General features: G+C 46.6%; 1 protein-coding gene across 1 annotated transcript; it reads left to right on the forward strand.

Annotated features, from left to right (window-relative positions):
- The first annotated feature begins 45,320 nt into the window (after positions 1-45,320).
- Positions 45,321-241,580, forward strand: NOL7 (nucleolar protein 7). Its single transcript, XM_069613546.1, has 9 exons — positions 45,321-45,668; positions 46,030-46,225; positions 104,382-104,442; positions 136,621-136,679; positions 169,915-169,946; positions 189,966-190,041; positions 193,486-193,604; positions 193,692-193,769; positions 241,293-241,580. The coding sequence occupies exons 2-9, from the start codon at positions 46,104-46,106 to the stop codon at positions 241,361-241,363; spliced, it is 618 nt and encodes a 205-aa protein (XP_069469647.1). The 5' UTR covers positions 45,321-45,668; positions 46,030-46,103; the 3' UTR covers positions 241,364-241,580.
- The last annotated feature ends 12,743 nt before the right edge of the window (positions 241,581-254,323 follow it).

Below are 254,323 nucleotides of genomic sequence, written 5' to 3' on the forward strand. Positions count from 1 at the left end.
GCTACAGCAGAATCAACATCCAACAGTAAAGGGAAACTGTTTGGAGACCTGTTTATCAAGGAGATGATGAAGTTTGCAAATACTTACACCACGATAGACAAAGCATATGCATCATTAAAAATAGGCTTCAGACATAAGGTTTTCGAAAGGGTTGGCAGAGTAAGGGGCCACTCAGCCAGCCGTTTTTTCCTTGTACAGGCCCAACTACAATACCAGGAATGACTGCAGAAATCAGGAAGAGCGCAGACCCAACCCCTTCTTTTATTCGAGACGAAGGGGTTGGGACAGAGGCTGGAGAGGTAATAGCAGAGGCCAACAGGCAAATACAGGCACATTTGAGACTGGTCACAGCTTTACACACTCAACCAGTAGATGCAGGGACCCCAGTGATAGGGGGAGAACAGCACAGTTATTAGAACAGTGGAGAGAGTTATAAGGATATTCATGGGTCGAACAAACAGTACACGGTTTCCACATAGAATTCTGGCAAGAACCAGTACAAGTAGAATACCTGAGGCCCATAAGTTTCAATGAAGAGGTTGAAAAGTTATTAAGCAGGGAAATAGTAGAACTAGAAAGGAAGGGTGCCATTGCTCCAATGTCCGGCTCCTCGAACGGGTTTGTGAGCAATATGTTCTTGGTAAAGGGCAAAAGGAAGCAGAGACCATTGATAAACTTGAGAAGTTTGAACGCATTCATAGTATACAGACATTTCAAGATGGAAGGTATCCATCTCCTGAGGGACGTGTTGCAGAGGGAAGATTGGCTAGTCAGGATAGACCTCAAAGATGCCTACTTGATGGTCCCAATAGAGAAGGAACATCAGAGGTTCCTTCAATTCTGGTGGAGAGGTCAGAAGTGGGAATTCACATGCCTCCCATTTGGTCTAGCATCAGCGCCTTGGGCCTTTACGGAGTTGATGCGGACAGTAGTGGGTCACCTCAAAGAACAAGGCATCAGACTGATAGTATACCTAGACGATTTTAGTCTGATGGGACAAGACAAGATGAGACTGGTATAACAATCAGAGATGATGATCCAACTATTGCAGGAGCTGGCTTTTCTCATAAATTGGGAGAAATCTTCTGTGTAGCCAGTACAGACAATAGAGTTCCTAGGTTTCATGATAGACACGAGGACAGCCACGCTCAAACTCCCAATAGACAAAGTGAATGTGATCAAGAAAAAGATCAGCTCAATAATAGTGAGAGAAGAGATATCGAGCATCATCCATTCAGGTGATCTTCCCAGGGCCGCTAAACTATAGAGCTCTGCAATGCCTAAAAATACAGCACCTGCAAAAACGGTTTATCATACGAACAGAGAGTACCAATCTCCTCAGAGGTGAGGACAGAACTATGGTGGTGGTTCAGACACATGGAGGCATGGAATGGGAGAGTGATATTTGGCTCATCCCCAGACCTCTTCATAGAATCAGATGCCAGCCGCTGGGGCTGGGGGGGCCTGTTGCGGAGAGATGACAACTGGAGCCAGGTGGTCAGGGAAGGAACTAGAGCTCCACATCAATGGTCTGGAGCTGATGGCAGGGTCTTTTGCGGCAAGATGCTGCACCCAAGACAGAGTGAACTGTTGCGTATTACTAAAGATGGACAACGTCTCTGCAGTACGGTACATAAACAGGCTGGGTGGGATGAAGTCCAGGATGCTAGCGGAGCTAGCGAAGGATTTCTGGCACATGTGCTTACAGAACAAAATCAGCATTACAGCAGAGTATCTCCCCGGTCTGCAGAACGAAGTGGCAGATTGGAATTTGAGACATCTGAGAGATGCCAGCGATTAGCAACCAGACAGGACAGTATTTATGTCACTAATGGAAATGAGGGGACCATGCAAAACGGATCTATTTGCATCCATGCTGAACGCGCAGTTCAGGGGCGTAGGAGGCACATAAAATCTGGGGGGGGACAGAGGACATCTTGGGGACTTTGCTTTATTTATTTATTAATTGTGTTTTAGTCAAAAAACTGGACTTGTCACAAAATTACAATTAAAATAGCAGTATATATTAAATTACAAAGATCACTGTATAAAACAAGAGAAAGAAGAAACAAAAACAGAAGAAAATTAAAGGATGCAACAGCAAAGAACATGTCTTTGTATGTTGCATTTCTGGATTTTTCATCTGACTATGAGCTCATGGTAAGAGAGAGGAAATAACAATTACTTCCAGTGGGCCACCGCTAGGACGCCAGCTCGTTAAGAGGCAGATCACCTGTAAGTGGACTCCTGCCAAATAAAGGTGTTGCAGCCTTTCTACCAACTGCAAGTTGCAACTTTTTTTGTGTGGGGCAAGGAGACCTGTGTGTCTCTTGGAATGGAAGAATGGGGGTTTCAAAGAAAGAGGAAATCTTGTTTGTTCCTCTGAGTAAGCCCTGTTATGGGAGTAGAGCGACCAGGTGTGTGATGTTGCTGCTTTGATAGTCCTCGGGGGGGGGGGGGGGTGTACAGCAAACCAGGAGGATGAGCGATCGCAAGCCTTACAAGCACTCCCCAGGTCCATGACCGGATGTGTCGGACCTGGGGGATACCTAGTAGGTGGGGTGTATGTGGACCCAGGGGGTTGACAGAGGGTCAGCCCGCTATGTGGGCTGCCCCTCTAGCGGCCCTGTGAGGGCCGGGCCAGCCTCTCACGATGAGTCTGGTCCTTCTTATTCCATCTCATGCTGGCTTCAGAGCCTAGCCTTTCTTTGCCTTTGTTATTCTGAATGCAGATGCAGAGCTGGACTCTGTTCGTTTCTCGTTTAACATTTGCTGCAAAGCCTGATCTATTTGGTTCTCTCATATGTTACTAGGACGGCAGAGCATGGGTCCTCTGCCCTGTTACATTATTCAAAGAGCCCTTCTGGCCTTTCTTTGCCTCTCCCTTGTCTCACTGCTTGCTTGCTTAATACATACCTCCTTGCTTGAACCCTCAACATATTCTACATAACACAGCAATGGCAGCTGCAGTCTGTCTTAACTTCTATTTGTTCTGTGTCTTGAATTGGCCTCTTATTTCCGCTTTACTGTCTGCAGGGGAAAGGCATTTGCCAGTCACTGCCATGATGGTTCTACCTGGCCATAAGAGGGCAACAGCTAGCCAATATTGGAAGAACATGGGCATATTATGCCAGAGGCTGGCAACTGCCTTCCTAATGCCTACACAAGGGACACAACTCTTGCCTTTGTTTCTAACAGTAATTCAGTGGATGAGGAAACGCGAGAAAACACATATTGCTTATAAATGAAGGGGGTGATGTCACACTTGGTTAAGACATTTTGATCCCGCCAGGAGCTAATTTCCAGCTGCAATTAAGCCATTACCTTTTAGACTTCTGGCTTTAAATAACGTTAGTATCACCTGAAAGCACAGAGGTTGCTCAACAGGGTTCCTGGGCATTCTTGTCCTGGATTGGAGCCTGGCCCCTACAGCCATGATGGGGGGAGGGGCCTATTACTTTTGGTTGTACGTGCCCTTTGAGAGTGGGCAGACATTGCCTCCTGCTTTAGCCCACTAACAACTCTGCCTTGCAACTTTATCACACATACCTGTTCGGTGGCATGTAACTCAATAATACTAATGTTATCAGCCTCAAAAGTCTGGAATCATTTGCCACATGAACTAGGGTACGGGCTTGCCACCTGAGACTTACCCATGTCTGTGTCTGCATCTGTCACCCTGTGGGGAAGACACACACAGAAAGAGCAGGGCACAGTGCCCTTGGAGGTTTTTCACACTTCTTCCTTGGGGTGGCACAATTCACTCCGCAGAGAAAGTGGCACATGCTGGGCAACATTCTCCCACTTTGACAATGTCACCCAAAGAGCAAAATTGGCCATTTGAAATACCTCTGTCGACTTATTATTGCACAATCCACACTGATGGGTTTAAGCACCTGCTTAACGTGAGATGGCAATTAAGGGCATTTGCCAACGCACTCAAGAAGCACAGGATACCCTCTTACCAGCGACATGCCATGCTCACTCATTCTGATCACGAATTGCCATTTATCTGGGGTCATGTTAAATGTATTTATTTATTTATTACCTGTGTAGCATCACGCAAAACCCCCAAACATCAAGGCGCAAAGTAAACTGCATGGAGTGGACCATTTCAATTGGTGCACGTTTTTACTTTTCCGCCACAAAATGGAAGATTTTATCGTAAAAGGCAGGTGAAATCACATTGCTTTTCCACTTTGGAAGAGTGTAAATACCTCATGCAATTAGCGATTGCTGGCGGAATTGACAATGGCTTCCTCTGGACTCTGCCCGCTTTTACCAGGTTTCATTTCCAAGCAGATCCCAGAGGAATCCCTTTCTTTATTTCCAGCATGAGAATCCATGCTGGCAGTAAGGCCGCATTTGTCTGGTGGAGCGGGATGTACAGGGGGTCCTGGTATTTCCACTAGGCTCCCGAACTCCACCCAGAAAATGCACGAAAATCTGGCCAATTAGAAAAAGCGATAGTGGTAGTGTTTTCCACCACTTTTTCTGAACCAATTGACCTGGAAAATGCTGTGTTGCATCGGAAGCTGAATGCATTCACTCTGCCTATTATCCCACCGGAAGATTAAGACAGGTGCTGAACACAAGTGTTACATATTCCTGTGCACAATCAGCATTTGGAGCATTAACTAACTGAGCTACCTTACAAATGATATCTTCTCTGGGGCTTTACCGTCTTTACCCCTTAACTGCCATGGGAATTTCCCCCCAGTGCCAAGGCCTTTTTTGGTGAGTTCGGTATGTCGCCATTCAATCCCTTGTAACTTCTTTGTTACCTGAGATATCTCGGCCAAAGTTGGCCCCTTTTCCCACATGTAGGCGGTCATAACGCCACCCAGGAATCCTAGTTTGCTGTAGGGGTGGGTGAGAGAAAATGACCAAAAAGGAGAACATTTGGGGTTTTTCAGAAAATGCCAATAAAATGTTGTACAAAGAAGCCTGTGGTGTTTTCCTTGTAAGAGCTAGGAACAAATGGTTTGCTGTGCTGGATTCGCCCTTTTCCAGGCTTTCAAGAACAGATTGAGTGGAAACCAAAATAACATATTTTGATATGCTAATCAGCCGTTTTGTGAGCGGTAGGCGATGTTGGGGTTTTTTGTCCAATAGGACATGCGTGGACGGAATGGAAGAAAAGGGTAGGAAAGATTAATGGGAAGCCAGAAAGGCATATATTTCTGAAAAGTAGACTATATTCCAAGTTTAGGAAGGGGTGATTTGCGCAGGTCAGGCAACAACTATGTAGGGAAAGATTCGATAGTTTGGGGGGAAATCGGGAAAATGACAGAAAAAAACCCACAATTTCTGCACATTTCACTCTGGTCGCCCACCGAAACACACAGCCAACAACACATGGCCTACCTTCCCACGTTCCCAGAGGTTTCCCGACAAAAACGATCCCTCACATGTGTGGGTGCACCTACCTGGGTGCAAAGGGAAAAGCCTAAAACACTGGTAACCCCAAGTCTTTTTGCACAGTAGATTTTCAGGAATTTTGCTCATGGGGACAACCTAAAGATTTGGGCCTAGGGTGTCGAAGCCACCAAGGAAAACAGAGAACCCCATGCATTTCCGAAAAGAAGGCACCCGTGGGCACCCCTTTCCACTAAAAACATTCATGGTGATTTAGTGACCCCCCACACCCACCCAAAACAAGTTATCATTTTTTTTGTTTTATTTTTGTTTTGCCTCTTTCCTAGGGACAGATTGTGCTAGCAATCTACCCCGAGGGAGGGCTACACGAGATGCCGCCCCATCCATTTGGGGTGGGGGGAGAGGGCCACCCCCCTTTCCACTAAAACCATCCATGGTGGTTCAGTGGTCCCCAGACCGACCCAAAACAAGTTATAATTTGTTTTATTTTTGTTTTGACCCTTTCCTAGGGGCAGATGGGCACATGTGTGTGGCCATCTGCCCCCTTGAAAGGGGCAAAGAATACTGCCCCAGGCTTGGGGGGTGGCTCTGCCAATATTTGCAGTGGCCGCCTCCCCACCCCAAATGGATGGGGGCATCTCATGTACCCCTTCCTACGGGCAGTAATCTGCCCCCAGGGAAGGCTACATAAGGTGCCCCCATCCACTTGGGGGGGGGGAGAAGGCCACCCCTCCTTTCAAACACAAAAAATCGTGGTGGTCTAGTGGGCCCCCCACCCACACCCAAAACAAGTTATAATATATATTTTTGTTTTGCCCTCCCTAGGGGCAGATGGGCACATGTGTGTGACCATCTGCCCCCAGGGGGTGGCAAAACATACTGCCCCACGCTTAGGGGGCAGGGTGGCTCCACCAATATTTGCAGTGGCCTCTCCCCTCACCCCAAATGGATGGGGGCATCTAATGTACCCCTTCCTAGGGGCAGAAATCTGCCGCCAGGGAGGGCTACAGAAGGTGCCCCCCATCCACCTAGGGTGAGGGGTAGGGCCACCCCCATTTCAAACACAATAAATCTTGCTGGTCTAGTGGGCCCGCCCGGCTACCACCCAAAACAAGTTATATTATATATATTTTTGTTTTGCCCTTCCCTAGGGGCAGATGGGCACATGTGTGTGGCCATCTACCCCCTTGAAAGGGGCAAAAAATACTGCCCCAGGCTTGGGGGGTGGCTCTGCCAATATTTGCAGTGGCCTCCTCCCCACCCCAAATGGATGGGGGCATCTCATATACCCCTTCCTAGGGGCAGAAATCTGCCCCCAGGGAAGGCTACATAAGGTGCCCCCATCCACTTAGGGGGGGAGAGGGCCACCCCTCCTTTCAAACACAAAAAATCGTGGTGGTCTAGTGGGCCCCCACCCACACCCAAAACAAGTTATAATATATATTTTTGTTTTGCCCTTCCCTAGGGGCAGATGGGCACATGTGTGTGAACATCTGCCCCGGGGGGTGGCAAAACATACTGCCCCACGTTTAGGGGGCGGGGTGGCTCCACCAATATTTGCAGTGGCCTCTCCCCTCACCCCAAATGGATGGGGGCATTTCATGTACCCCTTCGTAGGGGCAGAAATCTGCCGTCAGGCAGGGCTACAGAAGGTGCCCCCCATCCACCTAGGGTGAGGGGTAGGGCCACCCCCATTTCAAACACAAAAAATCTTGCTGGTCTAGTGGGCCCGCCCGGCTCCACCCAAAACAAGTTATATTATATATATTTTTGTTTTGCCCTTCCCTAGGGGCAGATGGGCACATGTGTGTGGCCATCTGCCCCCTTGAAAGGGGCACAAAATACTGCCCCAGGCTTGGGGGGTGGCTCTGCCAATATTTGCAGTGGCCTCCTCCCCACCCCAAATGGATGGGGGCATCTCATATACCCCTTCCTAGGGGCAGAAATCTGCCCCCAGGGAAGGCTACATAAGGTGCCCCCATCCACTTAGGGGGGGAGAGGGCCACCCCTCCTTTCAAACACAAAAAAATCGTGGTGGTCTAGTGGGCCCCCACCCACACCCAAAACAAGTTATAATATATATTTTTGTTTTGCCCTTCCCTAGGGGCAGATGGGCACATGTGTGTGACCATCTGCCCCGGGGGGTGGCAAAACGTACTGCCCCACGCTTAGGGGGCGGGGTGGCGCCACCAATATTTGCAGTGGCTTCTCCCCTCACCCCAAATGGATGGGGGCATCTCATGTACCCCTTCGTAGGGGCAGAAATCTGCCGTTAGGGAGGGCTACAGAAGGTGCCCCCCCCATCCACTTAGGGTGGGGGGTAGGGCCACCCCCATTTCAAACACAAAAAATCTTGCTGGTCTAGTGGGCCCGCCCGGCTCCCACCCAAAACAAGTTATATTATATATATTTTTGTTCTGCCCTTCCCTAGGGGCAGATGGGCACATGTGTGTGGCCATCTGCCCCCGGGGGGGTCAAAACATACTGCCCCATGCTTGGGAGATGAGGCTCTGCCAATATTTGCAGTGGCCTTCCCCCCCCCACCCCAAATGGATAGGGGGTATCTCATGTACCCCTTCCTAGGGGCAGAAATTTGCCCCCAGGGAGGGCTACATAAGGTACCCCCATCCACTTAGGGTGGGGGCGAGAGGGTCACCCCCCTTGCAAAAATCCCTGGTGGCTAGTGGTCCCACCCGCACCCACCCCACCCAAAATTACGTTTACAAAAAATATATATATTTTTTTGTTTGCCCCCTTTCCCTGGGGGCGAATGATCACCCATCTACCCCCAGGGTATTGCCCTCATGCTTTGGGGGACAGGGGGGAGAGGGCAGCTTACATAGTAAGCAGCCCCTCCCCCCACTCCAAAAACAGATCCCTGCACAACACACCAAACACATTTTCTGGGGGGATAGATGACATTACATCCCCCCCAGTTAAAATTGTGGGGGGGATTTGTCCCCCCCTGTTCCCCCCATGTCGTGCTGCCCCACGCTTAGGGGGCGGGGTGGCTCCACCAATATTTGCAGTGGCCTCTCCCCTCACCCCAAATGGATGGGGGCATCTCATGTACCCCTTCCTAGGGGCAGAAATCTGCCGTCAGGGAGGGCTACAGAAGGTGCCCCCCCATCCACTTAGGGTGGGGGGTAGGGCCACCCCCATTTTAAACACAAAAGATCTAGCTGGTCTAGTGGGCCTGCCCGGCTCCCACCCAAAACAAGTTATATTATATATATTTTTGTTTTGCCCTTCCCTAGGGGCAGATGGGCACATGTGTGTGGCCATCTGCCCCCGGGGGGGTCAAAACATACTGCCCCAGGCTTGGGAGGGGAGGCTCTGCCAATATTTGCAGTGGCCTTTCCCCCCCCACCCCAAATGGATGGGGGGTATCTCATGTACCCCTTCCTAGGGGCAGAAATGTGCCCCCAGGGAGGGCTACATAAGGTGCCCCCATCCACTTAGGGTGGTGGCGAGAGGGTCACCCCCCTTGCAAAAATCCCTGGTGGCTAGTGGTCCCACCCGCACCCACCCCACCCAAAATTACGTTTACAAAAAATATATATATATTTTTTGTTTGCCCCCTTTCCCTGGGGGCAGATGATCACCCATCTACCCCCAGGGTATTGCCCTCATGCTTTGGGGGTCAGGGGGGAGAGGGCAGCTTACATAGTAAGCAGCCCCTCCCCCCACTTCAAAAACAGATCCCTGCACAACACACCAAACACATATTCTGAGGGGGATAAATTACATTACATCCCCCCCACTTAAAATTGTGGGGGGGATTTGTCCCCCCTGTTCCCCCCCATGTCCTACGCCCATGGCGCAGTTGACTCGATTCTTCGGCTGGATCCAGCAGCAGAGGCAACAGATGCATTTCTACAGGAGTCAGGACCGTACAAGGAATATGCTTTTCCCCCCCGTTCGCAATGATTCCGGAGCGGTAGCACAAGTCAGGAGACAAAAGGCGACACTAATAAAACTAATGCCAGACTGGAAGAGTCAGGTATGGTTCCTGGACCTTCTCAAATTGTCAATCAACAAACCACTGGTACTGCCCCAGTTGAAGGAACTGATTAGGGATCCAATGGAGGAAGAGTCATCCGCTGAACCAGGAAGGGGAATTGAGACTGATTGCATGAGCGATTTCCGGGCAGCCTGGCTAAAGCCAGGACTTTTGGGAGACGCTGGGAAATTCATCGAGGAAGCTTGGGCACTGGGTACAAGAAAGGCCTACAGATTGTCCTGGACACGATGGAGTAGCTGGTGTTTGGAACGGCAAATACATCCCACTAGCGCAAATGTAACACAGATAGTGAATTTCCTAGCGGTTTTGGCAACATAAGGCAAGGCATACAGAAGAGTAAACACATGTAGATCAGCCATATCTGATAGCCATCCCAGGATAGAGAATTTGGCGGTAGGAGAACACCCACTTGTATGTAGACTCCTCAGAGGAGTGAGACTTTTAAGACCACTGTTACCCAAATATTCACAGACATGGGATATGAATACAGTCCTGAATTTGTTTAATAACTGGTCAGACAGTGAGCACTTGACAAGAAAGGCAATCTCGGCAAAGCTCACTACACTGCTCTGCCTTATATCCTGCAAATGAGTGTCAGATGTAAGAGCACTTGAAATAGACAGGAAATCCTTTAGCCCATCTGGTGTCACGTTTTACATTAACAAGAGAACTAAGACAGGAATCAGAATGTTTCCTGCTCAGCCTTTCCCGACCAATCTAGATTATGCCCAGTCCGTTGCCTGAAAAAGTATGAAGAAATGACAGGTGCTCTTAGAGCTACTGGGGTAACACAATTGTTCATCGCACTAAGGAAACCATTCAAAGCCATAGCAGGTGCAATCCTAGAAAGATGGGTTGGATGGTGTATTATTCAGTCAGGCATTGACATTGGTACTTACGGGCGCATTCCATTAGAGGAGCTTTGGCGTCTAAGGCATATAATGCAGGAGCTAGGTTGGAGGACATCCTAAAGGCAGCAGATTGGTTTAGGGAATCAACGTTCAAACAATTTTATTTTAGACTGATAAATGACATGTCTGTGTTGGTGGTAAGTAAGCTTTGAACAAGCATAATCTAACCCTCCAGTCTTGACACAGAATACCGATTTTCCATACTAACATTATAGAAAGTCAAGATTCTATTCAAGACACAAGAGCCGAAGGATTATCCCACCCGATCAATCGTTATATGGAATTTGTGAAAGACATGTAATGCATATGGGATACTAATGTTGCGAAACAGCATAGCTCTCAACTCACACGCTTTTGACTGTTGTCACCCTCCTTGTAAAGAGCTGACTCACACGCCAAGCCTCCTGCACGCCCATTCATTTCAATGGGCTCTCACCCGCCAAAAACAAAATCGGGTGTTTTCACTCGCCTTGGCGATACAAATGGCTGAGAGCTATGAAATAGTGCTGTGTCATAACAATTGCCCACCCAATCACAGCTAGCCTCAGCTTGTTATTTGATTACTCTGCAGGAATGGAGGTTAAGACAACAGGATCATGAACACAGAAGGAGAAGGTGACGTGCGTAATGCAGCTGGTTGGGGCGCAGAGCTTGACGTTGGAGACAGACAAAGAAAGAGGAAGGACAGAGGATTGTAAAGGAAGATATTGTACTATGAATGACAGGATTGGTTGGAAAATGTAATGTGGTTTGTTGGACATATCAAAAATGACTACACACAAAAAACTATTTCCATGGGAAATGTAGTTTTTAATGTGAATATAATTTTTATATTTTTTGTAATCGTTTTCAATGCTGCTTGGGTTTAAAGTTTCTTTAAAAGAATCTTGACTTTCTATAAAGTTATGATGGAAAATCAGTATTAACATCTCTTCAGGCAAATAAGAGCGATGCGCGGATATATGCATATTGTGTATCCACATAATGTTCATAGGTTGGGTTTGCAGCAGTCTTCTTTTGTTAGATGAGTTGGGCTTATTTACTGTAAGACACTTTTAGCTCGACGTGCCATTTTGGATTGGGAGGGAGCCCGGCAATGAAGTGTGAATGGAATAGGCAGGGACGTTCATGCCGCAAATGCCTATATCATAATGTACTTCAGAATGTAGTAACTCTGCCATAATTCAGATTTTCCACACATTCGTTACAGAAAGTCATAATTCTATTGAAGACACAGCGGCGAAGGATTATGCTTCTCAATCTTTACTCAAACTCGAGCAGCATAAATCAAACCAAACTTTACATTATCAAAAAATAAACACATCCAAACTACATTTTCCACAATGTCTTTTGTGTGAAAGTTTCATTCTTTTGATGTCCATGAAATAACCAGTCACGTGATTCCTTCCACCAATCATCACACACCATGTCCATTATCCTCTTTAACACTCTCAAGTCCTTCCTCTTTCTTTGTCTATCCAACTTTAAAACAACGTTGCATCCCAATTGGTACACGCTTTAAACTACGACCTTTATTCCTCATGCTTCCAATGAACCATGACCTCATTAACCATTCGGTTTGTTCTCCACCGTAGAACCTGAAACATAAACCATATTTCAGTCTAATGTCCCGAGGGTGGGTAATCGACATGAAAACTTTCCGATATATCTTTTGACAACAATATCATCTTTCATAACATTTTCATCACAGAATGCAGTACATTCACATTTACAACATCGATTATTGGGTGGGATAATCCTTCGCCTCTGTGTCTTTAATAGAATTATGACTTTCTGTAACGAATGTGTGGAAACTCTGAATTCTATGTCAAGACTCGGAGGCTCGTATTATACTTGTTTAAAGCTGTCTTACCACCAACGTAAAAAAATGTTCTACTGGCTTAAAATAAAGTCTTAAATGTCGATTAATTCGACCAGTTCGCTGCCTTCATGATGTCCTGTAGTATGTCTCCTGATAGGAATGGCTTAGAAGCCATTGCACTTCTCACTGAGTGAGCCCCATATGCATCTGTGTCTACTCCAGCCTGTGTCATCACCCATCTAATCCATTTTACTAGCGTGGCCGTCGCTACTGCCCCAAACGTCTCCTTCCCCTAGTCATGGACTCATATTCCATAATGCATCTCACTGGACATAGTTTCAGTTGACCTGGGAATGCGTGGTATGAAATTGATCTCAATCACATCATAGTTATCTTCACTATATCAAATGTTATGCCCTGAGGAGATAATTACTTCCTATTAATCTCTAAAACTTTTACATCTGAGACCCTCTTGCATGCCAGTAAGCATAATAACATAGTCAACTTGTCTGATAACGCCTTCCTAGATAGTTCATCATCTCTAGCCATGATAAGAACATCTACATCCCATATCTGATCGTATTTATGTTTTGGAGGTCTAAATATTCTAACCCCTTTTAACAGTTTGCAAACTAAAGGATGTTCACCCATGGCTAACCCTTCAATTCCTGGGTGCCCAGCTGAAATTGCTTATCGGGCTGTATTAATCGTCCTATACGCCTTACCCTGGGCGGCTTACTGAGCCAAATAATTCACTACATGTACTACATCTGTTCTAAAGGGATGTATGTCCCTTGCCATACACCAACTGTGCCAACCTGACCAGGCTGTTCTAAATGCCTTCTTGGTTCCAGGTGCCCAAGCCTCGTCGATAATCTGTTCAGTTTCTTCCTATAATCGTGGCCTAGACCAGGCTCTCCTGAAATTGCCCATGCAATGTAGCTGAGGCTGCCTGACTTCACTAGAGGGTAACCTTCCCCTGTGGGATCTCTCACTATGAGATCTAATCTCGGCAATGCTATTGGATTATCGTAGGCCATCTCTAGCAAGTCCGGGAACCATGCTTGACCCCTCCAATCCGGCGTAATCAGTATCATGGATACCCGCTGTCTTCTCACCTGCGCTACCCTCCTCGCAATCATTGCAAAGGGAAGGAAGGCGTATTCCTTGCTCGGACCCCACTGTTGTAGAAAATCATCTATTGCTTCCGCCTCTGGTCTCCAGCTCAAAAACTGGGAAATTTGCTTGTTCAACCTCGACGCAAAGAGGTCTATGCTGCATTGGCCCCATCTCTGCATCAGTGCCTGGAACACACTCTCGTCCAGCTTCCAGTCGATGGCATCCCTGCAGAATCTGGAGTTCCAGTCTGCCACCTCGTTCTGATAGCCAGGCAGATATTCTCCCTCTCTGTAGGCAGAGATGCCAGAATTCTTTCGCTAGCATTGTTAGCATTCTTGACTTTGTGCCTCTCAGTCTGTTTATATAACGTACTGCTGACACATTGTCCATCTTGAGGAGTACACAACATCGTGCCTTCTCCTGAGTCCAGCATTTCACTGCAAAGGATCCTGCTGGAAGGTCTAGGCAATTTATGTGGAGATTTAATTCTTCTCCCGACCATCTGCCCCATGTCGACAGATCTCTGCATCTGGCTCCCCATTCCCACCTGCTGGCATCTGACTCTATAACTAGGTCCGGGGATGAGCCAAATATTGCCCTTTGTTTCCAGGCATCCATGTGCTGCAACCACCATTGCAGTTCCTCTTTCGCCTCCGCAGACAGGGGTATCCTTTGTTCGTAGAATGCTCCCCTCCTGAGGTGTTGTATTTTCAGTCTCTGAAGGGCCCTGTAATGTAGGGAAATATCGCTTGTATTGACGAAGCTAGGCGTCCCACTATTCTCGCTAACTCTCTCAGGGATATCATCTTTGAAGAAAGCCTGCTCCGTATCTCCTTCTTTATGTCATTGACTTTGCTAAGAGGGAGTTTTAATGTTCCCTGCACTGTATCTAATCTGAATCCTAGAAATTCCATGTTCTGGTCTGCTTGTAGATTCGACTTCTCCCAGTTTATTAGGAATCGCAGTTGTTGTAACAAATCTATCGTAATTTCTATCTGTTCCTGTATCACCTCCTTGTTCTGGCACATTATACAAATATCGTCCAGATAAATAATTAGTATGATCCCTCTCTCCCTGTGGAAAGTCACGATAGGTTTCATCACCTTCGTGAAGCACCAAGGGGCTGATGCTAGTGTCATGCCTGCGCCATGGGCGCACACATTGGCAACCATCATGGACTATTTGTAATTAATTTATCTTCAGAATACTCTTGGAACAACCCCTATTCACACTTTGGTACTTAATTCCCATTTTCGTGCCTTCTTATACAACTCAACTAACTACATGTACCACAATGCACCTTGCTACAGCTATCAATTCCTGGCCATTCCCATTCTTCAGCATTGGAACCACAATCCCCAGAAGCTCTAGGGATCAGTGCTGCTTCCACCATCTCAGGACCAGAGAGGGAGGAGGCAGATTGTTTTCAGGTGTGCTGCTCCAGGTGCTGCCAATTAGCCTGCCTCAGTACAGGGCAGGGCGGTATTTAAGCAGCTGCCTGCAGGAGCTCAGTCTCTTGCATCAAGAGTCCTCCCAGCCCCTTTTTGTCTCGAATTTGTATGCTGTCCCTGCTGCTGCATTTTCCTGCTTTTGTTCCAGTGCTCTTTCTGGGCTTCCTGCCTTGCAGCCTGCTACACCCTGCTGCCTACAGCCCTAGCCTTTTGGGCTCCCTGCCTCACAGCCCTGCTCCGCTGGGCTTCCTGCCTTGCAGCCTGCTACACCCTGCTGCCTACAGCCCTAGCCTTTTGGGCTCCCTGCCTCACAGCCTTGCTCCTCTGGGCTTCCTGCCTTGCAGCCTGCTACACCCTCCTGCCTACAGCCCTAGCCTTTTGGGCTCCCTGCCTCACAGCCCTGCTCCTCTGGGCTTCCTGCCTTGCAGCCTGTTACACTCCGCTGCCTACAGCCATAGCCTTCCGGGATCCCTGCCTCGCTGCTCTGCTCCTCTGAGCTCGCTCCTTGCTGCTCTGCTCCGTTGGGCTCCCTGCCTTGCAGCCTGCTACTCTCTTCTGCTTTCAGCCCTGACCCTCGGGTCTCTCTGCCTATATGCCCTGTTCCTTTGGGTTCGCTCCTTGCTGCCCTACTCCTCTGGGCTCTCTGTCTGCCACCTACTACAGCTCTCAGTCCTGCTCCTCTGGACTCTCTGCCTAGCAGCCTACTACAGTCCTCTGCAATCCACTACAGTTTTTCTGTACCTGTAATAGGCGTCCCACTATTCTCGCTAACTCTCTCAGGGATATCATCTCTGAAGAAAGCCTGTTCCGTATCTCCTTCTTTATGTCGTTGACTTTGCTAAGAGGGGCCCGGCTCCCACCCAAAAAAAATTATATTATATATATTTTTGTTTTGCCCTTCCCTAGGGGCAGATGGGTACATGTGTGTGGCCATCTGCCCCCGGGGGGGGGGTCAAAACATACTGCCCCAGGCTTGGGAGGGGAGGCTCTGCCAATATTTGCAGTGGCCTTTCCCCCCACCCCAAATGGATGGGGGGTATCTCATGTACCCCTTCCTAGGGGCAGAAATTTGCCCCCAGGGAGGGCTACATAAGGTGCCCCCATCCACTTAGGGTGGGGGCGAGAGGGTCACCCCCCTTGCAAAAATCCCTGGTGGCTAGTGGTCCCACCCGCACCCACCCCACCCAAAATTGCGTTTACAAAAAATATATATAGATTTTTTGTTTGCCCCCTTTCCCTGGGGGCAGATGATCACCCATCTACCCCCAGGGTATTGCCCTCATGCTTTCGGGGCCAGGGGGGAGAGGGCAGCTTACATAGTAAGCAGTCCCTCCCCCCACTTCAAAAACAGATCCCTGCACAACACACCAAACACATATTCTGAGGGGGATAAATGATATTACATCCCCCCCACTTACAATTGTGGGGGGGATTTGTCCCCTCTGTCCCCCCATGTCCTACGCCCATGGCGCAGTTGACTCGATTCTTCGGCTGGATCCAGCAGCAGAGGCAAGAGATGCATTTCTACAGGAGTCATAACCGTACAAGGAATATGCGTTTCCCCCCGTTCGCAATGATTCCGGAGCGGTAGCACAAGTCAGGAGACAACAGGCGACACTAATAATACTAATGCCAGACTGGAAGAGTCAGGTATGGTTCCTGGACCTTCTCGAATTGTCAATCAACAAACCACTGGTACTGGCCCAGTTGAAGGAACTGATTAGGAATCCAATGGAGGAAAAGTCATCCGCTGAACCAGGAAGGGGAATTGAGACTGATTGCATGAGCGATTTCCGGGCAGCCTGGCTAAAGCCAGGACTTTTGGGAGACGCTGGGAAATTCATCGAGGAAGCTTGGGCACTGGGTACCAGAAAGGCCTACAGATTGTCCTGGACACGATGGAGTAGCTGGTGTTTGGAACGGCAAATACATCCCACTATCGCAGATATAACACAGATAGTGAATTTCCTAGCGGTTTTGGCAACATAAGGCAAGGCATACAGAACAGTAAACACATGTAGATCAGCCATATCTGCCAGCCATCCCAGGATAGAGAATGTGGCGGTAGGAGAACACCCACTTGTATGTAGACTCCTCAGAGGAGTGAGACTTTTAAGACCACTGTTACCCAAATATTCACAGACATGGGATATGAATACAGTCCTGAATTTGTTTAATAACTGGTCAGACAGTGAGCACTTGACAAGAAAGGCAATCTCGGCAAAGCTCACTACACTGCTCTGCCTTATATCCTGCAAATGAGTGTCAGATGTAAGAGCACTTGAAATAGACAGGAAATCCTTTAGCCCATCTGGTGTCACGTTCTACATTAACAAGAGAACTAAGACAGGAATCAGAATGTTTCCTGCTCAGCCTTTCCCGACCAATCTAGATTATGCTCAGTCCGTTGCCTGAAAAAGTACGAAGAAATAACAGGTGCTCTTAGAGCTACTGGGGTAACACAATTGTTCATCTCACTAAGGAAACCATTCAAAGCCGTAGCAGGTGCAATCCTAGAAAGATGGGTTGGATGGTGTATTATTCAGTCAGGCATTGACATTGGTACGTACAGGCGCATTCCATTAGAGGAGCTATGGCGTCTAAGGCATATAATGCAGGAGCTAGGTTGGAGGACATCCTAAAGGCAGCAGATTGGTTTAGGGAATCAACGTTCAAACAATTTTATTTTAGACTGATAAATGACATGTCTGCGTTGGTGGTAAGTAAGCTTTGAACAAGCATAATCTAACCCTCCAGTCTTGACACAGAATACCGATTTTCCATACTAACATTATAGAAAGTCAAGATTCTATTCAAGACACAAGAGCCGAAGGATTATCCCACCCGATCTATCGTTATATGGAATTTGTGAAAGACATGTAATGCATATGGGATACTAATGTTGCGAAACAGCATAGCTCTCAACTCACACACTTTTGACTGTTGTCACCCTCCTTGTAAAGAGCTGACTCACACGCCAAGCCTCCTGCACACCCATTCATTTCAATGGGCTCTCACCCGCCAAAAACAAAATCGGGTGTTTTCACTCGCCTTGGCGATACAAATGGCTGAGAGCTATGAAATAGTGCTGTGTCATAACAATTGCCCACCCAATCACAGCTAGCCTCAGCTTGTTATTTGATTACTCTGCAGGAATGGAGGTTAAGACAACAGGATCATGAACACAGAAGGAGAAGGTGACGTGCGTAATGCAGCTGGTTGGGGCGCAGAGCTTGACGTTGGAGACAGACAAAGAAAGAGGAAGGACAGAGGATTGTAAAGGAAGATATTGTACTATGAATGACAGGATTGGTTGGAAAATGTAATGTGGTTTGTTGGACATATCAAAAATGACTACACACAAAAAACTATTTCCATGGGAAATGTAGTTTTTAATGTGAATATAATTTTTATATTTTTTGTAATCGTTTTCAATGCTGCTTGGGTTTAAAGTTTCTTTAAAAGAATCTTGACTTTCTATAACGTTATGATGGAAAATCAGTATTAACATCTCTTCAGGCAAATAAGAGCGATGCGCGGATATATGCATATTGTGTATCCACATAATGTTCATAGGTTGGGTTTGCAGCAGTCTTCTTTTGTTAGATGAGTTGGGCTTATTTACTGTAAGACACTTTTAGCTCGACGTGCCATTTTGGATTGGGAGGGAGCCCGGCAATGAAGTGTGAATGGAATAGGCAGGGACGTTCATGCCGCAAATGCCTATATCATAATGTACTTCAGAATGTAGTAACTCTGCCATAATTCAGATTTTCCACACATTCGTTACAGAAAGTCATAATTCTATTGAAGACACAGCGGCGAAGGATTATGCTTCTCAATCTTTACTCAAACTCGAGCAGCATAAATCAAACCAAACTTTACATTATCAAAAAATAAACACATCCAAACTACATTTTCCACAATGTCTTTTGTGTGAAAGTTTCATTCTTTTGATGTCCATGAAATAACAAGTCACGTGATTCCTTCCACCAATCATCACACACCATGTCCATTATCCTCTTTAACACTCTCAAGTCCTTCCTCTTTCTTTGTCTATCCAACTTTAAAACAATGTTGCATCCCAATTGGTACACGCTTTAAACTACGACCTTTATTCCTCATGCTTCCAATGAACCATGACCTCATTAACCATTCGGTTTGTTCTCCACCGTAGAACCTGAAACATAAACCATATTTCAGTCTAATGTCCCGAGGGTGGGTAATCGACATGAAAACTTTCCGATATATCTTTTGACAACAATATCATCTTTCATAACATTTTCATCACAGAATGCAGTACATTCACATTTACAACATCGATTATTGGGTGGGATAATCCTTCGCCTCTGTGTCTTTAATAGAATTATGACTTTCTGTAACGAATGTGTGGAAACTCTGAATTCTATGTCAAGACTCGGAGGCTCGTATTATACTTGTTTAAAGCTTACTTACCACCAACGTAAAAAAATGTTCTACTGGCTTAAAATAAAGTCTTAAATGTCGATTAATTCGACCAGTTTGCTGCCTTCATGATGTCCTGTAGTATGTCTCCTGATAGGAATGCCTTAGAAGCCATTGCACTTCTCACTGAGTGAGCCCCATATGCATCTGTGTCTACTCCAGCCTGTGTCATCACCCATCTAATCCATTTTACTAGCGTGGCCGTCGCTACTGCCCCAAACGTCTCCTTCCCCTAGTCATGGACTCATATTCCATAATGCATCTCACTGGACATAGTTTCAGTTGACCTGGGAATGCGTGGTATGAAATTGATCTCAATCACATCATAGTTATCTTCACTATATCAAATGTTATGCCCTGAGGAGATAATTACTTCCTATTAATCTCTAAAGCTTTTACATCTGAGACCCTCTTGCATGCCAGTAAGCATAATAACATAGTCAACTTGTCTGATAACGCCTTCCTAGATAGTTCATCATCTCTGGCCATGATAAGAACATCTCTAAGACTTTGTCTACATCCCATATCTGATCGTATTTATGTTTCGGAGGTCTAATTATTCTAACCCCTTTTAACAGTTTGCAAACTAAAGGATGTTCACCCATGGCTAACCCTTCAATTCCTGGGTGCCCAGCTGAAATTGCTTATCGGGCTGTATTAATCGTCCTATACGCCTTACCCTGGGCGGCTTACTGAGCCAAATAATTCACTACATGTACTACATCTGTTCTAAAGGGATGTATGTCCCTTGCCATACACCAACTGTGCCAACCTGACCAGGCTGTTCTAAATGCCTTCTTGGTTCCAGGTGCCCAAGCCTCGTTGATAATCTGTTCAGTTTCTTCCTATAATCGTGGCCTAGACCAGGCTCTCCTGAAATTGCCCATGAATGTAGCTGAGGCTGCCTGACTTCACTAGAGGGTAACATTCCCCTGTGGGATCTCTCACTATGAGATCTAATCTCGGCAATGCTATTGGATTATCGTAGGCCATCTCTAGCAAGTCCGGGAACCATGCTTGACCCCTCCAATCCGGCGTAATCAGTATCATGGATACCCGCTGTCTTCTCACCTGCGCTACCCTCCTCGCAATCATTGCAAAGGGAAGGAAGGCGTATTCCTTGCTCGGACCCCACTGTTGTAGAAAAGCATCTATTGCTTCCGCCTCTGGTCTCCAGCTCAAAAACTGGGAAATTTGCTTGTTCAACCTCGACGCAAAGAGGTCTATCCTGCATTGGCCCCATCTCTGCATCAGTGCCTGGAACACACTCTCGTCCAGCTTCCAGTCGATGGCATCCCTGCAGAATCTGGAGTTCCAGTCTGCCACCTCGTTCTGATAGCCAGGCAGATATTCTCCCTCTCTGTAGGCAGAGATGCCAGAATTCTTTCGCTAGCATTGCTAGCATTCTTGACTTTGTGCCTCTCAGTCTGTTTATATAACGTACTGCTGACACATTGTCCATCTTGAGGAGTACACAACATCGTGCCCTCTCCTGAGTCCAGCATTTCACTGCAAAGGATCCTGCTGGAAGTTCTAGGCAATTTATGTGGAGATTTAATTCTTCTCCTGACCATCTGCCCCATGTCGACAGATCTCCGCATCTGGCTCCCCATTCCCACCTGCTGGCATCTGACTCTATAACTAGGTCCGGGGATGAGCCAAATATTGCCCTTTGTTTCCAGGCATCCATGTGCTGCAACCACCATTGCAGTTCCTCTTTCGCCTCCGCAGACAGGGGTATCCTTTGTTCGTAGAATGCTCCCCTCCTGAGGTGTTGTATTTTCAGTCTCTGAAGGGCCCTGTAATGTAGGGAAATATCGCTTGTATTGACGAAGCTAGGCGTCCCACTATTCTCGCTAACTCTCTCAGGGATATCATCTTTGAAGAAAGCCTGCTCCGTATCTCCTTCTTTATGGCGTTGACTTTGCTAAGAGGGAGTTTTAATGTTCCCTGCACTGTATCTAATCTGAATCCTAGAAATTCCATGTTCTGGTCTGCTTGTAGATTCGACTTCTCCCAGTTTATTAGGAATCGCAGTTGTTGTAACAAATCTATCGTAATTTCTATCTGTTCCTGTATCACCTCCTTGTTCTGGCACATTATACAAATATCGTCCAGATAAATAATTAGTATGATCCCTCTCTCCCTGTGGAAAGTCACGATAGGTTTCATCACCTTCGTGAAGCACCAAGGGGCTGATGCTAGTGTCATGCCTGCGCCATGGGCGCACACATTGGCAACCATCATGGACTATTTGTAATTAATTTATCTTCAGAATACTCTTGGAACAACCCCTATTCACACTTTGGTACTTAATTCCCATTTTCGTGCCTCCTTATACAACTCAACTAACTACATGTACCACAATGCACCTTGCTACAGCTATCAATTCCTGGCCATTCCCATTCTTCAGCATTGGAACCACAATCCCCAGAAGCTCTAGGGATCAGTGCTGCTTCCACCATCTCAGGACCAGAGAGGGAGGAGGCAGATTGTTTTCAGGTGTGCTGCTCCAGGTGCTGCCAATTAGCCTGCCTCAGTACAGGGCAGGGCGGTATTTAAGCAGCTGCCTGCAGGAGCTCAGTCTCTTGCATCAAGAGTCCTCCCAGCCCCTTTTTGTCTCGAATTTGTATGCTGTCCCTGCTGCTGCATTTTCCTGCTGTTGTTCCAGTGCTCTTTCTGGGCTTCCTGCCTTGCAGCCTGCTACACCCTGCTGCCTACAGCCCTAGCCTTTTGGGCTCCCTGCCTCACAGCCCTGCTCCACTGGGCTTCCTGCCTTGCAGCCTGCTACACCCTGCTGCCTACAGCCCTAGCCTTTTGGGCTCCCTGCCTCACAGCCCTGCTCCTCTGGGCTTCCTGCCTTGCAGCCTGCTACACCCTCCTGCCTACAGCCCTAGCCTTTTGGGCTCCCTGCCTCACAGCCCTGCTCCTCTGGGCTTCCTGCCTTGCAGCCTGTTACACTCCGCTGCCTACAGCCATAGCCTTCCGGGATCCCTGCCTCGCTGCTCTGCTCCTCTGAGCTCGCTCCTTGCTGCTCTGCTCCGTTGGGCTCCCTGCCTTGCAGCCTGCTACTCTCTTCTGCTTTCAGCCCTGACCCTCGGGTCTCTCTGCCTATATGCCCTGTTCCTTTGGGTTCGCTCCTTGCTGCCCTACTCCTCTGGGCTCTCTGTCTGCCACCTACTACAGCTCTCAGTCCTGCTCCTCTGGACTCTCTGCCTAGCAGCCTACTACAGTCCTCTGCAATCCACTACAGATTTTCTGTACCTGTAATAGGCGTCCCACTATTCTCGCTAACTCTCTCAGGGATATCATCTTTGAAGAAAGCCTGTTCCCCATGCGCGAGCGACGTATGCGCTGCTAAAACCAACGGCTCCCGGCGGCCGCTGCTAATATCCTGCATATTTTCCACTTTACGTGGACTAATCGTGCCTCAACCGCCCACCAGCGGTGGCGGCCCCATCAGAGCTGCTGACGCCGCACTCCGGAGAGAAACCGGGAAGGGGGACACCAGAACCAGCCCGCGGACCGCCGACGGACGACAGGCGACCATCGCGGCGCGGGCGGAAGAGGAGGACCGCCCCTCCCCCCCGGAGGCGCTGAGTTCGCTAGCTCCCAGGCGAGATTGTCGCTCGGTACGCGACCCCGCGGCGCTCTCCGGGGGCCATTGAGCGGCTGAGGAGGGTCCCCCCCCCCACCTCCTCCACCCTCGAGACAACAGGGGCTTACACACTACGGGAGCAACGCATCTGGAGAGGCTTTGCGGCCTGGGCTCTGCAGCACCAGCCTTACCCGCTGGACCTCTGCCCCTCCCCCTCACCAGCAAGACTGAGACCCAGGGTCGAGCGGCAGCAGGAGCCGTGAGCTGCGCTCCCCTGTTGAGGAAGACACGCTGCAACCAGAGGCACCCACGACAGGTACAAGGGAGCGGGGGGCGGACGCTTTGCTTGTTTTTCTCCCCTGCGACCCCTTTCTGCAACCAGCCTGCTGCAGAACCCACAGTACACAGGTGTGCCACAGACCAGCACCAGACTCAGAGCGCTGCTACGACCTACGTGTCCGCGGTGGACCCCAAAACTCCGCGTGAACAGTGGAACAGCCCTGCCTCTCTCTTGGGACCACCTACCTCACACCCCGAAGCGCAGCACTCCCGGTAGAACACGGGCACAGTCCCACGCACTTTGGCCGCTCGGTACGCCCGAGGTAGACAAGTGCCAGCATCACGCCGCCTGGTGAGGCCGAGCGACGACACCGCGAACACCCCAAACGTGACCTTGGCCGCGATTCACTGTGCGCATCCCGCCCCGAGGGGGAACAGCTAGACCCCTACTACACAGAACCCAATCGCGACATGGGAAAGGAGAAAACCAGGAGGCAAACGCTACAGAGCAAGATGGATCTCTACACCGTGGGGGCCCCTCCCCAACGCGAGCCCCAACCTCTAGAAGAAGAAGGTAACCCTGGAGAACTCAGAGACCCTCCTGTCTCCTTATCAGACCTCATGAAAGCGATTGGGGACTCGAGGACGTCCTTGGAACTTAAAATGGGCGGCTTATCCTCGGAGGTGTCCCTTATACGCCAAGACCTCCGCAACTTGTCGACCAGAGTGGGCGAAGCAGAACAGAGGGTGTCCAGCAATGAAGATGCGACCCACCGCATGGAACAGCAGCTCACTGCGATTGCCCAAAAGGTGACCCAACTAGAAAACCGCGCCGAAGACAGTGAAGGGAGGGCGCGACGCAATAATCTCAGGATCCTCGGTATACCGGAGAAAGAGGAAGGCCCCTGCGCAGAACTCTTCCTGGAAGATTGGCTCACTCATATCTTCGCCCCGAAGAAGCTATCCAAATTCTTCTCGGTGGAAAGGGCACACAGAGTCCCCACCGGCCGGCCTATACCGGGCGCCCCACCCAGAACAATGATTGCACGCCTACTGAATTATCGCGACCGGGATGCGATCCTACAAATGGCAAGGGCCATGGGCCCGATCACATACAACGGCTACAAGGTTGGCTTCTACCCCGACTACACGAAAGAAGTCCAAAAAGCCCGCCAATCTTTTGACTCCGTTAAGAGGAAGCTCCAGTCACTATCCATCAAATATGCCCTCTTCTTCCCGGCATTGCTAAAAGTCCAGTATGAGGGCGCTACACACCTGTTCTACAACCCCAAAGATGCATGGGACTGGCTTGAAACTCATGTCCTCACGGAACCCAACGGGAGACGTGGGCCATCGGGCCCACCCACGCAGCGACCCCGACCTGGGAGACCCTCGCCCCCTCGCTCCCCGTCTGCAGCGGATGACGAAGCGTCAAGGACCCCGGCGGGAAAAGGATGAATACCCTGTACTGAAGGGCCCGAACTGCAGATTGGTAGAGTGGAAATGCTCACTTAGCGGCCGCCGCCCCCTAAGACCAAACGCGCGCTACCACACCCGGGTTATCCCGAAGAAGTTCATAAAGTTATAGGTTTAATGTTTGGGCGACAGGTGCTCCCAGTTGGGGGGGAAGTACAGGGTGGGGGGGAGTTCAAAGTTCATAAAGAAAGCGAATCAAGAAACAAGAAGATACGACACATAGAAGCATTGGAAAGGGGAACCAAGTATTGGCTATGGGCAAGACCACAGACACGATCATCATCCAGGCAGGAGATATACCAACACGAGAAGACCTTCGGGCATCCCCCCCGAAGGTATAGCCTTGCACAAATCTCGAGCGTATAGGACTACCATTGATCCTCCCAGATGTCCAGATAAGCGCCCCACGCAGAGAGAATGAACTCCAACAAGGTGACCGTGCTCTCCTGGAACGTCAATGGCCTCGGCTCCAGCATAAAGCGAAGACTGGTGCTCCAGTACCTTAACCGTCACTCACCTGATATTGCCCTACTAAACGAAACACACTTGCTAGGCACGAGCACTAACTTCTTCAAAAAATCCAACTACTCTCACACCTACCAGGCTGGATTCACAACAGGAGCTAGGGGCACGATGATCCTGGTTCACAAGCGAGTCCCCCTGCAGGTCAGGAAGGTTAAGATCGACCCCCGGGGCCGATATGTTATGATACTGGCCGACATCTGGGGCGAGAAATGGGGCCTCGCTGTAGTTTACGCCCCCCCCTCACAGACGAAAGAGCTACTCTCCGAGCTACAGAGCCGGCTGCTTGAGGATGTGGCCGATGTATGGGTGATCGGCGGGGACTTTAATGAAGTGATGAACACTGCAATCGACAGATCTCACAGGAGGTCAGGTTCCTGTCCTGCCCCCACACCACTTGCCATGTTCGCCGAAGCTCTGGGTATGACAGATGCATGGCGCGCGCTCCACAACAACGAGGCTGGGTTCTCCTTCTTCTCAGGTGTCCACAAGTCATTCTCCCGAATCGATTATGCCTTCGTCCCCCGCAATGTAAGTCACAGGCTCCTTGACGCTGACTTCCTCGCAAGAGGTATTTCTGACCACTCTCCGCTCCTACTGTCTATGAAGAACTCCTGCCGTGGTCCGGATCGTAATTGGCGCCTGAACACATACCACCTACGTCTCCCCGAAATAGCGGAGGAACTGGAGAAGAAGACAACAGAATACTTCGAAAACAACGAAGGATCAGTGGACTGCCCAATCTCGCTCTGGGAGGCATATAAGACTGTCCTCCGCGGGGAAGTTATCTCGGAAGTTTCAGCCTACCAACGAAGACGAATCCAAAAGATCAAAGAGGCAGAAGCGCGCGTCCTGGAGTGCGAACAACAAACCCTGGAACACTCCACCCAAGAAGCTAAGGAAGATTTGGTCACCGCACAAGTGGCCCTTAGCAACCTGGCTCTAGACAATGCACGGACAGCCCATCAATTGGTCCGGAGCCAAATCTATGAACGAGGTGACAAGGCGAATAAGACACTGGCCTGGCTGGAACGGCGCGAGCAGACCAAGGGACATGTGCGGGCAATTGAATCCCCAGACGGAACGCTCCTCACAGACGACTCGGACATTGTCGCAGCATTCGCCGCCTACTATGAGAAACTCTACACTCCACCGGCCGAGCACCTGCCTCCCGAACCCACATGCTACCTTGACCGGTTTGAGATCCCGAAGCTCTCTCAGCGCCAAACAGACCTCCTGAACGCCGATATCACTGTAACTGAGGTACAAGAGGCGCTCGCACAGCTCCAACCTGGGAAGACCCCGGGTCCCAACGGGTTCCCTACAGAAACATGGAAATGCCTCGGCGGTTCACTGCCCGCCCACATGCACCGTATGTTTCTACGCAGCAAAGAGCTGGGGGCACTCCCCCCGGACCTCAGGAAAGCATGCATAGTCGTCATACATAAGCCCGGGAAACCCCCGGAGGAATGTGCCTCCTATCGCCCAATATCCTTGATCAACGGCGAAGCCAAGGTCCTTGCAAGAACACTAGCCAACAGACTGCTGCGGGTTATTGAGACCCTGGTTCACCCCGACCAATGCGGATTTATGCCCAACAAATCCACCCGCATGAACCTGCGCAGAGTTCAGTTGGCGCTGAGTAGAGCCAAGGAAATATCGGCCCCACTGGCCCTCCTGGCAGTGGACTTTGAAAAAGCATTTGATTCTGTGGACTGGGAGGCCTTGTGGGCAATCATGACTCGAATGAACCTGGGGCAAACATTCATATCGTGGGTTAAACTCCTGTATGCACACCCAGAGGCCACGGTAAGGGTGAACGGTAGGTCTTCTCGATCATTTCCCTTGGGTCGGGGCACGAGACAGGGGTGCCCTCTCTCCCCGCTGCTTTTTCTATTGGCCATAGAACCTCTCGCAATTGAGCTTAGGACCAACACTACTTGGACAGGGTTCGCCTGGCCGGGGGGGGGAGAGGACCGACTATCCCTCTACGCGGACGACCTCCTCATATACCTAAGTAACCCACGTACTTCCTGCCCGATCGTCTCCCGCATCCTCAGAGAATACCAGCGCTTCGCAGGCCTCAAAGTAAACGAAACCAAAACCATTTACTTCCCGATCCAGGGAGGGGAGTCTGCGATCCCTGAAACCTGCCCATATCATGTCTCCATTAGAGAACTCAAATACCTGGGCATAAGACTCGACCCGTCACTGGGGGGGTTCCTACAACTCAATCTACAACCAATAATTGACCGATTCATTAGGGACACCTCCCACTGGCAATCACTCCCATTATCACTACTGGGCAGAGCGGCACTATTCAAAATGCTGACCCTCCCCAGACTACTGTATGTACTTCAAAACGCCCCCCATATAATCCCCCGAGACACCGTCGCACTGATTGACAGACGCCTTCGCACACTGCTGTGGGGAGGGAAACAATCCAGGATCGCCCTGGAGACGCTGCAGCGATCAGTATGGGAGGGAGGCATCGGTCTACCATGCATTCGCACCTATTATCTTGCAGCCCAGATTGGGGTGGTAAATGACTGGATACATGCAGACCCCACACTCCCCCACATCCGTCTTGAAATGGAGAGCATGACCCCACTAACCCCACTACAGACCCTGTACGCCACCCACGACCAACCCCCGTTGTTACCCAAAATGACACGTCACATTTGCCGGGCCTGGCGGGATGCGCACAAACTGATAGGCTGGAAAGGTAAACCAACACTATCTCAACCCCTATGGCACAACGCACTCCTCCCAGAAATAGTAAAGATGGGCCCCTTCGGTCACTGGTGCGCGAAAGGGATACATACACTAGCACATGTGATACAAGAAGGCCACCTCCTTGACTTTGAGACCATGCAAGAGCGCTTCGACCTCGCACCTATGGACCGGTTTCGACATGCGCAAATGACCCACGCCATCCGCACCCAATTCCCTGACACGACGACCATACCCCCCTGTACTCCCATTGAGACTAACATCCTTCCGCAACGCATTGCCTCCAAGGTCACCTCCACGCTCTATCAAGCCCTTAACTCCTTCGGGGCGACGCAGCTGGACGGGCTCAAAGAAAAATGGGAAAGGGATACAGGTCACATGGAACCAGAGGACTGGGCAGAGGCATTAATGTCCCCTAGAGAAATAGGTATTGACTCTAAACTCAGGCTTATACAACTGAGGATCCTCCACCGCACATACTATTCACGCACTGCCATGGTCAGATGGGGTGGACTAGATGATGGGACATGCCTCAGATGTAAAACAGAACCGGCCACCTTTTACCATATGTTATGGGAATGCCGAGTCTTACAGGTCTTCTGGGAGAGCTGTGCCAACACGATTTCTGCCACCCTGGCGACACCAATCCCCAGAGACCCCAAAATGATGCTGTTGGGAATCCGAGGTGAAGTGGATCTCTCAAAACATGATAGAATATTTCTGGCACTGGCACTTGGGGCAGTCAAAAGATTGATCGCGGCTAGCTGGGGCTCTGCCGACCCCCTATCGGTGAACCGATGGGGCAGTGAGTTGGACAGATGCGCGGCCCTGGAGCGACGGATTTATAATGCACGAGGGTGCCCCCGCAAATTCCAGAAAATATGGGGTAAATGGCTGGACGCTAACTGAAATGTACCGAAAGAAATAGAAATGTACTATTGTTAACATTGGTCACCTACCATACCCAACGAATGTCTGATGGCTCTCGGCCCCACTGGGTTCCCTCGGCCTCTTTGAAAACTGCCTTACTGTCATGATCTGTTGTATGCCTTTGACCCATGCCTGTTTTGTTGTTGTGTTATTAAAACGTAATAAACAGAATTATTAAAAAAAAAAGAAAGCCTGTTCTGTATCTCCTTCTTTATGTCGTTGACTTTGCTAAGAGGGGCCCGGCTCCCACCCAAAAAAAATTATATTATATATATTTTTGTTTTGCCCTTCCCTAGGGGCAGATGGGTACATGTGTGTGGCCATCTGCCCCCGGGGGGGGGGGGTCAAAACATACTGCCCCAGGCTTGGGAGGGGAGGCTCTGCCAATATTTGCAGTGGCCTTTCCCCCCACCCCAAATGGATGGGGGGTATCTCATGTACCCCTTCCTAGGGGCAGAAATTTGCCCCCAGGGAGGGCTACATAAGGTGCCCCCATCTACTTAGGGTGGGGGCGAGAGGGTCACCCCCCTTGCAAAAATCCCTGGTGGCTAGTGGTCCCACCCGCACCCACCCCACCCAAAATTACGTTTACAAAAAATATATATAGATTTTTTGTTTGCCCCCTTTCCCTGGGGGCAGATGATCACCCATCTACCCCCAGTGTATTGCCCTCATGCTTTCGGGGCCAGGGGGGAGAGGGCAGCTTACATAGTAAGCAGTCCCTTCCCCCACTTCAAAAACAGATCCCTGCACAACACACCAAACACATATTCTGAGGGGGATAAATGATATTACATCCCCCCCACTTAAAATTGTGGGGGGGATTTGTCCCCTCTGTCCCCCCATGTCCTACGCCCATGGCGCAGTTGACTCGATTCTTCGGCTGGATCCAGCAGCAGAGGCAACAGATGCATTTCTACAGGAGTCATAACCGTACAAGGAATATGCGTTTCCCCCCGTTCGCAATGATTCCGGAGCAGTAGCACAAGTCAGGAGACAACAGGCGACACTAATAATACTAATGCCAGACTGGAAGAGTCAGGTATGGTTCCTGGACCTTCTCGAATTGTCAATCAACAAACCACTGGTACTGGCCCAGTTGAAGGAACTGATTAGGAATCCAATGGAGGAAAAGTCATCCGCTGAACCAGGAAGGGGAATTGAGACTGATTGCATGAGCGATTTCCGGGCAGCCTGGCTAAAGCCAGGACTTTTGGGAGACGCTGGGAAATTCATCGAGGAAGCTTGGGCACTGGGTACCAGAAAGGCCTACAGATTGTCCTGGACACGATGGAGTAGCTGGTGTTTGGAACGGCAAATACATCCCACTAGCGCAGATGTAACACAGATAGTGAATTTCCTAGCGGTTTTGGCAACATAAGGCAAGGCATACAGAACAGTAAACACATGTAGATCAGCCATATCTGCCAGCCATCCCAGGATAGAGAATGTGGCGGTAGGAGAACACCCACTTGTATGTAGACTCCTCAGAGGAGTGAGACTTTTAAGACCACTGTTACCCAAATATTCACAGACATGGGATATGAATACAGTCCTGAATTTGTTTAATAACTGGTCAGACAGTGAGCACTTGACAAGAAAGGCAATCTCGGCAAAGCTCACTACACTGCTCTGCCTTATATCCTGCAAATGAGTGTCAGATGTAAGAGCACTTGAAATAGACAGGAAATCCTTTAGCCCATCTGGTGTCACGTTCTACATTAACAAGAGAACTAAGACAGGAATCAGAATGTTTCCTGCTCAGCCTTTCCCGACCAATCTAGATTATGCTCAGTCCGTTGCCTGAAAAAGTACGAAGAAATGACAGGTGCTCTTAGAGCTACTGGGGTAACACAATTGTTCATCTCACTAAGGAAACCATTCAAAGCCGTAGCAGGTGCAATCCTAGAAAGATGGGTTGGATGGTGTATTATTCAGTCAGGCATTGACATTGGTACGTACAGGCGCATTCCATTAGAGGAGCTATGGCGTCTAAGGCATATAATGCAGGAGCTAGGTTGGAGGACATCCTAAAGGCAGCAGATTGGTTTAGGGAATCAACGTTCAAACAATTTTATTTTAGACTGATAAATGACATGTCTGCGTTGGTGGTAAGTAAGCTTTGAACAAGCATAATCTAACCCTCCAGTCTTGACACAGAATACCGATTTTCCATACTAACATTATAGAAAGTCAAGATTCTATTCAAGACACAAGAGGCGAAGGATTATCCCACCCGATCAATCGTTATATGGAATTTGTGAAAGACATGTAATGCATATGGGATACTAATGTTGCGAAACAGCATAGCTCTCAACTCACACGCTTTTGACTGTTGTCACCCTCCTTGTAAAGAGCTGACTCACACGCCAAGCCTCCTGCACGCCCATTCATTTCAATGGGCTCTCACCCGCCAAAAACAAAATCGGGTGTTTTCACTCGCCTTGGCGATACAAATGGCTGAGAGCTATGAAATAGTGCTGTGTCATAACAATTGCCCACCCAATCACAGCTAGCCTCAGCTTGTTATTTGATTACTCTGCAGGAATGGAGGTTAAGACAACAGGATCATGAACACAGAAGGAGAAGGTGACGTGCGTAATGCAGCTGGTTGGGGCGCAGAGCTTGACGTTGGAGACAGACAAAGAAAGAGGAAGGACAGAGGATTGTAAAGGAAGATATTGTACTATGAATGACAGGATTGGTTGGAAAATGTAATGTGGTTTGTTGGACATATCAAAAATGACTACACACAAAAAACTATTTCCATGGGAAATGTAGTTTTTAATGTGAATATAATTTTTATATTTTTTGTAATCGTTTTCAATGCTGCTTGGGTTTAAAGTTTCTTTAAAAGAATCTTGACTTTCTATAAGGTTATGATGGAAAATCAGTATTAACATCTCTTCTGGCAAATAAGAGCGATGCGCGGATATATGCATATTGTGTATCCACATAATGTTCATAGGTTGGGTTTGCAGCAGTCTTCTTTTGTTAGATGAGTTGGGCTTATTTACTGTAAGACACTTTTAGCTCGACGTGCCATTTTGGATTGGGAGGGAGCCCGGCAATGAAGTGTGAATGGAATAGGCAGGGACGTTCATGCCGCAAATGCCTATATCATAATGTACTTCAGAATGTAGTAACTCTGCCATAATTCAGATTTTCCACACATTCGTTACAGAAAGTCATAATTCTATTGAAGACACAGCGGCGAAGGATTATGCTTCTCAATCTTTACTCAAACTCGAGCAGCATAAATCAAACCAAACTTTACATTATCAAAAAATAAACACATCCAAACTACATTTTCCACAATGTCTTTTGTGTGAAAGTTTCATTCTTTTGATGTCCATGAAATAACAAGTCACGTGATTCCTTCCACCAATCATCACACACCATGTCCATTATCCTCTGTAACACTCTCAAGTCCTTCCTCTTTCTTTGTCTATTCAACTTTAAAACAATGTTGCATCCCAATTGGTACACGCTTTAAACTACGACCTTTATTCCTCATGCTTCCAATGAACCATGACCTCATTAACCATTCGGTTTGTTCTCCACCGTAGAACCTGAAACATAAACCATATTTCAGTCTAATGTCCCGAGGGTGGGTAATCGACATGAAAACTTTCCGATATATCTTTTGACAACAATATCATCTTTCATAACATTTTCATCACAGAATGCAGTACATTCACATTTACAACATCGATTATTGGGTGGGATAATCCTTCGCCTCTGTGTCTTTAATAGAATTATGACTTTCTGTAACGAATGTGTGGAAACTCTGGATTCTATGTCAAGACTCGGAGGCTCGTATTATACTTGTTTAAAGCTTACTTACCACCAACGTAAAAAAATGTTCTACTGGCTTAAAATAAAGTCTTAAATGTCGATTAATTCGACCAGTTCGCTGCCTTCAAGATGTCCTGTAGTATGTCTCCTGATAGGAATGCCTTAGAAGCCATTGCACTTCTCACTGAGTGAGCCCCATATGCATCTGTGTCTACTCCAGCCTGTGTCATCACCCATCTAATCCATTTTACTAGCGTGGCCGTCGCTACTGCCCCAAACGTCTCCTTCCCCTAGTCATGGATTCATATTCCATAATGCATCTCACTGGACATAGTTTCAGTTGACCTGGGAATGCGTGGTATGAAATTGATCTCAATCACATCATAGTTATCTTCACTATATCAAATGTTATGCCCTGAGGAGATAATTACTTCCTATTAATCTCTAAAGCTTTTACATCTGAGACCCTCTTGCATGCCAGTAAGCATAATAACATAGTCAACTTGTCTGATAACGCCTTCCTAGATAGTTCATCATCTCTGGCCATGATAAGAACATCTCTAAGACTTTGTCTACATCCCATATCTGATCGTATTTATGTTTCGGAGGTCTAATTAGTCTAACCCCTTTTAACAGTTTGCAAACTAAAGGATGTTCACCCATGGCTAACCCTTCAATTCCTGGGTGCCCAGCTGAAATTGCTTATCGGGCTGTATTAATCGTCCTATACGCCTTACCCTGGGCGGCTTACTGAGCCAAATAATTCACTACATGTACTACATCTGTTCTAAAGGGATGTATGTCCCTTGCCATACACCAACTGTGCCAACCTGACCAGGCTGTTCTAAATGCCTTCTTGGTTCCAGGTGCCCAAGCCTCGTCGATAATCTGTTCAGTTTCTTCCTATAATTGTGGCCTAGACCAGGCTCTCCTGAAATTGCCCATGCACTGTAGCTGAGGCTGCCTGACTTCACTAGAGGGTAACCTTCCCCTGTGGGATCTCTCACTATGAGATCTAATCTCGGCAATGCTATTGGATTATCGTAGGCCATCTCTAGCAAGTCCGGGAACCATGCTTGACCCCTCCAATCCGGCGTAATCAGTATCATGGATACCCGCTGTCTTCTCACCTGCGCTAACATCCCCGCAATCATTGCAAAGGGAGGGAAGGCGTATTCCTTGCTCGGACCCCATTGTTGTAGAAAAGCATCTATTGCTTCCGCCTCTGGTCTCCAGCTCAAAAACTGGGAAATTTGCTTGTTCAACCTCGACGCAAAGAGGTCTATCCTGCATTGGCCCCATCTCTGCATCAGTGCCTGGAACACACTCTCGTCCAGCTTCCAGTCGATGGCATCCCTGCAGAATCTGGAGTTCCAGTCTGCCACCTCGTTCTGATAGCCAGGCAGATATTCTCCCTCTCTGTAGGCAGAGATGCCAGAATTCTTTCGCTAGCATTGCTAGCATTCTTGACCTTGTGCCTCTCAGTCTGTTTATATAACGTACTGCTGACACATTGTCCATCTTGAGGAGTACACAACATCGTGCCCTCTCCTGAGTCCAGCATTTCACTGCAAAGGATCCTGCTGGAAGTTCTAAGCAATTTATGTGGAGATTTAATTCTTCTCCCGACCATCTGCCCCATGTCGACAGATCTCCGCATCTGGCTCCCCATCCCCACCTGCTGGCATCTGACTCTATAACTAGGTCCGGGGATGAGCCAAATATTGCCCTTTGTTTCCAGGCATCCATGTGCTGCAACCACCATTGCAGTTCCTCTTTCGCCTCTGCAGACAGGGGTATCCTTTGTTCGTAGAATGCTCCCCTCCTGAGGTGTTGTATTTTCAGTCTCTGAAGGGCCCTGTAATGTAGGGAAATATCGCTTGTATTGACGAAGCTAGGCGTCCCACTATTCTCGCTAACTCTCTCAGGGATATCATCTTTGAAGAAAGCCTGCTCCGTATCTCCTTCTTTATGGCGTTGACTTTGCTAAGAGGGAGTTTTAATGTTCCCTGCACTGTATCTAATCTGAATCCTAGAAATTCCATGTTCTGGTCTGCTTGTAGATTCGACTTTTCCCAGTTTATTAGGAATCGCAGTTGTTGTAACAAATCTATCGTAATTTCTATCTGTTCCTGTATCACCTCCTTGTTCTGGCACATTATACAAATATCGTCCAGATAAATAATTAGTATGATCCCTCTCTCCCTGTGGAAAGTCACGATAGGTTTCATCACCTTCGTGAAGCACCAAGGGGCTGATGCTAGTGTCATGCCTGCGCCATGGGCGCACACATTGGCAACCATCATGGACTATTTGTAATTAATTTATCTTCAGAATACTCTTGGAACAACCCCTATTCACACTTTGGTACTTAATTCCCATTTTCGTGCCTTTGGTGCCTTCTTATACAACTCAACTAACTACATGTACCACAATGCACCTTGCTACAGCTATCAATTCCTGGCCATTCCCATTCTTCAGCATTGGAACCACAATCCCCAGAAGCTCTAGGGATCAGTGCTGCTTCCACCATCTCAGGACCAGAGAAGGAGGAGGCAGATTGTTTTCAGGTGTGCTGCTCCAGGTGCTGCCAATTAGCCTGCCTCAGTACAGGGCAGGGCGGTATTTAAGCAGCTGCCTGCAGGAGCTCAGTCTCTTGCATCAAGAGTCCTCCCAGCCCCTTTTTGTCTTTTGTCTCGAATTTGTATGCTGTCCCTGCTGCTGCATTTTCCTGCTTTTGCTCCAGTGCTCTTTCTGGGCTTCATGCCTTGCAGCCTGCTACACCCTGCTGCCTACAGCCCTAGCCTTTTGGGCTCCCTGCCTCACAGCCCTGCTCCGCTGGGCTTCCTGCCTTGCAGCCTGCTACACCCTGCTGCCTACAGCCCTAGCCTTTTGGGCTCCCTGCCTCACAGCCCTGCTCCTCTGGGCTTCCTGCCTTGCAGCCTGTAAAATTCCCTGCCTACAGCCATAGCCTTCCGGGATCCCTGCCTCGCTGCTCTGCTCCTCTGAGCTCGCTCCTTGCTGCTCTGCTCTGTTGGGCTCCCTGCCTTGCAGCCTGCTACTCTCTTCTGCTTTCAGCCCTGACCCTCGGGTCTCTCTGCCTATATGCCCTGTTCCTTTGGGTTCGCTCCTTGCTGCCCTACTCCTCTGGGCTCTCTGTCTGCCACCTACTACAGCTCTCAGTCCTGCTCCTCTGGACTCTCTGCCTAGCAGCCTACTACAGTCCTCTGCAATCCACTACAGTTTTTCTGTACCTTGTACCATTTGGTACTGCAGCCCTGCTTCCTTGTTTGCAGCCCCCCTCTTTCCTGGCTGCTGCTCCCTTGCTCTCTTCCTTGTTGCAACCCCTTGATCTTGATCCCTGTCCTTCTCTTCCTTGACTCCTCTGTCCTCTCCTTTAGTTTACCCATTGCTATTGTACTGTTTCTTCCTTCATTCCCTTCTGCTAGATTTCTCTTAGACTTCCTTGTCCCTGGTTATTTCTGTTCTTGTCTCTCTTGTGTCTTATGTTGATCCTTTGTACAGAGCTTGACTGTTGGTTTCCGGCAGGCAACCTCTGCCCCTTTCCTTGTCATGTTTTCTGTTTAACAGACACCCACAGCTGTTGTTCCCAGGCATGAGCAGACAAAGTGGGCCTCTGTAATAGTAATCCGTGCAGAAGGCTGGAGTTTCCAAAGGTCCGTGGAACACTCTTTTTCCATATCTGCATACACCCCAAGAGGGAATCCAGTTTGTTTGTAACTTTATATTTCCTGCCCCTTTCTGTTCACAACTACAGTTGCCTACTTTTCTTTCTTGATGGGTTTCCTGCTGTGTGTGTACTTATCTGTCACCTTACATCAACACAGCCACCCAAACCCTACCTGGGGGCCCTGTGCCACTCTTGACAGAGTGCCATCCTTGACAGCTAGGCCGAATGGTAGGCAGGTGAATTCCCACACTTCCCTTGCCAGCGAAACCTCGGAAACTTCATTTGTTCTGCTGCCATGGGTATGGTCAAATAGGCGTCTTTGAGATCTATTCTCGCAAGCCAATCCCCCTGTTGCAAGATGTCTCTCAGCAAGTGTATGCCCTCCATTTTGAAGTGTCTGTAAACTATGAACGTGTTTAGTTCCCTTAAGTTTATTATCGGTCTTGTCTTGTGACGGCCTCTGACTACAAACATGTTGCTTATGAAGCTGTCTCCTATGTTTGTTACCGGTTTTATAGCATCTTTCTGTGCTAACTCTCTTATTTATGCATCTAGTAACTCCTCGACTGCTCTGCTGAGCCACAGTAACTTCGGCCATTTCTCCTGTCTTGGTAAACTTATCCAGTCAATGTGGAAACCCTGTACGGTGTTTAGAACCCAAGCATCTGAAGAGATTAACCTCTGTTTCTCTATACAACTCGCTACTCTCCCCCTATTGTGGGAGTTTGTGTTGGCGTTTCATGTGCTTGCACAAGTTTTCCCACCTGTGTCATGCTGTTGTTGGTTTCCGGGGTGTCTCCACTCTCGCCCTCTTCCTCTTGACGGGAAGAAAGGGTTAGGTTTTCTTTCGTCCTGTTTCCAGTGATCCCTGTCACTTTCGAACCTGTTACTGTAGAAACGGCTGTAGGAGCGGCCCTTGCCTCTTCCAGCCCTGTCGAAAACCTGTCTGCCGAATACCCTCTTCAGCGAGGCTTGAGCTTTGTCTATCGCCACATAAGAGTTGATGAATATTGTTAGCTCTTTAATAAAAGTGTCTCCAAAGGGCTTCCCTTTCGCAGAAGATGCTGCCTCAGATGTGGCCAACTCACTCAATTTGGGGTCAATCTTAACTAAGATCGACCTTCGCCTTTCTGCCATGATTGCGCTGTTGGCGTTACCCAGTAGGCATATAGCCCTATGGGCCAAGCCTGATAGAATGGTCGGGTCGATAGGTTCCCTCTTATCTTTAGATTCTTCTGCCATCTTCCATAGGTGGCCAGTCATAATTTCGAATCTATTAATCTCGAAAATTAAAATCTCGAAAATATTTGACCGAAAAGTAAAAATCTCGAATAGTAATAATCACAAATTTTTTATATAATCTCGAATTTTTTATTGAATGGTAAGTACAACAAATAGAACATCATTACTACAAGTCAAACAATCTTCATTTAAATAATAACATAATAATAATAATAATAATAACATTTTATTCTGTAAAAACTTGTCTTTCTTTTATAAATTCTTAAATTCATATTTATTTTATTAAACTATCATTATGAATATATATATGTCTATACCATATTTCTGTATTTTAACTTGTTATATATGTTTATTTCACTAGATGGTGTTATTGCTTTAGAAATAAGTAGTCTCAGTACATTCAAAGTTTGTTTGTTTTCCTATGCAAATGCACGTTACGTTTGCCTACGTATACGTAAGCGCCATTTTTAAAGTTCATTCAGTAAACGGTTCTGCAGCGGTCGCGTCTCCGTTAGTTTGCTCGCTGATTTTTTCGATTTTTCGTGTTTTTTTTCCAGAGAAAGGCCTTTTTTTCATTGGATTAACTGGTTTTGACGGATTTGTATTCCCTCTTCATTTGGATTATGGATTTTTTCCCTATGGTTTTTTTCCTGGAGGTGCACTTTTTTTTTCTTCCTGGATTTGGAGATATTTTGTTTTTTTCCTGGCACATTTACATGGATTGATGGAGTTTCTCATCCTGGATTCTGTATTCTTTCCTCTGCTGCGGATTAGGATTTTTCTTGGAGGTTTTCTTGTTTTTTTCACATGGATTCCTGTTCCAGATTCGGTATTATGGACCTGCAGGATGCTGTTTTTGGATTTTCTTTGCCCATGCCACACTGGATTGGAGATGTTCCTGAATCGTAAGTTTGTTTAACATTTTAAGTTAAAGGCCACCGAATCTAAAAAGTTTTCCTTATTTTGTGCGTCAAAATTCTGTATTAGTTGTACCAGTCTACTCTCGTAGTCCCTGTATTTTTTTTTTTTTGGTGTTTGGTTAGCCAATGAAAGTGTTTGTGCTATTTTAAATTGCTGGTGTTGTTCTTCACTTTGTAAGTCCTTCACAAAATGCCATAATGTAGGGTTGTGGATGTTGAAGTTTTTATTCAATCTGCTATGCCATCCTTCTAGGGTATTATTTGTTCGAGGTGTATTTTCCAATGTAGCTTGGTAACAATTCCACAATGGTACTGGATATTTTGGTCTGCGTCTTGTTCCATTTCTAGTTAATTGGCCTATCCATGTGTTTTCAAAGTAGTCTAATAAATCAGTATTTTCTTCTTCATGATGTTTGTAGTAATCAGTCTCAATCAAATGTTCGTAAAAATCAACAACATAATTTTCCTGTACAAATGGCAATGCAAAACGTTTCTTTATGTTATACTGGTAGCAACTGTCCTCTGTGTATTTAGTACTTAGTCCTAATTTTTGTAACTTACGCCATATGCTTTGCGTGAAATGAAAAAAACATCCTTGAATCCTTGTCTCTTTGTACACTGATGAAAATCCTTTAATCTGAGCCGTTTCGTAGTCCATGATTATTGTTGTTGGTTCTGAATCCGTTGCAGTTTGCTTAATTTTATTAAACACGATTCTGTATGATTCTTCAGTTTTTTTTGGCATTAATATATATACAAGCGGTACGATTTTATCGTTTATTGTTCCATGTATTGTGTAAAACTGGTGAAAAGGCTGCGGGCACACTTTGAACGTTGCGTCACTTTGCCACTTTTGACTTTGAGTTAGATGGTGAAAGTTTGCAGCAGTAGAGAATATTAATATTTTTTCATTGTTCAATTCAATGGTGGCAAAGGATAAAAATGTTCTACTTTGGCTGTTAATTTGAAAATATCCGGAATTGTAATGTCTCGAAATAACATTGGTGCAGGTGGCAGATTCTCTTTCTGATTTTTAGTTCGGTTTATTGTACGCTGCATCAATTTTTCAGCTGGTAACTGAGCCGTTATATGTGTTGGTAATTGGTCACAAACACCTGCCAGTATCGATCCACTAGCTTTACCGTGACTTTCCTCGGCTTTTCTTTTTAGCTCGGATAATGTTTTTTTGATAATAATATTAGTTTGATCTGGCAGATGGTTGTGTTCATTTTTACTTTTTACATCCGTTCCCTCTGTAATCGCTCGTGCGCTGCATTTATTTTTTTTGTATTCCGTACATTTCCAGTAAATGCGTTCCTTTTTCTCGTATTCCTTATGGAAAACGTACCCATTTAAAACCAACTGCTTTCCTCCTTTTTGTGTGGCGATAAATTCCACTTTGTTCTCCATTTCTTATCCTAAAACAAACGAGAACATTATTTTTCCTGTCATACATTTATATGTCGTATGATACCCTAATGTCTAGTCACAAGTATGTTTTATCAATAGTACCTGTTTTAGTGTGAAACAACTCCAATCGATTTCCTGCAGTACCGTGTCAAGTGTTGTTCTGTCAGGTAATGACGGTTTTCCACAACCGTTTTTGGTTTCTTGGTACCTAAACAAGGTTCTTTACTCGTGGTTTTCACTTATGAGTTTAACCCTTTCTTACCATTTTATGCCGAGTATGAGGGGTGAGAGGGTGGTTTGGGGGAGGGGGGCGCTGGCGGTTGGCAACAGGGTGTCGGGTGAGGGGGATGTGGGGGGTTGGGGGGGAACCCCCTCATAGTAAATGACACTCTTGTTTTTTCTTTATTTCCATTTATTGATATTCGTAATCTAATATTTTTTTCGATATTTATATTTTCGAATTATTGACTCTTTTAATTATATGTATATGTTTTCGATATTTTCATTTTCGACATTATTTTTTCGATATTTTTGTAGTTCGACTTTTTTTTCGATCTTATCACTATATGTCTAGTGTCCCAATAGCCTCTCTGTGAAAAGTTGCATTTAGAAGATGAATTTAGAAGTGTACCCAATAGCCTCTCTGTGAAAAGTTGAATTTAGAAGTGGCCCAATAGCCTCTCTGTGAAATGCTGAATGTAGAAGTGTCCCCAATAGCCTCTTTGTGAAAGTTGAATGTAGAAGTGGCCAATAGCCTCTCTGTGAAATGCTGAATGTAGAAGTGTCCCAATAGCCTCTCTGTGAAAAGTTGAATTTAGATGTGCATTTAGAAGATGAATTTAGAAGTATGCCCAATACCCTCTCTGTGAAAAGTTGAGTTTAGAAGTGCATTTAGAAGATGAATTTAGAAGTGTACCCAATAGCCTCTCTGTGAAAAGTTGAATTTAGAAGTGGCCCAATAGCCTCTCTGTGAAATGCTGAATGTAGAAGTGTCCCCAATAGCCTCTTTGTGAAATGCTGAATTTAGAACTGCATTTAGAAGATGAATCTAGATGTGTGCCCAATAGCCTCTCTATGAAATGCTGAATTTAAAAGTGTGCCGAATAGCCTCTCTGTGAAAGTTGAATTTAGAAATGAATGTAGAAGATGAATTTAGAAGTGTGCCCAATAGCCTCTCTGTGAAAAGTTGAATTTAGAAGATGAATTTAGAAGTGTACCCAATAGCCTCTCTGTGAAAAGTTGAATTTAGAAGCACATTTAGAAGTTGAATTTAGAAGTGTGCCCAATAGCCTAGCCTCTTTGTGAAAAGCTGAATTTAAAAGTATACCCAATAGCCCCGCTGTGAATCTAGAAGTGTGCGAAATAGACTCTTTGTGAAAAGTTGAATTTAGAAGTGGCCCCAATAGCCTCTCTGTGAAATGCTGAATTTAGAAGTGGCCCCAATAGCCTCTCTGTGAAAAGTGGAATTTAGAAGCACATTTAGAAGTTGAATTTAGAAATGTGCCAAATAGCCTAGCCTCTTTGTGAAAAGCTGAATTTAAAGTGTACCCAATAGCCTCGATGTGAATACTAGAAGGTACCCAATAGTTTTGCTGAGAATCTAGAAGTGTGCCCAATAGCCTCACTGAGAATCTAGAAGTGTGCCCAATAGCCTCGCTGAGATTCTAGAAGTGTGCCCAATAGCCTCGCTGTGAATCTAGAAGTGTGCCCAATAGCCTCTCTGTGAAAAGTTGCATTTTGAAATGTCCCCAAAAGCCTCCTTGTGAAAAGTGGAATTTTAAAGTGTACCCAATAGCCTCTCTGTGATTATAGAAGTATGCCCAACAGCCTCGCTGAATCTAGAAGGGTGCCCAGTAGCCGCTCTGTGAATTTAGAAGTATGCCCAATAGCCTCTCTGTGAATTAAGAAGTACGCTCAATAACCTCCCTGTGAAAGTTGAATTTAGAAGTACATTTAGAAGTTGAATTTAGAAGTGTAGAGATTGTCTAAAAGGGCACGTTTGAACGTGCCTTGGTTGAATTTTGATGTGTGCCTAATATCCTCTCGGTACAAAGTTGATTCTAGAAGTGTATATAACACCACCCCTCTGGCAAAGCGGGATTTGACAGTGTACCTAATAACGTCACTGTGCCAAAGTCTTGAAAGTCTACCCTATATAGGGTGAGCGGGTGAAGTGGATGCCCTATATCAGGTGAAGTATGTGGATGGAACAAGTGAAGGGCGTGGATGGGACGGGTGAAGGGCGTGGATGGGACGGGTGAAGGGCGTGGATGGGACGGGTGAAGGGTGTGGATGGGGACGGGTGAAGGGCGTGGATGGGACGGGTGAAGTGTGTGGATGGGACGAGTGAAGTGACGTGGAAAGGGTGAAACGGTAGAACGGATGAAGTAGGCAAATGAACGGGTGACGTACTTGGAACCGGCGAAGTGGGGGGAACTAGTGAAGTGGGTGTAACGAGTGAAGTTGGTGCAAGAATCGAACGTGCAAAGATGACATATGTGGATGGCTGATGGATGGAGTAAGGATAACTTGGGTAGAACGAATGAAAGGAGCAGTGTGAAGATGACTTATCCGTATGGATGACGCATGGACAAATGATAACGTGGATAGAACGAATGAAAGGAGTAGTTCATAAAATGGTTGGAGTGCATGGAACGGATGGGAGTGCATGGAACGGATGGGAGTGCATGGAACGGATGGGAGTGCATGGAATGGGTTGGAGTAAACCACCATATTCACATCGCCACGCTTACTCTCTTCTTTACACCACCACTCAAATAGAACACAGCGATCCTATGACACCATTCGGTATAGCTGTTCTCATACCAACATCTGCCTCATACTCCCCATCACTCTAACTAAACACTGCTGGTTACTCACCCCCCAGCCAGGCGTTCTCCTCAGGCCTAACGCAGCCACGATCGGTCTGGATAATTCCTGCCAGAACGAACACATACTATTGACCTCTCAACCACCACACCTACCGCTAAGAAGCAGCTATTACACGAATGCCACTCCAGCTGCACACATATCCGGTGCTCACACGCACCTTTGTCTCCCTCTACTCTACTGACTTGAACTTCGGTTCCCAAGGGCGTTCAACCTACCATCGCCTTCAGACCATACCAATGGTATATAAGGCGCTATATAAATGCAAAGTAACATAACATAACATAACATAAACCATCTCCATAATCTTAGCAAGTGGTCCAACCACATCTAACATTCTGTCCTGACATGATCGCCAGAATCTGTCTAAACCCTTTTTTATATCTTTCGCGTATCTCCCCATGAAAGTGACCATGCGGTCATCGATGTCGGGGGTCTCCGCGATCCCTTCTGGCAGGTGTGGCCTTGGGCATTCGGCCCTTAACTTGTTCCTGGCTTCTATTGCAAGCAGTGTTCTTAACCTCTTCTTTATATACGCTGCAATCTTCGGCGGCGGTTCCCATTCTTAGGACCTCGGGTGAATGAGTGCGTCCGGATCAATTTCATCTCGGTCCCCCTCTCCTCTGTTCTCTTTTTCTTAGGAGCTCTCTCTTTATCTTCTTCTGAAGATATCGCTTCCACCTCCTCTGATGATGGACTATCCCAATCATCTTCGTCATATCCCTCTGAGGTATCAGAAGTATCATCACGCCATCTCTGTATTTTCTTTTTCGGCTTGTAGCCTTGCTCTTGCCCTTACTCTTTTGTGGCGAGCCCGGGGGGGGGTCTTGCCTTTCTCGGCCTTGCAGCCTTTTTTCCTTCCCCCTTTATCCTTTCCTGTACCCCTTATCCTCTCCAGATCTTTCATTGCTCTGGAGAACTTAAGCCAGTCCTCCATGACTGCAATATGTTGGGAACTGTGCCCCATGGAATGACTCAGTGCTTGCTGCAGTATCTCACCCATGCCAGGCTGCAGTCTTTTCTGGCTCACTTGAGCCCTGCCTTCCTCGCTTGAGCTGGGCATGATAGGTATAGGGGACAGTAATGCCACTGTATGCAATTCCAGGAGTCTTGGGCATGTACCCATCTTAATATGTTTTTAGGGCAGATATTCTCTGTTATTTGCGTGATTTAAGCTCCTTTCCAGCTTAAAAGGGCTGTTTTGCCACAAGGTAGCGCTGGCGTAGCATTAATACGCTTTTTCCACAGTCTGACAAGAGCTACTTTGGCTCCCTGCATTCTCAGTTGCTTTCACTTTGAAATGCTGCCTTTGATCTATTTCATTCCGAGAAATTAACACACTTTCTGCTCTTTGCTGTGCTCCAAAACTATTACAGGCTAACTGTCACTCTGAAGGAAGAAAATGAGAGGATGACCGGAACCCTGAGAGGGTCACTGTGCTCCTCGAACTTCTGTGACAGTAGTGCCCTCTATCAATCACGCATTCAAATCCTTTCTTTTTGCTACCCCTGCGGATATGCTCCGCCAATCTTTATATATAATGCTGGCTCGCGCTGTGCTTACACACTTATGTTTATTGAATTTATATAGCGCTTTAAGCCAAAGCCACTTTAAATCACTTATAACACGTTATAATAAGCATTATATAAATAAGCCACTTCATACATCAATCATACTAAGGTAATGCTAGGTACTTAATTGGCTGCAAAGAAAGAGGAAGGGCTTGAGAGTGTTAAAGAGGATAATACACGTGATGTGTGATGATTGGTAGAAGGAATCACGTGACTAGTTATTTCATGGACATCAAAAGAATGAAACTCACACAAAAGACATTGTGGGAAATGTAGTTTGGATGTGTTTATTTTTAGATGATGTAAAGTTTTGTTTAATTTATGCTGCTCGAGTTTGAGTAAAGATTGAGAAGCATAATACCAGCCTGCGTGTCTTGACATAGAATTCTGTATTTATTCAGTATATTGAGTCTCTTTGTCCTTGGTTCTCTTTTTCTTAGGAGCTCTCTCTTTATCTTCTTCTGAAGATATCACTTCCACCTCCTCTGATGATGGACTATCCCAATCACCTTCGTCATATCCCTCTGAGGTATCAGAAGTATCGTCACGCCATCTCTGTTGTTTTCTTTTTCGGCTTGTAGCCTTGCTCTTGCCCTTACTCTTTCGTGGCAGGCCCGGGGGGTCTTGCCTCTCTCAGCCTTGCAGGCTTTTTTCCTTCCCCCTGTATCCTTTCCTGTACCCCTTATCCTCTCCAGCTCCTCTATTCCTCCAGAGAACTTAAGCCAGTCCTCCATGACTGCAATATGTTGGGAACTGTGCCCCATGGAATGACTCAGTGCTTGCTGCAGTATCTCACCCATGCCAGACTGCAGTCTATTCTGGCTCACTTGAGCCCTGCCTTCCTCACTTGAGCTGGACATGATAGGTATAGGGGACAGTAATGCCACTGTATGTAATTCCAGGTGTCTTGGGCCTGAACCCATCTTAATATGCTTTTAGGGCAGATATTCTGTTATTTGTGTGATGTAAGCTCCTTTCCTGCTTAAAAGGGCTGTTTTGCCTTATTTGGCCACAAGGTGGCAATGGCGTAGCATTAATGCGCTTTTTCCATGGTCTGACAAGAGCTACTTTGGCTCCCTGCACTTGAAGGAAGTAAATGCCGAGGAGCACCCGATCCCTGAGAGAGTCACTGTGCTCCTCGAACTTCTGTGACAGTGACCTCTATCCATCACACATTCAAATCCTTTATTCTTGCTACCACTGGGGATATGCTCTGCCAATGTGCTTGCGCACTTATAACACGTTATAATAAGCATAAAATGAATAAGCCGCTTCATACATCAAGCATACTAATGTAAAGCTAGATACTTAACTGGCTGCCGGAGCAGCAAAGAGAGGAAGGACTTAAAGTGTGATGATTGGTGGAAGGAATCACGTGACTAGTTATTTCATGGACATCAAAAGAATGAAACTTTCACACAAAAGACATTGTGGGAAATGTAGGTTGGATGTGTTTATTTTTTGATGATGTAAACTTAGTTTGTTTGGTTTGATTTATGCTGCTGGAGTTTGAGTAAAGATTGAGAAGCATAGTACCAGCCTCCTGCCTTGACATAGAATTCTGTATTTATTCAGTATATTGCATACGTTAAATGCGCACAGTTGATATGTATCAATCAATAATGCAGAAACAAAGTGCTTACACGTGGTGTATTAAAAATTATGAGCGGAAACGACGGTTGCGTGCAATCATTTGTTTTTAGCTTCCTCTTCAGTGGCGGAATAATTATTTTCGTGCTCTAATTTTCGTCCTCTTTTCATTTCTCCACTTGTGGTCTTACGTCCCTTTTCTATTTTCAGTCTTGAAGGGATAGGGTTAAAGTTCAGAGGAGGAGTTTGGTTGAGGCTGGTGTGCGGGGAACAGCAGTAGCAGCATGGCAGCGCTGCACTCGGAGGATGCTTTGAGCGATGAAGATGCGCCCGAGCAACTCACCTTCCAGCGGGGACGGGAGGAAGAAGCGCAGAGCCAGAAGAGAAAGAACCAAGCCATACAGAGGTAATCCGTGCATTCGTTTTTCTGGAGATGATGGTAATAGGTGGGCGTGCTAAACGTTTCACTATTTCCAAACAGAAGGAGCAGGGTATGTACAGGTTTTCAAATCCGTTTGACCCCTTTTTTGCCTTTTACGAAACGGCCATCTGAACATATTCTATACAGGCGTGATTATATAAACTCTGGCCATCGCTGGTCCCCACTGTGTGTTTTGTAATGACTAAAATACCGTGAATGTGCAGTTTATGTACAAATATTCATTCTGAAGCTTTACACGTTTTTACCTGCTGGTTAGAGTAAGTGGTCCTTTGTTTTACTGCACTTGATAACTGGTGCATGTTTTTCTGTTTAGCCAGCTTTTTAGTAGCTGAGGAAATGTTTTCTTTCGATAATTATTTAATGGAAGGGAGTGCACTCCAATAATTCCCCCCCCCCCCCCAAAACACATTTCAAACCTTGTGTTTAACTTGCCGAGGGATGGGACTGTAGCTTTGATGGCTAGCAGTAACAATGTTACTACTTTGTTCAATAATGTATTTTCACATATGCAAATGCATACCGGTCAACCTTTTTGAGTGTTTAAGGCAGGTGAGAAGAGGTTTTTGTTTTTGTTTTTGCGACAGAGAGTTCCATTGACGCCTTTAGGTGTGCAAGGAGATTGGACTGTGAGTGAACTGACTGTATGGCGCGTGACATATGCCAAAAAAAGGGTGAGTTGTGGGTCTACTCTGCCAACGAAGGACTTCAAGGGGGCAATTCAAGCCATTGCTCTACTGCAAATGCAGGACAGGGATTACAAGACTTTAGGAACGTATACACGGACCGTCTATAGGCGCACATTAGCAGCCTCACAGAATGTGCAAGTACTAGAGCATGGCAACAGGAGACGGATAGGAAGCAACAAGGAAGGTCCACATACCATAGCACAGATACAATATAAAGATTATACGTTACCAGGCTGGTGCATGTATCCAAGTCAAGAAACAAATGACTTTGTGGGTTGAAGTATACAAGTGGTCACTAATGTTATATGTGACCTAACGCTATAGCCAATAAAATCATGAGTGAGGATTTCTTTGAAGAGCGCAGCCTGAGAACTTGATCACTTTTAGGGGATGACAATTGTGAAATATTCAGCAACTGGAAGTATACATCTGAACGAGTTGGGCATGAGCACCCATGTGTTAAGTGGGAAAACTGAGATTTGAGGCCAGTCTGCAATTTAAATTTTATCTTTTTATAGTGCGCCAGAGCCTGCTTGCTTCGGAGCACTAAAAGATTTGCTAAGGCAAACAGATCAGAGGATAGAGAAAAAGGTTTCTTCAGGCGTTTCCTGAAATTTGGAGGTCCGGATTCCTTCTCCATTCCTCTGGTAGTTTATTCTATGCAGCAGCTGCCAGTGCTGGAAAAGAGAAGGCCACTGCCCCCAACTCTTTTAGTGCGGGGGCAACTGAGGAGCATGTTGTCACTTGACCTGGTAGTCCTCTTACAGTTTCAGTTGAATACTGTCCCAAAGATTTATTGGGGCTGGACCGTATAGACATTTGTGGGTGATGGTATTTTAAACGTAATTCTCTTGTCTAAGGCCAGCCAGTGGAGGTCTCTTCTGTGATCATTAACGGGAGCCCTTCTTGGGACACTTTTAACAATGCGAATCGCATTGTTTTGCAATAACTGCATCCTATGGATGCCCCTCTTATTTCCTCGGGCCAGAATGACCTTACAGTAGTCTAATCTTGGCATAAGGACTGCCCTTGTTAACGTTGTGCAGTTAGCCTGGGAAAGCTAGGACTTGATTAACCAGAGTAGCCTGAGGTGGTATTGTGCTTTCCTTACAATACTACTGGTGTGGGCTTCTGAGCCCAGCAAGGATTCAATTATGTTGCCCAGTGTTTTGACTTCGTTGGAGGTATGGATCATATGGTACGGAAACCTGCATATTCAGCATTCAACTTAGCTCTTGATTGTGTGGATCCAAATATAAAACTCTTGGATCCGTTTAGCTTAGTCCATTTTCAGTCATCGATACCTTGATAGATTTGTAAAAATGAGAAAGCTCCTCCAAGTCCTTACTATAATCCCTGCTGGGTTCCATGATGCACTGGTTATCATACGCATAGTTGGTAAAGCTGATACCCAGCTTGTCTAGTAGGTCACACAAGGGCCGACAAAACACATTGAATAGTGCTGGGGATAAAGGGGCCCCCTGTGGGAATATATATTGTCTATATGTATGTTCTAATTCAGAACTTTCCTTTCCCTAGTGGATTTTAGACATCCTATTGCTAAGAAATGAACCCATCCATTTGATTACTGTTTCTAAACAGTGCCCTACCTCTCTAAACCTTCCTTATGAAAAGATTGTGGTTCACAAAATCGAAGGCTGCTGATAAATCTTCAAGCATCAGCAGCACCGATTTGCTGTTGTCCACTATGGCTAGCATCCCTGTCTGGAGATCTATCGAGGCACTTTCAGTGCCATGGTGGGCTCTGAAACCTGATTGTTTCTCATGAAGTACATTATTAGCCTCCAGTTGTGCCTGAACTGCATAGCTGTTATCAATTTTGAACCAAAATAAGGCACGTTACTAATAGGTCTGATTGTTATAATTTCAGTGATCCAGCCCAGGCTTCTTTAACAGTGGAGTAGCCACCATCGTTTTGCAACCGTCGGGCATTTCACTGTATTTAAAGGTTGCGTTGGTAAAAGGTACCAGAAAAGGCGTAAAAATTGCAGCCTTTTCCAGTATAACCTTAACTCGAAAGGTATCTCCCTTCTACACTTTGACATACTGTTTCACAGATCTTGTGTTGGAGAAAGAGACATTGTGCCAGTTTATGGCCTTCATTAGCTGAAGATCTTGAATAGAAAGTACACAGATCCCATAATAAATCAAGGTATAAATTAGTTTGAAAAAATTGATTAGCAGAGTTTGCTAATTAAAAAAAGTTTGATTAGCAAACCGACCCATTTGATTAGCAATTTTGTACTAATATTGCTAATATCACCAAAAGTTATTTGTACAGTAGACATGAAATGAGCAATAATACAGCAGTTTGCATACTGCTGAAATAAGACATTAGTGAGAGCAGTGAGGCCTTGCAAATTCTTCAAACTACAGCTAGACCTGCAGGTCGGGTAACTTAGTTTACCTGTTCAACCTAAGAGAAATGTACTCGACCCAGAGCAACGGAGGACAACAAATTTTAAAAAGCGATTTCTGTAAAATGTTGCATGTCACTATAAACCCATTTTGTTTGGCACACTGCTGCTACCCAGAATCCAGCCATGCACAGTGAACTTGTGTTTGACATTTAACTGCAAACAAAATAAATGTTAAATAAAAGTTGCAGACATGTCTGGTAAATGCTGCTCGTCCTTCATAAAATCTACTCGACTGTGCGAGTGGGCGAAAAGACTTTGTGAGCCATAGATGAGTGTCTGTAAAAGGTTAGCTGAATCAATGGACACAAATGCATATATATGATAAATGCTCTGAAAACAGTTTGGCCAGTTGACTCCTGCAGGTGGTAATATATAATACAATCATAATGCAAAGCGAGCTCTGGAGCATAAATACAATGTTTGGTATTGCAGTAGATCTGTAGATGTACAGAATGGATGGAACTATTGAGCACTGCTTTGCATAAGCATCTCTTCATCATGTAAGAGGAAATCAAGACTAAGCGACTAAGCAGAGTGGATTGCGTATCGGAGAACTTGACAAACTAGGTAGAATATTGTATTCGTGGTCATCTCACTTTCAGTGTACCTGGTATAAAGCAACAGGGTGATAACATAGAATGTCAAGGAGTATGAGTTTGCTCATGAGTTGGGCACCAGTTGCAAGATGTATGCAACCTCCAAGTTACAGAACTAGGTTTGCCATCAAAAGCATTTGATCATGTGATCAAAAGTGGTCCCTAGTCAATATGATGCATCTTCCCCAACAAATTGAAATATAGTTGGCACTAGGAAATTTAGATAGACTAAACTTTACTGTAAAGCATGAGATGATGCAGTGTTTAACAGTATCAATACTGTAATTATGCATTATGTAACAACTTGCATGTTAGGAATGGAATTGCATGATGAAGTTGACACATACTGGTCTTTGCCAGAATGGATACAGAAAACATAAGTAGTATCATCCTGATTACTTCTGGTTTGCAATTTTGAAAAATAAATAAATTCTTGCCTAGCACTCCCACACATGCCTTTGGTACGTGTGGAGGAGATGATTACTGCAGCACTTTCTCTCGATTAGCACTTGAACAGAGAAAAGGGGGCGGAGAGCACCGATGGCAAGAGAGGAATGCAGGGCGAGCTGTGCTTTAATTGTAGAGGGCAACTTAAATAGCTAACTCTGCTACACAAGTGTCCATTTGATCTCAAATCTACAGAATAGCATAGCAAATTGCTATGCGACACTGCTTATTTTATGCCTTGTAAATGATATTGCTAATATGATTATTTTTTTTTTTTATAGAAACCGGTTATGCAAATGACAATATTAGGAGCTTAATCTTTTCCATCATAAAAGATTTCATTTGGGTTTTAAAGATTTAAATACTCTGGCCAAAAGAAACTGTGATGAGGTTCTTCACTTTTTGACACTGATTCGAAGATTCTTAAAGAACGACATTTGAGGAAAGAAAAATCAACATTTGTGTGTATCAAATAAGTATCTCAAACGGAGACCTGCACCATTTGGTTGGCAGCTCCCTGTCTAGGACTGCACTAGAATCACCAACTTGAAAAGAGCAAGCAATGAGCTAACCATAGCATGAGACGTCAAACCATTTCAACAAAGACAGTACAGTGAGATAACATAACAATCTATTCGAAATCATAGTATTGTCCTGTGCCAAACCCTGGAGTATGAGCCTAGACACTTTGGATTCTAATGTGGCTACCTCTTCCTACACATTCTCTTCATTTGGGGGTAATGGTTTTTGGATGACTGGGTGATGGTTTTCTAATGAATAGCAAGCTTCTCCAGTGGGGGATGGAGTGGAGATTTGTGATTAGTTGCATACGTAAGTCCTAGGCTTTCTTTTACCTGCAGGTGGTAAAGCTACATGTTCTTCTCAATGCTATTTTATTTTTTTTCATTACATATTGCTTTTGGGGAGCGATCTAAATCTTCGTTTAGGGAGATCTTCATTCAGCCTTAGTGTGTGCTAATTATTTTGAGTCATGTGAACTTATGGGTATCTTTGGTAGTAATCTATAGATTAAGAAATGGGACAAGGAAGATAGACACAGAAGAAATGGTGATTGCCATACCTTAAACAGAATATTATACCAAGTCCTACACTTCCCTGTTCTATTCATTGTGACTGGGGGGGGGGGGGGTCGCAATGCTACAGGGGATAGAAGGCGTTACTAGGATACAAAGTTTGACTGTTTAAAGCATGCAGACATCCTTCAAAGAAGAATGAATGGGACACAGAAATGCAGGACCTGGAGTAATGGGGATTACCATACCTAACCAAGATATAGAAAGAGCTTCATTTAAATTGGTGCATTCAATATGCAGTAGATGCATTTTTTGTATTTTGCTCTGATTAAAAGTGGTGTGTGAAGTATCTGGTGGGGTGGGGGGGTAAATATTCTTGATTGGAACGAAAAAAGGAACACATTCTCACACCCACCCAACCTTTCTGCTTAATGCAAAGAGGTCATGGACATTTTTAACACATAAAAGCACGTTATTCTAGTGCGCTCATGCTGCTCTGAACTTGCTACCTGGCTGTTGATGACAATTGTGGTCCGATATGATCAAATAACCCTTTGTTTGCTTTCTGTTTCACTGTAGTATATTTTGTTTACAATGCCAAAACCTGTATAGCATTTTCACCTTTCTTTGAGTATGTTGTTCACATGTAATAAACACATTGAAATGTCATAATCAGTTTGAGTGTCACAATGGTTCAGAAAATAGCTCTATCTGTTAAGCACTTCTCGCAGAGATCTGTTCTGTATTCTTCTGCCCGTTCATGGTTCCAAATCCCAGCAAGGCAGATTAGACATTGCCTTAACGTTCTCTGAGGTTCGTAGGAGTACATACACTTTGGTGTTAGTAATGCCTTCTGTGCTTCAAACCAACATACCTGCACCAGAAAGTGCTAGGTATAAAACCAGTATTGTGCAGTTCTAGTGCACTGTCCCACCAAACGAGGCTTGTAAAAACTGGAGAGTCAAAATAAATAGCCCAACCATTTAAAGGTAGATCCTTTCTGTAAGGACAGAGAGCACTGTGTCAACGTTCCATTGATGCATGCTCATCACCTTCAGAAGACGTGGTGCTGAAAACAAAATTGGGTGACATTTCTCCCAACAGATATAGTTATCCTGCAGCTCGCACTTAAGGTCTAAAGCAAGGGGCTGAGATTGAGCATACCCTGTGAACATCTGCAGGAAGGGAAGGAATGTTCATAGATTGCTTTGATGTTCCATTGTGAAATTCCACAGGCTTGGCTTTCCTAAAACCATAAGGTGGTGGTCTTGCACAGGTGAAGTGGTGTGATTGCAGCCTTTCCAGACCCAGCAGAATTAAAACCATTTTCTTTTTAAAATACAGAGTAAGAAATCCTGGGGAGAAGAAATGGCTAAAACTTCAGAATACTGCAGGGCACACTCTGGGGAGAGGCGCTGGCCATTCTAGCAATATACTCCCCGTCAGGGCTCGCTGATGGGCTGTTGGACGAAATAACTATCCTGATAGCCGAAACATCAACCAGACATGTGGATCCTGAGGGTGTGACTTTAATGACGTGATGAACAACACCTTAGATCACACTCCCATCCGCGGCCATAACCCGAACACCCCCACGAAACTAGCAACCTTTGCAACAGCACTAGGCTTTTGCGATGTATGGATAGAACTTCACCCCGCAGCTAGGGGCTGTTCTTTCCATTCGGGAGCTCATGCTTCCCTGTCCAGACTGGACTATTTCTTTCTTCCATCCCCAGAAATGTATGGAGTAACTACCATAGTTGCTCCCCCCCGAGGTATCTCGGACCAGTTGTCTCTGGTTATGGAGATTCGTATAGACAGACCTGCGCCCCCCAGGACATGGAGACTAAATAATTACTATTTGGGCTTCCCCAAACTCATAGAACATATCACGAAGAAATCTGACTACTTTGAGCACTCATGAGTAGCAGAACACAAACACCTCGGGAGGAACCTAAGCTCTCCCTCAGCCCCAGAGTTGGAGACTAACAAGGTTAAGAGGGAGGGAAAGTTGTGGGTAATGTTTGAACAAATCTTACAGTATGAATTGACAACCTCCTTGTATGATATGGCATTTATAATGCGCCAACACACAAGTGTTTCAAGGTGTGATGAGGCAAGGGAGGGGAAACGGGCGGAGACAGCGATCCTACTAGGCCAGGTGACATTGAGATTGCATAAGTGCAGGGAAGGCGAAAAGTGCAGGGGCGTGGGGGGGGGGTAGTGCAGTGCATAGGATCAGTAAAATAAGACAATAAATAATGAAGTGCAGGCAGCTGGTGGCAAATGCTAGTAGGGGCTGTAGGGATACAGAAACAGTCCCTGAGTGCAAGGAATGCCGGGGGGCAGTACAGGTGTGCAGCTGGCGGGGAGGAGACCTGGGCCCGAGATCGGAGGGTAGCCATGTAAACAAGTGCAGTTTCAGATTCAGGGGAGAGGAGGAGAGCAAGCAGAAGCAAAGAGTAAGGTCTTGAGGTGCTTCCGAAACCAGAGATGGTTCTCAAGTTTCAGAGAGTCAGGGAGGCTGTTCGAGTTAAGGCCCCAGCAGAAGAAAGAGAAAAGAGATCTACCACGAACTCGCTGCTTGGAGAAGCGACTAACCCTGAGGCAGTTGGAGGCGGATGAGCGAAGAGCCAGTGAAGGAAGATATTTAGGAAGAGCGAGTTGAATGTATTGAGGCCCCAGAAGGCCTTATGAACAATGCAGAGGGTTTTGAACTTAATCCTTGCCGCCACTGGGAGCCAGTGCAGAGATTTCAGTCTTGGAGAGATACAATCCCTGGGCTTGAGGCTGAGGACAAGTCTTGCCGTCCTGTTTTGGATGAGTTGCAGAGAGTAGAGGCAGGCAGATTTAGAAAGAGGCTATTGCAGTAGTCCAGCCTAGAGAGAACCAGAGCTCTGGAGACAGTGAGCTTCTGGGGGCGGGGGGGGAGGAAAGGAAGAATACATCTGAGGAGGAGGTGCAGCTGGTAATGCAACTTTCTTAGAGACGTCAGAGATGTGAGGAGAGAAGGAGTGTGGAGTCAAAGATGACCCTGAGGTTTTTAGCCTCACAGGTGGGAGCAGGAAGAAGGCCAAGAGAGGCTTGCCAGAGAGTGACTGGAAAGGAGGGCGCAGGTGTGCTGATGTACAAGCATATAATTGTATTGCGCTTACACTGTTGTAAATGCGATGGTAACAATTACTGAAAAAAAACTTTATTCAACCTCAAAAAGACTGTATGGCACATTAGCACAGGCTAGTACTATTAGCAGGCACACGGAAGACATCTCCATGGTGGGGAGAAACACCTATAGAGTACATGTGCAAGGCCCTACCATTGTACTGTGACAGGATCAAGAAGTATCACAACCAGAGGGTGACTGAGACTAGGGGTGGAGGGATGCCCTGCTCATGCCCCGAGCAGGGCTCCTTTGACAAGAGTATGCTAGAACACGTCAATTTTTCTGAGGGCAAAATACAAAAGGAAACGGTTACAGAACAGGAGGGAAATATTGAACCTCTGGAAAATGTTCGAGGATACAGAGGAGCGTGAGGGGGGGGGGGGTAGTGGTGCGCAAAGATGGTGAGGCCCAGCCAAAGATGGGAAAGCATTGACTGGGCATAAAGGGGGAAAAATCCTTTAGCAGCCAGTCCCGCTGTGGGATACACAAACCCAACGTATGTGTCAACCAGTTCAAATGTATAGACACCAGTGCTGGCCCCACTGCCCATATATCTCCCCTCCAGATGTTGCAGCACACGCTGTCAGCCCAAGAGACCTACAAATAGCTATGGCATAGACCCTCTCAGAACTAGCCAGACTGCAGGTGGCATGTGACGTGACCAAGACAGACCCGCCAGTGCAACAGGGGACAGATGGATAGACAATGTGCTCATAAGAACTCTGCACGTAGAGCGTGACAGTTACAGACAGTCTGGGTTATGATAATGTTGTTCCCGGAAGGGAGACAAAGAGGCGTGGAGCATGTTCGGTTGAGAGGTTGAGGATGGGGAGGCAGAGCAAGCGCCTCATTGTACCCCTAGAAAAGAGAGCTTATGGGATGGCAGGTTGAGGGAGAGGTTTGACCGGATGGCAGTAGCAAAGAAAAAGGGAAGTGCACCAAAGGGCAGGAAGCGCAAACTGAAAATGCGAATGCCCTTAATACACAAGGGAACAGGGAGGCTACAGTACGTACCATGGACACAGATGGACAAAAACACCTAATGCGGCACTCCGGGCCCTTACGGCGGGTGCAGGGAAGTGAATAAATGCTTTTGAAAAGCAAACTGCAGGGGTACCCCTAGCAGTAGGAGATATGGAAAGCTTGTTGGTGGCCGCTGTCGGTGATCAGACTGCCAATGTGTGGGTGAAGGCGGGGTACCCGGGAGTAACCTTGAGCAACGATGCTCATGATGCAGCCTCCTTCAACAAAATTGGAGCAAAAGTATGGGTCACGCTGCGGCAAGTGTTGCCGTACACACCAGATTTACAGTCCATAATGCAGTGTACCATGGACGCTGCGCAATTCAAAGTTCCAAGAGATGTGGAGAAACTGGTACTGCCTGGGACCAGTCAATACCCTTTTTTTTTTTAATTTCATAGTAAAATGCCTTCCTCAAAAAGTGCAGAAGGCACTCGAAAAAAATTGTGGGGGTTGAGGACTAAGGGGTGGCCTGAAAGGTAAAGCATTATAGTGCATCATTGTAAAAGAGTGTGAGAAACGCTTCAGAGGCGACAGGCAGGGGAAGCAAAACTAGTGCAAAACAAATTGGCTAAAGTAGCTGTGGTGGCCTCCAACCGACTCCCACACAGATGGAAGAATGCCAGAATAGCAGCAATATGGACAGGAGGACACGGACGGTGGGGAGGAAGCCCATGCTTTTCTGGCCCGCAGTGGCAAGGAGGATAACGGCGAGGTAGAGGGGGGGGGGTGGAGGTTTGGGGGGGAATGGGTCCCGGAGGAGGAGGAGGAGGAGGAGGAGGAGGAGGAGGAGGAATTGGGCAATGTTCAAACTGGGAAGTGGGGGCACTTCTAGAGGGAGTACAGAAAGGGACAGGGAGTGGGATATAAAAAAAAATATAAATACAAAATAAATGATGGCAGCAGAACTATGGTCCACCACCCCAAGGGGTCCCTCAAGGGCCGACTCCCAGAATGACTTAAATAGCATATGAAATACATGAAGCCTACACCCAATTACTCCTGCAGATCCACGGCCTTCCCCTGCTGTGATGTACCCTTGCCCCCCCAACACCCCATAGGAGATATTACTCGCCCCACAACACCCAGCAGAGGGGAGCGTGAAGGCCTTCAGCAGCGCACCGAATGGCACAGTGGCCCTGTTCCAAGGCGCTATGGTAATGAGAGAGGAACCCCTTTCTCGTTCCCAGGGACAGAGGGAACCCTTTCTCGTTCCCAGGGACAGACACCTGTCCGGACTCGGACAGCCCACATGGAGCACTTGGGTGTCCAGTCCTGTCAATGACCCTAAACCCAGAAGAGGAACCCTTAGCGGGGACAGAGATCGGAAATGAACAATTCATCTTTATGGCAGATTCATGTGCTGAGAAATCTTGCATCAGTGAAGGTGACTACCTGCCATCTGGCAAACCACTTGACATGCAGGGATTCTCTGGAGCTGTTTTAACTGTTCCATATACAAGACTTAAATGTAAAGGTGGTATGCGCTCCCCTATTGTACTCCGAGAGCTCTCTTGTCAACTTGCTCGGCAGGGATCTGCTTATCAAGATTAACTTTACTCTCATTCATGGACAACAGCATTGTCTGTGCCACACCAGTTGTGTGCTCATTCAGGGCGATGCTCGTAATGCACGTGATGTAGTGGTGCAAGCCATCCCCGTTACCTAGACATGTTCATCTATGGCGTAACTGAGGAAGCAGTGCTGCAAATTACCAGAGAGTGCCAACTGATTTCTTCTTCCTCCCTGTAGTGTTACCAGAGTTGGTAGCAGGCCCCATACTGCTCTTAAATCTGCAAGGGCTGTTGGTATCTGCCAAAAGGATGGTTGTTCTTGGCACCACAGACAGCCAGGGATGCCAGTGGCGCGGTGTATTGATCCAACTGTGCCCCTCAAAGAATTGACAGATGCAGAACATTTTGAGGACAGTGATGATGACCGGGAGGTAATACTTTGATTTGCATCTCCTGCGATATAATGGTGCAGTAAAGGAGAGTGCAGAGCCCCCTAATGGGGCCGTTGTCACACCACCTCCCTTCATCCAGGGTGATTGTTTGTTTTTTTTTTTTTTTTTTTTTTTTTTGCACGTGCCGACAGTTATGGACAACTAACCCACACGATGTAGGGCTACTAAGTGACCCAAGTGAAGATCACACAAGAATGGAGCAGTACTATCTCGAGTGAAACCATACCCACTATCAAGGGAGGCAGAAGGGATAAAGGACACAATATAGGCCTTACTGCACCAAGTGATCATAGTGCCCTCTACCTCACCATGGCCATATACCCTGTCAACAATTCCTCAAGGGGGTAATTGGTGAATGATCCGGGATCTCTGCCCCCTCAATGACATAGTACAAAAGGAATTTCCTCTTTTTCCAAACCCTGCCTCAGTTTTTGTGCAGCATCCCCAAAGAAGCAACGCGCTTCAGTGGTGTTTATTTCTCTCGCTACCATTGCACCCAGACTCCCAGTAACTCACAGCGTTTACAACTGGCGGAAAGCACTGAGCACGCTTGTTTGCCCCAGGGCTTTTGCGAGAGCCCTAGCATAATCAATAGGAAAATCAAATAAAAAAATAGGGCACCTGGCGGAGTCCTGATTTACCCAGGTGGGTACATGTATACATACAAAAAATAATCAGGATGAAAGATCCTACAAGCAATAGTGTGGTTCTGAATGTTTGTATTTATTTCAAAATGACACGGAACATTTTTGGTGACTTGACAGTTACTTTACAATACTTTCGATAAGCACGAAAGTTTGAAACAAACGGACTACAGTGATTGTAAACAGTGGTAACACAGGGAAGTGTCAACCTCAGATATTGAAGTCAAAACTCCACATAGAGGCACATTCCCAAAAAATGAGGTAGGAAGGACCTACAATTGAAAGGATACTGCACAAAGACTTTGGTAACGGCCATGTGCCCAGCACGATCATCCAGTATATGGATGACTTGTTGGTGTAAAGTGAGCAAAACTGCTGTAAAGACCTCCTTACCCTACTCCTAGCACGTGGGATGTAAGGTTCACGTGGCCTTGCTCCAATACTGCCAGTTTGAGGTACTCTACTTGGGGCAGCTTATTTCAGCAGACTGCAAAAGAATCGTACTAGGCAGGGCAGCGGCTGCACGCCACACCCAAGCCAGTTAAAGTAAAAGACATGCAGAAATTCCTGCGTTTATGTAACTACTGCAGGGCCTGGATTCTGAACTACGCAGCTTACACAAGACCGCTCTTATAGGGCCTCAAGGAAGCACAAAAGGGCAATCATAAGCTAGAATGGACAGCAGACATGGTACAAAACTTGAATGACAAAAGGTGATTTCCACAGCCCCATTTCTCGCCACTCCAGAGTACACACAGGAATTGTACATATATACACATTCAACTGGCACGCTTATAACTGCAGTACTGACACAAAAGAGCACAATGAGCCACAAGCCGTTTGCCTACTACAGTGGTACACTAGATTCAGTAATGTAGGGACAGTTGGCATGCGAGCAAGCTCTTGCAGCAGCTGCCTTCGCTGTCAAAGCTCTACATTTTTGATAGAATGATCAGGAACGTTGTACATGGAGCACTCGGTGTTTGATCTTAGAAAGATCGAAGTCCACCCTGACCACCCAGGGAGCATCAGCATACGAGCAGCCCTATCATCCATGTGGTGCGATGCAAACAGTAAATCCTGCCACGTTCCTAATGGAAACGTGTAAAGATGAAGATTTGGAACAACACGACTGCGCTACATATGAAGGGAAGACCATGACCTCTCCAAAGACAATCCATTGAATGAGGATGAAGCGCTCTTTGCTGACGGGTCGGCAACAATCGACCAGGACACAGGCCAAAGACATACTGGGCGGCAGTGGTCCGCTTAGAAGCCGGGGAATATGAAACATTAATGAAGACCACCTGTGCATTACTCTGCATAAGCAGCGAAACTCATAGCGCTCATAGAAGCGCTTTGAGCATCTAAGGAATGTCCTGTAACAATTGATTCAGACTCTGCATATGTCAGTACAACAGTGCATGCTGGTCTCCCATGCTGGAAAAGGGGCTTCTCACGGGCCGATGGCTCACCCGTACAACATGCAGCACTACTAAATGCTCTGATTTCTGCCTTGACGGAGCCATCTTTAGTTGCGGTCATCAAGTGCACTGCCCACACCAATAACGCTGAAGAAATATCTTTGGGAAACGCAGCCGCGGATGCAGCATCGTACCTCTCAGTCACTAGTCTTTCGGCATGACAAGAGAAGACCCATACACGACCCTGGCCACAGCACAAATAATAGAGCTCCAATGCAGGGCACCACAAGAAGAAAAGGACCTTTGGCTCAGGCGAGGGTGCATACAATCACCCACTGATCTCTTATGGAGACAATGCACAGGCAATGCAGTAATGCCCATTGAACTACTGCACACGACATTTGAATGGTTGCACTACCCCTCTCACAGTTCGAAACAACACATTGCAGCAAACATCCAGGAAGACTGGTTTATACCAAACCCCCAGGAACACCTCTCCACCATGGTAATACCGTGCACAACATGCCAAGTGTTCAGCACTGGAATAACACTCTGCACGTTACGAGGCACAATGCCCCGCCCCATTGGGCCGTTCCGCAAGCTCCACAATGATTATGCAGACATGGGTGAGAGATGTAACGGAGCGCAATTGTGTTAGTGTGCCTCTTCGCCCGGTGGGTTGAGGCCGGCCCTTGTGCCCACCCAGATGCCAAATGCGCAGAAAATGTTCTGGACTGTCAGGTTTTTTCCTGATTGGGGGTGGTGTGTGCGATTGTTTTGACGTCTGATAATGGCACCCACTTTTTCAACGCTCTTAAAAGAAATGACTACACTACTTGGCATCAACACAATTTACAACCCCCATGGAACGAATCAACGGCCTACTCAAAAGCAAGCTTTCCAGACTTTGCTTCACCCTATTGGGTGCATTGTTTGCCCCTGGCCCTGTTCAGATTGTGATCTCAGCCAAGTAGGGACCACCTTTCACCAGTGATAGACAGGCGCATGCACACAACAGTGATAGGGGAGATGGTTGTGTGCATGCGCTTGCCTATCAGGAGGGCATCAGATGCCCATAGAGCTGCAGCAGTTCTGTGCGAGGAGTTCAAAGAATACTTATAACACATGCTATCAAATGCTTCTCGCAGCATATCGCACCACCTCGTCCAGCCAGTCCTCTAAGTACTGCAGACCTGCTTTAGACACCACACCCTCCCAACCATTGTTGCAGGAGTAGCTAGTGTATGTAAGGAGCTTTGTGTGCAAGTGGAACAATCCTAGGTTCGACAGGCCTTTTTATGAAGTGTTTTCCACCCCTCTCGCAATAAAAGGTGAAAGGTCTTCGATATTGGATACACCTCTTGGACATTCGCAAGGCGCTGCCAAATTCCTCATCAGTATCATTAAAACAAGAACACCAATCTCCCTCACCATACTTGGCTTAATGTTGCCAATATAAGTGCATGTACAAGCTACCAAACATGCATTGCTGCTTAAAGCATAAGCTCTGTCAATTAAAACAACCAACTTTCTTTCTCTATCACTGCCTCTTCCCCCTCCGTTCCCCTTTGTACATCCTCCTCTTTCCCTATCTGTTTTTGTTCTCATTACAGGGGGAAGAAAATGGAGCGTTCAAAATCAAGCTATTCATTGCATAGCGATAGAAACGTTATTAGTTCTAGATTATATTCATATGGCTGCGGCTTGCACTTTACTGCTATCCTGTTCACCATTCTTATGTTTGTTAGGAATTTATTGGGGTTTGTCTTTTATCTGGAGAAGTGGGGGCAGTGGGCACCCGAATGAAGGTACACCTCTCAATATAACTGAACTGCTAAACACAACTGTATGTACAATACATCCCATACAATTAACACCAGTGCCTGAATGAGTGTGCATGAGTAAATGCTCGAATATTACTTCCCATGACTAATAACCTCCTTTGTAGCGCAAATAGTAGTATGCAACCAAGGGGGTATTTATCGCGCAATGATAGAATGAAAAGACAAGCGCGTAGGCCCAAATATGATGCATACCATGGCCTAGGCCTGGATGCAATCGAAGATATTAGTCATCCCGAGCACTCAAATAGTTGGTATTCTGACATGAGTGCGGTGGGAAGACAAATGACCAATAGCAGTTGCTATGTATGCTCATTGATGCTTCACGCATCAGGGGAACTCAAGGTTTTAGTACCACAAGAAATTCCAATTCTAAAGGCACAATGCCTGGTTCATCCTGCGCTGTGTAGGCTAAAAGGCACCTTCCAGGCACACAGCATGCAGCTAGAGCTTGTCGATCCAGATGCCCTAAAATTCAAGCGAATATCAACTGCTTAAAACTACATATTTCACTCCTTCAATCACTAAATATGAAACAAGTGGCAGGAAACCACGCTCTGTTGCCGAGCTGAAGGCCTCCTGGGATGTGAAGAAGAAAAACGTGGCATTCGTGGAAAGAACGTGTGCACAAATATGGACGGAGCACGTCGCAAAACTGACATGGATTGCAGCAATGGAGAAGCCAGTGAAAGTGCACTGAGAGGAATGATCTTTGCTTCCACAGCGAAGGAACTGTTGGCTCCAGCAAGCGATGCAACAGAACTTTGTTGATTCCAGATCTGAATAGGGGCACGGTAGCACTGATGAACTATTACTGGGTGTGTGACCAACAAGTGTACTTGCACCTCCCACCATCATGGAGGGGCTATTGTTTGTTGGCCGCGCTACACTCAGCGCTACTAGTGTTTCCAGAAGAACACCTGAAGGGGTGGGGGGGGGGGGGCAATGCCTGACGAAGCACAAACAGTGTCCCCAACGATCGAAGAAAAAAAATAAAAACACCGCCATCACCAGAATTTTGCATCCTCCCTGGAAGAACTATCTATCCATCCAAAGACTCAACACTGCTTGAAGAAATACCCAAAGAATAAGTTTTGAAAAACTGTGGCTTTGAAAAACCTTGCTCCACCAGGGCGACTCCTTACAATCCCGATAGTTATACGTGCAAGATTAAAAGTTTCAAAATCCGGTCAATGAAGTCGCAGGTCAACTGTATAAGGACGGTAAAAAGCCTAACCGTCCCATACGTTGAAGAAATTAATTAATGAAAATACAGGACTCTGCGCCAACAACTCAAGTTGAGTTAAATCTTAGATTATGCTTTATTGATCATCCATGACCATTGAGCCCATAATTGATAACATGTTTCGGCTCCACTGAGCCTTTTTCAAATCCGGGCTACCCATAATTGTAATATAGGACATACAATATATCATAGTCAAAAAACAATTTGTATGAACGACATCATAAAGTATAACATAATACCAGTTTTCAAATATCGTGACCACAAAATATGCATAATAACATGAAAGAAATTAGACAGAAAAACAAGGATGGGCAAAAGGGAAGGGTTCATGGGTGTAGAAAAATAGGCAAACATATCATAATACATTGTTATGTTTGAGTAAACAGAAAAAGAGCACAAAAAACAGAAACAAAAACACAAACAAAAAGAAAAAAGAACCCATTAGTAATCATTATTCTTCAATTCATTGAATAATATAACCAAATTCTGCAATGGTCCCTTGAGACAAACTGACAACTTGGTGGATGTCCTTACCCGAAATTTGATGTAACCAGTTCTTATGACTATTTGTCCATGTAGTAGTAACGGGGTGCAATCCCCAATATCAATCTAAACAAAAAATGTAAGTAGCGAAGGTAAATAAAACTGATTGTCCAATTTAGAATATACATTAATTGTGTATATCAAGGTTGCCTGTGGCAACTAGGCATTTTCATGAGAATAAATCCCGCCCTTCACCAAACGGGCAAAACAACTCTTCTTAATGGTCACAGGCCATTTCTGCCTTATTCAAAACAATTCATTATAAGTTCCGTAGTGAAGACAATTGTAATTAACCATCATTACGTGAAATGATGACGCATTTCCAATTATAGAACACGTATATCAAGTACGGAAAGCACAACATATAGCTTATTTTGTTGCTACTCGTCAAGTACCATTAAAGCTAAATCTCATTGAAAAGTAAACCATGAGATAAGCGGTCCTCTCTTACCAGTTCCTGGAACACAAACAGTCACACGCGTCGGCAGGTAAGCCGAACGCTTACCAGGTATGCCTTCTTATACTAGGCGTCATCACTGTGCGCGGTTACCACGGCGACGCAAGGACAAGCGTCGTCATTGAAAACCGCATTCTATCCCCCAGCATTCTACAAATTACATATGCTATATAATTCAAAATATTTGAATAAAGCCTGAGAAACTAACAAAGCATGTATACGCTTCTCCTGACCCAATTTATATTTGTTGAATACTTAAATGGTTACTATCACAGTAATGTATAATCACGGGCACTAATGCACCTAACTACAAAAGGTTGGTGAGCATTACACGCAACATTCAAATAAAATACTGAGCTACCAATTATGATGGGGTATCCCTTTAACAACACCCTGAAATACATGTAACCTCCTAATAAACAATGAGCCGTGTTCTAAATCAAGTATAACAATGAAAATTATTCGAGCTTGAGAAGCCAGATTGCAATGTACTACATCTCACAAGAATGAAACCATTTCATTATCTGTATTAAGTCCTGTATTTGTCGAATTGAAGTAACAAATTGCCCTTGCTTCCGCTTGTCGTAACGCCTTCACTCTGTCACCACCTCTTTTGTTCAAGGATACTTGTTTAAGACCAATGAATCTAATTTCCGATTTGAGATGTAGCTGATGTGTTTTTTGCCAATGTTCAGCTAACGGAAGTGATGGGTCTTGACTGCCAATTTTGGCTAAATGTTCACGGATACGGATTCTCAACTGTCTCTTGGTGCTACCAATATATAGTTTGTGGCAGACACAGATGATGCCATATACTACAAAAGTTGTTTTGCAATTAATTCCTTGTTTAATGATCCAACATTTTCCATTTTTATCTTCGAATTCCGTTGTTCTTTGGTATGCATATTTACATTGTGGAATAAGTTGTTTAGCATCTGGCGCACGAGCCAACACCAAATCGCTGAAGATCGTGTGCTGTGAATTTGGTCCAGTTGGAAAATGACACTAAGCAGGGGGTTCAACGTCCTAAAGGTTGAGCTGCGTGCCCAGAGACTGGAGATGCAGAACCGCTATGTCTTGGATATGCTGACGGTGATGGAAGGAGGCGTGTGCAAAAGATCGGGAGTTCATGTTGCACGTTCTTGGCTTCTGAAGATGCAGAAAATTGGTCCCTGTCTCATGTCATAGCTGCAGTGCATGACCATCAAAATGAGAAAAGTTGGCATTCAGTTGGGCTCGAGCCGGCTGGGAGCACTGGTGAAGATGCTGGTACCGTCCTCCTGTTAATCCTGGCCCTTTTTTGCACCTGCCAACTGGGACTCTGATGTTGTGCCAAACGATGGTCCTAAGGGTGCAATGATGATGGTCTCAATTGGCATTTCAAAAGTGGGTCATAGCACAAAGGAGATGGAAATGCAAACTGACCACTCCATTCCCCTCATGGTCCCCATACCCTATGCAGCTGAAGCGGACCGACTGTACCACACGATCATTGTTCCTTCACAGACCCTGAAAATTGTAAGGACGTATGGGTAGATTTAGCAGGGCATGGGGATGTATCTATGGATTGGACAATATCGCCTCATAGCCTGACGCTCTCCGAGTTGTCAGTGTAGATATGTATTGTGAAAAGCGAAAGCTCCCTATAGAGTGTGACTGCGTAGCTCCGTTATTTTTTACTGATTTGCCATCAAGAAATGCTGCTGCTGCAAGTGACTGTTTACATGGTAAGTGGCCTTGCATTACTGGGTCTAGAAGACCACTATAATATGCCAGGGGCTTGTGTCCTTTTGGTTTCTTTAGAGTGAGGACGGCCGTCCTCACCATATCATCAGATTGTGAAAGCAAATAGAATTTCTGCTTGTATTCCAGGATTGCTAAAACTGGTGCGTGTGCTAACGCCTCCTTGAGTTCTACCAATAATTATTGCAGGTGTCCATACTATGGACCTTTTTTATTTTCTATGCTTCTTTTAACCCCTGGAGGAGGGGCTTTGGAATTGTGGAATAGTTGAAGACCCAGTCCCTGCAATAGTTGCACAGACCCACGAACTGCTGCATCTGCTTGACCGTAGATGGCTGTGGTGTGCCGTGTATGGTTTCTGCCATCTCTGGCATAACCCTCCTGTTGTCTAATGATATCTGTCATAAGTACACTACTTCTTTTTGGCAGTACATTGTTCCTTGGCCACCTTGTATCCTTTCTCTGTCAGTAATGTCAGGATTGTCATGAGTCCTTTCTGCACTGGTCCTCTATTGTGCTGCACACCAGGAGGTCATCCACGTACTGGATGACTGTGCTGAGCATAAGTTACTTGGGGCAGTCTGGATAACTGTCAACACACTAGGTGACTAGCAATACTGGTAAACAGCTTTGTTGGAACCTGATCCTGTGATACTTTGAGTCTGGGTGCAATGGGATGGAGAAGAACGCATTCTTCAAATTACTAACTGTAAAGCATGTTGCTTCTGTGGGGATGTTGTCTTTATCTCCAAGCCCTGCGTTTCGGTTTCTTGATGGGGTTAATGGTTGTGTTGCATGGGGATTCTGCCGTTTTTATTATGCCCTGTTGCCATAATGTGTGGAGTGTTCTGCCCTTGTCGGCTTCTCGTGACAGTGGGTATTGTCTAACCCTGGGCAACAACGCCCCCTTCTTTCAGTTTTATGCAGACTGCTCTCCAACACTACGTCATGGAGCCCACTGGTCCATAGTACTTTGGCCATTTTATTTTCAAATCATCTCGTAAGTGAGCTGATAATTTAACCACTATCTGCATCATCTCGGGGACTTGTCACTCTTTAGTCACCTGACATGGGATGCATATCTGAAACCATCTCGCCCTCTTCTTCCTCTGAGAACAGTAGTTAATCGGTCAAGTCTGTTAGTCTTAATGCCGGTTAATGCATAGGACCGTGCACCACTGTGTACCCTCCTCGTCTCTACTGGATAAAATTACAGTGCCCTTCCTAGTGAGTGCTGTCTCTAAATGTATTGAGTCCTGGTGCCATTTCTTTGTGCACTGCTGGTCTAAACAAAAACTCTATCAAACACCTTGTCTTTCGTTCTGGGTATCCACCCTAGTAATGCTTGTGAGTCTCGGGAGGATAGCTCAGCGGCAATGTGCTTGCCTTGGAAGCAAGAAGGCATGGAGCAACATGGGTCTGATCCCCGGGTCAGAGCTTGGAAACCTCTGGGTATTAAGCGCGTTATAGTTATACATAACTTATCATATATCATACCCCCATAAAGGAATAACTCGGGTGACGTGGTGAACCTCGCAGGGTGCTGTGCTCACAAAATGATTGTATGATTTCTGCGACCGGCTTGTAATAAATGCTGTGCATGGAGCATACAATGCCCTTCGCATAGAATGAAATTGTTCTATTTTTGCTCATATGTGCCTCCCTAATAGGTTGATGGGCGTGTCTTTGAATACAGTAGGGGTACTACTATTTGCTGTGTGCCTATTGCAAGTGTCAAGGCTTCTGTAATAGTAACCATTGGAACAGCCCCAGAAAATTCCTGTGTCCATTACTTTGTCTGACAAGGGAAATGTACCCTCACTTGGTGGCTCCCATGTCGACCAAAAATGATAATTCTGTTCAATCTTCACTGCTCCCTCTGGTTCCCCTTCGGGGTCTTCAGTTATAGAAAGGATTTGGCACACACTTGTCCTCTGTGGGCTGGCCTATTCGGTATTTGTGCCTGATCCTGAAATGGGAATGGGTTACCTCCCGTGTAGCATGGCGCTGTGTTCTGAGCTAACAATGTACTGTCCCCCTGTGTGTACAAGTGTGCTTGAGCCTGTAAGGCGTTCTGTGGCACTCTTACTTGCTGTTGAGTGTTTGTGTGGGCAACCACAGGCCCTGCGGGTTGAATGGTCTGTGAAGGGCACCTGCGCCTGCCGTGGTGTACCTGTGATTGCATTGGTTGCATCTGTAGCTGCATGGGTTGCACATACACCAGACCCATCCGTGCAAAGTGTCCCCTCTGCCCACACACTAAACATGGTCCTTCAAATCAACGTCCTGCTCCTCCATATCCCTGCCTCTGCCCTGTTGATAATATCCTGTCTATGGGTAATGTCCCCCTTGGTGATAATACCCTTGTGGCTGATACCCTGCCTGTTGGATACCCTCCCTGCTGGGGATACCGTCCCTGTTGAAGGAACCCTCCTCTTTCCTGTGGATATACTCCTCCCTGTTGTGGGAATCGCCCATGTGGCCTGCCCCATGCGGGAATCCTTAACTCTTGCACCCCCCCCCTTGTTGAGCAGGAGCTGCTTCCAGCTGCCCTGGAACAATGTTTGCAAGTACGGCCCTCTCCATGTATAGTTTTTAATTCTTTTGCACCAATTTCACCTCTGCCATCATTGCATTATATACCATGTCTTTCCTGCTTTCATGTTTCCTCTTACCAAGTGTACAATATGTGCCTGCATCTCTGGCCACCGCTTGTCCTGAGTCCCATCCAACCTTTCGAAGGATGCTTGCACATCCGTGATGAGAACCCCTGAGCAATATGTGATAAAATATTGGTATGTTCTTGTCTCTAACGTCCACATCTCCTGTATCTGTTTGTATTGTGCAGGGTCTTCGTCTGGTTTAATTTTGTATGCCAAATGGCATGCATGTCTGTGTCTGGGTACATAGTCCTCAATACTTTCCACACATGTACGTGACAGTTATTGAAGGGTGCACAGTCTTGAATGTTACTGCTCCAATCCGTTGTATCCTGCCTATTCCATATTTTGTCCCCCTGCTCGCTCAAGCTATGAGTGGGCTCTTCCTATCACCAATCTTTCGCATCAGTATTTGTAAATTCCCCACCCCGCCATCCCCTGTGAGGAATGGCAAGCTATAAATTAAATTATCTCCTGTCCATACTCTGCCATGAGGTATACTGTTCTCCTTCCCCCTCCCCCCCCCCGCCCTTCTGTAACTGGGGCTGTTGCTTCCGCCACGCTTGTGCGGCCCTGCCCTTTGCAGCGCCAGCCACTATCCTTCCTGTCCTATTTCTAAAGGTCTGGGTACAGTCCCTACTGCCTTCCCATTCTTTCGCTCCTCCCTTTCCTTTTCTGTCCCTCATCCTCCCTTTCTCACCCCCTGCTCCTTAGTCTTCGTCTGTATCATTGGGGTCAAGTTGGAACCCGCAGAGTCCTACTCGAGGGTCTTTTTATCTAATTTAAACATTTAATTTTCTGGACGTCCAGCCACCTGGCATTCCTGCTGACCCTCGCTTTTCCTCCTTTTTTCAAACTGACCTCTCTCTCATTCTCTGCTTCCTTGAACACGTTTTCTAACTGCTGCCACACTTTAACATTTTTTTTTTTTTTTATGTCAGCTAAGTACTTCTTGTTACGTGCTGCTGTTCTCTCAGTAGTAGTGGTCCTAGTCTCTGGCTTTTTCTTCCCTATTCCTGTTTTGTCCCTACTTGGGGACCCCTGCCATGGGTTTGTGTGGGGTACAGGCCATAGGGAGGGGCAGGGCAGTGCGCTATCACTAACTTTCACCACCTCCTTTGTAGGTTTTCTCTTCCTACAGCTTCCGTAATACTAAAATGTTTGCCTACTCTTCAATTTGCTACCATGTTGCCAATAAATATGCAAATATATTTCTATTGTATCGCCAGAAGGTCCTTCTCCTGGACATTCTCGGAATGCTGCCTTGCTGTATCCTGTACCCATTGAATTATAACCAACTATTTTATCCCCGGGCAACTTAAATACATTTCTCCCCCTTTTTGTCCACTGCGACGGACTTATCCCAGTCACAAGTGCCTCCCTCTTGCCCTCGTCAGCAATTTAGCTTCCGTCCCAATTTACCAAAAATGCCAATTGCTTCACTTTCTCAAGTCCGCAATTTTTAACAAAAAAATTACACAACCAAATTTACTGATTGTGAAACAAGCGTTAGCCAAATATCTCAAACTGAATCGCAGCACGGATGTTGGATTGAACCATTAACAAATGCTTATCTCTTGACCTCAGTGGTCGAGTTGGTTGGTAGTGATGTATCTTTTCCACCAAGTAGCTTGGGGCTAGGTTTTTCATGGATTTAAATATCATGCACCCTGTTTTAAATGTAATTCGATCTTCCACCATCAGCCAGTGGAGAGATCGACGCAGGCCTGATATCGGTGTTGACTTTCTTATTCCAAATACCAGTCGACTGCTGCATTTTGTGCCTTTTGCAGTCAATGGACTTGATTGGCAGGCGCCCCCATCAGAAGACTATTGCAATATTCCCTTGGAGTTTCTTAAAGCTCCCACTACTACAGCTTGTTCTTCTTTTGGAACGTAGGGAAGCGCCTGACAGAGCAGCCTAAGTGTGAAAGGCAGCTTAAATTTCTGCTGTCACCTGACCATCACAACCCAAACCCACACTAGACTCTTCACCTCACACCCACTCTTCTCATATACATACCTTCAACCCAACCTCAATCACACAAATAAAACAAACTCTGTGGCCCTCCCCAGGCCCACACAATTCTTTTTACAAAATAACATACCTTACTATACAACTACCTGGCTCTTCCTCCTCAGGCCACCAAACTACTAAGCACTACTATTTACAGCAACAATCTTGTGCCAACCCTTCCACCTCGGCCAACACAATATTTCTAGTGTGCTGTGCGCACCTTCAACAATAACCAGCGCTTGTCCTTTTTACTTCAATATTCTCTTGCCTCAATCCCCATAATAAAGAAATAAATCGCCTGCACCACCCCATGTAAAGGAAGTGTGCCACGGCCTACACATTCATCTATTCTACTATAGATGTGCCTGCAACATACCCTTTACCTACTGGAGGGGTGGAACTAATATCTACGACTACTATGGCCATTCGTCCTCCCCGTGTAGGGTGTATCATGTACACCATATAACCCCCACTGTTTGTGCACATGCACGGCGCTGCGCGTTAATGCAAGGGTACACTTGTGTGCTCTCGATCTTTTAGTCCTCTCGACTCCTGTCACGGCCTGCACCTCCCTTTGAGCATGGGTGGCATTTGGCATTTTTTTCAAAAAACTGGTGAAATATTCTGAATTGGGATGCAGTTTTTGGGCTGGGGGCTAGATGAGGGACAGTGAAAGGATGGCTATAGCTAAAAAACTTGAGATTTGCAAGATAAAAGAAGGGTTGGTTCTGGTAAAATAAAGCCGTTAAAGGGAGGAAATCGGTTTGGAAAGAAAGGACAAGTTTTACTTAAGATTATTTAGACTAAATTGTTAAAGCAAGACCCTGTGTTCAGATCTATGCGGGAATGAATTTAAATTATTCCAAACATTGCTAAGGAGTTAAAAGAGGAGGTGAATGAAAGAGTTGCGCTAACCCTAGAAAAACAAGGACCGGGTGCACATGGAATTGGAACAGTTTAGACAACTTATCAGGGCATGGATAGGGTTTCTTAGAGTGGAACAAAGACAAATTAAAGGCATGGTCTAGTAAAAAAATGTTATTGTCCCTACGGGTCGGCCTTTTTTTAAATTTATTTATTTTTTTAAGCCTAAGTGGCTCGATTTTAGAAAACTTTCCTATGGGCCTTACCCGAGTTTTCGTCCATTAAACCCACGCGAAAACCGGCACCAGGGAGCCGCCATTTTGTAATAATCCTATCACTTGCCGCATCGCCCTGGCTGACCTGCTTCTGCGGCACTAAATCAATTCCCCCCCGCCCCTGAGCCTTATCCAAACATTCATATTCCCTGCCTCTCTCTGTGACGTTACTGTGCTGCGTAGGCAAACGCGCCCAGTCGTCTTCTACGCGACTCCACACAGAACCCGGAAACCAACACAGACCATCTCACAACACAGCGCGCCACAATTCGGAATATGAAACTGTACATCAAACAGCAACACAGTACATTTGGTAAAGTACATTTATTTGACATTAAATGTTTAGAGAATATTCAGCAATTGCCATATGAACTCCGAAAGCCATTTATTTTCTTTTATCTGTATCCGCCATGGTACACAGGGTGTTGCTTTTCGTTAAGAGAAGCACTTTGGAAGCACGGTGAACCGCAAGGCTGTTCCATCAACTAGGCACTAGTCCATCGTAAAGGTTGATACGCTGTACTAGTGGCTAGAAGCAACATAAGGGCATGTGGGCCCTTGGCGATCGTCCCATAAAATTGTCAGTGTGCTCCAGTTGTTCACACGAAGCTGCAGGTGTCTACTGTAAAAGCCATCTGCTGGTGTCTCAAACCGATGGCAGTAGCAGAAGGGGAGAAAATACATGTTATGAAAATAAAAAAATTATAATTAGTCTCGCCAGCCGATCTTCATTAATATCACTCATTTTATTTATAACAGCCGATCAGAAACTATTTTCTTGCAAGGATAGTTCAATGGAGTATGTTCGGCTCTAAAAATCAATGCGAAAAGTAACGAAATAAATCGAGGCCAGCACACAATGATAAACGACAGTCTACATGCGTGAGGAATGATATGATATATGATATGTCATTTGTAACGCGCCTATACTCAAGTGTTTCAAGGCGCGACGAGGCAGGTGGGGAACAAGGGCAGACAGACAACGATCCTACTAGGCCAGGTGTCTTTCTGATCGCGCATGGGGAAGGGGGGGTAAAAGTGCTGGAATAGAGAGAGAGAAGTTAGTTGAATACAAATTAAATAATGGGGCCAGCTGGTGGCAAGTGCAAGGTAAATGCCGGGAGAAAGGGCTGAAGGATAAAGAGACAGTCCCGTAGTGCAGGTAGGCGGTGCAGGGAAAAGTTGCTGGGCCAAGGACCGAGATCGGTGAGACCAGTGGACCTGCATGCCCATGTGCCCAACTACGAACACGTTTTCCTTGCTTTTCCTAGCTCTTTATTCATTCATTTATTCATGCATCCATTCATTAAATCTTCATTCCGGTATAAAAGCGTGTAAAGATTTACTAACATTGTATTGGAAATTTCCATTGTGTCTCTTCGTAATGCAGTCTGTAAAAAGGACCGTGCTCTTGACAACGATTTTTCGTATACTGAACTAAAATGAAACTGTCTAGTTTCTGAATTTTCTGCCTTATCGTCTTACATTATTGCGCACCCTCTTTAAATGTAGCTCTGTCGGCATGGTGCCTGTCTCAAGGTCAAAAAACAATAGCCCCTTATACTTCCAGAGCGACTTGTGGGCCTCATCTGGGCGCGAGCTGAAAATCAAAGCCGCTGTCCTTCGCATTCTTTATTTGTAACCTCACGTAGTATAGGCATCTGTGAGAACTTGAAGTTTAGAATCCGTCTATGCAGTGCGCCTCAATGTGCAAATGCGAACTGGCTTCTCTCCCAAATGCCACGGCCTGCTTGGCTGGCGCGTTCTAAGTGCCCCAATTTTGTCCCCGTTGTCTGCGAGCTTTGCAGCCCAAATTGAGACATTTAATTTTTGGCGGAAGGTCAGGGAAAGTATAAAGTACCACAGGAGTTGAGTTAAAAGTGAGATTTATTGTTTGTTTTATTTGCAATATGCAAGCCTCCCCTCCGTTAACAGTGCGCAGCATTTACATGAGATGAGACGTGAGAAAAATATATACATACACATAAATGAGGTGAATATAGAGAATTCAAAGATGACACCCAGCTTGTTCGCCACCCATAACGGTGAAGGTAGGGGTTAGGGTTACAGGTACACTGTACAATAACATTTATTTACAAAAAGACAATCGTATTGCAACTATTCAAACCGGGATTTGTACTTCACAACCAGCTGTGCTTCGGGTGGGCATGGCACAGTCGCAATGTTCGGTGGCAATGGATCACTGCTCTGCACAAACGCCCAAAATTCCATATCTGTGCTTCTCTAACACAGCAACAATAAGGCTTTTCACAAAGTCGAACTGCATTTCATCATAGAGTGGTTTGATCACCCATTGCTTACTTCGTTTTGAAAACACCTTAGTGTAGCGAGGCATCCTTACTTTACCCCTAGTCCTAGATTGTTCACGTCCGACGTTGCTGTTATGGGCCAAGACCGCTAGTAGAGTGCAATGTTTCATGCCCCGAAAGCTAAAATGCAAGCGCTTTGGCCTGTACTTTAGGCACATATTGTGGAACACCTCCAAATCTCCTGTGTGACAGAATTCTGTCAGTCCTCTCAAATCTCTTGATTGTTTTCGACAAAACTATCTTCTCAATGGCTTTGTGTCGGCGAAGATGGAATCAACCACTTCTTCCGTGCCTTCTCTGGGGACAAAGGGCCATGTTCACATTGGTGGAAATGTTGATTTGCTGTCCAGCGGTGAACGTTGGTACAGTGGTGCATCAGTGACTGCCATTTTTCAAGTAGTATTTCCACTGACCCTTCACAAGTTTCTGAGCTCCACCAAAGATGGTTGGTGATAGAATGGGACCACTGCAAAATACTTTCAAAACCTTTTTTTTTCTTTTTTTTTTTTTCCTGCAGCCGAGTTTTTCTTACTGATGGATTTAGCAAGATGCCATACGTCAAATTGATGATTAATATGTGGGAACTGCTCCCTCATTGTCTTGGCAATTGAAACGTGTCTGTCCGTGGCTATGAGGTCGATGTGCATTCCCCTTGATTGTAGATATTCCACTGATTTTATAAATCCTAGTTTCTCCATGGCCACTGACGATGTACATTGTTACCTGCACAACCACCGAACTCACAATTTTCTTACTATCCATGTCCTGAAAGTGGTAGGTGCAGTACTTGGCAGAAAATCCAGGGCTGTCGCACTGTCCTTCGCCGGCTAGCCTGAAACGTTTGCCTTCGAATGTACTTGCTAGAGACAATTGTTCAATTTTCCAAGCATCACTAATGGCCGGAAACAGATAATCACGTAGGTATATGTAGTACAGCGCTTTAGAAATTAAATGGAGTCCCACAAACTGAAAGAAAGCCTCTAACTTTCTAAAACTGGAGCCACTAAAAAGTGATGCAGCTGCACACAGTAGATTGCCTGCTGGCAGTTTCCCCAGCATTGGTTGTGCAGACCATGAGAACCTATGATTTAATCTACAGGCGGCATTTATTTGACGTTGCTGCCTTTTATTTGACCAGTCACATTAATCAATGGCTTCCCACATACTTTCCCTCTAATGGAATGCACACATTTCAGCATACTTATAATTTCCATCAAACAACTGTCGAATACAATGTATTTGCTCTCTTTCATTAGACTGTCTTCCTGCGTCAACGTTGTTTCGGCCTGTGACGTTGTGGAGATTTCAACACATTGGAAAGTAATATCGCTGATCTCAAGTTCTGATGCGTCTATGGATGCTGCGGCTGGTTAATTCTGTCATTTCGACATCTATTACTTCAACATTGATGGGAGAACACAACAATGTCGACAGGTTTTTGGGTGGCAAATTTTTGGCGGGTGTAGATTGTGTGAATTGATCTGCAACAACTTCAGAGCTATCTTCAATACATTCAATAACATCATCTTGTGGTGGTGCGGTCGCACTGTAGCTATGGTCCAATGCAACTTTGCTGTAGTCTCCAACACATTCATGTTCTGGCCATTGGACATGAGCATCTCGAGCCTGAACACGCCTCGCCTCAATTAATAGTTCCTCCATAGTGTACATGGTCTGGCAAGCAACATCTCTCATTCGCTTCACTGTCTGTGTATGTATAGGTCTGACACCCACGGGCAACTGGAGGAGAGATTGGAAAAGGGATGTTCAGTTTAAACACAAGATAAAGTGTAGTCCAATTGACTGGAAAAAAACAGAAAATAGTCCCCAGCGCAAAGATTTTTTTAAAGTTATGAACTGTTTGTAACCTTTTTTTGTTTTTTTTTTTTTTTTTTTTTTCTTTGCAACTTTTTTTAGTCTACCTTCAACATCTGCAGGCTGTAGCTCCGATTAATTTCCGCATGTCCTCCCTTCCTCTTGCGCTGCAACGACTATTTTCTGTATCCGCGTAGACAACACGGAATGAGGCTCCATCGTCTCCCTGAAACATAGTACTTTCATTACTATGTATCAAAATATTTAGCATAAAACACACGTGAGGACGAACACATCTCAATAGCCAAACACGATTTAAACATTGTGTGCAACAATCAAACGACAAGTATTCGACCAGTGATGATCTATTTCGATGGAGCTGTCAGTATCCATACCTCTGGCTCTGCATGGACTGCCATGAATGGTTGTATTGGAGAGGAGGCATCCGCATCTCCCTGAAACGCAGTACTTGCATTAGTATGCTTTTCAATATTGGAAACATAACACACACTTGGGGTCGAACGCACAGGTACATATAAAGAGATAACCACAAATGATGCATTGTCTAAAAGAATCAAGGAAAATCTAAATATGATCACATTTCATCGACTTATTTCTCCGATTTATTTACATCTGCATCATCTAAATTGGATGTTGTAATTGTAGTGGAAGCTTCGTCGTCTCCCTGAAACACAGCACTTGTGTTAATAGGGAAGAAAGTATAGCAAATGGAATCACGTTATATGATCACGCATGATGGAGCTGTCAGTATCCATACCTCATGCTGCTGAAGAATATCTATGGATGTTGCAAATGTAGTGCGCACTTCCGAAAGCTGTTGCGCCGATTCGTATACGCATGGTCCCGCTTCCACTTCCCCTGGAATTACTTGAATGTCAGGCTCTGCATCAAGTGCAGGGGTTGACGCTCCAACTGCCTGAAACATAGTACTTGCATTAGTGAGGATTACAATAGTGAAAACATAACACACACCTGGGGTCGACAGCACAGGTACATATCAACGGCTAACCGCGAATGAAACATTGTGTAGAACAATCAAACGACAAGAATTCCAGCTCTGATGATGACGCTCGATGGCGCTGTCAGTATCCATACCTCCTGCTGGTGAAGAACATCTAGAAATGTTGTAGATGTGGCGGACGCTTCACCATTTCCCTGAAAGACAGTACTTGCATTAGTATGGATAACACTAATTATATAACACCAGTGGACGATAAGGTGTATATCAATTGGAAAGCACTAACCAAACTTTCGGTAAAATAATTACATGATAGAATAAAACTATTACTTGACATGCATAAAACAAGTCTGTAGCGGATTAGCCTAGTAAGATTACCTGATACGCGCTAGAAGTGGTTGATAACTGCGACCACGTCAAGGATGTAGAATGTTCTTGCTTCAGATTCAAGGGATAGTCAAGAAGTTGTAAAGGTAAATTAATGATTGATAATGAAATGCCAATATTAAAAATAGCCATGTAAGGCGACAGAATACTTGAAAAAATGCTCAATACAGCACAGTTCCCTGTTCCCATATATATACATTGCGTTTGTGGGTTATGAAATCGAAAAAGAATATATTGATGTCATTATTCAAAAAACTATACTCATATCAATATTGAAATTATTGCAAGGGATAGAACACCTACAATATCAATTAATCCATTCGGCTACCTACACACTACCACAAGGCCTAAAGCTAAATCCGGACACTTGACTTACCGGTGGCGGAATGTGGACGAATAGAGTGGGAATAGCGTTTTCGAGCAATTTCCGTGTCGTTCGCCGTTTATTCTTCTTTGTTACCCAGGATGTTGTGTACATGTCCAAGGAAAAGTGCTGGCTGCAGATGCGGTATCGATCACCCCTCTTGTCCTGTAAGACTTGTTGGACTCTACTTTCCAGCTCATCCAGTGGATAACCGCAATGTCTGACCCATTCTCTTATTCGATCAACAGTTTTCGGGAATACATGCATTGTAGTGCCTTCAGATTTCTCATGGGTCTTCAAAGGGCAACCGCTAATCGAACAGGCAGGCATTGTTGATAAATCTGAAAAGTAAATATTGACATTATACAATCTTCAAGAATAAAGATTTGATACAAAAGTAAATGAATCATACAATGATCAATGCAAGGTTTGTTTTGGTCGCAGGAACTATACCAGTTCATTATGTGCGGCTTAGTATTTGCATAAGTTGCAGAAATGTATAAATGATGTGACTAAAATCTGAACATGTGACTCGTCCCATGGATGTTCTGTCTTGCACGCGAAGGAAACATGCTTACATTATAGACTGGACCCCCGAAGGATGCAATTCGATGACAATAGACACAGATGAAAATAAATAGATCTATTGATAGCATAGCAATGGAAACTCAAGTCAATAGCAATGAGCAAAGTGAATAGAGCCTGCCAGTCTGCGCTCCCTCAGATAAGGTCAGTCAATTCCAGGTATGATTTGGTATAGTGATTAGTCCATTACAATGTAAATCGAGATGTAAATGCAAGTATTTATTCACAAAAGTGGACACTGCACGCCAACACGTGTTTCAGCCCTCTCCGGACCGTCCTCGGGGCGTATTATCACTGAGATCATCAGTAACTGTTAAACATTTACGAAGCATTTCTAATCCATGCCCGTTTGCATTTGGACAGTGAGTAGTCACATTGTTATGTATTGTAACATAATGCAATAATCAAATAAGTCTGTCAAATGTGCAAACTATATGGCATAATCTGACCAGAAATTCTTATTCAATAGGCCCCTCAAACACTAGATTGCTGGGGTTTCTTAGGACTCAAATGGGAACGTATTCTTTACTCCCAATATAGCGGTGGAAGAATTCAATTACGCCCGTTTCCCAGTGGGTGCAAATTAAGGAGCACCGGCATTAATCACGTTTTAAACACTTTCGCTAGATACACTTGTAAACCCGAGTACTCCTGACACCCACTAAGTTGCTAGGCAACAGTAACTGGACGGTCACATGACCGGAATTACCAAACAGCCTGGCTGAGTAGCTATAGGCTAGCCCAGCCGCACCCACATTCCTTCCAGGCAGTTGCAGGCAGACGGCAGAAATCGCTGTGCTGCACACGCATTAAGGCGTTTAAAAGTCAGAGCTACGAGCGTCCTTGTGAACAGTTTATTTATTTTTCTAATATTATGAAATGTCACCCAGCACATCTCGCAACATTTCCCTATGTATCTCTTTTGTTAAAACAGATTTTTTAAAAATTTAAAAATCTGCGAAATATGACTAGGATACATGGCCTTACCTTGACCAACAAACAGTTGGATTCAGCAAGCAGAGCAGTATGTTGCAGGAGAATGGGTGGGTGGCCACAGGTAGCCCACTGTTGGGTTTGCTCTAAGCGGTCACTGAAGTTCACGGATAGCATGACGACGAGCAGATTAGCGTAGATCTCAGTGGTTGCCAGGTAGCACGTTCAGGAGTTGACTTGCAAAGCACAAAGATGTTCTCATGAGACATATCAAGTGGTTTATAAAGTATTAGAAACAGGGGTGTGTTTGTGAATGAATGAAGCATGTATGTCGTGGTCTTAGGGGGGCGGCCTGCTTGAAGAGGAGGCCTGGCTGGAGACACGGGGGTCTGAGGAGGCCATGTGAGCGATGGCCCCTGGGCGTGGGATACCTTTTGAAGTGTACATGCTGTTTGGCACCTTGGCCGTTTGCGCCGGCACAGCCCCCGATGCCAGCGCTCATCCCCGGGAGCGAACCGCCTTTGACAGAGGGGGGTGGGATGGATGGGCCTGGGGCGTGTAGATAAGGAACAGGAAGACTGCTGAATGGAAACATACTTATGTGGATTGCAGGGGGGCGGCCTGCTTCAAGGGGAGGCCTGACTGGAGACACGGGGTCTGAGGAGGCTATGTGACCAATGGCCTCTTGGCGTGGGATACATTTTGAAGTGTACATGCAGTTTGGCACCTTGGCCTTTCGCGCCCCTGACGGCCCCCCATGCCAGCGCTCATCCACTGGCGCGAACCACCTTTGATAGTATATCGTTGGTTATCAATAACAAATGCCACATACCGGAGATTCTTGTGAGCACAGACCCACACTTCAACCGGTGTATTATAGTGGTCAAGACCCTAAGGCCTGTATAATCCAATGGTAATTGTTAGTATAGATATGTGTGACTTTTATAGAGACGTAACCTACTGAAAGACTTTGAACAAGTGTTATTTAGTGCATGCATTATCGAGAATATGTTATGTTAGCTTAGATAGATAGTGACCACCCTGCTTCACAGCGACCAGACCTTCACCCATTCGGAGCACAGATGTCTGACGTCCATCCTTGAATGGAGACACACTTGATTCATTTAAAAAATCGAAACAGCCGTTGTTAAAATTATATGTGGTGTTTTATTTTTGTATCTTACTTTCATGACTCAAAAATACAAGACTTTAAAGATTATACAGGTCAGGTTGCAGCACAGCGAGAGAAAATCCCCTGTACTGACCGCTGTCAATCGAACGTTTCTCTAATGGCACGAACAGCACAGGCGGGTATCACTCTTCGAATGCGGTGTCCAAGCCTCCCGTGGAGCCACCATGTAAAGGAACGATAGAACACCAGCCTGTACCACCTGTGAAAAGGAATGAAACAAACTGTTTTTAAATGACCAAGAGAAGTTTAATAAATGTATGTTGTCAATGACAATTCTTGTAACTACTGGCATTCTGCACGGACAAATGCTATCTAGACAATGCACACTATTGAGCGACTTACATGCGTTACAATGATATGTGGATGTAATTTTGGATATAGTAGAAGAACATGAAATGGGAGTGGCATGACAAGCAGAGTATACTTACTCGTTACTCTGATTACGAGGACGAACAGTTGCGCGAAGTTCGTGCATAAGCACCATCATTATTCTCAACACGGCCCGTGTGAGGCAGGCTGCCCTGAAGTCTGGCAGCTCGGTGATGCATTGCGGTTGTGGCTCGCCTTCCGAAATGTAGGCCAGGCATTCCGAGTTTTCTCGGCAGCAGCAGTTCTCCTCCTCGGTTGGCATTCGCTCGCACCGATTGCATGTGCACCAGGTTGAGACGCCGTCCATGTGACTAGGCCCCGGCTCTTCATCTGTTGATTCGTCCTGCCAACTGCCGTCCGAATCCCCATCATTTTCGCGGGCTTCCCTTTCCAGTAGTTCCTCCTCGGTATACTCGGGCTCGTAAATGTAGGGCATTATTGTAGCCATTGTGTGGTAAACAAAGTTAAATAATTTACCGGGATGGTACATGTGTTCACACGGGCTACAAGCGGCGAAGGTAGCTGATCAGAGCACAGAAACGAGTCACAAAATACTCTAAGTAACACAGAGAGAGGAATGGAATCAAGTCTGCTGCTTTGTGTTGTGAAACGGTCTGTTTATGCTTATTGAGGAAAGGGGTGTCCTGCCATTTCCATGGCGACACGTCATTAGCTGAAGCGCAGCGAATGTTGACACAAGACGTGCTTTGGCGTTGGGAAATGGGCGGTACAAGTCTGCTGATGACAGGCTCAGGGACGGGGGATATGATTTAGTGCCGCAAAAGCAGGTCAGCCAGGGCAATGGGGGAAATGATAGGATTATCACAAAATGGCAGCTCCCTGGTGCCTGTTTTCGCGTGCGTTTAATGGACGAAAACTCGGGTAAGGTCCATAGGGAAGTTTTCTAAAATCGAGCCACTTAGGCTTAAAAAAACATGGCCGACCCGTAGGGACAATAAAACATTTTTTACTAGACCATGCCTTTAAGATTGGGTAGGCTGTGTTTCTACGGGATGGGGAAATGCTCTCAGTCCTCTCTTGAATCTGGGATTTTGGGACAGTCAACCGGGTTCTGGTCGACAAAACTCTGATCACAGGATAGCGGCGGACACTCCTAACAGCAAGCAGTTGGGCAAGTCTGGTCACCGGATGCTAAAGGTACAGCGGGCAGGCAGGTAGTGGGCAAGAAGCCGGTCTGGCCACGAGATGCTTTCCAAAAGTACCACCGCTTTTCCCTTTTGGTTATTGGAATTTTAGTGGTGTTTTCTGGATCGGTGGCCTTGCTGGGATAGGGTCAGCAATGCTTGGGCCTTGCAGTAGAGTCTGCAATCTTGCAAAGGTGGATCTGGAATGTCAGGATACGCAAGTGCTGGAAATTCAGGAGAGAGTTTCCAGAGTTCTGTCAGCCTCCCTTATTTATAAGGCATGGTGACATCATCAGTTTATTGTTGGGCGGAACTGAGCTAGGCCTACCCCCAAGACCCGGATAGGTCAGCCAATGTTGGTTGCCTCCTCTAGGAGGTGACTCAGTTTATGGGGTCATACTTTATGATGTGCAAAGCCCCCCCACCGCCCCCCCAGTCCTTTTTGCCAAAAAGCAATCTGAGCATTATTTACACATTTGTACGGTGGTGGCATTTTAACAAATTACATGGCAGTCCCATCCTCATGTCTGTAGAACTGTTTTGCCCATCTAATAGTTAATCGTGATTTTCAGTGATAAATAAAATATTCGACCTAAAATTCTATAACTTTATACATGGGTATAGATTATCATGTACACGTTCCTCAGATTGTCCAATTCTGTGCCATTTCTGTTCCCGATATGGCAGTGAAGGCTACCACGTCTTAAATTAAAAGCCACAAAATTACATTTAAACTGTACTTTTTACATTCCTGCGAAGTCCTGTTGCAAAGATAAGTCTTAAAGTATATTAATAAAATAGTCTTTTGAGGCAAATGGTCAGCATTGTTCACCATATACGGGCATAGCTTACAAGGCTACTCTTGAGTTGGCTTTGAAGCTCCCCGTAGAAGTTGCGCGGATGTGTGACTTCTTATTTCGCACGTGTCCCAGAATTTCTATTGTAAGAGGCCTCTGCCCAGACAAAGTCTGACGAGCGTGTGATCTTTCTTTGCCTTGACCATTCAGTTTTCACAGGTGGCAATTATCATGTATGTGTCCTAGAATCTATCTGCTGTGGCTTCTCTTGGGTGTAGGGAACTCCTGTTGCCAGCAACCACCCCCCCAAACCAGAAAACCTGACTGGGCTGATTTCCCAGTCCAGCTATGCCTTTACTTATTTGGTTTTCCTGAATCGGAAAGGCAGGCTGCTGAAATCAAACATTGTTATATTTCTACCCAAACCCCCTTACATTTATAGGCAAGGACATGTTTTTATTCAACATTGTAGTTTTAAAGCAGGCATTTTTCTTATTTGTAAAAGCACATTTGACACGTGGTGAATGCGGCTGGATGTCCCTTTCAAATTCGGTTTGTCTCTCTCCCATCTGGATTCCAAACACTGTTTGTAGCACTAGTCAGTTTCTTTAAGGTCCCTTGAAATTGACACATGCACAGAGCTATGATTTCTTTTGCAGGGTTTAATTTTGACACTTTGTAGCACAAAGCCACGCGCTTTTCCGTATGGCTGAAGTGTAAGTTTGTGTTGATTTCCCAGATTTGGCTGACCCAGCCTGTCATGCAGGGATAATACTCTCTTCTGATGGCACAATCTAAATATGGATGGGCATGGCAGGGCCTCATTGATAAAAGCTATGTGGTGTTGAACAGATGAAAATGGCGTCAGGGCAGCATCCTTTTCAATGTAAAATATTCCCTTTTCAATGAGAACTTTTTAGCAAACGGCAGAGCAGCACTGTTTTTCAATTCGCTTCTTTTGGTGCACACAAGAACACACACTGGCACCTTTCTCGGTGTGCTCCCTGTTCCTACTCGCCCAATATGTGTTTGGCAAGATGGTGAAGCCATCGTTTTGTCGCTGCAAAACGCAGTTTTGATGCAATGGTGCTCCAAGGAGCCAGTGCAGCCATTTTGCTGTTGACTGTGAGCTTGGTTATGGATGGGAATTCTGCTGAGTGGGTCAATGTATCCCACAGGCAGGTCACAGGAACTGATTGGTGGAAATATGTCAGACCTCTATAGTATTCTTTACCTTGACTAACCCCTATTGGATGACATTTCTTGGAACAAAATCACATCAATGCCCCTTGTCAACCCTTCCCATACTGCCTCTCAATTGTTGTTGTGCTGATCAGCTGAAAAACATTGGTTGGCAGTGTACATTATACAAATGGATAACCTGCTGTGTACTGATTAGACATGGCATCTTGAGATGGCATGGGGCGAGACCTTCTCACCGAGCCTGACCAATGATGTGCCCTGCGGCTATCAGCAAGGACAGTTTACACTGTTGCATCCTCGGAACACTGAAATCTCCCTCTGCTGATTGTTTGCCCCACAACCCCTAGCCCATCGCTCTGGCCCCCCAACCCCAAGCTCCATTCTCTCGCCTTGATGCCAGGCGTGCTTGGGGGGGGGGGGGGGGGGGATGGAGGGGATACCCTTAACAATGACTATATTTTAATTAACTGTATTTGATTCCTTTTCCTTGCCAATTCTGACACCCCGGTACCTAGCTCATTGAGAGGCTCTGATGGGACTGCATTCTTCTAAGGAAACTTTAATTCTTACAATATTACTGTGCACAGACTGTCACAAAAATCCTGCAGCCCTTTACGAGCTTTCTACAAAAAATGCTTTCCTAACATGGGCCTACAACATGGCCTCTCTAGTGTTAATATGTTGCTCAAAAGCCCACTACCACGATACCCCATAAGGCACCTCGCACCGCCACCCCTATGCCCGCGCTGCATAAGCTACCCCATTGCTAATCTAATTGCACACTCCCTAGCATTTCCAATTGACATTTTGAACTATGCCAACTCCTGTGTCTTAACATACAGTATTTATACTACCGGCGCAGTAACGTCAGCAGTCCCAATGTCATCCACTGCGTGACTTGTGCTTAACTGGTAGTGCGCAATGATAGCACTGGATCTGGACCCTTAACAAGAAGTCTTGCCTGATTGTGGTGCGGAATCACTTTCGGCATTATATATTGAATGCCCTAAAACAGGGTTAAAAAAAAAAAATGTCAAGTTGCAATCTACTTTCAAGCCATAAAAATTGGTTAAGCTCACTGCCAGTTTTCCACATATACAGCACACCAGCTCTTATTCGCAAAGAGTCGTTTAGCACTATCCGCGATGCCTGAACTAAAAGAGATAATATAGCTTGTGAAGACCTTTCATTTGCCCTTGGTTAGGGGCAAAATTATGTACTTTTAAGAAACGGGAATATCGTCACTTAAGTCTTTAACTATATTGCAAGAACTATGAATGAGGATGTACTTGGGGAGCAAATGGTAACCTGATTTTATGAACTCTTAATTTGATGTTATTAGTGAAGTGTCATCTGTATATTTGCAAATGTAGTTCCCTGCTGGCCGGCTGCCCCCACCCCATTCCTGGTGCCTTCTGTCGGTGCTGCTTATGCATAATTAAGTTTGTCCTTCTGGGTTGTCACTACTCCATGGTTCAACTCCCTGGATCCTTATTCCAGACCTGTAAAAGTAGCTCTTGCAGGTTCTACTGCTGTGTCCAAGCCAAATCCATAGTGGCTGACCTGCGAGTACTTGTCCCTGGGTCATGATATATTCCTTGAAATCGGGGGTTCCCTCTTGGTCCATGTAAATTTGGTGTTGCAGCCCTCTTCTACCACTTACATTCAGTAAATTGCAGTGGTCCAAGGCCTCCTTTTGCTTCTATTATACTGATTATTTATATGGCGCCTCACAACGCTAACCAGACTAAGACAAACCTAGGTAGATGCTGTTATGCTAGGACCGTGAATTCATCTAAGCCTCTTTCAAATAAGAAATTCTTCAAACATTTCGTAAACTGGGACAGAGGGGGAATTGGTTTCAGTGAGGCCAGTAATGCATTTCATAGTAAAGGAGCCCAAGCATCAAAGCTGGTACCACCAACGTTTTTAAGATTAACCAAGGGTGATCCAATAGGTTATCCTTATTGAAGTGTAGAGTTTTTCTAATGGGTGCCATCTTGACGCTTGTACTCAGATAACGGGTGGCATTACCTGATAGACATTTGTATACAAGCGTGGGGGCCTTATGCCGCACTCGCTGCTCCACTGGGAGCCAGTGTAACTTTTCGACACTGTCAAAAGATGAGTTCACCTCTCAAGGCCACAAACTGCTTGAACTGCCCCATTCTGAATAACTTGCAGCTTCTTAATGTTTGACTGAGAGGAACCAACCAAGAGCCTGTTGCAATAATCCAGTTTTGCATTTATTGTGGCAGAGGCTACTAGAGCCCTATTCTTGTCATACAAATAAGGACTGGTCTGCCACAGCATCTAATCATGTACGAACAGAAGATCTGAGATGTGCCACATGGTTACTGGATGTTAAGAGAGTCCAAGTAAGACTCCCAACGTTTTTACATGCTGAGCAGCAGATCTGGTACTTCGAGCAATTATGAATTGGCTGTATTGAGTGTCCAATTTCTTCAGCCTAGCAACAGTTTAATAATGAGCAGTTCAGTTTTCGTATCGTTTAATGCTAGGTAATTTAGCGCCATCCATGACTGTATAACAATGTAAATTTGGTGGATCATGCCAGAATCCTGAATATAGTCCCCAAAGTACTCAAGGAAGATCTGAGAAATGTAGGGGAGGATTGGTCCAAAAGACCCCCCCCCCTTGCCTACATCCCTTCCCCAGGTGAGGGCCATGGCTCATCGGGCGTCCCCTCATACCACCAGGTCCCAGGTGGTGGAGGGCCCACCTGCTGAAGACATTGCCCACACGTCTTGAATTTAGCTAGGCCTCAGAAACCATTTTGTCTAATAAAGATGGTGTGAGCTCCGCGCACTGTAGCGCGGCCCCCACCCTCAGAGTTTCAATTATCCCTGTGGCCGCAGCTCCCTGGCAGATCCGCTGTGAGCCCGTTCCCACGAACAAGACGGACATGAGCTATTGTAAGATTCTAACACTGTAACATTTCACCTTCCGCAGTGTATCACTGCTCCCAGCATGACCCGGCCAGCGAGGCCTGGGTGAAAAAGAGAACTGTAAAACGGTCCTCGGATAAAAGCAAAAGTTCCCAAATATTAATGCCAAGACTACTTGCAAAGCGTGCATTTCTCCACAAAACGTCTTCTATTAAGGAAACCTGTAAAATGTATAAACATGGTAGAATGCATGCTTACATGACATTAGCAATGAACAACCCACACCACTGCAGTTGTGTGCAAATAATAAAAAGCGTTCCGGGGGACTATTCGTTATGGGTACCACGGTCCCGCGCCATAACTGAACTAATGCTGCTAGAGTGCAAGGAAAGGCAAATGTAACCATACAGAGGGTTCATGTGAAGGATGCGCGAGAATACACCTGTCGTGTGTGTATGTCTAAGCCCCTTATGTGCCACTACCGTCACGTACGGTGGCGAGTCATTTTCTATGTGCTCCACCAACCTCACTACTACCTCACTTACTGCAAATGTATATGCATATAACTAAATGTTGTAGTTGTTAAAACATAGTGTACAAATAATGTGCTCAGACTGGCTATATTTGAGAGACATTTTGAGAGACATTTAGCAAAGTTAAAACGTATGTTTTCGAATGATCCAAATGAGTATTGTAGAATGTTCAAATGTCTATGATGTTTTCACCTAAAATCGGCAACACGTGGGGAAGATACCTTTGTGAATATGTGCAAGGCCATTCCCCCTCCCACCCTGCGAAGACTGCCAAACAAGAGGGCAGAGGCCCGCGCCGCGCTACTCCACCTCACCTCCCCCAACTAGGCTGGAGCCGCTTCAATGATTTGTAGTCCCCTCTGCAGCACCCAAGGCCATGGCCCGCCACCTGCATTATTTACAGCCCAGCAGTAAACCCTCGCCTGAATACACAAATCCAAAGGCGCCCCCTCTTAAACCCCACAACCCACCGGATCACCTTAGACTTATGGCCCCTGTACAATTGGGACACCCAATACTGTGGCAACATACAGCAGCACATTCATAACGACTTCTAACAAGACAGAAAGACATGTACCGCCTGTCCCATGCCCTGAGACTTAGCCCCTCGACCTATGGTACCGGTCAACAGGACACTGGTAACCATGCACTGATGAATCACCATCAAACCCCTCACAAGGTGCATTCCTCCTGTCTTGCGTTAACCTGTAGAATAACCTATTGAAAGATTTACTAAAGAAGATAATATTGCAATAACTGAATGACTGCGGTGTGCATGGCCTAGGGCAAATAAGTCAGGAAAAGACATTCATCTCTGACACTGGCCACAATGGCACAACACCGCCCAGATGAACTCAGCCGACCTGCCAGGCACAGCCCAACCCACGAGGATGACCAGTGACGTCCTCTAGCCAAGGCCAACCACATCACAGCAGCGCCTATAGCTAGTCATCGCCACCCAATCCCATTGAACTTGTGCCCCTTATAGTATGTAGGTTCTGATGACGTGTTTTGTAAATATATACGCCTGTCTTTGCTATTGTGGGACAGAGCGCTCTCGGAGTTTGCAGAGTTCTTTGCATGCCCTATTCTGATTGATAAACTCCCATTTATGCTCACCCGCACTCTGTCTTGGCCTTATTCCCATTTTGGGAGAGTCCTTCATTGTCTCTCATTGCGGGGAGGATCGTGCAGGTTGGGGACGCTTGCCTTCAGTGGTGACCCCGAAAGCGTGATTATTATTTTTTTCCCAACCTATCACTACCGTCCCCTTTTGGCACAAATCTCCGGTCGAAAAGGGATATGCACTGTGCGCCGGCTCCGGGAGGCTGCCTGCCAACGGCGACCGGTACACTCAGAAGTGCGCACTCAACAGAGAGAGGGTACGGGATCCCGGTTGAAAAATCCCCTATGAGTACCGCTCGCTGGAGCCGGGGCTGACTTTTGAGCGGACGGCAGCACTGCCTGGACAGACCCAGTTTCGGAGACTATCGGTTCAAGACTGGCACGTGAGTATTGAGTGCGAGCGATCATAAAGGGAGGAGAAGAGGGAATTTGGGACCGGAAACGAGGCGGGGTAAAAAAGGGGGCACGTAGGTCTACTAAGGACCATCTTAAACTTTCTTTACTTTTTCTTTGCATATGGCCATTAGGATTAAGAGGTGAATAAGAGATAAAAGTGACGGGAACCTAGCTCTGAGAGGGGGTGGAAGGCGGCGCCGCATAGTGCTATCTTGACTAGTACTGGGAATATATGAAGAAGTGGATAATAAGATAAAAGTGTCTGGCAAAGGGAGACACGGAGAATATATTAGTGACTGCTATTCTTTCTATTCTTTTCTTTAGGGTTGGTGGGGAAAAATAAAAGTGAGATTGATACAAAACCATAGAGATAAAGTAAGAGAGAGTTCTACTGTAAGAGTGAAGATCAAATATATATAATCTATCTATCTCTGAATAAGACGGACGGGGACAGCAGGGAGGGCAAAATTGACTTGAGAAATAGTGTTACAGAGGGGTGTGTGCACATCGTATGCATCAGGAGATAATTTGGTGTGATGGGTGTGTAAAAATGGTCATAAATGTATAGCCATTGAGTGGTCATGGTAAGTGTGGCCAGACAAAGCTCTATAAAGACAAGGGTAATAAGGTGAAGTGAGTGTGTACCTTTTTGATTTCTGGGTTAACATTGTCGAGATTACTGATGGTTTGCTCTTGTACGTGCCCCCCAAAGAGAATAGAGACTGTGTACACACCATTCTTATGGTGTGCAGGCAGGGGAAAGAACACGAAGGCCCCCACAATTGAGTAAGACATAAAATACGAGGACTCACATGGTGATACGTTTACGTTGCGATATTGAGATACATAGAGACACATAAGTACCAGGAGGGCACAAAGTAGGGGGGCAGAGACACCCTTATCACATATTTGTAAGAACTTACCGGGGTACGCGGAGCGGATTAAGAAATATCATGACGAATGGCTCACAGAGTTGAAGGGAGAGGGGTTGACCCAGATATGGCCCGAAGGGGGGGGTCATTTGACAAAAGTGTCCTAGATATGGTAGCCACATGCATTTGTTTGAAATACAAGGGGAAGCAGTTCCATAATAGGAGAGAGATATTAGATCTCTGGAGGTTGTTTGAAGAGATACCGCCGCCTAAGGCACCAGAATTAAATCCTGACCTACGATCTACCACTGACAATCCACTAATGATACAAAAAGATGCTAAAGCATTGCCCGACGCAGAGCCACCAATAGAGGTAATAAGTTTATACCCAATACTAAACAAGCCAGTGCCCGCAGAGGGGTACAGTGACCCCACTTATGTGCCTCCCCCAACAGCTACTACAACCCAAAGGCCAACGGCACCCCCGCCATACGAGAGTACTAGGGAGCGAGCCCAGGTGAGTACACCAAGGGTGGACATAGAAAAGCTAACAGACTATCTAGAGTCAAGACTCTCTCGATAGCCAAAGATGAGCTCTCGAGGATAAAAGGCATATGTGAGCGAACAGCACTTAATGCAGCGAGATCAGAGCATACGTCTAGAGCGCCGAGCGAGGGTAGAACACTTGAAGAAGGGTGGAAAAAAGGCGAGATACTGTTCAGAATTCAAGAAGAACCAACGCGAATAATTGAACTAGGGACAAGAGAGGGATGTACTGACAATGAAGAAAGGCCTATAGGGGACAGGGAGGAGTTACTATGTGATATAAGAGACGAATTGGAGGAAAGCGACAGGTTAAGCATGGCAATGGGCGGGGGAAGCGAAGGGTTGGATGGTGCATGTTCAATGAGAACACTGGATGATGAGTGGACGGGACGATTAAGAAACAGGGTGGGGAAAATGGCATCATTGGGAACATCCGGAGTGAAGACGGGTACAGATGCCACAATGAAAGGGAGGTTGCAGCTCCCGCTAATACATAGGGGAGGAGGGAGGCCGAATTATATACCCTGGGTTCAGATGGACAGGGCCAACTTACTAAAGTTATTGCCTCCGTTATCGGGAGGGGCGAGCAAGTGGATATACGCCTTTGAGAAACACACTGCCGGGGTACCCCTAGCAATAGGGGATGTGAAGAGCTTGCTTGTATCAGCAGTGGGGGATCAGGCTGATAAAGTTATGGGTAAAGGCTGGCTTCCCAGGAGTAACATTAGACTGCGACCGCCATAATGGGGCCTCCTTTAACACAGTGCGTGCAAGGGTGTGGGATGCTTTGCGGGAAACGTTTCCAGACACCCCAGACTTACAGTCGGTAATGCAGTGTACAATGAATGACTGGGAAGATGCTATGGATTACATTTCTCAGGTCCAAGAGATGTGGAGAGCAGAAACGGGTACGCCCTGGTATCAATCTACATCTTTATTTTACTTCATTATAAAGAGGGGGTTGCCAAAGGAGGTGCAAAAGGCACTCGACAAGATAGCAGGTATTGAAGCAAAAGGATGGCCTGAGATTCAGAGCATAATAGTGCACCACTGTAAGCGAATAAAAGAAAGCGAGAAGGAGGTGGCACATGGAAGATTGGCAGATGAAGCGAAACTAGTGCAGACAAAGTTGGTGAAGGTCGCAGCAGCAGTAGCCGCGCTCCCACACAGCAGGGAGGGAGATGAGGAGGAGGGGCTGGTAGCAATACAAGGAAGGATGGCAACTAATTGGCCAGGAGCAGGACAGCGGCAGTGGAACGAGCAGGAGCAAGGCGAAGGTCCGCAGTGGCAGGAGTGGGCCCCTCAAGGGGGACGAGGTGGGTACAGGGGCCGAAGAGGAGGTGGACCAGGGTACGGGGGAATGGGAGGAAATGGATGGCAGGGTCCCAGAGGAGCGCAAGGGAGTTGTTGGAACTGCGGAAGATGGGGACATTACTCTAGGGAGTGCAGAAGCAGACCCAACAACGAGTCTCAAGAGGCAGAACATTATGGCCATCCCCATCCGGGGAGCCCATATGGTCTCCCAATGGGACAACAACAAAGAAACCCAGGCCAGGGGTACAATGAGCAACAACAGGGGCATCAGTACAGAACCCAGAACCACCCACAAAACAATGACAATATGCAGTACACGCCAGGCAACCCTTTTGCGACAACAGCAAACGGAGCCCCCGCACCAGCCCCCTATAGTGACGTGTCAGTGGTTTCAGGGAGCGTGTTCAACCAGAGGGGGGGGGGCAATGAGACACCCCGCATAGGACAGCCCACAGAGAACACTTGCTTATCAAGTTCTACTTACCACCTATGATGCATCAGAGGAACCATTGGTAGGGGCGCAGATAGGAGACCAGCAGTTCATATTCATGGTGGATTCGGGAGCGGAGAAATCATGTATTAGGGAGGGCCGGTTCCCGTTATCTAACCGGAAGTTAGAGACGCAGGGGTTCTCTGTGGCTGTAATTGAAGTTCCTTACACAGAAGCATTGGATGTAACAGTGGGGAGCGAAACTGTAAAGACACCCTTACTGTATTATGAACACTCGCCAATAAATTTACTAGGGAGGGATCTCCTTAGCAAACTCAACATGACGATATCCTTCACTGAGAGAGGTATAGTGTGTTCAACACCCGGCATATGCCCATAACGTGTAATGTTGGTAGTACAGGCTCACACAACCACACAAGAAATACGAGGTTTGCCAGTAAACGAGGAAATGTTTATTGAAGGACTAAAGACACTGGCCCTCATAATTCCTGAGCTAAGAAGAATGGATTGGAGGATTCCAGCGGAGTTCCTCTTCCGCCCAATAGTGTGCCCTGACACAGCTCCAGGATCAGTGGTATCATTAGATTTGCATGCTGTACAGGTATCTGCGAAAAGGATTTCTGTGATTGGAATGGATATAGAAGGATGTGAGTGGCGTACAGTACTGTGTACGAATGCCAATATTGCCCTAAGAGACTTAACTGATGAGGATCTCTTCTCAGATTCAGAGGGGGATGGTGAAATAGTAATGGAAATGGCAATGCCGTGTGACATTTTGATTCAAGTTAGGGAAATCCCTGTTCAGCTGATGGCAGTGGTGGGAGCACCACCGTCATTCTTCGGTGATGACATGAGGCTCGTACCAAATAATTTGTGGACAACAGGCCCCCATGATGTAGGGTTGTTGCATGGAGTACAACCTGTGATAATAAAACTAAAACAAGGAGCAATTCTACCCCGAGTGATAACAGTATCCATTGTCCCGTGAAGCTGAAGAAGGGATAAAAGACAATAAATGCAATACTAGCACAAGGGATAATAGTGCCTTCAAACTCCCCATGTATTTACCCAATCAAAAAAGAAAAGGGAGGGTCTTGGAGGATGATACAGGATTTACGCCCCCTAAATGATGTAATTCAGAAAGAGTTCCCTTTGGTCCCGAACCCTGCATCAATATTATGCAGCATCCCAAAAACGGCATCACATTTCACAGTGGTCGACTTGAAAAACGCATTTTTCTCCATCCCCCCTGGCTGACGAGAGCAGATACCTGACAGCATTTACACTAGGGGGAAAAAGATATGAACATTGCAGATTACCGCAGGGATACTGTGAGAGCCCGAGCATATTCAACCGCATATTACATGAAGAGTTAGGAAACCTATCAGTTGAGAGTACAATCATTCAGTACGTAGACTATTTACTAGTCTGTGCACAGGACGAAGAAACGTGCAGAAAGGATTCAATAACACTCCTGACCCTATTGGCCAATAAGGGGTACAAAGTAGACAAGGGAAAGCTACAGTACTGCCTGACAGAAGTTCTATACCTGGGACAGCTAATATCAAAAGATGGAAAAAGAATAATCCCCGACAGGGTAGAAGCAATAAGATCAGTAGGAGAACCCACAACAGTGAAAGACATGCAGAAATTCCTGGGAATGTGCAACTATTGCCGAGCATGGATATTAGATTATGCAGCATACACCAGACCCTTACTACAAGCGCTCAAGGAGGCACAACAGGAGAACAAAAAAATAGAATGGTCAGAAGAAATGAGCGCCTCCTTTAAATCATTAAAAGAGTTGATTTCAGGCGCTCCAGTGCTCGCAAATCCTGATTATGGACGCGAGTTTTACCTGTTCTCACACTGCAAGGGAACACTCATGACAGCTGTACTGACACAGAAGATGTCCCTAGGACATAAACCCTTGGCTTATTATAGTGGCACTTTAGATGCTGTGATGCAAGGACATTTCGCGTGCGAGCAATCGCTTGCTGCAGCCGTGTTCGCAATTGAGAAAAGTGCCACAATAGTAATGGGATGCCCTGTGACTTTTTTTGTGGAACATTCATTATTTGCAATACTTGAGAGGTCAAAAAGCACACTGACAACACAGCGGGCAACCGCCTATGAGATAATATTGTCCAGCGCCAACATCCATGTGGTGCGATGCAAGACAGTGAATCCGGCAACATTCATTACAGAAGCGTGCACACTAGAGAACATGCAGGAACACGATTGTGCAACTTACACAGGAGAAAGAGGGGAGGACACAGTGGTGTGTGAGAATGCTCTGAGTGAGGGGGGAATTGTACTTCGTAGACTGGTCAGCATCAATTGACATGGACACGGGAGAGAAACATGTGGGTATGGCAGTGGTGAGATTAGAAGACGGTGAGTATGAGACACTAGTGCAGTACCGCCTCCCATCACATTACTCTGCACAAGCAGCAGAACTGATTGCCCTCATAGAAGCACTACATGCAGCTAAAGGTTGTGCAGTGACAATATACACAGACTCAGCTTACATGACGACAACAGTACATGGGGGGGGGGGGGGGGTCTAGCAAGATGGGGGCGGAGGGGGTTTCGACGAGCAGATGGAACTCCAGTGCAGCATGCAGAATTGCTGGAGGAGTTGATTGAGGCCCTACAAGATCCCACAGCGGTAGCAATAGTGAAGTGCCAAGCACATACATCCAACACAGATGTGTCTTTGGGAAACGCGGCAGCGGACGCTGCCGCCAAGGAAGCTTCCTACTTTCAGAAATATGAAGCAGGTGAGTACATGCTGCAGCACAGGATAAACGAAGAGCTCCCAGAAGGCTACAATATGATGCCTATATCACAAATACTAGAATTACAGGAAGGACCAAGTGCAGATGAAAAATTGATGTGGACGAAACGAGGGTGCAGCCAATCGGCGACAGACTTACTGTGGTGACAAAATAACTCAGGAAATGGTAATGCCAGTAAAATTATTAGAAATTGCGTTCCAACAACTACACTTCCCAGCACACAATACGAAACAACACATTGCAGCAGAGATACAGGAGGAGTGGTTTGTGCCCTGTCTCCAGGAGCACCTATCTCGATTAATGCTGGAATGCACAACCTGTCAGATGTATAATTCAGGAATGACATTACATACGCTCCGGGGAACAATTCCAAAACCAATTGGGCCATTCAGAGAGCTACATATCGACTACGCGGACATGGGAGAAAGGTGTAATGGGGCACGTTACATGATCCTGGTTGTATGCCCATTTCCAAGGTGGGTAGAAGCAGGCCCATGTGCACGACCTGATGCTAAAAGCACTGCAAAGTTCCTAGTGAGGGAAGTGTTTCCGCGCTGGGGAATTTGTGACGTGATTCGCTCGGACAACGGCACTCTCTTTGTAAACGAGCTCTTCAAGGAAGTAACTACATTGTTGGGAATAAAGCATAAATTGTGCTCGATTTATCATCCTCAAAGTAATGGCGTAGTGGAAAAGATGAACGGACTGTTAAAAGGGAGGTTATCGAAGCTATGCTTTTCATTAAAAAAGAACTGGATTTACTGTTTGCCCCTTGCGCTGTTTGAGCTGAGAAATCAGCCAAGCAAGGACCACCATTTGTCCCCGCACGAGATCGTGACTGGGAGACGAATGCACACAGCACACTCCCCACTGCGCGAACACTCAGATGCGCACAGAAGCGCTGCGATATTGGGAGACGAGTTCACAGACTATTTGAAGAAATTAACAAGGGCAGCGCGCGCAATATCAAAGCAGCTCGCTCTACCTTTCACGAGAGAGGAGGGAAACACAACCGGGTCTGTTACGGAGCCTGAACCACAGCTACAGCTGATGCCGGGTGAATTCATTTATGTCAGGAGTTTTGTGCGTCGGTGGAATGCACCACGGTTCCATGGCCCATACGAGGTAGTGTTTTGCACGCCCACGGCAGTTAAAGTAAAGGGCCTGAAGTATTGGGTACATTTGACAGATGTACGAAGGGCATATAATAATGTGCAGGAAGAGGTGGATGAGGAGGCACAGACTAAATGTTTACATCCATGCACTTAATGCACTTTTATATCTCAAACAGGATCTACCATGGCATCTAACGGGCAGCCTGCAATGGATAGATTTATTAGAGTTAGAGAGTTGTTAACTGAGAGATGCAGATATTCGTATGAGTGTGGATTATCTGTGTGCATTACATTGTTTTTTACAATGTTTGGCCTGGTTACATATTGTTTCATAGCGTTCATCTCTATCGAGATGAACGAGGGGGGAGGGATTAACAGCACTACTGTGATTAATGCAACCACAAGTGTAAATACTAAGGAAGGTGATTTTTTGGTATGGGACGGAACTAAACTTGTATGGGGTTATTATACCACACCATCCAATGCTGTCATCTCAAAAAATGAAGGGCTACAGGGTGAAATGCAAAATAACAGTGTCTCCACCAAAGATATCCAATTACAATGCTCGCAGTTTAAATGACCGAAACCCGTCCGCCATATCCTGGTTGTATAACACCCCCACCAGCCAGCCTGCCCCATAGCAAAAAACACACTGACAGACAATGTAAAGGAAGAAAAGGAAAGGATGAGCGCAGCGCATGAAATATTATCATTATTGGGCAAAGGGGGGCGGGAAGGAGAAAGGGGGGCCCATTTTTTCCATCGCCCATTAGGCTGGGAAGTACATGAGGGACAAAAATAACAGACGAAAAAGGGAAGCGGGGAGGAGGAAGTATGATGAGTACTATGGGTTAGGACTAGATAAAATGGAAGACCCACGACACCCCCACCAGACGAATAAATGGTATGCGGACATGAGTGCAACAGCTTAACAAACAACAAATGAGAGCTGCTATGTCTCCTCCCTCATTCCCCATGCTTCAGGCACACCCAAGGTATTGTTACCCAAAGAATTGCCTATTGTAGATGCCCAATGTCTCCTTCATCTCACGTTGTGCAGGATTAAGAACACCTTCCAGGCACATGAAGTTACTTTTAGAATGCTGCAGAACGAGAAAACTTGCTACCCAAAGGCGGTAGGAGTGGTATGTCTGGAAGAACCATTTTTCGTGATACAAGGGACACTTTTTTCGGACAAGTGGAAGGACGAAGAAGTAGTGTGTAAAGCTGAAGCGCTGAGGGGTGTGGCACCAGAGAAATTGCAATGGATAGAAGAAACGTGCACACCAGTATGGAAGGAACACATTTCAAAACTAACTTGGGTAACAGCCATTGAAAAAACCCTTCAAGCTGCAGAACGAAATAGACTATGAACTATGTTTTAAAGGAGAGGGGAAAACCTCCATGGGGACAAACAAAAACTGTAACAAGACCCTTACCATCCCAGACCTGAGAAAAGGGACAGCGGCCCTGATGGACACGTATTGGGTATGCGGCAACCAGGCATACCTGCACCTCCCCCAATCATGGAGTGGCAACTGCTCAATGGCCACTCTGCACTCAGCACTAATGGTAATTCCAGAAAGCCACATTGACGGGAGCAAGAGGACGCAAGAAAACATCCAACAGAGTGCGACCCAGCCGACTGCAGAGTCACAAATCCATGTCCTGTCTTCCGGGAACAAGGAAGAGGTGCTGTCCCGAAACAGACGAGCATCAAACTACATATCAAAGGCATCGTCAGAGTTGCTGGCACAGATCCCAGACAGATATTGATTATTTAGCTCGGCAGAAACATTCTTTGCCTCACTCATCCCAAGTATCCAGGCCAGAGCAAACGCAAAATGGCTCCAGATAACACGTTGGGAGCTGATCCAGCTGGCAGATGACACTGAAGAAGGGTTCAACGTAATAAAAGTGGAGCTAAGAGCTTTACGGCTGATGACCATGCAAAACAGGTATGTCTTGGACCTGTTGACAGCGATGGATGGAGGTGTTTGCCGAAAAATCGGAAGTGCCTGCTGCACTTTCGTACCTTCTGAAGACGCAGACAACGGCTCCCTGTCCCATGTGATCGAAGCAGTACACAACCTAGGAGAAAGGATGAAAATGGAAGGCGGAGCAGAAGGCACGTGGTTCGACAATATCTTCTCCTGGGTTCCCTCATGGCTGGGAATGACTGTGAAATTTTTGATGCCAGCTGTGGTGTTCCTCCTCTTTATTTTTTGCCTGTGCCAGGTGGGTCTTCGATGTTGTGCTGACGCAGTACCTAATGGTGCAATGATGATGGTGACAATGGGCAACACCCGTGGTACAATACAAAGTATGCAGGAAGTGCAGGTACAAACAGGAACTGATGACACACCCAGGTATCAGCTAGTGCCCAGGTATCATGACCAGGATATCGTAGACAAATTGTGGCATACCACCATCAGAGAGCCCCGTATACTAGAATGGTACCAGGAGGTGTGGGTAGACTTGGAAGGAGAGAGCGGATGTATATACCTGACCTGTACCCCAGATGAATATGCCAGGAGGGGTGAGAGCTTAAGGGGGGTGTGCAGAGCGTGGATGCCCATAAAAGGCACACCAGCATGGGATGACGCAATCATTGACGAAGAGGAGTGTAGGAGATTGGAAGATTTAAAGAATTTGTTAGTTAAGTAACGAAAGGGGGGAAATGTAGGGGAGGATTGGTCCAAAAGACCCCCCCCCCGTTGCCTACATCCCTTCCCCAGGTGAGGGCCATGGTTCATCGGGCGTCCCCTCATACCACCAGGGCCCAGGTGGTGGAGGGCCCACCTGCTGAAGACATTGCCCACATTCTTGAATTTAGCTAGGCCTCAGAAACCATTTTGTCTAATAAAGATGGTGTGAGCTCAGCGCACTGTAGCGCGGCCCCCACCCTCAGTTTCAATTATCCCTGTGGCCGCAGATCCGCTGTGAGCCCGTTCCTACGAACAAGACGGACATGAGCTAGTGTAAGATACTAACACTGTAACATTTCACCTTCCGCAGTGTATCACTGCTCCCAGCATGACCCGGCCAGCGAGGCCTGGGTGAAAGAGAACTGTAAAACGGTCCTCGGATAAAAGCAAAAGTTCCCAAATATTAATGCCAAGACTACTTGCAAAGCGTGCATTTCTCCACAAAACTTCTTCTATTAAGGAAACCTGTAAAATGTATAAACATGGTAGAATGCATGCTTACATGACATTAGCAAAGAACAACCCACACCACTGCAGTTGTGTGCAAATAATAAAAAGCGTTCCGGGGGACTATTTGTTATGGGTACCATTGAAAAGCTTACACCCCACGGTCCCGCGCCATAACTGAACTAATGCTGCTAGAGTGCAAGGAAAGACAAATGTAACCATACAGAGGGCTCATGTGAAGGACGCGCGAGAATACACCTGTCATGTGTGTATGTCTAAGCCCCTTATGTGCCACTACCGTCACGTACGGTGGCGAGTCATTTTCTATGTGCTCCACCAACCTCACTACTACCTCACTTACTGCAAATGTATATGCATATAACTAAATGTTGTAGTTAAAACATAGTGTACAAATAATGTGCTCAGACTGGCTATATTTGAGAGACATTTAGCAAAGTTAAAACGTATGTTTTCGAATGATCCAAATGAGTATTGTAGAGTGTTGAAATGTCTATGATGTTTTCACTTAAAATCGGCAACACGCTAGGAAGATACCTTTGTGAATATGTGCAAGGCCATTCCCCCTCCCACCCTGCGAAGACTGCCAAACAAGGGAGCCGAGGCCCGCGCTACTCCACCTCCCCCAACTAGGCTGGAGCCGCTTCAAAGATTTGTAGTCCCCTCTGCAGCACCCAAGGCCATGGCCCGCCACCTGCATTATTTACAGCCCAGCAGTAAACCCTCGCCTGAATACACAAATCCAAAGGCGCCCCCTCTTAAACCCCACAACCCACCGGATCACCTTAGACTTATGGCCCCTGTACAATTAGGACACCCAATACTGTGGCAACATACAGCAGCACATTCATGACGACTTCTAACAAGACTGAAAGACATGTACCGCCTGTCCCATGCCCTTAGACTTAGCCCCTCGACCTATGGTACCGGTCAACAGGACACTGGTAACCATGCACTGATGAATCACCATCAAACCCCTCACAAGGTGCGTTCCTCCTATGTTGCGTTAACCTGTAGAATAACCTATTGAAAGATTTACTAAAGAACATAATATTGCAATAACTGAATGACTGTGGTGTGCATGGCCTAGGGCAAATAAGTCAGGAAAAGACATTCATCTCTGACACTGGCCACAATGGCACAACACCACCGCCCGGATGAACTCAGCCGACCTGCCAGGCCCAGCCCAACCCACGAGGATGACCAGTGACGTCGTCCAGCCAAGGCCAACCACATTGCAGCAGCGCCTATAGCTAGTCATCGCCACCCAATCCCATTGAACTTGTGCCCCTTATAGTATGTAGGTTCTGATGACGTGTTTTGTAAATATATACGCCTGTCTTTGCTATTGTCGGACAGAGCGCTCTCAGAGTTGCAGAGTTCTTTGCATGCCCTATTCTGATTGATAAACTCCCATTTACGCTCACCCGCACTCTGTCTTGGCCTTATTCCCATTTTGGGAGAGTCCTTCATTGTCTATCATTGCGGGGAGGATCGTGCTGGTTGGGGACGCTTGCCTTCAGTATCAGCTGCATAACTTGCGAATTGCACACCTAGACCATTCAATAGGTCTTACAGAGACCTAATGTAGATATTAAATGGTAAAGGGGAGAGGCAGGAGCACTGAGGAACACTGCATGTAAGAGACAGAGGAGGAATGTCAATGATTCTTTAACTCTCTAGCATCTTGCAGTCCCAGAAGGGATTTGAGCCACATTGTATCCTCATTGGGACATTTTCCTAACTTTTAGTAGGGCATGATCAACCAGGTCAACGCAGCAGAGAAATCTAGCATCAGCAGTACGACCCTTGACAATTTTAGCAATATTAGATTCCAGGTCTAGCAGAGCAGCCTCGGTTCCATGCTTTGTATGAAATCCAGACTGACCCTCTCCAAGCACCCCATGCTGTTCAATGAACTAATTATATTGACAGTAGGCAACTTTATCATGTATTCTAAAGAGAAACGTACATTGTTTATGGGCCTGTAGTTTGCTGGGACAGCAGGATCCAAATCCTCTTTCTTTGAAAGAGGCGAGGTCCTGGCCTATGAGGCAATCACCGGGCTTCAGTGAAGGGCATATTGATTTTCTTGACCCACAGCAATAATGGAACAAGAGAATCTTTAAACCGAGAGGCATGGACAACATCACCTTGACATGAGGTGGGTTTCATATTATGTATAATACTTAATACTTTGAACCTCACTCTTGGATAGCTCCTTAAAAGAAAAGATGGGTGGTTGTCTCCAGTAATCCTCCTGCGATAAAGATGGACTGAGGTTTTATCAAGCAGCAATACACGTTTTTTGATGGCAATTTTACTCCTGGATATTTTGACAGTAGTTATTAACAGATGCTGGGTTTGATTGATCCCTCTAATTCGTGGAGAATAAAGAAAAGATTCCTGGAATTAGAATTGTCACAGCCAAATCCATCATTAACATTAGCTTGCTTGGCTTTAAAGGTAATATTTTCTTTTTACAGCCATCTTATAGGCCAACAATGTGGAGTCACTTTTTTTTTTTCCTCTCCTAGATAAGATCACTTCACTGAACAAATAATTTTGTTTCGCATATAATTTTTGGGATGATAGACGGTGCTAAAGTATCAAAGGCAGTGTTGGTAATTAATCTGAAATGCTTTGTGAGGTTTCCGAGTGATAACAGGCGAAGCTCAGTTAACTGAGGTAACGCCAATGAAGCAAAAGCCTTAGGAGTGGCTTTCCTTTTTTTTTTAATTTATTTTTTTAAATGTTAGGTTTCCTGAATTCTACGCAAGAGGAAGACAGAAGGCAGGGTAGAAAGAACTTAAATGAAGTGCAATGGTGGTCCGACCAAAGGCCGTCTTCCACACTTACGATTGGAATATTAATATTCCTAGTCGATATCAAATCTAGAATATTGCCCACAGTGTAGGTGGCTGTCTTAAAACGTTGACGGAATCCTATGGCTTCCAGAGAAACAATATCCCATGATATTATCCGCCCATAGGTTAAAATCCCCAAGTACAAGAACACGGGAGGAGGATTTCGATGTAACACCTAATGCAACAATTAATTGTTCCTTAAACTCTGGGGATGTAATAGGTGGCTTGTGCAATAAGAGAATACTCTGGGAGGTATTTGCATTAATGCACAATTTAACCATTAAGGATTCAGTGATCAAGGTTTACCTGTTCCCCTGCCCCCCCCCCCCCCCCCGGTGCCAATACGGTTGGCTTTTCGAATATTCTATCCTTCTGAAGTGGAAATAAACGACGGGGTGGGTAGCGAGTCCTGAAGCCAGGTCTCTGTGATAGCAAGCAGATCCACTTTTGAGTCCATTATGTTGTCGTCTAGATCCACGGCATGGGGAACCGGAGCCCGTGTATCAAGGGCAATTTTCAAAGAGGGAGACCTGGCTTCAGATACACTGGTGACCGACGGAGATCACTCTGTGCACTTAAAGCTGTATTAGGAGCTTTGGATGACTTTAACAATGAGGTTGTCAGCTGATTTCCTTCCATCAAATTGGCCACAGGAGCCGCCAATTGAATAACCGCTCTGTAAGCGACTCTGGTATCTCTTGAAATGGTACGTCGGCAGAGGTGTCGAGAGTATAAGATGCCAGAGAAAGGTGAGATAATGTAGAAGAGAGTTTGGGATGTAGCGGGAGGACTCTCTAACTGTGATAGTTCAGACAGAGAAGCATTAGACACCCTAAAACTAAACCACTGGTACTTCTGTGGCCTGCTGATAATTATCTTGGTGAGCCAGCATCTGGGAGGAAGGAAGTGCAGTAATATTTGGTGTTATTGGAGGGCAGTTATGAACATCCCCCATCCACCGATATTTGTTCTATGTTGAACAGGAATAACCTCACAATCAATAGATAAATACTGTGCTTCAATGTCTGCCCATTTGCGGCGCCTCCTGTCAAGAAAAACATTAAATCTTCTGACTTGTGCATAATTAAATGCACAAGGAACGGTAGGGCCAAGTCATAATAAAGCAAAAGTTAGAAGTTAAGCTTGGTCCTCCATTCCATCAGGCTGGCGAGATGGAACGCTAGGATCAGCTCAAACAGAGCAGTTCCCCCTCCCCCAGAGCAAACTGGCCACATGCCTACTAATGTAATCAAATGCAGAGGGGGAGCTGGGAGATGTGTAGCTCAGGAGGACACAAAAGGTGCAAAAAATGTATGGTTGAGTTCTAGCAATGCTATTCAGCTGTTGGCTTTACAAAACACTGATTAAAGAGTTGTGCTGGTTAGGAACATCTAACCAATAAAAAGGCCTAGTTGAAAATAAAACTTATTAAATCCTGGCTGGATCGCAAACCTGCATCTCGTCGTGGCTGGATGTCACACCTGCATTTCGTCGTGATTGTCCTCTGGTGTTCCCCGAGGTCGATTTCTTCTTTCGCTGCATGCGTGCTGTAGATCCAGTATTTGCCTTACTTTACCCCATAACCGTTGCTTGACTGAGATTTTCCTGACTTGTTTCCTATGGAAAAAACCATGTTCAACTTTTACGAACCTGCTGAAACTGGGTACATGCCTGGACCTTATAGTTGTCTATCAAAAATTATATGGGTCTACAACCTGCAGCCCTCCAAATATTTTGGCTATGACTCTCGTGATCCCTCACCAGTCACTATGCTGGCTAAATTGTTCAAAACATCTAGCGATCCAAAAGTTGCAGACCCCTGCTTTAATGTAATTTATCACTTCAGTTAACTCAGTTTCCATATATCCTCATTGAACACTCAAGCAATGTTTACTACTGTGCTTCTATATGCATCTAGGTAACCAGGTTAGCCCCATTTGGTCTGGGCCGCCTTGATGGGGGGGGCGGAAATGGTTGGGGTTCAAGCAGCGCTACTCGCAGGACAAAGGAAGTATGCAAAAACACTGTTCCTCCTGAATAATTGTAACTGGTGAACTGCTTTACTGTTCTATGAGGAAGGTTCAAGGCCAGCTCCTTCTTATTTAGGTTTGCACCAACACCATTGTAGCTGGAAGTCCTTCCACTGCAGAGCTGACTAGTGTGCACTGTGGAAATCCTTACCAACTTAAGTCCTCTACCCAGCATGTCCACTGCTGAGCCTGTCCATCCGGAATTCATCCGGGCCTTATGGTTATTGATGAGATTATTAAAAATGTTTTTACTTGTGTTTCTTTTTATTTATGCCTATGTAGTAGCCTGTGGAACTGGTGTCCACCACCTCCCTCCCCTCGACTAAGCTAATGAATCCTGTCCGCTAGTCTGGCCCAAACTCACCATGCAGATTGCCTTAAGCAAGACTTGTAAACCTCCTTTCTCTTGTGTTGACTTGACTCCCATTGTATTTTTACATTAGATGCTTTAACCAGTTCTTCCATTTCCAAATATATACATTGTTTGAAATCATTTACTTATTGTACTACTTTTAGTCGTATAAACTCACTAGCTTGATGAAATGACAGAAGCCGCTGTTCCCTTTTGCAAGTGGTTTAACCAAATCAATTTCCACCTGAAGAGAAATAATCGCACATTGGAGAGGCACTTGATCCTTTTGTTTTTGGAGCCAGCAACAATCGCCCCACTCCAGTCAATCAAAACATTAAGGGACATTTTGAAGTAATGAACATTGTGAAATTACATTAATTGGCTTCTAGATTTGTGATGCGTTTTAGCTGCCAGAAGCTGTTTTTAAAGGAATGTAATGGCTTATCTTTGGTCTTTCTTTGTGCTTGCAGGGAGAAGGCACTGTTGAAAGAAAAAAGGCGACGACATGAAGAGTTATTTAGAGAACAGAAGGTATTGAAAGTGAGAATTCTGCATCTGGTGCATTCTGTTCAGTGTCCCAAGGTTTCAACATCAAGGGCTCAGTTGGCAATGGAGCACAAATCGACTGCGATGGGGTCATAGTCAAAGCATGACTACAAGGCTTCTGGCGTGGTGTACGTCCTAGTCAGCTAATATGGTTAAGGACTGTGTTGGAAGTAGGTGAGGAATCAACAGAAATCCCAGTGATGGAATTGAAGGTCAATGACTCCAGTCATGTGTAGTTGGTTTGCAGGGCTCCTTAATGTTGTATTAGTTTTATGATCAATCTTCTCCATGAGATGAGTTATGAAGTTCAATGGTCCAAGGCAGTCGGCAACAGAAATGTATTATACTAGCTGTTCCAGCCATAGCATACACCGTTCTAGCATATGTTGAATGTCAATATCAGTCTGCAATTCAATGGGTCACTTCTGTGCCCCTTCTTAAATATCAGAATTGCCACTGATGGCTTCCAGGAAGGAGGTGTAGGTCCCTGTGACTTAATAATGGTCATTGAAAAGGCTTAAAGTATCAGATAGAATTAGAGGTATGCGTGGTATAAGAACAGTATCTAAGTTCCATCTATCACACAGGCCTCTATGATGTCTTTGTAGATGCGTAATTGTCAACCTTGTTCCATTGCAGAGTCCCCCTGATGGCATAAGATTGCATAGTAGCATAATTACAGCACCTATTTCAGTTTTGGCTCATGAGGAGGCATTTGTATATGGTCGTTTACCCTATGCACCCAGGGACCCATAAAACGCAGTGCCCCAGACCCAGGTGCCTGCCTTGGATTTTTGATCTATCTGATGCCTCATGATACGAATCAACGTGTTGTTTCTACAGTGGATATATTGGTTCATGGGATTAAGGTTGTGGTGGGTGTTCTGGAGTGGTCACTACACAGGGTCAGATGAGTATCTGCATCAAAGAAGTAGAGGGGCACGGACTCGGTGAGCTGTGGCTTGGTGGGGTGGGGAGGTCGAGGGAGTGCAGGCGGGTTAGTGGAGACGGATGGGGACATGAGTTGGGGCCTGCTCCGGTCACACACAGGGCAATGAGCTCATCTGACGCTGAACGGATACTGAACATTCGCAACAATACATAACTGTACTTCCGTGAGAACTGGTTTTGTACGGAGCTGGCAGGAGGGGGGCGGGGGCTGGCTGTGTGAGGTGCTCGGCAGAGGGAGAGACGGATTTTTTGAGATCTTCAGGCCTAGTAAAAAGATGGCGTTTAGGGTGGCACAAAATGGAGTCTGCATGCATCGCCTAAGGCTTTGTTTTTCATCTTATTGTTAGTGGTTGGTCCGATTTATATGAACAAACATGGGGACGTCTCCCACCTTTTGGCAAACACAAGATCTATTTCACGTGGGAATATCAGGGGGTGGGGGTCGGGAGGGTTAGAAAGACCAGCTCTCCCCAACAATGGCTCTAAACGTTTATAACCAAGCTGTAGCAACACCATTCACAGGGATATTTGTCCCTGGCTGCACATGGCTAAGGAACGCCACCAAATGTGCACTTATCACCCTTTTGGAAAGTGGTAACTCTCAGCTGAAGTAGAATTGGTGTGCTCTGCATGTGGAGGGTTGACGTTCAAAATTGAGTGAGTCGAGTGACTGGTTATGCCTGGCTAGTAGCTGGAAATGTGTACTCCTTCCTGTATACATCCCATTCACTCCCATTCATGTTGCCCATGTGGGATAATCATGTTAAACTCTCAAAGTTTGGGGGCGGGGTGAACAAAGGGAGGCAGGGCGAGATGGATGGATGGATGGATGGATGGATGGATGGATGGATGGATGGATGGATGGATTGGGTTGCTGGGGGAGGAGGAGATGCCATTACCATGTGAAGTACACCTGGAGAAATGTATACAGTGATTTCCCATAGCCCCTGCAACTTGGGTCATCATGTTTCCTTCAGTGCTGCAGTGTCTGTTTTGCAGTCCGAAAGGAACAAGGTGTAATGAAGATGCCCCAGAGTTCCCAAATAGATACTCGAGCACCCCATAAATGGCCAACTGCTGCCTGTCCACCACCCACACAGAATGCAGATGCAGTTGTAATACTAATACAACTTCCCCATCGATTGTGCACCAAAGCAGTTTGCCATACCTCTCTCCCCAATTCGGTTTAGAGACGGGACAGGTGTCTTGTCCCTTACTAGTGTTCCACACCACATGCTCACATTTGCCCACCAACGTTCTTCCGCACTAGGTTTGAAGGCAGGCACAAGCTCAATATTTCAGAGTATTGCCCTAAATCTGTTGTCTCAATGAGAAAGATGGTCTCCATAATGCATCGGGGAGTTCCTAAACTACATGTAAGGTTTCTAACAAGATGAGACTTGCCTGCTCCCTATGAAAGAGGAGTGAAACTCCCTGGCACCCTGATCTAGCTGTTTTGCTCAACACGTGACAGTTTCCATGACTGTTTATTCATTAACTAAGGTTTATGAACAGGAGGATAGGAACCTGGGGCAAGCTAAACCACATAGAATTAAGGGAAAGATCTAGGAGGCACAGAATGGCGGGAGTAGAACTATTGGGACCCAAAGGGAGATCAAAGGTAGATGGGATAATCTGAGAAATCCAGCACTCTGCAAAAGGGCACAGGCACCTGCTGGGATTGTCAAGATTGGTCTAACCTGATGGAGGCAGACTGAGCAGAGAAGTCGATCCTGAGGATAGACTTGGGAGAGAGCCACTAGCCAACTGAGGGTTAAATCACAGACCCTGGCAGAGGACGAAGAGAAAAAGTGCGAAGAGTCTGCTGGTGGCTACATCACACTTTGGCATATACCAGCCATAGACCATGAGGTAAAACGGCTGGCTGATGGCCATTACCCGAAGGCTGGGAAAGCCAAAAGGCTTGGCCCATTGGTGTTCTACCTCCTGGATGAAACGTGAAAAACTGTTTTCAGCTGCCCAGGAGCATGACCCATGTCTAGCGGGTGCAAACCCTTATGCCAAAACTGTACCATAAAGCAAGGGGCGGGGGAATACTTGCTGGTCGGTGAACATGCTCGATTGCTTTAGCCCTGGAACTGAGTGTGCTTGGGGGTTAGGGGGGTGCCCTATAACCCTGAGACTGTGGGGTGTGCCAAGAAGAGTAACCAGTAATAGTCTAGAATCCCGGAAGGGCTGGGGGTTCCTCACAAGGGTCCTTTTGCACTCCTTTCAGTATCTCCATGACTTTTGTTTGCATGTAAAAAAAAAAAAAACAGCTACTTCAGGAGGATTCAAGCAATATTGGGGTTCAAGCCTTGCAGCACAGTCTTTGGGTACTCTGACAAAATATTGGGTCCGAAGCACAGTGTACCCGCTTCCTTTGGTAAGCTACTATGAGCTTTAGGCTGATCCATACACATCAGGAAGACCAAATGGTGGGTGTGTGTGTGTGTGTGTGTTAGTGTTAGTGTGTTATATACCAATACCACACTGGGTAAAGCATTGGTTGGCCAAACCTGGGCGAAATAAGGGAAATCTGAGTTTAGGCCCGACACTGCTCTTCTGCAGCAAGTCTGGTACTAACGTTTTGGATTTGTTTTATGTTCCTTTTGCAACACTACATTGACTTCTGTGGTGTCCACAGCATATCTGCCCTTTATCTGCATTCTGATTGATTGTTGTGGTCAGTGAGGCCCTTTTGCCTCGCTCTTGTGCTTCTCTTTTTGTTTCTGGTGCACTGGCCAGACACTTTGGCTGCAAGGGCAGAGGATGTCTTTTTTTCACCGTTATTATTTTTACAGTGTAGTACAAGCCACCTGCTGCAGGGACAGTGTGTCCCTTTATTGTTCTTTAAAGAGCATTCTAGTTACTTTTGTGATACTAACTGAACAGGTTGCTGACTGTGAACATTTTTTTTTCCTGATGCACAGCTGTGCACCTTTTTTATTTTTGGTCCTATGCAGCCTTTTTATTTCAACATTTTGCAACTCTCATTGTGAAGAGACTCTTGCGCATTGGAAGTTTCAAAAAGGATATGTTGCCCCTGCCTTTTCATCCTTCTACTGCCCCTCCAGGGGATACTCTACGACAGGGGTCCCCAACCTTTTGTACGCAATGAGCAAAATTGACATATCGAATTAAAATGGTGAGCAACATGAATTTTGATGGAACAAATCTGCGCACATTTGGCGGACGAGTGATTGCAACACAAATTAAAAATTTAATATTGGGGCTCATGAGTTTGGCGGCATCTCAATGGTACCACCACTACCACCACTTTGTCTGGTGGTATCTCTGCCAGATTCCAAGTGGTGGTTTGGCAGTGTTTGTCCCCACTGATGGAGTCCATAGGACTCCAGGGTGGCTTTCAGTGGTATTTGATTCAGTGTGGCATAATTTACGTTTTATTGGGTTCTGTGATGAATCTGTGGATGTTGCCCCTTCTCCCCCAGGGGGGAGACCCTTCCCATGGGGCCAGGAGGGTGCATCCTCAGTAGAATAGTTCACCTGGGGCTGGTGCACAGGGAGAGGATCACATGGGAGAAGAAGCCCCTCGTGGCGCTTGGGTGGACCCACCCTTGAGAAATTGGTCTCTGCCAATCACCAGACCCTAGCCCCCCCCCTTCCTATAACCCTAAGAGCAACCCCTTCCTTAATAGGCTCATGAGTTATAGTCACCCTGCCATTTCCAGTGGAAAGTACTGGGACTATGAAGCACAACTGACCCAAGGGAGATCAAGGGTAGAAATACTGAGACGAAGAGTGGGGAAAAATAAGAGATACTATTTACAAACACTGAGACAAAGAAGGTGCATGGAGGAATGTAGGGTGCCCCGTGGAACCAACGTGGGTATTCGGACAACTTGGAATTAATACTGAGACGAAGAGGAGGTGCAGAGGCAGTAGGAGTACTACTAAGAACCACAATGAGCAGTCTAGTTGTTGCTGGCTGCTCATTGGTCAACGTTGAGTAGAGAAAGAGAGACTTAGGAAGAAATTGTCTAGTCCTCCATGGAGGAGCTGCAGGAGCCAGCACGGTGCTGGAAGGTGCAAGAAAGCACACCAGGATGCCAAGAGGGGAGATGGAAGGACCAGGTCCAGTCCAGAGTGGAAGGACCAGAAGGCGAGCTGGCAGAGAGAAGCTCCCAGTGTTCCTGAAGACTGGGAAGCGTGTGAAGGGAAGACTGCGCTGCCCATGGAAAGATTGACACTGCAGTGTTCCCGAGCAGACCAGAGCTCCCTAAAAGGCTCCCTAGAGGTAGGGGGAGTGCTCAGGCTGACTGGCGGGGGAACTAAGAAGGTGCAGGCAGCATCTTCATAGTCGCAGGACCTGGCAGGCACATGAACCAGGTCTGTCCCACAAGAGACTCTTGGGTCTGGGACCCACAAAACAAAAGCAACGTGAGTCCTTCTCTTCGTGGCAGTACTTGGGAGGAAAGGGCTCCAAGTCCCTGCACACAAGGAAGAGGTGTATGGGGCCCACTACACGAGAACCACACGAGTCCTCTTCCTTGTGGTGGTACTTGGGAGAAGAGGGCTCCAGTTCCTGACCATAAAGAGGGGTCTCGAACCCAATCCCATTAGAAGAAGGGAAACCACAGAGCAATTTACTAAGGAACATACTTGGCAGGGAAGTGAACCAAGTTGGCCCAAGCGGAAAGAGAGGGAAGCGGAGATCTGGGACCTACAAGAGAAGGAACCAGGGCAACAGAGTTGTTGGCCCTGGTTGTTGCGAAGTTTGTGTAACGGAGAAATATCTACAAACTTTATGGAACTTTGTTTTACATTTAGGAAGTTTGGGTTTCGAACCTTTGTTATTTGGAACTCTTTGATTGGATCTACAACCTATTCTTCTGGAGGGCGTTTTGTTTTTTTTTATAGTTTAGTCAATAGTGTGAGGGATGGAAATATGCTTTGGACTTGTGAAAGTGGACTATTTAAGTTAGACACACATCCTCAGTTTCCTTAGTTTGGATTGAGGTAGGGAAACCCCTCAGCTTTAGGGAAAGAAAGGCAGGAGTTTCCCCAATACCCAACCCTTTTACTTTAATAAAAGTGTATACTAATCAACGTGAGCCCTGAGTCCTACCTCTACACCCTTACAGGTCACTAATAGTTTATTAAGTATTATCCAATGGTGATAGGCATACATCTCAGTAGCTGTCCGATATACAAGATCAGGGCATTATACATGGTTTTCCACCACCAATAAAGGTGAAAAGCAGGGATGTCAGTTGGCCCCGATGTATTCCTTTTGGATGTTGATTCTAGTACTCCACCCTCTCTGAAGAGTTGCTTTTTATAGCATGCTTCCTTATACAGGACTTATCCCCAGCAGGTCTCCAACAGGGCCTGCTGAACACAAGTTACTATTTTGGGAACTATAGTTTGAAATTAAATCTGATAGGAACAGAAATAATGGTGTTCACGAAAAGGGTGAAACCTTTTAGCTCATTTTTAAATGAATGCAGAGATGAGGGGCATTCTCATTTTATTTGAGCGTACTCTTTTCAAAGAGCAGTGCTTGTGTGAATCATTTAAAGAAGACAGCTCAAAAGGCATCATGAAAGATTAAATGGCTTTTTACATTGTTATTTCAAGTCTGCAGCATTCTGATTGGACAAGTGTCTAGAGGCATATAAGGCAAAGGTCTGTTCCATGATTTTTATGGCCGTGAAATCTAGGGTGGTTCAAACTGTCATGGCCTGGAGGAGTTGTAAAATAATTAATGTGCCAAATGGTAGGCATCCCTGCAGATACACCTAGTAGAGTCTTATGAGCTGAATTGGAGGTGTTCAATTTGAAAGTGATGGGCCAGTTAAGATGTTTTACCTATTTTTTAAAAGCACATCTGGGATTTATTTTCTGCCAATCATAAAGTGAATTTCAGGGCAAGTGCGATTTGTACCCTTCCCCGGTAAAGAAAGCTACTTAAGGTTATGGGCGGTTGTAAGGCACTGTCAATTTGGTTAGGGATGGAATATTACTAAATTTGGCACATTAAATCACTTCAAAATGGCTCTAATGGCAAGAGTTTGTCGGATGGAAAAAGAGGCAGATGTCCAAAATATACATAGGCTGCCCTCATTAGCCTTCTTGCATACACGTTAGATTGCAAGGAGAAATCTGTGAAATAAGATCCCCAGGAGGCTGGTTAAATGTACCCATTCCTCAATAAATTAAGGTGTGCAGGAGGAAGCACAACATATGCTTGCAAAATAGAGTCGAAGATGTGGTTCATTTTTGTCATTGTTTCTGTTTTGAATAAGCGTGGAATGCATGGGAGCTATGTTTTATAGAATTAATTGTAATGATCATGCTTTTATATATAGCATGTTCGAATATGTTAAAGTTGCTTTTTGATGCATGGTTTTTAAATATTAACTTAATGGAGAAATAGGTTGAGTAGTACAGGTCTTACATGGTAGGCTTTAAAGGACACTTAATTTGGGTTTTGGAGGTTGCCTTCTAAGAATTAATTGGAAATGTTATGGCAAATGGTGCGTTCAAATGGTGCGTTTTTAAAGGTCCAGTGGGCTGTGGTGAGCAAGTGGTTAGGAATAAAAAGAATACCTTTCTTTTCAATGCCCAAAAGGATTTTACACAAGACTTGGTGGCAAACATTGGTCAAAACTTTGAGCATTTGATGACCACTTCATAGAGGGGTGTGGTGGTGTTAGTATTTGGATTAATTAATTGGCTTTTTAGTATAACCATATTAACAGTAGCTTAATTGGATTTGAATATAGGGCAAATTAATTATGAAAAATGTAACGTGCATTTACCTTTGTCCATCTGACACATGGGTAATGGGCAGAGTATCAAGATTACCATGTTTCCACTAGGACACTATGTAATAATAAATATAGGTGACACCAAAATGAATATTGCAGATAAATGTTCATGGTGGCATCAAATACAAACGACACTCTATAAAAAGCAGTGCATGCTAATTATTTAATAAAGGAACATTGGGTCTGCATGCCACCTATTTGTCTGTTATGCTCCTGTTATGGTTCAATTATTTTATTCATTAATACATTTGTCATCTGAGCAAAGTAACTGAAGATGATGTGGTTTTAACGATGACACTACTGTAAGGACACTTTTTGAAAATTAATTTGCATGGTGGCAAGAAACACAAATCTTGCATGTATAAAAATAAACAGATGGAACCATAGCAGGCTCATTGGCCAACATTATTGCACAGTGCAGGACTCTGTCCTGGCTACAGTGCTACTGAGATCTCATTCCTTGAACACCTCCTTCTAGGCCTTCACACCATAGCCCACAGCAACTGGCGAGCAACAATTTAGGGTGCAGCGAGCAACATGGTGCTCCCGAGCTGCACGTTTGGGATCCCGGCTCTAGGAACTCGCGCTGCTCATTACCGTCAACTCCCTTTTATGCTCCTTTAATGCGTACGGACTTCACACTAGATTACATGTGATGCTTCCTCTGTGTACTACATGAAGAGGGTTTATTATTACTGTGGTAGTGTGTTTACCCAGGCGACTTTATGACTGGATAACACATGGCAACTGCCTTTTGGCAGGGGCATTCACGCGAGACACCATATTGTTGGCTGCTCCCTTTAGTAAACAAGCCACCATTTGCAGGGTGGCATCCATGTGCTCAGGCTGCTTGTTCTTGTGGTTTCCCCATGCGCTGGTGAATTTATTGGTTTTATTTTTCTGAGGAGAATTTGTCTCAGCTGCTTGCGTGTGTTTTTTTTTTTTTTTTTTTTTTTTTTTTTTTTGCTCTCACCATTCACTGACGTCGGATGTCACAAATGTCCAGTCATTCGTTCTCGATTCCATACACCTGGTTCCAGTGGTTGCCCCAGGTACATTCTGAGAGTTGCTGTTCTGAAAAAACTGGCCAGAAAAGTAGCTGACCTACATTGTGGAAGGGGCTTGGTACCAGCAGTCCTGTACAGTTCACACTTCGGGGGGGGAAGGGGGAGGAAACTACCCTTCACCATGCTACCTTAACCCACCACTGGTGTAGTATTTCAAACTAGCACTCTGAGAAAGGGCACAGATGGCACCATTGAGGGTTCCATCTGCTTTGTATAAAACCAAAGCACATTTTGGGTACATAAGAATGACCACAGATCAATGTTGGTGATTAAAGCATACACTTCTTGTTACAAAGTGTATAATGCACACTGGGCTTGATGCTCATTTATTTTATCAGTTACCCTTACATTGCAATGGTTAATATTGACACATAGACTTGGACAGCCTTAGTATTTGGATGCAAGGATAAAAGGACTGCCACTCTAGTCAGGCCATTAGGGTCCATGGGCCATCCGTAAATGTGCCCTTTCACTGTGGAGAATTTGAGGTGGGTCTCAGGGTAAGGACTGCTGTGCATGTGAATGCACAGATATCCTAAGAGAATTATCTATATAGGATTTAAAAAAAAAAATATATATATATATATATTTATTTAGTTTTATGCTTTGTGGACAATTCCTTAATATACTCTTGCATGTTGCCCTGCACTTTTTTACCACCCTCCTCTCCTCTGGACTATAGCCGCGACTGCCCACCTACCACTACCACTGAGGAAAGTCTGGCATCTACAGAGAAGTCCTGCCTCCTAGTTGAGGATTGATCTTACTGAAGCTTCAACATGGGTCAAGGAAAATCCTAAATGTATTCCACTTAACTGTCTTCTTTTAAAACCTTTTTCTTTTCTCGCTATTGCTTTCTTTCCTGCCAGAGAGTGTTTTTGTAATGTACGAGTGCTGTTGGTAAGGTTGTGGCTGATAGAAGTTGAGCTGATAGAAGTTGAGAGAGTGATGTGTGCTTGCAGTAGGTGGGGGGGGGGGGGCCTGAAAGTGGCAGTCGGAGAGGAGCTGGCTGATGTTTGGCTGTACTGGTGGGTTGTGCTTATAAGGCCCTTCCTTACCTGCAATGAAGAATGCACATGTGTAGAGTTTGTACCTTTTAGCACAGTAGCACTTCATAGGACCAGGCATTTTTCAATGCGCAAATCTCCTCTGCCATCACATTCTCTAATTTGCTATTAAAATGAACAAGACGGCCGTAGGGGAGGGGGGGGGAGGGGAGGTGGAGTACTTGGTTTGACTGCTGCTGTGGGTAAATCAATTATAAAAGCTTTAAAACTGCCGAGGGTTAGCACTTATGATCTTTTCCCAGTCTTGCAACAAGAACATTGTAACCATGAAAAATGGAGCAGCAATTGACAAGAACTGGGATAAGCTGCAAGTGCCCCAGTGGTGTAAGATTCGCACCAGATAGGGCATAGTTGGTTATGGACCTTCCAGGGGTGCCACCAGTTCCTGGACAGGTGTGCGGGCTAATTAACAATCCCACTATTGGCAGTCTGACCATAACGCCCGGATCTTCCCAACTTGCCCACTCACTGGTCCCAAAAGACTCAAAACGCTTTGTGGAAGAATATCCATGTCCCCAAAATGTAACTTCCCAGTGAACGGATGACTTGAACATTTTAGTGATATATAAACGCACACCTCTAGGCACATACTTTGTTCCAACATTTACCCAAGCATTTGGCGATCTTAGACGAGTCTCTGAGAAATTCGTTTTTTCAGAGCTTGAGGTGAAAATGGTGTTTGAAGATTCACAGCCTAGACAGACGCACTAGAATTATTCAAATGCAAACCATGCATCTAGGGCCCCAAAATATTTTAACATTCTAAATAAGTGGAATTGGTGTCTTGCTCATTCATAGGAAAGGACCAGAGTCCTCTTGCTCTTTAAGAATGGCGAGAGGAAAGATCCTGGGAATTATCTGCTAATTTTGCTAATGGAGATTGTATTGTCTGTAGGAAGGTTCTTTTAAAACGTCCTGAAGTTTGGGTAAAAGTGCAATTTTAAGCAATATACAAGTTGATTTTAGACCAAGAGTGGGGACTGGCGCTCGGATGTTCTGCTCTGTTGATTCAGATGTTTGTTGTTGCTGGTAAGGAACTTACTCTTAGTTGACCTTTAGACCACCAAGTGCAGTGCTACTTTCTGTGGAACATAAATATCTGAGTTTACCATTTTACACTGCTAATTTTGCAGTGGGTGTGGTAGGCAAGTGACACACTTTGCCAGCGGAGGCTGGAGGCTGACAGGGCTGTGTCCCTGCACATCCTTTGTTCTATGTGAATGGTCTGATATTAGAATCTCATAGCTGGAAGCTGATGCATTGTTCAGTGCCTGCATACACCAGATTATTATACACAGATTAGATAAGTCTGGAGAGGGTTGTGCGTCCATTTTACATAATGGTGTGAAAAACAACGAAAAGGGATGCCCACACCTCTCCACTTCAGGGGGGGGGGGGGGTGCTGGAGGGCCAAAGGAAGGTTGGTAGTTGAGTTCAGTTAGTCCACACTGTTAATCAAAGAAAACGGCCAATGCTAATCTACTGAAAAAATATACACTTGATTAGTCACTCACATGAACAGGTAAGTAACTTAGGTACACATCACATGATATATGTATACATAATCGCAGTGGACAGCTGAGACTAAATCCACACCTGTCACTAATGTGTGAGACTGCTATCTAGTGATAGGCACTTCACATATAGTCTAAGGTGGCTGGGAAAGACCAGGAAACCTTAGACACAGTAAAGCATTGTTCACATACTCATTATCCTGACCCAAAATGCCACACAAACCGTATTCCTAAGACTCTAGCACAAGTGTGATACAAATGATACAGGAATACATATACACCTATAGAGATAAGGGGATTCAACTTTAATAACGAGTGTACCACTAAAGACCAGTTTAGACCCACAGGACCAGGCACCAGGACTCCTTACACTCCTAGGAAAAACAATGATACAAAAGTAGCCAAGTAAAACCAAGTTAACAAGCACTCTAGGGTTTGGCATTGACCGTTCTTTGCATTATGCATTTATAGGCACCCGGTTGCGTGAGGGGTCAGAAATGCAAGATAGACGTTTTCTCATAGTTTGCCATTTTATTCAAACTAAAAAGGTTTGGATAAACTCCTCCTATTGGAGGAGAGGACCCTACCTAGCAAACTCAAACTAATGAGAAATGACCTAGTGTCAAATCTCTCGCCCTCACACTAATGCACACAATAAAATCGTACAAGGAAATCTGGCCAACTTCAGTTCAGCAAAACAATTCTGTAATGCAAACCTAATGTCCTTGTGAGCAATACTTGCATCCGGGGTTGGATGCCCTCCGTCTTGATCAATTCAGGACCACTTGGAAAACAGTTCTGATTAAATTCAATAAAGTTCTGTTCAAGGTGATGGAAAAAGTCTTTATCAACCACTGTCTTTCTCCACAATGATTGCTTGTAAATGCGACTTGGGGTTTTCCACAATATCCCTCTTGAAAGGATAATTAACCTTTGTGACAAACCCAGGTGTTATGCCCCCTTTTTTACCACCAAGCATACAATGCTCCAACTCCAGGACATGACCAAAAGATTCACCACACTTCCCTTTACAGGTTGCACCAGTCAAGGTGTTTAAAGAAAATGAAACCGCAAGTAAATATCTGTAGTACAGGGACGAGGAGGCCCTATACGGAGGTGCTGGAAAACTGCCATCCATGTTCTAGTGGTGGTTCAGTAAGGGGAGACATTCTGCCGATAAAAAAGGGAAATGGAGTACAGTTATAGAGTTGGAAGTACTAGCAGTAGCGGAGGATGTAGCAGTAGCAACGGTGATCCAGAATGGAGAACTATTAACAATGGTTGTAAAAGCAGTCGTGAAAGAAACTAGGGAAACATTGTATCCTGACAGAAGATTGAAAAGGCTCTCAGAAGTTGTAGCAGAGGTCACGGCAGCGTGGATACATTGTCACAAGCAGGATATGAAAATGATTTTGATGTATGGTGTGCTTAGAGGAAAAGTGGAAAAAAGAGCCTTTCCCAAGCGGCATTGCTTATCCAAGTGAATTATTGATAAAAAGGAGAAGAAACAAGATGGTGAAGAGTGCTTTTCATAGCACAGGAGAGGAAAAGGAGCAGTGACTTATAGGAGTGAAACATGTGGCACATCAGGACACACGCAGTCCAGCAGAAACCAGGGCATCACTAAGTGGTGCTGCCTTGAACTTTGTGAAATAGGATCCCTGAATGCAAGCAGCATTCTTGCAGAGGTTGACACACGGCCTCAGGAATTTGGTGACTTCACTACCTGGTGTGAGCATCGGCAAGGATCTTTCGCAGGATAAAAGGGTGAACCCTACCCTCCGGAGTAAGTCGACCGCTGTGAACCGAAACAACCAGACATGAAGTGGTTGAGTGGAAAATTGGGTGACGGCACATAATATAAAACAAGGTACGACTTCACAGGAGTATTTCAGATCTTGTACAGTGGATGATTGCAATAGTTGATAAAAAAAAAAGGGGAGAAGTGTTAAGCCAACTTCTACAAACCCCACATTGTTATAAACCTATAACTGTCATGTGAAACCCGACACCAATCGATTCCAAACGCCACACCAAGGGTACCACGAGGAGGACAAACAAACTAATCACGATAAACCAAGCAAGAAAGACCCAGGGGATGTAATTGTCCCCTGTGGCATTATCAGATACCCTTGAAGGAAAGAAAGGCACTTCTAACAATGGGGCGGACTAACAAGTAGGAAAGTCTTACTTGTAACCCTCAGACATTTTGTTAAATTATAATATCCACATTGGCATTTTGGAGGCAATGAATACCAGCAGGCTGTTAGAAAGCAGCTTAAGTATATATTTGTATTTTCCCTTGTAGTATGTTCTTGCAGTATTTAGAGTGGGAGGGTCAGGTTTGGTTTACGACACAGGACAGTGATGACGAAGACTGGGTCATTAGTTATTTTATTGAGGCAGGGAAACCCCTCAGAGTTGGGTATAGTGAGGCCTTTATCAACCACTTTAATCATTTGGGCAAACCTGTGTCCGTCTCCTTACTCCGACCCTGCACACCTTCTTTCACAAACTCGGGTTCAAAACAAATGCAATTATTCTGTTAACATGTAACACCTTCAAAAGACTACTTCTTGTCAAAATAGCACTTCAATCTTTCTCAATACTACTACTTTAAATGTAACACATTTGTCAGGATAGCGAAACTCTTAAGTGATGCCACTGCTTGTCAAACAATGCATCAAATTCATCCTGATTCAACAAAGGTTCTTTGAATGCATCTTCTGCCACAAATCCTCTTTCCTGGTGATATTGCCTGCCGGGAATAAAACTCCTACTGCTACTTTACACTTGATGGCCATATTGATTCCAGGATTCCCCATACCAATCTTTCAGTATGGTTTCCCAGTCTCTTGGCTGTTGCCAATTTTAGATATGATCTTTCCTTAAAGTATATCTTTTGTAAGGGGATTTATGTCTTTGGAGGTTTTCTCACAACTTTTTGTCTGATGGTAATGCTAGTTATGAGCTTTCCCCAACCGTATGGTTTTCTCGTAGCATCTTGGTTGTGGGTATTACTGGTTAGAGCCTTGTGCCCCCACAGGTAATTCACCTAAAGTCTTTTGACAGCCTCTTGGCTGTTTATAATGCTGGTCATGAACTTCCCCTCTTTTATTTCCTTACTATGGAACTTTCGCCGTCGCTGCTTTACTTCGTTTTCTTTAATTATGATATTCATTATCCAACTTTATTTGGTCATCAGGCCATCAAAGTACATCCTAATACAAAGCATTTCTTAATTTCCATAATACACCATACAAGTCATTTTGTCAAAGCAGGAAAAGTGTGGGGGGTGCGGGGGTTAGAGAAGAAAGAACCAAGCTTCATGGGCCGAGCTAATTCCCAAATAACCTTCACCCCAGTGGCGTAGTTGGTTTTTATAACCTTCACCCCAGTGGCGTAGTTGGTTTTGGACCATTCGGGGGGGGAGGGGGCACCAGTTCCTGGACAGGTGTGCAGACTAATTACAATCCCACTATTGGCAGTCCGACCATAACGCCCGGATCTTCCCTGGACATGCTTGGCCACCCACTGGTCCCAAAATAACCGTTTGAGTCATAGGGGTTTTCACCTTCACTGAACGTTCTATAGCAGCGCACCAAATCTCTCTGGATACAAAGGTACGGCCCCTAATGGTACAAAGCCAGTGTAAGCGTTTGTTCGAGAGCGTGTCTCTTGGTTCTCGCTTGTTAGCAGACAATTTTAGGACGCCATGCAGGAATACTATGGCACTAGCTTGCCCCCCCCCACCCCCTCCCCCCCGCTTGTTGTGTTTGGCTGAGTTCTCCCAGGAACAGTGACTTTGTGCTGTTTCCTTCAGTTTTCCCCTGGGTTCCCATTGTGCCAGGCTCACAGGCATTTGAGGTGTGCTTTTCATAAGGATTGAGAACCTTGCTAGACCAGTTGGACTGTAATGGCTGCTCAAACTGCGGCTGCAGATTATGGGTATGTACATTGATTGATCTCGCCGAGTGCAATGCCAAAGGGGAATCTCACATGATCAGGATTATGTCCATAAACCTGTTCTTCAAAAGTCAATGGTCCGGATGTAACTGGGTTGGAGGGGTATTCCAGCGTTGGTTTACAGGGCTCCATGGAAACGGGTAAACTACTGGAGAACCTCTGCCCCCCTCCAACCACCTCCTCCCTTTTTGTTCCCTTGGGCCTCTACCAGCATCAATGGCTTTTTTTTTTTTAAAATAGTTGCCAGTTGGCTCAACACCCGTTCACAGTTGTACCTCAGAGCAGTATGGGCCTCCTTGGCAATAGGATCGGGGGTGAATTGGGTGCCCTGGTTGATTGGTTTAGGAACCCTAAGCAGGGTTAGTTGAAGGGAGCTCGCAAGTGATGGTTTCTCCCTTTCTGCTGGGCTTGAGAGAAAAGGCTCATTCCCAAAGGCTGATACTTTACATTTTACATTGGGAGTGTCTGTGCAGTCAGATTTTCCAGCAGTGCAGTCTTCTTATGCTACTTCTTCCCAATTGTTGGGTGTGGGGCTTGGTGCAGGACCCAGGACTAGCAAACAATGAAGCTTCTAGGAGCTTCTCCTCCATGCTGGTCGCCTATTTCAGTTGCTACCCCTCCAGGGCATCTTGATTGGACCCCAGGAAGTGATGAATCTCTTATCAGGGAAGAAACCTTGCCTGTGAAGTTAAAGGTACTGCTGTGTTTTCCCAGAGACGGTCCGTATCCCTGCCATGATCCGGTGGACCGCCCCCCCTTTCCTTCTCACGACTAATCTCTTACAATCGGACTTGGGTTCAGGGTGGTCTTGCAACACAAACGGAGGCAAGCTGTTCACAGAAGAGGAGTGGAGGATAGCTGGAGGAGGGTGAATGCTATGGTGCCTCAATTTGAGAGTTCCAGTAATACCAAATAGCAGGGCAACCTGAGACCTGCCACAACAATCCCTCAGCCCAGCTTGGGCTCAGTCACCTCACTTCCCCTCAAGGTGGACTTCCTGCAGTGTACTTTTTCCTTTTTTTCTTTTTTTTTTCCTTTGTGGGAATTCAGTTCCCTGCTTACGTGGAACACCTCTGTGGCGCCCCTGGGTATCTGCGGGCCTCTTGTGCAGATTTGTAGAGGCAGGTGGCGTGGCCTAGTGCTCCAGCGCTCTCGGTAACTCAGGCTCTCCAGGGATGATCACGGCAACGCTCTGCGGCACATTGACCCCACAGCATGCGGAAAACAGTCTCTGCTTTGATTCATCAATTGTTCGGTATTCAAAATTGTTGTGCTGTGACCACTTTCTTGTTTGCAGTGCCCTGGGGAAATCATTCACACTTTGCCAACTCGCTGGTTCTCTGCGGCGGCTTCCTCTTGCTGTCTGGCTTTGCGGTGGTCCTTCAGCAACCGCTTATCTGATTCTGAGATCCTCTGATAATTTGCGCATTGCTATTCGAGAGCGGTAGCAGCTCGGCTTATCTTCTGCGACTTTGCTGGCCTGCCCCACGCTGTGCTGGGAACACTCCTCATCTGGGCTTCTAAGTACACCGCTCTGCTGCATGTACTCTGCAATTCTGCTTCTGCTCACTTTCACGCTTTGTGGTGACGCTGGCTGGCTTCTTTCCGTGGCAACTCCGGCACCTTGGATGGCTTCAGGGTCCTCAGCTATGCCTCCTGCATGGCCTTCCAGTACACCTTGCACGTCTTCCTCTGCTTCACCTTCATTCCCCAGCTGTGCCTCATCTTGGGTTTTAAATATCCTGCTCAGGTGCTTTGATTGGCAACAACTAGACGGCACCTTTTGAATATTCACCATTCTGAATCAATCCTCATTGCATCTAAGCTCTTCTCATCCCAGTATGTTTAGCATACTGGGAACTGAAGTCCATAGAAGAATGTATGACATTAGGTCGTTACCTGTTAATAGAGCTGCTCTATGAACTGAGAATTGTTAGAATAAGGAGGATGTGGAAAGAGTGGAGGATTTCTCATTAAGACAGAATTATGACTTGTAGTTGCGCATTACCAGCCCTTTAAAATGCACAGATGAAGCACCATAATAATTGAAAGGCGCACAAATTACTAACGCCCACGTTCCATAAATGACACCTTGAGAATAGAGCGTCTTCAAAGCCTCCATGCTTTCACCCACATGCTCCCCGCCCTAACCCCCCTCCTATCTCTCCATAGTGCCTGTGTGTCCATGTATCCAACCCAGTTACCAGCTACAGCAGATGGACGGAACTCCTCTCTCAGCCAAGACGCTGCCTCTGCTCATGAAGAGTCAGACACTGATCTCGGTGAAGCTTGTCAGACTGGGTCTGTTAAATGGGAGGAGCCAGGCACAATAGACAGTCCTCACCAGTCACTACTTGCCAGGGACTATGCTCTGCAGCTCCACAGACAAACAAACAAGATGGCTGCCCTCACCCAGTTGTGAGAAGGGAGGCCTGCGGCTCAGAGATCACTCTGTGGCTCCATCGTCGAGATCTGACACAGGCAACATGTCAGTGCTCCTGATTGGGAGAACTGTTGGATTAAATCTGCATAGTACATCAGGAATGGGCACTTTGAAAAGCTGTATCGTACAATTGCCAACGCCCAGTTGTCATGCCACCCACAAAGACTGCTTCTTGGAACCACTTTTCTTCTTGTAGCAATTGTTTTGGTGATATTTGGTGGCTTACACACCAAAAAAGGCTTCACAATGCAGAAAAACAGTAGTACAGGCTGCAATGTTAGTCTTTGGGCCTAAAACTACAGGGCCCCAGACACAATGTCATATGCAGGTAATTAACTATAAAAGTCACTTCAAAAGAGTTTCAGGTAAGTTGAGTTCCCCATATGAATAACCGGGCCAAGTCAGATCTGCGGTTGCAACGACCCCGGGGGACACCAGAGGAGACCACCTTGAAGAGAACCAGTGCCTCGGGCAGAAGAGATGCAGAACAGATTCTGACCAATAGAAGTCTATGGGAAAACATGGTTGAAGTAAACCTGCTTAGCCCAATGATCAGACCATGGGTGAGAAGTGTCTTGAATAAGTCACCAACCCAGGTGTCAGAAGGAGGTTCAAACGGTGGCAGTTCCCGTAGACTTGGCAAAGGAATGGCTGAACAACCCGGTGTGTAAAGAGCCTTCCTTAGCAAGGCAACCTGAAGAATGTCACCCAGGGACTTTACCAGACCAATGACAGCCCAAAAGAAAATCCACCTACTTTCCTCGGAGTTGAACTCGACAGCCAGAACTGGATACAACTGCTAAAATGATGCCAGGAATGTGGAAAAACCCAAACCGAGGTGAATTGAAGGAGAAAGAGTTTATTCATAAGCAGGGAAAAAGGGTTCACAGAGGCCATCTACGCTAAATACCATTGACTGGATTGGTAACTTGCCCACTTCTCTATATGGCAAACACAGGGCTCTCAAAAGCATGGTCTGTTTTCTATGTTCAGTGTTTTCTGCGCAGAGCAGGAAGATAGGGTGCTGTGATGTGAATAGAAACTGGACAGCATGGGGGGGGGGGGTTGTGAGTGTGGGGTTCGGGGCATGGTGCGGCTGGGGGCATGGTGCGGCTGGGGTGTGAGGCATCAGCGCATTGCTCCTCCTCCATGCGCAAAGTAGAGGGAGTTAGAGGCATTTGGGTGGTGAGCGGGGAAGTGGCTTGTGTAGGTATGTGGGGTGAACCAACCCAATTACAGAGCAGAAGCGGGAGGGTGGAGCTTCAAAGTGACCGTATTTGGCAGGTGGGTAGTTGGAGCAAACCGATCTTAAGAGATGCAGCCCACCTACAGAAGGTCCCACGAAGAACTACAGTGTAGTGACCAGAACAACCCATATTGACGCCAAGTAGTAGGCTCCCACTACCCTTCTAGGCAGTGACAGCTTCCAATACGAAAAGGCACAGCCCAGTCAGTAAAACGGTGGAGAAAATGGTCAAAGCCTGACCCAGCCAGGATGATGAAGATTAGTCAGGGAGGAAACCCAGTAGCCAAAAATCTGAACCAGAGGTAAGCTCAGGACACGGGATACAACCAATATGTCCAAATCTGCTCCTAAAAATACAGCAACTTTTCTTTATGGTAGCAATTCTCAAGCGGGTAGTACCTGCTGCAGTCCCGAAAATCCTGACCGATTGAATGTAGGAACAGGGTCTCCCCTATATATCACCATGCACAGGGTTGAGCTGAGCTAGTCTTATCTCACAAAGGGGTTTGAAGCAAATGTTTTTGTCGGTTTGTAATCAGCTTGGCTCCACAAATAACCCCAAACAGGATGTGTAGTGGCTATGCCTAAGGCCAGGGACGGCTCTAACTGCTTTAGAGGGTGCAGGGCTGGTCTCAAAGTGAGCCCACATGTGCACAATAGTCCTTTTAGACTTGCTTTGTGGCTTAAACAAAGGAATGGGCAAGAAAGAAAATGGCTGGCAGCTGGTCTTGAAAATGTACATTAGTACCCCAATGGCTACCAAAAGGGCACATTGGGCTACTAATGTGGTGAATAGACTTGTGCCCCTGGTGAAGCCAAAACTAAATTGGAGCTTCCACCAGCCTACTATTCCCTAAAACCAATGTAGGGTGACGCATCGGCCAAGAATGGGGTGGTTAAAGGGCATCCCTGGCATAAGATATATGTACTACCATGGTGCCATATACGAAAGGGTTGTAGTGGCAAGTAGGCTTCGATAGCAGTTCCTCTAACCCCAAAAGTCAAAGATTCCCAATCCCGAAAGAAGGTTGGGGGGTGGGGGAGAGAGGAGAGGGACAGAGGGCAAAGTTCAAGACAGCAGAACTTCCAAAAGTTAAATGCTGCCATAAAATGCGATTTTTGTTTCTAGATCTTCCATTGGTCTTGTAAAAAACAATGAACAGGTTACAAGCAAATCTGTAGTTAGATCTGCCAAGAAATCCAAAGAATATTTTAATGGCCTGCCATCTGATGAATTCTCTGTTGGTGAAACAAGATCTGGAAGAGGCACTGATTGGCTGTGTTGATCGCTTTGATTATATGGGAATAAAGAGAAGTATGAAGGGTTCATGGAAGCCCTCTCTCCTCCCACTCTCCCCAAAAATGAACCTCTGCTTTAAAGGATGGCAAGAGATGTCCGATATCTGTCAATTCACTTTAGGGAGGGTCGGGGTCATAACGCCATCTGTGGATGTGCACAACTCCTGTGCTCCGTCTGCAGCACTATATGGCACAGAGGTGCAGTGATGTGCCAATCTTACCCCACTTTAAAATGAAGACTGTTTTTTTATTACTTTTTTTGAAGAGTACTCCTAGTATACCCCTCCAGTTAGGGTTCGTAGTGGGGGGCATGGCTAATGCCAGTGTTATACTGGCTCAGGAACACCCATGAAGTAAAATGTTACAAAAGTGCAGCCCTGAACATGGTCAAATCTGCAAGAGGACATTCCTGGTACTGGTATAAACCTGTTGGACCGATCGCCACTCCTTAATCTTGAGCACTTAAGGCAAAACCCCATTGAAAAGGACTCTGTTTCTCCTCTCGGGAAGAATATTTAAAATGGGTACAGCAACATATTCTTTGAAGTGCAGTATGTTTTCATAAAGGCATTATGTTGAGAACAGGGCTCTGTATGTTGGGGAACAACATATGGGTGATCTAAAACCCCTTACTACAGGAAATCAATGTCTGTAAAGTTTTTCCTAGGAACCCTAACAATAGTGCACTTCACTTCCAAGTGGCTAAGTGGGTCCTCTGACAAATGTGCGTCTCCATAGCCAAGGTAAGATTCACTGTGCCCTATTCATCAGACAATGGCTAACACTGAAAATGAGATTTTGGTGTTGGGACCATAAGTGAAGCACTGAAACGTTGCAAATCCAGAAACCAGATGTCTATAATGTTCGCGCTAGCAAACTATTTTAACTAATCCAAGGCAAAGAGAAGCCTATTTTGGAGTAGCCTCTTAATCCCATCTTGGCCTTATATGTAGTTCAAGAAAAGCTTGATCACTTTGGGGGCCGGGTTCAAGATCTTTCAGATTGTGGCTCTTTAGTTCCTCTCCTTTTTGTACTTCTTATTTGAATATTGAACTAGCTACTGGTGGATCACAGCAGCCACTGATTTATTTATTTTATTTTTGACATTTCTATAGCGCACAGACAGCCCAGGGGCATTGTGGCGCTGTTACTTGCAGTAGACTTAGTTACATTACACATACGTTGGAGCATTGGAGAGCAGAGATGTAATAGATGTTATGCATAAAAACGTACACAGTTCATAGTATCCCAGGTAGGGGGATGGACATCGTGTCGGGGGTAAGGTAATCAGGCGACTAGGGTGGTTTTCATGGTTTTACAGAAGGCGGTGAGTGATGGTTCACCTCTCAGGGCAGTGGGGAGGGCATTCCAGTTCAGGGTGGCTAAGTAGCGGAAGCTGGCGCCACCTGCTCTTGCTCTTTTTACCATGGGTACGGTGAGCAGGTTAGCATGGGGGGGGGGGGAGATCCTAGTTGGTCTTGAGGAAGAGGCAGGGTGGATTCTTTGCGATGGGTATGTTGGTGCGGCGAGGTGAATGCATTTGTGGGTGAGGGTCAGGGCTTTGAAGATGATCCTCTCCTTTATGGGGAGACAGTGGGAGGCCCTTCTGGCAGCAGAGATGTGCTCTCTTTTGGAAATGCCTTGTGCTGCGCGTAAGGCGTTGTTTTGAATGTCTTGTAGTTTCTCTAGGTTTTTTGTGGAGGTCCCTAGGAAGAAAACGTTGCAGTAGTCCAACCGGGATCCAGTGATGGCCCTCGCTATGTTTGTGCAGGTGTCATTGGAGAGGTAGGGTCTGACTGCATTGAGGAGTTTAGCATGGTAGGCAGCCGAGGAGGCAGTGGCATTTACTTGTCTGGTCATGGACAAACTTGAGTCCAGGTAGACTCCTAGGGTTTTTACTGACTCCGATACTGGAATTTTGATGGAGTCTATGATGAAGTGGCTAAACTGGTCAAGTTTTTTGAGTGTCGGGGGGGAGGGGGGAGCCTACAAGCAGGAGTTTGCTGTACACCAGCAGTTTTCCAAACTTTAGTGCTGTCTTGGGTGTTGGCCCCATGTTAATGTGAAAGGAAGCTATGCATCCCTACTGTATGGAAGTATGGTGTGACAACGGAAGTGTAGGACTTTTTAGTACTTGCCGGATTTTATTATTTGGGAACTTATTTTATTGATGTATGAAATGTTCTTCATTTCCTGGAAATGCATTTTGTTTTGTCGTCCTGTTTAGTTTGTGTTGTATTTTTGTTTTGTGTGTACTAGCTTCAAAAATAATCTTGATGGTGACTAACTGCCCCCAGAAGATGTATGCCCAACTCCCCTTATCCTCGCCATAGATCCTGCTCCTCAATGTTTAGGTCTTCACTACACTGACATTACTGTGTCCATATTTTTCTTCTACAGTGTTTATTCCTACCCGCAGATATTCTTTTACACCCATACCCTTATCAAAATTTTCATTTGTATCACCTAAGCTTTTTTTTTACACAAGATCTTTGTTACTTGTATATGTGCCTAGAGACCAGCTGTTGGCAGCAGTTGCATTTTGGCAGTTTTCGCATTATTTTGGTGTTCACGTTTACCATGTATGGCTACTAAGCGTGGCTAGACTTCTTTGGCCATATTGGTGCTTGGCCTTCTTCCTGCCTTCAGGTCAGAAAAGTCCTTAAGGTCATATGCTTGCCTGGCAAATGAAAGCGTGTGGCCCAGGAAGGGGGCTGCGGACCGTCTCGGTCTACATCACTGGTGCCAGAAAGTCTTCAGTCGTTGTCCCCAATTGGACGACTACTGGATTTTGGATAAGAGGAGGACTTCTGCAGCTATTCTTCAGATCTACGTTTGAGCCAAGAATCCCTCGAACAGCCTGCTGAAGATCCTGAAGTGGCCCAACATCCTTTCCTGTGTCCAATCCAATGAAGTCCTAATCCTCTGTCTGATCTTGAGACCCTGAGTGAGTGGTGCTTCAGCCCTTGGACAAATGGGACCAACTAGTCTTTATGCCTTCTCAAGGATACAGAGCTTTCAGAGGTGTCCCTGGACTGACCTTCTTTCTCATGAGCTACCTTGCCCAAACCGTAGCCGCTCTGCATTCAAGTCTGGAACTTTGGTGGTCGCCAGCTTGTGCCACAAGTATCCTTTCCGAATTCCAGCTTCCTTTCTTTAAGGAAACCTGTCATGGAGCAGCTCTTGTGACCATGAGTGGACGGGACTCCTGCCACCAGCAAACTGAGATAGTCTGGATAGCCTCCCTCCATCCTGTGAAGTATCCAAAAGGGGCCTGCATCATTGGATTTTGCATTTTTGTCGACCAGGGTTGCATCTTGCAGTTGCACCCGACCAGAGGAATCCTCAAACCTGGAACTCCTGGGCAGCATTGGGGGAGTTTTCCTAATGTCTACTTGATGTAGACTTAATAAAACTATCCCTTGGTAAGGAACCTTAGTTAGGATAGCATAGCAGTCGGGCTTAGCATAGGAGGACGATGTGAGCTGGAGGTAAGTACATTGAACCCAGTAAATACAATGGTCCAAAGAAACACTTGAACGTAAAATGTTTTCTGATGTTTGTTAATCTGCTTAGAATCACATGCTGTGCATAGTCCGACATCCAGTGGTCACTGCGGAGTATTGCATTTTGTTTTTCGTAGTCGAAAAGGGGACGTCGACAAGGCGTGTCTGTAATACTATCCCTATAGTGACGTGCGTTGTACCCACAATCCCTCACGCGTCGAGGTCCCTCAGATTGTTTTTTTTCCGCCCACTTATTGGTCGCCTCTATGCGGAGCTCCTCGAGAGACATTGCAAAATCATTTCTTCGACCCTTGGTCGTTTATTATTATTAATATCTAACGCATAGATCCCTCCCTCGACGAAGCTGCAAGCTGTTTCCGCCGAGCAAGATCTTCGACGGAAGGACGAGCGGAGGAGATCCTTCGGCGTCGCCGAACAAGTGGCCTGGCCTCGCCGGCCTTACACAGTAGGGAGAGTGGGGTTGTGTGATCTTTTCTTTTCACTCCGAGAATGCCTTTCTCTTCCCCTCCCTCTCTTTCGAGGTCGTAATCACACTTCTTGCCCTCAGCTATGGAGAGGACGCCCTTTAGGTTTTGCCCACTTTGCAAAGGCAAATATACCTGGAAGGTCAAGCACAAACAGTGCAACCGGTGCTTGCCCCTCGATCAGAAGGAGGAGGGCTGTGCGGCCTGTAAGTTACTTAAGCCCAAAACGATAAAGGACCGCAGGGTCAAAAGGTGGGCGGCCTACGCCATGTCTAGGTCAGATTCCTCGCCCGCTGCCGCCGGATGTGACGAGGACGGTGATTACACGGCCTCCGTAACGGAGGTTGTAGACCTCTCGAGGGAGCGTTCTCGCTCCTCTTCGTCCGTCCCCGGCCCCAACAAGCCCGGCTCACGCCCAGCTTATGGGGATGAACACCCTGGCGACAAGGACGCACACAAGAAATCTCATAAACGCATACCCCAGGGCACGCATTCGTCGAAGACAAAGGCAGCCATAGCGCAAACGGAGACACCGGGCCCACCGGTGTTTTCCGACCGTAAGGGTCGCCAGCCCTCCCCGCCACCGCTCCCGCGACAGGCGACCGGGCACTCTGGAAATAAGGGCGCTAACCCCAAACCCTCAGGTGGCAACGCGCCTAGTAAGAGTGCGCACTTTGCCAGTAAAGACTCAACGGTACCTAGCGCGACGGCGAGCAATTCCCTCGACAGGCAGAATGATCACTGAAAGCCTTGCGCGTATATCTTCTAAGGACGGCCAGAGACGGACGACAAGTGACATGCCGAAAACCGCGCACAAGGCCAAAGAAACGCCAAAGGCGCCGGAAAGTAGGCTGGGACAGCTCCCACTGTCGACGGAAAGCCCTAGCCTGCCAGAACACTTCTCGGAAGGCGAAGGCACCTTATCTTCGACGCTATGGGCCAGATCTAGGCGAATACAAGGAGAAGAAACTCCTTTTTCACTCCCAGACCGCTCTGGCCTACCTCAGTGGACCTTAGAGAAGTTCCAGTCCTGTATGGACAAGTTCGACAGATTCATGGCCATTCCAGAAAATAGGACACCTAAAAGACCTAGGGAGGTACTCCTAGAAAGTCCAAGGGCTAAATACCCGAAGTTGTTCTATAACCCCTTTCAGGAGAATATGAACTCTTACAACCTCACCGAAGAGGACACTCACTTCCAGGAAGGAGAGGAGTTCATTAATGATGAAAACCAACAAGAGGGAGAAGGCTTCCATGAGGACACTAACATAAGTGAGGAAGGGTACGAAGAAGATACAAGTGAGGGTGACCCAAATCCCTGGCAGTCACCATCAGGGTCTACAGAGCCAGACATTATAGACATCAGATCTCCTCAGACCACACCAGTTAGGAACCCATCGCCTGTTGACGATCAGCCCACCTTTAACGCGCTGCTGAGGAAGGCAGCAGCACATTTTGAGTTCGAAACTGGGGAGGTCACCCCAGACACTGACTTCGTGGAAAGGATTATCACAGAAAACCCCCACCAGCCAAACAATTCCAATACTCGCCTCTGTTAAGAGACAAATCAACCCTTCACTGGCCACCCCTGCACTAGTAAGAGGGGTTAATCCAAGAATCGAAAAAATTGTTCTCACCCTCTCAATCAGACCCACTATATATTAAGGGTCACTCAATCCCGGACTCCTTAGTGGTGACTAACACTAGGAAGAGGGCTGAGGTTCCACTGTCTACCAGCGAGGCACCCCCGGATAAAGAGGGGGGGAAAAAGCTTTATGCCCTAGCCAAAAGAATTACCACCTCGGCAGCGTTCTCAACTAGAATTGCCAATAATAACACTTTGCTGGCAAGCTACGCTGATGCGCAATGGAGAAAGCTTAAGCAGGACATCGAGGAAGTCCCTGAACCCCTAAAAACTAGATTGCTGGCTACAGTTAATGAAGGGTCTCTGGTCAACCAATGCATCATTAAGAATACCCTCGATGCAGCGGAAACAGCTGCCCGCTCTTTGGTACAGGGAATTCTGCTGAAGCGCCACGTCTGGCTTCGCAATTCCGGGTTTAAGGCGGAAACGCAAGCGGCGCTCATTAACAAGCCTATTGAAGAGTCTACCTCTTTGGAAAGGCAGTGGACGACGCACTGGAAAATGCGAAAATAGAATTTGATACCATAAAGACCTTGGACCAAATCTCAAAGCCCCCTAACAGGCGGGGATTTGTCAACAAGCGTTCTTTTCGTGGCCAACGCCAGCAACAGAATCAACAACTTCAATATTCTGCCAACAACTACCAAAGTAATAGTGGCCAGTACAATCAGAGAGGTCAACGACGTAGCAAGGGAAGAGCCCGGGGTTCCACCCCTAGAGGCTCCCAAGCCACCAACAACACCAAGTGACGCGAAGATTTGGGTCCCCTCACCATGCATCGCCGGTCGGGGGCCGGTTAACATCCTTTCTTCCATCATGGGAGGGAATAACATCAGACCGCTGGGTACTATCCACCGTAGCCCGCGGCTACCATATAGAGTTCAACTGTTCCCCAACATACAGACCCCCGAGGGGACGACGCATGAGACCAGAACACCTCGCCATCCTTCTCCAAGAAGTGGACCAGCTACTGGAAAAAGGAGCTATAGAGGTCGTTCCTCTATCTCGGGTAACGGAAGGTATTTATTCAGTGTACTTCCTTGTACCCAAAAAGGATCTAGCCATGCACCCTGTATTAGATCTGCGCCCAGCAAACAAGTTTGTCAAACCCCGAAAGTTTCGTATGGTGACCTTACAGGAAGTGATCCCTCTGCTATCACAGGGAGATTACATGACAACACTGGACATGAAAGATGCATACTTTCATATTTTAATGTTGCCAGCGCACAGAAAATACCTCAGGTTCATGATAGAGGGCAAACACTACCAGTTCAGAGTGCTACCCTTCGGCATAGCATCTGCACCAAGGGTATTCACGAAAGTACTGGCAGTGGCAGCGGCCCACCTGCGCAGGTTATCCATCCCAGTATATCCTTACCTCGACGATTGGCTCATAACAGGGGATTCTTACGAGACATGCTTCTCAAAAACCCAAAAGACTGTAGACCTTTTGTTCCAACTGGGCTTCTCCATCAACGAGAAGAAGTCCAGCTTAGACCCCAGCCAAGTCAAACAATTCCTGGGGCTCTAATTCGAACAAAGGACGGCCTCGTCTTCCCCTCCGAGAGGGTCCAAAACATGCTGTTTCAGATCCCCCAATATGTGGCAGGTCGGGAGGTGACGGTGCGCAAAGCGATGCGCTTGCTAGGAATGATGGCGTCATGTATTTATTTGGTACCTCACGCGCGCCTGCGCCCAATGCAAGAGTGGCTCAACAGCCAGTGGTGTCAGGCCAGCGGACAATGGGACGATCTAGTGGTGGTCTCGCAGGCCTTGGTTCTCTTGCTACGGTGGTGGACAAAGGAAAACCTGGTAAGAGGGAAACCCTTTGCCACACCCACAGTGGAAGCCACTCTAACCACAGACGCATCTCTCACAGGATGGGGGGGGGCTCACCTATCCCATCAGACTGCTCACGGAGTGTGGACTCAGAGTGTAGCATCCAAGCACATAAACCTACTGGAGCTACTGGCCGTGTTCAAGGCACTAAAAGCCTTCCAGGAACACCTACAAGGGAAGACAGTGATGGTCCTCACGGACAGCACCACAGCCATGTACTACCTCAACAAGTAAGGGGGCACCCACTCTCCAGGACTGTCCAAGCTGTCCCAGAATATCTGGAAGTGGGCTCTCAAACACATGTTCCTACTGTCGCAACATGTACCAGGGGAACTCAATCTGCTAGCAGACGAACTCAGCAGAGACTTCCCTCTGCCCTCCGAGTACGAATGGCAGTTGCACGAAGACATAGTCTTCACACAATGGGGATTCCCAGAAATGGACCTGTTCGCAACTCTGGAGAACTCACAATGCCAAGATTACGCCTCCAGGTACCCCCAGAACCAATCCAAGGGGAACGGTCTATCGATTCCATGGTCAGGGAAATTTGCTTACGCCTTCCCCCGACTCCCCTTCTCAACAAGATTGTGCACAAGATGCACCAGGAACAAGTTACCATGGTACTAGTGGCCCCTATGTGGGCTCGGCAGCCATGGTTCGCTCACTTGATGGAGATGTCTCTATCTCCCCCAGTGAAACTTCCCTGCCCGCACAACATGCTGTCACAGGACAAGGGCAGGACACTGCATCCATGCCCTCAGACCTTGAATTTAGCAGTCTGGCTCCTGAGATCATAGAATTTGGACACTTACAACTTCCGCAGAGATGCATGGACATCCTCAGGGAGGCTAGAAAGCCGAACGCTCGTCACTGTTATTCTAGCAAATGGAAGAGATTTGTCATCTGGTGTAGAGGAAGAAGCATCTACCCAGTTGACGGCTCCCCCGCGCACATATTCCTCTACCTGACCCATTTACTGGACTCGGGTCTAGTGTTCAATTCCATTAAAGTCCACCTAGCGGCACTTTCTGCATACACCACTTCCCAGCTTAAAGTGTCGTGGTGGAAAGTCCCAGTTATCAAAGCCTTCATGGAGGGAGTAAAGAGAATACACCCTCTGATAGCAAACCCAGCTCCCGGCTGGGACCTGAATGTGGTACTTACCAGACTCATGGGCTCACCCTTTGAACCCATGCACAAAGCAACTCTTAAAGACCTCACTCTTAAGACCGCTTTCCTAATAGCTATCGCCTCCATTAGGAGAGTAAGTGAACTACAGGCTCCTTCTGTTTTAGACCCCTTTGTAGCAGTTCACAAAGATAAAGTGGTTCTACGCTCGCACCCAAGGTTTGCACCGAAATTCATCTCAAAATTCCATGTAAACCAGTCAATAGAACTACCAACGTTCTTTCAAAACCCTTCCAATTCGGGAGAAAAAAGTCTGCATACACTTGATGTGCGCAGAGCTGTCTGGTTCTACATGGAAAGAACCCGACCACTGAGAAAGACTAATCAGTTATTTGTCTCGGTGGCAGCAGGAAGAGGAGGAGATGCAGTTTCAAAATCCACTATATCTAGATGGATTGATCAATGCATCACTGTTTCTTTCTTGCTAAGAGAGAACTACCCTTCAGGCTAAGAGCACATTCTACTCGAGGCACTGGGGCATCCATAGCATTCATTGCAAATGTTCCCCTTGAGTCCATCTGCAAAGCGGCAACCTGCAGTTCTGTGCACACCTTTACAAAACACTACTGTCTAGATGCTCACTCTAGATCTGACTCCCAGGTGGGACAGGCAGTATTAAGACATCTTTTCTCTACTGTTCCTTCTCATAACCCACCGCCAACTCCGGGTACTGCTCGCTAGTCTTTTCACAGCATGTGATTTTAAGCAGATTAACAAACATCAGAAGACAATGCATTACTTACCGTAAAAGCATTTCTGATGGTTGTATCTGCTTAGATTCACATGCGCCCACCCTTCCTCGGCGCTCGGATGGAAGGAACATAGACACCCTTCTACATCTCTCTCTCTGTTTTCTGTACTCACGTATAGAAGGCTCCCTCAGGGCAGAAAAAATACAGAGGGACCTCGATGCGTGAGGGATTGTGGGTACAACGCACGTCACTAAAGGGATAGTGTTACAGACACGCCTTGTCGACGTCCCCTTTTCGACTACGAAAAACAAAATGCAATACTCCGCAGTGACCACTGGATGTCGGACTATGCACAGCATGTGAACCTAACCAGATACAACCATCAGAAATGCTTTTACGGTAAGTAATGCATTGTCATATTAAAATATACATTTTATTACATTTACACAAGGAAAGTAGATGACTACGTAGTTCACTTAACCAACAAACATAGGAATTCTAAATGCTTTTCAAAGGCCATTGCTTCATGGTATTAGCTCATGGTACAATTGTTAGTTTGACACTAATGACAGTTCTACCGTATTATCGGTACTAACGCACACTCATGTTAAAACAAAGATATACAATATTGTATTACTTAGCAAAACAACATAAGGTGGTCTTTTAGGAAGGAAAAAGGTTGGTTAATAACACAGCAGCACAGCTTTTTTTTTTTTTTTGACACGCTAATGCTGTAAAGTCCAATCCCCAACTATACGAAAAGGTCTGTGTAGGAGTGGATTCAAAGAAGTAGCAGCAGAACAGCAAAGGTTCCTCAAGATACTTTTAGTCTCTAGGATAAGTTACTTGGCAATTTAACCCAACGAGGGAGACCCTGCAAAAGGACTCTCTAAAGGGACACAGACGGGCAAGCCTGGGTCAGAGGTAGAGTGGACACCATTGACACATGTTCACGCACTCAAGTCACTCTGGAGCGACTTCAGTTCAGGTCAAGTTATACCTTTCACCCCACAGTACCTTGGGTTAGAGGAAAAATGCTTGTAGCTGGATTCTCCTCTGCAGCAGCGATGGACCTGGCCCCCGATTTCTTTGTCTGGCAACAAAAGGAAGGACTCTGAATGGGATGCCTCAGTATCAGTCTTAGGATTTCTTCAGTCTCCTTGGTCGGTCTGCGGTTTTGGCGCCTTTTTCTAAGCACCAACAAAGGATGGCTTTCGCCCTTCTTCGATTCTGAAGTCCTGCGTTCTGGTCAGGGGACTTAGATGAGTGGGATCGTGCCTCTGGAGGTCCAACTGGAGCTCAGCAAAGACTTGGACGGATTTGTCCTCACAAAGGTATTGCAGTGAAAATGGGTCAGAGGTCTCCTGGTATTCCCATCTGCAGCTCTGGAAAGGCGCAGCAACTTGGGCAATGGCTCAATTTATAGTACGGCTCAGGGCTGGTTGGTCCCACCAGCCAAAGGGAAGCAGTCGTCCTCTTTGGAGCTCCTTTGTTGAGTAGATAATTGGGTATAAATGAGCATTGGTGTACCTACCCACTCCTCCATATTCTAACATTGGGAACAAGTCCCTTTGTCTCCTGGCTTTCCTTAGCTTTGGTCGCCGGACCTGGGTCGGGTATCTTGCCCCTGGGTTACTCTTGGTCTGGGAAAAAAGGAGAGCACTTTCCTATCCTTGGGTAAATTGTTGAACATTTTATTAAACTAATCACCACAAGCCTATTGCACCCTGAGCACTTGTACTGGTGAGAAACCTTGTGCTGGCCCCTGTGACCTGGACACAAGGGCCCCATTCATCTTCAGGTTTGGACTTCTACAGTTAGGCTATTGTACTTGTGACTGGCTACTATTCTAATACGACATCTGCATTACTTAACTGCCTTGTTTAGTTATTTGATTAAGTATGAATATACTGGTGATCCTATCTATTTGTATTGTGTGGTATTACTACCTGCTAGTTTCATTTTTCAGTGTGTTCTGTGGCCTAAATAAATAACTGTAGTTTGATAATTGTCCAAATGTAATAATTGCGTGGACTCCTTGATGGCCCCTAACACCACCCACACACTCCTGAGACCACGCCTTAACTGCTCATCCATGTACCTTTTCATTGGGTTTTGGCTTACCTCTCAGAACTCCCTGTTCAACATAACTAGGGTGGTCTCCTAAAAATCTGTCCACAGACCATTTTCTAGTCCTCCATCTTAACTATCTAGTCCTTTATTTGTGTGATGTTTTGTGTGAGGATATGAAGGCAGGTTTTCTCTGCTCTTTAAATGCCATCTGTGTTCCAATGCATAGGAATACATTACATTAACGGGAATTGACTATTTACCTATGTCCTTCAAAACCTTTAAATTCACTGCAATTTCTGTATATAGACAACTGGACTCCCTTTTAGTAAGCCATCTATAATTCTTGGTACTTAACAATTTTTTTATCAAAATGTTTTTGCCCTAGAAAAGAAAGTTGCTGCCTGTTGAAGTTTTGGAGGAGGTTGCTTCACTGCCACAGAAAAGGTAATTTCACCCACCTTGTTGGTCTGAAAAGTGAAAAAATGTATATATTTTATTTCTAGACGGGCTAACTTTTCTGTGCAAAACATGCGTTTTGAATGTCGTGCAGTATTGTGGTTTTGAGACGGTACCCCATTGGGAGTACAGAGCCTAATTTCCTCATGTGCTCGTGATATTTCTGTGTCGCTTCCTGTAGTCTCAGACTAGGCATTGGAGCCTCTTGTAGCAGATTACAGTGGCAATTTAACACGCAGGCCAACTGCTACTAAACATTTAGGTAAAAGGAAATATCGGCATGATATACGCCTTGGTTGGCTAAGTGAAAACTTGTATAAAATGTCCTTTTTTATTGCTCCTATTTTTAGTCTTAATAGATACTTGGGACTAGAGGACTTTGGAGGAACCTAATGATCTAATTTGTGTGGTGAAGTTGCTAAATGAGAGGTGCAATTTGGAAGCAGTTTAAAATCCTAATACTTACAAGTAGAGTAGCTCAACTGGGTGACTTGGTGAACGATCCAGCATCTTGAGGTTGCAGAGAACTATGCTGCATCTATTGTGGAGTGAGAATAAATTGCATTAGGCTCTTGTCGCACGTGTAAGGTAGGACTGTGCTTTCAATTAACTGTTGAATGATATGCTTTTTGTTTGTTTTCCCTAAAAAGAAATGCTGGTTTGGAAAGTCTTCTAATTCCTGCTGTATGAAGAAAAAAAAACCTACACTGAGAACCTGATTGAGCTCCAATAGTTGCATTTTCATTCCTATGAGCCACTGGCTGGAGTATGACCTAAAGAAGAAGACTGATGTATATTTTTTTTAAAACCTTTTTTTTAGATTGATTCAGGAACCTCCTATCAAGGAGATCTGTGGTTGAGTCCTCTGTTGTACCCCTGACTGATTTACCCACTTTTTTTCCTGATGAGTCTGAATCTGAGAACATTGCTCTTTGTGGCCCCTAAGCGACCCTATACCTTGTGTTAAGATGCAAGTGACCTTAAAGTATGCTTTTTGGGCTCCACTCCTAGGCATGGGTGCTACTAATAGAAGTGTCTGGCAACTGAATCACTTTTCATTACTTGTTGCTAGAAAATATTTGACTACGACTTGGAGAAACATTTTTGGTCCAACCTATGGTAAATGGTTTGTTTTAATGCGCTTAGCGCAGGGCTGGGTCAAAACAATGTGGGTCAAAACGTCCTGCTGTACAATGAATGTACTCATCAAACCGGCCCACACTGTGCCCAAAAGTGGCCTATACTAGCCAGATAGGCAGCCCTTGCTATTTCATGATTGCCCTGTAGCTCTTTCCAAGCCTGTTGCTAGGTGTCATATAGTGTATGTTTAATTTGGTAGGCACATCGTACTGTACCCTGGTGATGTCCCTATTGTGACTCCTTGTTCTGCATCCAGCAGCGCTTTTGTTTGTTCTGCGATCGTGAATGGGATACAAATTGTCATGAACAACAAAGATGGTTAATTGCTACTGGAAACATGGCTACACCACCAGGAACTACTACTGTTGCCCCTTACCCCTGCGTGGAACCAAAATGTTGGCTGGAAGTGGCTGGAAACATTAGAAAAGGTCCAACATCGAATTCTAATTCTTCTGCAGAGGTATTTCGATATTGCAGAGCAGTTATTCAGAAGCCAGTCCATCTCCCTCATTGGTTTCTGAAAGACCAACTCCTGGCTCAGTGGATGTAAGCCCCAAGATACCCCTGCGGTGCTAGCTAAACCTGCCATTTGAATGACTTTGTCGTCTCTGGACACTGCCAGTGACCCCCAACTTAGTGACCCCCAACTTGTGGACTGCCTTACAGATAAGTGGTGCACCAGCCACCTTTACTCCCTAAGAACTGGAAAATTGTCCCTTTAAAAAAAAATGGCATCTGTGACTTTTATAATCTTTCATTGCTGGTAGCTTGCAGGTCATAGACCAGACTTAACCTACAATTTACACTGAGGTTTGATGGTACAAGGAGACACTTTGATATCCACCCAGGGGGCCATGAATGACAGGGTCTAAAGTTGTAATATGTTGAATAATAGTCAATCGGGTGCCTTCATGTTAGGACAGTTTTTCTAAAGTCCTACCAAGACTTCATAAAAACCATATCTAAAGCACTACAAAAGCTCAACTCTTAATATAAGACTGTGCCACTGGATGAGGGTAACATGGACCGAGCAGCCAGGATTATCTTAGGAGGGGGGAGGAGGATGGAGAGGGCTGTAGCTTGGTACAAAGAAATTGTAGCATACATCTGGTCCAAAGAAGCACTGAAACACTGTCTTGTAAAAATAAATACAAATGGACCAAGATAAATCTTGGGCAAGTACTATAACCTCATAAACATCCTAAAAAAACCAGTTCAATGCCTATGGTATGCAAACCAAGGTATAACCTTATTTAGAGAAGAAAGAAACGAGTCAAGGGGAGTCAAAAAGGTTATACATTCAGGATGGTAATCTACTATTCTTGGAGGGGGGTGTGGAATAATACCAGGTTAGATATACTTTTAGAATAACATCAGTAATTCAAGGGTAGTAGACCCGGTCAGTCATGCATTGATACTCCGTTATGAAATCGGATAATAAATCAACCCGGTCCCACACGGTTCAGAGCTAGTAAATCGGCTCATATACTTTGGGGCCTCAAGCTACTTGATGAGTATGAAGACTTAACTATTTTAGAATGCACTACGCAACTCCGGGAAAACCAAACCAATTATATTCTAAGAGACACCATTTATTTTAAGGTAAGTAATTGACCTATTGGTACAGGACTATCCTCCTAGCTAATAGCTAGTTATACCCAATATACGTTCAAGAAGTCTATAATACAGTTTCTAAGGCAAGTATGAACCTTATGAAACTATTTTAGAAAAGCACCAAAGCAATTCAGGGAAACGCAACCCAGGGTTGCAAGTTTAGAAGAGCCACAGCTATTCAAGGCGAGCAAGGCCTATATACGAGGAGCTGTAAGCAACTCCAAGACAAGTATTATCTCAGACTTTTAGCAGACCAGGGAAAGCAACACCCAATGATGCACTTTATGAATGACACAATGTTATTCAAGGTAGGTAAACCCTATTGGTAAGCTTTTACACTCATTCAGTAATGATAAAACAGTACCAGCACTTTAAAGGAGCAACCAGCAACTTAAGTAATAACATTGACACTGTAACAGTGGCCAGGGGTCTATTAACAGCCTCCCCATCTACATGCAAGAGTAACGGGTCCCTGGAAATCCACTGCACCAAGAACTCAAAACTCAGCCATAGAACAAAATGTAACCGTTTTTATTATGCATTCAAATGACTGGGATTGCCGCATGAGCAACGTAACATTCTCCATGCTTTGTGTCCAGGGGATTGCTAGCCAGATTTGTTAGTGTGTGGGACATCACAAAAATGCAGTTGCATCCCAAAAACCTAACAGGAAGGGATTGGTTAGTGAGGTGAACTACATATATTTTCTATAAGGGATTGTTATATTAATTGGGTAAACCATATCTGGTGGCACCTCCTGGGACCACCTCCGAAAGTATCAAATGCCAAGTTACAGGTTAGTGAAATGTAGTTGGCCAATGCAATGTAGTGTGAGCTGATGGTGGACGGTGAACAGGGAATGGACAGTCTTCTCAGCCTTGGACAGGCACTAGGCCAAGTGCAACAACTTAAGGTAGTGGGAACGGTATACACGCATTTCGCCGAACAAAATTTCATCATGGGTCATTTCATCGCCGGAATTCTCATCGCCAGAAACCCTTTTTTTAAAAAATATATTTTTTGGGGGGTGTTTTCTGCGGGTTGGGGTATGATTATTAAAGTGGGGGGGATCTGGGGGGAGGAACCTCCCCAACCCCCCTCCGACCCCTCAAGAAATAAAAATAAATAAAATACAGGGTGTCTGGCGATGAGATTTCGGCGATGAAATGTCCCACGATGAAATTTCGTTCGGCGAAATAACGTAGAACCGTGGGAACAACCCCGAAGGTGCTACATGTTCCCAATAAGTTACCTTCTCCGACCTCCTAAGCCATGAGACTGAACATTCATCTTTGAACCTGTTACATTTGTATCGCCCTGCCTTCAGTTCGATAGGAACAGCCATCTCTAACTGGCTCGAAATGATTAGGCACTGTCTGGCAAGTTCGGGGCACGTGTGTTGGAACCACAAAATTATTTCTCTTGCTTGTAATTATGAGGATTTTCAGCTTGGGTTCCCTGCAGGTGCCCCATCCGTTCTGCTTATCTGGAAACTTTCCTCCTCTGTGTCCTTGGCTATCTGTGCACTGTAGCCGCGCTGGAAATGTGCTCTACCAGCTTCGACTGGATCAGTCTGTTAGCCTTCTGTGTCTCGAGTTCTCAAAGCTTCCCCCATTCACTCCAATGTACCTCTGGCGTCCATCTTTATTTGCATGGCCATCCCTGTTGGTTGCGTTAAGCGTTCACAAGCCGTTCAGATGTATTCTTTATGCGTCTTGTGGTTTTTTGCTCAGCAAAAGATATACATGTGTCAGTCCTCTAGCTATGAGTCGTAAGCATATCCTTTGTGTCTTTCAGAAATAAACTAAAATGTCTCCATCTTCGTGCATGAATACATATGTGCTTCATGTCTAATGTATCTGTCATGTCGGTCGAAACGTCATCAGCTCTCTGTGGCTGCAGTTAGTTGACTTGCTCCATCGATTGCAGGCTTGTCTCTCTTGTGACTCCATCAGGATATCCATCAGGATATGGTCTGAATGGCTATCTGAGTGAATAGCGTTTCTCACACCTGCGATGCATCTACGATGGAGAGGAGGCGGCGTCACGAGCGATGTACATCTTTTCTGACAGACTGAGGGTGGGATGGGTGAAAGGAGGGCTATGTTTAGGTCCCCCCTCTACAACACTTAACTTTTCTATTGCAGAGATTCAGTTACAACACTTACTCTTTGACAAGTATGATACACTTGTTATACTTTCACGACAGAATCCTTTTCTTATTTATTCCTTCCCTAGTCTTTTGCATGAGTTCTCTCAGAGGCAGAAGAGGGACCTTGGTGGTCTAGGAGCAGGTTGAGATGGGGTTCAGTTGCAGGAATGTTAAAGTTCCTGAGGATATCTTAAACAAGTTACAGCTTTAGAGTTTGTTCAGGAACATCACAGGAGGCTACCTGTATGCATTTGGCCTGGGCAAGTAGTAGGGGCGAACTCCCAACCACACATCAGACTCACAGGATGCTCACCAGACTTAAATTGCCCAAGTCCACAATGTAGCTTAGGAGAAAGGAGCTTCTGGGTGTGTGCCTTCAGGATGCAGCAGTACAGGACCGGTCCCTGGATTCTGCATCTTGAGACGAAAGAACTGGACACTGGATGGGAACTTGTAGCAGCAGTCATTGGAGGAGGCTTCCAGCAAAGGTTTCTTTATAGAGTCTCGCAGCTCTGTGGATTTGTCGTCTTTTTTACAGCAACCAGATGGAACAAATCTCGCCAGTCAGATTCTCTTCACTCTCGGTTTCAGCTGGATTCGGACTTCGGAAGACCATGCGCCATACTCTGGCTCGAGTTCCGAGGGTATTGCAGCCCAGCAAGGTTGCAGCATGTCGTGGGATGGCTCAAAATGCAGGCCCGTTTTGAGACTGGTGTATCTCACCAGTCTCTGGGAAGGAGTAGTTGTTTTCGGGAAACCCCCACCCCCCAATTCGTTTGGAAGGAAGGGTTACATCAGGCTCAGGTTACAGGGCAAGCTCTCTGGAAATTGCTGCAGATTTATCTTCTGCATCTGCCTCTTCGGTTTTAGCTCCGGTGGTTGACTTGTCAGCAGGCTCACAGTATTGATCAGGAGCTACAGCACAACTTCTGCAATCTCTCCCTGCAGTTTACAGAAAAGGGATGTCTGGCTGTCCAATCGGGACAGCCAACTCCCATGGCCCCCACCCCCCATCCCTGCCCCCACACTCGCCTCACTGGGAGTTGGTTCCTTTCAGGCACACTGAAAGACAAAGGGCTGCAGAGTTTTGTAGTCCTCCCTCTCTTCCTGCCTTCTCAGACACTCTGGATTCCCCCCAAAGACAAAACCTCCACTAGGGTCGTTCCCACCTAGAATTGCAGGGGGAAGACCTTGGAAACAACAAGGATACTTAAAAATGGCAAAAAAGAAGGAACCCACCATTATAAAAGAATGGTGGCCCTTCTGTGCATTACTGTCACGATTCCAGTGCGGGGACAAGGCAGATGGGCACCTATGCGAGTTTGCAGCATTCTCGCCTGGAATTGAAGAACGACTTGCCCCGGTGGGCTCCTGCTTGTGTTCGGCCTTGATCCTTACCTGGGCCTTTGTAGACTTGTGGCATCCCATCCTGGTAACTCAGTGTCTCTGGTCCTCCGTGTGCAGTCCACAGCAATCGCAGCTCCTGGGAACCTGAAATTAGAAAACTACAATAAGAGACTGAAATACCACGTACCTCTCAGTTTAACTTGGACTCATTTACATACAAGTTCTTGCTTCTTCGCTCCGCTCGGAGTCCAGACAGCTTGCTGGTGTTCCGTCTAGGAGTGAAGAAATGGACTATTAATATTCAACCCATCAATAAAGTCATTGTACATACAAGATGCGCTTCACATTGAGAAGTGGTCAAGATCTGGAATAACGCTCACCAGAACTTACCTGTTCCGTATCCAGTACATCGCAGCTGGTCTAGACCCCGAGTCTTCAGTGAAGTAACTGGAGTCGGACACCTACCTGCTAACCTTGGCCTTCAGTCCTCGGTTCATTACGGTGAGCAAAAGCTGCGACACGCCAGCCAGCTACCTAAGGGGGAGAGACGGGAGGTGGGAGAGAAAGCAATAGAAACCAATACTAAATACATACTCCCCCCCCCCCCCCCCAAGCCCCCCCTTTATCCCCCTCGCCCCAAACACCCTTTCCAGAGGAACCAAGTTCATCCAAGTCCCTCCAAGCCTCACGGTCCTCTGGAGGTTAATCCACCGGCAGAGCGCTGGGGAAGAGTGGCTGGGGTATTTTTCAGTGCAGAGTTAACCCGAGTGAGGGGGCAACGCATTGGAACAGTGCAGACCAGGCACTCCTGCAGGGCACCCGAGGTAAGCGTTTCAATTACTGAGGCTGATATAACAGCCTGCGAGTAATGAGACTAAAAATTCACAAAGATAAAACCACTCCCACCAGCCATTCAAATAAACTTGCAATTGTAACATAAATGTTATAGTTAAGTGAGAAAGGGGATACATTGTATCCCCCCCCCCAGTACTCCACATAAGGTGGGGGTGCTGGCTCACTATATAATATGGAAAGGGGATGATAAATCCAATTACTCCTTAGGAGCAGTTACTCACTGCGTTAAAGAGAAATTAACCGTGAAGCCCAAAGGGGCAACCCAGGCTAAGCCCAAAAGTTAAAGGAATCCAACTCCAACCATACACTATGGAGAGACATAAAATGGTCACCCATAAGAGTAAACAAATAGACGAGAGGGGGAAAAGATTCCCCTTAACTTAGGTAAAGGAATCAACCAGTCCAAGCTAAATGTTCTGGGGCTGACGCAAGTCAGGAAGATTTATCACTGAAATGAAAAATAACACTTCATTCCTCCGTGTCCTGAAGATGTAGAGGATATTTTACAGTTGGGGTGCTTTGTAAATCTGTGGTCCAGAACAGGGTGCCCTAAAGGTTCACTAACTTTATTTTTCATTGTGCAAAGAGGGCTTCTTTCAGGTGAGGTTACCAAACCTTTGGATGGCAAAGACATCAGATTTCTAAGGACATGCGTTTAAACGTAAGGGCTCGCCTCAGAAAGGCAGGGGGCTGCACCATGCTTAATAGATCTAGGGGAATGACTGGATCTCCTGAATGTGAATTCCGTTTTCACCTGGCATGCAAACATCATTGTCCAAGTGGTTTGACTTATGTTGAATAACAAGGCTTTAAGAATGTAAAGTGGGGCGGGTGGGGTGGGGAAACTACATTCCCTAACCGTTAAATATACAACACAGCAGAACGGTTCTCTGGGTGCAAAATAGTGCTTGTGTCAAAACAAATGACTTTCAAAACGTTCCACAGGACACATGGGGAAAGACAATGAGCTATCTGAACCTATGGAAGAACGCCCTAACCCTAACGGGGGTGCCTGCCACTAGATGGCGAATGGTGCAACGCCCATCTAAAAGGGATAGAACAAAGAAAACTATCCCTAATTCATCAATTGTGTGGGAAATATTCATAGCATTTAATTTGCGAACAGCAACGTCCAGCGTCAAACCACCATAATTAATACAACAACTTTTGTAATTGGATCTTGTGAAGAACAGCTGCAAGTCTAGTATGTTACTAGTGCCATGGGAATTTCAACATTGCATTTATTCACCCTAAGGCAACAAAATGGCCACATGTGGATGGTTTACGTCTGGAGGGGTGTACAGTATTAAAATCTGATCCCACTATCCGTGGGACACCTTTTTAAAACGCTCACAACATGTGAGGAGATTTCTACGCAAATTTACTGTACAGTCTAAGAACTTGGCTCTTGTTGTGTAGCCTTACTTGTTCTTAGTTGAGACTTGTCTTGGTTGCTTCTCACGCCTAACAGCGTGTGGCCTTAAATTGATTCAACTTTTTCTACAAAGACTTCTAAAACATTGCAAGACTTTTACTTGCCTGCAAGAAGTTCTTCAGCTCACCTAGACTTTTGCCCAATTGACATTGGTCTGGCCTGGCTCCCTGAATGACTCTTCTTCCCTCTGTGTGTGGCTCCCTGAATGACTCTTCTTCGCTGTGTTTTACCTTCCTTTCAGGAAAGGGTTAACTTACTTTACATTGGAGGTTCAAAAGTACTTAACCTGCTTCAGAATGTGTGTGATCTCTTGTTTTATCCTAAATGTACCAGTGATAGTGTCCAGCTACTTAAGTCAATTGAGGGTGTAGGAAGTGGCTGTGTGCCATCCCAAATGGGTACTTGCTGATTTAGAGAAATAAGTGTGTATTTTGGAGTGTATTTGTGTTTTACTGTTAAATTGCCCCTTCTGAAGAAGCCTTATTCAAACTGCTAATTGATAATTGTTTAATCAAGAAACCTTGAGTGTAAGTGTTTATTTGGCTACTTGTCACTTTGAATCTGTGGAACCACCCTACTGCTCATTGACCCCTCTGGAGATGAGCCTGGCTGCTCAGCCACACTACCAACCTGTGTAGTACAGACGTCTACCAAAGATTGGGTTCCTATTGCCAGGAGGTCAAGGTTGTTGTACTGCACCCAAATGGTACTGCACCCAATTTTCCCTAACCATCTGGTAATAGCAACAGATACCAAAACAGCAGACCGCACTTGTGGTTTTTTTCAAACAAAAGCTTTGCAGAACAAACAGAAATCATGAAACGCCTCCTAATCAGTTCACAAAGCAAACGGCAAGTACAGAAATTCCCATGAGAAATGTATCCTGTGTATCTATTCAAATTGGGCTCTACTGGAAATTCAAACCTCCTAAAGACCAGGATCTCCCTCCCATTTGGTTTGAAGATACTCAAAGGGGTGTGCGGTAAAGGAAGTGTTTATCCAGTATGGGAACCTCCAATAAATTGTGCTCCATCGGGGCTCTAGTTGACAGATCCAGACGACCTTGAACGGCTCAGCGTGTCCAACACTGAGATATTATGTTCTCGGAGTGGATGAAGTGAACACATTTTCGTCCAGGGTTTAAATGACACTCTCTATCAGATCATTTAATGATCCCAATCCCTATCTATCCCACTTTACCGATAAGGATCTGTGACATATCCGTATTTTGACACCTTGCTGCTCTTAAAATAACCACCCCATTCATCACCTCTGCAACTTCTTTGAGTAGACATCACCTGTCGTGTGGCAGAGGGCATTACTCCCCTTCAGTGGCTCCTGTATCATCTCTGTAATAGAGCCCCTTCACCCTTAGAGATCCTTTCAAGTCTAAGTTAAAAGGCATCCAAATTGCCATTCGCAACCTACCACTAGCTGTGATGCCCAGCAATATGTCGGCTCTCGCCTTCCTATGTCGTCCTATAGTACCTGTAATTTTTTTATTGTGGTACAACCAGATTTGGTTTTTCACAAGATGTTACATATAAAAAATAACAATTTACATAAACAGTCTACAAATTTAGTAATCGTAAAAACTGAATAAAAGGAGAGAAATGCATATCTTTAACAATATCTTGACGGAATGAACCCCAGTCTGTTGCAATACTCTTATCACATTAATTGTTAAAGAAGTTTCGTAACCGGCTATCGTTCTCTCCCAAAACATCTCAGTGATTAGTCAATCTTCCGAGATAGTTAAGGGTCCTATTTGTTTATCTCTGTTGGACCTCGTACCCTCAAAATACCTTAACAAGTGCTCTATTGTTTGGGTTTTTGGATATTTACAATCTGGATTGAGAATTATTTCCTCCTGGCACCCCCACCTGGCCAAAACGGATCAGGTTCAACTGCACTCTAAGGAAATTGTCTCACTTTCTGGTGCGGAAATTTTAAGATATCTTGGAAGATGGCCCAGTTTTTTATCACACTTGGAGAAAGCTGATGCTACCGTGGAAGACCTCATTTGGTCAATTGTTCTAATCCAATCCATAGTAATATAAGGCCTTTTTGTCTTCATTGGATGTGTTAATAATGTGTCTTCGTCACTATCACAGGTCCCAAGAATCTCAAGTGCCGACCTCCTCAGATCGTGTAGCACCAATGAGTGGCCCATATGCAGGTGCGCCAATAGATATTCATATAGCGAATTCTTCAATGGACTAATAATCAGCCTATATAGGGATAGTAACTTTCAGTCCAGATGAGACTTCAATGACCTAAGGCCCAGCTCGAATCTCAAACCTACCATTGGGGTCCCATATGGCAGGCCTAAGGCCGCCTTCCATATCTTACCCTCAATAGTCTGCCAGTCGAAGGACCAGGCAGTAGGTTTAGCCTCTATTCCATACAGGACAGGTACGATCTTTGCCAAGTAAAATCTCACCTTTGGGAGAAATGAGAATTAGCAAAGCTGACTAATGACTCTGTAATTGGGAGGTTAGCTGGTTTGTCTTTGCTGTGAATTCTGCCAAAGTCTGATATATATATATATATATATTTATATTTTTTTTTTTTTTAACCTAGGTAGATAATTTCTTCTACTACTCTAATAGAATCACCACGCGCCTTCGATTGGAACTTACTTGTGCCTATTTTCTTTTCCCCAACTACCACTTTTTGACTTTTCTGGGTTCACCTTTAGATCATTTTTCTTCATATAGACCTCAAGGGCATTCAATAGCCGTTGAAGGCCTACTTGTGTTGTGTCCATAAGGACAATATCAGCTGCATACATGAGCCATTTAATGGCTCGGGAGCTGATTTTAGCGCTCCCTAACCCTCCAGTATCTAATTCTTTTCCAAAGTCAGCTAAATTAAATAAGTTAAAAAGAAAGGGAGCAAAGGGAGCAATCGTGCATCCCTGTCCCAACCCTCTCCCAACGGAGATCTGTTTAGAAAGGTGGCCTTCTTAAGTCTCACTCTTGTGGTGTTCTCGTGGAGAGAGTAAAATATTTATCAAGGGAATCGGGGCTACCCTAGAAGCCAGCTTGAACCAAAGTCGTTCTCTGCTGACCAGGTCAAATGCACTTGACAAATCAATGAAGGCACAATATAACCTTGATGGTACATTTCTTTCTTTACTGTTTGTCAGTGTGGCCAATACTATGCCGTTTAGGGAGGTGGCATGACCCTTAAGGAACCAAGTCTGCTGTTTTGGAAGAAACTTATTGGCTGTGGCCCATTTTTCTAATTCCCTTAATAGAAGGCTGGCAAAGATCTTACTTTCAACATCTAGTAGGCTTATAGGCCTATAATTAATTGGATTATTCAGATCTCCCTTTTTAAAAATGGGTAGAATTATAGCTGATTTGCAGGGTGGCGGGAAGGTTCTTTCCTCTGTTATTACCCGGAAAGTATAGACCTAATTCGTGCCCACATTATTGGGTTTTCTTTTAGGACTTCATAAGTTAAGCTTCAAGGACCCGCAGCTCTCGATACTGAGGATTTATTTATTAGCTCGATTATAATGACCATTTTCCAGGGAACCCTAGGGATACTGTATGTTAAATCCCTCCTTGGTTCCAGATATTTATCTTTGAGGTGAGCAACCCAGGTAACTTCAGGCACACAATTTGCCTGGTAAACGCCTTGGTCATTTTCCTGGGGGTTCACTAATGCCCAGAAGTTGTGGGAATTGTTGATAATATCCTGAGCATAGATTCCCCATCTTTCTGGAGGCAGCTCATTTTCTGTTGCTTAGACCAATTCCTATAGATGCACTTTAGGCACCTGGTTTCCGTCAACAACTCCCCTTCGTCCACAATTTCCCTTCTCCAGCATTGGATCTTTCATGGATTCACATGCTGTGAATATTCCCCGTCGTCAGGCTGGGAACCTCGGTCATTTTAACTTGGCGTTTTCCTATGGAAAACTTCGACAGTTCAGTGTCCTATCAACGTCCTTTTTGGGTGCTTTACTCACCACCAATAGGACATAGAGTATAAATAGCCCCGCCCCCGCAGCTTCCCTTCAGATTTCAACCGTCTCCAGTGTTGGGATCACCTCGTGCTTGTTGTCGTTTTTGCAGGTGCTTGTGCTATTGGATTTTGTGATGTCTTCAGGACTTGCGGACTAAAGGTGTATGAGGGGGACGAGCATATGTACTGCCTCTATTGCCTTTACCCCCATCACTTGGCCAATACTTGCGAAATCTGTAAAGGGTTTTCGCAGAAGACGCTTAAGGACCACAATCGACGCTTGGTGTGTTGGCTGAATGAAGGTACCTACCCTGCCTCAGAGGTGGGTCGGTTTGAAGCCTGCCGTCTGAGAGGCCTGTTCAAGCGGCGGATCGTCGTCGGCTGAGCCTCCGGCTAAGAAGTCTCGTCCAGCCCCTGGTTCGGCGTCTGGGAAGAGTGGTCGCTCCTCTTCGAGTAAACACCTGTCGAAGGGGGCGTCTTCGTCTAAGCATGGTTGGTCTGGCCATTCCCGGGGGTCTGGAGGTAGGCCCGAGAAGTCGGCATCGCAGGTGAAAGCCAAGAAAGACTAGTCGTCGAAACACTCCTCTTCGATGTTGTCATCGAGGGTGGATATGCACAGCTTGCTGCTGACGGGTGGTGCATGGCAGTCTTCTGCTTTTGACGCGCTTATGCCTGACACTCTTCTACATCAAGAGACTGCTGCTTTTTTGGTATCCTCGGAGGTGGAGGATGAACGGGAGCTGGTGTTGGGTCCGTCGGGCCTGGGCTTGCAGTGTTGTTGGTCCTTGGGTGTGGGGGCTGGTCCTTCCAGTTACCCGCTGGTGAATCCGCAGGCGATGTTGTCGCTCCAGGTCCTGTCCACGCTGCAATCCTTGTTGGGCCAGCTGGATTCCAGGTTGCCTCCTCTGTATGTGGGGCCTGTCGTCGATGCTGCAGGTATTCCTCCACGTTTGACGGCTGTGGCTGGGTTGCTGGTGCCTCTGCCGGGTAGTGATCGTCCTCGGCCCTATCCTGAAGAGGGTGAGCTGCTGGACTCCGAGTCTGACATTGTGCCTAGGGACACCATGTCTACTAGCTCTTTGTCGCCGTCGAGAGATCCGACGTGGGATTCGGACGATGAGGCGGAACAGCCTCGTAGTCCAGCACAACCGTCTCCTCCCGATGATATTGGGGCGTTCCACACCATGATGGCGAAGGCGTGTGTGGAATTTGGGTTTGCTCCCGAGGAAGAGCGGAAGGAGTGCTTCCTGTTTGACCACATGGGCAAGAGACGGAAGGCTGTGTTCTCTGTGCATATACTGGACCACGTGTGGCAGGAGGGCCTGCACACAATGCAACATCCCTTCTCGGAACCAGCTGTCAAAGAGAGGCTGGAGAAGAAGTTTAAGGCCCCGGACTCGACACCGAAATGCTTAATGTCACAGCCCACGCCCAGTCGGTGGTGTCAGCGGCGGCTAGCTGGAAAGCCAGGAGTCAGCACAAATGTGTTACCCCTCTGGACAGTGACGCCAGGAGACAGGATGCCTTAGGTAAAAAGGTGTTGACCGTTGGGGGGGGGGGGGGGGGGGGGGGTGATGGTGAAAGCGGCCAATTCGTTGGCGATCATGGCTCGTTATGATCGTGAGATGTGGCATCGGCTAGCGCCTCTGTTGGAACATCTGCCGGAGGAACACTGTAAAGCTACCATGCTGTTGGTGCGCGAAGGGAAGGAGGCGTCCAATCATAGTAATAACATTGCCGCTGACTTGGCGGAGTCTGGTTTTAAACAGATTAACAGCGTTGTGCTATGTCGACAAGCCTGGCTTAAGTGCACAGACTTTCGGCCGCCGGAGGTGCATTATAAAGTTCTGGACATGCCCTGTGAGGGGGAGCAGTTGTTTGGTGAGAAAATTGATGAGGCCCTCAAGGGTATGAAGGAGGATTCTGAGACTGCTAAGACATTGGGAGCGTTACAGAGTGGGCGCTCTTTTCGCTCCTTTCGTCCGTGTGGTGTCGTGAAATGCCCAGTTTACTTCCTCCAGAGACCGGGCTTGCGGTCGGTCTGGTTACTGCTCCCATGGGTATAGGAGGTTGGCGCAGAAGAGTCAGGACTTTCAGGCCTCCAGGAAAAGAGGTGCGCAGTCCTCCTCCAAGGGGAGACAGGCTAAGCCACAGCAATGACTGTGTTCAGGGAACTCTGCTGAGCGGCAGGGTAGCACTACACGTGGCTGAGTGGTGCAAGATTACATCGGACTGTTGGGTGTTGGACACGGTGCGTCTGGGCCACTCGCTGGAGTTAGTGTTCCCTGGTTCCCATTCCTCCAGTGTATTCCGTGCAACCTCACCTTCACATCCTGCGGCAGGAGGTTGTACTTACGTTACAGAAAGGGGCTATAATATTGGTTCCGGTGGCCGAGAAAGGCCAAGGGGTTTATTCCCGTTACTTTATGGTGAAGAAACCCAACGCAAGTGGCGACCCATTCTGGATCTTCGGGCGTTGAACAAGAATCTGCAACGCCTTAAGTTCAAGATGCTCACGCTTCAGGAAGTCATTAGGTCTGTACAGCCGGACGGGTTTCTGGCCTCGTTGGATTTACAGGATGCCTAGTTCCACATTCCCATGAGTCGAAGGCACTGCAAGTTTCTGCGATTTGTCGTAAGAGAAGATCATTGCCAGTTTCGGGTGCTCCCGTTCGGTTTAAAGTAGTCTCCCAGGATGTTTATAACATGTGTGGCTCCGACGGGAGGGTCATTGTATCTACCCATACCTGGATGACTGGCTGGTATGCGGTTCATCGCTGGGGGAGGCGCAGGGAAGTCTCGGCGCTACCATGCAGCTGTTGCAACGGCTACGCTTTGCCGTGAACTTCGAGAAGTCCTTTCTGTCACCCTCCAAGGACTTGGTGTTTCTGGGGGCTGAGTTTCAGACTCATCTGGGACTTGTGAATCCCTCGGGCGAGAGGGGTCTGAAGCTCTGGCGAAGGGCAGCAGAGTGGAAGATCGGTACAAGGGTGTCGGTCCGGACCTACATGTCGCTGCTGGGGGCCATGGCGTCCGGCATTCCGCTGGTGAAAAATTGTTGTCTCTTCATGAGGCTGGTGCAGGAGTTCCTCGCCGACTGGTGGGCTCAGTAGCGGCACGTGGTCCGACAAGGTGGTGATCGATGGCGGTCTGGTGGCAGCTCTTCGTTGGTGGGAGTACTTGGACAATCTGGTTCGGGGCATGACGTTGCTGGAACCGGAGTTCCAATTTACAATTTGCCTCAGACGGGATGGGGGCGCAGCTCGAGGGCTCACAGGTTCATGGCCTGTAGTCTCTGGAGTCGCGGTTCCACAATGTTCTTGAGTTGAGAGCGGTACATTGGGCCCTGAAATCGTTTCTGCCGTGCATACGCAGTTCGGTGGTGAGGGTGTTGACAGACAATACCACCACAATGTTTTATTTCAGGAAACGGGGGAAGGGGCGCACGCATTTCAGGGTGCTGTCGAAAGAAGCACAAGACCTTTGGCATTGGGCTCTGTTGTGCGACATTGGCTTTGTGGCGTTTCATCTGCCGGGAGTGTTGCATGTGCGGGCAGATGCACTCAGCAGGGATGTAGGCCAGCTCCACAAAGGGCAGCTGAAGGAGCAACAGGGGTCCAGTATCTTCCAGAAATGGGGCCGTCCTCTGTTGGATCTCTTCGCAATGAGGGAGAACAAACGGTGCAAGGAGTTTGCCAGCAGGTGAGCTCACCCGAGTCTCTAGGGGATGCGTTCTCGGTCCCATGGACAGACCGGTTCGATTATGCATTTCCTCCGTTTCTGCTCATTCTACTGACCCTCCAGTGGATTCGGAGATACCCATGGCGTGTGATTCTGGTAGCTCCGTTCTGGGCCAGGCAGCCGTGGTTCTCGGATCTCCTTCGTCTATCTGTAGCGGAGCCGATTCAGTTGGAAGTGACACCGGACCAGCTGTATCGGGACAAGGGCGCTGTCTGGCACCACGATCCGGGATCTCTCAGCCTGATGACTTGGGTCCTGACTTCTCCGAGTTTGGCCTGCTAAAGCTTTCCAGTGACTGTCTGCGCATTTTGGAGGCGGCAAGAGCTTAGTCCACGAATGCCTCCTATGCGTGTAAATGGAAATGATTGTGTGGTGTAAGGCCCAGCCTGGGGTGGACCCTTTGAACATTTCTCCGGAGCAAGTTCTCCCTACTTGTTGCAGTTGGCGAAAAAGGGTCTGGCCTTATCCTCCATAAAGGTACACTTGGCAGCAATTTCTAGATTTACTCGGAGGCGGCATGCAGCACCTCTGTTTAATGATCGTCTCATCAAGCATTTCTTGATGGGGTTGTTCCGTACATTGCCTCCGGTCAAGAGGTTTCCGCCGGTGTCTAGCCTTGGTTCTGTCAGGTCTGATGAGACTGCCGTTTGAACCGATGTTGTCGACTCCTTTGCAGTTTGTCTTGGAAGGTGGCTTTTCTGGTGGCTATTACTTCGGCCAGAAGGATGTCTGAGTTGCAAGCTTTAATTGTGAACCCTCCATACTTGAGGTTCAAGGACAAGGTGGTGTTGGCTACTAATCCGCACTTTATCCCAAAAGTGCCAACAACATTTCATGAACTCTTGTGTTGCCTGCATTCTTTGCTTCAGCCACCGCCACGCCTGCAGAACGGGCTTTACATTCGCTGGATGTGAAGAGGGCATTGCAGTTTTATTTGAATCTGAACTCAGGAGTTCAGACTTTCTAAACAGTGGTTTGTGGCTTATGGACCGTCGGTCAAGGGACGGACAATCTCCAAGCAAGGACTTTCTCGGGTGTCATCTGCTATCTCATTCTTTCACACTAAAGCTGGGAAGCCTTTGGAGAGGATTCGGAGGGCACACTCGATGAGGTCAGGGCTTCGGCGGCATTATGGTCAGGGATTCCGCTAGTGGACATTTGCCAGGCAGCCTCCTGGGCGGTGCCGCATACCTTTACTCGACATTACTGTCGAGCATGGTGCAGATGTGGAGGTGGGACGGGCGGTCCTGCAACGCCCGTTTGAATAAGGTAAGCCCCGCAGCTTCAGGGTATTTGTTTGAACTTGATCACTGGGTGGCTTTCTTGTCTCATGTATGTGATTCTGTTTCTATATTGGTTTGCATTTACACTCCTGCCATGCAAGATGGGTACTGCTATGTAATCTATTCACAGCATGTGAATCCATGAAAGATCCAATGCTGGAGAAGGGAGTAGTTTCTAACCTGTTAATCAATTTCTCCAGCGTTGGTATCGTTCATGGCTTCGCCGGCCGCCCCTGCATGCAAACCTGTTTCGGGTTGCCTCTACTTTGGAGGTTAAAATCTGAAGGGAAGCCGTGGGGGCGGGGCTATTTATACCCTACGTCCGATTGATGGTGACTAAAGCACCCAAAACAGGATGTTGATGGGACACTGAAGTGTCGAAGCTTTCCATAGGAAAACGTGAAGTTAAAATGACCGAGGTTCCCAGCCTGACAGGGAATATTCAGAGCATGTGAATCCATGAAAGATACCAACGCTGGAGAAATGGAGTTACAGGTAAGCAACTACTCCCTTCTTAATACACTGTTCCGGATTTGCATCTCCCTCTTCTTTAAGCATATTAATTCATCAAATGTGTGTTTTTTGTAAGACCGGGCCAATTCGTGGCAAAAGTGTGGTTTCAGATTCTCGTCTTAGTCACTGATTCTACTATTGTTGTCTAATCGATCAAGTGCTTCATTTAGGCGTGAACCATTTTTCCTATATTTTACCAAACAGTTTTTCTGAGTATTGACTACTACCGTTCCCTGCCATTGTTCCACTTTTTTGCTGAAACTCCAATCTAGAGAAGCCTCTAGACGTCGATGGTCACTAGTGGCACAATTCCCCCACATGGAAATAATCACATTTCATGAACAAACTTGGAGACAAGAATATGTAGTCAAGTGCGGATTCAGACACTCCTCGGACCCATGTACTTGCAGAAGGCATAAATCGCCCTGTATGGCCCCATTTACCATCCTGAGATCCCAGTCTCAAAAGGACAGCCACTTTTTCCCAATTTGCACTCACTGTCTTTAGTTTCTGACCCCACCCCCCAGAACAATTGAGGAGACATTGCAAATTCAGGTCACCCCCCACTAAGATGTTGCATCCGGATAGGATGCCTTAATCTGTGTCAGTACATCTGCCAATGCTTCCAAAAAGACTGACTTTTGAGGACAAATGGTTCCAATATACATTTTTGGCTATCAAATGTTCATTTCCCTCCTTTGATGGGACCCCAAGTTTAACTGCCAAAATACACGTTTGTTTGGTATCAATTCCTCTTCAAAGAAGAGTGAGGATTTGCAGGCTATCAATAACCCGCCTTTGGGTCTTCCTTTCCCTATGGGGGTTCCTGGTTGAGTGATCAGTGTAAACCCTTCTAATTCTGGAGGGTTCACTAACCATGTTTCTTGGAAAAGGATTAGTTCATTCTCCCCAAATGTCTGATCTTATTTTTGCATTTCTAAAAGAGCTAGAACCCCTTGTGTTCCTGCTCACCAACTTTATCCCCCCCCCCCAACTAAAGTGGAATCTGCCTTGCCCCCAATTTCTGGCAGACCTGGGTTATTTCAGGTAGCATAGACCACAGGGCAGATTGATCTCCACTTTTTGGATCCTGACCGGTAGCTGTTCTACCACTCAGCTGCTCCTCAAATTTTGATCCCTTTTTTTGGGAGCCTCCCTTGGGTCCCACCCCATTCTGTAATGGCAGAGATTTATGAACTAGACCCAATTTTAGGAGGGAATCAGCTGCTGATAAAACATCAGTAATACCATGCTGGGTGCCCCTCCAGCCCAGAGGAGCTTTCTGAGAAACCATTCAAATCGAGGGATCTCTATGGCTCTCTAGGATGTCATTCAGAACGTAAAGAATCTGGGGAGTGCAAGTTTTTGATTTTGAAATGGGGCAGCACAACCCAAATAAGTGCCAGTGTTGTCGGTACATATTGGCCTGAATGCGCTTTATGATTGGGGCCTAAATTCTTGAGCAATAAGGTGCAACTGTACCTACATCCATAAATCCCAAGTAAGCGTTTATTGCTAAGGATGCTGTCAATCTACAAGTGCTAGTACGTCAAGCATTCTGGTTAGTGTGCCAGATAACAAAGGTTTCAATGTAGTAATGGGAACAGTGAGGAGCCCAGTGGAACCCCACATTTTAGGTGTCTAGTGAGTAAAACTGAGCAAAGACAACCTTCCGTTCTGCCACAGGATGTCAACCAAGGCTTGGGTTGAAAGTTGGCTATTTCAGAGGAGTCCCATCTAGGGATTCTTGACGAGGACTGTTCTGTATGCAACCTTATGAGGTCCTGGGACAATTCTTGGGCTAAATTATCAGTTTTCTAGCTCTCGTGGCATTTTGAGAAGAGCTTTGCATATTCCTGGGAAGCCGGGGTCAGCAGCAGAGCCTGTATAATTTGCTTGTTCCACTAGCATGACTAATTCCTGGATGGAGGGGTGGAGGGGAGGGGTTAAACGAGACTAAACAAGTTGACTCCATGTCCTGACCCAGACAGGATGCAGTGGTTCAGCCTGTTTATTGAAGATATTTGACATTTTCTCAAATATTTCACAATGTGCTTGTGTAGGTACTGGTGCAACTGCTTGAGCCTAGGGTCTATGTAGATCTTAAATACTTATTTGGGTGCTTTGGTACTCCAGCTACTCCTGGAGGTTTTTAGTTTCACATGTAAAATACTATTTATAGAACCAGAAATCTGTGTAGAATTGGCTTGTCTTCCAAGTGTTTCCTTGCTTCTAACCGTTTAAGAGTGGACGCTTTGGGAATGTTCTTTGGGTGTATTATTAACGTATCATTGGAGTGATCACATTGTCCAGTCCAAGAATTCGTTAGTCTGGGCTGGCCTCAAGAGGGGCCTGATAGTCCTGAAATAGTTGAAAAGTCTCAACATATGAACCAACTTCTGCTTGTATTTGGCTTTCTTGAACAGATTGGTTGGGGTTATGGATACTTGATCTAGGCTGAATTTTTTTCAAAGGAGCATGGTATAATGGCTAGAACATGCATGTGGCAGTCATGTGCCAAAACTGGTGGAATCTTCCCCTTTGAAAATCGCAGTGACGGCGAGGCCAACTTCATGTTTGGACCATCCACCGCGTGAAGTCCCCAGAAAAGATGTGTGGGAATTGGCAGGCCCAAACTCCCCATCCTCCAGCCTGCTATTGCCACCACCTGATGTTGGATTGTAAGAACTGAACAATAACTGAAAAACTAGATTGGTTAGCTTGAGAAGTGAATATGCAATAGTGTCCTGGCGTCTGTATAGCAGAAGTGAGTTGTACTCGACAGATGTAAATGCAAATAGTTGGGAATCTGATTAGATGATGAAAGATTGATTTCTAATTGGGCACCACTTTTCTGGTTTCTGTACATTTCAATACATCACCTTGCAAACACCTGCACATTGTAAATTCTCCAGTTATTTGCTTGTATATAATAAATCTGTGATATTGCTGTCATATCATTTATGCTTGTAAATTCTGTATTCATTGTTCTTTATAAATGTATGTATTTTCATAACATGTAAGCTTAGCGCCCAGTTGCCTAAGGGCTCGGTGCACTCTATAAATAAACTAATAATTTTAAACAAATGCGATACCTAGTCTTGTAGGATGGGCCCTCAGTCTGGTGTTATCGTAGATTTTATGATAAACCAAACTTCCAGTCCCAGTGTGCGGATTAGGTCACATTTTTTGTCCTGTTTATTGGCAGAGCATGGAAGATCATCATTTCATTTTTAGGGGGGGGGCCTTTTGCTAATTATGTGAGTGCCCTAAATTTTGTGTTGGTTTCTTGGCCTTTATTTAGTGCTGTTAGAGGAATTTCTAATGAAGTCCCACTGCAGCTACAACTCTTCTGCTGTGCTCCAACCAGTAGCCCATGGCTGCCACAGCAGAAGTGCTCCTTGAGCACCATATGTTGTCCCTGGTGGAGTTGTCTCCCTGCATAAGTGTTGGGTTAGAAGATTGATGGCCGCTACATGGTGGTTTTTGTTATATTTTTTTGGGGCAGATTTTATTAAGAACAGGAGGACGCAGCAACACACCTGCCACCATGTAATCATGAATATATATAATAAACAGGAAGTAATATTACTCACTTTTTCAATAATATGAACTTCTCTTTAATAAAACAAAAATACATGTGAGAAGCAAATTTATCATTTGTGTATGATCCTTTTGGCAACTCATTAACAATCACACATTTAGATCTCTGCACATATAGTGACGCCTATTCATTAAAATCCCATGAAATAGGTCGTATACAACTTGACAAACTTTTTTTTTTAACCATAAAACACCACCTAAAGACAAATTCGACAGACTACTTGAAATTGACACTTTCACATTCATGAATAAACCATAGTACATCTAAATGCTAACTCTGCCAGTTTCTCGACAGTCGTTCTACTCCCTACATGCACACGTTTTGGCCCTACATCCGTGAATGCTCAACATGTGGTACTTTAAATCTTCTTGACCTCTGACATGGGTCTTAACCTGTGCACTTTCAGACCCCTAAGCTGGAGAGAACCTGGGAGTCTACAAATGTAAGTCACCATGGATGTGCACATTATGAAGAAACTTATGCAGATTTGTTTTATAATGTGGGGCCTTAACAAGATACCATCACTTGGGCTAGGTATCTGGCAATCTCGATTCCTTTTTCAGTTCTGCAGCTTGGAGCACAGTGCCTAAATATTCAGTTTATTGGTGTCCATACGCTACCCAGCTCCATTATGCGGCAATACACCACCAGTACCCTTTTACCATATTGGTAGCCAAATTCCTATATATGATGGCAACCAATGCATTTTTAAAATCCTACACGTGGACATTTTTTTTTGTTATGTTGTGTGGACCACACAGAATGGCAAACATTTGAATTCTGCCAAGTAGGCTTACTATAGTGGCACCATTTATGTATTGTATCCTAGTGTGCTGTAATGACTTTCTGCACATGCCATAAACCTTGTTCTGTGACAATTAACAGAATGTCATAAATATTACAAAAACTATTGATCCTAAGATTTCATCATTCCAAAGCTAAAACATATATAGCCTAGCAAAAGCTAATTTAAAGAAAGCAAAAAGAAAAAGCCATTTCTTATATATATATATATATATATATATATATATATATATATATATATATATATATATATGATTTTTTAAGATGTTCTTCCCACCCTAGTATCTTCAGTCTTTGTCGTGCACTAGTGGGATGAGACGAGGAATGCAACAAGTGATCCATCGGCAAGCACATAATTCTACAAACTGAAAATAAATCGCAGTAGTTTTGAAACAATGCTCTCCTTACATGAGATTTTGCATTCTTAAATCCACCATTGGATACTGCTGTAATGCCCAAGACACTGGCGGGTCAGTGGGTAACTGAAGGTACAACAAGACTGGGCTACATGCTGTGAGAATGGTGTCTGGCTTTAACTGGATGTTTGTCTCCTATATTTCTCAATCCACATGTAATATGTGGGCGTTTGGCTGGCCAGTCCTGCTGGGAGGCTACCAAAACGTTGAAAGGTGCACGCTTGTAGATTGGGGTATAGTTATCAGAGTGTGCGAGATTGGCTCTGCAGCCATCCCCCATCAGGACTGTGGCCCTTTTGAACTTGGGTCTGTTCTCTTCTGGTGGTTCCCTTGACTCCCCAGCAGGATAGATGTCGCCACTTTTACTCCTGTTAACTGCAAGTACAACTTGCCTTCACTTTCCCTCTCAGGTCGAGTCGACTATTGACTTTGCGCCATGGTTTCAAATGGACAAACCTTCTCGAACCTAACTCCCTGAAGATCCATTTCCCGTCTATGTTCCTTTGTGCCCATTTGGGCAATTAAAGCATTCACTGTAGTTTGAATACTTGCATGTGATTTTTAGGTCTTACTGAATAATACATTATTGCAACACACTCCTTTTTGTAAAGCCTGGCAAAGTAGATGGTATGGTACGAATTTGTTCGTTTACTTTTTCTACTCGTTTTGGTTGTAAGGCCTTTTATGGGTAGTTACAGTATAGTTTAACAGCAGTAAACTAACCAAAAGTATGTACTTTCATGTTTTGTGTCTTCCGACATGATTTTGTAGTAAAGGATGTATGTTTAATTAAATACTGGATGGGTTATTTTGCTGTGTAATTATGTAGTTCTAACTGTACCTTGATAATGGCCCGCTCTACACTGGGTGAAGCCAGATTGCTCTGGCACATTAGAGCTTGGACCACTCACCACACCTTGGTTTGGCCTTCTTGAACCTCCCTCGTCAGCGTCCCTCAGATAAACCTGCCTAGCAGTGTTTAACTAATGCCCATTTCGGGATGTTCTTGGGTCTTTCACCTGTCAGAAGACACCACATTTTGTCCTGGAGTGTATAACCTGTTGTAGTCAGTTTACTTGGGTTTTCTGGGGCAAGAATCTCTGGATCGGATCATTTAGAATGCACTTCTGCTGGGGTTTAATGTAGGTTTCCTTAAAGGATAGTTCCGGGACTTTTTTTTTTATTGTCCCTACGGTTCGGCCATGTGTTTTTAAGCATAAATCGGTAGATCGTAGAAAACTTTCCTATGGACCTTACCCGACTTTTCGTCCATTAACGCACTCGAAATCAGCCGCCATTTTCTGATAATCCTATCATTTCCCCCCCATCGCCCTGGCTCACCTGCTTTTGCGGCACTAAATCAAATCCCCCGCCCCTGAAACAGACTTTATCAAAACATTCATATTCCCCGCCTCTATCCGTGACGTGACTGTGCTGCGTAGGCAAACGCGCCCAGGGGTCTTCTACGCGACTACACACAGAACCCGGAAACCAACACAGATCAGCTCAGAACACAGCGCGCCACAATTGGGAATATGAAACTGTACTTTTAAATCAAACCGCAAGATTGTAAATTTGGTAAAGTACATTTATTTGACATCAAATGTTTAGAGAATATTCAGCGATTTGCATTTTTATTTGCTCACGTTCCAAAAAGTTCGTTTTGAGGCACGCAATGTTCCTTTGCTGTACACAGGGTCTTAGATCATCTCGCAATACAGCGCCACAATTCGGAATATGAAACTGTGGTTTAAAAGCAAACGGCAAGATTGTCCATTTGGCAAAGTACATTTATTGGACATCAAATGTTTAGAGAATATTCTGCGATTTGCATTTTTCTTTGCTCTCGATCCAAAATAGTTCGTCTTGAGGCAAGCGATGTTCGTGTGCAGTACACAGGGTGTTGGTTTACGATAAAATAAGCTCTTCGGTCGCACTGATAATCGCATGGCTGTTCCAACAACGAGGCACTAGGCCACCACAACGGTCTGTATGTTGCATCTAGCCGTTAGTACCGCGTAAGGGCATACTTGTACTTGGCGATCGTCCCATAAAATGGTCAGGGTGGTAACGTTGTTCACGCGGAGAAGCAACTGGCGGTTGAAAAACCCATCCGCCGGTGTCTGGTACTCGTGACACAGACAATAATGGATGATGTACCTGTTTGAAAAACATAAAATGAAATTAGTCTCACCATCAGATCTTTATTAAAATTATTCATTTTATATATTAGGTCGGGAAATTATTTCATAGCTAGGACAGTGCAACTGGGTATTATACGTCAAGGGGGGGCTGTAGGATACTGAGACAGTCCCCCAGTGCAGGGGTTGACAGGGAGGCAGTGCAGGTGGAGAGTGGAAGGGCCCAGGACCGAGGTCGCAGACAGTGGACCAGTTGTAGCAGGGGAGAGGGAGAGAGAAAGCAGAAGCAAAGAGGAAGGTTTTGAGGTGCTTCCGTAAAAGGAGATGGTTCTCCTCAAGATAGTGCGCGGTACAAAACAATATGCCACATAGAACGAACAAGTACAACTTAACCCGTCTTTAAAGCTACTGTATAGTAATTAAATTGCGGTATAAACTCATCTAAAGAGTTACTTACATTATATTTGCATTTTCCATTGTGTCTGTGCGTAGGGCAGCCCCGAAATACCACTCCTTCTATGCCGACGTTATTTCTTCTAATGAACGAACATTAAATGGCTTTCGTTTCTGAAATTATATTCATTATCGTTTCTTACGTTATTGCCCCACACCCCCAAAAAGAAGTCTTTCGGGATGGTCCCGGCCTGTCAAGGTCAAATAACAATAGAACCTTATACTGAGTCGTGGGCTATTCCGGCACCCGAGCAAAAAATCAAAGCAGCTGACCTTCACTTTGAACGAGCACACATTCCTAGTTAGCTACATTCAGTGCAAGGCCATCTCACAGGACTCACAGAGCAATCACTTTTATTTACACAATACATAGCTACACATATTCAATGGGCCTGCGACATGAGGAGACTCGAGAGAACAGACAATCAAATTACAATCATTTAAACCGTGATGTGTATTTCTCAATGAGCTCTTCTTTAGGTGGACATGGAACAGAGGCAATGTTGGGTGGCAATGCAGTTGTCCCCTGCACAGGTTCGTTCACAACTCCATGTATGTGCCTATCTAGGACATCAACAATAAGTCTCTCAATGTCATATTGCATATCCTCAAACACTGGTTTGATAACCCATTGTTTACTTCTTTTTGTGAAGGCCTTATCGTAGCGAAGCGTCCCTAAAGTTCCGGTCGTCCTACTTTGTTGACGGCCAACATTATGGTTCTGTGCCAAGACCGCTAGAAGAGTCCGATTTTATCATGCCCTCCATGCCAAAATGCAATCGTTTTGGCCTGTACTTTAGGCACATATTGTGGAACACCTCCAAATCTCCTGTGTGGCAGAATTCCGTGAGTCCCCTCAAATCTCTTGTTATAGTTTTATCAAATACAATCTTTTCAATGGCTTTGTGAGTGGGTGATGAAGGAATCAACCACTTCTTCTTCCGTGCCTCCTCTGTGGACAAATGGCCATGTTCACAATTGTGGAAATGTTGGTTCGTGTTCCAGCGGTGAACGTTGCTACAGTGTAACATTACTGACCGCCATTTTTCCAGTAGAATTTCCAACGACCCTCCACATGTTTTTGAGCTCCACCAAAGATGGTTGCTGATTGACTTGGACCACTTTGAAATACCTTGCATATCTTTTTTTTTTTTACCTGCAGCCGACATTTTTTTATTGTTTTTGCAAGATGCCAAACGTCAAATTGGTGATTTATATTTTTGTACTCTTCTCTCATTGTCTTGGCAATTGAAACGTGTCTGTCCGTGGCTATCAGGTCGATCACCATTCCCCGCGATTGTAGTTCTTGCAATGATGCTACAAAGCCAACTTTCTCCATGGCCACTGAGGATGTACTTTGTGACACCTGCACGACCACCGAACTCACAATTTTCTTACTTTCCATGTCCTGAAAGTGGTAGGTGCAGTACTTGGCTGAAAATCCTGGGCTGTCGCACTGTCCATCACCGGCTAGCCTGAACCTTTTGCCCGCGAATGTACTATCAATAGACATTTTTTCCATTCTCCAAGCTTCGCTAATGGCTGGAAATAGATAATCGGTTTGGTATTTGTAGAACTGAGTTTTCGCAATGAAATGGATTCCCACAAACTGAAAGAAAGACTCTAACTTTTTAAAACTTGAACCACTAAAAAGTGCAGCCGCTGCACAAAGTAGATTGCCTGCTGGCAGTTGCCCCAGCATGGGTTGTGCAGACCATGAGAAAGCATGATATTTTGTACAGGTGGCATGTATTTTAAGGTTAGTGCCTCGAATTGCACGAGTCACATTAATCAATGGCTCCCCACATACTTCCCCACCAACCGAATGCCCACATTTCATCCGAATAATAATATCAATCAAACAACTATCGAATACAATGAATTTGGCCTCTTTCCTTATACTGTCACTCTGCATCCCAGCTGGTTCGGCCTGTAACGTTGAGGACATGTCACTCACATGAAAGGTAGAATCTCTGATATCGTCTTCCGCTATGTTCAGTGATATTGATGGTGTTTCATTGTCGTCCACTTCATTCTCTTCCATTGCAACATCTGTTCCTTCTCCGGCGATGGGTGAATAAAACAATTTCTTCAACTTTCTCGCGGTCTTAGTTTTTGCGGGTGTGGATTCTGTGAATTGATCTCCGACTGCATCCGAACTACCAGGAGGACATTCACTATCAATGGCTGGTGGTGGTATAGCTCCGTTGTCAATCACTTCATATTCTTCCCATTGGCACGATGCATCTCCAGTCTCAAGTCCCTGCCAAAAGGTTTGACAAGCAACATCTCTCGTTCGCTTCACTGTCTGTGTAGATCTAGTTCGTACACCCACTCGCAACTAGAGGACAGATTGGAAAAGGGATGTTCAGTTTAAACACAACTTAACAGTATTGAACTATTAACAGTGAAAAACAACATAATATAGTGACCAGGACACTAACCTTCTTTTGCTTTCTTTTCTTTGAAACTTTCTTGCCTCGAACTTCAACATCAGGACGCTGTTGCTCCGACTCGTGTGTGCATGTCTCCACTTCCTCTTGCGCTGCAACGACTATATTTTCATAAGCACATCCATCACGCACTGACGCTCCATCGACTCCCTGAAACATAGAACTTCCATTAGTATGTATAATAATATTGAAAACACAAAATGTACTTGGGGACCAATACCCACGTACATCTCAATAGCAAAACACGAATGAACGCTTTCTGTAGAACATTCAAACGACAATTATTCACGCATTGTTGATCTAGTTAGATGGAACTGTCAAGATCCATACCTCGGGCTCCTCATAGACTTCCATTGATGATATTATTGAAGATGATGCTTCAGTAACTCCCTGAAACACAGTAATTGCATTAGTATGGTTTTCTATTTTGTTAAAAAGAACATAAACTTTGTGCAGGCGTCAACGGCTCATCTAAATAGACCTGCACAAATGATCAGTTGTCTAAAATAAATAATGGATATGTAAATATGATTCGATTTGCTCGATCGTTGGAAGTGTCACCACCCAGAGATCTGCATCAACTACTAGGGGTGATGTTCTTGTAGAAGAAGCTCCGTCATCTCCCTGAAACATAGTACTTGCGTTAATAAAGAAGGAAGTATAGCGGATGTAATCACGTCATATGATTTCGCTTGATCGAACTGTCAGTATCCATACCTCGAAATGCATAAGAACATCAAGGGACGATGTAACTGCGGTGCACACTTCTGCAAGCTAGTGCGCCGACCCGTAACTGCATGCTCCCCCTTCTTCTTGGACTAATGCTCCATCGACTCCCTGAAACATAGGACATTCATTAGTAATGAACACAATATTGAAAAAAGAAGACACATAGGAGGGCAACGACAGAAGGACATATCAATGGCTAAAAACGAAAGAAACATTGTGTGTAACAATCACGCTACAAGAATGCAAGATCTGATGATCTCCATCGATGGAACTGTCCGGAAACGTACCTCGAGCATCTGAGTGACATCAACGGTTGTCGTCAATGCGTTGGACTCCTCAGCATCTCCCTGAAAGACAGTACTTGCATTATTTTGGATAACAATAATTATAACTGAAAACAAAGACTAGAGGACGAGTACAAGGGTGTACCATTAGGTAAAATAATCACACGATAAATTAAAACTATTGATTTACATGCCTAAAACAAGTCAGTGGCAGAATAGCTAAGTAAGATTACCCGATAGGCGCTTGAAGTGGCTGATGACTGCAATAACGACACGGATGGAGAATCTTCCGCCTTCATATTGAGTGGATACATAAATGGGGAAATTATTGTTAGCTAATGCTACACACTACCGCAAGGCCGAGAGATAAATACGTAAACTTGACTCACCAGTGGAGGGATGTGGACGAATAGAGTGGGAATAGCGGTTGAGAGCAATTTTCGCCTCGCTTGCGGTTTGTTCTTCTTTATTGGCAATGATGTGGAGTACATGTCTGAGCTAAAGTGCCTGCTGCAGATGCGGTATCGATCACCCCTCTTGTCCGCAAAGACTTCTAGGACTCTACTTTCAAGCTCAGACGGTGGATATCCGCAATATCGGACCCATTCTCTTATCTGATCTATTGTCTTAGGGAAAACATGCATTATAGTACCTTCAGATTTATTATGGTTCTTCGAAGGGCAACCGCCAATGGAACAGGCAGGCATTGTGGAAAGTTCTGAAAAGTAAAGATCAACAATACTCTATGAATACCAATGTGTTAAAAAATTAAATGACACAAGGTTCAATGCAAGGTTCGTTTTGGTTCTTGGAACTATACACGTTATTCACATGCGGATAAGTATTTGAATAACTTAAAAAAAATAGAAAGATAATTTGACTAAACTCAGAACATGTGACTAGTTCCTTGCATGTACTGTCTTGAACGAAAAGAAATTGGACGCAAAATGATTATGGTACATGGCCTTACCTTGACGAACAAACAGTTAGATGCAGGGATCAGAGTAGTTTCTTGTCGTAGAACAGGGAGCAGTTCACAGGTTTGCAAACTGACGAGTTTCCTCGAAGTGGTCACGGAAGTTCACAGAGACGAAGAGCAGATAACCAGCACCTTCACGGGTTGACTAGCAAAGCGCAAAGAAGTTCTCATTAGAAATATGAAGTGGGTTATAAAGAATTCGAAACAGGGGTGTGTTTGTGAATGAATGACGTGTATATGTCGTGGCAATATGCGGTTTGCAGGGGGCCGTCCAGCGTGAGGGGGGATGCTTGGCAGGAGTCACGGGGTCTGGAGGTAGACATGGGAACAACAACCCATGCTCTATAGACCACTTTGAAGTGTACATGGTCTTTGGCACCTCTTGGCCTTTATCGCTCCCTGACAGCTCCACTTGCCAGCACAAGTACCCCGGTGCGAACTGCCTTTGATAGGGCGGGGGGGGGGTGGATTGGGGCGGTGGTCGTGCAGACAAGACACAGGAAGACTCGTGAATGGAGACACACTTATGTGGATTGCAGGGGGCCGTCCAGCGTGAGGGGGATGCTTGGCAGGAGACACGGGGTCTGGAGGTAGACATGGGAACAACAACCCATGCTCTATAGACCACTTTGAAGTGTACATGGTCTTTGGCACCTCTTGGCCTTTATCGCTCCCTGACAGCTCCACTTGCCAGCACAAGTACCCCGGTGCGAACTGCCTTTGATAGGGCGGGGGGGGGGGGTGGATTGGGGCGGTGGTCATGCAGACAAGACTAGTTTGCCGCAGGGCCTCACCAAGGAGAGGCCATCTAACTGCATGTAAGAGGCAGACTGCAAGATCTAGTACATGGAAGGCAGGGGTGTGAGTTTATAAATACCTCACCCTCCCAGGAGAATATATGGGTGCAGTTCACCCTGGAGACCCTGGATGCCTAGGGCCAACGGCCCTTCCTTTTATTGCCAACGCTTGAACAAAGTGGTGTGGTAAGTATTTTTGGGGGAGGAGGCAAGGCCGGGAGGCTTGATGCCAACCCGCAAAATAACATATGTATGTCTGCTGCATATGGGTTCAACGGTTATGTGGATTGAAGGTGGGCGGCCAGCGTGAGGGAGGATGCTGGCCGGAGACATGTGGTGTGACAAGGCACAGGAAGACTATTCAATGGAGACACACTAGATTCATTTAAAAAATCAAAACAACCATTGTTAAAATATATGTTGGGTTTTATTTTAGATCTTAATTTCAATTGAACATAAATAATAAACATTACACATTGTAAAGTTCCGGTTGCAGCACATCCAGGGAAAATCCGCGGTATTGTCCACTGTCGTTGGGGAAATGTTGTCTAATGGCAAGTACCGCACAGGCAGGTAATACTCTCCGAACGCGGTGTCCGAGCCTCCCGTGAAGCAACGATAGGCCACCAGCCTGTACCACCTGTGAAAATGAAAGATGCAAACTGTATTAAAATGACAAAACTTTCTTATCACTGTCGATTCAGGTACAAAATGTCATTCTGCTTGGAAAAAAATTCTATCTAGAAAATGCACAATATGGAACCAATTTACATGCATTCGAATGATATGTAGATGTAATTTTATATGTGGGAGACGACCATGAAATAGTAGTGGCATCACTGACATCACAACCAGAGTATACTTACTCGTTACTCGGATTACGCGGACGAACAGTGCCGCGAAGTTCGTGCATAAGCACCATCATCATCCTCAACACGGTCCGTGAGAGGCAGGCTTCCCTGAACTCTGGCAGCTCGGTGATGCATTGCGGACTTGGCTCGCCTTCCGAAATGTAGGCCAAGCACCCGGAATTTTCACGGCAGCAGCAGTTCTCCTCAGTTGGCATTAGCTCGCACCGATTGCACGTGCACCAGGTGGAGACGCCGTCCATGCGACATGGTCCAGGCTCTTCATCCGTTGACAGGTCCTCCCAACTGCCGTCCGAATCCCCATCGTTTTCGCGTGCTTGCCTTTCCAGTAGTTCTTCCTCGGTGTACTCGGGCTCGTACATATACGGCATTATTGTAGCCATTGTGTGGTAAAGAAAGTAAAATAATTTACAGAGATGGTACAGGTGTTCACAAGGCCTAGAAGCGGCGAAGGTAGCTGACCAGAGCACAGAAACGAGTCACAGAATACTCAAAGTAACACAGAGAGAGTAATGGAATCGAAAATCTGCTGCTGTGTGTTGTGAAACGGTGTATTTATACTTATTGAGGAAAGAGGCGTCCTGCCATTTCCATGGCGACACTTCATTAGCTGAGGCGCAGCGATTGTTGACACGAAACGTGCTTTGGCGTTGGGAAATGGGCGGTACGCGTCTGCTGATGTCAGGCTCAGGGGCGGGGGATTTGATTTAGTGCCGCAAAAGCAGGTGAGCCAGGGCGATGGGGGGAAATGATAGGATTATCAGAAAATGGCGGCTGATTTCGAGTGCGTTAATGGACGAAAAGTCGGGTAAGGTCCATAGGAAAGTTTTCTACGATCTACCGATTTATGCTTAAAAACACATGGCCGAACCGTAGGGACAATAAAAAAAAAGTCCCGGAACTATCCTTTAATTTGGATGTTCCTACACAGAGGTACAACTTCACAAGTGAGGTACTTCATATTTTCAGAAATTGTCCATGGTTTCTGACATTTCTCCTGACTAATGCAGTTAATGTCATGAGGTTTAGGTTTGCAGCTTTATATGGTGGCTCGAACAATGAAGAGTGAGAAACTAAGTGGGAGGGAAGGAATCTGAAGAGGGGGTGAAAAAGAAGCTTTGACTGTCATGGGTAAATGGAAGTGTCATTCGTGCACATTTTATATCAACCTAAGGCACTTTTTTTTTTTACACTGGGATAGGAACCAGAGATGGGGAAAGTGGGGGTAGGCAAATTAGTGATATCAGAAAAACGGTAAAAGGGATCTACCAGAGTAAGTGCAAAATAGTGCATGCCTGGTTCACAAATGGCGAGCCCACCAAACACTTGCACTCCCCACCTCAGCACAACATAACTTCTGTTGACCTCCCCATGCCTCTACTAGGTAAAGGAACACCGGAGTCCATAAACCTATAATGCAATAAACCATCTCCAATTTGTTAAGTTTGGGATTTCCACAAAGCAAGAAGGGTTTTGGCCACCCAAAGAACCTGAACCACAGTTTTCCAACCCAATGTCTTTTCCAGAAATAGAGTGCTATGATCTATTGAGTATGCCTTGCATGTGTGCTTGATTTACAGCTGCTCTGTTCACCTTTTTGCCAACAGTCAAAATATTTCCTTTTTCTTTTTCCATAGGCTAGAGGAAAAACCTACCGCACAAGAGAAAGGTATAGTAGATTATGTATTTTTTTTTAAAAAAATTCTCAAGCATGCAAAAACAATCTGTTCATAGGAAGAGAATGCGGTAAATAATTGTAAGAGGAGCTACAATATGACGAGAGGGAAGGAGCTACAATATGACGAGAGGGAAGGGCAGCAAGTCGTGTCGGAGGGATAATGCAATGTTTTTATTTTAGGTGTTGTAATGTGCCCATTAAAAATGCATTAATGAACCTTGAAGCTTTTCGCCTACTTTTTTTCAATTTAATTTTTTTTAGTTTTTGCTGAGCATTAAATATTACAGAACTTGTGTATAATTCCCCTCTGGGTTCTTTGCTGGACAGACTTGCTGTGCTTCAAGATCGTACCACCACCAGCAAGCAGCTGTGCACCAAGTGGTGGGAGCGATTCAACCAGTATTTGGCCACCAAAATAATTCACTTCGACACATTAGTCTCTTTCCCTGGACCTCGTACGGCAGGCATCACCCGCTGCCTGGAACTCGGATGGCAGGTACCACTACCTGGAGAGACACGCCTTTGCAGAGCCAACACAGATTGTGTAGGCATGCCATTTTTACTGTTCTTCGTGATCCTAAGAAAGATGGACCAAAAAAACAATGACTAGGGTGTTCAATGTGCTGTGGTAGTCCTTTGACTGCAATATGCCAATATATGGTAGTCAATGTACTAAGGACACAAGCTGGTATAGCCAAAAGGAAACTTTGACTCTGTACCCAACCAATTCCCTGATGCATTTTCTGAGTGAAAACACTAACACAGGGACACAAGTGAGTGCTCTGAGCACCATGAACTCTGGAGCCATATGTGCTACTAAGGGTATGCTGGGAAAGATTTCTCGTTTACAGTAACTTTCCTTCCATTTCTATGGACCCCCAAACCTTTTGCTTTTTATATTTGATTCTGACCTGCTCTTTTTGCAGTGCAGCCTTTGTGTTCATTACACTGGCTTTTGCTCATTTATCGTGGGAAACCTACATGTCCTTCAGGCTTAGTACTTGGAAACATTGTCTCCCTTTGTCTTGTTAGTTTAATTCCACTTTTGGTAACTTGTTATCACTTTGGTCACTTGCTCATTGTACAGTGCATCTTACAATGCAGTACAATGAGGTAAACCTTTTGTTTTGCTCTGTTAGGAGGAATTATCAGAAATGTGGTAATTCCTCTCTACCTTAGAGACCCCCAGCAACTTTGCTGGATTTTGAGGAATTTATGTTTTAACCTGTAGAGTGAGACCCTTTTTCCCCACTCTCTCATGTATTTTTTTTGTTCTGATTTTAACACGGTTTCTTTTGGTTGTGGAGTCTATAGCATTGTCGGGGGGAAATTCTCCCGGGGTCGGCTGGGCCGTCCGCGGACCTCCGGGCAGGGAGGCCCCAACTCCTCCCGTATATCCCAAAACCAACAGAGTATGAGACACACGCAAGAAGCAAGGTGGTTCTGCTGTTTATTAGACAAAACGGCAGGGATGGGTCAAGGATCGTACGCGTCCGTCCTGACACACACCTAATCGTGGGGCTCGCAGGCCCTTTTTACCTTAGTATGACGCACTACTTGCGTCACCTTGGAAAGTTAGCAAAAAACCTATCGCCACTCTGGATTAGTTGCTCGAGTGGTAGGGTTAGTATAGCATACGTATAGAGTATTATTAGTGGTTAAGGGTCAGTCAGGTGGTATGCTTGGGTTGTCCCTTCAATTTGATACATGAAAATTGTTACATGAAGACCCCTGAGGATTGGTCAATGTTAATGGCGTCAGTGATAAGAGCCCCATGTTCTGATTGGTCCACTCGCGAGCCTCCCAGTCTGGGACCATCGCTGTTCCCAGCTCGCGGTGCACCTGTCATTTGCAACAATGTTTCACTAGGGGTATGTGCAGACAATGTGAGGATTTATTCATATGCTGGAAGGCCGACTACTCCCACCGCCGCAGATGTTCATTGGGTCGCTTAATTGTATCTGCCTGTGTCTTGAAACGAGGGATCCAGGCGCCTCCCTCCTCCTGGGCTTGGCACCCTGTCAGGTTCGGCTTGGTCACGTGAGGTGGGACCGTGGTTGAGGCAGAATTCTGCACAATTAATATTGTTTTTTCCACTGTGTGCCTGGTTTAATTTGCAGGTGTGACCTTGGCGTTGGCTTGCGGCATGCGAGTTTGCAACATTGTGCCCTTGGCTGTCTGTCTGCTTTCGGCGGGCTCATTCTGCAGGGTCAGCAACCGAACTCTTGTTCATTTAATGTTCATGGAAGCTCTTGCTTGCGGCCTACTTGGGTCTGGTGTATAGGTGGAGCCGTTTGATACACAGGAGCTTTAGGTTATGGTATCATATTGCTTTATCCCCAGTATCGTGTCTTCGTCATATTTCTCATTATGGCGCCTGGGTTTAGGAGAAGCGTGAGCAAGCTTTTTAGATGAGTTCATTGTGCGTCTTGCGTTTCTGTATTTTGAAAAGCCTATGTGAAAAATAATAAAGATGCACGTCCGTGGGTGTGTCCGTCACCTACGTCATAGCACTGAGTATGTTCTTCGTGTGGGAGTGTCCAGTGTGCATGTTTGCACAGGTGTGCTGACCGTTGGCTAGGTCGTCATGGCATCTCTAACGATGTGTTGGTTTAGTAGAGTTCATCCATGCCGCAGGTGTCGGCATGGGCAGGGCAGGCTGCTGGGCAGGCGGGTGGGCACATCCGTATGTTCCCGTACCAGGGTATTTGGTCGTCTGGTAGATGGGCAAACTCCTCTCGTGGCGGGTGCCTGGGCCGTGATCCTCTAGGCCAGGGGCGAGAGGGGATTGGTGGGAGCCTTTTGTTCCATTCTCCCACTTCAGTCCCCCCTCTGGTCGACTTGTCGACCACAAACATATCCTTTTCTTTATCTCCTCTCACTCTCCATATTTTAGTTACTCCTCCCAAATGCCCATAGTGGTTAACATGGTCTTCAAATGACCAATACATATATGCACATGTTCCGCCAGGTGTGCAGTATACCCATTTCCCTATGTAGCTCCTTGGGTTTCTTGGGTTTTCGAGTTTCACGGATGGTGGGTCCAGGTGGTTGGTGATGATCTGGTTGCGCAACTTCTCTCTCTTTTATTATTGTGCCTGTGTGTTGGCCGTCATCTGCTGGCATCAAGGGGTGCATGCCGATCATCTCATCTGTGGTGCGTGCCTTCCGGGCCTTCCAAAATCTTGTTATGATCAGTGCAGCTCCAGCCAGAATAATGCATCCAACTATAACCTTCAGTCCATCTGACATCCAAGATGGCATCCATGACCATAATATTGAAAACCAGCTCTCATCCTTTTTCAGACTTTTACTTTCATCCATCATTTTGGAGTGCATCTGGGCCAATTGTGACACTGCTTTTGTCAGCATCGTTGGCAGGGATGAATGTGCAGCATGATTGTCCTATCTTTGCGCAAACTCCTCCTTCCATTTGCTGTGAGGAGGTCCAGTACATATCTGTTCTGTAGTGCTACCATCCTCACTGCTCGTAGTTCCTCTTTTATTGCGTTGAATCCATTTACTGTAGAATTAATTGTCATCATTAGTTCCCATCTAGTTATCTGGAGCCATTTTGCGTTTGCGTAAGCCTATAGTCCCGGATGTATGATTGAGGAGAAGAACATTGCTGCTCTGCTGAATAGTCTGTGTTCTGGCGGAATTGAACTGAGTGCTGTTTCCGACCTTCCCCATAGGTAATTTCCTGCCAGAGGTTCTCCTTGTCTTTTCTTTCTATTCAGGACAGTGTTGTTGCAGTTTTCGTTCTCTGGCCCCTTCTGGGGCTGTACAGATCTCTTCTTCCTCTTGTTCCCTTCATCCATTTTGGGGACGTTCGCCACATTCACATGTTTCTGGGGCACCACTAGTGATGGTACATTAACGTGCACCATTGTGCATATACCATTCCATAGAGGGGGCAGTGTGTGGTATGCCTTGTCTCCGCAGGCCCAGTAATGGTCCATTACTACTGCTGTTCCTGCTCCCCCCTCAGGTAACTCCGTCACGCTTGCACAGTTGGTGTTGTATCCTACGTCCACCTCTCCTTTATGTTGGTAGCATACCTTAGGCGCAGTCAGCGGCAGTATTATTATTGGGTCTTCATCCTTCTCCATCCACGTCAGCATGGGTACGTACTTGACCCAAGTCATCCAACATCTGTTGTTGTGTTCAGCAATAGTTGTAGTATCCTCTCTCATTAACATGTTGCTGCCAACCACTCCTGTGTCCCATTTGTCACCCAGGTACACTTTTCCTGTTATTATCATCAGTGGTCTTTCCCAACATCCTTGTTTACCAGGAACTTCAGTGGCGTACCAATCACATGGTAGGTACTGTAGTGTTACTTTCTTTGTTTCTCCTTTTTCAGGACCATTTGTCATGTATCTGAATGCTTCAGCATGCAAACTGCTCTTGTGGTAACTCGAATAAGTCTTGAGGAAGTTATTTTTGTACGGGTATGTCTCGTGTTTTCCATACCAGGTGCACCGTGTTCCCTTGAAATCTTCCTTTCGTTTGTAACAGCGCCAGGTATATTATACATCGTGCTGTCTTCATCTATTTCCGTGGCAACGAAAGTTCGGGAAGCGCTCATGGCGTAAGGGATCAGTGAGCAGACGTAGCAGCTGTCTCCTGTTTGTTTACCTATTTGAGACATGTGTTGGTACCACATGTTGTTCGAGACGTGTGCTGAATTTTGTATGTAGTTGTCAATACCTTTATTGTCTGAGTATGTGCTGCGTTTAACTCTATTTCCCTTGTGTGGATTTTTGCTAGTACCACCTGATGTAACACCTGTTGCAGCCGGGGGTGGGGGTATATTCGGTTTGGGTACAGCAAAAATATTAATAGCATAATTGTTCTGCCATACAGAGGCAGCCAAGAACCCGGTGATCATCAAAATCCCTATCATCTTTATTACAGAGGCTAATCTCACCGACATTTTGCTCTTACCTTGCTGCAGTCCGGCAGCTTATTCTTGCGACGTTAAAGTTGCCCGCCTGAAAATTCTCAATATGCTTGTTATTAGTGTTAGTTGTTGTTTTCAAGCTCTCCCTATCAAGTAGTCGTTCAGTGCCCAAGCGAAGAGCTGTTCCCACGCCAATCTAAGCGATCTATCTCTTAGGACAGGCAAGTATGGGTGGAGGTGGGGCATTGAATATTATATGGCCAAGAGGAATGCTGTGTAGTAGACACGTACCGTCCTCCTTTTCAGGTACTTTGGCCTTTTTATGTGATATACAAATTGGTGTGATAATTCTTCAGGGTAGTTATCGTCTGAGGGTGCCATCTACTACTGGGCAGTGAACTTGTTAGTTATCTGTTTTCTTAGCTGTACAATAATACGCTGTACCTGCATGTGCGAGAGAAAAGAAAGAGAACATTCAAGTGTTTACATGTGTATATGTGCAAGACAATGTCCTTCAGTTCAGTTATTACTGCAATGGATAGGGGGTCGGTGGGCAGAGGGTTTGGGGCTCAACTGGCGAAGTCTCTTTACTCGTTGATCGTGTGACCATGGGGTGGGCGGTATGGGGATCACCCCTTTCTTTTTCAGTAGTTGTCTCTGGGGAATCTGGGGGGTGGCAGGGTATGGAGACACTTAGGCCGTTAGCTGTGGTAGAAGTCTCTTCCTCCGTTGGTGACGTTGCTGTTGTTCTTCCAATGGCCCTGTCGTTGACGCTAGGGCGGGTCTGGAGTTTGCAGATCTTTACGTCGTGTAGGTGATTCCAGGCACGTTTGTCCTGTAGCTTTACTGCTCTCGTTGATACCTCCTCTACGAGGTGGGGGCCAGTGAAGCGTGGGCTGTTCCACTTTCTGTTGAAATTGCAGAGTAGTACGTGGTCACCTTTAGCAATTTTGCACAGTCTTGCCTTTTCCAATTCTTTATCCGCGTCTTCTTGTTGATCACTCTTAGACCCGCCCTGCGTGCGCTCGAGCTGTTGAAACACAAACACTACACTAGTAATCAAAGAAGACACATATTGGTACATCTCATCACCAAGAACAGTTGCAGTGTTTTCGTGGTCAGTGAATGCTCTTGATGTTGGCGTCAGAGGAAGGCGCATTTGACGTCCGGTAACCACCTCGTGAGGGGTGAGGTGGTGGTCAGAACCTGGTCTATTCCTTAGCTCAAATAGGGCTAGCGGAAGGCAATACAGCCAACTCTTCTTTGTTGTTTGCTGTATTTTTGCAATTGCCTCCTTTAGTAGGCCATTCAGGCGTTCGCATATACCATTGGCCTGCGGTTGATATGCACATGCAAATTTATGCTTGATGTTCAGTAAGGATGTGATGTGCTGGAACATTTCATTGGCGAAATGCGGGCCATTATCTGACCGCAGTACCTCGCACACTCCCCACCTGGGGAAGACCTCCCTCACTAGGAATTTAGCTGCTCTGAATGCATCTGGGTGTGAGCAGGGCCCTGCTTCAATCCACCTCGAGAATGGGCATGCTACCACAATCATGTACCTATTTCCTTGACATACGTTGATCATATCAACATAGTCAATATGGATGTGTTGGAAGGGTCCCTCTGGCCGGGGTATAGTACCTTTTATCACCTTCAGCGTGTGACCGGCCGTGAACTGTTGGCATGTGAGACAATTGCTGATAAAATTTGACACATGGGAATTTAACTCGGGGGCAGAACCAATCTTCTCTAATTCGTGCTGCAATTACTTCCTATCCTGTGTGGGTGGGGTGGTGTAGTTGGCTCAGGGCGGTGTTCAATAGGGCCAGTGGCATTACAATCTTTCCAGTGTTACCCTGGCGCCATAGTGCGTCAGTTGGCGACATTGTGCATCCTCTTTTTACCCATATTTCTTTTTCTGTCATTGGTGCAGCCGCTTGTAGCTCCATTATCTGTGTGGCTGGGAGATGTGTGTACCCTTCTCTTATCAACATCTCCTTAGCTATTCCCCTCCCTCTCCCTCTCCCTGACTCTGGGGGGGTTCCATATCTCACCAAAATATGCAGCATACTTTGCGTGTGCGTCTGCTGCTGCATGCCCTCTTGAGATATGATCTTCTCCATTAGTGTGTGCGGTACATTTGACCAAGGCTAATTCTTGGGGGTCATTTATTACTTCAATTAGTTCAGCCAATAAGAGAGCATGTTGCACTGGAGTGCCGTCAGCTCTCCTAAACCCTCTTCTCCTCCATTTGGACAGTCCTGAGTGGACAGTAGACGTGACATATGCGCTGTCAGAATATATGGTCACTCGTTTGTGAAAGCTTTCCTTCAACGAATGCTGTGGTAATTGTACACATTTCATCGCCACACACACCGGTACCTCTAATTTTTACCACCGCTGCCCCAGTTCTCCTTACCCCATCATTCTGGTCAATTGTTGATGACCCATCAATGAACAAGAGTTCACCTCCCTCTAGTGCGTTCTCTTCAACCTTTCTAGTACATGAGTACATTTCAGTATTCTGCGTACAATCGTGTGCATAGTCTCCTTCCTCAATTACTTCTGCTAAAAACCTTGCAGGGTTGACCGTGCTACATCTAACAATTGATAGTTCAGCTCTAGATAAGATGATCTCATAACCTGATGCCCTCTGCGTGGTTAGTGTGGACTTAGGCTTATTCAATATTGCAAATAGTGCATGTTCCACAAATAGTGTGGTTGGGCACCCCATGGTGATTGCTGACCCTTTCTCAAAGGCAGCTGCGGCGAGACCTTGTTCGCAAGGGAAATGACCTAACATCACAGGATCCAAGTGGCCGCTGTAAAACGCTACTGGTTTGTAGCCCAAGCTTGTTTTTTGAGCCAACGCTGCTTTCATTACTGCTGAGTCGCAATGTGAAAATATAAAGAAATGTCGTTCATAATCTGGGGTGGCCAGTACCGGAGCAGTTGATATTGCATCTTTCAGTTCATCAAAAGCCTCTTTCATTTCCATTGTCCACCCCAACTTTTTCTCCCCTTTGTTAGCTTCTTTCAACGCCTAAAGTAGGGGTCCTATGTATGAGCTGTAATCAAATACCCATGCTCTACAGTAGTTGCACAAACCCAGGAACTGCTGCAGTTCCCTCACTGTTTGTGGCAATGGCGTTTTTGAAATGGCCTGTGCTCTTTGTGGTGCAATCTTTCTTCCATATTGGGATATGAGCTGACCAATGTAAAGTACCTGTTCCTGACAGTACTGTAACTTTTCCTTGTCTACCTTGTAACCTTTTTCAGCCAATATTCTCAGCATCTTTAATGAGTCCTCTCTGCATCTTTTTTCGTTTGTGCTGCAAATTATTATGTCATCGACATACTGCAACACTGTGCTTTCCATTTCAATGTTACCCAAATCCATCTGTATTACTCTGTTGAAGATTGAGGGTGATTCGCAGTACCCTTCTGGCAATCTGGTGTGTTTCCACTTTGTGTTTCTGTAAGTGAAGCTTGTCAGATCTTGTGAGTCTGGGTGCAGTGGTATTGAGAAAAAGGCATTTTTAAGGTCGATCACTGTAAATCGTGATGCCTCTGCTGGAATGCCGCACAATATTGTGGCCGGGTTTGCAGCTATGGGGTATTTTGCTTCCACTATGTTGTTCAAGGGCCTGAGGTCCTGTATGAAGCGCCAAGACCCCCCCTCTAGCCTTGCGCACTGGGTATACAGCTGTGTGGCATGGTGATTCTGAGGGGACCAATATGCCATTATTTATAAGGGCCGTTATTGTTTCATATATGCACTCATCTGCCTCTTTTGATAGTGGGTACTGTTTCACTCTGGGGAGTATTGCACCCTTTTTCAATTTTATTCTTACTCCCCCTATACTTTTTATGCACCCCACGTCATAGGGGCTAGTAGTCCATAATGTTGTGGGTACTTTTGCCATATCCTCCTCAAAGAAGGGAACTGGGGTGGATGTGGGTGCCTCAAGTGCCATTGCAATTTTCTGTACCACTTGTTTGTACGTCACTCTTAGCCATATTTCCACACTCATCATAAACACCATTTCACCTTCTTCCTTTTTTTTCTGAGAAGAGCTCCTCATCTGACACCTGGGTGAGTCTACATCCCTCTGCTAATGCTATCACTGCCCTCCATGCTCTTCCTTCTCTGTCTTGGGCATGTACCGCAATGTATTCAGCTGTTGCTATAATGCTCTCTATGTTCACTGAAACCACCTTTCCTTCTGGTTCATTGGCTGGTGTTTCTGGTCTGAACAAATAGGCTGCTGGCCTCCTCCAGATCTTTCCTTCTATCCCTGGCATCCATGCAAATGCCATGTCTGTCCCGTACTGGAACAGTTCACCATCTACTGGCTCAGCCCTAATCACTGTCTGTCCACAGTATGCTTGCATAATTTGTCGTACCGTAAGCATGTTAATTCCTGGAGTGGAGCAAATTATGCCGTCTTCCGTAAAGGAGATCGTCATATTCAACCTGTTCATTATGTCTCTCCCCAGTATATTTACTGGTGAGGCCCTAGAATATAAAAGTGGGACTGACATGTCATAATCCCCTATTGATAAGGAAATGTTATTAGTAAAGGGAACCAACCCCCCCTAGCACCAGAGAATCATTGGGTGTTCATGGCTTCGTCTGACATCTTAAATTTACCTTCCCTTATGCAAGACCGGGTTGCCCCGGTGTCAACAAGGAATGATAATTTTTTTGTCACCTATCGTTACCTCTATGCGTGGTTCCTCCGCACTATTAGGTGTTACTGACAGGATGGGACACACCAAGGCCGTCTGTGGGCTGTCCTATTGAGGGTATAATGATTGACCATTTCCTGTGTAAGGGTTGTGTCCCAGGACCGTCACCCTACCCAGTTGTGTTTGTTGTGCTTGGGGTTGTTGTGTTACTAGTTGTTGCTGTTCATTTCCCTGTTGCAACGTCTGCTGTTGTATGCCCTGCTGTTCCTGTGTGGGCCTTTGTTGTCCCTGTTCGCTCCATAATGGTGTGCCTGGTCTCACTCTACACGTGCGTGACATGTGCCCTACTAATCCACATATCCAACACACCGGTGGTTCCCTGCTCTGCCATGGAAAGCTTCCTGTGTTGTCCTGGTATACTGGTTGCCCGGTGGGGTAGGAATTTCTAAGTCCTCCCACCTGCTGTTGTGTGTTATATCCGTATCCTCTCCCCCTCATCATTCCTCCCCTCCCCTTCCCCTGTTGTAATTATAATACCCAGCTCCTGGCGCTGAGTATCCTCCTCCCATGTTAGTCGTGTATGGTTGGAGTGGCGGCATCTGTTGTGTTAGTCTGTGATGATTGTATTTGGGAGGGATCTTGTGCAGCCACTACTTGTGTGGGGCTTTGAGTCATTGTTGCAGGTGTAGTTATTAGTGCGCCTTCCATCGTGTATTTAGTAAGTTTTTTCTGTTCTAGTTTAGCCTCTTCCGCTTTCCTATCCTCTTCCTTTGTTTCATTTTTCCTTGCCATGTCCTACAATGATGCACTATTGTCCGCTGTATTTCTGGCCATGCTTTTGCTTCCATCCCCGCTACTTTCTTCAGTTGTTTTTGAACTGCTTCTGGGAGCCCTTGTATTAGTATATGGTAGAATATTGCTGGTGTTTTGTCCCATTGTTCTCTAGTTTCCATGCGCCACTTCTCTTGAATTTCCTGGATATAATCAACAGGATCTTCGTTCTCACGCATCTTGCGCGAGGTAATTGCTCCTATGTCTGATGTGTCCGGATACTGTACCCTCAGTGCCTGCCATAATGCATATCTGCAGTTTGCGAATGGTGCCCCATCGTGTGATGTTTGTTATTGTTACCCCAGTGAAGCCCGCTCTCTTCCAAATGTCATCCGCTGCATCCCCTAATATAGATATTAGAAGGCCCTTCACATCCCCCACTGCCAGTTTCTGTCCTGCGGTGTGCTTTTCCATTTCATATATCCATTTACCCGCACCTCCACTTAATGATGGGAGCCTGCACTTTATATTTTCTTTGTCTGCATGCTTCCAAGGGACGTATTGTGGTCTAACCCCTCCCCTCTCCAGAAGTGGCATTAAGTTGTGTCCCGTTTGACCCCTTGGGTTCCACAAAATCGAGTCCGCGCACCCCTCCTCTTCCGTGTCTCCTACATCAATTTCGTCCGTATTTCCCCTGCTCGTAACTCTTTCTCCTCCATCTCTTCCCCTTCTTTCATCATTTCCTGTATTTGATGTGGGCGTGTGTATTCGCTCTCCCTGCCTGCATCCAGGGAGGTCTCTAAGCCTACCTGCATAGGGTGTCAGTTCGTTTGTGAAGGGCGCGAGTTTAGATGGGTATGTTGCACGTAATGGGCGTGAGGTGGTGGAGCATGTAGGACGAGATGGTGATGGTGTGGCTTCATGTGTCTGCCTTTCCGCTATTCCTTGCTCTTCCTCCTCACTTCTCTCCAGTTCATCCTTTCTCCTGCAGATCCATGGTGAGTCTCTGTTTGTCCGGGTGGTGTATAATTTATCTAGGCTTTCCCTTTCACTATTTCTTCCTTCCTTCTCCATTCCTTCTTCTTCCTCACTACAAAATTCATTCGTAAATGGCAACCCCCCAATCTGTCTTTTTCCCCCTAATCGTTACTGTTTTTAAGTCTATTAGGTCTGTTCCTTCCTTTTCTTCTTTACCAATCGCTCCCCTTTGCGCTGATGTTGTTGCTACTTCTGTCTCTCTATATACATACCTCCTTACTTCACTCTCCCCTCTCCTATCTTCTCTTTCCCCTTCATTTCTCTCCGCTATCTCTCTACCAATTTCCTCTCTTTTCCTTTTTAATTCCTCCATTACTTCACTACTCATCTTTTCCAATATCCTTTCATCTTCTTTCTTCCTTTCCCATCTCACCCTCTCCCGTTCTAATATATTCTCTAACATCCTCCCTTCTTCGTATTTCCTTGTCGTTTCTGATAGTAATCTCTTCTTCCATATTGCCAATTCTTTTTCTTTCTCTTCTTCCTCTCTTTTCTTGTCACGCAGTGCTGCTCTTGATACCCTTTCTGCTACTGCCTTTACCCTTTCGGCTTCTCTTTTGCTCCTCAGTTCGTTCCCTTATTTTTTCCAACTCATTCTTACCTTCTTTCCTTTCCCTTGCTCTCTTTCCTCCCTCTCGAGCTGCTTGATCAGTGCATTCTGCTCATCCCTTAACTCTGCTAGTCGTTCCTCCAAAATCTCTTCCTTTTGTCGTAACAGCTCTTCCCCTTTCATTTCACTCTCCCTGGTATTATCCTCGTCCATTTTCCTTACTACCTCCTTCTCTTCTCCTGTTAGTGAACCTCGTAATTTTAATAGTATCTGCGCAGCTACCCACTCATCATGTCCTATTTCCGCAGTCTGCTCTTCTCCAGTCCTCCCCTCCCCTGCTGGCATCTTCCTATGAGCTGATCCCGTCGTACTAGTCTGCTCCCCTCCCGTGTGGCCACCTGTAGCTGTATATGGTGGCGGGCTGTATGCCGGGTTCGAGTACCCCTCAGCCGCCCTTAATTGTTCTCTTGCTATTTCTCCTAGTTCTCTTAAAGGGTACAACCCCCATCCCTCTGTTTTCACTACCTTCGCTAGGGGTATATCGTCGCTCTGTTCCTTTTTTATTTCATTTTCTTTTGAGTTGTTACTCTTTTCTCCTCCCTCTTGTCCGTTCCCCGTGTTCTTTGTTCCTTCACTCTCTTTTTCCCCATTCTCTCCTTTCTCCTTTTCTTCCGTTGTTTCCCCCACAATGAACATTCCGTTTGGTCCTGGTCGGGACCCTTGGAACATCCTCCATAAGTTAAACGCCTCCACGTGGTGTGTCAACTTCTTCCCCTTGTATGTGTTATGCAGATGGTTTAATAGTGAATGTTGGGTATATGGATCGAAGCTACCATTAGGCGGCCATGGTGTTGTCATTTTGTTGTCCGTCCCCTGTGTCCATTCTATGCTATACTTGATCAGTTTCTCCCTATGGGGTGACAGTGTTTTACATGTGTTGTAGCGGGGTAGTGAGGGTGTTCCCCCACCCTCCCGATCCTGCCCCGTATGACATAGTAGCGCTCCACTTGTTATCCTTCCCCTATTTGGTAGCAGTGATCTTACTAATACTTTACAATACACACCCTTATACCTTTACCTGGCCCCGTAAGTTTGGGGACTTGCGATAGTCCGCTAAGGAAAATATATTAAAAAATAGTATTTACATTTGTATATTCTTTTCTTCCTTTACAGAACACCCTTACGGCCCCCTGCGGCCGATGCGCACGTAGCCCCCTGCGGCTGCGTGCCCCTTGTTACGTTCTTATACAGCTGTCCTACTTTCACTTGCTCCTCCTCCCTCTTCTACACTTGCCGTGGCCGGCGTTCTCCGTGCGCAGCCACGTCCCCCTTTTCGCCTTTCCCCCGATCAACTCATTACCGTTTACCTCCGTTTCCACTCCCTTACCACAACTCTCCTCCCCACCACTCTCAAAAAAATAAAAATAAAAATGCCTTGTACTCGAGGTATCCTATGAAAAGCCCTACTGGTGACGTCACCGATCTCTTCAAACTACTGGTAAATTCTTAGTACACTTGCAATCTACCCCCGTTAACCCCACAGCTGTCTTCCTGTCACGCCTGGAACAAGGTAATCAATAATATAATCGGACTGCGCATGCTGCGTCGCCTCGCGTGATACGCCCCTCGACAGGAGGGCTTAACCAGCCAATTATCTTCCGTATTGGGCAACCAGCTAGCTACCGCCTACAGGGAAACGTCATCTATCTATCGAGTTTCCTGCTCGATCAATAGGGATCCTCATCTACTCATTGATCAATAATTACCAAATCGTAGGAAACCGCGCACACACCCCCTTACACGTAGTCGCGACCTAGGCCAATCAGTGTCTACGAGCGGCCACACGTGATGTTTTCGTGCTCCCCCCCCCCCCCCCCTTCTCTCCCGTAACGTAGCCAACTGCTCTCGCACTCGTCCGGCTACCATTCATTTCATGGCCAACACTAAATTGTCAAACCTTTGCCGCGCACCTGTGCAACACCTCCCACCTCCCGTATTTAATTCCTCCTCCCTCCCTCACAATTTCACGTTGCTTGTTGGGCGTGGCATACTCACCAAGTTCTCCTGATGCGGGGCCGCCCGACTGCGTGCACCCCTCCAAGCGGCTCGCCACCTCCCCTCGTCTGGACCACGTCTGGACACTCGCCAACCGCGGGCAGGATACTTCTCAACCGGCTCCCGAAGGCCAATATCCGGATTGCGCTGTCCGGTCGTCTCGCAGTTCCGCGATGGTCCTGTAGTCCTCAAAAGGGGGCAGCGGCAGAGGGGGCCGCGCCGCCGGGCCTCCTCGCAACGGGAGCACTCGGAAAAATAAAATAAAAGCAGATCTTAAACAGATCTCAGCAGTGCCTCCAACTTGTCGGGGAGGGAAATTCTCCCGGGGTCGGCTGGGCCGTCCGCGGACCTCCGGGCAGGGAGGCCCCAACTCCTCCCGTATATCCCAAAACCAACAGAGTATGAGACACACGCAAGAAGCAAGGTGGTTCTGCTGTTTATTAAACAAAACGGCAGGGATGGGTCAAGGATCGTACGCGTCCGTCCTGACACACACCTAATTGTGGGGCTCGCAGGCCCTTTTTACCTTAGTATGACGCGCTACTTGCGTCACCTTGGAAAGTTAGCAAAAAACCTATCGCCACTCTGGATTAGTTGCTCGAGTGGTAGGGTTAGTATAGCATACGTATAGAGAGTATTATTAGTGGTTAAGGGTTAGTCAGGTGGTATGCTTGGGTTGTCCCTTCAATTTGATACATGAAAATTGTTACATGAAGACCCCTGAGGATTGGTCAATGTTAATGGCGTCAGTGATAAGAGACCCATGTTCTGATTGGTCCACTCGCGAGCCTCCCAGTCTGGGACCATCGCTGTTCCCAGCTCGCGGTGCACCTGTCATTTGCAACAATGTTTCACTAGGGGTATGTGCAGACAATGTGAGGATTTATTCATATGCTGGAAGGCCGACTACTCCCACCGCCGCAGATGTTCATTGGGTCGCTTAATTGTATCTGCCTGTGTCTTGAAGCGAGGGATCCAGGCGCCTCCCTCCTCCTGGGCTTGGCACCCTGTCCGGTTCGGCTTGGTCACGTGAGGTGGGACCGTGGTTGAGGCAGAATTCTGCACAATTAATATTGTTTTTTCCACTGTGTGCCTGGTTTAATTTGCAGGTGTGACCTTGGCGTTGGCTTGCGGCATGCGAGTTTGCAACATTGTGCCCTTGGCTGTCTGCTTTCGGCGGGCTCATTCTGCAGGGTCAACAACCGAACTCTTGTTCATTTAATGTTCATGGAAGCTCTTGCTTGCGGCCTACTTGGGTCTGGTGTATAGGTGAAGCCGTTTGATACACAGGCGCTTTAGGTTATGGTATCATATTGCTTTATCCCCAGTATTGTGTCTTCGTCATATTTCTCATTATGGCGCCTGGGTTTAGGAGAAGCGTGAGCGAGCTTTTTAGATGAGTTCATTGTGCGTCTTGCGTTTCTGTATTTTGAAAAGCCTATGTGAAAAATAATAAAGATGCACGTCCGTGGGTGTGTCCGTCACCTACGTCATAGCACTGAGTATGTTCTTCGTGTGGATTGGTGTGGGAGTGTCCAGTGTGCATGTTTGCACAGGTGTGCTGACCGTTGGCTAGGTCGTCATGGCATCTCTAACGATGTGTTGGTTTAGTCGAGTTCATCCATGCCGCAGGTGTCGGCATGGTCAGGGCAGGCTGCTGGGCAGGCGGGTGGGCACATCCGTATGTTCCTGTACCAGGGTATTAGGTCGTCTGGTAGATGGGCAAACTCCTCTTGTGGTGGGTGCCTGGGCCGTGATCCTCTAGGCCAGGGGCGAGAGGGGATTGGTGGGAGCCTTTTGTTCCATTCTCCCACTTCAGCATCATCTCCTACATGTGTCACACTGCACCTTCAGTGCAGTGGCACTGGGAAGTCTTTCAGATTTACCTAAGGTTTAAATACCTTCTCGTGGATAAACTACTGTTTCCAAGAGCAGTAAAGTGAAATTTACTTTACTTACATTTGTAACTTTCTGGACCCAGCATAAACTATCTTACAATATGGTGCTGCAGGGGTTACTTGGTATCCCCTTTGTCTAGCTTCTCATGTAACATTTTTGCTACCCTTTCCTCGAATGGCTGATTGCAGTGGTTTACAACTACTGTGGTGTGCTTTTACCATGGTCTGTGTTCGCAGCTGCAGTAAAGCACCCAAGGGTGCCACTTTTGTCAAACTGGCCTGGTCTTTTTTTTTCGCCATTTCTTTGTGGAAAGGTCCTTCTTGAGATTTACACTGTGCGCCAAACCAGGTTTGGTCCCTTGTTTGGCAGGATTCACGATTGAAGCCTGCCTCTGGCTCCAGGGTGTCTGGTAGGGGCAGGAAGTAAGGGAGGTACCAGAAACTCCCTGCGCTTTGTCTCCTAGGAGACAGGAATGCACTCCTAAGTGATTGGCCGGCTGGCTCTGGCAAGGACAGCCACCCTGCTGGATGACTGACAGCTAGGCTGGAATGAAGAGGAGAAACCTGCATAAAAGGCAAGGCTTTTTGGCTTGGAAGGCAGTCGACCACTGGATGAAGGAATCCAAAGAAGAACTCTAAGACGACGCCTGCTGCAACTCCTGGACCGTTGGTTTGCCCAGTCAAGCCCTACTGCTGTGTTGAAACTCAAATTACGTTTCGACTAGAGAAGCCCTGCCAGGACGACCTCTCCCCTTGCGTTGGTGGAACCAATCGACTCCAAAGTAAGCCACCTGGACATCCTCTCAGAGCTGGTTGAAATTCCAATGCAGTTGCTGCTGGAACCGAATAGCCAGGGAGAGGAACACCAGATCGTGTGCATTGCTTTTTAGTTGGCCAAGAGCTCCAGGAAGATCCTCTGGATTCCCAGGACTGACCAAGCCTGTGTCACCTCAACAGAGTGCTGGACCCCAGATGCAAGGAAAGCCCATCTCAACAGCAAAGAGTCTGCAGTGTTGCTATTTGCTTAGGCGCGGGGAGCTGAAACCGCAAGTGCCACTGAATAGAAGTTGGTCCTTTTCTGTCGCCGACCGTCCTGTTGCAGTGCGGAAGTCCTCCAGACGTCCTCCCTCTTGTCCCCATGACTGAGGCCCAGGAACACAGGATCTGCAGAGCTGTACAGGATCAGCTAGCCAAAGCCCTTTTTCTTCTAACCAAAGGTACTGTAAAGTCTAAGCACTTACCTCTTGCCGTGTAACTGCACTTGTTCTTTGTTGGTGAGACTTGTTGTGATTGCTCTGTATAGTTGCTGATAGCTTCTTTACTTCACAAGCCTAAACAGCTTGTGGCCCTGCTTTGATTTCTTATTTTCTACAAAGACTTCTAAAACATTGTGCAAGACGTTTTACCTACCTCCAAGAAGTGCTTCAGCTCACTTGGACTTTTGCCCAATTGACTTTGGCCTAGCCTGGCTCCCTGAAGGACGCTTCTGCCCTCTGACATTGTGTTTGGCCTTCCTTCCAGGAAGGGGTTAACTAACATTGCATTCGGGCGTTAACAAAAAGTACTTACCTGCTTCAGAATAATTGTGAGATCTCTTGTTCTATTCTAACCCCTTTCCTTTGACTTCTCTTAAATTTGATTCTAAATGCAAACCGTAATATATTAATGTTCACAGTTCCCTAGTTACTAAAGTCACCTGAGGGTGTAGAAAGTGTCTGTGTGCCATCCCAAAAGGATAATTACTGATTTAGAAATATTAAGAGTGTATTTGTGTGTTAATATATAATTGCCCCTTCTAAAGAGGGGTTACTCAAACTGACTGTTAAATTAATAATTGTTTAATCAAGAAACCTTGTGTATAAGTATTCATTTGAATACTTGTCACTGTGAATCTCTAAATCCCATACTGCTCACATTAACCCCTCTTGAGATAAGCCTGGCTACTCAATCACGCTACCAACCTGTGTAGTACAGACTTATACCAAAGGTTGGGTTCCTATTGCCAGGAGTTCAGGGTTGTTGTAGTGCATCCAAAGGGTACTGCATACAATCTTGCCTAACATGCCCTAGACTAACACTTAGAGGGTTTTTGGTTACTCTAGGTTTGCCTAAGGGACAAGCCAGTGGCAGCAGTTACTTTTTGCAATATTTTTTTTTGGTACAATTTCCATTAGTTATTTGGCTATCGACTGTGGCTATTGTCCAAACCTAGCCGTGACACATGGGTTTTTGTTTGCCCTTTGGCCGTCTTGCTTTTAACCATTCTTATATGAACTTCTAGTGCCTGGGGAAATCGGACACTTTTGGCAGGCTACTGCATGGCTATGGGCGTTTGCTGCCAGGAAGTGGGTTGGGACTACTTGGTCCCAATCCACAAACTGGTTACAGTGTCGTCTGGATATTCGTGAGTTGTGCCACCAGTGGTCCTGATTGGACAACCACTGTGTGTGTCTCAGATCTGAGATTGGCTAGTGGGAGTTTTGGATCTTAACTGGCTTTTTGGATAAGGGGACCCCTGCACCCACTCTAGAGAACTGAAGAAACCAAGTGTCCTGTCCAGCTGCAGGCCTTACAAGGAGACCGTGGACCTGTTGGAAGAAGTCCTGGCAACCAACATCTGCTGCTGTCCTGGAAGAGCCCTGTCTTGTTGAAGATCTCTAGCAGTCCTGGGACGTTACTGCAACTCTTGGGAGTGGCGGGAACATCGATTCTCAGCTTTCAGAATTGACCCTGGACCGCCCAGTGGCTGACCTGCTCAGTTTGGGCTACGGTGCTGCAGATGTCAATGTTTGGGGTTGAGGCCTGGAACTTGGGGGGGGTGGGGGGATGGAGAAATGTCGGTGTGTGCTATAAGACTCAACTCTGCAAAATTCCATGGTCCTAGCATCAAGGGGACCCGAGATAGGAGTCAAAGTCTTACTGTAGCAAGTGAATCCTCCTGCAGCACCAGTCATCCCAAACTGCTTACCTGTGTCCAGTCCTGTCCTGAGAGGGGCCCTGCATCGAGTTCTTTTGCATTTTCCAAACTGAAGACCTTGCACCAGTTACCGACAAGATCTCGAACCTGCAACCCCTGGGCATCAACGGCTGAAGCTAACTGGGGGGGGGTGGGGGGAGCAACCTCTGACCCTCTTCAGCAGACCTGCCAAGTCCTAAGCAGAATGTGCATACAAGGGTGAGTTGTAATACTTACCTGAACACCTACATTTTGATCGCAAGCACTCTGAACATTGGGGACACAATTGTTAGTTAGAACAACTTGTCCTCTACCACTTTGAACTGTACATTGGACACCAGAGACCCTACCTTCCTTCTTTCCAGCCTCAACAAACTGTATGGAACTTTGGTGAACCTTTTGGGCACAAGACCCCATGCATCTTAGGGTTGGACTTCTGAAGCTAGTATTGTATCTCTGTGGACCTGTAGTGCTTCTACTACTCTCCTTCCTTTACAGGGGTGTATTTTGCCCTACTCAGTGATTGTATCTTTTATTTAGTGTTGTGTGCTAATATTACACGTTGGTAGTCAATTTACGCAGTGTTATGACCATAAATAAATGGGTATTTTTATAACGAAGTGTAATCCCTGACGTTTGCACTGTGTACTTCTTTGTGACCCCTTACAAGCTAACCACTGCTTGAGGCTTTGTCTAGACCACTCGCCTTGCTACCTTGAACTGGTTTGACTAAAGCCACCGGAGTTCAACCTATACTAGGTTGACCTTCTATACAACTGTTCACTAGGCCAGGGTATAGAGAATCAGTCCTAACAGGGCAGCGCACCATGAATTATTTGGAACTGCAGGGGTACTTCAGCATACATTCCTTTTATATCAGAAATAGGGTAGGGAACCAAATAGCCACCAACATGTTTGAAGTGGGTTCTTGGGGGTCGGGAGGGGAGAGGGGGGTTGGATGGGGTATTCAATTTGGCCAAAGGGACCACAAATTAGGGATGCGACTTAACAGGCTTCATGTACTCATTTACCTTTTGCTATTTCAAGATTATATTAATACAAATAAATCTTTAGCCTCTGCTTGTTTACTAGTGTATGTGATCGAATTGTAAGTTAACTGGAGTGCTTTTTGTTGTAGAAAAAGATGCTGCAGAATCTGAAGGTGGCAGCGAGAAGTCTGATGATGATGAGAAGGAAGAAGCTAGCGATGATGAGTACTGACTTATTACTACTTGGTTTACATTAATTTAGAGAACATTATTGCTGAAGGAGTCTTTGTATGACCAAGCATTCTGTTTTATATAAAACGATATGCTCCATTTCTGGGGCTTCTTGTCGCTCTGTGGGCGACGCAAACAGTAAATATCTCACTGAAGAATTTCTTTTCACAACTGGCCCAAGTGCAATAAAAATGGATACAAATAACCAACTTGTTTATGACCAGTCTGTCTAGCTTTCTTTCCTTGCCAGTGTGTTGGTTTGGTCTGTTGGCATAGTGATCACTGAACTTTTACAGTTGCAGGACCAATCATTATTTTGTGACCCCTCTAAAAAACATTTGAAAGGAATGGAAGAATGATTGTTACATCATGTTCACATTTTTCCCCAACCTCTGAGAAATGTCACCTACTGAGGCTTGTAAAACGTGACCAACCAGTCAACTTGTTTGTTACTTGGACAACAATCTCTGGTTTGTCTGTGCTTTTATTTATTTTTATTTTTTTATGATTCTGTTGTCTGTGGGACTCATCGGCTGACTCAAAGGATTACCTGTTGGCACATAGACGGGGCCTGACATTTTTGTTTTTCTCTGGTTGAAGTCTACTCGTGCTACTGCTGTTCATTTTGGGCATAGATGCTCCTTAGATTCACAAGAGCACCTCATTTGTTTGAGTGGTACTAACCCAATTGTAAAGTGCTTTGGCCTCCTAAGGTTGACTGAGTTCTCTTTGCTTGTGGTTCTCTTTGCTTGTGGGTGCGCGTGCACCAGGCTCTGCAGTAGATGGCTAGAGCCCTTCTATAAAACAGGGAAGTTGAAAGCACAATCTGCCTGTAGGTGGACTGTTCCCTGACAAATTTCCTGCAGTTTTTTGGAATTGCATTGGCCCCGTTTATTGCCAGTCCATAAAGAACAAGGTTGTTTGTTCATAAAGGGTTCTTTGGAAAATCAGTGTGTGCCTAGGTATAGTCCCGTTAATGTCATCTGCGCTTTCTGCCTCCACCGCATAAGAAGGGATGGGGAGATGTTGCAGGTACCATCAGCACTTGCACAGCCATCTCTTGGATGTGACTATCAGGACCTGGTCTAAGGACACTGTCTGTGCCGGGTGCACTGCTCATATGGGGCTGGATTGCATACATTGCTCCAGTGCCAGGCAGTTTTTTTACCAGCGCAGAACAAATTGGGCAGAAGTTTGCGTATAATAACTAGTGAAAAAAGTGTTATTTGCACTGATGAGTTGGTGCAAATGTTGTTGTACTTTCTGATGGTATCAATGCAAAACTTCCTTTTGCTTGTCTAAAATTGCCTCTGGTTGCTACAAGTTATTTAATTTGGTCCAAAGTACCTAGGTCTTTCCTATGTGACTGCTCCCTGCATGAACCGGATCCCAAGGGCGATGGTCGGAGCGCACGGACATCTACAGCTTCCTACCTTTATTCCAGACTAGGAACTCGTACTCCATTTCCATCGAGTGTATGCTCTTGGTTCTTTAATGTTTTCTGGCCAAAATTAGACTAAAGCCCATTTGTTTGCCACGGAACAGACATCTCGCCCCCCTGCCTCCCCTGTCCCTTCAACACCATCCCTACCATGGTTAGGACACATCCAAGCACTGAATGCAGAAATATATACTACTTAGTCCCCTTTGTCTAGTTTGTTTGCCTTTGTCCCCTGGTCTGTGTCCCTACATGCTACCCTCTCGCCCACCGGTTCCCTATCATTTACACCTTCATCTTCCTGTTGTAATGGCAGCCCACACAGGGCCCGCCTCTCATCTGTACTGCCTCCTGTGTATGCCATTTCTTATTTTATTTTTATGATATGCCTGTTAGAAACTAATACAAATGTCTTACCCTTGCATGGTGCAAATTACAAACTGTTTTGGTGACGGTCCTACCTCCTGTTGATTTAAAATTGTAAGGGTGTGCGGGGGGAAATCGCCCAATTGCAAAACTCCCTATTCCACCAACTTGCCTTCAATGCACCTCCAGTAGGGAGTTTTTGCATGTTATCCCTAGACTGGTTTCTGTCCGCCTGCCCCCTCTGCTTAACGTACAGTTTGTACTTTTGACAAAGTTCACAACTGCTGGAGAATGACCTTACAGGTCCCACAGTTTCTAGGCCTACTTATATTTCATGGCTGACTCTGTTGCTCTGCCATATTCTTAATGCAGTCCAAGTCTGGTGTTGGTTTCAAGTTGGTGAACCTGGCTGAGCTGGAAGATCCACTTATGAGTTGGTTGTACCTTATCTCCCTTTCCTCGTCAATCGGCTCTGTCGCAAAACTGTCCAACTGTGATGGGTTCCATCTCAATGTTCTCTGTAGGCTTGGAGAAAATCCTTCCCTCCACACCGGATATATTCTGTACCAAATGTACATTATGACCTACCCTGGATCTCGCTTACTCGCCATACCTAGTCGACTAGACATTTCTTATTCTAGATTCTGCGTAGCTTCTGTCAGTTATTTGGATGTATGTATTGATTCCATCTTGCTTTAAAATTATTTTTGAATGCAAGTAGAGTAGGTTGCAGAAGAGAGGTATTGTGTGGCAGGCATGACTGAGTCCTCTTTATCAGTAAGTGTAACAAATGGTCTCTAGTGTTGCTATCGGTGGTAGCAACCCTCTTCTCAGCCACAGGCTAATCTCTTAACCAACGTGTGATCTCATCAAAAGTTATCCCCATGCCTCTGCCATGCATTGGTACCTCGTCGGAGGACATTGCTTCTCTTTTTTTTCATTTGTTGAAAAACATGGCCATCTTATTTATGGCAGCGGGCTACTTTAACTCCAAGTTACTGTCGGCACACTTCTGCATTTTCCTTACATGTTCTTTATGGGTTTCAGGCAGGCCTCACTCAGCAGACTCCTAATGCAAATCCAGTATACGAAACATTGGAATACTCCCACATTCCTGGGACTTGCACACCCCAGCACCACATTTCTTCTTTTTCTAGATGGTATTCAGTTCGTTGAAGAGCAGCCGTGAAGAATGTTGCAAGTGTAGAATTGCATATCCGTTCAAATTTAAAGGCTGTGTTTTACACTCCATGCCACAAAGGTGCTCATAATGTCATTTTGGGCAATTTCTATGTATTGTGTGTCTTCCTTTAAAAATTTCACTTTGAGAAGATGATGGGATGGAACTTCTCCTCCCTACCTTCTGATTGGGAGGGCTTTGTCACCTAATGTGCTGTTCTTATGATGCTAAGCCTTCTATGTTTGACATCTCCAATGCCTTTTATTTAGAGGAGTATCTGGGTAGAGCTTTAGTATTTGCTTTTATATGTTCATTTTTTCTTAGGTATTTGTTTTCAGGATCTTTGTGTTCAAATTTGCCTAGTTTTTAAAATTTCTAAAGTGCGTTGAGTAGATGTGTGCTCACACTGTAAAAGGCAATTTGATCTGCAACTGTGTCTCCTTGTATTTGTCAGGGTACCAAACTATACAGCAATGCGGTTGAAAGAGCAAGACCAGAGCAGTTTACAACAACAAAGTGCGAAAGACTTCATAAAGAATCGTCTTTATGGACCAGGCAGTAATAGGACCACAGGTAACACAAATTGTATTCTTTGCATTCTATATGAGTTGCCGTCTGGTGTTTCCGTATAAAGATGGTTATTTCCTATTTGTTCAACAGTGAACCAGTTTTTCTCAAATGCAAACAAGAAGGGCACAACCAAAAAACCTGCAGTTCAGTTTGTTAACAAAGCGTGGGGTAAGTTAAGCCAACAACTGCTTAAAGTAACAGTATTTAAATGTATTTTGTTTTGCACACTGAACTCTGGATAATGGATACAATAAATTGTAATGTTTTAGTCATAACGGACTTGTTTCAGTCAGTTGTGGTTTTTAGAAAAATTTTAACTATGCCAGTTTCCTGGCTATAAAACTGGTATTTAATAGAATTTGGACCGGCATTGGGAATTGGATGGGATTATTATTATGATGATGATGCATTATATCTTCAATGTCCATGTTGGGAACCAATGAAGTAGGTTTCTTTTGCTGGGATTCTTTTTGCATCCACCACAATGCCCACGTTCTTTGTGGGTCATACCACAAAAGAATCCACCTCCTCCTGCCAAGAGCATTATTTTGAGCTGTCTTTGTATGATGTATTTATGTAAATAATTACATACTTTTTCAAATAAATGCAGTTTAACCTTTATCTTTAATCCTCAAGACAAAATGTCCCTGAATGTAGACCATATATGCATCCACAAAAACCTGTAGTATCTTTACTGTTCTTGCCAGCAAAATGGCGTCCGTTGCATAATTGAGAAAAATAATTCCCCCATTCTCAATCCACAGATGTCGCGCTTTTTTCCAGATTGGAGCTTAAAGAATTGCTGTAAAGATTAAATGGAGGGCGGTTTTCCAGGGCACAACCTTGGCGCCCCGCCATCTTTTTAACGCTTTCTTCAATAAGCTCACCATCTTTTCAAGCGTCACTCGAGCCACACAGCCTGCATTAAATTTCGTTTAAGAGGACCAGCAGTGGTACAGAGATGCCCAGATTAAGCAAAACAAGACAGTGTGGGCCAGTCCAGAGAGTTCAAAGCTGAGGATAGGTCAATAAATGCCACTTAGATAGGTACCTGAAAACCATTATCATGCTTGGATAGAATCAAATTCAAGTGTAACCCTTTGTAGATAGTCTCCAAACCGTCACTGAATCCTAGCTGGTTATCAAAAAAACTATTCTTATCAGAAAACCAGTCCAATCGAATGTAGAAGACAGTCGCAAAACCTAGACTAGCCTTTTTTTTATTTATATATTTTATTTTTGTAATAGAAGATTGGAATAATCGCCCCAGTAATTCAGCTAGCTGATGTGCTTGCTGAATTCACCATGTTATTTGTGATGCATAGGCAAGGCGTTTCATACCTCAGCCAAAGTTATTGGTGATTTCTTTTTTTTTTGTAACTTAATTTTTATTGAGCAAGACAACTTAAGATGACTGACATAGTGAGGGCAAGATTTATACCCATAACAAAGGGCAAAATACAGGTGGCAAACGGGTCAAATAAAAATGCAATGGTTCCGGTAGCACAACTAAGTTAGCTTCACAATCATCATTCAGGAGAACTGTCCAATCCTGCACAAAAGAGAACATTGCATTGTTGATTGTAGCAGACAATTTCTCATAAAGATGGACCAAAGTTTAGTGAGCCATTCAGCTTTGGAATGGATAGAGGAGCTCCTCAATTTTTGAGTGAGAGCGCGTCTCCCCACTCTCAACATTGCCACGACCACTTTTGGAAAGGCGAGTTGAGCGTTGGCGTACCCAGGAGGGCCTCCAGGGGGAGTAGGGACGGACACGTGCCCACAACAGCTTTGATCCAGCTAAGCAACTCGGTCCAGTACACTCGGTGAGCCGGGCACTCCCACCACATGTGGTACCAGGTTCCACGTTGTGAGCACATCCTAGGGCACAGTGGAGATACACCCTCGAACATCTTGGACAGGGTAGCAGGGGGGGTGGGGGGGGGGTTGATGCCAAGAATGAAGCACCTTCAAACCATGCTCCACGGCGTAGGTATACAATGTCCCCAAAAAATTGATCTAAAGACCGCCCTACACGTTGGCTCCTCAAGGGTCATCCCCAACCTTTCCTCCCATGTTCATTTAAACGGTTGTCTTCCCTCTAGGTTAGCCGTGATTAAAGCTTTTTTATAAATCCTAGAGAGGGGACCATTCCTAGTCATGGATTCCACCATAATTCTCTCAAAGGGGCGAGTGAAGGCAGGGCAACCATTGGGATGAGTGAGGATCCCTGTACGGTATAAGTGTTCAATGACAGAGGGGGGTTGTTCCCCCCCCCCCCCCCTTCCATTGCCTCAGACAGCTGGCCATACTCCATGAAGACACCCTGGTGGAAGAGCTGAGCTGCCCTCTCCAACCATGACGGAGTATCACGAACACCCTTGGATCCTAGATCGGCCAAGTTGACAGCAGCTTATTATCCTTGTCTGGTTTCCACAGGGTGGTCCGGGTTGGGTGGGTTTTGAGGTGCTGGAAGGGAATTGGGAGGGGCCCATAAGAGATCCCTAACTTTCTTTGGATGGGAGTGAATATCCACAACATAGGTCCAATAAGTCCCCATGTCGTCCCTCATGTTCTCTAACATCTCTCGCAGCTGGGCTGCCTTGTAATATAACCTAAAGTCGGGGAGACCAAAACCTCCACACGTTTTCGGTAATGTTAAGGTTGAACATTTAATTCTTGTCCTCTTGCCATTCCAAATAAAACTAGGAATCTCGGGCCTGTAATAACCTGAAGAAAGCTTCCGGGATAACAATAGGAAGGGCCAAAAAAGAGGTAGAGAAGCTGAGGCAAAACATTAATTTTAACTGTGACCATGCGCCTGAACCACGAGACGATGAGGGGTGCCCAGCGTACAAGATCATTACTTATCGTCAAAATCGTGGGGGGGGTGGGGGAGAATTGGATTCAAATAGGTTACCAAGGTCCCTAGGGATGGAGATGCCTAAATAAGAGGTGGCCCCCTATTATATTCTGATTCCCTGCAACTCAGATTTACCACTGGTTTCGAGATCCCTAGCACCCATAGGCATAATGAAATATTAAAGGGGATAGGGGCACCCCTAGCGTGTGCCTCTAGAGATGTGTAGGGATACTGAGGTGGTACCATTAACCAGAACACTTGCCAAGGGACCCTTGTACAAAGCAGAGACCCACGCACAAAAGATATCACCCAAGCCCACTTTTTTTTTGCATCTTACCCATATAAGGCCATTCGACGTGGTCGAAGGCCTTTTCTGAGTCCGAGAGAAGGTAGGCCTCTAGATCACCACTAGAAACCTCATGCATGAGATCCAAAGTCTTTCTAACATTGTCTGACCCCTGCCTACCGGGTATAAAGCCTACTTGATCCCCATGCACCAAGGCCGGAAGGTGTTTAGCCAACCTATTGGCGAGGAGTTTGGCCAGAATTTTGACATCAGTGTTCAGGAGCAAAAATAAGGCGATAGGACTGACATTGGGAGGGGTCTTTCCCTTCTTTGGGAAGAACCATAATAAGGGCAGACATAATTGAGGGAGGGCCCCTGTTTTGGCCATGAACGGGGCCAGGGCAGAGCGATATGATTTATAAAAGCGAGCTGTGAATCCATCATCCCCCGGCGAGGTGCCGCCTTTCAGAGAGGAAATGGTATCTATTATTTCCTGCCGCGTAATGGGGAGTTCCAGGGGTTTGGCCCTTTCGGGGGCGTGGAAATGGGCAATGAATCCAAGAAATGGTCAATATCGGCGCCATCCCCGTATATCCAGAGGTATACAGCCGCTTGTAATGCTGCCGAAATTGCTCCGCTATCAAGCCATCTCTTATGACCCTCTTCCCCCTCAAGGGGGTCGGGGGGAGGAGCAGATGGAATACACTCTCCTACTGTTTCTAAGTTCCCTCAGCCACCAAGCTAACATCCTATCCGCCTTTCCCCTTTCTCCATATACTTCTGTTTTTAAAAAGGCTAGCTTCCTTTCTGTCTGGCCTACAAGAAGGGCCGCAAGCTTCGACCTGAGCTGTTGTAGTCCGCTCACTTGCCTGGGAACAACTGCGTCTTTAATTTCCCCTCTGGTTGCATAGCAGCTATCTTCTCTCTTAGATTCTTCTCCTCGCTCTTTCTCTTCCTCCTCGCGCCCATCTCTGAGGGTACCCCTGATGGTAGCCTTGAACGCATCCCAGACCCCCATGACACCCAGTTCCCCATTATCATTGATAGCAAAGTACTCTTTTATGGCAGCCAAGAGGGACTGACTCAGTTCTTTATCTTGCAAGAGGAAGTCATTACACGACCACCGTGACCCGGAGGGAAGGGGGTGGGGGGGGGGGACACCTATGCGGATCCTGACCAAGTCATGGTCAGACCACAGGATAGACTCTGCTAAAGTCAGTAATATGCTCCCGGAGCGAGGAGTCTATCAGGATATAGTCTATCCTGGAGAACATTGCATGAGGTTTAGAGAAAAATGTAACAAGTGGGTCATGTCCCTGTTTCAGAGTGTGCAAGTCCAACAAACCCAATTGCCCGTTAACCCTTTGGAAGGCAACTGCCAGCTTCCTCTGAAGATGCATATCGGAACATGGATTGGCTGATTTCCTATCCCTCTCCGGACAGAGAACCACATTGAAATCCTCTCCCAGAAAAGATCCTGTGCCTCATTCGGGGGGTGTATATGTTCACCAAAGTAAACATCCTACCTCTCACCTCCCCCTTGACCATAATAAATCGACCCTCAGGGTCAGAGCGCTGAGTTTTGGGAGAGAAATGAGCCTTGGGAGAAACCAATATCGCAACACTGTGCTTCTTTGCTACGTAAGGTGAGTAAAACATGCTGTATGCCCGAGCTCTAAGTTTCGGTTCTTTCCCCTTAACACAGTGGGTCTCCTGTAAGAAAAGGTGTATCTGGAGCCTATTAAATTCTCTAACCACCATCGACCTTTTAGTAGGTGTGTTTAGCCCACGAAAATGTAAGGACCCCACAGTCAGTGAGATGAGTCATCCATCATATAAAGGGAAATCCCCCTGCGGCTCGAAAGGGGGATCGCTTTATAGCCCACTCCCCATGATGTTTCTGTGCACCAAGGTTACACACTAGAGTACCCGTAGATCTATTACGTCTTTCAGAGCTTGTCAATCGTAAAAAACGACTCCAACAAACCATCCCAAGTAGAACTTATTCCCCCCCACCAACCCTGAGTGCCTGGACTCCGAGCGACACTAACATTGTCACCAGGCTAGACCACCAGTGTCTCCCCCCCCCCCCCCCCCCCCCCCTGGGCTCTCAAACTCAACAACACCAAGAGCCCCCCGTCCCCGCTCCGAACAGAGAGCAAACTGATCCCTTTTGCAAGAAGCACAGGCCCCCCCTGAATTAAACACAAACAAAATCGTCCAACTCCCCCTATCTCCTACCGACCAAGGCCAATAGCCGAGCAGGACAGTGACAGGTTAAGATCGTCATTTCTCCAACAACGAAAGCTTGAATGAATTGGGCTGCACTAAATCCACAGAGATTATCACAATAGATAGGACAGGGTCGGCATGCACCAACCCAGCAAAGTAGGTCTAGTTTCAGCCCGAGCCTTGTCAGTCGTTGGGAGCTCTCGGAGAGGCTAGGGCAACCCTACTAAATTTTCTATGGCCTTGAACTTTGCATCTCAGTGGCAACATTAGCATTACGAGGGCCAACCAATTCTCTCCCTCGCAGCTTCTGCAGTGTCCGCACCGGAGTCACCCAAGAGTTCCTGAGACACTGTATGCCGTCCTCCGTGACCAAGGCATACTTGAAGCCATCCAACTCGAACGAAAGCGAGAAAGTGTATCCCCACCTGTACCACACTCCCTTGACTGGAGCATCCTAGTCAGGGGGGGCACAGAGACGGTGCCTCGCCAAGGTGAGGGCAGACAGGTCCTGGTAAATCGAGATTTGTGTGTTCTCCCAACCACTCGGCCCTCTTTTCCGCGCCAGATCCAAAATTTTAGTTTTCTCTGAAAAAATTGTGAAACCTCACCAGGACGGATCTGGGACCCCTAGCTGAAACACCTGCTCTGTGTGCCCTGTCAATAGTCGGTTCGCTGGTATTGTCCCCATCAAAAAGTGAACTGATAACAGCGTTGTCAGCTCTGATTATGTCGGACTGAGTCTCGCCTTCCTGTTCCGGAAAGCCCAGAAAACATGGGTTCCAGCGATGTTCTCTATTTTCTAAATCATCAAGTTTCAAGGTGCACTTCTCCTCCCTTCTTTCCAACTCCGTCAAACGCACATCAAACTGGGTCTCCAGCAGATCCATAGAAGCCGTGTTCGCTTACAGGGCTTGAACCTGGTCGTCGATAGTATCAACCCTTTTGTCCAGGATGTCCAACCTAACCGCTATGTCTGTTCTAAAGCTCTGGATTTCCTCCAGTAGAGCTGCCATGCCTTTGGCGATTGAATTGGAGTTCGTCGGAACTGGGTGCAACAGGGCCGCCATGGCAAGGGGTGTGGAGGGAGGAGGCGGTGAACAGAATTTCTGAAAAGCTTCAGACCAATTCATGAAGGCTCCAGTGGCACAGAGACTTGAACCGGGCTTCTGAAGGGGTGCAGCTGGGAATGGAAGGCCTGGAAACCCTGCCCGGTGCAATGGAAGAGGCAGGAGCCCAGAAAAGGGGCCACGTCAGCGGCAGGCACCTAGCCAGGGAGCCAATGGGGAAGGCACTTCTGGGGGCCTCCTACATGAATGTGCGGCGCTCCAAGCGGGTTCCTTCCCTCCGAGCCCACTGACAAGGAAAGGACGCTAGGCACAGCAAGGGGAAGAGGAAAACAGTGCGGGGGAGGGGAGACCAAGGGCTCAAAATCCATGAGAGGGTCTGGTGTGCCAGAAAAGCAATCCAAAAAGTTAATGGGCCCTGGGTTTTCCCAGGGCGTGCAGCAGGGGATGTTCGCGATGAAACGAGTAGAGTCCTGACTTGAGCGCACCTTGGCCCCACCATTATCCTTCGAATGAAATCCAGGCAAAAAGGGGGAGGCCCCCCACAAACGTTAGTAGGCAAGTGCTGGACCGCCAGCCCCCACCCACTTCATGTGCAGCTACAGAGGGCAAAGCTAGAGGACCCTTTCCAGGTGATGGGAGGTGGGGGCCCAGTGCACCAACCTTAGATGTGATGGGGGTCCGCAGCCCCCCCTGCCTCGGAGCACCCCTCCTCCAGGCAGAACAGCCCACACCAACCAGGATTCACCCCGCGGGGGGGGGGCAGCAGCAGGAGCGGGCAGGTTCCATGAATGGCAAGGCGGCTGGGTGCCTTGCGGCCCAACAGCAGCCTCCACCAGGATCCGATGTCGATAGAGGAGCTCAATGCAGGACCGCTCCGGACCAAAAGTGCAGGGCGGGCATCTGCGGGCAAGCTGGAGCCGGAGCAGGAAACTCTCGAGGTGGATCGAAGAGCGGGTGAAGCGCGCCTCTCAACGACACTGCCGCATTCAGCAACATCTCACCGGGGGCTCGTTACTCCCAATCCTCCGGGAAGAAAGCCTCAGAGGGGGAAGAGGCGAGCACAAATGGATGTCTTCTGGTCCTCCGGGGGGGGAAGTTGGGTGGGGGGGGGGGCATGGGGGCAGCTGTACTTGAAGGCCGACACAGAAACCCCTCCGCAGGAAGGAGCCCACAATTCACCCCCCGCCCCCCACCTCAGGGATGGCCCAACCGCTGTGGATCCACAAGCGGGAAGCGGCCCACACACGGCTTCCCTGGAGAGAGGAGCAGGTTCAGATCTCGGGCAGCACATCACCCCCAAAGTCCAGGGGTTCTCATCAGGAGCTTGGTGGGGGGGAGGGGGTGGTCAAGGCTCCTCTCTGGGGAGGTGAGGGGGGGGGGGGCCTCAAGACCCTGTTTTATGTGCCTCGGGGAGGAGACAGATGCTTCAGCACATCTTGGCGCCCTCTGGTGGCTCTCTATTGGTGGATTTTAATACTACTTTGAGATGAGATCATCCATAAATAAGCTTACCAGTGCATCACTATGTGCATAGAGGTTGATAAAATTTAATAAAAGCCTGCCAAGCTCCAGAAGAGACCTAAGCTTTAATGTCCTACGAGTAAACCTAAGAGTTACTTGGAAAGTTTTGCCACTATCATCAAAAATCATTAAGGTTTTCTTTTTCTACAGCCAGACCCATTTCTCCTCCACTAACTGGGTTGGTGATGTAGTTTTCTTTTTTTTTCTTCATTTCTTAACCACACTTTCCCACTTTTTTATGGTGGTTCCTACAAAGCTATGAATTGATCATCTTTTATTTTTTAGCTTTGTGTTGGGCAAAGATTTGTTTATTCAAGAAACCTTGTGTTTGTTTTATTTATATTGCACACCTGACCCGGAGGTAATTGGGCGCTTGAGGGTGGAAGTGGTTACATGGTATAGTATAGGCAGTTGAAGGCATTAATACAGTTTGTAAAATTACAGTGGTACATATATACATAAACATTATACATTGGGTATAGCAGTAGTATAGGATGGGTGACACGTATACTAGTTGAGCAGATCTAGCTATTAATGGTATCAAGAGCTACTGTTTTGTGTTTTGTTAAGAATCCAAGTGATAACATGGCTTCTGAAATTGTTGAAGGTTTGGATGTTCTGTGGGAGAGAGTTCCAAAGCTGGGCGGCTAATACCAGGAACCTAGAACCTCCGGCTCTTTTTAGATTGTATCTAGGCACCACCAGGGATGGCGTGTTAGATGATCTGGTGAATCTATTGGATACCTTCCAAGTGAACTTGTCTGTGAGATGAGGAGGAGGGGGGGGTGGAAGTTAATCGCTTTGTGTGTGAGGCAGATAGTTTTTAGGGCAATTTTGTCATGTATAGGGAGCCACCTGTGTTGCTTTCTAATTTCTGAGATGTGCTCTCTTTTAGGAATATTCAACGCTGCTCTAAGCGTGTTGCTTTGCATAATCTGTAGTTTATTTAAAATGGACTTGTTTGCTCCTAGTTAAAGGCTGTTGCAATAATCCAGTTTGGATTGTATGAGCGCTCTCGCCAGAGTAAAGCAACTGGTGGGGGATAGTACAGGTCTACAGGCTCTGATCAACTTGCCAGTGTAGGCTGTGGCCGAAGAGGTCATGTTGATCTGCTTGGTTAGGTTAGCCTGGGCATCGAGGTAGTAACCTAAAGTTTTTGCATGTTTGGCTATGGGTATACTGTTCCCATCGATAACGATATTTGTGTAGTGAGGACTTAGTTCGAGAAGGTTATTAGATGATCCGACTAGGAGTAGTTCTGTTTTATCATTCAGGCAGAGGCCATGTGTGGCCATCCATGCCTGAATGTTGATGTAGACTTCGTTAATCCGTGCAACGTCTGTATCATAGGTTCCTGAGAGGGGTAGGAGTATCTGGGTGTCTGCATAATTTGTGTATGCGACACCCAGACGGTCTAGTTTGTCGAATAGTGGCTTTGTAAAAATGTTGTACAAAGTGGGCGAGACGCAGGATCCTTGGGGGACTCCGCTAGGGATGGGGTCAGCAGCAGCTGACGGTGAGAACATGCACATAGTTCTGTTAGCGAGGAAAGATTGGATTCAGGCAACTGCAGAGCTAGAGAAGTGGGCCGCAGAGGATAAGTGGTTGCAAACTATAGAATGATCCACCAAATCAAAATCCGCAGAGAGGTCGAGTAGGAGTATGATGGCCATCTTTCCCTTGTCTTTCAATCCACCAATCTGGGTTTTAAGGTCGACAAGTGCAGTTTCTGTTCCATGCCGAGGTCTGAAGCCAGATTGACGGGTACCGAGTAATTTGTGAGCTTCAAGATAGTCTTGTATTTGCAAGTAGGCTATTCTGTCCAGAATTTTCAGTAGAAAGGGGACTGTCGTAATTGGCCTGTAGTTGGTAGGTATAGCCGGGTCGAGGGTCTGTTTTTTCAGTAATGGTAGAACCCAGGACTGTTTGAGGTTACTTGGGACGGAATTGTTCGATAAGGAGGAGTTTACAAGTTTAGTAATGAATGGGGCAAGGTCTCTAGCTGCATCTTTTATAATCTGAGCTGGGCAACTATCGCCCTTACAGTTAGATGGTTTAAGAGAAGCAATGATTTTGTTGACTTCAGTAATGGTGACTTTTTTGAACGGGGCTGCGCACGCGCTTTCTCCATGTGCGCCGCCCTTATGAGAGAGATGCGTTGCTTGTGAGGCTCTAGATTTCACGATCAAGCGTTCTATGGACTACTGTCCGGCGCCCGATTTTAAATGCTTTAGATTGAATGGAGATTAATGTTTAATGTTTTGTGATTCTTCATGAGGTTGCCTCATGTCCCTAAATATGAGTATCGCGTATTTACTTCAGGGTTTCTGCCGTACTGTGCGTGGCTGCATCCCAGTCTCCAGTGATCTTCACCAGAAGACTGGGTGAGTGCAAGGATGTCACTTCCCATTAAATTTTGCTACTTCTGAGTGAGTCGTTTTTTACATTACTAAAAACGCTTACCTTGGCTATTTTTTCCTCTCTTGATCCATTGATAGGTCATTTTCTGGACCTTACCAGCCTGCTGGGATCGGTTAGTATCGTTAGCCTCCCCTTACCCTACTTTTAGCCTCTCTCTCTATTTAAACACTTATTACAATGAATGTTCATTTGAATTTCCCCGAGGATCAGAATTAAGGAAATTGCTACTTTTCATAGCTCACCGTGTATAGGAACAGAGAAGCCCCTACCCTGAAGATGTATCTTTGATCCAAAACGCGTTGGTTACTTGCTACAACCTTGAAGGGTTTCCCTGGAGGGAGTTATCCGCTCTAAGAGACAAATGTATTCCTATGTTCACTTCTTGTGTGATGTTTTGATATTTTGTTACAAAAAGAAAAATCATGTTGATAGCAGATATCTGTTTATTATATTAATTTTGTTTAAAATTAGAGAATTAAAGGGAAGAGATTCTCTAACATTTGTGTTGGGGACCTGTTCTATTGAATGAGATACACTGTTCAGTAAAGCTTATAAAATAACCTTTGATATTCAGCAACAATTTGAATGAATGTACAAATCCAAATTTAAGCCTTTATATAGGCTAAAGCCTTATTCAAACATTCACGAATCAACATTGGGTCCTGTACCCAATCAGGAGTGCATTTGGGCCTACTGGGTAGTAATACACCGTTCTGTTTCTTGACAATTTCTCGTCCCAAGTGGCCTTGTGACTTCAGCCCGCCTGGACCTGAAACAACAACTAGAGATTCATTTAATTTCAAGAGACTGATATCTGGAAATGTGTTATATATTAACTGGCTGTGCACCCCTGCACCCCTATCTGACTTTTTTTGAACGTGAAACCTGAGTTAGTGTGAGGGGTGGTAGTGGGTGCTGGTGTAGTGACTGTTAGTTGGGATCTTTTGTCAGCTATTTTGGTCTGCAGACCTTTAATTTTGTTAGAGAGGGCATTTTGGATGCTGGTGCACCAGGCTTTGTCCTTAGTGCATGTGTCTGGCGGTGGGTTGGGGTTCTCTAGTTCTCTTGGGATGTAATAATTCTTTAGTACTGGAACTGGCTTGAGCTATTCTGTCATTATAGGTTTCTTTTTTGGCCTGGACTATCTTATTTTTGTAGGTAGCAGTAATGATGGCAAGGTTAGTTTTATTTTCCAGTGTAGGGGATGATTTCCAACGTGATTCCCATTTTCTTTTTTCAGTGCGGAGTATTTTTAGCTCTGGAGTGAACCATGAGTTAAGGTGGGCTATGGGTTTACTTTTGCATAGCTTTAGTGGAGCAATAGTATCAATGGCTTTAGTCGTGGTCTCATTCTAGATGTTAATTAGCTTGTTAGGCTCTTTGGTGTCCTGTAGGGCATTGAGTAGGGGGGGGGGGCTACCAAAGGAACTAGAGTGTCTGCTATGATGTTGCGTTTATTCCTTGTGAGGCAAGGGGGAGCAATAATGGGCTCTTTCTTTTCCAGGTTGTTGATATGCAATTCAAAGGTGATAAGATGGTGGTCTGACCACACTAGAGGAGTCGGATCAGGTAGGGTGATGGTGCAATTTGTAACCGCAAACCAGTCAAGTATCCGTCCTTTTTTGTGTGTGGGTTTGGTGCTAACTTGAGTATAACCTTGTTCTAGTAGTGCCGAGGCTAGAGAGATTGTGTGTGGGTCGCTCGTGTCCTTATAGCTAAGGTTGAAATCTCCTAGGATGATATTTTGCGCCATAGGTTTGGTAGTTTCGGCTGCTAGGGCTGTGATGTCTTCTTCAAAGGACCCAGGGGGTCCTGGAGGCCTGTAAATGATGTGTATTGTGATGGTGCTGTTCGGTGAGGTTTGGAATTTAATTGAGTGGAGTTTGCATGATGTCAGTGACGTAGGGGTGACTGGTCTTATATTGAGTCTTTAAAGATAATGGCTATTCCGCCTCCGCAAGCATTTGGTCTGTTTACACGAAGAATGGAGTAATTATCTGGGACGGCTAGGGCGAAAGAGGGGCCTGCTGCTTCATGCAGCCAGGTCTCTGTCAATACAAGGAAGTCAAGGTTATTGTTCTTGATAATGTCGGCAATCTCAGTTGCATGTGCTACCAATGACCTGACGTTCAGTAGTGTTCCCTTAGTGGGTTGTGTTTGTGGGACCTTTGTTGGTAGACTGGGGCTAATGTCCCCATGGTTGTTCAGTGGGGCTGTACACCTTTTCTTATTGCGCCTGCGGTCATTGTCTGTGCATCCAGGGCGACTTGCGCGTATGAACTTGTGTGTCAATTCCACTACGGAGTGCTTGCTGGACAGTAGCCTGCTGGTGTCTCTCATTACGCTTAGTGATGTCAGGAGGGGAGGTGGTTGAGGTTATAGGTACAGGGGGCAACTTGTCGTGTGATGTGCACAGAGTGGAGACTGGATGTAAGTTAGTTGAGGTTGGTGTAGGAAAGGGAAGTAGTGTGGGAAGGAATGGTGTAGGGCAAGGGATAGGGTGGTGACACGGACATCTCAGTCTGCCTAATCCTTCGTCAAACTTAAAGTAGTGACCTCTGGTGCAGGGGGTGGCCGATGGTATAATACAGAATGGGAACATAGTCAAAGTTAGCAGTGCTTGCATTCTGTTATGATAAAGGGTAACTTTAACGTGCGCTTGCTGATACTGGGTAGTTTACAAGGTACAAATCTACTACCACCTAGATTCGAGAATTAGCCAGTGGGGCATAAACAACATGCATTCAGCTATTACCATTGATAGTAGTTAGATGCTAAACGCAGATATGCAGCTGGGTTAGGCTGTGCGAAAGGTGCACAGAGTAGGTACAAGTTGGCAGTGGCTTGATAATCAGCGGTTTGGGCTAAATCAGGAGTGTAAACGGGACTACTTCAAGGTGTACAACACACCTAGATTCAAATTTAGCAAGGAGAGCCAAAGTGGCGCTAATTCAGAGCATACACAGAGCTAATTTCGAAGCATAACCAGAGCATATCTAGACTCAGATTTTAGCAAGAAGAGCCAGCATTGCTAGAGAACAAATACTTAGATGCAAACTGCTAGAGCAGGGCAAGGCAACATGACTTCATTAGTAGATTTTATTGACTGCCAGTTTAGTATGCTACTGTCAATATGCAGTATGGCAGGGTAATACATTCAAGACAAGTAGTAGCAATAGGAGACTAGTTATTTAGCTGAGGTAGAGGCTTCACCTAGTATAGGACACAAACGTGGTGACTCACGTGTGTGTGGGTGGCAACTGGTGTCATGTCACGCGGGAGACTGGGGTCTGCCGCTCCCATTTCCTCCTGGCGAGTCTACCCGCGCGTTCGCGTCTGGGGACTCGCCGGGAGGGGAGCGACGTGTTACGGGGCCGGCGGCCTTCGGCGCATGCGCGGAGGCCCTCTCTCTCGGTTCCGCGCATGCGCCGTGGGGGCTTGCCTCCCAAGCCTCGTTATGGGTTCGCCGGCGCCCGGAAACGGAACGGTTTGCGTTCCAGGCCTCTCGGGCGCCGGCGGCCCATAAAAGAGGCCGCGAGTCAAAGCGGGTCGCGTCTCAACGCGGTTCGCTTTGCTCACCTCGTTGTTCCTGCCCTTACCTGTGGCCTGTCCTGGGCCTGCCTGCATCCAGTCCTTACCTGTGGCCTGTCCTGGGCCTGCCTGCCTCCAGTCCTTACCTGTGGCCTGTCCTGGGCCTGCCTGCCTCCAGTCCTACCTGTGGTCTGTCCTGGGCCTGCCTGCATCCAGTCCTTACCTGTGGCCTGTCCTGGGCCTGCCTGCCTCCAGTCCTACCTGTGGCCTGTCCTGGGCCTGCCTTACCTGTGGCCTGTCCTGGGCCTGCCTTACCTGTGGCCTGTCCTGGGCCTGCCTGCCTCCAGTCCTACCTGTGGCCTGTCCTGGGCCTGCCTTACCTGTGGCCTGTCCTGGGCCTGCCTTACCTGTGGCCTGTCCTGGGCCTGCCTGCCTCCAGTCCTTACCTGTGGCCTGTCCTGGGCCTGCCTCCAGTCCTTACCTGTGGCCTGCCCTGGGCCAGCCTGACTCCAGTCCTTACCCGGGTCCTGTCCTGGGCCTGCCTGCCTCCAATCCTCACCTGGGTCCGGCCCTGGGCCAGCCAGCCTCCAGCTACTACCTGGGTTCTGCCCTGGGTCAGCCTTCCCTCAGCCCATTCCGGAGTTCTGTCCTGAGTCATCATTGTGTAGATGGGACTTATCCTACACTAGCCTGCATTCCCCTGTTCCATCTTGGGCACGTTCCTACAGTTCTCTAATTGGCCAGACAGCTAGCTCCAACTGACCTCACTCTTTCCTGTCTTGCCTGACTCCGAATCTCGTCCTGTGAGCCATTGGAACCATCTGCACCAGCCAAGCTCCTTTTGCCTTCTGCGAATACCTTTTCTGCTACACTGGTCTATCTACCAACTGTCGCTGCACTGAGGTTCTTGGAAGATTCATGGTCTTGACAACAAGCTCCACCTGGACTATGGTTCCATCCATCTGAGCCTACAATCCTCTTGTCACGCTTACCTGGGAGAGTGCCTTCGTGACATTGGGGGTTGGTCCATCCTTCACCCAGTTCCTCTTTTGGGTGGTGGAGAGGCTGATTCCTCGTGCCGCTATTTCATCAGTTCCCGGACTCCAGACTGGCGACCTCTGCGAGACCAACCACCAAGACTACAGGTACGCGGTCCTCTCGGGCCAATCAGCTTGACAGATTGAGACGCCTTCCTTCTGATTCAGAGATGGATGAATCGCAGGACATGAGGAACGAGTTGCTAGCGCTCAGGGCCGAGATGACCGCCCTGCGTCAGGAGAATCAAACATTACGACAAATGATAACACAAGGAGCACCCAGTACCTCTCAAGTAGAGGGATCATTGGCTCATACAACACCCATCAAATTCGACGGAGACCCTAGACGGGTGGCAGAGTTTTGTAACCACTGCAGAATACACTTTCTCTTCAGGTCTACCTACTTCACCAATGATAGGGCCAAGATTGGTTACATCTTGGGGAACCTAACTGGGAACGCATTAGCTTGGGCAACTCCGTTTGTGGTTACGAACAGTCCTATTTTGAATGACTTTGCTGCCTTTGAAAAGGCCTTTCTTGAGGTATTCCAGACGCCGAACCTGGCCTCCGTTGCACAGAATCAATTGATGGACTACAAACAGGGAAGCAATGACGTCATCACCTACATCAGCCGTTTCCGACTTTTGGCTACCGACTCCCAGTGGCCCGAAATTACACAGAAGACACTGTTTCGTCGAGGCCTGAGAGAGGAGTACAAGGATGAGTTACTTCACATCCCTGAACCAGAGAGCCTTCAACTCTTGATTGATCAAGTACTCCGTATTGACCAAAGGCTAGCCGAACGAAAGGCTGAGAGACGTCGGCTTGACAGAAGCGGTCCCCGGACGACCAACACACCCGCTGGTTCCTTTGGGTCGACCGAGTCCGGACCTGAGCCCATGCAAGTAGGAGCCATGAGGGGACCTTTGACGGAAGAAGAAAAGAGACGAAGGAGGTCTTTGCGTTTGTGTCTTTACTGTGGAGCAGCTGGACATTATTTGGGTACGTGTCCTTTGCGTCCGCAGAAGAAGAAGTCGGGAAACTAGGAGACCTGTCGTATACAGGAAGGGCAACGACAGGTCCCATTCCTTCCTCAGACCCTTCTGTTATTTGTTCTATTCGTCTGCCCATGCAACCAGCGGTGCTACAGACCCTGAAGGTCCGAATTAAATTACCAGACAAGAACCTGGAAGTATCCGGTCTACTGGACTGTGGGGCTTCCGGCAATTACATCGACGAAACGTTCGTCACCAGACATAAGATACCACTCGTTTCCAGACACACGCCTCTGTCGGTGGAGCTTATTGATGGTACTCCCTTGTCTTCTGGACCCGTTAGTCAGTTCACAGTTGGACTGGCTCTTCTGATTGCTGATCATTACGAGGAACTAGCCTTTGATGTTATTAAGTCACCGAACTACAAGATGGTCTTGGGATTACCTTGGTTGCAACACCACAATCCTTTGATAGACTGGAGAACCCAGACCTTGACCTTTTCATCCGAAAGGTGTGCTCAAGAATGCAAGCTACCGGTTCCCACCAGGACCGTTTCGACTTCTCTAGTAACGGACAGCAATGGGGTTCATCTATGTTCCACGTCTCTGGTCCCACAGGAATATTCCGAATTCAAACAGGTGTTTTCTGAACCCGGCAACATACCCCTTCCTCCACACCGTTCCTTTGATTGCTCCATTGACCTGCTACCGGACCACGTTATTCCCCATGGGAAATTATATGCTTTGACACGTGACGAGAAGCTAGTTCTTCAGGAGTATTTGTCAGAGAGTCTAGAAAAGGGGTACATTGTGCCGTCAAAATCACCTGCAGGATTTCCCCTGTTTTTTGTAAAGAAAAAAGAAGGTACATTGAGACCCTGTGTCGACTACCGGCAGTTGAATGACATAACAGCCAAGGAAAGGTATCCTTTACCCTTAATTCGCAGTATCCTTGAAACCCTGCATACTGCGCGAATCTTCTCCAAATTGGACCTCCGCGGAGCTTATCATTTGGTGCGCATCAGGAGTGGGGACGAGTGGAAGACAGCTTCCAAGACGTCTTTTGGGCATTTTGAATACAGGGTTATGCCTTTCGGCTTATGTAATGCCCCCGCTGTTTTTCAACGATTCATGGACTACATCTTTGGTGACCTGTTAGGATTATCCGTCTGGGTTTATCTGGACGACATATTGATATTCTCTAAATCCTTAGACGAGCATGTGGAACACGTTCGTGAGGTCCTTCATCGGCTGTCCGTCAATAACCTGTTCGCCAAAGCAGAGAAATGTAGCTTTCACCAACCCAGCATTGAGTTCTTGAGATTTGTTATCAATCAAGAAGGTATTGGGATGGATCCCAAGAAGGTGCGAGCCATACAAGAATGGAAACATCCACACGATATCAAGGCTCTTCAACGCTTTCTGGGATTCGCAAACTTTTACAGGCGCTTTATCCCACAGTTCTCACAGATCTCGGCGCCCCTCACCAGGCTAACCAGCAGCAAGATCACGTTCGAATGGGATCTCGTGGCTTCTCAGGCTTTCGACGTATTGAAGTCGGCCTTTATGGCTGCCCCGATTCTGCGCCATCCTCAGGAAGAGTTGCCTTACATAGTGGAGGCCGATGCTTCCAGCTTTCCTGTAGGAGCAGTCCTTCTTCAGAAAGATCCAACCATGTTAGTAGAACATCCAGTGGCCTATTATTCTCGCAAGTTGAGTCCCAGCGAACGAAACTACGCGGTGATTGAAAGGGAACTGTTGGCCATCAAGACCGCATTCGAGGAATGGAGACATTTTCTCCTCGGAGCACGCTTTTCTGTGGAGGTGCGGACAGACCATCGCAATCTGCAATATCTTCGCTCTCTGCAATGTCGGACTCCTTGTCAAGCCCGGTGGGCCTTCTTCTTCTCTCCGTTTGAGTTCCATGTTACTTATATCCCGGGAACCTCCAATACAAAGGCGGATGCGCTTTCCAGGTCCCTGGAAAACGTAGATGGGACGCCTTGTCCAGAACTGCCACTGATTTCTCCTCGTCATTTTCTGCTGGCCTTGTCCTCTCACCTTATGTCCATCGCGGAAGCCACTCGGTCGGATCCAGAAAGAACGACCCTTCTTAGTCGGCAATTGGTTTCAGAACGAGATGGACTGTTGTTTTTTCAGAGGAGACTCTACATACCTAGAGGAGCCGTTAGAAGGGGCATTCTACATGGATTCCATGATTCACCCATAGGAGGACATCGCGGGGTCAGAGCCACTCGAGACTTGATATCCCGACAGTTCTGGTGGCCTGGTTGGGCTACCGAGGTCCAGAAGTACATCGACAGCTGTCCAATTTGTGCCCAGTGCAAGGTTCCCAGAAGACGACCATTGGGTTTGTTAATGCCCACCGAAGTGGCTCCCTATCCATGGCATACCATCGCCACCGATTTCATTGTGGATTTGCCTCCATCTGAAGGGTACACCTGTATAATGGTGGTTGTGGACAGCTTCACCAAACTGGCCCATTTCATCCCATTCCAGAAAATCCCTACAGCTACTCAAATGGCTTCAGCGTTTCTGCACGACATCTACCGGTTGCACGGCCTACCGGAGAAAATCATATCGGATAGAGGTACCCAGTTCCTTTCATCATTTTGGAGGCAGGTGTGTGGTCATCTGGGAATACATAGAGCTCTAAGCTCAGGCTACCACCCACAGACAAATGGGCTAACCGAAAGGACCAATCAGACTTTGGAGGGGTACCTCCGCTGTTTTGCCAATGCCACACAGTCTAATTGGAAAGAGGGGTTAGATCTGGCCGAAGTATCCTACAACAACACCGTTCATGCTTCCATTGGAGTCAGCCCATTCTTCTGTTCCACTGGTCTACATCCTCGGTTAATGCCTTTTCAACCAGTTCCATCTAGTACTGTTCCCTCTGCTGATGGTCTGGTCTTAGACATCCGGGAACAGCAAGAACTTGCACGCAAGATCTTAAGTGAAGCCAAGGATCGGATGAAGAGACAGGCAGACAGGAAGAGGAGTGCAGAACCCAATTTCCAGGAGGGCGACAAGGTGTGGTTGTCCTCAAAGAACCTGCCTCTCCGCAATCTGCCCGTCAAACTGGCCCCTCGATATTTGGGACCGTTTGTTATCACCAAACGGTTGTCCTCTGTAGCCTTCCGTCTTCGCCTACCCTCTTCCTGGCGTGTACATCCCGTTTTTCACGTGTCCCTGTTAAAGCCCTATGTGGTCGATGATTACGGCCGCACCTCTCCTCGTCCGGCCTCTGTTTTGGTACAGGGCGTCCCTGAGTTTGAGGTACACGAGATCTGTGATGCCCGTTACCGTAGAGGGGTGCTCCACTATTTGGTTGACTGGAAGGGGTACCCAGCCTGTGATCGTACATGGGAACCGCGCCAGCACATGCATGCTCCCCGGCTGATACGTGAGTTCTACGTACGGTTTCCCTGGAAACCTGGGGCCCCGGGTCTTCCTGGGAGGGGGCATAGTGTCATGTCACGCGGGAGACTGGGGTCTGCCGCTCCCATTTCCTCCTGGCGAGTCTACCCGCGCGTTCGCGTCTGGGGACTCGCCGGGAGGGGAGCGACGGGTTACGCGGCCTTCGGCGCATGCGCGGAGGCCCTCTCTCTCGGTTCCGTGCATGCGCCGTGGGGGCTTGCCTCCCAAGCCTCGTTATGGGTTCGCCGGCGCCCGGAAACGGAACGGTTTGCGTTCCAGGCCTCTCGGGCGCCGGCGGCCCATAAAAGAGGCTGCGAGTCAAAGCGGGTCGCGTCTCAACGCGGTTCGCTTTGCTCACCTCGTTGTTCCTGCCCTGCCCTTACCTGTGGCCTGTCCTGGGCCTGCCTGCATCCAGGCCTTACCTGTGGCCTGTCCTGGGCCTGCCTTACCTGTGGCCTGTCCTGGGCCTGCCTGCCTCCAGTCCTTACCTGTGGCCTGTCCTGGGCCTGCCTGCCTCCAGTCCTACCTGTGGCCTGTCCTGGGCCTGCCTGCATCCAGTCCTTACCTGTGGCCTGTCCTGGGCCTGCCTTACCTGTGGCCTGTCCTGGGCCTGCCTTACCTGTGGCCTGTCCTGGGCCTGCCTGCCTCCAGTCCTTACCTGTGGCCTGCCCTGGGCCTGCCTGACTCCAGTCCTTACCCGGGTCCTGTCCTGGGCCTGCCTGCCTCCAATCCTCACCTGGGTCCGGCCCTGGGCCAGCCAGCCTCCAGCTACTACCTGGGTTCTGCCCTGGGTCAGCCTTCCCTCAGCCCATTCCGGAGTTCTGTCCTGAGTCATCATTGTGTAGATGGGACTTATCCTACACTAGCCTGCATTCCCCTGTTCCATCTTGGGCACGTTCCTACAGTTCTCTAATTGGCCAGACAGCTAGCTCCAACTGACCTCACTCTTTCCTGTCTTGCCTGACTCCGAATCTCGTCCTGTGAGCCATTGGAACCATCTGCACCAGCCAAGCTCCTTTTGCCTTCTGCGAATACCTTTTCTGCTACACTGGTCTATCTACCAACTGTCGCTGCACTGAGGTTCTTGGAAGATTCATGGTCTTGACAACAAGCTCCACCTGGACTATGGTTCCATCCATCTGAGCCTACAATCCTCTTGTCACGCTTACCTGGGAGAGTGCCTTCGTGACATTGGGGGTTGGTCCATCCTTCACCCAGTTCCTCTTTTGGGTGGTGGAGAGGCTGATTCCTCGTGCCGCTATTTCATCAGTTCCCGGACTCCAGACTGGCGACCTCTGCGAGACCAACCACCAAGACTACAGGTACGCGGTCCTCTCGGGCCAATCAGCTTGACAACTGGTCGTAGTAGGAGTGCAAGGGGGTAGGCTGAAACAATAGAAGTCTTACGGTACAATGTTGCTAGTACCTGTAGGAGGTCCAGATTGGAGGCATGTTGCAGGGCTTGGGGACTTGGTGCTCGGTCAGCTCCGTCAGCAGGGAGCCTTCTTTCAATGGCCTTACTTCAAGGGCCGACTCTCGCCTGCCGGTGAAGCTTGATTTGCTTAGATAGGATGTAGCAGCCAATCGGCGGGCGGATGCAGGCAGGGAAGTCAGGCAGCAGAAAAGGACAGGGTCAGGCGTGGGGTGCCCTAGAGGCGGCGGCCATCTTAGGGCAGTGATTTCAGGTTTCGGTCAATGGGATTCATAGCAAATGCATTATAAGCACCAGAAGCTGCATTTGGATGATTTAAATGCTAATCTGCATTTTAACAAAGGATTGCTGGCGCTTGGGAATTCGAGCGTAGAGGGGCGGGTGGGCAGCAGGTAATATGCCTCCAGCTTACCTGGCTGCAGGTGTGGATGCTGCTCCAGCAACGGCGCTCGGCGACGCTAGGGAGCTCCTGCTCCTCCGGATGGGTCAGCTGTACTCTGCTCCGTCAGCTGTGTGTAAGTGTTTATTTGAATACTTGTCACTGACTCTCTGTATAAACTCCCATACAGCTCACATTGATCCCTCTTGAGATGAGCCTGGCTGCTCAACACGCTACCAACCTGTGTAGTTCAGAATTATAGCAAAGTTTTGGTTCCTATTGCCAGGAGGTCAGAGTTGTTGTAGTGCACCCAAAGGGTACTGCATACGATTGTGCCCAACACTGGTGGCAGGCGGTGAGGATGCATTGTAGAGTTGTTGCACTAAGAATTTGCTGCTTTGCTTTTGTTCAACTAAAACCCTTCACAAGGCTAAGCTGCACTAGAAAAGCAATTGTAACATGCCAGATATGGGTAACTTCAGGCAGGAAGCCCTGATCGTTTTAACAGTAGAGCAACTGAAAGTCTCCCTGTTAAAGGAAAGAACAATTAACTCATTGCAAGATTGTTGAATAATCAGTCTGGGTAGTATGCCTGTCACACCTACTAACCCAGGAATGTGGAGAATGATAATGAGTATGATCATTCAGAGTCTAACTCTAATATTGTTGAAGAGTCTGAAGTGTCAGCAGGGTCCCGGAAGGGAGCCCCTATTTACCTCAACAGGCCATTTTGCCTCAACCTGTATCCACAGGGACTCCACAAGGTCCACCACTGAGTACAGAATTTGTGTCTCTTGAAAAATTGAGACGTGAGTTAGAATTATAAAAAAAAACAGTTCCAAGCTGAAACCAAACATCAGGACATCCAACTAAGAGAAGTGGAAATGCAACATGCTCTTGGAATGGAGAAATTGTCTCTTGAAAATGTTTATCCCAGAGTCTTCTAGGTCTTCCAGTCCAGAGAGACCTTCGTTGCCTAAAGAAGCAGCGAGGTATGTATGATGTGAAACTTGATATTTTGGATTGGTTGGGTGCTTTTGAATATAACTATGGGATTCAGGGTTTCACAGGGAATTGGTTAATGCCTTGGCTTTTGTCTAGGCTCCCCCAGGTTGCAACTGATACTGTAATGGAGGTGGGGAACTTGAAAGATTGGAGTATGAAAATGTGAAGCTAGGTTTGGGGGGGGGGGTGGGGGGGACCTCCTCCCCAGTACCTTAAGAGGTTTAGGATCCTCAAAAAGACTGATGGTACCCCTTGGACTACCTGGGTTTGTGAATGCTTGAAAAACGTAGATGGTTGGGTTAAGGCTTACAGAGTGAACTCCTTTGAAGGAATGAGGAATCTGTTTTTGTTGGAATCTATTTTTGATGCCTGCTCGCCTGTGCTGAGACAGCACTTGGCTGATTCAGATTCATCCCAAGAAACTAGTAAAAGCTGCTGACTTGTGGGTGGCTAACAGGGCTAACTGCAAGGATTCTGGGGCCATTCACAAAAAGGATGAGGGGGAAGCAGCACAAGAAAGATGACGAAGAGAATTCTAAACTCTTATCCAAAAGACGGCCACAAACCTGAAAGGCGTAAATACCATGGGAAACAAGGTCAGTCTAGTGAAACCTCTGGTGCCAAACCAGAGGGAGGTCAGCAGAAGCCCCTATTTGACAAACCATTTGAAAAATGTTGTGGGTCAACTGACCATGTGAAAGGGGATCCCAGATGTAAGGGTAAACCTTCAGGGGGGCCACACTGCCTGCTTGTACTTCATCCCTGAGGGAGAAGTACATGTGGCAAGTGGAAACAACTACTGGTTGAAACCCCCATTGGAGTCAGATGGTCCCAATACTACCAGCTCTCATCCAGTGCAACAATATGACGGTAAGAACACCGGTCAGTTTACAAAGTGGGGTGTCTGGGAGAGTCTTGCTGGGGAATGACTTAAAAACTCTTGGAGTTGTATCAAGCACTCCCAGTCAAAGGAAGCAGGAGCATACTAGGAAGGCCAGAGAGCTCACTTTAAATGACTCTCAGTGGGTTGTTCCAGAAGAACCTATAACACCCAGTCCACAGGAAGAGCCAACTTCTATTTCAAGGAAGAAAGACAAAGGGGAAATTCAAGGTCTCAGGAACAATAGCACTCCTGTGCATCAAACCAGGATATCCCAGAGAGGACGGTCCAAAGTCACACATGTGACTCCTTCACCAGCTGAGGCTGAGTGTGAGTTTCAACCAGAAGATGGTGAATCAGCTACAGATGACACGGAGCTGGAAGAGGACCTTCACCCTGTTGGAGATCTGGATCCTAAAGACCATCCTCGGCTGTAGATTTTGCTTCCAGAAGGTGGCCCTTGTACAGCAGACTTCAGCGGTCAGAGTGTCCTACTCTTGAAGGATTTCGCCAACGGGCAGCTTTCCAGCTCAAAGGGTAAGAGCCAGGAAGCACAGGCTGTACTGGGAGGATGGCCTCCTCTACAGTAAACCTATTGAGTCTACCCCAGGAGACTACAGAAAACTTGTAGTGCCCCTGGAGGTGAGACCTCAGTTTCTACAGTTAGGCCATTAGATTTCTTTGGCTGGTCACTTAGGCCAGTAGAAATCAAGAGAAATCCTTTCCTTGGCCTTCTTAAAGCTTAAGATGGGGTCTGATGTAGATAAATTCTGTAGAAGTCGTTGCACTTGTAAGACATCTGGCAAGAGTGGAGCCAAGAATGTGGCACCTTTTTGGTGCCTCTCCCAGTGGTGGGGGTCCTTTTTGAGATGGTAGGTATCGCCATTGTTGGTCCCTTAGACCCTCCAACATCTTCAGGCAACCGATTTATATTGGTTGTGGTAGACCATGCTACCGGGTATCCTGAAGCCATACCTATGAGGACTGTTACTGCTGAGGCAGTGAGTAAGGCCCTACTTGGTATCATTACCAGAGTAGGTTTTCCTAAGGAGGTTATCTCTGACGGGGGATACAACTTTGTCCCACTACATGCAAGCCATGTGTAAAAACTGTGGCGTGACCTACAAGTTCTCAACAGCCTACCATCTCCAAACCAATGGGTTGGTCGAGAGGTTTAACAGAACTATGAAGAGCATGATGGGTGCTTTAGAAGAACCCCTTAGAAGAAAGTAGGACCTTCTACTGCGATGCCTTCTCTTTGCTTATAGAGCAGTCCCTCAAGAAGGGGTTGGCTTCAGCCCCTTTGAGCTTTTCTATGGTCATCCGGTTAGAGGTCCATTGGCCCTAATCAAGGAGGGTTTGGAGAGTGCTCCTTCCCACAAGCCAGTGAGAGTCACTGACTGTGTTTGGTCTCTGAAGGAGAATGACACACCTGATGACAGAAGCTTCAGATAACTTGAAAGCAGGTCAGGCTCTAGTGAAGCATTGGCATGACCAGGAGGCCAACATGGTTGAGTTTACTCAAGACAAGCTAGTTGTAGTTATGGTACCTACAAGGCAGAGGGCCTTACAGGACAAACAAATTGGACCCTTTAAGGTTGTGGGTAAACTTGGAGAGGTCAATTATTTGGTGGACTTGGGCAATCCCAATGAGGCCCCCAGGGTCTTTCACACCAACCGCCTAAAAGCACATGTCTCTAGACCAGAACTAGGAGCTTTGCTTCTAGCCTCTGATCAAGAGGAGGAGAGTGGGCCTCTGCCTGACCCTTCACCCCCACCCCCCTCGGGGGACAACCTTTAGATGAAAAGATAGGAGTTAATCTCTCTTCTGATCTGACTCTGGAACAACAGGAGTGCAACATCAGTTTGCCCCTCTGTTTTCACTGACGCCAGACTTGACCCCTTCGGGCCAGCATGATATTCTCATGGGTGACAGGTTACAGAATGTTGGACCATGTAAGAACCCACGTTAAGGAAGAGGTCAAGAAGATGCTTGATCTTGGGGGTAATAGAGCCATCTACAAGTCCATGGGCTAGTCAGTTGTACTAGTGGCAAAGGCAGGATCCAAAGAGTTGAGATTCTGTGTGGACTAGAAAGCTCTTACTACAGTCACCACGACTGATGCCCATCCTTTACCTAGGACAGATGAGCTGCTGGACAGACTTGGTTCAGCCAAGTTCCTCAGTACATTTGACCTAACCTCAGGCTATTGGTTGGCAAATAACTCTCACAGACCATGCCAAGGAGAAACTGCATTGCCAACCCCAGGAGGCCTCTACCAGTTTAAGGTTATGCCTTTTGGACTAAACAATGCACCTGCTACATTCCATAGGATGGTGAATCATGTTCTGAATGGGTTGGAGGACTTCTGCATGGCATACTTTGATGACATTTTAGTGTTCAGCCCTAACATATTGACCACTTAGGATATGTTTTGCAGGTTTTTGAGCAGGCCCATCTGACCATAAAGGCAAGGAAATGTCAAATTGGTCAGAGTAAAGTGCTCTACCTTGGACATGAGGTAGGAGGAGGTGAAATAAGGCCATTGCCTAGCAAAGTACAAGCTCTACAAGACTGGCCACCCCTACTACTCGAGCCCTTTTAGGTCTCACAGGTTACTATAGGACCATAGTGTCTACCTTTGAATGTGATCTCGTCATCCAAATTCCCCAAGAAGGTCTGGTGGAATGAGTGCACTAAGGCAAGGCATTTGAAGGACTTATGAATGCCCTTTGTCAAGCTTCAGTTTTAAGAGCTCCTGACTACAAACAATCTTTTATTGTACAAACATGTGCTTCAAATATAGGAATAGGTGCAGTTGAGTCAGAAAGGCAGGGAACACCCCATCTGCTTCATCAGTAGGAAACTGAAGGACCCTGAGACAAGGTGGGCAACCATAGCACGTGAATGTTTTGCCATTGTGTGGTCTTTGAAGAGGTTTAGACCACACTTTTGTGATTCAAACAGACCACCAACCCTTGAGATGGTTAATGCAGATGAAGGGAGGAAAATGCTAAATTGTTGAGATGGTCTATCAGCCTTCAGGGGTTTGATTTTACAATAGAACACAGGTCAGGGTGTAATCACCAAAATGCTGATGGTCTCTCCAGAAAGTGTGACCGACTGGAGTAAGGAGATTCATCCAGGGGTGGATTAAATCCTCCTGTCCCTTAGTCTTGGGGGGACGAGTGTTGGGGAGAATTCTCAGAAATGTGCTAATTCCGCTCTACCTTAGAGACCCCCAGCACCTTTGCTGGATTTTGAGGACTTTAATTTTATCTGGAGAGAGAGAGACTTTTTTTTTTGTTTTTTTTTTATTTCCAACTCTCTCGCATTTTTCTGTGATCTGAACTGTTTCTTTTGGTTTTGGAGTCTGACAAACTCCATAGGCACCATCTTTTTACATTGTAACACACAGCACCTTCAGTGCAGTGGCACAGGGAAGTCTCTTTAGATTTCTTCAGGTTTAAATAACTTCTCTTGGATAAACTACTGCTTCCAAGAGAAGTGAAATTGACTTTACATACATTTGTAACTTTCTAAACCCAGCACACACTATCTTACAATGGGGTGCTGAAGGGGTTACTTAGTATCCCCTTTGTATAGCTTCTCATGTTACATTTTTGTTACCCTTTCTACAATTAGTGGCTTGTGGCAGTGGTTTACTTCTCCAGCATTGGATCTTTCATGGATTCACATGCTGTGAATATTTCCCCGTCGTCGGGCTGGGAAACCTTGGTAACTTTAACTAAGTGTTTTCCTATGGAAAACCTCGACACTTCAGTGTCCTATCGACATTCTTTTTGGATGCTTTAGGCCACACCAATAGGACGTCTGGTATAAATGACCCCGCCCCAGCGGCTTCCCTTCCTATTTCAACCGTCTCCATACTTTTGGGATCACCTAGTGTTTCTTTGTGTTTTGCACATGCGTTTTGGTTTGTGGGCTAGGATGTAATTGGTAACCCAGAAGTCTCTCTTTCGGCCTTGTGCTACTTGCGACCTGAAGGTGTACGAAGGGGATGGCATAATGGACTGTCTTTACTGTCTCTACCCCATCACTCGGCGAATGCCTGCGAGATATACCAGGGGTTTTTGCAGAAGACCTTGAAAGACTGTAATCGGCGGCTCATATGCTGGCTTCATGAGGCTATGTACCCAGCTTCGTAGGTGGGTTCGGCCCGGGGGAGCCAGTCTTCAGGGAGAGCGGAGAAGATCGTGCAGCATCGCCGAGCGGCGTTGGCAGAACCCCCCCCCCCCCCCCTGCTAATAAGCAACGGACAGCGTTTCCTGCGTCGGAGGTGGGGAAAGGCAGCAAGTATTTGTCTAGGTTGTATCATTTGAAGGGGGCAAGTGGCTCCTTGTTGGCCAAGCAATGTTTGGCCTGACAAGTCCAAAGGGTCTGGTGGCAGGCCTGCAAAGTCTACGGTGTTGGAGAAAGGACTGACGAAGCCGAAGGAGTCTTCATCGAAGCACTCGTCATCAAGGGATCATCGCAAGTCTTCGTCCAGCCGGGAGTCTTCAAAGTACTGTTCCGGTCAGTCTTCCAAAAGGTCTGGATCTCCGCCAAAATCGTAAGACTGGAGAGGCCGTGGTTCTGACGACGAGCTTGTCGACGACTGTTCTTTGATGGTGGTGCCTTCCTCTGCAGGGAAGGCCATCATGTGTACTCCTACCTGGACGATTGGTTGGTAAGGGGTTTGTCGCCGGAACAGGCAGAAGAGTCTCTCATGGTGACCATGGGGCTTTTGCAACGGCTGGGATTCACCGTCAACTTCGACAAATCGTTTTTGATGCCGTCCAGAGAATTGGTGCTTCAGAATATTTGTGTGATCTGTTTTATTCTAATAACCCTTTTCTTTGACACTCATCTCAGTATTGCTCTAAATGTACCAGTGATATTAATGTCCAGTGTCCTAGCTATTTAAGTCACCTAAGGGTGGAGGAAGTGTCTGTGTGCCATCCCAAATGCGTACTTGCTGATTGTAGAGAAACTAAGAGTGTGTATTTTTGTGTTACTATATTGCTCCCTTCTAAAGAAGGCTTATTCAAACTGACTGTTAAATAAATGAATAATTGTTTAATCAAGAAACTTTGAGTAGAAGTGGTTATTTGGATACTGGTCACTGTGAATCTCTAACTCCCCTACTGCTCACATTGACACCTTTTGCGATAAGCTTGGCTGCTCAACCACACTACTAACCTGAGTAGTACAGACTTATACCAAAGGTTGGGTTCCTATTACCAGGAGGTCAAGGTTGTTGTAGTGCACCCTAAGGGTACTGCACCAAATCTTGCCTAACAGTGTCCAGCAGAGCCTGTGTGCTCCTTCTCCAATGGGGACACATTGTCCGTGAAGATTTGCGGGAAGGACCCTCTTCAGGCCCTGCACCATATGCGGCCTACAAACCATCTTTGTAGAGGACAAACATCTACAATGTCTTTACTGCCAACACCTGGACCACAAGGAGGGACAGTGTGAGATATGTCTGGGCTTCTCAAAGGAGACAACGAAAGACTGGTATAAGCAGGCTGGCGGCATGGCTCAATTTGAACAAGGCCCCCTGCCCGTGCTCAGAGCAAGGTTATGCCTTGCTCAGGACTGAGAGCGGTCTCCCTCTGGGAAGAGATCGCTGTCCTTTGAGGTTGCCCCATCTGTGGGGGGGCCAAGAGCCGCAAGTCTGATTCCACCGGGTTCGCCGCTGATGCGTGTCCCAATTTGGATAGGCTGCCATCAATATCTCCTTCAGGCTCCGTAGCCAGCCTGCCATCGAGCTCCAAAGAGGAAGTAGTCCACCCTGGCCAAGTTACGGGAGAAATCGAGAAGAAGGCCGCACAGCCAGTGCAGTCAAAGTCCTCGTTGGCCACTTCAGCATCACCTACTGTGACTACTACTACTACCACCACCACGGGTGTTGCCGACCCTATGAGGGTAGCTCCTACAGCCCAAGGGGTTTCCGTGCCCCAAGGCGTGACACGGCTGCTAAGGCAGCAGCGAATGCTGCATGCACCTCTTGGGGAGTGTGTGGGGGGGGGCTTCAATGGGCCAGAACCATGGGGGAGGACAAAGTAGGGGCCAGGGGGGGGCAGGAGGCCCCAAAACAGCCCTCCAGGGTTGACATTCAACCGATGAACATCTCATCCACAGACGACGACCAAGAGTCTATCCATACGGTCCATGAGGACAGCAGTGGCGCAGGGCCCATTGTTGCCTTCGCAACCACGGGACCATCCATGGACAACCTGTTGACTCTCCACAACCTGGTGATGCAGATCCAGCAGAGGTTGTCCCCAGCACCGGTGGTGCTGCAGGCCCCTGACCAGCCTCTGCGTTTAAAAAAAAAAGAGAAGGCATCATCTGACGCCTCCACATCAGCCTCCTCCACCACGTCGGGCCCCAACTCCACCAGCGGACACGGCTGCGGGAACCGATGAAGATGAGGACTTTGCTGTAGACGCTGAATCACCGCACCTGGATGCCCCTGCTAGAGTCTCTCCACCAGACGAGGTGGGGTCATTCCACTCTGATTTCCATGGCCTCCATGGTGGTACAGCTTTTGCCCGAGAGATCCAGGAATCTTGCATCAGCTACGAGAGTCCAATAGGGAGACTATCATGGCAGTGCCCTTCCTGTACGACATTTGGGAGGAAGGCTTAGCCCCCATGAAGAACCCATGCATGGCCCCAACCAAGCAAGACGGGTTGGAGAAGAAATGTAGGGTGCCGGATTCCGCGCCCATGTGCTTGAGGTTGCAACTGTCGCTGGACTCTGTCTCGGCTGCCGCAAGGAAACCTTCGGCTAACCCGGATTCATAGTCATCGGTTCCCCTGAACGGGGAGGGGGAAGAAGATGGAAGCCATGGGAAAGAGAGTAATTTACACTTGTGCATCCACGATAAAGGCAGTTAATGCACTGGCCATCTTGGCCCAGTGTGACCGGGAGCTTTGTTACAAGCTGGGCTCGATCTTGGAATTTCCTCCCTGATGGCAAGAAGGGGAGGTGGCGTTGGACCATGCCATTATGGTGGCAGTGGACATCGCTGACACAGGTTTCCGGCAGATGGGGAGGAGGAAACTGCGTCTGCCTTCCTTCGGCAGGGATCTATGAAGGCCACATATTTTCAGCAGGACGTTCAGGCGATGGTGCTGGACATGCCCTTAGACAGGGAAAATCTGTTCGGGAAGGCGGTCAACGAATCCCTTCAAGCCATAAAGAAGAATACGGCCCGTTCCCTTGGCACTCTTCAACAGCATTGCTTGTCTTTTCGCTCATCCGGGGGTAAATCGAGCAGATCCAAAGGTTTTTCCTCCTCATACAGACAACCTCCCTGACCCTCCACGCGGGAAGCCTACAGAGGTCGCTCCTAGGCTTACGGTAGCAAGGGCAGCATCGTCTGCAGGGAGGGGTGCCAGGGCCTGAACTGGCCAAGACATCAGGCCCCCCCCCCCCCACTCGTGCACTCTGGTGGGAGGCCGGTTGACTAGCTTCGTCAGCGAGTGGAGGAAGATCACCACTGACCGATGGGTGCTGCATGCTCTTGCCCACAGTCAGAGTTCCAACGAAGGTGCCACAGTATTACACCGGTTTCCTGTCAGGAGCTCCAGATCCCTCAGCTCCTGGAAGAGGTGTGAGCCAATTTACGAGAAGGGGCAATAGAGCTTGTTCCCCAATGACCCTGGTGCTCAGTAATCAGTACTCAACAAAGTCAAAGGGGACTACTTATGGGTATCTCAACTGTGTATTGCCCAAAATCGTTTTCACACTGAGGAGAACACAGTTATGTCGAGTAAGGAGGAGTTTGCCAAAAAGCCTAGTTAGCTAATTGAGCTTTCCAAATAGTCTCTTGTGCACATGTGTTGTGCTAAAAGACACATGCTCTACCGCATTGGTTGTTGCATGTGTTAGCTGTCATCCAGATGAAAAATGAACATTAGTTTTAATAGGTTTTCTCTGGATGAACAGGTGCAGGTTAAAATTGAAATTGAAACAGCAATGAAGAATTTTTCTTCAGCTTTATTCTCTCTGAAGATAATTACAGGGAGGACCCCTGAATATTTAGGCAGGGGGTCCTACATCCGAACGAGCATAACCTGTGTAGTTCATATTGTACACTAGGTGTGGTCGTTCTCTAGCCGACCGGTTTCTGTGGAACAAATTAGTGGGCCACATTCATCAGGGCTTCGCAGGGTATCTGGGTATGTGCCTGCTGGTAATCACGTCTGTATCTCTTCAAAAACACTCCCTGTAGAGGTGACAAGGAGGGAGGGAGGAGAGAATGGGCACAGGTAAATATCTAGTGCTATGTCCAAAGAATGTCACGGAACACTACATTGGTATATAATGAGGGGAGAAGGCTTACCCGCTCCGTGTGGACTGGTAACTTAGCACGGTGGGTGAGACGGCCCGGAACCTGTGGGCCAAGAGACAATGAGTGCTGTCAATAGTGATGCCTAAGTGCATCGTTACGGAAAAGCAACAGGTAGCATGATAATTGCTAACTATTTTAACCAAATTAAGTGTATATCCTGTCTACAGCGTAGGACTGATTATACGGATAGAACCCAGAATTTTCCTGGAACATATAGAGTTCAGGAAGGACTGGAGTTATATCTCTAATAAATGCACCAGGGACTGGCTGATATTAATCATCAGCACAGCTAAATCTGTGTCCGAAAAACTCATGAAGGAGATAGAAGAGAAACAAGAGAACCTTAAATCTTCGAATGTCCTTGCCCAATATAGGAAAAGTCTGGAGGACCTAGAGGCCACAATGAAAGAGTTTAGAGACTTCAATCTTAACAAGAAAGTTACCAAACTCAAAAAAGATCTGGCGGTCTACACACAAGAGAGAATCTATCCATATATTACGGATGCATACTATGAGGACCTGAGTGCCAATAACACCTCCACGCCAGGCCAACAAGTAAACCAACACAACAGAAAAAGAATTTACAACAATCGAGCCAGACCCAACCAATGGGCATTCTCGAGTGGAAGTTCAGGGAGTGGATCAAACACCTCAGGATCTAGCAGCTCACTGGGCGGAACAGCTCCAGCCAATAGCGGCCCATCAAGACCTTTTTTTCAAAGAGGGCAAGGAAAAGCCAAAAACAAAGGGAGAGGCAATTGGCAACCGCAAGTGCATTGGCAGAATCAACCAACTCGCATCACCCGCAGCAAAGGTCGCGGCCATGGACAGGCAACAGCATCGAACGAATGAATCGACACCCTGGAAGACGGCCACAGGAGAGCAGACTTCAAACAGAAAGCCTAGTGATAAATCTTTCACAATACATCCTATCTCCAGATGAAGAAGATCTACTCGAGAAGGGACTCTCATTTGTGCCCACAGCCGAGCATGATCCATTCCAAACTAGGATAGAAATTGCCCAACTCATCAGAAAAATCAGATTGAAACAACATCTTGGGCAAATTACATTCTCAGAAGAGAAGAAGGCTACCACCCTGAGAGGTAAATCCACCTTTTACCCCCCGCCTAATGCCATTACACCCGAGTCCATCACGTTTGAGAAAGCACTCTTGAAGAAACTGGAGGAACTGGAGTCAGAAAGTGTGCCGGGATTCAACAACTTCTCCAAGAAGAATAAACAGGCACTTCTATCCCTATCCAACAACGACACTATCACCATAAAACCAGCCGACAAAGGGGGTGCCACGGTAATAATGGACACTTTGGCTTACCACCAAATGGTGATGGAACTCCTACAAGATCATGCGAGCTATAGACAACTTGGATCGGACCCCACTGAAGCTATCAGACGGCAGATAGTACCCATTCTAGAGGAAGCCATTGCTGAGGAACTTATCAGTAACAAAGAGTATGAATTCCTTAACCCTAAATATCCGAAAAAACCGGCTTTCTATGCTCTACCAAAAATCCACAAAGGTAGGAACCCACCACCCGGCAGACCTATTGTATCCGGGATAGGCTCTATACTGGAACCACTGTCACAGTTTGTGGACTATTTTTTGAAACCAGAAGTTGTGAAAATGCGTTCATACCTCAAGGACACTACAGCCGTTCTAGAACTCATCAAGGACCGCCCTTTCAATCCAGCACACAACATCCTGGTGACACTGGACATCGAATCCCTCTACACTAAGATCCCCCAAATGGCCACACTGAGAGTCATTGAGCAAATACTACAAGAAAGAGATCCTCCCATGCAAACTCCAGTTACCCTAGTGATGCAATTGGCGGAGATTGCCTTGACCAAAAATGTCTTCATCTATGAGAATTCGTTCTACGAACAAGTTTCTGGGACGGCAATGGGAGCCACATTCGCCCCGAGTCTTGCAAACTTATACGTAGCCAACTTTGAAGAAGAAAGAATCTACAATCCAGCTAACCCTTGGCTACCTCAATTGGAAGTATGGTCTAGATACATCGACGATGTGTTACTCATCTTCAAAGGCACTGAACCTGAGCTTGTATTGTTCATGACATGGCTCAACAGTCAGAACCCCTTTCTCAAATTCTCTGAGACCCATAGTACAGAGTCTGTACATTTCCTAGATCTCACTCTTGAGATACGAAATGCAACTATTCACAGCACAGTGTTCAACAAACCCACGGATAGAAACTCACTACTCACCTACGCGAGCTTCCACCCTACCAGTTTGAGAAGGAACTTACCATTTGGACAATTCCTTAGATACCGGAGAAACTGTTCAACATTACTAGATTACAATCGACAATCAGCAGACCTCGCAACCAAACTCCACAAGAGGGGGGTATCCTAAACGGATAATTAAGCAGGCACGCAAAAGAGCCAGTAACATCCCACGCGAAGTCACTATGGAACATCATGCCAAGCCGAATGAAGCCAATAACATTATAACAGCAGTAATGAGCTTCTCTCCACTCATCAACAAGATCAAGAAAGAAATCGTGAAACTTTGGCCAATCCTCAACGTTGGCCAGCACAATATAGAAACCCCAAGGTTTGCACTAAAAAGAAGGAAGAACTTGCGTGACGCCCTCGTACATTCATACAAAGAAATAGAACCCAAACCAAATACACTGTGGGGACAGAACCCAGCAACTGGCCACACCCCTTGTGGCGCATGTAATGCGTGCTCCAGCACTAAGAGAACCACCGCCATTGACATAGGGTGGCATTTCCCGTGGATTCAAACAACATTTACGAACTGTAACAGTAGTAACGTGATCTACATCATTACATGCCCCTGCAATAAACGCTACATAGGCATGACAACACGTCCTATCAAAATACGCCTTGCAGAACATAGATCATGCATCCGCACGAAGAAAATTACGGCACCTATGGTGGAACACTTCCTAGCCCAAAAGCACACCCCGGCAGACTTTACATGGACAATAATCGAAAAAATGGCCATACCCACCAGAGGGGGGAATATACAGAACTTGCTGTTTAGACGGGAACAACTTTGGATTTTCCGTCTCAAAACAGACAAATTTGGGCTGAATGAAGCAACGCACTGGCAATCATTGGCAACCTTATAAGCCAGACTGAAAGTGGACCAGTGGTCATTCCTCCAATCTGTTGTTGTGACACAATGTTGTGATTTGTGCCTTTCGGCTTCTCTCGTAATTGAATTCCCTTGCATTCACCATCAACCTTATGAGCCAGATTGAAAGTGGACTAGTGGTCATTCTTCTAATCTTATGTTGTGATACAATGTTGTGATTTATACTTCTCTGCTTCTCTCTACATTGCATTTTCCTGCATTCGCTCGCACTGCGTGAGAGCCATGGGGTCAAGTGAATATTTGCAATTGAACACACAGTACTGAAGCATACCCTTTCGGTGACCAGTGCCGTCCATGTGGCTGTCCGATGTCCTTGTGGTCCGCGACGCGCGTTGCCTGACTCTGCGATGGCCGCCGCCTCTTGTTGGGGCGGCCATGCTAGAGCCAGGCGCGCGGGCGCGGTACACAATGGAAATAAAAATAGTCTGCAAACGCCGCCCGCTGAGAAACACACTTCTCGTGCGCGGCTCGTTACACGAACAGAGACGAATGCTCTAAGGCAAGCGACCACCCCTCGCGGCTTGCCTGGGACTGTCACCTCCTCCCACCCATTCCCTCCCTTCGAGCGTGGTGTCCTTGATTCAGACACTCAATGTGTATACTCAGGATTTTCTTGTATGTTTGCTAAACTATCAGCGAGCACGCAGTGCGTGTCGCTGTAGACAGGATATACACTTAATTTGGTTAAAATAGTTAGCAATTATCATGCTACCTGTTGCTTTTCCGTAACGATGCACTTAGGCATCACTATTGACAGCACTCATTGTCTCTTGGCCCACAGGTTCCGGGCCGTCTCACCCACCGTGCTAAGTTACCAGTCCACACGGAGCGGGTAAGCCTTCTCCCCTCATTATATACCAATGTAGTGTTCCGTGACATTCTTTGGACATAGCACTAGATATTTACCTGTGCCCATTCTCTCCTCCCTCCCTCCTTGTCACCTCTACAGGGAGTTTTTGAAGAGATACAGACGTGATTACCAGCAGGCACATACCCAGATACCCTGCGAAGCCCTGATGAATGTGGCCCACTAATTTGTTCCACAGAAACCGGTCGGCTAGAGAACGACCACACCTAGTGTACAATATGAACTACACAGGTTATGCTCGTTCGGATGTAGGACCCCCTGCCTAAATATTCAGGGGTCCTCCCTGTAATTATCTTCAGAGAGAATAAAGCTGAAGAAAAATTCTTCATTGCTGTTTCAATTTCAATTTTAACCTGCACCTGTTCATCCAGAGAAAACCTATTAAAACTAATGTTCATTTTTCATCTGGATGACAGCTAACACATGCAACAACCAATGCGGTAGAGCATGTGTCTTTTAGCACAACACATGTGCACAAGAGACTATTTGGAAAGCGCAATTAGCTAACTAGGCTTTTTGGCAAGCTCAGTAATCAGTACCAGATACTTTCTGGTAAGAAGGAAGTCATGGGGGTGGCCATGCTGGTCCTGCACCGTCTGAACCAGTACCCGAAGTCCCAAAAATTCAGGATAGTCACGTTGCAGTACTTGCACGGCCAACTAGAGGAAGGGGACTTACTAACATTGTTGGCCCTAGAGGACGCGTACTTCCATGTGCCCATCCACGGGAAACATCGCAAGTTCCTTTTGATTCGTGGTGCAAGGGAAGCATTACCAGTTCACGCCCCTGCCTTCGACTTGAAATCGCCCCCAAGGGTGTTTACTAAATACCTGGACCTGGTGGTCTATCTGCGTCTCAGGGCATTCACGTATACCCATACCTTGACGATTGGCTTGTACGCGCTCGTTCACGAGATCTGGCTGACTAGCACACGAAGGAGACACCCGACTTCTGACAGAGCTGGGATTCTATGTGACCTATCCAAAGTCCTGCTTGATGCCATTGCAAAGCATGCTGATCACAACACAGTGACTGACCTGGCGTTGCTACCGGAGGAGAGGCTAACAGCCATTCAAGGGAAGGTGCAATGACTGTCTGCAATGACATCCAGGGTGTGGGCCATCAAATCGCTGCTGGGCATGATGTTGTCCTGCATCTACCTTGTCAGTCTGTGCAGGTTGCAGATGTGACACCCTACAGGAATTCTTGGATGCATGTTAGATACAGGTGTCCGGGAGTATTGCAGACAAGATCCCTCTGAACAAGGAGTTCCGGTGGGCGATAGAGTGGTGGGGGGTACGTTCCCACATCGCCTAGGTGACAGGATTTCAAACCCTGCCATACTAGGAGACGATCACCATGGAAGACTCGCTGGAAGGTTGGGGGGAGGTGGGGGGGGGGGGGGTCTCACATCGGATGGCTACACGTCAGAGGTCTGTGGCTTCCAGAGGAGAAGGATCTGCACATCCACACACTGGGCAGTGTTCTGGTCCCTCCAATATTTCGTACTGTCTCTGAAGGGCAAGGTGGTGAGGATCTTCACAGACAACACCACCACCATTATCTACATCAGGAAGCAAGGGGGCACTTGATCCCCAGTGCTCTACAAGGAAGCTCAGGACTTGTGGCACTGGGCCTTCGGACAGGGGATGTTCCTCGTCCCTCTCCACCTGGCAAGCATCAAGAACACCATCTCTGACTCCCTCAGCAGGGAGCTGTGATCCTGCCAGGAGTGTGTACTTTGTCAGGATCAGGTTGACCACCTGTTTGTCAGATGGGGCAGACCCCGATCAACCTTTTTGCCACTGCAGTGAACTCCAAATGTCAGAAGATTCCACCAACCAAGGAGCTTGGGGTAGGGGGATGCGTTCTCCTTCCTGTCGGAAGGTCTGTTCTCCAGCATGGGGTCTGGCATGGATTCACATGCTCATGAATATTCCCCGTCGTCAGGCTGGGAATCCTCAGTAAAGAAAAAATCAGTATCAGTATCAGTTTCGTTTCTGATCTGTCTTTCTTAGTAGTAACCAGAAGGACTGTGTGTTTTTGCATGAACATGTCGGATCGGACTATGAGGGATCGCCGGACCCGCGCCTCCAACTGGCTGGAAGGCAAGAGCCCAGCAGGTGATAAGAAGTCCGAGCAGTCTTCTAAGTCCTGTGAGGGCGCCCCGGCGACGGGGGCCCAACAGAAGGCAAAGCACCGCAAGTCTGCGGGCACTGGGAGTGCCGAACAGTCAGGCTCCTTGGCTGCCAGGCAGGCTGCACCTTCACCGACACAACCAACCGCGAGCCAACGCTCTGGCTCGGGGAAGAGAAAATCCGAGGACCCGGCTAAGCTTCTGGAGAAGCCCCGGTTGTTCTTGAAGGAACCGGCCGAGGGTGGAGCGAGGCAGTGACCCTCCCCTAAGGTGAAGGCCTCAATTGCGCCTAAGGTGGTGAAGGCCCTGATCCACCTGGCTAAGGCCTCTATCGAGGGAGTTGCTGTGGCCCTGGCAAAGCCTGTGGAGGCTATCCCAGTGGAGGCGACCTCGGGGCCCAGAGTTTCCCTGCCTCTGCGGAGGGAATCCTCTTTTAAGCCCATCGAGAAGACAACCCCATGAAGACCTCGGTGGAAAAAAAGAGGGGGGGGGGGTGTCTATTGCGGACATGGACACAACCTCGAGGAGGAGCTGGCTGAGAATCTGGAAGAGGCCCAGCCCCACGGGAGGAATCCCGAGGAGGGGGACGACTAGAGCGAGAGTGGCAACGACGACGAGGTTCCCGTGGAGGAACAGTTGCTCCTGGCACGCCTGTCGCAACTCGAGCCTCAGGACAACTTGGCGGCCATTTTGACAGCAATCCAAGCCTTATGCACGGAGATGAGGACGAGACTGCCCCTACCCTCGGCGGACGACCCAGCTGTGCTGGGTCCGTCGGGAAGCCCTCCGAACAATAGGAGGAGAATTCATCCAGTGCCCCTTCAGCCTTTGTCGCCTTCCTCGATCCCGAGGGACGACACAGGAACGGACACGGCCGGGACGGATGACGACGGCGGTGACGACTGGACTGGCCTCCCGTCTGATTCCTCGGGCGTCCCCGCCCGACAAGATTGGCTCCTTCCATGCCATGATTGCCAGGGCATCCGAGCTTTTTCAGCTCTGCCCTGAGGAGAAGAAGCAAGGCTTCCTCTACCAATGGCGCAAGGCCAAGAGGAAGACGGTCCTCGCAGTGCTGTTGCTGGATGACATCTGGGATGAGGGACTTGCCCTCCTCAAGAACCAGTCCACAACACCTGCCAAGAGGGACCGGTATGAGAAGTACCGGGTCCCTGACGCCGCCCAGCTGTGCCTTAGGGTGCAGCTGACCCCGGATTCGGTCGACTCAGCAGCGGCCAAGAAGAAAGGGGGGGGGGGCAGCACCCCCCCTTTGTCCCCCCCCAAATCGGCTTCATCCTCAACGTCCCCACCAGATGGTGAGGGAAAGAAGCTGGACGCCTTGGGACGACGAGTCATCTCGTCGACGATTAAGGCGGCCAACGCCCTAGCGATTGTTGCCCGCTACGACAGGAATTGTACAAGATCTCCCCCCTGTTGGACTTCCTCCTGGATGATAAGAGGGCAGAGGCCCTGGCGATCTTAAAGGGGGGTGAGGTGGCGTCGGACCACGCCAAAACTGTGGCCACGGACATTGCCGACACCGGTTTCTGCCAGTTGGGCAACAGTTTGCCTTCAACGGCGGGGGTGGCTCAAGGTGACAGATTTCTGCCAGGACGTGCAAGCCAAGGTTTTGGACATGCCCTTCGACAGGAACAATCTGTTTGGAAAGACTGTGGATGAGTCGCTACAGGCCATCAAGACCGACATGGAGACGGCTCGGGCCTTGGGAGTTTTGCAGCAGCAGCGGCCGCCCTCTCGGAATTCCAGAGGCAAGCAAGGTGCCTCCAAAGGATCCGGCGGTGGCTCCTCGATCTACCTTCAGGTGGCCCGCTCCTTGTCGCAAGAAGCCTACAGGGGACGAGGCAATTCAGGTGGATCTCGCAGTCGTCGCCAGGGAGGCCAAGGCGGCAAGGCTGCTTCCAAGCAAGACTGAACCGGCTGCTGCGTCGGGCCCCCACCAAAGCACCCCGGTGGGAGGCCAGCTGACAAAGTTCATCAGCGTGTGGGAGCAGATATCCACCGACCGTTGGGTGCTGGATGCCCTGGCCCACGGGCACACACTGGAATTTCTAAAGGTGCCCCTGAATTCTGCCCGTGGCCAGGAAGGCAAACCACATCCCTCAACTGCTGTTAAAGGGCGATGCTCAAGAAAGGAGCCATCGAGCTCGTCCCAAAGAGGCTCCTGGGCTCCAGAGTATACTCAAGATACTTCCTAGTCAGAAAGAAGACCGGAGGTTGGGGTCCCATCCTGGACTTGCGTCGGCTAAACAAATGCATCAAGGCACAGAAGTTCCGGATGGTCACCCTCCAGCACGTGCTGGGACAGCTGGAGGAAGGCGACTTCTAGCGTCGTTGTATCTGGAGGATGCCTACTTTCACATCCCCATCTTAAAAGGACACCGAAGTTCCTCAGGTTTGTAGTCCAAGGGCGGCACTACCAGTTCAAGGCCCTCCCATTCGGATTGAAGTCGGCACCCAGGGTGTTCACCAAGTGCCTTGCACCAGTGGTGGTGCGGCTGCGCCTGCAGGGGATCAACGTCTACCCCTACATGGACAACTGGCTCATCCGAGCAGGGACAAAGGAACTCGCCGTTGAACACACGGCAAAGACCGTCCGGCTGCTCACGGACCTGGGATTCTCCATCAACTTCCCCAAATCCCACCTGGTTCCGTCGCAGGTCGCGCTGTTTCTGGGAGCCAAGCTCGATACAGTAGCGCAGTTGGCCTCGCCGTCGGAGGAAAAAACGCAGGCCATCCTGGGCAAGGTACAGCGTCTGCTGGCAACGGACGTTGCCAGAGTGAGGTCCATCAAGTCCCTTATCGGGATGATGACCTCTTGCATATATCTGGTGCGCCTGTGCAGGCTTTGGATGCGTCCTCTGCAGGAGTTCCTCGACGCCCGTTGGACACAAGCGACGGACAGCTTCGAGGACAAGATCTCGCTCAACGAAGTATTCCGCCAGGCACTTCGATGGTGGGGCACCTGCGCGCATCTCGCTGTGGGCATGGACTTTCAGACCCCAGCATACCAGGTGACGACGGATGCCTCCCTGGAGGGGTGGGGAGCGCACACCGGAGATCTTCACGCGAGAGGCCTGTGGCTCCTGGAGGATAGGCCACTCCACATCAACATACTGGAGCTCCGATGTTTCTGGTGCCTTTTCACCATCGCCGTCTCGCTCAGCAGGGAGCTGCGCTCTTGCCACGAGTGGGAACTACGCCAGGACCAAGTGGATCAACTCTTCTGGCAATGGGGCAAACCCCAAATCGACCTGTTTGTGACGGCGACAAACTCCAAGTGCCAGAGGTTTGCCAGCAGGTTCCCCCAGCCGAGGAGCATGGGCGATGCTTTCTCGTTCCCCTGGGACGGCCTGTTCCTGTATGCATTCCCGCCGTTGCTGCTTAGGCTCATCAACCAACTCACGAGGTCCCGGTGCAGGATGATCCTCGTTGCACCGAGGTGGCCGAGACAGATGGGGTTCCCGGACCTTCTGGACTTGTCAGCGTCCCCACCAGTCTGTCGACGGGCGCAGATCTTCTCTCCAGAGAAGGAGCCGCCATTCTTCATCACGACCCGGAGTCGCTGAACTTGCAGGCCTGGCTCCTGCAACACTAGAGTTTGGAGAGTACGATATCCCGGCTGACTGCAGAGAGGTTCTTGCAAAGGCCAGGGCGTCCTCCAGTGCTACGGACACAAGTGGAAGAGGTTCTCTGTCTGGTGCCGTGCACAGAAGATTAACCCTCTAAGGATTACAGCCCCTCAAGTGCTACCGTACTTACTGTCGCTGGCCAAAGCTGGTCTAGCTCACGCTTCCATCAAGATACATCTGGCAGCGATTTCCCGATACACCAGAACGGCAGGACGGTCGTCCCTGTGGTCTCATCGCCTGGTGAAGGAGTTTATGAAAGGACTGTTCCGATCGTTCCTGCCGGTGAAGGCTCCAGCCCCGGCGCAGGAAATCAACGTGGTGCTGACAAGGCTCATGGGCCTGCCATTCGAGCCCTTGCGTTTGGCTCTGTTGAAGTTTCTGTCATGGAAGACAGCGTTCCTTGTGGCCATCAACTCTGCACGACGTGTGGGAGAGATTCAGGCCCTTTCCTGCAAGCCTCCATACTCTACTTTCCACGAGGCTGGTGCTGAGGACGCACCCCTACTTCATGCACAAGGTGCTGTCGGACTTCCATCTCAACGAGCCCTTGGTGTTACCAGTCTTTTTCCTGTCGCCTTTGTCGCCGGCCGAGAGGACTTTGCACTCGCTGGATGTAGCTAGAGCGCTGAATTTCTATGTGGATCGAACAAAGAGTTTTTGGAAGACATCACAGCTGTTTGTGAACTTTGGACCTGTGAACCAAGGGAAGGCTCTCTCTAAGGCTACCATTTCCAGATGGCTCTCCGGCTGCATCATGCACTGTCATCGGTTGGCAAACCGACAGTTGCTCGGCCGTCCGAGAGCCCATTCGACCAGAGCGATCGCTGCTACCATGGCGTTCTTGTCTGGTGTGCCCCTGCTGGACATCTGCAGGGCTGCTACTTGGAGCTGGACGCACACCTTCACGAGATTCTACTGCGTCGACTGGGATTCCAGGGAGGAGTCCAGAGTTGGCCAGGCAGTGCTGTGCAACCTGTTCGATTAACGTGAGCCTGGTGAGGAGGTAAGAGATGCTTAATGTTGAGCCTTGCCACCTCCCGTGGTTGTGCATGTGTGTACTGCTATGTATTCTTATATTCATGAGCATGTGAATCCATGCCAGACCCCATGCTGGAGAAGGAAGAAGTTACTTACCTGTAACTGTTGTTCTGCAGCATGGGTCTGGCATGGATTCACACGCGAACCCTCCCTCCGTGGCTCTTCACTTGGTCATACTGCCACTTTACGCGCTACCAAATCTGCGGATGGCTGCCGATGGCGGGGCTTAGGGAGAGGGCAGTCATTGGCTGTGGGCAGTATGACCCAGAGGCCGGTGATTGGTTACTACTAAGAAAGACAGATCAGAAACGAAATTGATTTTTTTTTTTTTTCTTTTTTTCTTTACCTTTACCGAGGATTCCCAGCCTGACGACAGGGAATATTCATGAGCATGTGAATCCATGCCAGACCCATGCTGGAGAACAACAGTTACAGGTAAGTATCTTGTTCCTTCCTGTATGCTTCCCCTCCCCCTCCTTCCCACTGGCACCCGTTCCCTCTCCTGCTACAGGTCATCAACACACTCGGGTAGTGTCGATGCAAGATGATACTCATTGCCCCGGTGTGGCCGAGGCAGATTTGGTATCTGGACCTGTCCAGTCTGTTGGCGTCGCCTCTAGTTAAGTTGCTGGTACTTCCGGATCTGCTCAGTAAAGAGGGAGGTGCAATCCTTCATCACAACCCAGGATCGCTGAGCATGAGGGCATGGCTCCTGCAACCTTTTGAGTTGCCAGCGAACTGCAGGGAAGTCCTTGCCAAAGCCAGGGCGTTGTTGTCTCTAAAGTGCCAAGGGCATAAGTGGAAGCATTTTGCTTTGTGGTGCCAGTCATAGAAGATTACCTCTCTGAGGGCAAGGGCTCTGCAGATTCTTCCATACTTGCTGTCCTTGGCAAATGGTTGACTGGCTCAGGCTTCCATCAAAGTACGCCTGGTGGCCACCTCATGCTACACCAGATCCATGGGTAGATCCTCTCTATGGTCCCGCAGGCTTGTCAAGGAGTTCCTGAAGGGGCTTTTCTGATCTTTCGTGCCGGTGAAGGCTCCAGTTCCGGCATGGGAACTCAATGCAGTTCTGACCAGGCTCATGGGTTCAACTTTCGAATCCTATGGATAAAGCCCCCACTCTAAGTTTAGCTCATGGAAAACTGCTTTCCTTGTGGCCATCACCTCTGCCAGACGTGTGGGTGAGATCCAGGCCCTATCCTGCAAGCAACCATATCTGACTTTCCGCGAATCAAGGGTGGTGCTGTGTACACACCCCTCCGTCATGCCGAAGGTTCCTTTGGAGTTCCACCTCAATGAACCTTTGGTGTTGCCTGTTCTTCCTGAAGCCCTTGTTGCCAACCTATGATATAGAGCAGTATTAGCGCAGAAGGCGATCCGATTGTTACCACGATTGAAGCCTCTTTGTAGGGTTTGCATTTGCTCGCGTTGCTCGTGCCTTGACTTCTACATAACATGCTCAAAGTTTTTGGAAAACCTCTCAATTGCTTGTGAATTTTGGTCCTGTGAAACCCGTGAAGGCCTTGACCAAGGCTTGCGCAACCGACACCAAAGGCAACCTGGCGCTAAATGCTGAAACCAACAATCACAAAGAACGAAGAGGAAGGAACTAGAATAATAGAAGTTTTTAACACCTTCCTAAATTGCAAATGCGCAGAAACCATACGCAGGAAGAGCATTCCAGAGAGCAGTGGCATTGAAGGAAAAGGAGCATCCACCAATTCTAGCTCGATTGACCCTGGGGACAGCCAAAAGAAAGTGACCCCCGAGCGTAATGCACGAGCAGGAACATACGGTTGAAACTTTTGCTGCAGGTATTTCGGGCCGACACCATAAAAAGCCTGATGCACCAGGCACAGAGTCTTAAGTGGACACGCTTAGCCACTGGAAGCCAATGAAGCGATCTTTGATCAGGGGAAATATGTTCCTGGAAAAGGGGTGCTCGTGACAAGGCATGCGGCCGAGTTCTGAAAGACCTGCAGACGCTGTATCAAGTAGTTTGGTTAAGCCAAATAAAGAGAATTGCAGTAGGCAATCTTGCTGAGGACTAAAGCAGAGACTACTGGGGCTCGCAAATGAATAGCAATAAAAGGAAGGACCGTCTTGAGAATTTTCAATTGAAAATGGCCAGATTGACAAACTGCGCCAACCTGAGGGGCCATAGACAGAGAGGCAGGGATCTTAAACCCCCCCCCCCCGCCCCAGTTCTTCACCAAAGAAGAAGCAGTAGGGAAAGGACCAAAAGAAAAGTGCCAAAAAGCAGGGGATCAAAAAGAAGAGACCGAAGAAGAAACCACACCCAGAACCTCGGTCTTGGCCCCATTTAGTGCAAGCCAATTTTCAGCCATCCAGCAACCCACGGTTATTAGACAATCTCGCGGCTGAGAGGCATGGGCTTGGGTGATGGATATCCAGTCTAACCAAGATCTGCGTATCAGCATACGAGTAACTGCTAAAGCCGTGGGTGTGGATGAGGGCGATCAGGCCGAATATAAATGTTAAAAAGAGTGGGGATGGTCATGGTGGAGCCCTGCAGAACACCACACAACAGGGCCATGACTGCAGAAAGGAAAGGTTGAAGCAGAAACACTGTGACCGATCAGATAGCAAGGATTGAAAACAAGCAAGGACCGGGCCAGCCAAACCACCAGCAGCAGCTAAACAGCTGATCAGGATGGAGTGGTCAATGGTATCAAAGGCAGCTGCCAGACCTAACAAAACCAGCACCGTCACTCCACCCTGATCAGCAAGATCCTCAAGCAATGAGACCAAAACTGTCTTGGTGCCCTGGCCAGGTCTAAAGCCCGACTGAAAGTCCTCAAACAGCGATGAAGACTCACAGAAACCTACCAGAAGGGTGGACACCAGGGACTCTAGAAGCTTCATACCAAAAGGCAGAAGGGAGATGGGGTAAAAAGTTAGCGAGGACCCAGGGGGTCTAGAGTTGGTTTCTTCAAAAGAAGGATAACTGTCGCACATTTAAGCACAGGGGCAATAGTCCCCATCAAGCAGAAGAAAGTCACTGCTGATGTCAAATGGGGCAAAATCTGAGGAAGCATAGCCTTTACCACAGATAAAGGAAGAGCATCAGTCGGGGAGGCAGATTTCATGGCAATAAACGCAGCACTAACATCACTGTCTGTAAATAGACGAGAAGAGTCCCACAGCACAACTGTAGGGGACAGAGTCCCTGGGCAGGAAGACACAAGAAGGACAGGTAAATCAATAGCAAAACTGCAGTCCGTAGAAATAAGGTCCCTAAGCTTTTTGATCTTACAAGTAAAGAATGTGGCCAAAGAGTCACAGTGATTTTGAGATGCATCAGTGGGTTCTCGGGCCGATGAAGTGCAAACCACCTTAAAAAGCTCTTTAGGAAATGATTTTCTATTTGATGTGAACTGCATCTATTTTGCTAGCTTAATGGACCTATGATATAGAGCAGTATTAGCGCAGAAGGCGATCCGATTGTTACCACGATAGGAAATGCGCCATTTAAGTTCTGCTTGCCTACGTTTAAGGTGAAGAGCCTTCAGATCTTCGCTAAACCAAGGTTGGGAAGGCCGCTTATGAGCTTGAATCAACAACAAAGGAGCAAGAGCATCTGCCATAGTGGTGAAAACTTGGGGTAAAGTCTCAAAATCCACAGAAGAAAGGGCCATGCAACTGGTATTAATAAGGGTGGCAGTCATAGAGGGTTCCACCGTACGCCAGTTGCGCTTCATGGTAACAGGTTTATCAACCATGAAAGAGTGGGCTGTACCATTCAACTTGAAAGGAACAATAAAGTGATTGGACCAAGTGATGCATATAGGAGAGGAAACGGTAAGGGCATCTGGTTTTCCAAAAACTAAATCAAGCTGGTTGCCCAAACATGAGTAGGTTCAGGAACAGACTGGATAAGGAGGAGATCCTATATAGCAGTGATCAATTTGACTGCAATTTTGGCTAATGGGTCATTGCACTTGAGATGAAAATCACCAGCGACAGTCAGATCCCCAAATTGAAGCTCTAGTGAAGCTAAAAAAGTCAAAGTCTGCATCATAACCCGGAGGAAGTATAAGGTCTTGGAGGCAGACAAGGACATGTGCACCAAAAGAGCCTCCAGCCTACAAAGAGGCTTCAATCCAGAGGTGGCCCACTCCGCCAGAGCGATCGCTGCGATGATGGCGTCCGCGTTCCCCCCCCCCCCCCCCCCCCCCTGCTTGACATCTGCAGGGCTGCGACGTGGAGGTTCACGCATACCTTCACAAAGTTGTACTGCATCGACTGGGATTCCAGGGAGGAGACCAGAGTGCCAGGCACAGGGATACGTGTTGATTGCTTCTGTTGAGCCTGGGGTTGTCTAATGTGTATTTGTTATTCGTGAGCATGTGAATATCTGTAATATTGGTCTCCAGCATGGGTCTGGCATGGATTCACAGGCAAACACCTCCCCCTCCACCCCCCTCCCCCCCCCCGAGAGCCGCACTTCAGGCTACCTTCTGATTTCTTTATTAATATTCTACAAAGTGGCACAGGAGGAAGTGTGTCCTGTTGTGTGAACTAAGTACATAGAGGTTTAATTACCTATGTATTCCAACAGACCCGTTAACATTCTAGGAATTCAGAGAGAAATGTAGCTGAAGAGTAAAGGCCTATGTAATCGGGCCTCCCAATGCATTTGTACCTACTAATCTGGGTGGTAGTCTTGCATGACCCCCAACATGAAATTGACAGGTCTATCTCCGTTTAATAGGTTGTTTATGGAATATTAAACTTGCACTTGTTGAGTTTAACCATTCCTTGCATCAGTTCCTCAGGCGTTTTTGAGCAGTTTGTAAAACTGCACACATTTGCACTAGCACGCAGTTATTCTGTTTTTTATCTTTGGCCTTGAGGAAATGTTCATTGCGCAAAAATGCAATTTGGATGAACAATCAATCAGATTTTGCCTTTAGCCATTATATATGTATCACTTGTCTACAACTAAAGGGCTGCCAAGGCATAGGTTTATGCCAACGGCGGGTCCCCAATACGATTTACATTGAGCGCAAAGAAATCCCTCAACCAGTACAAGTTAGTCTTTTATAAATTTACCTGAGAGTTGATGACCAGCTGGCAGCCAATGAGATTTCAGCATTTACACACAACAAAAATCATTGTTAAATGTCTAAACAGATGAAATTCAACTCGTGTGCCTGCTGTATGGTCAATGCCGTCCAAGCACCCATTCGGATTGAAAGGTGTTGAGGGTGGAGCTAAAGGACTTTGCTACATTTGCTCATTTTGAACCGCTTCAATGGACTGTTGAACTGCACAGTTGCATATATCTGAGGAATCGGTCGGATACATTTATTTTTGCACAAATAAATAATGGTGTTTTTTGTCTTTCAGGGGCTGAGAAGAAAAGGAAAGCCACACACTTCAAATCACGTTGGCTTCATAAACAGAGGGTGCTTACCTGAGAGATGAAGGCTGTTCTGAGATGTTCATATTCCAGCTTAGTGGAAAGCCAGCAAATAACGTTCAAGTTCCATCAGAGATGGCAGTTTTGAAATCTGTCTGTTACTAAGGAACGGAGCATGACTGCTCAGTTAACTAGAAATGTAGGCTAAGCTTAACATGCCATGAACCATGCAGAGCCTTTTATTCGTTCATCCATTAAATGTTTATTTGATATAGCGTTTGGTTTTGTTTGTTCCAGAAATTATGTTTGTAACTGGGACAATTTCCAATGTCTATTGTGGAATATAAAAATGAAAAGTGGGGTCCAATTTTGGACCAGGCCTGTGTGCTAATCGGTTTTCAAATTATTACTTTGAAAAAGTTTGATTCAGGGCAATGTTTTGTGATTTCTAATTTTGAGCAGACAACCAACCAGGCCTGTTTTGTAGTGTAGGCGAATTCCTATTTTTGCCCACATCAAAACATGATATGCAAAGTTTTAGTGTACAAACCCATGACACGCAAGGGTTCCTTGCAAAATACATTGTGCTGTTCACCAGAGAGCAATAACCGGATCTCTCTACTATGCTTCCTCAGAAAAGTAAGATCCCCCATAGGGGTTCAGCTATGGTAGTCTCTGGTAGTAGTAAAGTGTGCACTCTGCCAAGTGTGGCTGCCTAACCATGCTCGCAAGGTTATGGTACCACGAGAAGACTGGTAACTTGAACGAGAACTCCAAGGCATGTATTGCCGTATGAATGCTGTGGGAGAAAATGTTCCACTGAACAAACTTACATTTTAATGAAGTTACACAGCGACTATAAAACAGTACGGTTATGTGAACTGCACGTTACGCAGATGTACTAAATCGGTCTGCCAAAATGGCTGACTTTATTTTACTTTACAGTGTGCATGTATAACCAAACATGTATACTCTCATGTGGCTCCTGAGCTGCCTTTTCAGGGTTGGATATTAGGAGCTGCTGGGCAGGAGCTCTGTGAGTGCTCTTAGTAGTCTGCTGTGACTCGGTTGCCTCCAGTGACTCTACCTCCTTCTAGGTCTTTGCCACCAGCTGTGGATGTACCTTTTTTAGTGTTTTCCATAGTGTGGGCAAACCAATTTTGCGTATGAGTTTACATGGTCTTTGGCATGTGGTCTCTTGGAAGATTATTACACACAATATGGCTGTTGCACCATGGGAATTTGTTATTGCATGTTGGGTAACACGTGCATGGTGTCTTCTCCATCTGAGCTTCGGGTGCCTGGTATACCATACCACAAGTTGAATTTAAGAATAAGTCATTGTTTTATTCAACCTGTCCATAGCTTCTATTTTGGGTCCATGTTGAGGTCTGTTGCTGCTGCTAGTGTTGTTTAGTTTATTATTTAATGCGCTCCAGACCTGAGGGTATTGAGGCGCAAGGCATAAGGATATTCAAAGCTTGGTTACAACATGTAAAATACATTTGTGTGCAGGTGCCGATTGGTTACATGTGGGCACAATAAGGTTACGATATATACAGGCAGATATATATTGAAAAAGCAGTCCAGGTCGATACATTGAAGGCATGCAAAGTTTTACAAAGTAGTTGGTGCGGTTGGTGCATGCAGAGGAGAGAGATGTGCCGGGCATAGTCAGCAGGGTATATGCCTAGATGTTGGCATCTTTGAGCCAACTAGTGATGCTCTGGCGGAACCTGTGATAGGTTTGATCGATTCTTAGAGGGGATGGTAGTGAGTTCCATAGGAGTGCTGGCTTGACCTGGAAGCTGCTGCCTCTGATTTTGGCACGTTTGTATCTGGGGGCCCAGAGGTAGTTGGTGTTGGCGAGTCTGGCGATTCTTGTGGTAGGCTTCAAAGTGTATCTGTTGGATAGGTAATGGGGTGCTGCATTATTCTGCTCTGCATGTCGCCCCTGTGACGGAAATGACTGTGTTATAACTAGCAGTCTAAGGGCATTCACTCAGTGGCGCATTGTTTCTACCCATGCACGTAGACTAGGGTGCCAGTATGACTGGAATGCCCCTGTCAATGGCTTTCTTTTACTTTGCAGTTAACAACTCTGGACCACCATTAGATGGCAGGCTGCATATACAGCACACACATGATCCAAAGAGACCATTTTGGTAGGTAACGTCATATGTAGTACATTTACTTGTCTGATGGCTCTCCTTGTAAATTCAATAGGTACACTGATTATCATAAGCGCAATTCTTCCTTGTGGTAATTTCATGGGGCGGAAGGGTTGTGCAGGGGCAAAACGTTTGGCTTGGAAGCAAGACAATGCAGGGCAACACGGGTTTGCATCCTGATCCTGCGCTTAGAAACCCTGATCCTGTGCTTAGAAACGACTTGTGTTAAGCGCGTTCTAAAATAACAATTTTAATAATAATCAGCCTTCCACAAGGCCTCTATCGGTAATTGGTTGCATGTAGCAGGATTGCGTTAAATCCTACTGGTATATTTAGGACCCTTGCTTGGCCTTCACTTGGCCTTTGCTGATTGCCTATGTTCTTTCTCATCCCTCTCTGGCAGTCTGCATTACTTCACCAACCCCATCTGGCATTTCAAATTGAACTTGCACACACTGGCCCCTGCCCTTTCAGCTGCCTTGTAGCTCTTCCAATAATAAAGAGTGAAGGCGAGAAGTATAAAGTCAGCCATTCACAGAATTGCGTTATACATGCTATATGCAGTTAAAAAACAAAATCTACTCCCTCAAACCATTTTACTGTGGTATGCATTTTTGTGAAATAGTTGTTTATTTGTAATACTTGAGGGATGTTCAATTTTTCGCAAGACCTGTATTTTCTTGTGTTGCACCCTGTGCAAGTGAGAACGAATTGTCCTCACTTACACAGGGTGCATCAGGTCATAACAAGTTTAAACCCAACGATCTATAGTGAAATATTCCTTGGAAAACAAAACCAGAATACAAGAGAGCCTTTCTTGATCATGCGCTGGGAAAATGACAACCTGGAGTGAAATCCTGGTAGCCTAACATATGAGCAAGCACATTTATTTTGAATGCCATCCTCAAACACCCAATAGAGGTGCGTGGGTGTATAGGCAACTGCATCCGCGCTCTGAAAAAGTGGGTGTTACAGGCTTGTCCAGCTCCCCAAAATACTAGTGCTCATCCAGCTCCCCCATGCCACCTCAGGCACAGCCGAAACTCCGTGCTTGGATACATATAATACACAAGAGACCAGAAGTAGAGGGAAAAGGGCTGTAATGGAAACACACACAGTGCATCTGAGGGCTGCATTCTGCTCTGCCCCTCCCAGGCCCGGCTCATCCTTATGTACAATGGAGTAGTTAAATCTATTCTCCACCCATAACCCAGCACATATAACAGTTAATTTTGTAGAACTTGGGGAACGAATCCTGTAGTTGCGAAAGGCACGAAGCGGCCTCTGGCAGCCTTGGCATTTGTGCCAGCAGCTTCATCACTGTGTACTTCTCAGGAGGGGCTCTTCATGCCGGGCAGTCTGAGGCATCACAGCATTCCCCCAGCTCAGCGACATGGGTGTTCAGCTGTCAATCCAGTCTGTAGGCCAGTCCCTTTGCATACAATGAATCTCAAACCAAAAGGAAGTGCAGAATCGGAAAGGTAACAGTGGGTGGACGCAATCAGCAAAAATCCATATTATTTGCGGGCAAAGGGGTACGGTGTCGGCTGGAAATAACCTCCCTAGTCAGCAGGGCTGCATACTGGGCAAACATGACTCACTTGCGCTCGCATCATTTCCCACCCCCCATGTTTAGCTTTCAATCAACAATACTGTTTAGTAGCTATTTGAATTGTATACAATTGTGGCATTTTCCCTGCCCATCCTGAATGGAAGACTACACATACCAGGATGCATTTCAGCAGAAGGCAAAAAATTGCCGTTGGGTTTTGAAAATGTATTTAAGACGTACTCCTAACAAAAGGTAATCTGTGAAAAGGTTACCCGTTTGCGTTTCCATGATGTGACAAAGGCATTCTTCATATATGATGTGAGAAAAATGTTTACATCCTATCAAAAGTAAACACTTTTTGGTGTGTTAAATATGAACATGTGACAATAAGGCATATGGTTTAAGACTGTTTTGTGTGATGCATTTTATTTGGGCTGCAGGAGAACATAGATTTAGGCAGCTAACTGGTGCTTTCGGAATGAAATGCTCTTTTGCAGTTTTTAACAATGAAAAAATTACAAACGTCTTTTCCAAGATAATGGTCTCCTAAATGAGCAAACACTTGCAAATGATTCCCGCTTTAAATGTCCTGCTAAAAGAAAGTGTTCAGCACTCGCATGAGGCCGGAATTTGCCCCTATGGCGTCGTCGCGCGAGGGAGGGAGGGAGGGTGGTTTGGAGGAAAAACCAGTGGCCTCACTATGCCAAGACAGCCTTATACATGGAAGCAGTGCAGCCCTTATTGAAGAAAAAATTACTTGGTACACTCTACGAAGGCACTGGTGCATGTGGGTAGGCCCCCATGACAGCGGGGCCCCGGGCAATGGCACAGACTGCCCATGCCTGGCCCTTTGTAAAAATATCTGTTTTTTGTTACTCTCACAAGGTTTACCTGTGCTGTGGTGTTGCGCGCAACATCGGTGGTTAAGTGGGGATAATGAACTGAGGGGGAGGAGCTTTAACACGCCCGAAGCAGTTTTTCAGGCTTGGATGTAAAGTGTCTGGCACAACCTCAAATCCAAAGTAGCCAAGGAACCTTAAAAAAAGGGGGCCCAGAAAATTAAAGGTGGGACCTGCCAATTAACTTCTTTGTACCTGCAATGAAAGGGAGTAATCTATTTTAAAGGGTGCGTTTATGTTTAATATTCAATGAAAAAAATGACTACAATAAAGATTTTCAAATAGCATCAAAATGGGCCAATGCACAATGCAATTCCACAGGAATTTTGAAAGTGATAATGTGTTACTTACACAGTGCTTTCGCCGAAGCGCTTTACAGAGAACATAGATGCATACAATATTGCCCAACTGAGGTTTGTACTCCTTTATCAACCTCAAAGGATAAAAGGCTGAGTTGGTCTTGCTGGGATTCGAACCTGTTACCTGAATCACACAGATTGCAGCAGCGGACACTCAACCTGCTGAGCATTCTATTGACAAAACTTTAATAAAGTTATTGTCTATATTTTCTTTCCCCTGCCTGTTATAAAACTAACTAGTTCCAAATGTATTCAACTAAAGGTGTGATTATGCTGAGAATGACCTCTGCTGAAGAACACGAGTACTGTTACTCATTTTTACAGTTGGGGAGCCTGGCAGAGCCCTCCCTCTAGCACAATGTTTGGAGACTGCCAGGGCAGAGCCCTGCCTACCCCCCCTGCCCAATTAAACCCCCAGATCAACTGTTTCTCTGCCATGTTCATTTGAGACCACAGGTAGCCTTGCTGGTATAGAGTTCCACAGACTGAAGATATCCACCAGCCCTTGAGCTTCCATTGTCTTAAACTGCTCTGAGGAAAGCACCCCATTGAAAATATATATGGTAAACATTATTTACCCAGTAATCTGCTTTCTGTAGCTTGTATCTGCTAAGAGTTGCATGCTTTGCACAAGCCAACATCTAGGGGTTGGTGCAGAGTATTAGATGGTGTATTTTTTTAAGGTCTAACATGGGCATCCACAGCGGGGGACGGGTTCCTGCCACTCTATCCCTATCTTATGTGTACAGTACCTCTGCACCTTCATGCGTCAATGTCCTCAGATTGTTGTTTTTCTGATCTGAGGTTTGCAAGCAGATGTGTACAGCTATCCAGCATGGGGCCTGGCATGGATTCCCATGCTCATGAATATTCCCCGCTGTCAGGCTGGGAATCCTCTGTAATAGAAAAGAGTTTTACTTTCACTTAAACTGTATTTCTCCTCTAAACCAATCCCTGTCGTCTGGGCCGTACTGCCCCCATCCAATGACAGTCCTTTCCCTAAACCCCGCCTCCGGCAGCCATCTTCAGATTTCTACTGCACGCGTCAGTGTTGGGAGTCCTTGAGTTACTCTCCAAGCTATTTGTCTGTTTTTCCCCCCAGGTTTTTTTGCAGAGGGGTGGGGCTTGGTGAGAGGACTGTCATTGGATGGGGGCAGTATGACCTTGGAGGCAGTATGACCTTTAGACAGTGATTGGTTTAGATGTGAAATACAGTTTTCAAGTGAAACCGTATTTTCTTTTACTGAGGATTCCCAGCCTGATTATGGGGAATATTCATGAGCATGTGAAACCATGCCAGGCCCATGCTGGAGAACAATAGTTACAGGGAAGTAACTTAAACCAGATTTATTTTATAAAAAACTTTTTTAAATTTTTTTTTACAGACCATCTTCAGCTCAAAGTGTGGAGGATGGGCGGGCACGTGATTCGAAGCAGATGCACGCCACAGAACAATTATTACAGGGTAAATGTTTGTCTTCTGAGGCTTGTGAATCTGTTTAGATTCACATGCTTTGCATAGATTAGCAAGCAGTACCAGAAGAAGGTGATGGGCGTGCTGAAGGCACAGTTGCAAAGAAATGTTTTAAAACTGCTTGTCCCATTTGATTGATTTCTTGCTTGAATATTGACACAGTAGTGTTTGAATATGAACACAGAACTTCATGTTGCTGCCTTACAAATAGTGTTATATTAGAAATTAAAGTAATTGTACCCCCCCCCCCCGTCAAATTAATCTGTAGAATGTGCTGGCAGAGTTTTACTGTCTGGTTCTAACACTGTTGTATAAGATGGATCTCCTTCTCTACCTGCTACCATGGACACCAAGAACTGATCGGGTTTTGGAAGTTTGTTTTGTTGAATCGGAACATGACTACCTAGTGTATGTGCAGTGCTCTTTCACCTCTATTCAGCATGTTTTGAAAGAAAGCTGGTAATTCAGTAGGCTGATCGACGTGAAATTTACATCAGAGAGAATCGTGGATGTGTCTTTAAATCCACTTTGTTCTTATGCATTGTGACAAAAGGCTCAAAGTGACAAAGCCTGAAGCTCACTAATTCTGCAAGTAGAAGGTAATGCTACAAGGAAAGCCACTACTTGTGTGCGGTCCTTAAAGGAGGCGTTATGCATTGGCTCAAAAGGTGGACCCAAAAGCTTACTTCAGACCAGTTTACGATCCCAACCTGGTGGTGGGGTTACCTACAAGAGTGCGTGTATGTTTTACTTCCATGTAGTCATTGTTAACAGGTATTCTCCACCAAGAGATCTTATTTTGAGGTGTTTTGTATGGTATTAATGCAGCCAAATGCATTTTCAAGGAGTTCACTGCTAGACCAGAATCTAGTAAATTGAGGAGGTATGTAAGAATTCTGTTGGGGAGCAGTTAGTAGAACTGATGTTTGTCTGGGTGCACCAGATTACAAACATTTTTTATGTATTAAAACGGCAGTGTCTAATCTGAGGTTTTTGTGATTTATAAACCTATATTTCTAGTTCATCAAATAACAATTGAGATGATCAACGATCACCAAAAGAAAGTTACAATCGTCGTGGATCTGAGGTTCGTGAATAACCTTATTAAGGAGAGGCATTACATATCTTTCCATGCTCCCTTAATATAGGTACTAGAATCATTCCTACTATCAATGTATCTCTTCCAACACATGTAATCCTGGATACCTGCCATCCCAACCTCCATTCGTAGGTTGTCTACTGCAGTGGTGCAGCATTACTGTCTGCCGCAGCTAGGAATTCTCTGTTGGGACTAAATGTCTTTTGGCCTACTAGCTGAAGGTTGCACTGAAGCGTATGCTATTGACTGCTCATAGCAGTAGCTTAGGTCTTTCAGCCAGATCACTGCTTTTGGATCACTTTTACTTCCCCAGCACACATCTACATTCTGTCTAGCTACCACTGTTGACAAACCTTGTTTCCTCATTCGACTGAACCGGAAATGGACCCAGGAGCCACAATTTAGGATCTGTCTGCAAAGCCACTCGTGTTATTCTGGAGATTCTGCTCCCAAACACTCTCCAGAAGTCCTGCACATTAGCACAGCTCCACGCTAAATGCATACAACCTGACTGACTCCTGCACATCTCTTGTGCTTATCTGGGACATCTGCATTGTACACATGCATCTTATGTGGGATGTAATATGCCTGGTGTAGGTATTTGAAATGGATGAACTAATGCCCCTGATTTTTGGATAGTATCTGCATTTGCTGACGTGCCAAATCGCCTTCATTCCAGATCCATAACTGTGGCCCCAGTGCACCCGCGGTGTAAACGAGGTGGGCTCCCTACTGTATTGAAATTAGAGATCAGGTGTATGCTGATAACTCCAGACGCAAGGGAGTGTGTAATCAGTGACACGCTTAGCCGGATGACCAGGTTGCTGAATTGAGTATGCAATTGCCTCTCAAAGGTGTTTGGGAACTCTGTAGTATACAGCAGTAACATTGGTAGATAAGGTGTGTTAACTGCACTGAAGCCCTCTAACGGTCGTAATGCCTTCCATGTAATGTAACATGTCTGTATCTTGTTCTTATCTTTCACTGGAGTCTCCCCCCCTTCCCCATAGCAGGGCTGCCAGTGGGGAAGGGTGCACAAGTTCCACTCGCCAGCCTCAGATGTGACATCGCTCCTAGTTCCCTCAGCCATCTGGCTGCAAACTACTTCTGCTCCCTAGTAGTATGATTGCATATCTGGCACTACTAACCCGCCTATCATACGGAAGTGATAATGTTGCCATCAAGATACTCGGCACCTTGTGTGCCCATGTTAATTTCAGTATTCTGACACTCTTAAAATGCCCATCAGCAAAACTATGGGTACAGTTTGGAAAATCTTCAACAGCACACCCATTTTAATAATTACCACTCTGCACATTAGAGAGAGGGAGGCCACTTCACTCACCTTGCGCTTCATTTCTTCATGTGGTCTGGCAGTTATCCAAGTGGAGTTCCAGCACATTAGTAGAAACCATTAACCCCACATATTTCATCTTACTTTCCCCCTTGCCATATCAAGTCCACCCTCCCCATCTCTGCATATTGGGGGACAGGGGAAGGAGCTTGGATTTTCTTCAGTTAATCTTAAGGCCTGTGAGTATCGGTATCCTCTATAACTGGGCCTAGGTTACCTGCTGAGTTTTGTACAAAAAGCAGCATGCCATCTGCATATAGTGACACTATTGAGCTACTAATCTGAAATGTGATGCCTCTGTGAACGTGCAATAAACACGCTAATGGGTCAATTGCAAGGCCAAAAAGGATGGGGGAGGGGGGGCAACCTTTGCGTGTGCTCCTTGGAGTATAAATGGTGGCGAGGATGTGTGGTTTGAGTGGACCATGGCTCTCGGAGCGGATTTGAGGAGTTTAACCATACCTATATAGCCTAAACCTAGTCCCATGCAGCGTGTCTCAAAGAGGAACAGCCATGTAACTGAGTCAAAGGCGTCTCCGGCATTATAATATGAACCAGTGCAACAAGCCTGCAAAGATTTCATGCTGTGGACCTACTGGGAATGCACCCTGTTTGATCAGGTTGTATTAGTAGTGGCATGTGTTGCTTGATACCAGTTGCAAGTATCTATGCTAAGTATTAAGTAGGGACAGTGGTCTATACGACGTGCACTGGTTATCAAGTTAGTGGTGTTTCAGCAAGAGGATTATTAGTGCTGTCCTAGTGGACTCCGGAAGTTGCCCCACTTCCATGGAGGTGTCCAACCTCTTCAAGTATAGGGCAGGTATCGCTATGTAGGCATTATAAAACTCGAATGTGAGGCCATTGGTGACTGGTGCTTTGCCATTATGGAGGGCATTGAGAGTAGTTATTTCTTCCATTGAGGTTTCAGTGTTCAGGCTTTCTCTGCTCCGCATATCTAGGATTGCTGCTTGTGAGGGGGTTGCCTTGGAAGTGTAGTATTTCAAAATGTTGTATTCAAGTGTTCCTCCTCAGCACCAATTTGATTGACCATTTCTGCCTAATCATCCAGGCTTGCATGCAGCCGCGGTATCACTCTTACCATATCACCTAGCACAGGTATTGCCATCTGGATATTCTGATTCAAGTTGTTTAATTTTCCCTTCTCGCTTATCCAATTAACACCTGAAATTCTTCTGTGCTCCTGCTTTACACAAGTTACACATACCCCTAATAAAGAACTTGAACTCCTTCCATAATACAAAAACATTCCTCATAGATGGTTCATTTTACATAAAATATATCTCTGTCCGTTTCAATCTCCTGTTGAAATACCTCCTTTATTAGTGCATCACCTTCGAATCTTCACAATCTGGCCTGTGACTTTGGTGTACCCAATTATATTCCAGTACCACTGGAGCATGATCTGATAATGGTCCGGGAAGGATCTTTCATGACGTATTTGCACTAAGCCCTGAGCCGATATCTTAATATTTATTCAGGTGAAGGCATCATGTACCGTGGAGTAGTACGTATATTCCCTATCAGTTGGGCTACAGTGCCTCCAGGTATCCATATACAAGTAGAATTTTGCTATTTCCAGCCAGGTACACACGATCTGTGGGAGAGTTTCAGCGCCAGTGGAGGTACCATCTAATTCCAAGCTCATAATCCTATTAAAATCTTCAGATCAGATCACCAGGCCCTCACTGTATTAAATCACCAGACACTCACTGTATTTATGAAACCTACAGGCTTCATCATCAAAGGACGGGTTATCCTGGTTGGGTGCGTATATGTTTAGAAAAACTATCCTATTGCCCAGTATCTCCCCCCATAAGCCGTAATAGCCTACCCACCTGATCAAGCTGCTGGTTAAAAAAAATCTGACTCTCGATTTCTGGATGCAAGTTGTTAGGCTGCTATTGTCTGCTGATTCCTGTGACCGCTCACCGATTACATTAACACTTGTAAGCTATCCAAACACGACAATACTGCAGACAACTCTGTCACCATCGTCGGCTAAATCCTCTCTTCCCTTATGTCGGCGCTGGCCACTTTTGCTTCCTTGAGGTTACGTCTGGCAAATTGTTCCGCAGCTGCAGGATCTGAGGACGTGCCCTTTTTCTCCATGTGATTCTCTCAATTTGGCAGGGTAGTACATGACCTGAGGCGAGCTGGTATTGACCATGCCATCATTCACCTTTTGAAATTTCTTCCTAGCGTCCTGTACCACAGGTCTGAAGTCCAGGAATAACAATGGTTTAGTAGGACCAAAGTTCAGTGCCTTCCCGCTGACTGCCTGGATCATGTTGCAGTCCCTGTAGTTAAGTATCTACATGATGGTGGCACACAAGGAGGTGGTCTCGCCATTAAGGCTCTGTGCGTGTGTTTAATTATAAAGTGCTTGGACACTGGTGGGTTGTCAAAATCGCCTTTTACGAGGTGCTCCATGAATACCTCTGTTTTGCCATTGATATTGGTGACTCTGGTAACCCCATCGGGTGTAGATTATATTTCCCTGATCTGCCTGCCAGGTCCTCGCATTTGGAGCTTCACTTCAAGTGTTAACTTATCTATCTCTCTGCACTGCTGTGCAGATGTTCTCCTGTGCCTCAGTCACCCTTCCACATAATTTCTCAATGGCCCAATTGTATGAAGTCCAGTTTCTGGCCCATGCCATCAATACTGTCCTAGCAATACTGCTAGCAAGCTGACTATATTGCTGTTGTCATCTTCAATAGTTTCCACCTGCATGTTAGCTGCAGCTGAACCCAATGCCATCTTTGCACCCTGTCTATGGGCCTGCAGTGTGTTTGCATATGCTTCCATGTCGGCTTTTTATTCCCCATTGTGCCAAGGAGCTGTGCAGTCACACCTTCTCCTTGTGGAACCGCTTAGTACAGTAGCTTTCCACATCACAGCACTCTCAGCCTGATCACAGCTAGCACTCTGGCCATTGATCTCCACACACTGTGGCCCACTACCTCTGCCACCTGCTTCTGGCACAGGCTCTATGATGAAGGTGCGTGCAAGGGGAGTATGTCATGCCTGTGTGGCTTCACTGTAAGGTGGCCAGCATAAGACCTTTGCTGAGAGCTTGTGTCTCCCTTCAGCTCACCATTCTTCGTCCCATCGTGTACATTATGGTCACTGCTTCCACCTTGCAGGTTCCCAGTGGAAAGGGGGGAGGGGTGGCGCGGCTGCTGCTACCCGCAGCAGCGCCTGTAGTGCTTGCCAGGCTCCTGCAGTCCATCTCAGTTTTGGGGAGAGGGGCAGTGCCCATCTCCAAGCCATATGGGCACACTGACCCCTTGGCACATGCATGACTTGGCCACAGCACACCCCTCCAGCCCATGTCACCTGAGGCTCTGGTACTGTATTTCCAAAGCGCTCCCCACCTATTGTCACTGTGGCTTCCACCAGGCCTGTGTCTCTGCAGGCTTCCACCAGCATGTCACAGTTTGTTCAGGCTCCCCAGCTCATGTACCTTCTTCTGGTCTAGTTCATCTCCAGGGCTTTTCAGCCACCTGTACACTGCCGCTGGAGGGGAGGAGTTAATTACAGCCAATATAATTTTTAAAGGATGTTTGTTAGTGAGATTTATCACTTTTATGCGTCACCCCCTCTCTTAGTGAGATCCCTAGCACTTTTTCCTGGAATTCTGGACCTTTTTTGTTTAAACTCTGAATGACTGGAGCCTTTTTCCACTCATTCATTCTTGTGGGCTGCGTCTTCTGGAATACTATTCTTTGTATTCCACCTGTACTATGGAGTCTGCCTGCTCCATAGCACTTAAAGGTATCTGTATTTTTCTATTGCAGCACGCAGCTCCTTATGGGCAGTGTTGCTGGGGAACCTTAGGACCCTCCTTTAAGATTTTCTTATATCCTCAAGTAACTACTGTTCTTAAGGATAGAGGGATACTTAGTATCCCCCTTCTCTGCTCCTGTGACTTTTTAGTCACATATACAATCTCCTAGTTATGGCTGGTACCTGGGTTCTACCAAGTATTGTTAGTTGTTGTAACACAGGCTATGGCCATATCCTCATTGGTGCACAATAGAGGCACCCAGGTACCAACTTGGGCCTCCCTTCTTTTTTTGCCAT

The sequence above is a fragment of the Ambystoma mexicanum genome, chromosome 5p (genome assembly GCF_040938575.1).
Source record: "Ambystoma mexicanum isolate Mex_15411 chromosome 5p, UKY_AmexF1_1, whole genome shotgun sequence".
NCBI lineage: Eukaryota > Metazoa > Chordata > Amphibia > Caudata > Ambystomatidae > Ambystoma > Ambystoma mexicanum.

What these genes read in the sequence shown, in the direction of transcription:
- NOL7 (XM_069613546.1), top strand. Translation starts at nt 46,104, where the DNA reads ATGGCAGCGCTGCACTCGGAGGATGCTTTGAGCGATGAAGATGCGCCC. An exon ending in GAAGAAGCTAGCGATGATGA is followed by an intron (nt 190,042 to 193,485) that starts GTACTGACTTAT and finishes TGTATTTGTCAG; the next exon opens with GGTACCAAACTATACAGCAA. An exon ending in GTTTGTTAACAAAGCGTGGG is followed by an intron (nt 193,770 to 241,292) that starts GTAAGTTAAGCC and finishes TTTGTCTTTCAG; the next exon opens with GGGCTGAGAAGAAAAGGAAA.